Raw genomic sequence first — 203,487 nt, 5'->3', positions numbered from 1 at the left:
ATATTTTGTCTTAGGTAATGTACCTTTTCACTTTTTATTTAAAAACAGTAATAAATAGAAGAATCAGCTCTGGAGCAAGTGAGCCCCTGGCAGTGCAGCCCAGCAGGTTGCATGGGGGTGGGGAGGGTGGGAGCTCGACTAAGGGTGAGGAGCAACGGAGCAGCTTGAGGTAATGGAGAAGGATCACTCCAAGGTGGAGTGTGTAGGATGGATTCAGGGGTCCCTGGAGACTTCTCTCTGTGAGGGAGTAGGGGGAGGTGAACAAAGGTCAGGCGGGCAAGATGGCAATGGGACCAGTTCTGTCTCCCTTTGGGCTGGGTCTGTATCCTAGGTCTTGAGCAACACAATTGATACATCAAATGGTGACTAATTGTAATGTGCCAAACCCTAAGCCAGGTGTTTTATACAAATTTTCATTTAATTTCATCTTATTAAATACTCACCCCCCATTTCAGTTGATGAAACTGAGGTTCAGAATGGTTCGCTGACTTCCCTGAGACCAAGCCTTACAAGATCTGTCTGCTCCATCTGGTGCTCCCCCAATCCTGCCTGTGGCCTACAGGTGGGCAGGGCACGGAGTGGGAGTCCTGGTCAAAGCAGAGGGCAGAAGCCTCAAGGCTCACCTGGGCAGTTTCTCTCACTTTTCCTTAATAAGCAGCAGAGAAAATACAACCTTTTCCCCTTTCTCTGAGCACTCATGTCATGGTCTTGGCAGATCAACAAGGGCCCGAGAATGCTGCCTATCTGACCACAAAGCCAGAGCTTCCAGATCTGGAAATTCCAGTTACAGTGTACTCAGGAACCCAAACCCCTCGGCTCACAGAGCTTTTTGCCCAGTCTGGCAGCACTGGGCACTGCAGATAGCCAACTTCCTCCTGGGCTTGCAGGCATAAAGACTACAGGAGCTCAGATGGTCTGGTCTCCTACAGGCACCAAGCCCAGTATAATCCTGAGTGGGATTTAAGGCCCACCCAGCCACCAAGCCCACAACCACCACTACTTCCTATAGGAAGCCTTCCTGTATCTCCCAATGGAGGACTAGCTCCCTCTTCAGAGATTTTCTCTCAGAGCATTTAGCACTATATATTTTTTTAATCCTTATATTGATTATCGATGACCATATTAGTTCCACTCTTTCAGATTTCTATCTGAAGGTACAGAGAATGTCTCGCATTTGTGTCTTCCACGGAGCCTAACACCATTGTTACACATAGTAGATGCTCATTACTGAGAGAATGAGGGACCTAATATTTATCAAGTTTCTACTTAGTGGCAGACACTATGCTGAAGGCATTTACATACACTACCTCTATTCTAGGCAACTCTGCTTTGAGAATATTTGAGTCAGTTTAGAAATGTTCCTGAGATCAAATTAGGAACTGGGGGGAATTCTCTGGAGGTTCAGTGGTTAGGACTCGGAACTTTCACTGATGGGGGAGGGTTCAATTCCTGGTCAAGAAACTAAAGATTCCCACAAGCTGAGTAGGGTGGCCAAAGAAGGGGCGGTGGGGGGAGAACTGGGATTCAATCCAAGGGTTCTCAAACTTCATGGCTTGTTTCCTGTTCTTCTTTGACACTGGACAGCTTCATCATCATATTATTTTCATCACCATCATTTACTTATAACTTTGTTGGGCATTATTCTAAAACCTTCTTATGTACCAACTCATTTCATCCTCAAAATAATCCTAACAGGTATGTCCTTTTACAACCTCAATTTCTATAGTTGAGAAAATGAAGCAGAGGATTAAGCAATCCACTGAAATAACAAAGGCTGGTTAAGTGGTGGAGCTAGGACTCAACCCAAGCAGCCAGACTACAGTCTGTATCTTAATCCCAGTCCCAGTCGGCCTGCCACCCAAGATTTTAGAATGCACATAGTATTTATGAACCACTTTCCCAAAGTTTATCTTATTTTGAATCTCACGTCCCCACCCCCTATCCCTCAAGGTATAGCAGGTTTTATTAATATTCTTTCCCGTGCTCTGGAGCCAGACTGCCTGGGTTAGAATCTTGGCCTAATCACTTGATAGCTGCTTTTGACTCCAGGCAAATTACTTAACCTCTCTGTGCTTCAGTTTTCTCATCAGTAAAATGAGGATACCACCACCACCTACCACAAGTGTTGTTGTGAGGACTAAATGAGTTGATGCAAACAAGAGAATAATGCTGGACAATGTGTGATAGTTTTATCCAGAACCAGTGGGGAACATTCAGTATCAATAAACTTTCAAGATAACTTTATTCCCTTAATCATATACAGACATTTTCCTAAAATTTTTTTTTCTGTCTTCTTAAAACACAGAAATGACGGCTCTTACTTGGTGAGTATCTGCCATGTAGCAGGAATGAAGACTTTATATTCATCATCTTTAATCTTCACAACAACCCTGTGAAGTAACTGTAATCCCCACTGAAGACCAGAGAAGTTAAAGAGATTTACCCAAAGTCACACAGCTAGCAAACAGTAAGGCCAGGAATCTTTTCAGGAAGCTGAGCTGGTCGGGGTCTTCTTTGAGAACATCAGTTCTTGCTTAGGGCCCAGGGTTGCTGTGTTTGGTATCTGTTGACACTCAGGCTCAAAGGGCCTTAGAAGGCCACAGATGCAAAAGGCAGCCTGGTGTGCTGGAACAACAGGTCTCAAAGTCAATGCACCTGGGCTGGGGTCTTGGCCAAGTCATTTCCATCTCTCTATACAACATGTTTTCTATCTGTGATAGTGTTGTGAGCATTAAGTAGGGTAATGCATACTAAACACCTTAGAGACAGGCTCAGAGATGGTCCTTAGTGTCAGCTACTTTTCCTTGTCTCTTTTCCTTTTTACGAAATAACTCAGTCCTCTCAAGTTTTGACTCCAGAGGAAATAGAAAGGAGAGGCTGAAATTAATCTCTCAGGTCTTGGACAGCTGAACACATTCTGTACACTTATTGCAGAGGAGAAGAAAAATAAATCAGGTCTTTCAGCAAAGATACACCTTCCCTCCATAAGATAATCCTTTACATTATTAACCTGTATATACATTAGGACTCATATTTCTTACTTGAAAAGAGCACTTAAAAAAATGACTTTCATTTTATCTTGTGACCTGGTATATATTAACAAATTCTATTTCACAATTTTTAAAATGCTAATTATTAACATACTAAAAAATCTACGAGTGTAATATAAGGTTTGCTTCAACATAATCTGAAAGGGAACTGGGTAGGAACATACAAAAAAGATTGGACATGAACTGATATTCATTGAAGCTGAGTATTGGTACATGCGTGTTCGTTCTAATTTACAGGCATACCTCATTTTACTGTTCTCTGCTGTATTGTACTTTGCAGATATTATGCTTTTTACAAATTAAAGGTCTGTAGCAACTGACTCGATGGACACGAGTCTGGGTGAACTCCGGGAGTTGGTGATGGACAGGGAGGCCTGGTGTGCTGCGATTCATGGGGTCGCAAAGAGTCGGACACGACTGAGCGACTGAACTGAACTGAACTGAACTGAGCAACCCTGCATAGAGCAAGTCTATGGGCTCAATTTCTCTACGGCATTTGCTCACTTTGTGTCTCTGTGTCACAGTCTGGCAATTCTTGCAATATTTCAAACTTTTTCATTATTATTATTATACTTGTGATGGTGGTCTGTGATCTTTGATGGAACCATTGTAATTGTTTTGGCATTTCTTAGCAATAAAGTATTTTAAAATTAGGGTAGGTACATTGTTTTCCTAGATACAATGCTACTGCACACTTCAAATAAACTACAATGTAGTATAAACACAACTTTTATATACACGTGATTCACTTTATTGTGACATTCACTTTAGGTGGTCTGGAACCAAGTGCCTGTACTACTCTGTTTCCATTTTCTCCATGCTGCTGGCTGCACTAAACTGATTTCACAACCCAACTAAGAAGTTACGACCTACCTGTTGAAAAACATCAAGTTAGAGAGTAAAATTATGCACAATCTATAAAAGGATTCTATATACTACAATCATATTAGAGTGGCTGTGTTTCCTTCAAGTGGCATTTTCTCAAGATTTGTTTAAAGGGAGTAAAGAAAACACATATTATGTGGTCAACCCACTACTGATTCAATACCAGTCAGAAATTAAAAGTTATTAAGGAAAAGCCTTCAAGGGGTTAGGCTATGAACCTTAATGTGACGGGGATCAGTGGATGTTTTACTACAAGGGTGATAAGGCAGATTTAGATTCTATAAGAATCTGACTGCCACACGGAGGATGGTCTGGAAGCAGAGAGAAAAACAGAGATTGGTGGCAAGGAGATTTGGAAGCTTAAGCAAAAACCTGAAGAGATGATGGAGACCTGAGCTGGGGAAGTGCCGCAGGAGACGGAGGGGTCAGATTTGAGAGATACTTAGAAGGCAGAGTTGTGAGGATGGTTTGGAGGCGGATGAGTCAAGGAGAAAGCCTGGCACATATACACTCAATAAATGATAATGATCAAAGAGAGGGTGAGGTCAGAGCCCAGGGAGTGAGATGTTTCAGTAAGAACTCAGAAACGGGAAACTCAGCCTTAGGAGGAGCTAAATATATAGCCCACATATGTGATGAAAGCAGGAAATGCCAAGTCACCCCAAAGAGACTTTATAGCTACCCAACCAGCCAAACCAGGCTGTAGCCTGATTAAACACATTAGTCTTAAGAACATGTTCATCCAACGAGGCTGCAGAGTGAGGAGCCTCATAGGCAGGAGGCATTCAAGCATGGGTAGAGAAGAGTCTTTTTCAACTAAGTGTGGGCGTCACAAGCCCTAGGGCAACATTTACTGGAAACTGACATTTTGGTCTTTACAGCAGTCCCTGAGAACTTGCTTAACATGAGCTCTGTCTCTTTTACTGATGAAAATCAGGTTTCTAAACTTGAAGGTCAGACTTTGGATAAGGTTGAATTCACTAAGTAATGAACGTCCCTTAAATGAGGCTTGCCAGGAGACTGTCTGCCAGTCTTTTACAATCAGCAGAGCCCTGCCATCAAACGATGTGGGCTTGTTAAAAATGCGTTGTTTGCTGTTGTTAAATTTTGACAGTTGCCATCTATGCTTTTACTAATGCTAGGAGCAGAATACTGTGTCCTAGAGATACCCCGTCTGGGAAGTCTTTCCCAATCCTCTCAGTCAGAAATATTCTCTCCTTCCTCTGGGTGTCCCAGCACATCTATTGTAATCCTCAGTGTGCAGTGCCATGAAATTAACTCTAAGTAACATCTGTCTCCCCTACAGACGTGTTGCACCCTGAGGGCAAGGCTCTGACCCAGCACAGTACCCAGAACACAGTACACCTTAGCAAAGGTGAATGGAATGATAATGATCTTCTCGTTGTACATTTCCAAAACTCAGATAACGAGGGGCTTTATGGCAGTGAGAGGTACACTACTGAGCCATACATCAAGTGTTTTAATGTAAGTTTTGTTCAGCAGAGCAGTGATTGGAGCATGGATTCTGGAGCTAGACTGCCTGGGCTTAAATCCTAGTTCTGACACTTTTTAGCTCTGTGATTTGGGCAAGTTGTTTAATCTTTTGTACCTTAGCTTTCTCATCTGTAAACTGCAAATAACAGCACCTAACTTAAAGGAATGTTATGGAGATTAACATGAGTCAGTGTATAGACCTTCCTTGACTTATAATGGGGTTATATCCCCATAAACCCATCATAAATTGGAAATATTTGAGTCAAAAATGCATTTAACACACCGAACATCAGAGCTTGGCCTAGTCTACCTTAAACATGCTCAGAACACTTAATGTAACGTTATGCGATGTAAGAACACTTATACTTACCTATAGTTTGGCAAACTTGTCTAACACAAAACCTATTTATAACAAAGTGTTGAATATCTCATATAACTTATTGAATATTATAGTGAAAGTGAAAAACAGAATGTCTGTCAGGATACTCGATGGTCTTAAGTGTATCGGTTGTTCACCCTTGTGATTGTGAAGTGGACTGGGAGGTGGGCTGCTGCCCAGCAATTTAGCAGCAGCAGCAGCAGTCTGGGTAAAGGTAAAAATTCAGAATTCAAGGTATGATTCCTACTGAATACGTATTACTTTTGCACCATCTTAAAGTAGAAAAATTTTAAGTTGAACCAGCATAAGCTGGGGACTGTCTGTATATTAAAGTGCTTCAAATAGTACTGGCATATAATAAGTGCTGTAAGCTTGCAATTATTATTATTTTTTAAAACTCTCTTTATGCACAAGGAAGATTAGAGGTACTTCACACTATGAAGCAGAAGCCACAGGTCAAGAACAGAGTGACCAGGTGCAACAGCACTGCAAACTCAATGAGTAGATCTATTAATAATAAGACATGTATTTGGACAAAGAGACCTGGAAGTCAGCCTCTATTCTAGTGGTTCTCAAAGTGAGGTTCAGCAACTTTAGCTTTATCTGAGAACTTCTCAGAAATTCAGATTCTTAGGTCCCACTCTAGACCTATTGAAATCACAAGCTTGTGGATGGGGTCCATAATCTGTACTTGAACAAGGGCTGATGCTCGCTGAAGTTGACATCCACTCCTTTTCACTCACCACCCACATCTAATCAAACCCTGCGTGCATGCTAAGTCGCTTCAGTTGTGTCTGACTCTTTGCGACCCTATGGACTGCAGCATGCCAGGCTCCTCTGTCCATGGGATTCTCCAGGCAAGAATACTGGAGTGGGTTGCCATGCCCTCCTCCAGGGGATCTTCCCCACCCAGGGATGAAACCAGTGTTGCTTTTGTCTCCTGCACTGCCAGGCAGGTTCTTTAACACTAGCGCCACATGTAAAGGCCTGTTTGTTTTCTTAAATAAGTCCCTTTCTCTCAGTCCTCAGCCACAGTCATATTTTAGGTACTTACCATCTCATGTGAATGACTCCAATAGCCTTCACCTGCTCTCCCTGCCTTACCTGGCTTCCTCCTAAAGTAATTCTCCAGATCACCACCAATGAGTTCTTTCTACACACAAACACTTCACTTTTGGCCACAAACCTACTCAACCCACACTGAATGAGACTTTAGCACGTGCTGTTTGCTAGCACACTGTACCGTGTTCTACACTTTCACTCTATACAACTGGGGCCTCTGCCTAGAATGCCTGTCCCTTCATCTGTGTGGCAAACTCTCCAAAATGTACTACCTTTGCCTACCTTTTAATGCATTCTTTCCAGAGCTTTGCCAGCACCAAGAAATCAATTTTTGTTGTTACCAGTTTCATGGCTTTGAAATTTGTACATTTTTAATAAAAGAAAGGCTGCTCGCGTCCCTATGTTCATTTTTATCATTGTCATACTGATAACTAAAAATTGTTCAGTGCTTTCATGTGTCAAAAACTATTCTAAACCCTGGTAAAGATTAAATATGAAAATGAATTGGGAAATGTTTTATAAGATGCCATGTGGTATGCAGTAGGTTTATTTCATTCTTCCTCAAGAGCAGAGATTACATGGATTATTCTATTTATGGTATTTCTCCTCTGAATTCTCACCTTTAACAGGAATAGAGAGCAGTGGTTGAAACAGTACAGCCAGTCTACTGGGTTCAAATTCCAGCTCTATCACTTACTAACTACGTAACTATGGCCTAGTTAGGGCACCTCCTCTGGAAAATGGAGACAAAAACAGTACCTATACATTAAAAGGTTACTTTTTAAAGGATTAAATGAAATAATTATGTAAAGCACGAAGGATTCTGCCTGAAGCTCAACATGTTATCTGGTATTATTTATCATGCTCTGTTCCTAAAATTTCCTATAGGCAATTTTTTTCATACAAAATGAGACAAAGCACAGTAAACTGGAAAGAGTGTCATGTTTAGAAGAGGCCAAAGTTCAATTCCTGGCTCATCTACTTATTAGCCGTATCATCTGAATCACATTATTGTAACTTTTTTGAGCCTCATTTTTCCTATTTTTAAAATAGATGCTGAGGACTTCCCTGGTAGTCCAGTGGCTGAAACTCCGTGCTCCCAAAGCAGAGGGCCTGGATCTGATCTCTGGTCAGAGAATTAGACCCCACATGCCCAACTAAAAGATCCTGCCTGCCACAACAAAGATCTGAAGATCCAACATGCCACAACTAAGACCCAGTGAAGCCAAGTAAATAAATAAATACTGAAAAAACACAGATGCTAATAACATTCCTATTTAGGGCTGTTGTGAAGATTAAACAACATGGACAGAGGAGCCTGGCAGGCTATATAGTCCATGGGGTTGCGACAAGCAGGACACAACTGAGCAACTAAACACGCACACACATAAACTGCTTACAGTAGTGCATTCAATAACCGGTACTTATTTTCACTATTAACAATAACATGGCTGAATTTAATTAAAATAATATTAAAAAGCTGTCAAACTCAAATCAATCAGAACAATCCTGTGAACCAGGTATTATGATGCTCTCTGGAAGAGGAAAATGAGGCTCAGTTCAGTTCAGTCGAGTCTGACTCTTTGCGACCCCATGGACTGCAGCACACCAGGCCTCCCTGTCCATCACTAACTCCCGGAGTTTATTCAAACTCATGTCCATTGAGTTGGAGATGCCATCCAACCATCTCATCCTCTGTCGTCCCCTTCTCCTCCCGTCTTCAGTCTTTCCCAGTATCAGGGTCTTTTCAAATGAGTCAGTTCTTTGCATCAGGTGGCTAAAGCTCAGGGAGCCTAAATATCTGTGTCAAAGTCTTCTTTCTTAAAAATGGCAGACCAGGGTTGCATGAATTTTTGACACCACAGTGCCCTCCAAGAGTCACAAATCCTCATTCAACCAATACGTACACAAACCACCTATGTTTTGGACACTGTCTCTATGCATATATTTCCTATCTTTCTTTCACAAAATAGATGTCAACCAAAAACAAGTTAACATTTACTGGGTATTCTATACCAGGTACTGTGTCTCAAGAACTTTACACATAATTCATCTGTGCTGATTGCATGTCTACCCTTCCACGGACACAGCAAAAATGTAACATAGAATCATGCAAAACTGCATGTCAGATGGATGTATGGATACTATGGTTTATTATTACTTAAAGTTTATTGTTCTCATAATTACAGGCTACAGTTTAGAAGTTTGAAACATAAGAGAAAATTCTATAAAGAGAACTCAAATAAATCTGAACAAGTAGGTAGAAGATGGTTAAAACCTTGTAATAAGTGCTACTTAGCTCTCAGGAATCCTCATCTGTCCTTTTCCATCACAGGCTCTGGAGCCAGAGTCAACAACATAAAATATAATCATAAATGACTCTAAGACATTCATCCTACACAAGTGAGCATGGAGGTTTAGATATATATATATATATATTTATATAATATATACATACTTTAATATCATATTGGTCCACTGAGTATACATATTTTAACAAAAGGTAAGAATCTATGTAATCCAGTTAAACACACATAAGATTAAGGTACACTTATTACACTGAAAGTTGGTGTTTATAAGTTACAGATATTTAGTACTTTCCAGAGTGTTCTTTTAATTAAAAAAAATATTTTAAAACCATTTCAAACATCTGCTCATTTTCCCAGTGCAAAAGAAGGTTGTTCAAGTCAACTTACCTTTTTCCTAAAGTGTAAGGGAAGAAAACAAAAAACCCTCAACCCACTACCATTTACAACTTCCAACACTACCTTCTCAATCAACTTTTGCAGTATATCCTTATAAATGGATTAGTTTATCAAAATTAAAGCCTTGTGATTATGATTCAGCCCTTGCTTTGTCTGTATGACTTTCATGCTGAAATGCTTTAATTTATAAAAGTAGAAAAAAGCAATGCAGGAAAGTAGTTTAAATTCATTTTGAACTGCAGTAATCCAATTGTGTGTGGAAAGAAAAAAAGCACCATTTCAAAATGAAATAATTGGATATTCTGGAATTTATTTGTAAGCTAGGCAATAAGTTACTCTTATTAACACAAATCAATACCACCTTGACTTGGTGACCACAGACACATTTAATTAGTTTTTAGGTGCATTTTCTTTTATCTTGGTTTTCAACACATTATTTAAGTCAGTGACTGATGTTAAAAAAAATTTAGATTACTCTACAATTTACAGCCTACTTCACAGTCCATTTTAAATTCAACTTGTCTGCTAAGTCAGTTTTGCAGAAGATAGGCTTTTAACACATAAAGAGATTTGATAACTGGGCAGGTCTCCTCTCTCCCAATTTAAAAAAACAAAAAAATTTTTGCTAGCTTGCCAATTTTGTAGGTGAAAAATACAAAGAGAATAGACTATTTTAATCCACAAAGATGGACACAAAGCAATAATGATTTAACACGTCACTTTTTCATTTGTATTGAGAATGCTTTTACATTTCAAGTAATTGAGCCTTCATTAAAGAAAACAAAAATATATATATACAAAAAGTTAAAGTACCTTCCAGTTCTAGCTTACTAAAGTTTCTTCTGCAAAAGTAAAAAAATAAACCTACCATGAACTAGAGGACAGTGTCATAGCAATGGCGGAATGGCTGCCAGGTTAAGATTTCTGCTTATCTTATATTGATGAGTATATTTTAGGTGATAATTTTTCTTCACTCTCTAAGTACTTAAAATCACAGAGAGGTATCTGTTTATCTATAATTCTTTAAATCCAGAAAAAAAATTTTTAAATATATTTCAGACATGAGGCTTTAATGTTTTTTATTTAGGAAAAGATTGAGTCTGAAGCTCTAATGGTTCCATCTAAAACATCCTGTTTTCAACAGTGGGAGTCAATTTACGCAAAATATTTTTTCTTGTCTATAAAAAACAAATTGAACAGTATTTTGATTAAAAGGAAATACAAACAAGTAATTTAAACTGGCCAATTTGCTCTATCATAAAAGAAATAGCATGTTCTTTTACTTCCCCTCTTTCAACCATTTAAATTAGGGGAGAATACTGCCAACTTTAAGAACCCCACTGGCTATCATTAGAGTAACTACAGAATAAGGGTAGCATAGGGGTGAAACTATTTCTCTATATTCCAGAAGGCAGAAACTTGGGTGCTCTAGCTTTACAAGTAAGAGTAGCACAGGCAGGCAAAAGCTCACACTAAATGCACACCAGAACAGGGGCCTAGGTGAAGTCATCTGGGTTACCACTTTTACAGGGGGGAAAAAAAAGACAAATCTGAAATGGAGTTTAAAAAGCCAAAAGTTTTGTCACATTTACAGGAATCTCAAACCTTTTGTATTCCCATGCTCACAGGTAGGTTTGATACACATTGTAAATAGCTTCAGTATTCAAGAAGGAGAGTGTTGTGTGGTTGACAAAGAACAGGAGATTTCTTCATGCTTCTGATATTTCAGATTTGCTGAGTGCAATAGCCAGTTCTAAGTCTTCTTGCTCTTGCTGATTCAGTCGGGCAAGTCTCTGCTCTTCCTCTCTCTCACTTTCTCTCTTGGCCCACTCAATCATATCTTCCTCAGAGGGATACTGCCATTTAAAAGACAAATGAACAAACAAATGAATACATTTATGAGTAGAACAAGTACAAAGAAAAGAAGGGAAAACAGCTTTCACAAAAGGATATTTAACTACGTGTTTCACCTGAAGGGCTCTGGAAGAAGTCTTGTTATTTTTTTTCAAAAACAAGTTTAATTAGTTTAAACTTAAAACTTTAAATTTAAACTTAAAATTAAATATGAAATCAAAATATGATTTAATCTTAAAAAGTAATGCAGTCTACAGATAGAGAGTCTATAAAACTGAACATTAAAACATCATTTTTTGAAAAGTAGATATTCTTAAGGTGGATCAGGAGATTTAAAAACAGGAGAGAGCTAGCATGTTTATCTAATGTAAAAAACATTTACTACTTCAACTTCAGTGAGCATCCTCACATGATACATCATTTTTAACTTAATCCCACTGGCAATTTGCTATCTTATTCTAGCCCTTCAGGTACAGGAAAATTATGAAGCAAAGAATATGCTATATATAAATTTTGTTATATATAAAATAAGAGTACTGGGTATATACCAAGCAAGATGTGGACCTAATCAATTTTTTTAACACATGATAATGATTTTAGAAGGTATTGTGAACTTTTTGACCCATTCCAAATAAGACCTTAATGCTGGTAATTAAAAGTCAAAGAAATATATTTATCCACCCCAAACAGCAACCATGGCAGATACTAAATAAAAAAATTCTACTTGGTTTCAAGTCCTGTCATATAGAAGAACACTATAATAGGATGAATACCATAACAAACAGGATGAAAAGAAAGAAACTGTCAGGCTTTTTTGAAAATGGTAGCTTTCTTTCTAGGGAATTATAAGATCTTTGAAACTTTTAATATTTAAAAAATCTTTCATTTAAAAAAGACATTTTTATTATTAGATGCTTAATATTATACTATACTATACTGAGATTCTGGAAAATGAAAAAAGCAAATTGCTTTTGTTCAAGACTCATTCCAACCAGGTTTTGACTTATTGAAATCATATTTAAAATATTAAGTGCCGCAAACTGCCAGAAGGTTATTCTGTACTAAGAGCATTATAGTAAGAGTAATTCTGGGTTCTCTCCTTGAAACAACTCAAATTCCATCTAACAAAAGTCAGTATAATCCTGACACTCTCTGTTTTCCAATATTTAAAATATTGATTCCTGTTCTGCCTCTTCACATTCGGAAGAAGCCACTGAAACTTAAGAGTACAGATTCAAAAGCTAAACAGCCCAGTCTAATTCTGCCTACCTGCTTTACTAACTAGAAATGGCTGCAGGAATAAAGTGACTGGAAGAGCAACCCTAAGCTACACTGAGGGAGACATTAGGCACACTGTGGTCAGTCAGCTGGCCACTAGGTCTCTTATTTATAGAATCATCTCAAAGGCTTGAGGTATTAAGTAGAGGAAAACTGCTTTATTATAAAATAGTGATAATGAAGGTCATTTTCATCTTCAAAAAAAGCAACCTGGGAAATGAAACACTGTTAGTTACTCTAAGAATTAAAACAAAAACTTATGTTTATCTACATAATGATGATATATATGTCATTGCTTAATGCCCCACCAGGGGGATATTTCCAGGTGGTTGCCCCATTTCTATGATCTTATAGGACCCACCTATACTCTTACCACCACATCCTTCTATTGTCTTTATTGGCCTACTTTAGTCAGCTCTGGAAGAATGCAGAGTAGATATGGAATGCTAGTGAACTGAGTGAGTGAGTGAATCAAAGTCGCTCAGTCATGTCTAACTCTTTGCGACCTCATGGACTATACAGTCCATAGAACTCTCTAGGCTAGAATACTGGACTGGGTAGCCTTTTCCTTCTCCAGAAGATCTTCCCAACCCAGGGATCGAACCCAGGGCTCAAGCATTGCAGGCAGATTCTTTACCGACTGAGCTATCAGGGAAGCTTTGGGAGAATGCAGAGTAGATATAGAAAGCTAGTGAATTAGAGTCCTCCAAATAATTAAAGATTGTTTAGCTCTTAACAATTATATTTATTTAATAAAACCGACTTATATTTTAAGAACATTTTTGTATGAAACCAGAGTTTTATTTTCTATTCAAAGAATTTCTGGCCCTATCTTCTTACATAATACAGTAATTGCTGACTGGTCTCCAGAAATTTTCAAGGTTTTATACACAAACACACATACACAGTTACAAATAACACAAACTCATTATTGGCATTATTTATCCAGAGGGCAGACAGCAAATGACTCTCTAGTGGCCCACTGTCTGTAACAATTTGCAAAATAGTAACTGTCAAGGTTTTGCAAAGCAACTGGTATATATCCCAAGAACTAAGACTACTAAAATCATCTGAACAATGCAGTAATTTCAGAACTAGCAAACAGAATCAAACAGAGGTTTTCTTGGTTGGGGGAAGAATAAAGATCATTTTTAACATGTTGGTAAATTTAGTTGAAATAATGCAAATTTGGCAGACTCCAAAATAATCTTTGAAAGCTCTTTAAACTGTAAATGGAAAGATTTTCCCCCAAACAACCCATTCACAGTACTTACAGCACTGAAGTTAGCAAAATTGCTTGGGTCAGCCTCTTTATTGGTAGTGGTAGTAGTAGAAGTGAATGGATCGCAAAACATATCAGGATCTTTTTCTTTGGGGCTATCATTGCCTGGGAAAGGCTGAAATGGATCATTCAGTTTAAAGGGATCAGAAGAATCCATTTTGTTGATGGGTCTTTTCCCTGGATCAAAATCATTACAATTAACTCAACCAGCAAGCATGGCAAACACAAACACACAACAACATGAACACAGGCAGCATTAAAGAAGTGGGGGTGGGGAACCTAAAACATTCTTAATATGGCCTTAAATGACCACAACCAACAAACAGTCTGTCCTCAGAATTTTCACACACAACCTCTTAAGTACACTTCAGTTTTATGTGGCTAAATGGGAGAACAGCCAAGGGTGAGGCAACAGGCCAGGAATCTTATCTGCTCAGAGAGTTAACTTCTCCAAAGTAGCACACTCCCAAGAAGAGAGAGAAGAATGGATAAAACAGGAGGAAAACGACAAATAATGACGAAAATGGCCTCTGCTGTGATAACCTCTGCCTAATACATAATTCTCCACAAGTGGCAGTAAGGGCAAACGATCTCTGAAAAATGCTAATATTCTTCTGATTTTTCTCTGGATCTATATGTAACACCTGGGAGCATGAAATTAAAAACTACTTTGGTAAAGCCCAGCTACTTCTTGTCATCTATAATATTTCAAACTGAAGGATAAAGAGAATGTTTTGAAGCCCAGGGCCTAAATTTCTGTGGTTACTGATAAACTAATCTTTGACCAAACAACAGCATACTGTTGCTCATTAATTCATCACCATTTTCAAACAAGTTTCCTAATTTTCAAGACTTAAACTTAGTACTTGCTGAAGAAAGTACTAAGATAATAAGAATAGGTGTTAAAATATCTTCAAATATATATATATTCCTAAAGATGTGTTAATCTGGTAACAGCAATCATAACAGAGTCTTTCTGTCATAGCTTACAAAAGGTTTTCACACCTCATATCTCAAAGGATCCTTCCAACAATCCTGTGAAGGTGGTCAGCATGAGAACTAATGCCACCATCTAACAGCTCAGAAATCTGGGGCTCAGACATAGGAAGCTCTATATACTCGAGATCACAGAGGATATCAGAGGATATTCATAATGAGAACTCAGATCTTTAATATCTCAGTTCAACAAACCATCCCCCTTTTTTTAGACATTTTAAAAAAAAATGTGGACCATTTTTATAAAGTCTTTACTGAATTTGTTACAATATTGCCTCTATTTTATGTTTTTTGGGACTCGAGACATGTGGGATCTTAGCTTCCCGACCGGGGACTGAACTTGCACCCTCTGCACTGGAAGGCAAAGTCTTAACCCCTGGACCACCAGCGAAGTCCTCATTCTTCTTTCCTTGATTTTTCTACAGTGATATATACTCAGTTTGGTGAGTTAGATTTAGTTACAGCACTAGTATATTAGTTTATTGAGGATTTTAAAAATCACCTCACTATTGACCTCTTAAAGGTATAAAACTTAAATGAGCAAATTAACTGTCACTTGTTTTTTAATATAGTCTGACAAATTTACCCTTGAGCAATTAAATGATATAGGCTATTCTTCCCTAAAAGACAGAATCACTTGTTCACTTGATTTTTCAATAGGTAGTTAGGTATTAATAATTTTATTCACAGTTCTTTAAATCAAAGAAGAAAAAAAAAAATCTGCCCAAGAAATACCACAGGCAGGCTATTATAAAAAGGCAAGAATAAACATCTAGAACTACTGCGGCTGAAAATTTACCAAGGATATATGGTTAAAACAATAATGCACCAGATGTGTCTTCTCACAAAACAATCTAGCGGCACTACAACTACTCAGGGGATTGCCTTTTACCACTTCTCACAAACTTTATTCTTTTCATTAATTAAAATCAAACAAAACCCCTTTCTTTGGTACAGTACTAAACAAAACAAAAACAAAAAAGTAAGAATTTGTTTATTGACCAAAAACACCACCTTTTTAAAATAAAGGAATCTCTTATTTAGTGAGGTAAATAATATTTTCCTTCAAGAAAAACAATACTTTCTTTCAAAATTCTGATACCAAAATGCTGAATTCTGAATACCAAAACAGCCATATATTCTCATATTGAAGGACTTAAGGAAGACTTCACACTTAGCAGGAAAAAGAAAGGGACTCTGGATTATTAACCTTCCCTTATAGAAATTTATTAAAATACCACAGTGCAGGAAACTCTGTTCAAATGGAAGCTCATTAGTTTTCAAAAAGCTAGAAATTTCACTTACTGCCTCTCTAAAATGATTTAAAAATAAATTAGCTCTTGCCAGAAAGGTAGTTCCTGACAGTTACACAGGTTGGCTTCTTAGGCACAAGTCTGTAATTCTGCATTGAGGTCAGAAGAGATGATAACAGCAGGCTTCTGCCATGCTTTCTGACTTGTTCTGTTTAAGGCCCCTTATATAACATTTACAAGTAAGGCCCACACAACACTTCTTGGAAAGAAAAAGAAAGCAGTTGATTTAGGAAAGGTACCAACTCTCACCAGGTGGTGGTGGGCAGGGTCTTGTTGGAGTTCCTATCTTTGGTGGCAGTGCTGGGGGTACGTCTTCATTTTTGACAGATGTTTCCTCAAGCATATTTTTTGTAACAGCCACACTGCTGATGGAGCTTGATGTGGCTGAACTAAAAGGATCTTCATTGTTGACCTTTGTTTGGAAAGAAGTACTTTCACTGTTGACCTTTGTTTGAAAAGAAATATTTACTCATGGTTATATATATTATGCCAACCAAACTGTTTATGCTTATATTGCATTTGGAAGAGTGATCTTCAATTTTATGCAGCTTTATGTATTTCAATTCTGAGAGCACTAACATTTCAACCTTTGCATTCAGAACCAAAATTGAAAAAAAATTTTTAACTATTCTATATGGGTAGTGATTATACCACTACTTATTAAGAACAACAGATCATACCAAAACAAACCAACTTCGGGTTAAAGGTTTGACAAGATTCAGGTTATACAAAACCACTGAGGCCCATTTTAAAGGGACTAATGTATTCTTCCTCAAGTGAATATCTGATCCAAATGATAAAGAAAAAATACTTATTTCACACTTTCCAATGCACTTAAACTAGGAAAGATTTAATACTAATATCAAAGAAAATGGCATCTTGAAAAACATTAAAGACAACTTTAATGTCATGAAAAACATTAAAGACAAACATTAAACAACAACTTCAAAAAATGAAAAGTCAACTTTTTTTTAAAGCAAACTGATCCCATAGAATGGTAAGCCTTATTGAGGGTCTGAAGACCTGGCTTTTCTAATACATGGAGTAATGAAAGACTCACTGTATAATACGCATGTATTTATTTATATGGTCTTAATTGCTGCATGCAGGATCTTTGCTGCTTCATGTGGGATCTTTCATTGTGATGCACAAACTCTCTAGTTGTGGTGTGTGGGCTCAGTAGTCGTGGCACGCAGGCTTATCTGTTTTGTGGCAGGTGGGATCTTAGTTCCCTGACCAGGAACTGAACCTGCATCCCTTGCATTACAAGGCAGATTCTTCACCACTGGACCATCGGGGAAGTTCCCAGAAGGTTCATTTTTCTATAATGAATGGCGTATTACAATTTAGGCTGCTGCTGCTGCTGCTGCTGCTGCTAAGTTGCTTCAGTTGTGTCCAACTCTGTGCAACCCCATAGACAGCAGCCCACCAGGTTCCCCTGTCCCTGTGATTCTCCAGGCAAGAATACTGGAGTGGGTTGCTATTTCCTTCTCCAATGCATGAAAGTGAAAAGTGAAAGTGAAGCCACTCAGTCGTGTCCGACTCCTAGCGACCCCATGGACTGCAGCCTACCAGGCTCCTCCGTCCGTGGGATTTTCCAGGCAAGAGTACTGGAGTGGGGTGCCATTGCCTTCTCCGCAATTTAGGCTAGTGTTTCTCTAAAGTAGCATTACTGATATTTTGGGCTGGACATAGCTCTGTGATGTGGGGGCTGGAAAGTGGGTTGCAGGAGGTTTAAAAGCATCCCTGCTTTTATCCACTATATATGAATATCCTCCTCCTCAGCTGTGACAATCAAAAACGTCTCCACTGTTCAGTTGCTAAGTCGATTCTAACTCTTTGTGACACCATTGGACTGTAGCATGCCAGGCTCCTCTGTCCTCCACTATCTCCTGGAGTTTGCTTAAATTCATGTCCATTGAGTCAGTGATGCTATCTAACCATCACATTCTCTGCCGCCCCCTTCTCCTTTTACCTTCAATTTTCCCCAGCATACCTTGCTAAATGTTTCCTGGGGGAGGGGTATGGGTGTGGGGAATAACACCCAGTTGAGAATCAATGATAGAGACAATTTGACATACACTCTAATTTTACTTTTTTGGCCTGAATTGATCATAGGGTTACACTGGAAAATAGGTAGTGGACATATACTGGTGGGCTATTATCTTAATACTAACCTTAACAGCCTCAGAACATAAAGTCAAGGAACCAGTACAGAAAAGATGGAATGAATGCTCAGATTTTATAGCCATTGACCCTGACAGTCAACAGGAGGAAAATGTAGTTTTAATTGGAAGAAATACGTTTAATAAGACAGAAGATTCTTAGTCACAGATGTAGAAAACAAACTTTTGGCTACGAGTGGGGGGGAGAGGAGGGACAAATTGGGGGATTAGAATTGACATTTACTCACACCTATACATAAAGTCGGAGAAGGCAATGGCACCCCACTCTAGTACTCTTGCCTGGAAAATCCCATGGACAGAGGAGCCTGGTGCGCTGCAGTCCATGGGGTCGCTGGGAGTCAGACACGACTGAGTGACTTCACTTTCACTTTTCACTTTCATGCATTGGAGGAGGAAATGGCAACCCACTCCAGCGTTCTTGCCTGGAGAATCCCAGGGACGGCAGGGCCTGGTGGGCTGCTGTCTATGGGGTCACAAAGAGTCAGACACGACTGAAAAGACTTAGCAGCAGCAGCAGCATACATAAAATAGATAAGGATCTACTGTATAGCACAAGGAACTTAGTACTTTGCAATGGCCTATATGGGAAAAGGATCTAAAAAAGAGTGGATATATGTATATACGCATAATTTGTTTGCTATACAGTAGAAACTAACACAACATTGTAAATCAACTATGGTGGTGGTTTAGTCACTAAGTGGTGTCTGACTCTTGTGACTCTATGGACTGTAGCCCGCCAGGCCCCTCTGTCCATGGAATTTCCCAGCCAAGAATACTGGAGTGGATTGCCATTTCCTTCTCCAGGGGATCGTCCCAACTCAGGGACCAAATTTGGGTCTCCTACACTGCAAGCAGTCTCCTGCATTGCAGGTGGATTTTTTTTACTGAATGAGCACCAGGGAAGCCCTAAAATCAACTATACTCCAATAAAAATAGAACATGAAAGTGAAAGTGAAAGTGAAGTTGTGTCCGACTCTTTGCGACCCCTTGGACTGTAACCTACCAGGCTCCGTGGTCCATGGGATTTTCCAGGCAAGAATACTGGAGTGGGCTGCCGTTTCCTTCTCCAGGGGATCTTCCTAACCCAGGGATCGAACCCAGGTCTCCTGCATTGCAGACAGACGCTTTACCGTCTGAGCCACTAGGGAAACCCAAAAAATAAATCTAAAAGGAAGAGAACTCTTAAAGTTGTTGGGCAAGCCTGTCATGAGAAAATTATCTGTACCATCACCATTGTTTTTGTGCACAGAAATATCTACTTTGATTATATCTTGTATTTCATTTGTCTGAAATCCACATTTGCTGTGACTTATTGAAATCAAGTTGCAATGTTTGTGAAAGGTTATAAAATCAAAAGGAAAAATTGCTCCTCTGGTGGGAACACAGTATATTTTACCCTCCCACTAATTACTGCAAATTACCTTTGACAATGTGCTGAAGTCAGCAAATCCATCTTCAAATGATTCACTTCCAAAAACAGAAGCAAAGGGGTCTGTGGCTAAAATGAATAAAGAAAATCAATGCAACAGGACAGAAAAACATCAAATTTCATGTTCTCTTTTGGTGAGTAACATTTAGACATATGAAAATATCTACTCCCAAGTATGAGTTCCTAAATTTATGATTTAAGTCCACAAAGACAGATGAACACATTGATATCCCCACAAGAGATATTCCTTTGTATAAATCAACTGATGAATGATTAAGAATCAAAAATAGATGAAATAACTGTAGGTAGAGTGTTTAAGGATTTAATACACATCAAATAATATAGCTCCTGTATGCTTAAACTATTTCTAATAAAGACATCAAAAAGTAAAAAACAAAAACAAAAAAAACCCATTATTTCACATTTCACACACATCCTTCAAGGTCCATTTCACCTGCTACCATATCCACAAAGCCTGGAATATCCTAAGTGTCTCCAGTTTGCACAGCAAAAGTGATTTCTTCCTTCTTTGTGGCACTGATTGTATTATGGTTATCTGGGATTGATATATTGCTTTTACTAGATTAGCGAGGTCCTTAGAAACAACAAATAACATTTATCTAATGAAGAATGAATGGTGAAAAAACATTCATTGGCCATACATAAAAAATTTAAGACAATAAGAAGATAGAGTTTCCAACATCCAAAGAACTCACAGTATAGTAAGAAACATACAAACAAATAATAAAATTATCTTAAATGAACTAATAGATATGAAAAACCTGGAGTGAAGCCACTGTCTGGGAGAAATCAAGAAAAGTACTGAAGAAGCCATTACATTTGAGCTAGGTCTCTCAGATAAAGGAGGGAGCATGCTGAATAAATGGAGGTGGGGGAGAGAAACCTATTACAGGCAGAAGGAACAGTAATTGCAAAAGCAATATTTAATCACTGCTTCACAGGCATGAGAAGTTATCTGTTCCATCATAGTACACTTAACAAATGAACTAACATTTTCAGCTGGCACAAACCGACTTACTTTGTGATAGGTTTTGCCTATTTAGGCATAAACACTACCAATAAAGTCAAAGAATGTTTATAGGAATTGTGGCTTGATATAGGAAAGTAGAAAGAAACGAAGGAGAAGACAATCTCAAAAGAGAGTGCAAGACAGAGCAAATGGGCACAGAAAAAATGCTCCCGCTATTCCTCAATTCTTCATGTTTACATCGTATCAGTTTTAGGACAAAAGTGTACTCACCCACTCATGTAAATGTATAAAGTGTGCCTTTATTTCTAACAATAAGCACACCATGGACATAAACAAAAGAGGGGCAACGAGGATCTACATTATCTTTGTCTTGTCACCAAGACAGTCATGGGGTGGGCAGAAGCATGGAGAAAATCAGTCTTTTAGGGATACACCACCAACTCTGAACATGAGGAGGATTTTGAAAGTCCAGAGTTACAGGAAATCCTACAGCTTTAGTCATATAGGATGCTTTTGTATTACTCTGTATCTGCTGAGTCTCACAGCCTGAGGCCCAGCCTGGTCATGGCTGCTATTTCACGCTTTCCCTTCTTTCTCCTCTTCCTGTGATTCCTGATGTAGTGGCAGCTGAGCCACAGCCTGAGCAGGATGCAACAGTCTCCTGATTAGTAGAAGGTTAATGATGGAAAAGGAGTTGGGCTCATTTCAGTGGCTGCTGCTGCTGCTAAGTTGCTTCAGTCGTGTCCAACTCTGTGCGACCCCACAGACAGGCTCCCCCGTCCCTGGGGTTCTCCAGGCAAGAATACTGGAGTGGGTTGCCATTTCCTTCTCCAATGCATGAAAGTGAAAAGTGAAAGTGAAGTCACTCAGTCGCATCCAACTCTTAGCGACCCCATAGACTGCAACCTACCAGGCTCCTCCATCCATGGGATTTTCCAGGCAAGAGTACTGGAGTGGGGTGCCATTGCCTTCTCCTCATTTCAATGGAGGGAACTGAAAAATCTGCTTCATGCTTTTGCTCTGCACTGTCCCATAGCTTTTAAAAACAGTCACTATACACGTGGTAATAGTGCAGAGTTAGGTCAGGTTTGACTGAAATATTACAAAGTGTACACTGTGAAAGACACTATCAGCAGAATCAAGCTTTGAATGCATATGTGATCCGATTAGCACCCTCTTCTCAGCAAGAATCAAGGTAAGGATCACTTTGGAGAAATACATAGAAGCATCATTTAAAAAACCATCTATAGGCTCATTAGCAGAAATAATCCTGAGAAGAGTTGAGGAATGGGCAACATGGGTGAAGAGGATCAAGAGATACAATTGCCAGTCATAAAACAAATAAGTCATGGGGATGTAATGTACAGCATGGGGACTAAAGTTAGTAACATTGTATTGCAAATTTGAAAGTTGCTAAGAAAGTAACTCTTAAAAGTTCTTATCACTAGAAAAAAAATTGCAACTTTGTATGGTGATAAGTGGTAAATAGACTTATTGAGATGATCATTCTGTAATGCACACAAATGTTGAATCATTATGTTGTTCACCTGAAACTAACATAATGTATGTCTATTATACAATAATTTAAAAGAAAGAATCCTTACCAATATTTTAGCATACTTCTTTAACAGCTTTTTCTCCTGGTATTTTGTCCTTATACATTTGAGATCATACTATGCTGAATGCTTTTTTTCTGAGGTGTAAATAATAAAGCTACATTTAGGCATATTACTTTTTACCCCTTTGTGCTGTGCTTAGTCTAAGCTCAGTCATGTTTGACTCTTTACGACCCCATGGACGTAGCCCACCAGGCTCCTCTGTCCATGGACTTCTCTAGGCAAGCCACACCCTCCTCCAGGGGATTGTTCCAACCCAGGGATTGAACCCAGGTCTCCCATATTGCAGGAGGATTCTTTCCCGTCTAAGCCACCAGGGAAGTCCAAGAGTACTGGAGTGGGTAACCTATCCATTTTCCAGGGGAACTTCCTGACCCAGAAATCAAACCAGGTTCTCCTGCATTGCAGGCAGATTCTTTACTAGCTGAGCTACCAAGGAAGCCCCTTTTAACCCTTTAACCTAATTTAATTCATAGCATTCATCATACTTGACATGTTATATATTTGTTTATTGTGCTGTGCTTAGTTGCTCAGTTGTCTCAAACTCTTTGTGACCCCATGGACTACAGCCCACCAACCTTCTCTGTTCATGGAATTCTCCAGGCAAGAATACTGAACTGGGTTGCCATATTAGCTCTATAAAGACAGGGGCTTGTTTTGTTCACTATTATATCCTCAAGGCCTAAAGCAAGGTCTGGCAAAAAGGAGACACTTATTTTTGTTGAAGATACTGAAAGAAAAACCGTCTCATTACTAAGGATCTTCCAAACAGATGCCATAACATTTCTCAGTACAACCAGCTGACCAACAAGGAACAAGGGAAACCTTAAGGCTCACAAATAATGCCCACAGAACAGCTGTCTAACCAGAGAATCCTGGGAGGAGGTAGAAACCTTTTTTACCTCCATGACCCACTCAAAACCCGCAAGATAATTAAGCTCAAAAAAGGCAATGGCACCCCACTCCAGTACTCTTGCCTGGAAAATCCCATGGATGGAGGAGCCTGGTGGGCTGCAGACCACGGGGTCACTAAGAGTCGGACACGACTGAGCGACTTCACTTTCACTTTTCATTTTCATGCACTGGAGAAGGAAATGGCAACCCACTCCAGTGTTCTTGCCTGGAGAATCCCAGGGACGGGGGAGCCTGGTGGGGTCGCACAGAGTCGGACACAACTGAAGGGACTTCGCAGCAGCAGCATAGAAAACCTTCAAGAGATACTTGTGAATTATAGTCATCAGCAAAGGATCTACTTTCTCAAGCTGGTCTCCAAAGAGTTCACTCACTCAATCACCTAGTAATCCACTTACATTTACTAAGCATCTATCATGCTCAAACCTAGGTACCAGGGATTTAGAGGGATAGAAGACATATTTACCTTCAAGGAACTCATGATTTAACTGAGTGATATACTTGTACACAACTGCTACACAGTAAGTGTTAAAGTTCAAAGAGAGCAAAGGAAAAATAACAACTAGATTTATGTGGAAAGGGGAAAAAAAAGACTTTACAAAAAAGCTCTCAGTCTCTTGTAGACAGAAAGGAGGTGGGAGAAGAGAGATACACACTCACTATACACAAATATACATCTGCTAATACACACATACCTTTTCATTCAAAAATTAAGTGGCCATGAAGAGACATCCATGGCCTGTGGTTTGTGGAAATGGAGAAAATTAGAGAAAAAACATGAAAGAAAGCAGAGGCTAAGAATTATAAAATATATGAACGTATGCATGCTTAGTCTGAGTCATTGCCTGTAAAAACACAGACCTACTTGACATTTTCCTAATGCTGGTGTCAAAGATGCTGTGGGGACATCATGAGTGCTCTTCTATAACCTCAGAATGTTTTAAGGTTTTAATTAAGAATTGGAAAGATTATGCATTTTCTCATTAGAAGTTAGTAAAATATTCCATGCAAAAAGTTTTCTGGCACCTGAACTAATCTCATTTATGATGACGTGTAAAAACAGTGGTTACAAGTTAAAAAAAAAAAAACATAGAAACTGAGTAACCTGAATTTGCTTTCTTTAGTTTTCTTTCTTAGTCTACACTGTGTCTATCACCAGGAGCAAATGCTAAAACAAACAAAAAACAACAACCCAATGTGAGACAAAAATATTAAAAATATTTAAGGTCATTCTATCACTGCCATAACTACAAAATTTTAGAGGCTGGAGTAGAGTGATTTACCATTTAATTTTTAACAACAAAAATTGTTGTTATGTTTTTAATTTATTTTGAAAACTTACAATTCTCCTGTTGTGTGGGATTAATCTTTTTGCTAAGTAAACACTAAATTCCCCAGTGAGTAAGGAAGGTAAATATCCTGTGTTTGTGACTTTGGTTATATAATGCCACGTATCTGAGTCTCAGTGGTTTCTAGATGGCAAGAGTTTATGAACAAGTAAACTAAATAAATATATTAAGAACCTACATATATTTGTAAGTTGGAAGAAAACACAGATTTACCAACTTAAACATAAAAAAAAAGTCCATCTTTCATTTCTCAAACAAAATAATTTTAAAAACTAAAGAGAAGAGAAAACAACTATAGACTAAAAGAATCCTTTCCAGGAAAAGAGTTGACAACATACACACACACACACTCTTCACTGTCGGATCTCACTTGAAACTAGCCAAGAGTATATTACAAGTAAGTCTGCATTTGCAAGCCTTTAAAAAGTAGCAGCAGTAGTAACAACAACTACCATCTATTATGACAGGAACTACAATAAATACTTTAACATACATTATTATCTCATATAATCTACCCAACAAAGCCCCAAGTGTAATTATTAACCTCACTCTAGAAGTTTAGGAAACTAAGACTTAGAAAAACCTATAGAACTAGCAATGTATCTGAGTTAAGTTCAGGCAACTGGACTCGAGCATTTATGTCCTACTGATGACAATCTCTTTCTAGACTGTTTAAGTTTCTATTGAATTCAAAATTTTATGACAATGCAGTAGATTTGAGACAAATATTCATTTTTTCAGCAGTCAATTTTTTCATTCTGCTAAGTCCCAGAAGCACTAGGATGGGACAGTAGGGATTTAACAGATGACTCGCAGATCTGTGCTTAGGCAACTGAATAAGACCGTAATGCTATTAGCTAAGATGAGATATCCAGATGTTCAGTACTATTTTACATTTCATAGAGTGGACAACTTCTTTCAGACATATATCTGTGAGTGGGTAGCCTTTCCCTTCTCCAGGGGATGTTCCAAACCCAGGGATCAAACCTGGGTTTCTCGCATTGCAGGCAGATTCTTTATCATCTGAGTCACCAGGGAAGCCCTACTATTATAAACACACACACATTTATTTGGAACACAGGGCTAGTGACTTAGATTTGTGGTTAGTAAAGAAAGCTGAGCGCCAAAGAATTGATGCTTTTGAACTGTGGTGTTGGAGAAGACTCTTGAGAGTCCCCTGAACTGCAAGGAGATCCAACCAGTCCATCCTAAAGGAAATCAGTCCTGAATATTCATTGGAAGGACTGATACTAAAGCTGAAACTCCAATACTTTGGTCACGTGATGCAAAGAATTGACTCATCTGAAAAGACCCTGATGCTGGGAAAGATTGAAGGTGGGAAGAGAAGGGGACGACAGAGGATGAGATGGTTGGATGGCATCACTGACTCAATGGACATGAGTGTGAATAAACACCGGGAGTTGGTGATGGACAGGGAGGCCTGGTGTGCTGCAGTCCATGGGGTCACAAAGACTCAGACACGACTGAGCAATTGAATTGAACTGAGTAAGATCAAATATTAACAAAGACAATTCTGGTAGTGATGCAGATGACAGATCAGCAGGTAAAGAGACTGGAGACAATTTAGTATCACAGTCAGCCCACGTAAAACATGATGAGGACCCAACCAAAGCTGAGTATAAGGAGGAACAGACAGAGTCCAACTGCGGGTAAAACAACAAAACTTGGCAATTTATTGGAGATGAGGAAGGACAGAGAAGTCTAGGATGACTGACTGAGGACCAATAATAGTGTCACTGGTATAACAAGTAGAATGTAGAAAGAGGTAAAGCTTTACTCTTTGTAATTGCTTGTATTATACTTCAAAGGAGAGACAAACTGGAAAAGATGACAATCAATTCTAAGAACTGTTGAGTTGACACCTAAGGAGATAATCGAGCAGGTAACTTGAAGGTACTGGAGGCTCAGCAGAGAGATCAGGCACAGAGGACAAAATCTAGGAGTCATCACGGAACAGGCTGTAGCTGAACGCACAGAAATGGACAACACCATCACAGGAAGTGTGTACTAACAGAAGAAGAACAGAAGCTCCAGACTAAATATAGAACAGAAAGATAGCCTCACTCTTTAGCTTTTTCTCCAGGACATTGAGATTATTTTCTTACTCTTGTTCTGAATAAAAGACATCTGTCCCAGATACCTCCTGGGAGCAAACTGGCCTGAGGGAACAGAAACCAGCACAATACAGGGCAACAGGAAAATTTTCTAGAACATATTAGTTCTCAAAGTGTGGTCCATGCATTCCACAAGTCCAAGACCCCTTTAGGGAGATCTGTAAGGTCAAAACTATCTTCAAAATATGAAGATGATATTATCTTTCTCATTGTATTGATTAATTGTAACAGTGTTGCAAAACCAGTGGTGGGTTAAAAAAAAAAAAAAAGTGGTGGGTGCCTTAGTAGGAATCAAGGCAGTGGCACCAAACTGTACTGGTTGTATTCTTCACCATCACAAACTCATGGAGGGGAATCATGGAGGGAAAAAGGCCCGGTGTACTTATGAATGTCTGTCCTTGATGAATCAATAAAAACTATTAATTTTAAATAAGTTGTGACCCTTAGGTACACATCTAAAAATTATGAAAGACAAAATGAGAAATATACACTAATCATTTCTGCTGAGTACCAAAGTATAATGGTTATCTGAAGGAAATGAACTTACATGATGGTCTGAGAAACAAGGTGAACTAGCTGCTTTTTTCTTGGAATACCATTCTTACTTAAAAGAAGAGACAAGTAAACAATAGTTATTCAGTTTTAGGTATTTCAGGTATCTTCCTAAATAAAGTGAATCTGACACTTTAAGGAAAACAACTGAAAGTATTTTTTGCAGATGATAAAAATTACAAGCTATCAAGTAAAAATTAGAATCCTGGAAAGGTTTAAATGCCTCATAAGCTTAACGTTATACCAATATTTAATTAAAAGACTCTCATGAGATGGATGGTGATATCAATAAATGTGATTTAAAAAACTATTTATAATGAAATGTGCTAACATTTGGAAGACATGCATAACTGAGTGAACCAATATGTTCCAAATGATCAATGCATGTTACAAAGCCATACATGGGGCACAAGGTTCCACTGTGCAAGTAAGACTAATGGAGTTTAATGTAACAGAATATGAAAAGTTCATTGATACAGTTTCTTATTCCTTATTGTAACTAGCTTAGTGTGTGTGTGTGTATGTGTGTAACTAACTTTGAAGAAACTAAAATTTATTGATTTTTGGTACAGGAGCAAACTCCAGGAGATAGTGAAGGACAGGGAAGCCTGGCATGCTGCAGTTCATGGGCCTGCAAAGAGTCAGACACAACTTAGTGACTGAACAACAAATAACAACTAAGAAAAATATCCACAATTATCTAAAAAGTCTATTAAAATAATCCTCCCTTTTCCAGCTGTTTGAGGCAGATCTTCATACCTTTCAAGCAAAACACATAGTGTAGCACACTGAATGCAGAAGTAGGTATGAAGATCCAGCAAAAGCCACACATTTAAAGAGCTTTGCAAAAATATATAAACAATGCTACTCTTCTCACAATATTTTTCTTTTTTTGGTTTGGAGTTATTATTTTTGTTTAAAAATATGGTATTTATGTTAATATGTAATGGGTTTATTATTTTTGTTTTAAATGAATTAAAAATTTTTAATTTCTCAGTTTCAATTTCTAACAGTAAATACTGATAAATAAGATCCCCAAAACAAAAGTTCTTTGAGTGTCTTCATTCATTTTTAAAAAGGATCCTGAGACCAAAAAGCTTGATAATCTCCAAAGTCACTGCCTGTGTTTGCTTCAAATAATCCACTTCTTTCCTAATTGGTTTTTGTTATCATTGTTGAAATAAGAGCCCAGTAAGGGTGAAGTCTCAATTATTTTCCCTCAACCCTAAAAAGTCCTTTTATGGACCTTTTATAAGATTCTTACAAAATTCTTTCATTTTTTTAACCTAACATTTTTTCATTTGCTCTCAGGATCCTTCATCAAATTCTGGGTTCCAAAGACATCTTAATTTTTTCATTTTTATTATTTAGTAAATAAGAGGCAGGATAACACAGCAGAAAGATCAATGGACAGGGATTCAGAAGTAAACTAGTAAGTAGTCCTGGGGCTCAGCTTCTCTTCCATATATTAAGGAATCAGACCAGATAATAATTCTCAAATCTTAAATGGAATTCCAACATATGAAACAAGTAAGATGAATTTTAAGAATTAACTCTAAATTTTTTTAAGTTTAAATTTATAACATTTACTTATCACAATGACAATGAGAACAATGAAGCCATTTTGATTAACACAAATGTTTTAAGTCAGGGATCAAACTTATTTCTGTACTTGGCTTTGTTTGTTCTATTTGAAAAACATTATTCATCCAAGAAAGCAGCTCATTTCTGAACAAGAGTCTTGTAATTTCATAGTGGTTTAAATAAATGTTTATTTATAGGTTTGCACAAAACCCATTTAATTTGATATTACAATGCACTCCAATATGTTAAAATCTGGTCCGGAATAAATCTGAATGCATATACCTAATTAAACTGCAGTTTTAAAAAATTCAGAGACACTTTAAAAATAATGAAACTAGACTCGGCCAACTCCCTAAAGACCCCTCTGGAAGCTGGTTTCATGAAAAATAATGTGAAAACTCTGGTCTAGAGCATGTCTATGATTCCCTCAGCTCTAACAAAGGCAGTAATATAAGTTTGAGAGAAAAAAAAAAATCTGTGGCATCACCCTACTCCAATTTTTGTATTGTCAGAGCTGGATGAGAAGATATAAGGCAGAGGCGTGGTAACAAAATGATTAATATCATGAGCTCTGAAATAAGACATGGGTTAGAAACTGAGCACTGAGACAGCTATTGTGACCCAGGGCAAACTGTTTGGCCTGAGTCCCATTTTCCTCATTATTAAAGAGAGAAAGAATAGCACCTCCCATATAATTGTTATAAAGATTAAATGAGAAAAATGCAAAAACAAGGTTTGAATGACCTATATAGCTGTGGAAAGAAAGAAAAAAGAAAAAAGACATTCAGACCTCTGATATTTCTTAGTCTGTGTAACTCAGCCCCATACACAAGGAACATATTGCCCACTCAACTCTAAACAGTTTTAATTCTAAGATTCTCATTCAAATCAAGATGTCAGCTAGACTGCAGATGACGAAGATACAGACTCTCAATTTATATGTAAAGATGGTTCAACACAGGAAAATCAATTAATGTGATACACTACATTAACAGAATAAAGAAAAAAAACCCAGATGATCATTTCAATTGATGCAGAAAAAGCATATATTTGACAAAATTCAAAATCCTTTCATGATAACACACTGAACAAACTAGGAAAAGAAGGAAACGACTTCAACATAATAAAGACCACATATGAAAAGCCAACAGTGAACATCATACCAATGGTGAGAGACTGAAAGCTGTTTCTCTAAAATCTGTAACAAGACAAGGATGCTCACCTTCACCACTTCTATTCAACACAGAAATCCTAGCCAGAGCAATTAGGCAAGGAGGAACAAAAAAGGCATCCAAACTGAAAAGGAAGAGGTAAAATTATCTGTTTTCAGATGACACTATCTTACATGCAAAAAACCCTAAAAAAAAAAAACTTTAGAATAAATGAATTCAGCAAAGTAGCAGGATACAAAATCAATGCACAGAAATCAATAGCATTTCCATATATTGATAATCTGGACAATCTGCAAAGGAAATTAATGAAACAATGACATTTACAATAGCATCAAAAAGAATAAAATACTTAGGAATTAATTTAGCCAAGGAAGACTTGTATACTGACAACTATAAAACATTCTGAAAGAAAGTAGATACAGATCAAGAGAAAAACAGACAACATTCATGAACTGCAAGACTCAGTATTGTTATGATGTTAATATCATCCAAAGCACTCTACAGATTCAATGTAATCACTGTCAAAATCCCAATGACACTCTTTTGCAGAAACAGAAAATTTAACCTAAAATTCAAATGGAATCTCAAGGGACCCTGAATAGCGAAAACAATCCTGAAAAATGACAAAGTTACAGGCCTCAAATTTCTTGATTTCAAAACTTATTACAAAGCTATCGTAATCAAAACAGTTCTGGTCTTAAGACACTTAGATAAATGGAACAGAATAGAGAGCCCAGAAATAAACCCTTACACATGGAGTCAAATTATTTTCTACAAGGACGTTAAAACCATTCAATGGGAAAGGAAAAGTAGTTTTGGGAAAATGGGATAGCCATATGAAAAAGAATGAAGTAAAATTAACTCAAAATGGATGAAAGACCTAAATGTAAGACCTACAACTAAAAACTCTTAGAAGAGAACATAAGTGAAAAACCTCACAACATTGCATTTAGCAATATTTTCTTGGATAGGACACTAAAAACATAGGCAACAAAAGAAAAAGTACATAAACTGGACAACGTCAAAATTAAAAAGTTCTGTGCACCAAGAGACAGTATCAACAGAATGAAAAGGCAACCTATGATACAGGAGAAAATATCTGCAAATCATATATCTCATAAAGGGTTAATATCCACAAAATATAAGGAACTCCTACACTGCAACAACAAAAAAGCAAACAACTGATTTTTTAAAATGGGCAAAGCACCTGAATAGATGCTACAAAGATATACAAATGGCCAATATGCATCATTATTCACTAGAGAAATGCAAATCAAATCAATGAGCTGCCACTTCACACCATTAATATGGTTATTATTTTAAACAGTAGTATGTGTTGGCAAGGATGTAGAGAAACTGGAATCCTTGTGCACTACTGATGGGAATGTAAAACATGGAAAACAGTATGATGGCTTCTCAAAAAATTAAAAATAGAGTTACTATATGATTGAGAAATTCTTAGTAAATACTTAAAAAGAACTGAAACCAAGGACTTGATTAGGTATTTGCAAACTTATATGAACAGCAGCATCATTCACAATAGTCAAAATGTGGATGCAAACCAAGTGTCTATTAATGGAGGAATATATAAACAAAAAGTGGCATATTCATACAACAGAATATCATTCAGTCTTAAAAAGGAAGGATACATGCTGATACATGCTACAACATGGATGAACCTTGAGGAAATTATGACATATGAAATAAGCCCAATACACAAAACGACAAATACGATATGATTCCACTTTTATAAGGGACCTAGAGTTGTCAAATTCATAAACACAGTAAGTAAATGGTGTTTGCCAGGACCTGGTAAGAAGGGGAAATGGGGAGTTCTTGTTTAACTGGTATAGTTTCAGTTTTAGGAGATGAAAAAAATTCTTTAGATAGATGGATGTGATGGTTGCACAATAATGTGAAGGTATTTAATATCACTAATTGTATACTTAAAAATGGCTAAAATGGTAAATTTTATATCATGTATTTTTCACCACAATGTTAAAATACCCACTTATCAGAAAAAAAGTGAACAATATGCCCCTCTCCCCAAATAAAAATTCTCATCCACTGGGCTCCTTTCATATGCTCTGTGAGAACAGTAATTGATTCACCCACTCATTCAGTAATATTAAGTCCCCAGGTATGGTTTAAGGTTCTTGGGAGAGATCAGTGAATAAAAAGATTCAAGTTCCTGTGGACGCCAAAATTTAGGAAGGAAGAGGAGATAAATAAGAGAAAAACACAGAAATTTACTTAGTACACTAGAAGGTAATAAGCCAAAATACAGTAAGAAGGAGTAGAGAACATTATGGTGGGAGTGCTGGGCTAGATGATCAGGTGACATTTTGGCCAAGATTTGTTAGAGGTAACAGAGATCATCCTGTGGATATATGGAGAAAAATCATCCTAGGAATGGGGGACAGCTAAGAGTAAAGGGCCCAAGGAACATGAGCCTGTTTCTTGAGCAAAAGTAAGGTCAGTGTGATTGGAGCAGAGTGAGTAAAGGTAATAACAATGAGACATTATGAGAAAGCTTTAGGCCATTGTAAGACTTTTACTGTATATAATTTGAAGGTAGAATCAGTAACATTTCTTGATATATTAGAGACAGAGTAAGAGAAAAAAAAAGAACCAAGGATGATTCTAAGATTTTAGGTCTTAACAATGTTAAAGATGTCCTTGGAAGAAAAGTTATGACCAACCTAGATAGCATATTGAAAATCAGAGACATTACTTTGCCAACAAAGGTCCGGCTAGTCAAGGCTATGGTTTTTCCTGTGGTCGTGTATGGATGTGAGAGTTGGACTGTGAAGAAAGCTGAGTGCTGAAGAATTGATGCTTTTGAACTGTGGTGTTGGAGAAGACTCTTGAGAGTCCCTTGGACTGCAAGGAGATCCAACCAGTCCATTCTGAAGGAAATCAGCCCTGGGATTTCTTTGGAAGGAATGATGCTAAAGTTGAAACTCCAGTACTTTGGCCACCTCATGCGAAGAGTCGACTCATTGGAAAAGACTCTGATGCTGGGAGGGATTGGGGGCAGGAGGAGAAGGGGACGACAGAAGATGAGATGGCTGGATGGCATCACTGACTCGATGGACATGAGTCTGAGTGAACTCCGGGAGTTGGTGATGGACAGGGAGGCCTGGCGTGCTGTGATTCATGGGGTTGCAAAGAGTCGGACACAACTGAGTGACTGAACTGAACTGAACTGAGGATGGGGAAAGCTTTTTGCTGCATTTACTGTGAAAATGAAGACCATTCTCAGCAGACTGTCAACATTCCAGAAAAAATTTTGACATTACTCTGAAAGGACAGACAGTTATTGTGAAGGGCCCAAGAGGTACCCTTCAATCACATCAATGTAGAACTCAGTCTCCTTGGAAAGAAAAGGAAGAGGCTCTGGGCTGACATATGGTGGGGAAACAGAAAGGAACTGGCAACTGTTCACAGGATCTGTAGTCAGAGCATGATCAAGGGTGTTATATTGGGCTTCTGTTACAAGATGAGGTCTGTGTATGTCCACTTCCCCATCAGCGTTGTTACTGAGGAGACTGGTTCTCTTGCTGAAATCTGAACTTTTCTGGGTGAAAACTATATCCAAAGGGTTCGGAAGAGGCCAGGGGCTGCTTGTTCAGTATGTCAAACCCAGAAAGATGAGATGATTCTTGAAGCAAACGATAATGAACTTGTGTCAAATTTGTCTGCTTTGATTCAGCAAGCCTCCACAGTTGAAGACAAGGATATCAGAAAAATTTTGGATGGTATCTATGTTTCTGAAAAAGGAACAGTTCAGCAGGCTGATGAGTAAGATCTGAGTGGTCTGGCTGCAGAAACAGCAAGATGCCAGATGGTTCTATGGACTCAACTGTAATGTTTTTAAGAGGCAATAAAAAGTCTTTTGATTTGAGGGGGAAAAAAAGATGGGGAAAGATTCAAGAGAAGCAGGTTTGGGGAGGAAGATTAGGTGTTTGGTGTTAGACATGTTGTGTTAGACGTATCTATGAGATGTTTGAGTGGAGATGTCAATAGATAATTGGATACAGGTTTCTGGAGTTCATGGGAAAAAGTGTGGCTAGAGTTAGAAATCAACATGGAGAGAGTATGTAAAACCATAAAACCAGATGAGAACCCCAAGGAATACAGACAGAGAAGATAAGTTTAGAGTCTAAGACCTAGAGCAACATAAAGAAGTTGGGGAGAAGAGAAAGAATTAGAAAAGAGACAGAGAAGGAAGGACCAAAGAGGTTGGTGGAAAACTAGAGACATCATCTGAATGTGAGTCCATCTATTACTACTTCCTTAACCTTGTGAAATGGCTTCATCTCTCCGTTTCTTGGTTTTCCTTGTCTGTACAATAAACATAACAGCAATTTCCTCAGGTAGTTGCTCTGAGAATTAAACAAGATCAAATATGAGAAAATAGCACATGTAGTGCTGGAACTAACCAAGTGCTCAGTAAATGGTATCTATTACCATGATGATGATAACAACAAACCTTAGCCCACTTCCAGTCTACTATAGTCATTTACTCTACCACTTTACAGGAAATGAGCCAGGAACTGGAAATCAAAGAGAAGACCAACAGAGGCAACAGAAACCTACAGTGAGATCAATCTACCACCTTAGCCTTATTTAACCTGATTATTCCTCTATCTGTAAGTAAGCTTTATCAAAATGTCGGTTTTTCTTTGAACATGCACCATATGTCCTTCATCCATTCCTCACTCATGTTACTCTCTATGCTTTAACTACTCTTCCCATATCTACTTATGTAGGCCATTCTTTCAAGGCATACCACAAAGGCCATCTTCTGCTCTGAAATCATTCATGAGTTGCTCTAAAGGGAGGCCATCTCCCTTTTCTTTAAATGCTTGCAGCGTTAATGAATTCTCATGGCACTTACCATTCCTCAGTGTGGGCAATCAAGAGTTAATTAAAATGTATTAACCTTTCATTTTATTCTCTTAGGTTATCCTTTATCATATAATATCCCTATCAATACATTAATTCATCAGTTCAAAATTGAGACTCTAAAAGAGCACATGTATTTTAAAAAGATACAATTTGACCACTTTTGTTACAATAAGCCTTTCAGAAATCTTATTTGCTGTAGTTCTAAATTTTGGGTTAAATCCAAACCCAGCACTACATTAGATCTTTTTTTCTACATATCTGCTTTTTTACATTCTTTATTACTTATGTTGGATGTTAATCTTCAAGCTGAAAACAAAAAATGCACACTGTTAAATCTCATCTTGATATTTGCACAAGAAATTCAAATTGTGAAGGCATTTCTATACTAATCTTTCTCTACACTCATAATCCTCAATTTGTCACAATCAGCAAATTTCTACACTGAATAACTCACTGTATTTTCATCTGGAAAAATAAGGCATCCTATTTTTAGCATGATACTGAAGTATTTACATGTTTGAGTCTACTTCTAATTCCCTGCTCTTCTAGACAATAACTATTGAATAGAGAGAAAAAAACAGTTACGTAGTTGAAAAAGCTTTTAGACTCTACCAGACATAGGTTTGAATCTTGGCTTTATAGTTCAAATCTAATAAAACTGTAAATCTTGACCAAGTTACTTAATGTTCCTATCTTCACTTTCCTGACCTTTAAAATGGGAATATGGGATTTATTTGGTGGTTCAGTGGTTAAGACTCTGCACTTCCACTACAGGGGGTACGAGTGCAATCTTTGATCTGGGAAGTTCCACATGCCACAAGGTGCAGCCTAAATAAATAAATAAAAGTATGACATACTTGGGGTGTGTTAAAAGGCCAAGACTCTTTCATTATGAAAAATTCAAAACAGATAAAAATAAAAAGCTAGTATAATGAACCCTCATGTATTTATTGCCTAGCTTTAGTACTTAGCAACTTTATTTCCTAAACACATTTGTTTATTCACTCCACAAGATTATTTTGACACAAACCTCAATTTAATCACTTAATCTCTAAATCTGACATAATGTATCTCTAACATAAAGACTTGTTTAGTTTCTCTGGTTTTGGCCATGCTATGCAGCATGTGAGATCTTAGTTCCCTGACCAGGGACTGAACCTGTGCTCCTTGTAGTGGAAATGCAGTCTTAACCACTGCACTGACAGGGAACTCTGAAGACTGTTTTTTAAAAGACAAAACTAAAATAGCCATTTTCATATCATCTTAAAAAACAAAAAAATTTCTTAATGTCAATCTGTCAAATTTCTTTCATCTCATAAATCTTTTTTTAGTTGATTTATTCAAATCAAGTACAAGCAAGATCTACACATATTATTTATGTGATAGGCTCCTTAAATTTGTTTTTACTTTTAAGTTCCTTCCCCCTTCTCTTTTTTTTTTTTTTTCTTGGGAAGGAGCGCGTTGCTGTGCGCAGCTCGGGCAGCCGCCGCTCCTCCGCCTTTCACCGAGCGTTCTGGAAAGTTCCCTTTTTTTTTTTCCTATAATATTTTTGTTGGAAAAACATGGGAAATCCCAAGGGAGTTTTGCTAATATGAGAAGCCACTAATTTTTAAATTTAGGTCACGATCCATAAGAATCAATACTGACTTTGAAACTGCCAAGAACACTGTCTTTTATAAAGCAAAAAAACATTTTTATTGGTTTTACTGACATTTGCTAGAGTACATATTAAGCTCTTTAACACGAACAGTAAATGAGATAATAAATGATAAGAAAAGTGGAATACGTGTACACCCATGGAGGATTCATGTTGATGTATGGCAAAACCAATACAATATTGTAAAGTAATTAGCCTCCAATTAAAATAAATAAATTAAAAAATAAATAAATAAAATACTTTAAAATATATATTAAAAAAAGGAAAGTGGAAAGTAATATACAAACACCATTGTTTTTATTGGTAGAACATAGGATATATTTAGGTTGGTGCAAAAGTAATTGGGATTTAATACTGTTGAAATTTGCCATTTGATATTGGAATACATTCTTAAATAAATGTGATTATGCTATATATCATTTTGATGTATATTTCCTGTTTTATGCTTTTTGCTAATAAATTTTACTTGCTGTTTATTTTAGATGCATTGCAGACTATGAAAATGATGTCAGACAAAAAGCAAATAAGAGCGATCTTCATATTTAAGTTCAAAAATGGGTCAAAGCAGCAGAAACGACTCACAAAATCAATGCATTTGGCCCAGAAACTGCTAATGAACATACAGTACACTGGTAGTTCAAGAAGTTTTACAAAGGAGACAAGAGCCCTGAAGGTGACAAGAAAAGTGGCCAGCCATGAGAAGTTGACAACAACCAACTGAGAGCAATTATTGAAGCTGATCATTTTACAACTACACAAGACGCTGCCCCAGAATTCAACGTTGACCATTCTACAGTCATTTGGGATTTGAAGCAAACTGGAAAGGTGAAAAAGCTCAAGAAGCGAGTGCCTCAAGAACTGACCACAAATCAAAAATATCATCACCTTTAAGTGTTGTCTTCTCTTATTCTATGCAATAATGAATCATTTCTCAACCTGATTGTGAGGTGTGATGAAAAGCGGATTTTTATACAACAACCAGCAACAAATAGGTCAGTGGTTAGACAAAGCAGCTCCAAAGCACTTCCCAAAGCCAAACTTGCACCAAAAAAAGGGTCATGGTCACTGTTTGGTGGTCTGCTGGTGGTCTGATCCACTACAGCTTTCTGAATCACAGCGGAACCATTACATCTGAGAAGTATGCCCAGTAAATCGATGAGATGAATGGGAAACTGCAACACTTACAGCTGGCATTGGTCAATAAAAGGACCCAATTTCTTCTGAGACAACACCCAACCACACGTCACACAACCAACACTTCAAAAATTGAACAAATTGGGCAATGAAGTCTTGGCTTATCTGCCGTATTCACCTGACCTCTCACCAACTAATACTTCTTCAAGTATCTCAACAACTTTTTACAGGGAAAATGCTTCCACAACCAGCAAGATGCAGAAAATGTTTTCCAAAAGTCTGTCAAATCCTGAAGCACGGATTTTTATGCTTCAGGAATAAAATTTATTTCTCATTGGCAAAAATGTGTTGATTTTAATAGCTTCTATTTTGATTAATACAGATGTGTTTGATCCCATTACTGTTGTTCAGTCGTTCATTTGTGTCTGACTCTTTGAGACCTCATGGACTGCAGCACACCAGGCTTCCCTGTCCTTCACCATCTCCCAGGGCTTGCTCAAACTCATGTCCATTGAGTCAGTGATGCCATCCAACCATCTTGTCCTCTGTTGCCCCTTCTCTTCCTGCCTTCAATCTTTCCCAGCATCAGGGTCTTTTCCAGTGAGTCAGCTCTTCGCATCAGGTGGCCAAAGTACTGGAGCTTCAGCTTCAGCTTCAGTCCTTCCAATGAATATTCAGGGTGATTTCCTTTAGGATGGACTGTTTTGATCTCCTTGTATTCCAAAGGACTCGCAAGAGTCTTCTCCAACACCACAGTTCAAAAGCATTAATTCTTCAGCACTCAGCCTTCTTTAAGGTCCAACTCTCACATCCAAACATGACTCCTGGAAAAACCATAGCTTTGACCCTAGTTAAAATGATTTAAAATTCAGGGTCTGAAAGCACAATTACTTTTGTACCAATCTAATAACTATGCAATAATCTTAAAACCATAAGCAAGTAAATAGGAGAATATATTTGATAAAGACCAAAAAAAAAAAAAGAAATTGAAAGAAAGGGTGATGTTTACTGTTCAAAGAAAATTATCTCCTTACCTGAATCGCTTGCTGCAACAACAACTGTTCCACCAGGAGCAAAAGGATCATTGTGCTTTAACATTTCTACCTAAACAAATCACACACAGTCATGATTGAGAGAGGAAACTTTTCATAGCTGAAACTTTATTGCCGCACCAAAGAAAATATTCTTCACAAACTCTAAACTAATTAAGAAACACAAGGCATTAGGAACAAATGTCTACCCCTACTGATTTGCAATCTTATTGAAATGATTCATATCATTTTCTAATCTTTTACTGTAAAACATAACATACATTCAGAAAAATGTATGGAACATTATGAACCACTTAATAAAAGGTATCAAGTGAACATCTATGAAACTGCCAACATCTCAAAAGTCTTCATGTGCCTGCTCTAATCACAATCCCATCCCTCCCCTCTGTAAAGATTATTATTACCCTGGCATTGATATCCATTTCTTTCCTTCATAATTTTGCTACTTGTTTAGATGCACACTATTCTTTAACTTTCATTTTGAAATAAATGTAGATTTCTAGAAGAGCTATAAAGATAACACAAGACCTTATATCCCCTTCACCCAACTTCCTCTAATGTTAATGTGTGTGTGTGTGTGTGTGTGTGAGAGAGAGAGAGAGAGAATGCTTTCTAAAAAAAAAATTCAGCCACTTTAAATAATAAGCCACGTAAAAAATCTGGAGCAAATGTTAAGTGTGAATGGCTACAAAGAGTGAGGACTTTGTAATGTTTTATAGAAGCCAGAGATTCTGACTACTGAACTATCTTCCTACTTCAGCTTGGTTTTAAATCACAGTCAAACAAAATGTATATCTAGGAAGATAACTGAACTTTCTGGCATCAGGTTCTTTTTAAGAGGCCAGCTAAAAGTCTTGGCATACAATTAGATAACAGGGGGACAAAAACAGTTTTGGAATATTTATCTCCTACTCTGACTCATGAGTATCAATGTCATCTGTATTACACAATCTACTTCTAATCATCAAGAACTTAGGTATTACAACTGAACTTCAAAGGATATTACAGAACTCAAGTAATACAGATGTAATGGATAAGAGAGAAACAATGCTCATTGAGACTTACAGTATATTCTCTTTTTATAAAACAGGATCCGTTAAAAAAAATTACTTGCAGAAAGAATAACTAGTGATGCTTTTAGAACGGAAAATTTTAACTGATGGTTAACTTACATTTTTATAAAATGAACACATTAGCTTATACTCTGATTATCTGCTAAATGAATAAACAGCAATCAAGGGGGAAAAAAAAATCAAGCTGGTCTGTATAGCAAAGTAACTCTCCATGGTTCCTAATACGATAATTAAAATACCAATGTGAGACAGTCACTGACATGATAACACAAGTCACCAACTATTAATGCTTCTCCCCCAACTGTGAGAGAAGGAAAAACTAACAGACCTGGTTTTAAACAGCTTGTAGTTTTATTTACCATCTCAGAGAGAGAGAGAGAGAAAAAGTAGGCCTATATGTGTGTCAGGTTTAATTCTATTCCTTTATCATACACTGTGCATGAGTGCTAAGTAGCTTCAGTCGTGTCTGACTCTTCGTGACCCCATGGTCTGTAACCTGCCAGGCTCCTCTGTCTATGGGATTCTCCAGACAGAGAACTGGAGGTACTGGAGTGGGTTGCCACGCCCTCCTCCAGGGGATCTTCCTGACCAAGGGATCAAACCTGGGTCTCTTATGTCTCCTGCATTGGCAGGCAGGTTCTTTACCACTAGTGACTGTGCACTTACCCTAAAAGGGCACTGAGACAGCAAGAGGAACAGGATGGACTGTGCAGCCTACGAAGGAGCAAGCACCCACAAAACTCTCTTTATATTATGTTCAGTTTAGTAATTAGGCAATTTAATATACGAAAGTAATTTTCATGACTAAAATTCAGATGGTGTGATTTTATAATTAATGTTCCAAATCCTCCTATAAGGTCGCCTAACCTAATCTATCACTGAAATTCTCTCTTCTCTACATCAGCCATCCATTCCCTCCTTTCACAGTATGACTTACCATGTAGCTACCATATGCTAGCTAGGACAGTAGAAAATGGCACTTGTTTTGGTTTGTTTTTTTAAAATTATGTCCCTCTGAGAACAGAGACCATCTTTGAAGGAACAAAAAAAGACTTGTGGGGAGAGATTCATATCTTATGGCATTAACAGAGGCCTATTTGAAAAGAAGAAAGATGACCAAAAGCAGGGGTTTGTAGTTAGGAAAAAATGAGTCTGAATCTTAGACTACAGTAGTGAGGACCTTAGATTTTGGTCAGATAGAGTCTGAATTTAGTTCTGTCACTTACTAACTTACTTACACATAATAAGCTCTCATTTACTTTATCTTTAAAATGAGGATGATACATGAGCCTCATAGGATTATTGTGATGCTTAAATGAGGTAATACATGAAAAAAACTTAGCACCATACCTGGCACATAGAAGAGATTAGATAAATGTTTAACTATTATTATATTGCCAATTTGGTGTTTAGTTTACAGTTTTGAATGGAGAAATTAAGAGCTGTCAGCTAGGGCACTGCTGCTTTCAAAAACCGAAAGGGGACAAATTAGTAGAATGAATGGTAGAAAAATTTCACCAGGGGAGAGGAAAAGAAACATGCTTATTTTTAAATTAGGAAGAGTTGCTTTGGCCTCTTGCTTTTTAAACAATAAGAGTAGATAACAAGAGGCTACAATAAGGTGAGAGGGAAAGAACTCAGGTTGCAGGCAATTCGAGAAGAATTTGGCAAATGGGTCCACACTACAAACTGAGTGTTGTAGGAACACAGAGTATCCAGTAGCCTGTGGAAACCACAAATATTCAGTTACAGAGGCATTTGCTTAGTTTTACAACAGTGGAAAAAATCAGTTGCTGGCCAAGTAGTTCTTTACTGAATACAGTAAGGAAGCAATTCAGGAATACCAAAGTTTATTACCTTTAAAATAATCAATTACGCTTTTAAGGAAGTTCTCTTAATCTAAGAGTATTAAAAGACAAAATTTCTGCTTCACATGTCTGTCAACAACTGCTCCTTTATAGATCTGGTTTACTTACAGGTGTGAAATACCCTGTCTCAAAAAATAAGCTTTCAAATAAAAACTTAAAAAAACCAAACGAACAAGGAAAAAAAATTAAAAACCTCTCCAAAACCATTGATAATTATTGAAATTGGGCTATAGATACACAGAGGTTAAAATACTTCATTATGTTACTCTATTTTGCATGTGTTTAAATATCCTAATATAAAGATTTTGTTTTCAAAGCCTCCAGACTTGGTTGTCTGACCTTAGTTAATTTTTCTGAGTTCCAGTGTTCTTATTGTTAAAATAGGGACACCAACACCTACTTTGTAAGACTGACGTGAAGATTAGAAACTATGAATATAAAGCCCACAACAGTACTTGGATCATAGTGAGTGGTTATTAAATAGTAATTGTTGTACTATGTATATTATCAGGAGAGTCTGACATTTAGTGGGAATTAATACATCTTTATAAGAATAACACTCTAGATGTGTCCACAAAATAACAGAAATGATTTTTTTTTTAAATCAATGCTATTCTCTTTAAATTGATTTCATTATTTCAATAATGTATACCAAATATTTTCAAAATGCTTTACTGGCTTACGGATTTTTAATCATTTATTTTTTAAATCCCCAATGGGATAATATTTTGTCCTTTGAAGGGCAGACTTAGTATTTGGATGACATGAGTATTCGGATGACATGAGTATTCTGTCAATTTCAGTGGGTGCTCACAGTGTGAAATGCCAGTTTGAACCAAAAACTAGATAGGTTCGATAAGACTGAAATTTTTATATCGCCCATCAGAAGTAATCTGCAAGAGAATTCTTTCATCATTGTGTATTTCAAGAAACTCACTTAACTCATCTATTTGTAGACAGAATACAAAAGATCCACTGTATACTCATTTTCTTAAAGATAAAATATAGTAGGCCAGTAAGTCCTTTGCTTGTTATCTAAATGCCTTATATTGCCATGTGGAAGGACAGGATTTACAAGAAAGGTAAAGGTATGAGTCTCATTCCCAGGAGTTAGTGGCAGTTTGGCAAACAACTTTCTTGTCTAGAGTGAGTACTTACTGAATTATTTCTATCTTTCGGTTTTGAAAGATGACTCAAATAGTATATGATTTTACTATTGGTAAATTGCTTTTTTTTCCACATTTGTCTCTTTCCCTACCTCTTCTCTGACCATTAAACAGAAGTTAACATATATTTACTGATCACTGAACCAAAGTACAGGCAGGGCATGTGTACTAAATTTTTTGTAAGATATAGTTCCTACCCTCAAAAAATTTACTATCTAGCAATGAGTAATGATTTTGTTATTTCACCAGACAATAAACTGTCTGCTCTTAGAAAAGAAAAAAAGAAACTCACTTAGAACATCTGTGGTCCATTTAACATTTTTTTAACCCTCCTACTCACCGATGTGTTACTGCTATTGCTGGCTTCACTGAAAGGATCAGTACTTGAAGTGGCAAAAGGATCAGTAGAAGACTGCTTGAAGAAGCAGTCAGATGCAAATGGATCTGACCCTTTGAAAGGATCACCACCAAATGGATCTAAAAAAAACAACACAAATATGAGAGATTAAAAAATTATTACTCTAAATTTCCTGTCACCGATGACAACCGCCTTAATTAAAAGGCATTTTGACTCCTGTAGAGTCTAAGTCAGGTACTTTACTTATCTAGGTCATAAAACTGTATAGACAGTTACACCTAGTTAAGCAGTTTTAATTAACATTCTTTCCTACTTATTCATTATTCATCCAAAGCAAGTCAATAACTCCAACACTTATTACACAATGTTGCCTATATGCTAGGTTTAAATAATTTCCTCTAACCTGGTGATTCTAATTTTGGGGGTGGGGAAAGGATCACAGTTTTCTTTGTGGTTTTGATAAGAGTTTTTCACCTAATAAATTGATTTTTTAAATTAGCACATAATATCAAGTGATCCCATTTTTAAGATCCTTATTCTATGCTATTATAACTAAGAAGAAAGAAAAAAGAACACATAGGAATGGTAAGTGAAAGTGTTAGTCGTTCAGTCATATCTGACTTTCTGCGACCCCATGGACTTCTGCCCACCAGGCTCCTCTGTCCGTGGGATTCTCCAGGCAAGAATACTGGAGTGGGTTGCCATTCCCTTCTCCACAAAGCTTCCTGACCTAGGGATCGAACCTGGGTCTCCTACATGGCAGGCAGATTCTTTACCATCTGAGCCACCAGGGAAGCAAAGAAACAACAAAAATTTCTAAATGCATTTCTCTCTCTGGGCTCAATAATAACAGCCAACTGTTTGGAATAGGTTTGGGAACCATAACTAAATGGCACACCAGATTTGTGAAAATCCCAGAGAAAGAATCTTAAAAAGTCTGACATAGTAATTATTTAAGATCTGTAATAGGATGTAATTGTAGGGGGGAAAAAAGTTCTAAACCCTATAGTAATGTAGATCATTTTATTTATCTAATCCTTGGCTAATAAGAAGTGTATTAAAAGCATCAAAGAATCATCTGATGTATTAAAAGCATCAAAGTATAGGCACTAATGTTATTTTTTATAAAGTATAGCTAACAGTTTACTAAGCAAATTCATAAGTATCTGTCACTTTTTCTCTGAAAATGCCAGGTACATACATCTTAGTGAGGCCTTAGGTCAATTTTAAAACTGACTAAAAAGGAAGTGCATTCCTAAAACTACCTAACTGTGATCTCTCATTCATAAATATTAACATAAGCTTACAATTAAGAATTAAATTAAAGCTAAGAAGGACTTCAATAAAACACTAACCAATTTTCCCAAAAGGATCATCCTTGAAAGGATCACCTGTGATAAAAGAAATATGCAGAAATCAAAATCACAGTATTTACTGCTGTGGCACATTACTTAAAGAGTAACTTCAAAACAAAAGCAAAGTTTGTTTCATTAACTCTCCCTCAAAGTAGGTAAGACAACGAATGCTGTCCACCTTTAGGAAATATTTAGAATACTAATAAGTATCACTATTTTAATAAGGGAAGAACATTAATACACCTCATAAAAGAGGCAAATTTGAATCAGAGCCAACTATACTTACCTCCTGACCACAAGGTCAGATTACTTGGAGGGGAAAACACAGGCTTGAGGACAAGAATTTTACTAACAAAATGTCTACTTTTCACAGGATTACTGGATGGGTATTGCCATCAACACTTCAGAAACAAATACCAGGCTTCACTGAAGTTAAAAAAAAAAAAGTGCTTAAAGAATTGAAGGGTCTAGAAATAAATCCTTACACATTTATCATCATTTGATTTTTGACAAGAGTGCTAAGACAATTCAATGGGGGAAAGAATAGTCTTTTCAACAAATGATGCTGGGACAACTGGATATCCACCTGCAAGAGAATAAAGTTGGACCCCTATCTCACACCATGAAATCAAAAGCACAAGAGAAAACATAAATAAATAAATAAGACTGCATCAAAATTAAGACAACATTGAACACAAGAATATAGGTGCAAATCATATGTTTGACAAGGGACTTATATTCAGAATATGTAAAGAACGCCTACAAATCAATAATTAAAAGACAAACAACCGATTTTAAACAGGGCAAATGATTAGAATAAACATTCTCCAAAGAAGATATAAGGATCCTGGAATGTGAAGTCAAGTGGGCCTTAGGAAGCATCACTATGAACAAAGCTAGTGGGAGTGATGGAATTCCGGTTGAGCTATTTCAAATCCTGAAAGATGACGCTGTGAAAGTACTGCACTCAATATGCCAGCAAATATGGAAAACTCAGCAGTGGCCACAGGACTGGAAAAGGTCAGTTTTTATTTCAATCCCAAAGAAAGGCAATGCCAAAAAATGCTCAAACTACCGCACAATTGCACTCATCTCACATGCTAGTAAAGTAATGCTCAAAATTCTCCAAGCCAGGCTTCAGCAATACGTGAACCGTGAACTTCCAGATATTCAAGCTGGTTTTAGAAAAGGCAGAGGAACCAGAGAACAAATTGCCAACATCTGCTGGATCATGGAAAAAGCAAGAGAGTTCCAGAAAAACATCTATTTCTGCTTTATTAACTATGCCAAAGCCTTTGACTGTGTGGATCACAATAAACTGTGGAAAATTCTGAAAGAGATGGGCATACCAAACCACCTGACCTGCCTCTTGAGAAACCTATATGCAGGTCAAGAAGCAACAGTTAGAACTGGACATGAACAATAGACTGGTTCCAAATAGGAAAAGGAGCACGTCAAGGCTATATATTGTCACCCTGCTTATTTAACTTCTATGCAGAGTACATCATGAGAAACGCTGGGCTGGAAGAAGCACAAGCTGGAATCAAGATTGCCAGGAGAAATATCAATAACCTCAGATATGCAGATAACACCACCCTTATGGCAGAAAGTGAAGAAGAACTAAAGAACCTCTTGATGAAAGAGAAAGAGGAGAGTGAAAAAGTTGGCTTAAAGCTCAACATTCAGAAAACAAAGATCATGGCATCCAGTCCCATCACTTCATGGGAAATAGATGGGGAAACAGTGGCAACAGTGGCAGACTTTATTTTTCTGGGCTCCAAAATCACTGCAGATGGTGACTGCAGCAACGAAATTAAAAGACACTTACTCCTTGGAAGGAAAAGTCAGGACCAACCTAGACAGCATATTAAAAAGCAGAGACATCACTTTGCCAACAAAGGTCCGTCTAGTCAAGGCTACGGTTTTTCCAGTGGTCATGTATGGACATGAGAGTTGGGAGTATAAAGAAAGCTGAGTGCCGAAGAATTGATGCCTTTGAACTGTGGTGTTGGAAAAGACTCTTGAGAGTCCCTTGGACTGCAAGGAGATCCAACCAGTCCATCCTAAAGGAGATCAGTCCTGGGTGTTCATTGGAAGGACTGATGTTGACGCTGAAACTCCAATACTTTGGCCACCTGATGCGAAGAGCTGACTCACTGGAAAAGACCCTGATGCTGGGAAAGATTGAGGGCAGGAGGAGAAGGGGACAACAGAGGGTGAGATGGCTGTATGGCATCATTGACTCGATGGACATGGGCTTGGGTGGACTCCAGGAATTGGTGATGGACAGGAGGCCTGGCGTGCTGCAGTTCATGGCGTCGCAAAGAGTTGGACACAACTGAACAACTGACCTGAACTGAATAACCACGGAGAAAGATGTTCAACAATATTAGTCATTAAGGAAATACAAATCAAATTGAAATAAGATACCACCTCACACTCACTACGATGGCTATAATTAAAAGGATAGATAGTCACAAGTGTTGGCAAAGGTACGGAGAAACTGCAAGCCACATATACTACTGGTGGGAATATATGTGTGTGTGTGTATATATATATATATATAAATGCTACAGACACTTTGGAAAACAGTTTGGCAGCTCCTCAAATGATTCAACAGAGTACTATGATCTGATATACACCCCAGAGAAAAGTAAATATATATTCACACAAAAACTTGTACATGAGTGTTCACAACAGCATTATTCAAAACAGCCAAAAAAGTGGAAACAACCGAACAGCCCATCAACCAATGAATAAGTAAAATGTGGTACATCCATATAATAATATTCATCAATAAAACAGGAAGAAATATTGAAACATACTAAAATGTGAGTAATCCTTGAAAATATTAGGCTAAATGAATGAAGCCAGACATAAAAATGCATATAGTGTATAATTCCATAAGTATGCACATCTATAGAGACAGAAAATAGATTAGTGGTTGGGCGAATTGAGGGTTAGGGGAACAGGCGATAACTTATAATCATTAATATCAGTTTCACAAGGTGAGTTTGGAAATAAATAAAAAGAAGTTTAACACGAGTGGTATTTAACATAGCTTATGATGACATCAGGTGTTTTAATTTATTGAGCTTATGATTCTTCAATAAGACTTTAGGCAGCTACTAACTACTATAGGCAGGGATCGAAGCTACTAACTACTATAGTTTCTGTTGTAAAAGCATGGTGTTGGCACTTTTGGTAAATAATTGCTGGATGACTTAAGACTGCCCAATCTCTTCTCTTTCTTTGGGTCTCTATTCTGAACAAGAAACATATTCTTAATCAGGGGTTCCTAAAACATAATCAAATGCTTAGTTCCAGGATTTAGTTGCCTGGAGAGGACAAATACTAAAGTCTGACCATATAAAAACATCATTCTCTTTTCTACTTTTGCTATAACAAGTAGGCTCTCAAAACTGAAGCCCAAATTCTTATATGGTCCCTTCTGATAAATTAGTAATATAAATATAAGAGTACTTACTGCCAACAAAAGGATCAGACTGGAAAAAATCCAGGTGTGAATCTGCAACTGGATTTGTCAGTGAACTTGTTTCTACATTAAATGGATCTTCCTAAAAATAATTTTAAATTAAAAAAAAGTTTTAGAAACCAAAGTTTTAAAAGGTAACATCTTAAAATAAAATAGCATGTTTGAAAAATCAACTGATGGTAACATAACAAATATTTTTGTGGTCATAAAGTCCATTTAACACATTTTTCTGTTTCCTTAGCATTAAATAGTATATAACCCCTATTGAGAAGAGAATGATAAGAACATTTACATATTAATATAGAATTATTTTTACCTCTTTTGAACATCTGTCACTATTAAATTCAGGACAAACTTTTTCATTAACAGCTACAGTCACCTCTTCATTTTCATCAGTCACACAAGAAGGCAGTACTTCAGGACTACTTCTTGCCTACAAAATATTAATCCTTCAAAGTATTAATTTTTCACAATATATTTTCTACTTGGCAAAGGAAACTGACAAGAGTCAAAAATTACTAGAAAATTTTAAAAGATAAGCAGAATACATTCATTGGATGACTTCTATAATATTTCTTAGGGAAATGATATCACCAAGCCTCAAAACCACTTAAGGCCAGAAAACTCCAGTTCTTCCTTAACTACTTCCCTCTGGTCATCCCCTAGCTAGATTCCAAATCTTATGGAGTCTAATTCTCATCTATTTCTCAAATTCTTCCATTCTTCTCCATCCTGACTGTCACTATCATTCATTTATAGCATTATCATTTCTGGTACATATTACTGTAGTAATAATATTCCAACTGCCTTCCTGCCTGCAATACTTGTCCTCTACATCTATCCTTCTCAGGGCAGCCAAAGTAATAGATCTAAAATAGGAATCTAATCACGATCTTCTGGTTAGAAATCCTTCAATGACGTCATTGCTTTCTGCATTTAGATCAGTAGATAATAAGGCTTTAGAAGTGGCAAAGCCAATTTCTATTTCATACCATCCTATGTCTTTGAAGGATAACCTAGTAATTTGCATTTTGTGCTTAAAAGAATATTGTGCAGTTCAAGACTGCACTGTACAAATAACATTAAATCTGTTAATTTTAAATCCTTAGTATCTATCAAATTTGTATTCTTCTCATCATCCCTCCTGCTACTGGTTAGATCCAGGTTAAAACAATTCTCACATAGACTACCCCAATAGTCTCTCACCATATCTCGGTATGTCTAATCCTATTCTCCAATCTATAGTCCACTTAAAAAAATTTTTTTTGGTGGCACCCTATACCTTGTGGGATCTTAGTTCCCTTACCAGGAATTGAACCCAGGCTACAGCAATGAAAGCACTGACCAAGTCCTAACCACCGGACTGCCAGGGAATGCCTTATCCAGCTTTTCTAAAAGGTAAACTCAATCTTGTCACTTCTTGCTTAAAAATTCTTCAATGGCTACTCACTGTAGTAAGGCGAATTCCCCAGTGCTGCAAGATGAATCCAAATTTCTTACTCTTTGGTCCTTTCTGAACTAAAAGTGGTCATTTTTATCTAGGCACATATCATAATCACCTATGGAATTTATTTTTAAAAACATATGTACCAAATAAAAAAAAACATACGTACCTGGGCCCAACCTAGAAACTCTAGTTCAACAAGTTTGGAATGGGGCACAGATATCTCCATCTTGATAAAAAGTACCAGAGGTAATGCAGGTAACCTACAGGAGACAGCCTCATCTCCTACCAATACATCCCTCACCATCACAAAACATCCTCAGAAAACTTCTCATGATACCGTGCAGCATGTTTTCTCCCATTACATGCTTATGCTAATGCTGTTTCCTCTGCCAGAAATGTACCACCTTCTCTTTTGCTTAACCTCTTCTCACTTCAGTGGTCACTTGTAAAGCTTCCCTATGACATCCTCTCTGAGCCTCCTCCAAGTTGTCCTACCTGAATACCCTATTTACTTTATCACTGCCTTTTAACACAGTGTTACAGGACTAGACTGCACGCAGCCGGAAGACGGGGTTAAAGGTCTTTTGTCTCTGTAGCTCTCATTCGGGAGAGCAGCACTCTTGCATTAGCTGATATTCTCAAAAAAAAAAAAAAAAACAGTAAATAAATAAATGTCTTCAACATTATGAAATAATTACTTTCAGCTTTGGATGAGATCACTTAAAAATAAATACTACTTTCAGAAGTTACTATCTACAGAACCACAACTTTGAAAACATGGCTCTATAACAAATAGATCAGTTAAAATTACATTTTTCACTAGTTTAAACTGTTAGAACCCACTCTTTCTTTCTCAATTGTCTCAGATGAGGCAAGGCCACATGTTTATATTAGGTACGATGTCAACAAAACTTTCATCTGAATCAGTTTTTTTCCTTCTGAAGTTGGTTATGGAATTAAAGGAACCATTAGACTCACTGGAGACTCCTCATGTATGGGCTCAGACTCTAGGTTGCTCTGGCCTTCAGTGTGCTCATTAAGATTCGCTGTTTCACTGCTGCTGGTACTGAGGCTGCAATAATCTGTAGCACCATTTACAAGAATGCTGTGTGGACTACTGCACCAATTTAACTGATTACTATGGTTTTCCAGCTCTTTCATTTCCACAAGTTTCATTTGCATCTGTCAACACAAAGCAGAAATACAAAACAGAATTTACTAGAAAGACATTTTTAGACAAAAATTAGACAAAAACTAGACAAAATTACTAGAAAGACGTGATATAAAAATAACTATATGCTTAGACTTGATCAAGGATAAATCTGCTTCCATTAAGGAATGCAGCAAGACTTAGAGAAAAGGATTTCAGTAATCCATCCGAGTAAGTTCTCCTCCTGAAATTACAGTATATATGGATTTGTTTTTGTACATCTTTTGAAAGATCCAAGAATTTTAATTCAAATATCTGCTAATTGGCAGTCCTTTAGAATATAACTAGAAAAAGCGTCAGAGTATTGGGAAAAAGATGGCAAAACAGTAGTTCAAGACAAGATTTTATGATGACGCTTTAGGAGAGGGAGAGGAAATAGACGAAGAGTACATAAGACTTTGGAGCCATTCACATTCCTATTGGGAAGAAGAGAAGTGAAAACAAAGATGCAATGAGCTAGTGTCCTATCCCCTGGCATTATTTATTAATGGGCTAGAACCTTAAGGAGTAGTCTCTAAATCTAAAATATACCAAACAGGTTAAATGAAGGACAAAGTTTTTTTAAATTTCAATATCCATTGACTTTCTATACCTGGGACAACACAATAAATTCTAATATATATAAAAAGAAAAATGTGGGGAACTAGAAGGAAAAAATGCTTTTTTATACTTAATATCTACAATAAAAACACATTTACATATATTTCAAAGAAATTGAGACAACAAAATCAAAAAATGTTTCTAGTGAAAAAAACAAACGGAACTTTACTGAAAAGTACCATTTTCATAATATATATATTTTTTAATTACATTAGTGTCCTCTATTTATTAGCATGTTATATATTTTTTTTTAGCAAATATAAAAATTACCTATTGACATTCTGTAAAGCAAGGCTCTGTTCCCTAATCTTATTCCCCTAATATTTCCCATAAAGTTTTTAAGTTGCCCAATTTGGAATCTGTAATTTACCAAAGGAAAAGTCAGGACCATAACCTGGAAAAAGAACACTATATTGGATAAGGAGACAGATGTACATCTAGCTCTATCACTTTCTAATTATTAGGTTATTTTAGTCAAAGTACCCTCTCCAAGCTTCCATTTTTTAATCCATAGAGGTAGTAAGAACTATCTTCATAGAAGACTGTTATGTGAAGTAAAAGACATATTTACAAGAACTCTGTAAAATGTAAAGGCCTATGTAAACGAAGGACAATGTGTGTGAAAGTACCTAGCACACTACATTTCTCACTACTATAACAATTAAAATTTCCTGTTCCTTTTCTACTAATTTGCTCTATTTTTAAAAAGTTAAAGACTTGAGCCTTTTGAGGATAGAGACCAAATTTTTGTTATTAACTTTGTATCTCTAACATCTACCACAATGATACATACTGTAAGTGCTTAATAAATGTTCACTGAAAAACACGAGTATTATCCTTATATATTTAAACAGTGGGCATCAGTGTGTGTGTGTGTGTGTGTGTGTGTGTGTCTATATGTATACAGACATACACATATATATATATGTATATAGACACACACATTTTGTGTATATATATTGTGTATATATGTATATAGACATACATATATATGTGTATATAGACACACACACATTTCATTTTGTGTATATATATATATTGTGTATATATACACACAAATTGCATTTCATTTAGGATTTAAACTAACAATCAAAAATACTACACATTTATAACACAAAGCATATGCCTTGTATATTCCTAGTGCTATAGAGCAGTGGTTTATAAACTTACTTTTACTTTAATCTACACAAAGAAACAGAGTTTACACTTAGACCCAGTAAATATGTATGTACATATGTGTGTGTGTGTGTGAATACATAAAACATATAGATGCATACATCATACATATAACTATACATTTACACATATACACAGGGGTGAAACAACTGTAATGTATGCTGTTATTTCCTATTCTCTTTTATTTCACTGAAATTTATCATGACCATTAAATCAACTTTAATGCTACCCTGCAGTCTAAAATTTAAAACATTACTCACCATATAGATGAAGCAGTTGGGTGAAGTACCTGCCTATCAAAGAGTTCTATTTAGGACAGTTTGTTCCTTATAGTTATTCTCGAGACAATCAACAGAATCATGAAACAACCTGGCTTTCCTGTGTCTGATTCTCCCATGCACCTGCCATTTAAGCCTGTGTTCTTCCTTACTCGCTAGGTAAACTTAGAGGATACAGAAAAAAAAAATCACACAACTAACACAAGCTCTTTGCAAACTGTGCAAGGAAGGTACAACAAACATTTCAACTGCCAGAAATACTTGGATAAATAATATATATTGCACAAGTAAGTTACATAAAGTCAAGGTCAAAGGTTCTTTGTTCTCTAGAAAATACAAGGTAAGAAATAAAAATAAAAATTCAGCAAGTCACAAACTTCTCTTTAGTTATTACTTTTTCAAAAAAGGCTATAGGTAAGCTTTAGAGAGCAATAAAAGCACCAGGCTAATTTACAACTAAATTTCTTTTTTATAGGCCCATGGGAATATGCTGCCCTCTGTGGGAAAGATTCACGGTACCTGAGTCAAGTGTAAGAATTTGGTATGTTTATTCTTAAGATTTAGAGATCAAACACAAAGATCTAATTCCTTCCACAGATATCTGGCACACTTGGTAGTACAGCTTGCTGACACTATCTTCCATGCTCAAAACATGGCTTTATTTTCTCTCTGATAATTTATACTATCCAGAGTCATTTCTATTTTTCCAATTTATGCTCTTTCCTTTGAAAGAAATCCCCTTTCAAAAAAGTCAAAGAAAGAAAATTAAAAGACAAGCCAGAGACTGGGAAAAATTATTTGTAAATCAAATATCTGATGAAGGACTTATCTCCAGAATATACATATATATATTTTTAAAAACTTGTGTAATTTAATAAGACAACCCAAAATGGCAAAGGACTTTAAACAGACATTTCATCCAAGAGAATATACAAATGGCTCATAAGCATACGAAAAGATGATCAACATCTCTAGTCATCAGAGAACTGCAAATTAAAAACTATGAAGTACCACTTTACATCTACGAGAATGTCTATAATCCAAAAGACAATAAAAGGGTTGGTAAAAATGTGGAGAAACTGGAACTCTTATATATTGCTACGGCAAGTATTAAAATTCTACAGCCACTTTGGAAAAGCTTGGCAATTTAAAGTTAAAAAAAAAGTTTAATGTAACTTTACAATATAGCCAACTATTTTATATCCAAGAGAAATGAAAACACATGTCTACACAAAGAATTGTATGCAAACAGAAAATTCATAGCATCATTATTCATAATAGTCAACAGGAAGAAAGAATCCAAATGCCCATTAACTGGTGAACAAATAAACAACATACCTTATAAAATGAACTATAATTTTGTTACATACTACAGCATGGATGGGCTTCAAAAACATTACACTAAGTGAAAGAAACCACATGAGAAAGACCACAGACCACTTATTTCCTCTATATGAAACGTTCAGAAAAGGCAAATCTATAGACACAGAAAGCAGATTAGTAGTTACCCAGGGGTAAGGGTGGGGATTGATGATAAATGGGCACAACGGTCTTTTGGGAGTAAGGGAAATATTCTAAAACTGGATTGTGATGTTTGAGCAACTCTAAATTTACTGAAAATCATGGACTGTACCCTTAAAATGGGTTAATTTTACAGTCTATAAATAACAGTAAAAATATTTTAAAAACTTAAAACTATTTTAAAGACTGTCCATTTATCTAGGATCATTCCCACTACTATAAAATTCTTTTGGGTTTACTACATGTTAACTGAGTACCTACACTGAGACAAGAACTGTGCTAAATGCTTGGATAAATATGTATGTTTCTAGACCAAAAAGCTCCATCTACTGACAGAGGTAGACAAATAAACAAATGTGCAGGGGAAAATGTTACAATTACTGCAACAGAAGTACAATGTCCAATAAAGGCAAGATTCAGAAGATGCCACAAAGAAAGAAGAAGTTAAGCTATGGCTTACAAGATGGGTAAGCAGGTATTCATCTACCAGACAAGAGAGGGGGAAAAAGCATATCAAGGGGAAGGACTTCATTATATATAATAATTAACTGACCAAGTTTCAGACAATCTGAATTCTAGACTATGGCTCTTCTGAAGGCTACATAACCATAAGCAAGTTCCTACACCTTCCCTGGCTTCAGTTTGTTCAAATTCAAATGGAAAGGAATGGGCTATGCAGTCTCTACACACATCCAACCATCCTACCATCATTCTATAAAATATTAATCTCCATTTAGGGAAGTCAAGAAACAGCAAAGCAAAGGATCTATATTCTGGACCTACCACAACAGTCATATTTATCTATATAAAGAATAATTCCCTAATTAAAAAAAAAATAAAGGTTTCTAAATGAGCAAAACTGATTTTAAGGTTCAGTTCAATCACTCAGTTGTGTCCGACTCTTTGCAACCCCATGAATCTCAGCACGCCAGGCCTCCCTGTCCATCACCAACTCCCAGAGTTTACCCAAACTCATGTCCATCGAGTCGGTGATGCCATCCAGCCATCTCATCCTCGGTCGTCCCCTTCTCCTCCTGCCCCCAACCCCTCCCAGCATCAGGGTCTTTTCCAATGAGTCAACTCTTCACATGAGGTGGCCAAACTATTGGAGTTTCAGCTTCAGCATCAGTCCTTCCAATGAATACCCAGGACTGATCTCCTTTAGGATGGACCGGTTGGATCTCCTTGCAGTCCAAGGGACTCTCAAGAGTGTTCTCCAACACCTCACTTCAAAAGCATCAATTCTTCGGTGCTCAGCTTTCTTCACAGTCCAACTCTCACATCCATACATGACCACTGGAAAAACCACAGCCTTGACTAGACGGACCTTTGTTGGCAAAGTGATGTCTCTGCTTTGAATATGCTATCTAGGTTGGTCATAACTTTCCTTCCAAGGAGTAAGTGTCTTTTAATTTCATGGCTGCAATCACCATCTTGCAGTGATTTTGGAGCCCCAAAAAATAAAGTCTGACATGTTTCCCCATCTATTTCCCATGAAGTGATGGGACCAGATGCCATGATCTTAGATTTTAAGGTTAGAGTCCCCAAAAGGTAGGACACCAGGTTATTATTTATAAAAATAAGCAACACTTACTGAGTACTTATTTACCAAACCCTATGCTCAAATGTCTCACTGGTTTTGCCCCATTTAAACTTTAAAAGCAGCTGAAAGAGGCAGGTGTACTGTTAATTCTCCAATTCTATTTTATTTATTTATTTTATTAAATTTGGCCATGCTGTGCAGCTTGCAGGATCTTAAACGTCAGTTCCCCAATCAGGAATTGAATCCGTGTCCTCAGCAGTGAAAAGGGTGAAATTCAAGTCTCTGGTGGTTTATTGTTGTTTAGTCACTAAGTCACGTCCAACTCTTTTGCGACCCCATATACCGGAGCTCGCCAGTCTCCTCTGCCCATTGGATTTTCCAGGAAAGAATACTGGAGTGGGTTACCGTTTCCTTCTCCAGGGGACGTCCCTGATTCAGGGCTTGAACTCATGTCTCCTGTATTGGCAGGTGGATTCTTTACCGCTGAGCCACCAGGGAATTTGCAGTTCTCCAAGATGAGGAATCTAACACTGAGATGATTCAGGCAGTAAGCAGCAGAGCAAGCGTTTAAACCCAAACCATCTAATTACAAAGCCTGCACACTCAATAAGATTCCAGTGATAATCATCAGATGTATAAGACTCACAACAGTTTTAACTTATGACAGGTGACAAGAAGCCTCTTCATATAAAATGACAAAAAATGAATAATAAACTGGGCAGAAGCAGCAGCAGCAGAAGTGGAGAAAATACTATGTACTAAAAGGATACGTGAGTGCCCACTTGAGTGTATTTTTCACTCCCACAAAGACTTACTGAACTGATTTCCTGCTGTGAATCTTGCAGGTGCTGCTGAAGAGGTCCCAGCTGAGCCTTCCCTGACTCCACACTCTCTTCCAACTCTGCTGTTTCTTGCTGTAGGCGACTCAGCTCTTCCCTAGCTTTGGCCAGCTCTTCTTCATAAGTGGAGATCTGTGACTCTTGACTAGTTAGTTCAGCTTTCAGGGATGAAATCTACAACATGCGGTGAATAAGACAAAAAAGGGATTAAAAAAAGAGATGTCATTAAAACATTCCATAATGCAATATTTATTTTAGTTTACTACTTTGGTGTTTTTGATATATATTTTCTGTAGAAAAGGGCAATCAGGGACTGACAGAGGAGAGTGAAAGACATAGGTACCATACTTCCAACTAAATTTTAGAAAAAGAAAAAAACATGCAGTGTCCTATTTCCCCTGTAGTTTCTAGATGAAACATGTCCCATCTCCTTCATGTTCCCAAACTTCATGTTGACTAGATTGCCACTAACAACAGCAACAACAACAACGAGCAGAGAGGGTTTCTATCTTAAGCCAGCAAAAGCACCTAAGGTAAAGACACAGGCAGCAGTAAGCCACCAGGCCTTACCAGCTGGGCCTCCTCAGCACACTTCTTTCTGACTTCCTGCAGTTGCTCCTCCAGCTGGGCTTTCTGCTCATCCAGCCCATCAAGGAGTTCCTGTACTTGCTGTTTCTGGGCCTGTAGTTTTTGCAGATTAGTATTCTCCCTTTGCACTTCATCTTGAAGATCCTGAAATACAGGAATATTAACATTATTTACTAGAGGCAGGAGAAGGTTAATAATTTTTAAAAGTCTATCATAAGGGAAGGTAAAGTCTCATCTTATTACGTATACTGTGTTGGTGGATTGGAGGACTCATAGCTTTAAATACAATCTTTACTTGAGGACATCTTTCCTAGATTCCAGATTTAGACATTCAATTTGCTTACTCAGATCCATCCTTGGATGTCTGATGGACTTCTCTAACATAATAAGAACAGAACTCCTGGCATTTCCTCCCCCCGCCACTCCACAACATCTGCTTTATCCTCCATCTGCCCCCTCTCAGTTTCTCTGGCCAAAAAATACAGCATCTCCTCCGACTCTTCTCTTTCTCTCACATCTCATCTCCAATCTGTCAGCAAATCTTGCTGTTCCTTCCCTCAAAATGTATTTTAAAAAGCGGCCATGTTTTTCTTCAACCTCAGTCCAAGTCGTTTTTCTCTCTCTCCTGGATTGCTGCCTTCTAACTGGTTTCCCTTCATTCACCCATGCTACCTTTCAGTTTATTTACAGCATAGCAGTCACTGTTAAAAAACTACATCAGACAATGGCACTCCTCTACTCAAAACTCTGCACTGACTCCCCATCTCCCTTACCATAAAAACCCGTCCTTCCAATGGCCCCAGGTGGTCCCATCTCCCAGCTTCATTTCCACTGCTCTCTCCTTTGCTCACTCTTAATTTCAGCTACACTGGCCTTTCTGATGCTTCTCAAACATGTCAGATATGCTTCCTTCTCAGATCTTTCACTGATTATCCCCTCTTCCTAGAAAGCTCTTCCCCAAATTATTCACATGCCTTAATCCCTCATCTCCCTGAAGTCTCTGCTCAACTGTTAGTTGCTCATTTGTGCCCGACTCTCTGTGACCCCATGGACTGTAACCCATGAAGCTCCTCTGTCCATAGAATTCTCCAGGCAAGAATACTGGAGTAGGTAGCCATTCCCTTCTCCAGGGGATCTTCCTGACTCAGGGGCTAAACTTGATCTCCTGCATCGCAGGCAGATTATTGACCATCAGAGCCACCAGAGAAACACAGTGCAAAAAACAATGTACTACAGTTACCTTTAAATAATAAACTCCTCATAGGCAGCCAATGCTTCATCTTTCTTAGAGGTTCCACAATCTAATACAATGTCTTGCACATTCCAGGCAATTAATCAGGCAATGATTTGTAACTATCACAAGGATTCTACTATCTGGGAGAAACTACTGGGGAATGAGCCTGAAGCTGACAGAAACAACTTCTTTCAACATACTACAGAAAGCTTCACTCTATATTTAAACTATAGCAAAATATTAAAACTAGCCTCTAACTGACCTACAGCAAATGCATTTTGTTAAATTAAAATAGTATCTAACTTTCTATACTGATTCAACATTTGTATAGACTGTAGACCAAGAATGATTTGACATTTTAAATTTCCATTATATGGAAATAATCTTTACTACTTTAGCATGTCACTGTGGCATATATCTTTCTTGTGTGGTTTTTTTTTTTTTTACATTATCTTATATACTATTACTCTTTAGGAAGACATAACAACAGCTTCACTTTAATCCAGTTCCTTGAAAAACTACAGTGGCTTGAAAAATTCTTGTAATTACAAAATATTTTGAAAGCACGCCATCTGCAGATCTAAAGTGATTTTTATATTTGAGAATATAATCCACTGTCAATACTGTTATAAAATTATTATACGGTTTATACATAACAATATGCTGACCCAAAAGGCATTTTTAAAGAAATGCTTAACAGGAATAAGGAAAAAATGTTTCTTATTCCCATTTTCAAAAATTCTACTCTAATTTCCTACCCTCTCCCCAATCCCCCCCAAAAAACCTTAGACTTCACATCTCTAATAATATCTAGTCTTTATAAATATACGTAATTTTGATGTCTCTACTTTCATTCTAAATCCAATTAAGAAAAGTGAAATTTGCTTTAAAAGGGTCACATAATATAAGAAAATGACTAAGATATATGCTAATTTTTAAAAGTTGAATACAAAGGCAAATACAGTATGATTGCAAATAAATATAGAGCCATGCATATATAAATGTTAACCATGACTCTCCCTGAAATGTGAAATTGTAGAGTTTCTTTCTTTTTATACCTTTCTTTATTTTGCAAGATTAATATGGACTCATATTACTTTTATAATCAGAAAATGTCAAGTCTGCAGTTTTTAAGTATCACATATCATATGGTTTCATACCAATATAAAAATATTCTGATGCAACTGAATTTTTAATGTAAGAATTACCAATAGTAAGATCAATGCTGGTTTCTTTTAATAAAATCAACCCAGATTTCAAAACTTGTATTTTTTAGTGAGTCACTTTAAACACATCCCTAGAGGATAGGTTTATGTAAGAGGAAAGGGAATAAACAAATCAATATAACATTTACTCTTGCCCTTTCTCTTCCAAAGAGCAAACATATTCCCTCAAATTTCCCAACCTCACTTTTATGCTACAGTAAAAATCTACATAGTAACACAAAAGTATGGGCCTTGAGGGAAAGGTTATTGAAAAAATACCTCACATTGGTGACATATTTTAAGCTGGATAGAGGTCCATATTTAAATTAATGCCTCTCCATGTCTATTTTAAATATGAAAAAAGATCTTCTCTAAAAAAATTTCAACACTAATCCATACACACAAAGGTCTTCTTTTTCAGTAAGCAAACTTAAAATTATTAAACTGTACAAAAGCAAAATGAACAGATTGCAAACATAAACACTAGGAAGAAGAAGAATCAAATTTCACTACAAAATTACTTGGTAAGGCTGCCACCACTGTAATGTAATTTTCACAACAATTTCAATATCCATATCTACTTGGTTATTTTATTTTGGCACAGAATGGTTTATCCTGAGACTAAGTGAAGTCAACGGATGAACATCTCTCTCCCTGCCCACCCTTGACTAGGACAGTGGCAGATTCTCTTAGCAAACACCATCTGCCACTAAACTAGGATAATTTTCTCTTAATCTGAAGGTAGCCCTTTGGGGAAATCCTCTCCTGAATTAGGGTACAACCTCAGTTACTATCAAATGCCAACTCATCAAGGAAGTGACTAAAGACACGTGCAGATGCCTTCCTAGTTATGCTCTATTTTCCATGATCATGCTCTACTTGCTCACCTGTGCCATCAACAGCAAAAGAAAAGAGGGTAGCAGCAATTAGGAAATGGCAAGGATAAAGTGAACAAGACTACTGTAATGCACTGTCATGCTTTGCTTTAGAAAAATACCAAAACAAGCCACATCAAAGGTTCTTTATCCAGGAGTGAAAGGATCCTTGATCTGCAATCTTGGCTTTATTTAAAACTAAATTTCAAGGAAAATATCCTATTTTCTAGAAATCACACAAGATAAAGAAAATGATAAACTTGTCCCCATCCCTCCATATCCTTTGAAGTGCTATGGAGGGTAGTAGAAATAAAATTTAAACAAATATATAAAAGCTCTCAGCTATACTCAAGAATAAGATAATTCATTTTAGCAACCCAAATCGGCTGTACAACCAAAGAAGTAAATCTATAAAACATGAATACATTTAGATCTATTTCATATAAATACAGAGTAAAAAATACACAAAAATGATAACTAATTTATAAATAAAACACTTACTTAAAAAAAAAAAAACTCAAAGCATACATACAGTATATCTATACTTGAAAAGTTATTATAGTGAATAAAGGAATTTTAAGTATTTTGGTAATCTTACCGAAAATGCTATTTAATTGATTAAAAAACTCTACAGACTAATCCAGAACTAAAAATAATCAAGTACATTCATTATGTTGGCCTAATTCTCAAAATAGAAGTTACAGGAATATTCTTAACATAAAAAAGTAACAACTATAAAGCAAGATGTTTTCTAAGTCAAAGACCAGAAAGGGAACCTATTAAACTAGGGAAGATGTTAGAAAACCTCACTAACAGCCTGCCTTTATTTCTCAATCATATGCTTCTCAGCATGTTCTAAGAGCACTATCACCAGGAAAAGAATGTTGAGCTCATGTATCTAATTTTATTTTCACCCAAAATAAATCATCTTTCTTCATCTAGGGGGAAAAAAATGGGCAATTACTATAAGCTACTAAATCTTTGTTGATGAAGTTTAAATAACTGTGAGCTTCTCTCTCATGAAGGTAGTATGAACAATATAGAAAAGGCTGACTCTTCATGATATCAACTGTGCTCCCAATCCTTTCTGCCTGTGGTTTCTGGATGTCTCTTGTCCCATTTTTAATTTCATGCACAAAATGGAAGTTTATTCATTTCTACTGTCAATAGCTTCTTTAAATTTACCTCCATCTAAGAATATATTACCATCTACAGTATAAGATATGATCCAAGGTACAATTTTTAAGCTTAGGGAGCTCACAATATAGGCTGTAAGATACTGGAATCTATATACATATACATTAAATGAGTATAATAAGATAACATACTGGTATGCCATATAAGTGTACACACATTCCTCTGGAAGTCCCAACGTAAGAAAGACAAGCAAACTGAAGGGAAAAAGAAGGGAAAATTTAGAGAAGTGATGAGTTTCAGTTGGATTTTAAGACATGGGTGGAATTCACATAAACAGGAAGATAAGGAATTCTAGATTGCAGCAACAAAAGTTATAAAAGAGGGAACAACAAAGATCAAGTGTATACCACACAGTTCAGATGCAAGCAATCAAAAAATAAGTAGTACAAGAGGATGGCCTATAATCTTTTTTTCTACTTCCAATATACCCATGAGGATGACATTCTCCCACCACTAACAGTGGCAGTGGGCGGCAGTAAAGATTTTCACATATGAGAGTCATAATTACTAAAACTGGTTCGGGTAGAAAGCAAGGAGGAAGATGGAGTAAGCACTTAGATCTGACTTAAAAATTTCAGATGTTAGGTAACAGGGGTGGCAGTAGTGAAAAAGAAAAACAGACAGGAAAATTCAAAACTTGAAGTCAATTTTTTTCAGCAAGGTGAGACTCATTTTAGATATACTGGATTTGAAATGATAAACCTCAAAATGCCTAACTGGAGACGTGAGACTTGCACTCTAAAGAGCTGAGGGCTTGACAGATATCTGGGAAGCATCAGTATATGGTATGTGGATGACAGAGGGTAAGGAAAAGGGAGGAAAGAGGGGGTCAGAGTGTGTCCATCAGTCCTGGGCAAAGGCAACAGAAGCAAAAGGTCAAAGGAGGGCTACGAATATTCAGGAGAATGCAACCCAAGAAATCAGTAACCAATGCAGGAAGGACCCATGGATTTGGCCTTAAGATCTTGGTCCTGGGGAGATAAATTAAGCACAAAGGTATGGGTGAACAGGAAATTAAGCAAGATTACTGAAAAGCTAGGACGGGGGGAAAGGGTCACACAAAGCAACAAAAATAGAGAAAAATAGGCTGGCAGTTAAAGTGACAGCAACAGGGGGGAAAAAATTGATTAGTCCTATATGCAGATAGGGCTTCCCAGGTGGTAAATGTAGGAGACACCTGCCAATGTAGGAGACACAAGAGACGTAAATTAGACCCCTGGGTCAGGAAGATCCCCTGGAGGACAGAATGGCAAACATCCAGTACTCTTGCCTAGAATCCAGTACTCTTGCCTAGAATCCCACAGACAGAGGAGCCTGGCAGGCTACAATTCACAGGGTCGCAAAGAGTTGGACACACTGAAGCAACTTGGTGCATGCACGTACATGCACACAAACACACACACACATATGCAGAGTCTGATATGAAAATAAAAGTCAGAGAAGGGCATGATGATGAAGGGAGAGTAACAAAGAGATGGCAGTAAGATATAGAATAATACTACCAATTAGAACACCTACTGAACTCTAAGTGAAGTCGCTCAGTCGTGTCCAACTCTTAGCGACCCCATGGACTGTAGCCTACCAGGCTCTGAGGAGCCTCTCAGCCCATGGAATTTTCCAGGCAAGAGTACTGGAGTGGGTTGCCATTTCCTTCTCCAGGGGATCTTCCCAACCCAGGGATCAAACCCGGGTTTCCTGCACTGCAGGCAGACGCTTTACCGTCTGAGCCACCAGGGAAGTGACTGAACTCTAACCCTGTGCCAATTACTTTGAGGCACTTTACCAATAATATGTCATTTTATTCTAACAGCAAACTCTGCTATTTCATGTTACAGAAGTGAAAACTAATGTGCAGAGTGGTTACATTTCTTCCTTAGGATCTCAAACTTCAGAAGAGCCAGAATTAGGAACTGAATTCAAGGTTCTCTGATACCAAGTCATTCCTATAAACTTCTATGCAAAATTGAAGAAAGTATACATGAGGGTGAATTCCTAAATATTTGTTGACTACCTTGAAGGACAGTTTTTTGTTTTTGTTTTTGTTTTAGATTCTGTGTTATTACTGTCCAAATATATGAAGTTCTGATGAAATAAAATCATACGGTACAGATAAAAACAGGCTATGAGAGCTGAGTCGTTTTAGGGCAAAATGGCAGATCACTCAACAGCTTTTTTTTTTTTTTTTTTAAGGAATTCGAAATGTTTAAAAATAGAGAAGGTGGTTTCTGAAAAAGAAAGAAAAAGAGAAGCGGAAAAAGAAAGAAAAAAGAAAAAAAGAAGAACGGGAGGGAGGGAGAAGAAAAGAAAGAAACCATTGAGGAAAGGTTAGCTTACAAGAAAATCTGACTTAGAAAGAAGGGACAAACGCATAAAAAATGCATAGACTTTGTGTTGGTTAATGCAATGGTAAACAACAGAATATACGGCCTCATAATAATTCTGTAATGGTGTACATATAATGCCTCTAGCGCTTTTGGAAAATACGCAGACACTAATTAAAGGTCATTCTAGATAAAAATACATATTTCTTTAAAGGGGTGGGGGTGGCGGGAGGGGGAGTGTGATCTCAGAGCACATCCCCGCAGATGTACAAAGATGAAACTATGTTTTTTTAATAATTCCAGTAAATGTGGCAGCAAAAATTTGTTGCAAGGATGTTGGCTGGTTTTCACAAAGTTTTTTTTTTCTTTTTAAGAAATGGAGCTATAAGGTTATATTTGAATAAAATTTTTAATAAAATTGTGCATATGCAGTTTAAGGTAGGAAAGAATGTGGGTCTACCTTCTTCCTGTAACAACAAGAAACTCAAACCATAAACATTTGAGATAGAACAGCCTTTTACAGTTTCCCCCATTTTGGATCTAATTTCTCCACAGAACTTGACAAACTAGCAGTGTACCTCGTATGAGTTAACAGTGATCATCTCATGACATAAAATATGAAGTTAATTGTTGGTTTGTTCTTCAAGAAAAAAATCGTGAACTGTGAGTTCTCAAGATGGTAATAGAACACAAACAGGAAATAAACGTACAAAATTAATTATGTAGCAGACCTTCTAATTTACCTGAATTAGAAAGACTATATAAATGCTAAAATAAAAAAGAACTAGTCTTTTGGCACTTTGATCAAATTTAAAGAGGCTTTGAAAGTCTGGTTTCTCTACTTGAGATATGAGCTCATATTATCACAATCTGTAACTTTATAAATATAAAGAAAAGCAAGAATATGCAGAAAAGCCATATTTGATTAAGGCAGAAAGATATTTATTGATGAGTCAAAATTCTCTTACTTCTCCCTTGATGCCCTCATTTTGGCATTTTTCATTAGCACCTACATTAGAAAGTGGGGTAAGAAGGAAGCAGGGAAGCTATAGTAAAAAGCCTTTTGGCAGAGAAATTAGAAAATAAATACTAAAAGTTCAAGTTAGTTACAGATCTTAATTATTCATGTTATTCCTAGTCTATTCATGTTATGCCTCATTACCAATGGCTAATTCAGAGTAAACTCAATAGGTAATACAATATACTTATTAACACTTTCAGTTAAGTGGTCTTGCTTCAGAAAATCGAAAATAATCACTAAAATGAAAGTTTTAATTACTTGTAGATGTCAATTATCCATGTCATTCTTAGTCTAGTATCTCATTACCATGAACAATACAAAAATACCTGTACTGACATGGAATGAGTAATGTGTCTACTAATGCAAAGCTTTAATCCTATGGTTTTTTCCAATGAACCTGCATGTTCAACCATTACATAGTGGCCTATACTCACTATGCTCTACATGCTCTAAAATACCTTTTATTTACAGCACCTTATGCAAAAAAAAATTTCAACTATTTAGACTTCCTCAGCCAAGCACATTTTGGATTCAGCAAACTTGAAGCTTTAACATGTACCTTACCATCAACACTAAGTAAAAGAAGGACTAGCATATAACAAAGAAATGTTGACTGACAACAAAACTTCTATAAATATAAGAAATCAAATATTTAAGGATAGCTGATTTAGCTTGAAAAGAACAGTGTAAATTTTAGTGTTCTCCCAAAGCAGCTATTTAAAATTCACAATCTCAAAAGATGAGGCAGTGAAAAACCACAGATAGATGTACACACACACACACAAATAGTGTCTACTGCAAAAACCTTGGTACTGTGAAACATCTGGCTAAATTTGGAAGTTGTCCAATATTATATCAGTGACTACATCTACCTCTTCAGATTGAGAAAACTTTTGTAGATCATTTTATCTTCCATTCTTAAAATATTTTCATCAGTAACTGCTTAAAGTCTATGACTCTTGCATTTCTTAAGCTCAAAAATTGCACAAAAATAAAGTAATTGACGATATCATTTCCTATTTCACTATCACAAAGAGAAATATATTAGTGACAATCTGTTAACTCTGTTTCACCTTTAGGAAAATTCCAGTATATATAATAAGTACAGTAATAGAATCAACTTCTAACAAGAAGTCTCTCGATCTGGCTTCTTCTTCAACCCCTCAATAAATCATTCTCCCCACCCTAGCACAGTCCACCTGTCACAGCATCTCTGGTGAATGTGCTACATCAAAACAAAATAATGGATCTAACAGTTTTAGAGCTTTTCCCCATTTAAAACTATCAAGACAAGGAAATCCAATACATGACTGCTGAGGTTAAGAAATGTCCATGCATGAGCTCTTACTGGCAACTGCTACCAGTGCTTCTACATCCAACATCCTGTGTGTGCTGGTACAGCATTTAAGAAATGATGTCCCAATAACATGGTTATTGCTTATGGCTCTAAATGCAACACTGCCCATTTTTCTATATTTTAACGTTTGAAATACCTCTTTTGTGTCATTCCCAATCAGAAATGGAGGTTTTTTTTGTCTTTTCTATTTGTAAAATAGAAGCTACTTTGTAAAATGAAGCTACTTAACACAGCACTTAGTGAAATGAATTAAATCTCTTTATGCCAAAGTTTAAGATATCCTGGCTACTAAGCAACTTATAAAATGCTATTTTGAATTGTTCCCTATCATTTCCCACCCTATTAGTACTGAGACAGTCCTTTAAAATATTAGGTCTCCTAGCTAACAAAATCTTACACCCATGAAAAACCAATTTGCGTTTTCATGATGATGATGATGATGATGATGATGATGATGCTCTCATTCATTCAGTTTTACTGGTGCAATAATATTTATATCACAAGTCATTCAAACTTACCTTTAAGGCTATAATATGCAGATAAATATTATCTTAAAAATACTTTTAAAATGAGAAATTTATGCTGAAAAATACTGCTTTATCATTGTAGTGTAATCTTTGCAGGCCAGAGTGAGAAGAAAAATAATAGTTTTATAAAAGATAAAGATTTATATCACATAAATAACAGGGATTCTCTTTACCTACTCACCAATACCACAACCATCACATTGTAAATGCCCCTCTACATTTAAAATGAATCCTACTAAATCAGAAATGGAATACTGAATTTGACAGTTCACATACCTGAACCTCGCTTGTTCTCTGTTTAACAGCATCTTCTTTCTCCTTAAGGTCCTGTTCCACATTATTCTTTTCCCTGGAAGACCAGCAAACAATGCAAGAATATTTGAGAACATCAGCTACAGCCGGTATGGTTATCCATCCTCCTAATCCTGAATCGCTTTTTAAATACATGGTGAAACATTCAATTTTTAAATGAAGGGCAGCTTTTTCTACCCTCTTTTAATTATTTATGGAATAGAAATCAATATAAGCTCTATTAGTAAAAAAAAAAAATCGCTTTCTCACTAAAATGTGGTGAAAAGAGAATAGATTAAAAAAGGAAGAGGAGAAAAATAATCAATGAAACACTCAGGTTCCACTGATCTCACTGTTGCTATGGAAATGCTGTCCAATGAAAATTACTGGTGAAAAACAAGGAGGGGTTGCATCAGCTCTGTGAGCTTAACCCTTAAATACCATTGTTAAATAAAATGAAAATGGCTAAGAGAAACAGTCAACAATATTAAGGAAAAGGACATTACTGAAATGCTAATTTCCTCTTAAATCCCTTGTGTGCACCAATTTTAGAATGAAACAACAAAGAAAATAGAAAAGACTGCCAATACACAGGTCATCTGATCTATTCAATACTACATCTGTTCAAAAGCTATTTTAGGACCACCTTTCAATACCAATTGATCAAATATATAAGATAATGTGCCCTGAGTGAAAAAAAGAATCACATTAGCATTTATCTCTTTCTACTCTTCAGGTCATACATGTTAGGATCCACATTTACACTGAAATATCACTTTCTAAATTCTTACATGCTTCCATCAAAACTGGATTCCTAATAAGGGACTCTTAAGCAATCTTAGATTTGGAATTACAGAACAGAGATTTTTTTTTTGAAGTAAAAAATTTAAATACCTGGTTGTACTGAAATCTCTCCCCTCCCCACTGCTCCCTTCACTTTCTTTTTCCACAAAATGAGATGAAAAAGCCACAGAATTCTGCAAGAATACACTTTTGGGGTGAGGGGAAGGTAATGAGGGCCAACAAGAAGAAGGGAGGATGCCATTCAAGAAGTCCTTCAGATTAGTACTGCAGAGTTTTTTCTTAGAGCTTCATGACTGTATTTCAGTTTCATCTTAAGACATAACCCAAACAGAAGTTCAGGCGCCATTAAGCTGAGGCATAAAATAAAGTGAAAAAATTCTATCACAGGAGATACTTAAGGGACAACTACATGCCACTTTTAAATTTCTCACCAATGTAGATAAAACTCAACTGTTTTGGATACATAGGTGCAATGCTCTTAAGATTTGTAGGAGGAGAAAAAAGTACAATAATAAAGCTATTTGTGTAATGTTGCTTTTAAATACTAAAGATGACCAAGGAGCTCACTGATGTCAGATGGGTCAAAATATGAGTCAAGATGTAGTGGAGGTTTTAAACATTCTCTTACATACGAATCACTGTGGCAGCCCATTACTTCCATACCTCAAACTACTTATTAAGCAAAGGTCATCCCTCACTTCCAATCCTTAAAAAATTAGGTAAAATAGAAAAAAAAAAAAAAAAAAAAACACCACAGGCAGAAAAATCTAAATATACTCCACAAATTCTGCAAGTTCAATCATAGAAATTTTTTCTTTCCACCGTATATGAGCAGTGTTTCCAATCCTGCTACAGCATGTCAAAAATCAGTCACATGAAACACCAGCCTCCTCCCTTCATCCCAGATCCTCAGAAGCATTCCACACAAGGTCAGTATCAACTCAGTTCCTTGTTTCTGACACTAGATAATAACAAAAACAGAACATGCAACATAGTACCACAGACCAAACGTGCACACACTAATGTGCATGTTTGTATTCAATCTTTTCTTGCTCTGTTGTTAATTGCTGATACTGACCATGTCTGCTCAGATCAAGTGTGCATGAAGGAAAACAGGGTGCAAGAAGGCAGTGAACTGCTTTAACACAGCTAATACACAAGAATGGGAGAGCAAAAGAAGGAAGCTCACTCAGTGAAAAAGGAAAACAGATTACAAAGCACTCTCAGCTCTAACCAGCAAACAAAGTTGATGTTTGGGTAAAATGGAGGAAGAATATAAAGTACAAACTCATGATTTCGGGTGTGGGAGGGGTGGGGAGTGGTGGTGATATCAAACACGGTGAAGACCATTCCCAACTAAATAAAAATATAGGAATCTTTAGGGATTAATTTCTCTTTAATCTGAGATCAATTAAATTTAACTTTCAGTCCATATTTATCTAGTCAAATTCTGGTCTCATAATAACTCCTTTTATTATCAAAATCAAGTCATATAATTACTGAACAGAAAACTTTAAAAATAATAAAATGACCAGTTACAGTACTTTCTATACCAAACCTATGACTGATTCATGTTGATGTTTGGTAGAAACCAACACAATATTATAAAGTAATTATCCTTCAATTAAAACTAAAATTTTTTAAAAATTAATGAATGAAAATCTGTCCTAAAACCAGACTGAAAATCGAATAATTTTCTCATTAATTTAGATGATAATTTCATAGATACCAAATTGTTATTCTGTGGTATTCCATAAGCTTTTAACCTCTATAACTATCTTTCTCATTTCAGGCAACTAAAAATATGTAAACACACTTTATGCTGATATGCTGAGTCACTTCAGTCATGGCCAACTCTGTGCAACGCCATAGACGGCAGCCCACCAGGCTCCCCCGTCCCTGGGATTCTCCAGGCAAGAACATTGGAGTGGGTTGCCATTTCCTTCTCCAATGCATGAAAGTGAAAAGTGAAAGTGAAGTAGCTCAGTCGTGTCCAACCCTCAGCGACCCCATGGACTGCAGCCTACCAGGCTCCTCTGTCCATGGGATTTTCCAAGCAAGAGTACTGGAGTGGGTTGCCATTGCCTTCCCCAAAACACACTTTAGGTACACTAACAATGCCAGGCCATATTCCTTACATTCTCTTCACTTTCAAACAACAGGTATATTTTTCTAAAGGTGATGAATACATAGCCAATACAAGAACTTCCAAGCATTCTGTTTAACACTAGTAATCTAAAATTTTAATTATTTTCAAGACTCTGTGCCACAATAAAGAGATGTTGAGATGCAGTTTCCTAAGGAGTACATCAATACATGTGGATAAGACATACATATCTCAAAGACAGGTGTGTGAGCATTTTGTCGCTTATCTTAGACGTCAGGAAAAGCTACTGCCTTCATCTTAGCAATTTCTGGAAAAGGGAAACAATCCTAAATACTCTCCATTTTAGACTATCTCTCTGGCCCTATTTACTCCCAAGATTATAGCACATCTTGAAGAATCCACAAATATCAAAACTGTAAAGAAAGGCCAGAAAAAGAGCTTCCTAGTGTTTCCAAGATTGACTGTTTTGATTCCATGGAACCTGGAATCTGAACCAGCAAGAAAAGCAAAATACAAGCTAAGCTTTCAGAACCTGAAGTTTATAACTGCCTAAACTTATGATCAAGTAGTCAAACATCCCTCCAAGGACTAGAGGCTTGGATTCTAATCTGGTTCTGCCATGAAATGGTTTTTCTGCCTCTGATTAGGTCATACAACTATTCAGAGCTTCAGTATTATTTTTCACTCTGCAGATGCTGATATATCTCTACCATCTTAAGATTTACACAGTGAAGTGCACAAGATAGCATGTAATTAAGAAAAAAGTAGGCACTGAGCCTATGCTATGATTTGTTTTACCTGTAATATTAATATTACTTAGAATTTTAAATAATAAAGATGGAGTAATTTTTAAATTTGTTAAACAGAATTATGGGATATCCGAAAGTTTATAAAACACTGATGTTATCTAAATATTCAAAATAACTACTGTCTACATTTAGAAATTCATTATATGGTTTTCACAGCAAAAGACTTGGAGTAAAATAGTCCGAAATTCAAATACTGGCTCCATTACAGTCATCTTTGTTAAATCACTGAAGTAACAGCTACTTGTTCTAGTTGACCCTCCCTTCTTCTAGGACTCAGCAATCTTAGGAGACTGCTCCTCTCTCCCTATTATCTTTCTACCCAGATAGTTCCAATAGAAGATACCATCTTTTTCATCTTTTTAACCTCTCTGAATAATAATGGGCCAGTGATTAGCTTCTGACCAAAGCTCAACCAGTCATAGCTTCCCACCTCATAAAAACAGGGATTATCTCAAGATAGGTCCCTGATCAAAGCCAAGGTAGTTACAAACTTTATCTAAGATGCCTTTATTTGGAATTAATAGAAACAACATGAATTAGAGTTTATAAAGCAGGATTTTGTATTCAATTGAAATTAAGTTGGTATCAAGTCCAATTAAACCATTCAGTTTGGATGATAAAGTATTAGAGATTCCCAGGCTGGCATAATTCCTGTTGAAATACCATATGATAAATATACCACAGTGGTGACAGCTGCATAACAGTGCAAATACATCTATGCCACTGGTCTGTATGCCTAAAAATGGTTTTAAAACTGTTAACTTTTTGCTATGCATATTTTACCACAATAAAAAAAGTTAATAAAAAGGAAAGCACAGGGATGAGAAAACTCTAGATAGCACATTAATTTATCTAAGATGGAGGGTTAATGTGTGGTAAATAAAGCTGGAATGGTAGATCAGGTTATGATTATAAAATAACTTCAGTACTAGGTAAAGACACACAGATTTTTAATATAGGCAGGCAATGCAAGTCCCCAAAGATCTGAGTTGTGCTTTTCTGAACTCCTGAATGGCATTATTTAACAACATAGCTCTTCTTTCTCTGCTGGTTTCTGCTTTATAGAGGAAGAGAGGAAGCAGAGGCTCTTATTATTGAGAAAGCTGATGACAGTTGCTAGAAAGGCAACAGCACACTCTGACTCTGCTTATCTTGGGAACTGTCAGAAGTCTTGAGCCGGATTAGAGTAACAACTGCAGACAGAAGATAAGAAAGTCTTGGCTTGTAATTCAAACCACTCTGAAAGTTAGACTCTAAGAATTCATATTTAGTTGAAAAAAAACTTAAAGTTTGAGAGTAAAAACATTGATTTGTACCTTCAGTTTTTAATTTCTCTTTGCCTTAAACATATAATCACTATACAACTATGTATTATTTTATTCTTTTAACAAACAGCTATTGAGTATCTGTGCTGTATTGTGCTTAGTCGCTCAGTCGTCTCCAACTCTTTGCAACCCCATGGATTGTAGTCTTGCGGGCTCCTCTGTCCATGAGGATTCTCCAGGCAAGAATACTGGGATGGGTTTGCCATGCCCTCTTTCAGGGGATCTTCCCAACCCAGGGATTGAACCCAGGTCTCCCACACTGCCGACAGATCCTTTACTGTCTGTGCCACCAGAGAAGCCCATGAATACTGGAGTAGATAGCCTATCCCTTCTCCAGGGGATCTTCCTGACCCAGGAGTCAAACCGGGATCTCCTGCATTGCAGGTGGATTCTTGACCAGCTGAGCTACCAGGGAAGCCCACCGAGTATCTACTATATACCAAACAAGATTAAACTTGGCCCCCTACTTATAGTTTCTTGGGAAAACAAACATAGATGTTAATGATAGAACTGTTAAGATAATTGCTATAAAAGCTCAAGTGCATTTGATCCTATGAGAAAAAAAAACAAAACTTAGTTTTAAGAGGCTGGCTTTTTAAAATGAGTTTTAGTTTTGAAAAGTAAGTCCAAATGTATTCATTGACAAAGATTGTTGAAAGGAAAGGCCAAACGGAGTCAGGAAAAAACAGAAACTTTGGAGTGTGGCTCACGTGACCACTGCCCTGTCAGTGAAAGATTCCAAAACTAAACGATGGATTTTTTTTTTTAAGGAGAAATGAAAGTTTATTTTGCAAAGTCCAAATAATTAATTTATTCTACTTGCCTAGCAGGATAAAATGAGATGAAAAAACTCAAAGAAAAGAAATGTAAGACTAGGACTTAATTTTCTTAAAGAGAACAATGTATAAAAAAGTTGATGAGATTATTAATTTATATTCCACCTAGAAATACTTCAGCACAACGCCTAGCACACAATAAGTGCTCAGTAAATGCCAGCTATCATCATCATCATCAGTCCAATTTACTAGCAAAAAAGTATAAAATTTACTGGCTTTTTGGAAAGTTCTCATCAAGCATCTAATCACTTCATGGGCAAACAGATAGGGAAACAATGGAAACAGTGACAGACTTTATTTTCTTGGGTTCCAAAATCATTGCAGATGGTGACTGAAGCCATGAAATTAAAAGACGCCTGCTCCTTGGAAGAAAAGCTATGACAAACCTAGACAGCATATTAAAAAGCAGAGACATTACTTTGCCGACAAAGGTCCATCTAGTCAAAGCTACAGTTTTTCCAGTAGTCAGGTATGGATGTGAGACTTTGACCATAAGGAAGGCTGAGTGCCAAAGAATTGATGCTTTTGAACTATGGTGTTGGAGAAGACTCTTGAGAGTCCCTTGGACTGCAAGGAGATCCAACCAGTCCATCCTAAAGGAAATCAGTCCTGAATGTTCACTGGAAGGACTGATGCTGAAACTCCAGTACTTTGGCCACCTGATGCAAAGAACTGAATCAGTGGAAAAGACCCTGATGCTGGGAAAGACTGAAGGCAGGAGGAGAAGGGGACAACAGAGGATGAGTTGGATGGATGGCTTCACCAACTCAATGGACATGAGTTTGAGAAAGCTTCACGAGTTGGTGATGAACAGGGAAGCCTGACGTGCTGCAGTCCACGGGGTCGCAAAGAGTCAGACACGACTGAGTAACTGAACAGAACTAAATCAAGCATCCAGAGTGATGGTAGTTAGAACTTAAATATGTTGGTAGAGGCTGACTCCTAAATCCTTCAGGATCTGAAATTTCTTGGTAGACATTTTTGTTTCCCCAAAACAAACTGAAACACATTCTATAAAATGTACTGCTCTTAAAAGATGTAAGTGCCTCTTAATAAGCTATCAGTTTCACAAAATAATGCAAGCAAATAAAATGCCATTTCTATAGGAAACAATAGATTCAGAGCAGAGATGTCCAAGAGAAATAGGCCACACATGCAATTTTAAATGATCTAATAGCTATATATTAAAAAGTAAAAAGAAACAAGTGAAATTTATTTTAATGTTTTATTTAATCTAAGATATAAAAAAATTCACATTCTTCTTTTGAAATCCAGTATATTGTATACTAATAGCATATCTTAGTTTGGATTAGCTATATTTCAAGGGCTCAATAGCCACATGTAGCTCATGGCTGCTGTATTAACACAGACTCAGACTTGAGCAAGAAGGGTTTCAAAAAAGAGTTTCCCTAAGCAGAGGTTTTAAATGATGAGCCATGTACTTCATGTGAATACAAATTAAGGTGCCTCTCATTACCAAACAAACAAACGCTACAACTTAGAGCTTCAATGACTCAATCACTAATGGACTGTTGAGGTAGTCACAACTGAGACCTTCTAGTGTCAGCACCACAGGGCCAGAAACAGAGCAGATAGGATTTTATAAGCAAAAGAATTTCAGATTCAGTAGTATAAGCAATGCTCTCTCCAGAGCTAATGTTTTCTCACAGTATTTAAACTGAACTAAACCAAAAACATAATTTTTTTTTTAATTCAAGCCACATGCTAACAGTGCCCAAAATACTTTTTAAAAATCAGCTCTATGTATGATTGAGGTAGAGATCTATATATTTAGGGACACAGATTCTGGCTGCCCAGCTACACGTTTGTCTCCAACTAGGGAAGCAACTGCTCATTCCATCACTCCAACCAACGTCTGCTTAGCACCTTTCAGTGAATGTTGTGCTCTAAGCACCGAGCTAGGTTTTGGGTATGATGATGACAATGATGACTAACAAGCATCGAGAACTTACCATGTTCCAGGAACTGTACTAGGCATTTCACATGGTATTATTCATATTTTCATTTTACAGATGAAAAAACTGAGGCACAGATAAGTAAGTAACTTATCTAAGTCATGTCAGGAATCAAACCAGGCAATCTGGTTAGAACACCCATGTTCTGAAATATATACTACATTGACTAATTAGAAATTATAAGAGACAGTTGGTACTGTCACACAGAGCTCAGAGACTACTGGGGAAAGACATATAATTCTGTATCGTAAGTGTTCTGAGAGAAGGATATTAAGTGTTCTCTGACCTAAAGTGGATATCAAGAAAAACTTCTTAGAAAAATTATACATTCCTCATCTGAAAAATCAGGATAAGACTGCTCACCCTTCAGTGATGTTGCAAGAATTAAATAGGAGAACTCATATAAAGCAGGCATAGCACAATGCTTAATAACTACTATTGTAATCATCTATCCTGTTTACTGGCCCAAGATCAGGATAACAAACTGGCCTGACAGGATGTAGCTTTTACTTCCTGATGTTCTTGCTAAAAAGACAGAGACAGGAAGGAAGTAGAAGCTGGGAGAAGACAAATAAATATTAACTCCGGCCTCAGCATAATCCACCACCACCACACTAAGTGACTGAAACAATTTCTTGGTGTGTTTCACCTTTCATTGCCAAGAACTTCTATATTTAAGTCACTTTACTTTCAGAGAAAGGGTTCTTAAAAATTGGTTCATGGATAGTTTTAAGGGTCTAGGAACTCCTGAAACAAATGCAAGACGGTGTACATGCATAAATATGTTCTTTTTTTTCCTGGAGGTAGAGTCTAATAGCCTTTTTCAGATTCTCAAAGGAAATCCCTGACACAACAGTTTGGCAAATAGGGAAAAAAACAGTCTATCAACCTTAATGTTCCTGTGAGAATTAAAACCCCTTTTGTCTATAAAATCTTCTATAGTCTTCAAAATAAACTATTATTCAGAAGATCCTTTGCTTTATTTCATCTTTAAGGATAGTTTCTAGTCTGCCATAAGCTTTTCAGGAATTAAGTCTGGGAATTACTTTAATATTTATAATATTCTTTGATTTATTCAACCTGTACTGAAATTTTGCGGTATCAGGCACTGTGTGCATTAATTTCTAGACATAACCAAATGAATAAGACACAGATCCTACCCTGAAGCAGTTCAAAAAAAAAAAAAAAAAAGGATATATTAAAAAAAAAAAAATCACATTAAAATGTGGTGAATACTATCCTTAAAAGAATAAAGACTCCCTAAGTAGACAGGAAAGAATTAGCAATCAAGGTTTCAGGAAGGGTTTGACAAAGGAGATGATATTTAAGCTGGGCCTTAAAGCAGGAATAAGGTTTACAAGGTAAAGGTGTGCTTAGACAAAGGGAAACAGTAGGATCACAGACACAGAAGAATAAAATCTGGTGGCATGCTGAACTGAGAGGTAATAAGCCCACCCACCATATGGCTGGAGAAGAGGAATGAAACTAAAATGGCAGATTAAAGCATTATGCTGACCACTGAGAGAGGGGCCAAGAGCAAACGCACAGTATCTGTTCTAGGAGGTTTACTGTGGAAATAGCGAAGACAAAAGAATGGTCAGGATGTCAAAAGAACACCACAAAGGAAGAGACTTTATGCCATACTCAGAAAAGTGAGATGGATCACGCTGGGGATGTGGAGTCACTAAGGGATCCCAGTTGTATTTTCTATATAAGTTGGAAGAAGGATAGTCTCAATGAATGAAGGAGAGACTCAAAGCACACAGTTTATTAGGAGGTTATAGCAGTGATCCAGATAAGAGGTAAAGGCTAATTCTAAGACAGAAAAAGCAGAAAGGACAGGACTGATTTTAATAATACTGAACAAATTATTTTCTCTATATACTTATCATATAAGCTATGTCTCTCTCTACATATGTATGTATATAGTATCTATTTTATCTATTATATCTATATATATATATACACACACACACACACACACACACACACATATATATATGGGCTTTCTTGGTGGCTCAGATGGTAGAGTCTGCCTGCAATGTAAGAAAGACAGGTTTGATCCCTGGGTCAGGAAGATTCCCTGGAAAAGGGAATGGCAATCCACTCTAGTATTCTCATCTGGAAATCTTATGGATGGAGGAACCTGAAAGGCTACAATCCATGGGGTTACAAACTCAAACATGACTGAACAACTAATACACACACATACATATATATATATATATGGTGTCTATTTTATATATATACATGGTATCTATTACATACCCGGTGGCTCAGCAGTAAAGTGCTGGAAATGGGGTTTGATCCCTAGGTTGGGAAGATCCCCTGGAGAAGGAAACAGCAACCCATTCCAGTACTCTTTGTCTGGAAATCTCAAGGTCAGAGGAGACTAGAAGACTACAGTCCATGGGGTTGCAAAGAGTTGAACACAACTAAGCATCCACTTCCAGCTCAAACAGTCATATAAGCTAAGCAATAGGGATTAACAGTGAACAAGCAAACAGTCCCTACGATTAAGAAGTGCATACTCTAGTTGAAGAAGGAATTCATAGGGCCTGAACTCCATCTTAGGCCTGTTCATGCCGATCATGCTCAGCCACCTTTCCAATGGACTCTGAACTCTGTGTTTAGCGCCTGTGAAAACAACAACAGAAGGATAAGACACCCCCCCCCCCGCCCCGCGCTCCGCCCCCCCAGACAAGGGAACCTTGAAGATCATATCTAGGTTACTCATCGCCTAAGGGAAAACATACACTAATCACCCCTTCCTCCAGACAGGCCATAAATTTTTCTGTATCTGTTGGAGTGTAACCTCGGGCTTACTGATTATTGGCTAATTGTTTGACTGTTTGAGCACATGAGCACATAGCACATGAATGATGGGGTATTGGGACGGTATTTTCCTTGGTTTATGTAAGTCTCAAGGAATTTGGAGTGGTGGGTTCAGACACACACACGTGGGGTATAAAAGATTTTCACAAATGCTGGTCGGGGTCCTTGGCTAAGAGGAGACTCTGCCTTGGGCCCACCGGTGTAATAAACTGCACTCCACTATCTGCATTGTCCTTCTGAGTGAGTTTGTTTCCCAGAACACGTGGCTACAACATAGTGAGGTATTCAAATAAAACAGACAATTATAATGAAGCATGGTAAATGCTATGACAAGTATAAATTTAAAAATTGTGTAAGATAAGCTCTTAAATAAGATTTGGTAGGTATAAGGGATGAGAGGTAAAGTAGTCAAGAGATGACTTTCCCTTCCAGAGGAAATGTTATCTAAGGTAAGATCTGAAGGATGAGGAAGAGTTGATCATGCAAAACACAAGAGAAGGTAGGAAAGGTTTCAAGAAACATTTCAAAAATAAAAGAAGAAAAGTGAGAAGATAAATCTCAGGTTTCTAGCTTGAGTTACAGGAAGTGGTGATGTCACTGAGAAAGGGAAATAAAAGAGACTAGGATAGTGGTCAGGGCAAGATTATGAAGTCACGTCCTACTGAACACTCAGATGAAAATACTAGCTGGTAATGAAAAACACAGGTGTTCAGTTCAGGTGAGAGATCCAGTTATTAGATTACTGTAATAATTGCTTTCCCGTAAGTTAAAAATATTATACTAATTTAAGCTGATTGATATAATTAAATTCCAATACAGCAAATGCTGAAGGAATTGTATAAAAAATTTAAAGAAACAGCTGACAAAAAGTCATCCTGCTTCAAGCTACCTATGTCCTATATTTTCAACTAGAAACAATTTGGTGAACTATAGAAGAAAACAACATCTCATTTTCTGACTGATATCAAAGAACATTCTTTACCTAACCAACTCTTGAGGTTATATATATTAATAGTTTTTTACATCTCCACTGATTTTCAATGCTCAAAATAAAGTATTATTCTAAGAAACATATTTCTTTCTTCATTATGCTTTTCTGTATTTTCCAAATTTTAATGACTATGTATTATAACCACCACTGAGGGGAAAAAAATCTTTTAAAGCACCATATTCATTACACACTCATTACAATTTCATATTATGTATGGTGTTTATTTGCAGATTTGGTCCCTGGACTAAAATTAAGTATCTTCATCTAAAAACCAAATAAATAAGAAGGAGCAAATCTTTTGTCACATAACAATTTAGTAAAAGCCATAAAAAAATCTGTTTAAATTTTTTTTTTCTGTTTAGTAGTTATACACATCACAGTCTGACATATTAATAAAAGATTTCATTCAAAGACTATAGAAAAAATTGTTACAATAACAAAAGCCAAGCTTTATAATGTAGTATCTCAAAGGCTTGGTGGAAGTGACCTAATACCATTTACCAAACTGAATTTTAACAACCATAATTTTAGCACAGGTAAATAACTCTTATTATGACATTACTGGAGTTGACAGATGATGGGACTTTGCCTACACTGTAGTTCTCACCTAAAGTAAAAGCCTAGGGAAAATATTTTCACAAGTGTCAAATCAAGTATAAATGTATTTCAGATTTATAAAATGTGACTATAATTTAAAACTTAATATGGTTTTGAGGCTCTATGATTTTCTTAATAAGACAATCGTAAAATGTTACATATGTCCTTTTTTGTTATTAGCTTGTAATTCACCCATACAAGACGGACAGTACAACTTAACATTATAGTAACCAGAAGTAGTGAAAGCTCAATTTATCAAAATGTAATTAATATTACAAATATTTGTACTAGCAAGAACATTTAATGTACAATGCTTTACCTATTAAAACTCACTACAAAGACATTCCATATGTAAAATAACTACTGTTGAAATCGAGCAAGCCCTAGAATATTGGGGTATGTGTCTATTTTCACAGGCTTGAGAGGCATAAATGACAAGTATTTTCAAATCTAGCTACTACTCAATGCACATTTCTCATAACACAAGCAAAAATGCTAATGGGACATTTATAGATAATATGAAAATGCAGTCTATACACCATTAAGAGACTAATCCAATGTTTATTTTTGCAAACCAAAGTAAAAATGTCCTAAATCTTAATGAAAAGCTGTACCATATAAGAGAAAAAATGTAGAACTAGAACTTATACAACCAGGTTTGGGCGCCAGCCAGCACTGTTGCTGACCTGATGTATGACTGATTTTTTTTCCCGAAGAGTAAGAAAGAAATTGGATTATGTAATCTCCAAGGGTTTGTTTTTATTTGTGTTTTACTTTCTAGGATTCCAACAGTAGAAGCTTTATGTAATAGGCAAAGGCTTACTTTTTTGAGCTGGAAATGAGAATCTGGTAGAATTCAGTAGAAGGCAGATATGTCAAAACTAAACACTCACATTTAAAAAAGGTGCCCAAGGGAGACAAGATGCCAGAGGAGTAGGTGGAAGTAGAGTATATCTCTGCCCATGGATGCATCAGGAATACATCTTCAGATGCAGATCTTGTAGAGCAATCAGCTGAGAGCTAGCAGGAGTCCCTGACCATCGGAAAGGAATACACAGATCCCCACGCAAAACTTGGTAGAATGAAGGAAGGAAGGGAAACAGAGGAAGACAGTGAACAGAACCAATCTGCACCTGGGGGATTGGGGAGCTGAACCAGGGTTGAGATCCCCACATCAGAGCAACTGGTTGGGACAGAAGGGAAGCATTTGAGGCTGTTGGAGAGGGAAGGTGATCTGTAACAGTCTCAATGGAGTGAGAATGACACAGACAATCCATGCCATGGCCCTACATACCCCGGATGGGGATGCAAGGAGACCAGAATGCATAGTGACTGGCAGATGGAGAATAGAGACTGGCGAGCAATTCCAGGACAAGCACTGCTGTTGACCACAGGGAGATGGTCCGAGGAGATGAGGAGGAGGAGAGCATGGCAGGGAATGTCTTTGGAAGAAAGCCAGGAAGCCATGGAGGCAGGGTGCTACTGCTGAGTCAGAGAGAAGGGATGGAGCCCATCACTGTAGCCTCTCTCTCCACACGCAAACGCCGGCAGCTGACCAATAGACAAAGACCACTGAGACGGTGGTCCTAAGGGTGCCAGACACACTGAGCAATAGGGAAGGACCAGCCAGACAGGCCTTTGAACACCAGCTGCCAGAGGTTAGAAAAGGATTCTAAAAGCACCGTATTTTCCATGCCTGTGGCAATGGGCTTCACTGCACACCTGGCATCACTACAGTCCCTGTAATCCAAGCAGCCATGCCACCTCCACATTCGGTCCTCACTGGGGCAGAGCAGCCAGATGCTAGGAAAAAACCCTAACGGTGCCGTATCTCTTTAGCCTGTGGTTACTGGTGTCCATGAGCTTCCAGGGTTCTTGTGAATCAAAGAGCCATGACATCTCCATGCCCAGTCCTCACCGGTGCAGACCTGAGTCCTCCAGGGCAGCCTCAGGAGCAAATTCCCATGGACGACCCACATGCAGAGGTAAGGATAAAAACACAATTGAGCTCAAGGGGCAGAATGGCTAAGGAAGAGGATCAAAAACCTTTCCACCAGCTGTATAAGCTGCAGACTAAGTCCACACGATCAACTGCATAGACTCTGTGTCTATGGTATATAAAAAAGGACAATGAGTGTTCCCAAAAAAGAAAATGCCTTTAAAAAAAAAAAAAAAAGCCTAGCTCTAGCAGCTATGGACACTGGAGGCAAGAACACACAGGAGCAGGGCCAGATTAGAGTCTGAGCTGTCCCCAAAACAAATCAAAGTGATCTTGAGAAAGAAAGAGGAGCTGGTGGAATAGACCTTCCTGACTTCAGACTATACTGCAAAGCTACAGTCATCAAGACAGTATGGTACTGGCACAAAAACAGAAATATAGACCAATGGAACACGATAGAAAGCCCAGAAATAAACCCATGTGTCTATGGGAACCTTATTTTTGACAAAGGAGGCAAGAATATACAATGGAGAACATAAGTCTCTTCAGTAAGTGGTGCTAAGAAAACTGGCAGCTATGTGTAAAAGAATGAAATTAGAATACTTCCTAATACCATACACAAAGATAAACTCAAAATGGATAAAAAACCTAAATTTAAGACCAAAAGCTATAAAACTCTTAGAGGAAAACATAGGCAAAAGATTCTATGACATAAATCATAGCAAGATCCTCTGTGACCCACCTCCTAGAGTAATGTAAATAAAAACAAATATAAACAAGTGGGACCTAATTAAACTTAAAAGCTTCTGCACAACAAAGAAAACCATTAACAAGATGAAAAGACAACTCTCAGAATGGGAGAACTGCAAATGAAGCAACTGACAAAGGATTACTCTCCAAAATATACAAGCAGCTCGTGAAGCTCAATATAGGAAAATCAAACTACCCAATCAAAAAATGGGAGGAAGATCTAAACAGACATTTCTCCAAAGAAGACATACAGATGGCTAATAGACACTTGAAAAGATATTCAAAATTGTTTATTAGAGAAATGCAAATCAAAACTACAATGAGGTATCACCTCACACTGGTTAGAACTGCCATCATCAAAATATTTGCAAAAAATAACTGCTAGAGAGGATGTGGAAAATAGGGAACCCTCTTGCACAGTGGTAGGAATATAAACTGCTAGAGGCACTATGGAGAATAGCATGGAGATTTCTCAAAAAACTAGGAATAAAACTATCATATGACCCAGCAACCCCACTACTGGGCATATACTCTGAGAAAACCACAATTCAAAAAGACACATATACCCCAATGTTCACTGCAGTACTATTTACAATAGCTAAGACATGGAAGCAACCTAGATGTCCATTGACAGAGGAATGGATAAAGAAGTTGTGGTACATAGATATATAATGGAATATTAGCCATAAAAAGGAATATTTTAAAGTCAGTTCTAGTGAAGTGGATGAACCTAGAGCCTGTTATACAAAGTGAAGTTAAGTCATAAAAAGGAAAACAAATATCGTATATTATTGCATATATCTGGAATCTAGAAAGAGTACTGACGAACCTATTTGCAGAGCAACAACAGAGATGCAAACACAGAGAACAGACTTGTGGGCACAGTGGGGGAAGAAGAGGGTGGGACAAATTGAGAGAGTAGTATTGAAACATATACAGTACCAAATGTAAAACAGACAGCCAGTGGGAATTTGCTATATGACACAGGGAGCTCCTCCCAGTGCTCTGTGACAACCTAGAGGGGTGGGATGGGGTTGAAGGTGGGAGGGAGGTCCAGAGGGAGGCAACATATATGTATCTATGGCTGATTCATGTTGACATATGGCAGAAACCAACACAACATTGTAAAGCAATTATTCTCCATTTAAAAATTTAAAAAAAAAATTTTAAGGTAAAACTGAATGGGAAAATACTGTTTTTATTTAGTATTATGCTGAGTATTTGCTATGCATTTGAAAAACCAATGTTTTTAAAATATATTTTCATCAATTAAAACAATTATTTATCAAATAGAGAACATTTTTTTAAGAAGGTACCCAGACTAAGTTTATAAAATGTCAAGACATTCTGTTCAAAGAGGTAGATGATACTAAGGGCAAACACTGACATTACTGTGGATTTGAAACTATACTGCCTTCTATAGACATTCACTCCCAGAATTCATCCCTCCTTCCAGCAGAATTTTCATGTGGGGATATGCCCTCCTCCATTTGGTCTCAGTGGCAAATTACCCCCACCCCTTCAGGAGACAGTTCATGACACATGAGCAAACAGTACATCCCTGACCACTGACTGTTTCAGTATAACCCTACACCAGTCCAATCAGATTGACTCAGGGCTTTTGCAGGAACTGCCAGAAGACAGTAACTTCACTAGATTTGAAATAATAGGTACATGAAACTCAGATGTGCAATAACCCCCCGACAACATAATAGGAAAGTCTACCTGAGGATGGAACCACCTAGTGAAAGTGGAAACAGGAAATGGAGAGAGCAAGAGAACTGATTATATCATTTTAGCCCCAGTGCAAAGCTATGCTTTAAGCTATCCCTACCTCTAAGAGGCCTCAGTGAATAAATTCACTCTCACTTATTCAGCCTGGGTTGAATACTTTTTTTACAACTGTAAAAAATCATAACTTTCTCTACAATAATTTCAATGCAGACTCATGGATGAGGAAAGATCTTTCCCAAGTTCTTTCCATATAGCCCAGCTGCATCATTTAATTCCCTTATGTCTCAATATCATCAACAAAATAAAAGTATCAGCCATTATCTGCTTTAAAGTGTTGTGAAGGTTAAAAAAAAAGTTTGTGTAAGTAAAATGATATTTAAATCCAATGCCCTATAGAAGGAAAAGAGGTCTCACTTTTTTAAAAATTATAATTTTATTCATTTATTTTTTATTTTGGGCTATGATGGACCTTTTGTTGTTGCACGGGCTTTTCTTTAGTTGAGGCAAGCAGGAGCCAGTCTCTAGTTGCAGTGCATGGGCTTCTCATTAAGGTGGCATCTCTTGCTGTCGAGCACAAGCTCTAGGGTAAGGGGCTTCAGTAGTCGTGGCCCATGGGCTCAGTAGTTGTAGCTCCCAGGCTGTAAAGCACAGGCTCTAAAGTTGTGGCACATGGGTTTTGTTGCTCTGCAGCATGTGGGGTCTTTCCAGATCATGGATTCAACCCATGTTTCCCACATTAGCAGGCAGATTCTTTACCAATGAGCCACCAGGGAAGCCCTCACTTTTTAAAAAGACATTTTAGGAAGTCATTTTTACAATATGCATTACTATAAAAGTTTCTAGGCACAAGGAGATTAACCAAGAGTACCTGCTATATTTAGATTCAAATCTAATTGCATTCAAGTCCATTTCTACACAGTACATGTGGATAAGAAAGAAAATTCAACTTCAACTCTAGTAGTCTTGAGATCAGGTATTAATTCTACCGCTTATAGGTTTGTATGACTTTTGGTAAAATAACCTCTCTAAGCATCTTAACTCTGTGCCTGTAAAACAGAACACTAATATCTATCTCAAGTTACAAAGGTTTTGTGAGGACCAAATAAGGCAACAGTTACAAAAGCTCTTGGTATGGTGTCTGCATATAAAATTCCTTCAATAAAATGTATTAAATAATGTTTTCCTAATGTGTTATTCCATCCTAAAGGAGATCAGTCCTAAGTGTTCTTTGGAAGGACTGATGCTAAAGCTGAAACTCCAATACTTTGGCCACCTCATGAGAAGAGCTGACTCATTGGAAAAGACTCTGATGCTGGGAGGGATTGGGGGCAGGAGGAGAAGGGGACGACAGAGGATGAGATGGCTGGATGGCATCACCAACTCGATGGACGTGAGTTTGGGTGAACTCCGGGAGTTGGTGATGGACAGGGAGGCCTGGCGTGCTGCAATTCATGGGATCACAAAGAGTCGAACATGACTGAGCAACTGAACTGAACTGAACTGAATGTGTTGTTCAAATGCCTAAAGCTGGAGGAAAAATTACTTCAAGGGAAAGGGAGGAACAAAGTTAGGAGTTTGGGATTAACATATACACACTATTATAAATAAAATAGAAAATCAACAAGGATCTACTGTATAGCATAGGAAACTATACTCAATATTTTATAATAACTTATAAGGGAAAAGAATTTGAAAAAGAACAAGTGTATGTATGTATATATACCTATATATGTATATATATATGTGTGTGTATATATATAAAAGGAATATATATGTATAAAAGGATCATTTTGCTATACACCTGAAACTAACACAACATTGTAAATCATACTTCCAAAAAAAAAATTTAAATAAATTTTTAAGATATACTTATTTCACTGTCCATAATCAAATAGTACCTTATAGTTGATGGAAGGCCATTATTTATTTGGAAGTGACTTTTTCTTTATTCAGTGCTACACAAGAAAATAGTACATCCTGCAATTAAAGGTTGCCTTAGATTTAATAAAGTACACTGATTCCCATTTTAAGAACTATAGTACTTAACCAAATAAACTAGTATTTACCAAGATTTACATTAGAAACAGAAAAGAGTGTGTGTGTATTTATATAGTCAGGTATAATTTTACTTTACATACCTCTGTAGGTCAACTATTTCATTGTTAAGGGTATCTAGCTCCTTAATAGCAGAGAAATCTGCAACAGGACTTGATCCTATGATGTTCTAAAAACAAAGAGTTCACAATTACAACATTATTACTATAAAATTGCACGTGGAAAAGCATTAAAAATGTTTAAAAGTACTATATAGATACATGTTTTATGGTATTACTAACACTTTAACTCACTTAAGAAAACTATCGTATCTAGTGTAATTTCACACACATACATACAGACATATTCCCTTAAACTCTTTAAAAGCTGTTGTTCTATAATATATACCACCACTTGAGATCTCATTGTCTTCATCACTTATCTTAGCCTGTCTAGAACACTGCAATAAAGAAGATAACAGATTTATAAACTAATTCCTCCACTGAAGCATAAATTTCTTGGGGAGATGAATGGTGATTTATTTGTATTTGTATCAAACAAATGATGGTTGATTTTATTTAATTAAACAAATATTTACTTTCCTTAAATACTTTCAGCATCTCCTCTATTTAAACTAAAGCCAACCACCCAGCATATTCCACAGTAAATGTTAATATCACCATACATGAAACTATCTTCATATGATATAATTTACATAAGATTTTCTTTTGATAATGAAGATATCAGAACTAGTCTCTGAATGGTATTTGTATTTAGAAAACCCAGCTGATTTATTCTGGGTCCTGCTATTTTACTAGCTGCATGATTTCACTGTAAAACAGGGAAATAATCTCTTGCCTGCCCACTTCAAAAATTAAATATTGCATATGAAATCATTCTACAAAGTTTATGATATTTTATAAATGTAAGCTATTATAATTAACTTCAGAAAATGCTCTTTAAAGATAGAAAGCCTCGCAATGACTTGCTTCCACTCTGGCTCAATTTCCTTTGTGAACCATTTTTGTCCCCTTACATAACCAGCTGAAGTCAGGGAGAAAAGATAATTGTTCCTTCAAACACTTGACCTATACCCTATGCTACAAGCAGATTGACAAATAATGGGATGATCACCATTAGGATATGTTAAAACTGAGATTTAAACATGTAAAACTAAGATATATTGAGGACCTTATTAGCAGAACACAAAACTTACTATTATGCTGCTATGAACTTAATGTATGTCACCAACTTGCACAACAGAAGAAGAAATCTGGAAGTTCACAATATCCTATCTGCTTATAATTATAAAGGTTTACAAATAACTTAAGTAGTAATCTGAAAACTGTAGCGCTGTAGGTAAGGCAGGTATTATTATAAATCTCATTTTAGAATTAAGGAAACATACTAAAGGACTTGCTTAAAGTTGAACCCAGCTAATAGGCAATATTGTCAAGAGACTTTCTAATTAAATTCAAGTGCTATTTCACATTATGCCCCTTAGCACCTGCAAACTAAGACAATTTAAATAAAACTATTACCCTAAAAGCCAACCCAATAAACAGATACATCCATAAAATGTGGCAAATAATCATTTCTATACTTCTTTACGCTACACTGCGTAACAGTCTTCATGTGCTTTGTTTTGATCATCAACACCAAAATTAGGATCAATTAGGATTCAATTAATGCTAGTCTCAATTTTATATTACAGATCTGTACCAAATGTACCTCTTACAGTGTTTTACTACATGTTTCACTAATACACAGACCCTTACCATTCCATATTAAATTAGAAATTTTAAAGTGAGTTTCTGAATGTGACAACTATTTACCAGGATTTTAACTTATGAACTAAGCCTGGCCAGACAATTTGAAAGGTGAACAAAATGAAAAATAAGCATTTAGTCTCACTTTCATCACCAAAAGTAACTTACATCACCTAAAAGCTACTGAGAGGTAGCTTTTTGCTATCAGAGGTGCAAGCAAACCAAGAAACTCATGACTCCCACACCTCTTCTTATCACTCTAACTCAAAAAAAGTGACTCACATTTGACAGTCTTTCACTATTAAAAATATCATCAAGTAAGAGTGAGATAAATAAGTTTAACTTCAAGCAAGTTACAAAGTGATACCACAGATGACTCCAGAATGAAGATTACTTAGTTGGTACAGATTAGTGTGCTTGTGTGCGTCAATTACTGACACAAAAATTAAACTCCCATTCCAGAGCAATAAAATGACATTCAACCAGGAAGCATGGAAAGGTACAGCTAACAGTATATAAGGCATAATAAGAAAAATGTACTTTTTTATGTTCCCTTGTCACAGAATACTTTCTCTCACCCTGTTTTGTGCATTACAGAAAAGTTCCACTTTGGTGATTCTAAGTGGATCAGAGAGCCTAAGGAAGGTAAGTTAAAATGCACACAAGGACCAAGTGACAGACATGTGACAAAAGCATGCTGTTTAGGTATTTTCTCTGCATCAACTTAACTGCATAAAAAAACCTCTAATTTCAAAATGTATCTTGTAAACCAAAACCTGTAATGCTAAAAAAGGCATAAAGTAAAGCTCTAACCTTGAGAGAGTAGAGTTAAGAAACTGACAGTACAAGAAAGGCGAAAAGCAGAGTGCTGCAGAATGGAAAAAATAGTCCAAACTAGAAAAAACACAGAAAGGAAAGCAACGTTCAAAAAAGGATTAGTCAAAGCTGCAAAAATGCAGTTCTAAAAAAATTAGATTATAAAGAGAAAATAGATTATTTGAATGACAAAACAAATGCAAATTTTAATTTTTAAGGTTAAAATTATTGGTTATAGGTAAGACAACAGTGATAAAATCCCATTTTAATGAATACTGATATCTCACATAGAAGTACCTGTGCTCTAGTGAATAGACTTTACTAAATCTACAAAACTGAAAATTCTGTACAGCAGATGCAACTCAAAGTGTCTACTAATTAGAGCCTTTGATGAACAAACATAATTTGCTTCAGAAAGTTCTGCTGTATGTGTATTCTGTGTTGGTGGGAGATTCAGTGAGTATAAAATGAAGAGGGCAAGGGAAAAAAGCAGTCTATATAGGTGAAAGAAGATGAAACAACACAGCATTCCATAACTGAGGTACAGTTATAGCAGGGGGAATAAATACAAGTTTGTAATCTTTATCTTTCCAGGTGGCATCACTTTTAGCCTTCTCTACAACTTAGGGGCTCCATGTCCTACATCAAAATAAATCTCAAAAATTCACAAAATGCTCCTCTCCCTAAACACTGACAAAGCAGATTATCAAACAGTTACTTTTCTTGAAAATAAGAATAAAAACTCTTACACATTAACTTCTGTACTTAATGGCTATAAATTTCCATTTAGTTGAGTTAGAGAAAATAATCCAATTTTGATTTATCCGATTTGTTAAAATGGGATTTTTTAACCTATGCAACAAAATTAATGCAAAACCAAAATAGTCTACTGACATTTTAAAGAGAACTCTCCTCATATCAAATATGTGACAACTCCTATATATATAACTTCAAAGAATCACTACAGTCATGGTTACTTTGTAGGTCACAAGAAATTTAAAGATATGAAGTTCATAGTTTTAAGGCAAATAGCCACTAGAGTAGGCAGGCTCTTTTAAAGCTCTATTACAAGGCCAAGGTATTATAAACCATAATATTAGGAAGTGTTTCTAGACGAGAAAAGAAAAATTAAGATACAATATTACTAAAACATGTAGTTTTGAAAATACCCACTACTGGCCAGAACCAAAAGTAGCTGAAACCTGTTTCTAACTATTCAGATATGAAATGTGGTTGTATGTTCAGGAATAGAGGTCATCCATATGGCAAAAACCACATAGGTTTTTTCCTCAAAAAGTTTTTCTTTTCATGTAAAATCAACAACAAGTAATCATAATCTCTTAGGTGTTATTTTCAAATTTTTATTGCTTTCTCCAAGTGTGAATTATCAAATAAAACATAATAATTCTTATAGGTTTCATTTAAAATCAACACTCTATTAATAAAAATTAATTCACAAATCCATGAGGGGAAAAACAAGATCAAGTTTTCCCAGTTTTCAGACTGGAAAACATGGTTGCCATACATGTAATGAATGGTGGGGAAAATGAGCTATAGCCCAAGGATATCATACAAGGCACTGAACATATTTATAGATACAAATTAAACTACAAACAGTATACTGCTCTGTTTCTAGCCAGATACATTTTCTCCACTATTCCATACAAATTGAGTTTGTCATCTGACATAGCATTTGTTTCTTTCTGTTAACTGCATTAAGGTTTTAAGTTGTCTTACCTTTTGTAAAGTGGCCCTATCTGATGGTGGGATCATCTCAGGAGTAAGAATGTGAGGAGGATCAATGCCCTTTATTAACTTCTGATTGATTAAGTGAAAAGCCAAGGCAAATTGATCTTTTGAAAGCTTCCCACAGTTCTTTGTGTCACATAATGCCCTGTGCAAATAAACAAAATGAACAGTATACAAATGCCACAAGTAACATTCTAAAAATCCAGAGGAAAATTAATATGACTATGTAGCTCTAAAATAATCATCATTTGAGTTAAAAAAGAAAGTCACACCAACTCATGGCTAGCCCAAAACTCACTAACATGTTAGAAGAGAGATATTAGCTATTAATAAAATGGGGGGTGTGTAACTTGGGTTTGCTCTGTGCTTTCTTATTGATTTCCAGAATCACTATAGAGTAAAAGTTGTGGTGGGCCAATATTCTCTGCTCCCGACATTTTAAACATTAAAAGATGTTAAATAAAGCCTAAAGTTTTGACAAATTTGGTTCATTCATGGCATTAGAATGATTATAAAACAAGCAAAATACCCTGTGTCAGCTTGTTTCCTGCAACTTTTCAAGCAGGAGGATATAAGGATCCCCAAGTCAAAGAAAAACAACAGCTACAAATGGAGATCACGTGTGGAAAGAAGGCAGCAATCTGGAAACCTTTACAAAATCACTTGAAGAGAAACAGCAATGTTTTATTCTATTTGCTTTTTCCTTTTTCTTTCTATTTTTTTAAACTCAGCTTTCTAAAGTTCTGATCTGAATGATTCACTGAAAACCAACATGGCCTAACAAAAAGACTATGGTGTCAAAGAAACCTTGAATTCTGCTTTTCTACTTATTTCTTCTTGGGAAGTTGGCCATATTTTTTAACCTCTCCAAGCCTAAGTTTCTTTATCTACAAAGTGGAGATAACATCCATCTTGCAAAGTTACTGTGAGAATTAAAGACAAAGTACATAAGAAGTTTGGGCATAATGGGAAGCCCATGACAGCTGCCACTTATTCAGCCTAGGCACTAGAAAGTGAAAGCTAACATTAGTTATATGTATTTAATCTTTTCCAGTCTTGAGTTCTTATTCTTTTTAAGGCAGATCTACTGTCCTTTGTTCTTTTCTATGTTCCTTTTTGCAACTATGTGGTACCATTTTTGATGTCTGCCCCTTGGAATCTCATGATAACTAACCTCAATATAATGAGACAGATTGGCAGCAGGCACACTATAAAGCATTTTCATTATATATTATCTCATTTAATGTGAAATTCACTAAAGATGCTAAAGTTTGTCACTTTTAAAGACCAAGTGTGTAGTTCCCATGTAAAGATGTAAGTATACATATAATCCTACAGAATTATACAATAATGCTTTCAAGATCCTGCTTTTTAATACTGTTTAAATTTCAGAATTTTGGATTGTCCTTTAAAAACTGAAGTTTAATAGTTGATATAAACCAATGCTGGATTTTAACATTCTAATAACTGACACTGTCAACCTCATAAAATTATAGGTAACCTATCCTCAAGCTTTTGTCCACTACTCAGAAGAAATCATCAAGAGGGAGGGGATATATGTATAATTATGGCTGATTTGCGCTGTCCTATGGCAGAAACCAATGCAACACTGTAGAGCAATTCTCCAATTAAAAAATAAATTTATTAATAAAAAAATCATCAGACAAAAGTTTTACTACAAAGTTCTAAAACAGAAACTGTCCTACTTACTAATGCCTAAAAATATTAATAAGAATATACAAAAGTAGAGCTGATACAAAACCATTATTTGTTTTTTAAATCAGCTTAAAGTCTTACCAAATATGGGCTAGTAAGGCAGAAGGTAAGCCTGTCTTCAGGAAGATTTCACGGACTTCCAATCCTGACACAAATCCATCCATATCTTTATCAGTTTTCAAGAAGATTTCATCATATTTAGCTTTTTCTGCAGGGGATACAATCCACTACAGGAAAAAAATACATATATATATATTTCTGCCAAAATGAAACAAACTTTCAAGTGTCCCCTTTCAAGCCATGACAGTATCTGTCACAAATTCTCAGCAACTCTATCCCACTAACTATAGCAACAGTGTGTCACTTTCATCACACCCCAACTGAAATGCTGTGATGAAGAGAAAATTACAGAAAAAAAATATAGGTTAGCTACAGGGCCTATATTTACAGATGCCCATTTTATTTTGTTTTAATAAAGAGTAAATTCAAGCACAGTTAACTCTTGACTTGACCACATTAATATATGTAACTGGGAGAATTTGTATAAATAAAAGACTCAGATAATTCTAAATCTCCATTTTTTTACAGTTTCATTCGGCATTCTTAACTATAGCCGAACAGTTAAGAATCAGGTGGCTGATTTGCATATTCTGTCATTATTTTCCCTCACTCAACCTAACAAGAAGCTGGCTACAGGAAAAAAAGGCCTTGGACAACACAAAACTGGATAATTTGACCCCAAAGAATCAAGAGTTAACTTGAGATTAAACAAAAAAAACATCTAATAACTATGCCAGGGCAAGCATGCCAGATTAACACAGTGTATTTTCTATCTCCAACTTGAATTCCAGGTAGATCAAGGCAAAGCCAACAAAACATCCATATGACCTAAGTAAGGCCAAATACAGAAGAGCATTATCTGTCTTCTCTAGGACATCCCATTAGACAAGTTCAACTGGAGGGAGCCCTGAAGTTTGATCCTTTTGATTGTTCCTTCTATCTTCATCAAGCGATCAGTTGCTAAATGCCATGCACTTTGTTTTTTAAAAAAGTCCTTTAACAATGATAAATCTATACCTGTCTTAACGGTGCTTTGGTAGGTAAAATGCCTACTGGTGGGAAGGAGTGGTAAGATTCCTTGGCTGATGCTGAAGAGGGGATCAACCGCACAGGGCCTGATATACTGACCGTTTTCCTCTTAGAAGGTGGCACCAAGGCTGGAGGCAAGGACATTGGCACAGGTTCTTTCTCCAGTGCGCAGTATACCAAAAACATGGCCTTCAAAACAGATGAACCAGAGTCATATATATTAAAACCACTTAACAACATCCACCCACAAATTAACTTTTGTTCAACAAAAAGCATCTTCAAGCTGCCTCAAATTCTTTTATTAAGAAATTAAGATGGGAAGGAAAGAAAGAGGAAAAAAGGGAGAGATGAAAGGAAGGAGGGATAAAAGGAAATAAATTAAAACTAAGCAACTTTTAGGAAGATATCCTAAGCAGTAAAAACTCGGACACACAGCCTTCAACTAAAAGTCTTGTAATGTCAAATGAAAACAACCCGGGGGAAAAAATATTTGCAAAGAAAGAACTAACTTCCCTAATATATAAAGAATTCCTACAAATTAACAGAAAAAAAACACACAAAATCCAGTAGGAAGATGGATTAACAGATAATTTGTAGAAAAGTAAATACCAGGCCCATCCTTTAACTTACAAAAATATGCTCACTTTCACTCACAAGGAAACAGAAAGTTAAAACTATATGAAAACACCCTTTCCCATCTATCGACATAAGTCCAAAGTTTCATAACACAATTTTGTTAACTACAGTGGGCCAACAGACACTCTGGTACATTGCCAGTCAAAGCTCACACTAGTACCACGCCTACTGCAAGGCATTCTGGCAACATCCACCAAATTATTGACTTCCCATTTGGCTCAGCAATCTGGTATCTGGGAATCTATCTTTACATATTCTCTACCTGTCTACATAGGAAAGGCTGTATGAAACAGGTTATTAATTAAAGAACTGTTTGTACCGGCACTTAAGTGCTCATCAACAGAAGACTGGTTTAAAAGACTGGTATATCCATACAATGAAATACTATCAAACCTAAAAAAAAAACAAAAACCACCAAACCCATGGGAAATATTCTGTATCTTAATTGCAGTGGTACCTTCACAGAAATATACAATTGTCAAAACTCATCAAATTATATATTTAAATTGAATGCAATTCATTGTATGTAAAGTAGTCCTCAATAATGCTGACCAGAAAAAAGAATCATGGAGCACTGTGTGTGAAAAGATATCCAAAATACAATGTTAACATGAAATTAAGTATAGTGTTGAACAGTGTGTATGTATAATAGTGTATAATCTTTGCAGTAACAGGATAATAGTTACTCAAATTTGTTTCAATTTGCATTAAGAAATTCTAGGAGTATAAACAAAGGCAGGATACATAAGAATATACAGAGTAGGTGTAAATGGAGCAGTTGAGGGCAAGGATGAGACTGATATTTTTTTCCACTGAATATCCTTTTATATTGAACTGATTTATGAACCATGAAACTATTTTACCTATTAAAAGTTATTTTTAATTATAAAATACAAAAAAAAAAAAAACCCCACAAACTTTCTATTTTCAAAAGCTTGAATCGCCAGAAACAAAACAATCTGGCTAGCACATACTTTCAACCAAATTCACAATATATTTGAGTATATTAGCTTGGCACTGAGTTAAAAGAAGTGAATAACATGCACATTAAAGGTCAGCATTCCTCTTGTACAGATGGGAGTCATTTCCTGGAAAAGTGGACACTTGAAGCAAAAAAGCTATGTCAGCCATCTGCTGCCAATAGACAACACATTTTTTTAAAGTTAAAAAAAGTATTGCTAAGTTCATGTTGCCTTGAAAACAGTTTTCCTGACAACTGAAGTCAAAATTTTTTCCACCAAATAAAACTGAAACAGTGAACGGTATACTGTTATGATTATGCTTGATTTCCTATTATATTGTACTTTATCTTAATCAAAGTGTATCATTGAAACTAAAACAGCAACTGAATCAAATGATGTACACTTGTCAAAAACAAAAAACCCACACACACAAAAAAACAAAACCTCCTTCCCCCAAAACCTGGCCAGCAACTAGTTTTTAAACTGACAAGTTCTAGGTACTAGCAAACGCATTTGCACAGCTAGAGAGACACTTAACTAAGAAGCATTTCAAACATCTTTTTGATGATTTCAAGGTAAAAGCATCAAAAATAAACCTAAGCTTACTCAGAGATACAGACAACAGGAAAAGAGGGTACTTTAGTTTCACTGCTCCAGTCAATTACCACTAGTGGCTCACTTTCTTTGATTTTTCTCATCCTCTATGCTTTTAGAGAGTATTTCTCAAAATTTAGTGGCCACCAGAAACACCTGGAGGGTTTGTTAAAACACAGGTTTTTCAACCCAACCCCAGTGATTCTTATTCAATTAGTCTGAGGTTAACGCCTGAGAATTTGCATTTCTAGTAAGTTAACCGGTGACACTGATGTTATTTATGGGAGACCATACTTTGAGAACCAGTATTTTAGGAGTTTCCTGAGGAGTTCTGTTTGCTCATTGGTTTACTCAATCAGCTGAACTGCCAACATCTAGTAACAGCAATCTAGGATGAAAATATCAGGTGTTTTTTTATGTCTTCCAAGTAATACATGCTTCTCTCATCAATTTAGTTCAATAAATCATTTACTGAAAAGTTTCTTGCCACCAGACACTGTGCTAGGCATTACAAATACAAAAGTAAAGGGATCTTTCATTTTAAGAATCCAACAGAAGGAGCAAACATGTGAAAAGTAAATTTCAATGCAATGTGAACAAGTTGAGAGAGAGTCTTAATAATTCTCTAAGTCCCAAAAACTCTTCATATAATGAGGATCCAACAAATAATACTGACAAAAATTTCACCACTTTCAATCTAAGAACTTATCTAACAGAAAAATTTAAGAATGTAAAAACGAATAAATAGATAGGAAGACAGAAAAAAAGTAAAATAATATAAATTTTTATATTATTATAATATATTACAAAAAATATAATAATAATAATTATATTATTGTATTTTTATATATAAAAAGAATATAAAGTCATAAGTCTCTCTCTCCAAGGAGGAAAGAATGATAAGGGGGAAATTACAGTGGAGGAACTTTGCAAACACAGCCTTAACCAAGTGATGAAGATTAATATTACCAGTGGTGGCATGTGGACATCATGCACCCATGCCCCACTTGCCAATAAAAGTGATGAGAGAGGTATTCTACATCTGTGGTATTCTTTTCAAAAATTCATACCCTCAGGCTAATTATGAGAAAAACACTTATTTCTAGGTTGGAAGACATTCCACAAGATACCTAGCTAGTACTCCTAGATAATGTTAAAAGTTATAGGAAAAAAGGAAACACTGAGAAACTATCAAAGACCAGAGAGACTGAGAATACACGGCAATTAAATGTAGTGTGGCAGCCTAGACGGAATCCAAGGACTGAAAGGAAACACTGGTGAAATGCAAATAAGGTCTAGAGTTCAATTAACAGTAATGTACCAATGTTGGTTTTAGTTTTGACGTAAGTACCATGACAATGTAATATGTTAATATTGTAAGAGAAGTGGGGTGAGGGGTATTGAGGAATTCTCTGTATTTTATCTACAACTTTCCTACAACTTTAAAGCCATTCTAAAATTTAATAAACATAAAAACAAATCAAAATCAGCATGATCTAGAAGGCCCAGGTTCAGTTCTCGCTGTCACTAACCGATCTGCTTAGAGGAGCTAATTTACAGGATCTTGTTCAACTCTAAAATCTATGATAAAGTATAAGCTCATTTACCAAATATTAAATTATTAAATTTAAGGGTCTTCACTTTAAGTTTAAAAACCGTGGTTTCAGACTCAATAAAACAAAGAAATAGGACTGCACACTGATAGAACTCATTCCAACAAAGGGAACAATAAACTTTAACATAATTATTAGTCATTTCCCAATATCATAATTTTTTATTTATTTTATTTTTGGTTGTGCTGGGTCTTTTGCAGCACATGGGCTCAGTAGTGCAGCATGTGGAGCCCATGGACTTCAGGATTTGTGGCGCACTGGCTCAGTGGTTGCAGCTCATGGGTTCTAGAGTGTGGGCTCAGTAGCAAGTCCCAAGCTGTGGCACCTGGATTTAGTTACTCTGCAACATGTGGAATCTTCTTGGACAAGGGATCAAACCTGTGTTATCCCCTGTAATGGCAGGCAGGTTCTTATTCTCTGTACCACGAGGGAAGCCCCCCAGTTTTATATATTATGGTATTTTGAGTTTTCAAACAGATACCAGAGAGGAAAATTTGACTCTTTCACAAAATGTCCCCTTAATGCCCTATCAGACATTCTCCTCAGCTAAGTAAGTCAGAAGTAAAATTCAGGAAGGTGTACTTCCAATATCCTTATACTCTAGTCATATAATTCATTCATGAGCAAACAAAATACTTGTAATAGTCATTGACCTTTAAAAAATCTGCATTCAAGGATGTAGAAATTATTTTTTGCCATCTTATTTTTGTGTGTATACATACACACATGACTGCAGTCACCGTCGGCAGTTATTTTGCAGCCTGGCACTGCAGCCATGAAATGAAGAGACACTTGCTCTGCAGAAGGAAAGCTATGATAAACCTAGACAGTGTACTGAAAGGCAAAGACATCACTTTGCAGACAAAGGTCCATATGGTCAAAGCTGTGGTTTTTCTAGTAGTCAGCTATGGATGTGAGAGTTGGCCCATAAAAATGGCGAGGCACTGAGGAACTGATGCTTTCGAATTGTGGTATTGGAGAAGACTCTTAAGAGTCCCTTGGACTATAAAGAGATCAAACCAGTCAATCCTAAATGAAATCAAGCCTCTAATAGTCATTAGAGGGACTGGTGAGTGCTGAAGCTCAAGTTCCAATACTCTGGCCACCTAATGTGAAGAGCTGACTCATTTGAAAATATCCTGCTGCTGGGAAAGATTAAGGGCAAAAGGAGAAGGCAGTGGTAGAGGATGAGATGGCCAGAGAGCATCATCAACTCAATGGATATGAATCTGAATAAACTCTGGGAGATAGTGAAGGACAGGGAAACCTGGTGTGCTGTAGTTCCTGGGGTTGCAAAGGGTCAGACACGACTTAGCAACTGAACAACAACAACAACAATACGTACACACCCATCTCAAAAGTCGTTTTATGAACAATAGAAATGATCCCTGAAAGTACTTTCCAAAGTCATTTTAATTGTGGCCAGAACACCCAAGGCATGCCAAGGCCTAACCTTTACAAATTTAGTTAAAAGAAAAAAAGAAAAACTCCACCAAGATACTCTAGATTCTGGATTTTTAACTAAAGCACTAGATTTCAGAGAACAGGAAAAGCATTTACCTTTGAAAAGAAATAAGTACTGTTGATTAAAGGTTTACATACAACAGAAGTTATGAAAGTTAGAATATCTCACTATCTTCAACTTTATTTATTCTAATTAAAAAAGCAAACCAACCCCAAAATCCCACCTATGCTATAAAAGGAAAGAAAGAATTTGGTTTGGTTACAAATTTTAAAGTTTAAGTCTTGAACATAAAGACTCAGGTTCAACCAAACTTTGGTTCATTAATGAAATAAGTTATTGTTTTTAAAAATCCATATTGTAATTCAACAAACCAAATTAGAATTTCTTATGAACTTCATTTTTATTTATTCCCATTCAAAAAATAAAAACACACTTTGGCTCTGGAACAATTGCCTGCATGTGGCCACATATGCAGGAGAAAAGCACTCCAGTCTGCACCCTTACATCTGAGTAGGGGCCATGCAGACTTTTACCTGGGATGGTTTTTCCTTAAATAGCAGCACAGATCCTTCCTTTTCAGAACACTCTCACATGGTTTACTCTCTACTTTCTCAGGGTTTGCCAAAGATGGCTGTATCTAGGTTGCATTAGGAAGACTTGATAACAGGGCTCTCAGGACCTCCGTGCTCTGTTCCTGCTGGGGCGCCCAGTGAGGAAGAGAAGACAAGATGTTGGAATAGAAGACCTTGAGCTTACTCCTCCACAGGAACATCAACATGACAACTAACCACTGAACAATCATCAGTAAAAAAGACTGGAACATACCAAAAAAAAAAAAAATATTCTACATCCAAAGACAAAAAGGAAATCACAATAAGATGGTAGGAGGGGCACATCTGCTATATAACCAAATCCCACACCTCTGGATGGGAGACTCACAAACCGAATATAATCATATAGCAGAAGATCTCCCGAGGAGAGAGAGCTCTGAGTCCCACATTAGGCTCCCGGGTCTGGGGGTCTGGCATCAGTAGGGGGAGTCCCCAGAGCCCCTGGCTTGGAAGGTCAGCGAGTCTTACTCTACAGGACTGGGGGAAACAAAGACTACACTTTTGGAGGGTGCACCCAAGGTCTCATGTGCACTAGGAACCAAGGAAAAGCAGTAAATTCATAGGAGCCTAGGCCAGACCTACCTGTTGGTCTTGGAGGGTCTCCCACCAAAGTAGGGGGTGGGTGTGGCTCTCTCTTAGAACGCAAAAGCTAGTGACAAATATATCCAGAGGATATCTTGCTTGGGACATTAGCACCAAGACCTGACCAAGCCAATAGCCTGTAGGCTCCAGTGTTGGGATGCCTCTGGCCAAACAACCAACAGGGAAGGAACACAGTCCCATCCACCAAAAGATAGGCAGCCTAAAGACTTCCTGAGACCACAACCACCTCTAGACACACTCCTTGACATAGCACTGTACACCAAAGAGCCAAGATCAATTCCACCCATCAGTGGGCAGAAACCTGCCCCTAACCACTAGGAAGCTTGACCAGCCTCACCCAGCAGGGGGCAAACACCAGAAGCAAGAAATATACAGTGCCACAGCCTACACAACTGAGTCTGCAAACACAGGTCAGAACCTACCCTGGGACCAACTGGTTCCTGGCCACTGTGATGAGAGGGGAGTATATGGCTGGTACACAGAGGACATCCTCTACAGAAGGCCACTTCTCCAATGTCGAGAAACATAACTAACTTTCCACATACATAAAAATACAAATAGAACTTTAGACAAAAGGAGATGGCAGAGGATTATGTTCCAGACAAAGGAACAAGATAAAACCCCATAAAAATAACTAAGTGACATGGAGATAGGCAATCTACCCAAGAGAGAGTTCAGAGTAATGATCGCAAAGATGATCCAAGAACTTGGGAAAAGAATAAAGCATAAAGCAAGAAGTTACAATAAGTTTTTAACAAATAATTAGAAAAAATAAAGAACAACCAAAGATAGTTGAAGAATACAACAACTGAAATAAAAAATAAACTAGAAGGAATCAATATAAGAATAAATGAGGCAGAAGAATGGATAAGGGAGCTGAAAGAGTACTGGAAATCACTGCCATGGAACAGAATAAAGAAAAAAGACTGAAAAGAAACGAGGACAGTGTAAGAAACCTCTGGGACAATGTCAATCACAGCAACTTTGCATTATAGGGATACCAGAAGGAAGAGAGAGAAAGGGCCTGAGAAGATAATACTTACAGAGATAATAGCTGAAAACTCCCCTAACATGGGAAAGGAAGCAGTCACTCAAGTCCAGGAAGCACAGAGAGTACCATACAGCATCAACCAAAGGAGGAACATGCTGGGACATAGTAATCAAACTGACAAAAATTAAAGAGAAAGAAAAAATATTAAAACTAACAAGTGAAAAGCAACAAATAACATACAAGCGTATCTCCATAAAGTTATCAGCTGAGTTTTCAGCAGAAACTTTACAGACAGAAGAGAGTGGCATGATACATTTAAAGATAAAAGGGAAAAGCCTACAATCAAGAATACTCTGCTCAGCAAGGCTCTTGTTCAGATTTGATGGAGAAATCAAAAGCTTTACAGACAAGCAAAGGCAAAAAAGAATTTAGTACCACCAAACCAGCATTATGGCAAATGCTAAAGGAACTTCTCCAGGTGGAAAAGAAAAGGCCACAATGAGAAACAAGAAAATTACAAAATGGGAAAGCTCACTGGTAAAGGCAAACCTAGAGTAAAGGTGGGAAATCATCCACACACAAATATGGTATCTAAACCAAAAATCGTGATGAGAGTACAAAAGCAAGGTATCTGAAATGCATTTGAACTAAAGAGATCAGCAACTTAAAACAATCATGGAAATATATATAGACTGCTATATCAAAACCTTATGGGAACTGCAAACCAAAAAAATCTATAATACATATATACACAAACAAAAAAAAAAGGAATCCAAACACAACACTAAAGTCATCAAATCACAAGTGAACAAAAGAGGAAAGGAAGAAAAAAGACCTACAAATTCAAAACAATTAACAAAAACAGCAATAAGAACATACATAGCAATAATTACCTTAAGTGAAAATAGATTAAATGCTCCATCCAAAAGACACAGACTGACTGAATGGATACAAAAACAAGACCCATATATATATGCTGTCTATAAGAGATTCACTTCAGATCTAGAGACTGAAAGTGAGAGAATGAAAAAAAGGTATTCCATGCAAATGGGTATCAGATCTACAGACTGAAAGTGAGAGAATGAAAAAAAGGTATTCCATGCAAATGGGTATCAGAAGAAAGCTGCAGTACCAATACTCAAATCAGATATAATAGACTTTAAAAAAAAGACTGTTATAAGAGACAACAAAGGACACTATGTAATGATCAAGGGATCAAGAAGATACAACAATTGTAACTATATATATGCCCTCAACATAGGGGCATGTCAATATATATAGTAAATGTTAACAGACATAAAAGGAGAAATTGACAGTAATACAGTAATGGTAGGGAATTTTAACACCCTACTTATATCAATGGACAGATCATCCAGACAAAAATAAATGAGGAAATACAGGCCTTAAATGGCCCATTAGACCAGATGGAACTAATATTAATAGAGCATTTCATCTGAACGCAGCAGAATACATGTTCTTTTCAAGTGCACATGGAACATTCTCCAGGAGAGAACACGTACTGAGCCATAAAGTAAGCCTCAGTAAATTTAAGAAAATTGCAATTGTATCAAGTATGTTTTCCAACCACAATGCTATGAGATTAGAAATCAACTAAGAGAAAACTACAAAAACCACAAACACATGGAAGCTAAACAGTGTTACTAAACAACCAACATGTCCCTGAAGAAATCAAAGAGGAAATAAAATATCTAGAGACAAATGAAAATGAAAATATGACGATCTAAAACCTATTAAATGCAGCAAATGCAGTTCTATGAAGGAAGTCTATAACAACACAAGCTTACCTCAGGAAACAAGAAAAATCTCAAATAAACAACCTAATATTACAGCTAAAGCAACTAGAGAAATAAGAACAAACAAAACCCAAAGTTAGTAAGAGGAGAGAAATCATAAAGATCAAAGCAGAAATAAATGAAAGAGACTTAAAGCTCCATAAAAGACAATACAAGCAACTATATGCAAAAAAATGTACAACCTCGAAGAAATGGACCAATTACTAGAAAAATACAATCTCTCAAGACTAAACCAGGGAGAAATAGAAAATATGAACAGACCAATTTTAAGTACTGAACTTGAATCTGTGATTTAAAAACTCTCAACAAACAAAAATTCAGGATCAGATAGCTTCACAGGTTCTACCTGTAAATTCTACCAACAATTCAGAAAAGAGTAATACCAATCTTTCTTAAACTATTCAAAGAAATTGCAAAGGAAGGAACACATCTCAACTTATTCTATGAGGCCACCATCACCTTGATACCAAAATCAGATGCTGTGTGCTTAGCTTATCAGGCATGTCCAACTCTTTGTGACCCCATGGACTATAACCTGCCAGGCTCCTCAGTCCATGGCGATTCTCCAGGCAATACTGGAGTGGGTTACCAAGCCCTCCCCCAGCAGACCTTCCCAACCCAGGTCTCCAGCATTGCAGGCGGATTCTTTACCATCTGAGCCACCAGGGAAGCCCAAAACCAGATGAAGAAACCACACAAAAAAATAAAAAACATATGATCAGCTCATAGATGCCAAAATAGCTCTTGACAAAATTCAACATCTATTTATAATAAAACCTATCCAAAAATGGGCATAGCAGGAAACTACCTCAACATAATAAAGGCCATATAGGACAAATTCACAGGTAACATAACATTAAATGCTGAAAGCATTTCCTCTAAAATCAGGAACAAGACAAGGATGTCTACTCTCATCACTTTTATTCAATATAGCAATAAGAAAAAGAAATAAAAGGAATTCAAATTGGAAAAGAAATAAAACTGTCCTTGTTTGCAGATGACATGATACTATACATAGAAAATCCTAAAGATACTACCAGAAAAGACGGCTCTTTTTACAAGATTATTAGGCTACACAAAAATTCAGTTAAACAAAAAACAAGAAGCAAAAATAAGTAAGATCTGGAAAGAGAAAGACACCCAAACACAAACCCAGAAGAGAATAAAGAATAGTGCAATTATGTGGCAAATCTGAAAGTCAAAGAAACAACAATTTCTTAGCAAAATAAAGAGAGAAAATTTGAAAAGACTAATTTCCACATAAGAGATTAAAGGGGGATTAGAGATTTATCATTCATGAGTTCACAGCAGAATCTCATGTAACCCTTAAGGAAGACATGAAAACAGCTCTCTGAAGAATTAAGTATCCATTTACTAAGGATAATATATCTTCGGATAAGATGTCTAAATTTTCTCTGCTTCCATAAATGAGGTGAAAATATTGTATTATTCATGTTTTCCTTTAATGAAACAAATATGAAAATTTGGGAGTGTATTTGAAATAAAGACATTTCACAGCAGAAGTAGGCACTAAGATGCCTGGTCAAGTTGAGATTCAAAAGATTATACTCAGGATCTTTAGAGTGCATTATCCAAAGCATGTATTCTTACATATCTTAAAGTCAAATAAAACGAAGAGGGCAAAAACATTCCCTCTCCATTACCCATTTGCTGAATAATATTTATTGACTATAAATTCTAGGTAAAAATAGTCATACCATTATTTTTAAGAGAAATGTAGTTTTCCTCTAAAGATAAACAAAAATGGGAAATTTTCACTTGAGAAAACCATTAAGATGTTTAAAATTTCAAAAGCATTAGGTTACTTACAACGGCAAACTCATCTCTGTCAAGCATTCCATCATGGTCAATATCACTCAATTCCCAAACCTTAAAAAGAAAATAATTGGTTAAGATTAACATCATTTCATGTGCTAATTGTATATATCAAATATATATATTTGGAGGAAAAAGCTTTGCCTAAACATTATAAAATCTATTTTTCTGAGAAATTTCAATTATGCTGGGCATCTTATTACATCACTAATAGAATTTCTGTAAAAAAAAAAAAATTAATAATAATTCTTAATACCAAGTAGTTTTAAACAGAAATCACTTTGCTAATTTTTAAAGAAAATGTTTTGCTCCTCTCAACTAAGAAAACAACTATGTAACACCGTACATTAAACAGTTTTTTGATGCTTGAACTGTGGTGTTGGAGAAGACTCTTGAGAATCCCTTGGACTACAAGGACATCAAACCAGTTAATCCTAAAGGAACTCAGTCCTCAATATTCATCGAAAGGACTGATGCTGAAGTTGAAGCTCCAATACTTTGGCCACCTGATGCAAAGAGCTGACTCATTGGAAAAGACCCTGCTGCTGGGAAAGACTGAGGGCAGGAGGAGAAGGGGACGACAGACATGAGATGGTTGGATGGCATCACCAGTTCAATGGACACGAATTTGAGCAAGCTCCAGAAGATGGTCAAGGACAGGAAAGCCTGGTGTGCTACAGTCCATGGGGGTCACAAAGAGTTGGACAAAACTGAGCCACTAAACAACAACTTTAAACTACTACATTTTTTTAAAAACATCACCTCAGTTACTTCATGCAACAACTTCATGTGGTACTATAAAACCTATTTTAGACCCGAGACTACATGACTTATATAGGATCATGTAACTATTATTAAGTAACAGAATCAGTCTTCAATCTAAAGACTTCCAACCAAGTCCATTATTGTTTTCCTATAACACAGGAACCGCTACTCAACTGAAATACATATTCAATGAACATTGTATTATTAATCATTAGCCAACTAATGTCCAGATCATACAGAGAATAAATAAACCTTAAAGAAAGAAAGTGAAGTCACTCAGTTGTGTCCGACTCTTTGCAACCCCATGGACTGTGGTCCACCAGGCTCCTCTGTCCATGGGATTCTCCAGGCAAGAATACTGGAGTGGGTTGCCATTTCCTTCTCCAGGGGATCTTCCCAACCCAGGGATAAAACCCCAGTCTCCCACATTGTGGGCAGATGCTTTACCATCTGAGCCACCAGGGAAGCCCGATAAACCTAAAGTCCTGATATATTTGGTCTAAACCTAGACTATCTTCCATAGCTTTAGACCAGCTATAGACTATTTTAAATTGTTGAAATGAAGGTATTTAAGTTAGTCAACAAAATTTTATTTGTGGCAGAAAGAGAAGGTATACTGATGAGAGACAGGAGTGAATACAAGCAAACGTCTGGTCGCTGAGGGTCCTGAAGTTTCGACTTTATCCCAAATGCAATAGGAAGCTGCCTAAGAGGGTAACTTTCAAGTAAAAAATAACAAGATTACATTTATAGTTTAGAAATCTAATACTGATCATATGGTATAAAAATAATTAGTAGAAAACAAGATTAGAAAATTAGTTTAGCACCCAAATTATACAACACTGATCCAGTAGTTACTGGTATTGTGATGACAAGTTGTTGTCATCATCATCATCATGGCAGCTAACATTCAAAGAGTATGTACCAAGCTCTGTGCTAGGTACTTTGTATACATTATCCCATTTAACTTGTGTACCCTATAAACAGAACGATGTCATACGAAAGTCACTCAGTCATGTCTGACTCTTTGCGATCCCGTGAACTGTAGGCTGCCAGGCTCCTCTGTCCACAGAATTCTTCAGGCAAGAATACTGGAGTGGGTAGCCATTCCCTTCTCCAGGAGATCTTCCCAACCCAGGGATCAAACCCAGGTCTCCCTCATTGCAGGCAGATTCTTTACTGTCTGAGCCACCTGGGAAGACCAAGAATACCGGAGTAGGCAGCCTATCCCTTCTCCATGGGATCTTTCCAACCCAGGAATCAAACCAGGGTCTCCTGCACTGCAGGTGGATTCTTTACCGTCTGACTTACCAGGGAATCCATAGAAAACAAGCTAATTTTAAAAGATTAGAAAACTGAAACATGGTTTTCTAATGATTTGCCCAAGGTCACACAGTTAAGAAATGGTGTAGCCATGATTCAACCCTATATAGTCTAAGTAAGAAATTAAAGAAAAGACTAGAGGTTTAAAGAGAGTAGACAAGGTCTAAAATATAAAGAGGGGTATTAAGAAATCACTATGCAAACAGCACAAGAGAGGCTATAGTACAGAAAGCCCAGCTGAAGCTGGTGATCACAAAACTATGAGGATACTAATCTTACGAGACTTTCTCAATAGTCCAAATGCAACCAGAGAGAAGGCAAATAATTAGCTTCATGTAAGAAGCTCCTCCTCTCACGCAGGAGATTAGAAAACATGGCAAAGAAGCTAAGGATACTGACATGAAACTGTGAACCAAAAGAATCCAAGGTGGATGAAGGAAAAAGTAAATCCAAAGGACAGAGAAAATAAGAGTCTGATCCTACTCCTTGGAGGGAAAGTTATGACCAAACTAGACAGCATATTCAAAAGCAGAGATATTACTTTGCCAACAAAGGTCCGTCTAGTCAAGGCTATGGTTTTTCCAGTGGTCATGTATGGATGTGAGAGTTGGACTATGAAGAAAGCTGAGCACCGAAGAATTGATGCTTTTGAACTGTGGTGTTGGAGAAGACTCTTGAGAGTCCCTTGGACTGCAAGGAGATCCAACCAGTCCATACTAAAGGAGATCAGTCCTGGGTGTTCATTGGAAAGACTGATGCTAAAGCTGAAACTCCAGTACTTTGACCACCTCATGCGAAGAGTTGACTCATTGGAAAAGACCCTGATGCTGGGAGGGATTGGGGGCAGGAGGGGAAGGGGACGATGGAGGATGAGATGGCTGGATGGCATCACTGACTCGATGGACATGAGTTTGGGTGAAGTCCAGGAGTTGGTGATGGACAGGGAGGCCTGGCGTGCTGCGATTCATGGGGTCGCAGAGTTGGACACGAACGAGCGACTGAACTGAACTGATAAAAGTCTTGATAACATCAAAGAATTAGTCTTGCAAATATCTAGGAAAGAAATCTAGAAAGCCAAGAAGTTCTCTTTAGAGAGTAGAATTTATGATTTCAGAGATGAAACTATTCCTTTAACCAGGCCCCATGATACAGTCATGGAATAGAGGGAGATGTAGAATACTGATGGTCTCTGGAAATTAAATCAAGGAACTGGGAGGTCAGAGCATACTACCCAAAGACAAAAGGCCTTACATAGAGGATTATGACAGCTAATTTCGAACACTCATATTTTAGAGGGAATAACCAAAGAAAGAAAGAAATCGGCAATAGTTTAAGTGAGAGCACAAAAAATTCTATAACACCGCAACTTCAAAATAGGATCTACATATTCTTTAACAGTGAGCTAAACTGTTCCAGTTTAAAGTAAAATTAAAATACATAAAAGTTACACTTAGAATTTAATATCTTACTCTTCCAAGAATATCCACAGGTAACTTAGAGTTGAGCAACACTGGTTTCACTTTATCACCAGACAGAAATCCATTCACTGGGCATAAACTATCAAAAATTGCATCATATTTGGCCTTATCTTCAGGCTATAATATAAAAAAAGATTGCAAGTTAAATAATGGGGAAAGGAACATAACTGCAGTTATAAACATTAAGTCCTCAAAGACTAGGCAACATTTTTAAAATGATCATTTAAAAAACATATTTCACTTTCATCCAAATATAATGTAGTAAATAGTAATTTAAAAGTTATTTCACTCAAAAGGTTAGAATTCTCTCCATTCCTTTTGTAACTGAACCGTCATCTTTACCTTTTCTATTGTTAAGTTAAAATCAGGGATTTTAAAATCAGAAGATTTCAGGGATCGAAGGACTTTGAGAAGAGCATCTAGTCTAACCCTCTCAAACAGACCCAAAGCAAAGCAATAACTTCTGCAAGAACCAACAGCTGTTAGTGACATTCTATGACTTTCTAAACTTGGCATTAATTACATTTCAAACTCAATTTTTTTTAAACAAGAAATCCTTGCCAAAGAAATAAACATCATTTCCCTCATTTTTTCCAAAGCAAGATATCTTTTTCCTATCAATAATAAGGTATTTCCTAAAATCCCTGTAAATTATCTATATAACATAAAAACTAATACCTAAAATCGCTGTAAATTATCTGTATAACATAAAAACTATCATTTATGATTTGCCAAGTCAAGACCAGATCCTTAAAGACTAGCACACAAGGCATACAAACCAAAATGGTTTTCTGACAAAGCTATACATTTATTACAGATTATTTTATCTGCTATATTCTATTTTAAAATTACAATTTTTAAAACCTGGTAAGATAGCTATAACCATTTCAGTGTTTCTAAATAACTATAAGGCAAAATACCCATTTCAGAAAAAGATTTCTTAAAGAATTGTTTTAAAGTCATAAAAAGAATATTTAGTTAGGCAGAACTTTTCAAATAAGAAATAATACCAGTGGGGTAAACTACGTATTCATCAAATATCTTAGTTAATACCAGATTATGACATCACCATTTTTAGTTTACACTACAAAAGAAAGGAGATTAAGCCAATACAGAAAAAAAATGACTGACAGAGAATAACATGACTCAAGGAATTTCTGGTACCAGCATTTCCTCCACAGTACAAAATGAAAGTCTAAAGCACCCTGCAATACATTTTGAAAGAAGGGGGAGAGGATTATGTATGTAAGAAGCAAAGTGTGGTAAAAGAATAGTCAAAAAGTTTACTTACTTTTACAGCCCATGGGAGCTCAGCTGCAGAGGTTCCACTGATTAGCAAAGGACTACTGGTATCATGCTAAAAAGGAAAATATAGCACACGAAGGGCTGAAATCCTCATTTCAATAAAAAATGACGAGGAAATCGTGTTTGGATTTAAACACTCAGACAAAATGCTGGATCTCAATACACAAAGGACACTATTTAACATTAACTCAGGCTTTCACTGAAGTACAAATGAAACAAAAACTGTATTAGCTGTGTTAGCTGCATAAATGACTGTGGAGCACTAACTAAAACATGTTAAGTCTTATAGAATAAATCCTATTACACCTGAAATCAAAATAAAATGAAGATATGGTTATCTGAATGTAACAAAAATATTTATGGCCCTGTTAACTGATGACTTTTCCCCACAATATTTAAGGAAAGCACACAGGGACAAGCACAACTTAAGATTTCTAAGTCACAAGGACAGGAACCTACCAATAGCATGTCCAAGTTATTATGTTTATTTGCTTGTAGAGATGGCTATATTTGAAAATGTTTACTAATAGTATATAGTTAGGCAACAAATCCCTAAATTAACCCCCTGACTCCACAATTAAACTCAGAAGTATAGAAATTCTCAAAACTGAAGTTAAATTCATAATACTTAGACCAAATACTTTTAAAATACTGAATTTTAAAAACAAGAAGAGCTATGAAACTTGTGAAAAAAGCAGTAAGGTGGGGAGGACTAGCCCTATCAGATATAAATTATCAAATATGATCACTGAAACAATGTGAGATCAACATACAGATAAACAGATCAATGGATATAAACAGAAAAACCCAGAAAAAATAAATACATATGAGAATGTCATGATTGAGGTGGCATTTAAATTAGTATGGAAAAGACTGATTATTCAATAAACATGGTAGTCATCTTGAAGAAATATAAATTTGAATCCATACACACCTTACATCAGGATTAATGTCAATGTGAACAAAGAAATCATAAAAACCTTAAATTCAAATAATTCATTTACATTAAATACAATATCTTCTTTATGGGAAAACAAATTACCACAAAGTCAAAAGACAAATAGCAAAATGGGAAAAAATATTTGCAATTCATCTAGACAAACAACTGTTTTCCTAATATACGAAAAGCCTCTTGAATTCAATAAGACCAAGAACCAAAGAAAAATAGGCAGAAGTTATTAACAGACATTTCACATAAAGACAATGTAAATGGCTCATAAGCATGAGAAAAACTACTCAACTTCACTTCATAAAACCAAAAGGATAAATTAAGACTACACTTACATTCCACTGGTCACCTACCAAATTTACAAGAAACAAAAGTTTGACAACAGTAAGCTGGAAAAAGTACACTCAACCAACTGCTGGTGGGACTATGAACTAAAACAACCACTATGGAAGACAAGTTATTATAAGTGAAAATTACAATGCACAAACTTTGAAACACCAATTCCACATCTGAGAATTTATGCATATATTTCTGCACATGCAAAGTGACAGATTCAAGGTTTCTATTTATTGCAGCAATTTTTAAATAATAAAAGACTGGAAACAAGCTAAAAGCATATCAATAGGAAGTTAAATAAATAAAAGTAAACAGAAGCAAGGAAATACTACTTTCTAATCACTTGGTATCAGTTTTTAAAATACAATTTAAATTTAAAAGCATTTCTTACAAATCTTGGTGGAGGAACAGCCAGGTTCAAACTACTTAGTGAAACCTCCAATCCATTCTGGGCACATGCCACAAGACGCAAAGCAACAAAGAATTCCTGAGAAAGAAAAGTATGACTGTTAAGAGCATTATCCATCTACCCATTCATCCATCCATCCATCTATCTACACATCTGAAAATATAAAACAATTCACAACTACTCCAAAATTTTTATGTCTCAGTGAATATAATAGCACACTTGCTTTAAAAAACACTTGCTCTAAATACAAGAAGAGCTCTATGTACAAAGATATTCCTGATATAATAAATAGCAAAAAATATTAATATAAATGAGAAAATAAACTGATATACATGATATGGGAAATATACCAAGATTAATAATCATGTTTCAAAGAATATTTAATGATGGTAAGAAATGATTTTTATCACTTAAGAAAAAGAATCTTAGAAAAAAGTCTAGAAGAAAATAACACCTAGAAGAAAATAAATAAAAGGTTATCAAAAGTCATATCTGGATTTAAGATTATAAATTTTGACACTAGAACAATCATTCAAATGATTCAGTCACTGTTATTCCAGAAAAGCTACAAAGAATAACTATGCAACATCTGAAACAATTATATAACTGCTTGACTTCAAAACACTTACAAATCTCTCCCAAAAGTCCTTGGATTTTTGGCATTTTTGAAGCCTTAGTTCAAAATTTAATTAGTAAGTGGGAAGACACTGAAGCAACTTGTTTTCAGCTGTTCTCAGTTAAAATCAAGTCTCAGAATAGGCATAACAAAAACTTTTTACTCCAGTCATGATTACTTACTATTTATCAATACTCTAGATACAGCTGCTGATTCTCAAATCTCCTGTTCTCACCTACAACTTCCTTACTCAATTCATAACCTACTCATAGAAACTTGCAGGTTGCCTGTTCATATAGTACTTTATCTTCACTAATAAATATCTTGAAAAAATGCTATTTCAAGATCTCCCCTTCTCTTTTCATTCACCACACAAGCTTCTATGCCATTTGACTTCAACTCCCACCATTAGCCAGAGAAACAACTGTCACAAATTCATAGCTACAAAATACAATAGACTCTCAAAAAAAAAAGAAAAAAACCTCAACCTACTTGTTCTTTTGGCAGCCTGGACAGTATGATCCTTCCTGAAGCTCTCCTCTACCAGCACAGCTTCATAAAGCTGTCCAAGTTCCTCTCTGACCTTCCAAGTATCTTCTGTTGGAGCCTTGTCTCTTCCCATCCTTGAAATGCTGAACTCTAAATAACCCTTTTACTCCTGTCATTCTGCATGAGATTCAATTCTCTTAGATAATCAAGTCCACATCCCAGATAATATGGATGGGCTCTGAAGTGAAATGATACTGCACTGAATTCTAGTTCTACTACTTGTTACGAGGCCTTGAAATGAAATGAAAGTCGCTCAGTCGTGTCCGACTTTGTGACTCCATGGACTATACAGTCCATGGAATTCTCCAGGCCAGAATACTGGAGTGGGTAGTCATTCCCTTCTCCACGGGATCTTCCCGACCCAGGGATCGAACCCAGGTCTCCCGCATTGCAGGCGGCTTCTTTACCAGCTGAGCCACCAGGGAAGCCCTATAAGGCCTTAGGCAAGTTTAAAAAAAAAAAAACACCTCTTTAAAAGGGGGGCTAATTCCTTACAATGTACTGTAAGGAACAAAATTTAAAACCACACTATAGGAAGAAAGCACTATTATTTTTGGCTCATAGAAACTCAGTAAGTATTGGTTTATGTCCTTAATTTCATATGTTAATTCAAAAATCTATTCCTTCAATGCAAACATCAAAGTTTAACTGCAGATCCATAAATCCCGCCACCTGGATATAACAAAGGCAACTCAAACTAAACATCCAAAGACTAGGAGTAGCAATGAAGAATTTATTTTACTGTTAAGTTCCTGAAGACAGGGATCACATTCCATCACATTTACTTCTGTATCTCCAAAGCCTGGCTCAAAATAGGTACTCAACAAATAATCTGCTGACTAAGTCTAGAGCACCCTGGATGCTCACATGAATTTAGTTTTCCAATGTCTCCAAGGCACCAAATCGGCTCTTCTGGCCAGGGGGTCAAATGAGGACTACAATCTAGCCTTGGAATCTTAAATAAGAGACTGGGTATTCTGACCCCTCATCTAACTTTTCCATCCTTTTTCTCAGTCAGCTTCAGTTATCCCTATAGGGGGAATTAACTTTGAGTAGTAGTGCTCAGCCAATGTATCAGCAAGTATCAAGCTTTGAATTTAATCCTGTAGAACTCTGAAATCTATCTCCAACAAGTGAAACTTTAAAGTACTCTAATGGTGTCTAATACCCACAACCACTTTCACATAGTTCTGGCCCAAGACTGACTTCTGGCCTGTAAACCATTTTTTGGTTTATATGTTAGCAATAAAACCTAGACCAGAATATACCATACTTAGATTTGATTAGCCAAGAGCTTCCCTTCAAACGTACAAGGCAATACCATCTTAACACATAAATAATAAAAGCCACTTTTATTTATAACCCTGAACACATAAGAAACTTAGTAAGATACAAAGAGTAAAGTCTCCCTGAATAACTAAGAAAAATAAATCCCATGTTATTATTTGAATGTATCCCCCAAAATCCATATATTGAAAGCTAAACTCCCCAAAACAATGGCAGAGCCTCTGGGAAGTACTTAGACCATTAGGATAGGGCCCTTATAAATGGGCCTAGTGCCTTACAAAAGAGGGTTTAAAGAAATAACTAGCACATTCTGCCATGTAAGGATAAAGAAAAAGTCTGCAATCTAGAAGAAAGTTCTCACTAGAATCATGCTGGCAATTTATCTCAGACTTCCAGCCTCCAGAACTGTGAGCAATAAATTTTTGCTGTTTGTGGTATTTTGTTGTAACAGCCCAAACTGACACTCCAGGAGAACGAACGTCACCAAACTCTAATCTTTGGGAATTAGGTACTTTAATGTCTAGTGATTGGAAGTATTTTCCTTATTATAACACTTGTCCTTGCAAAACCCTAATTTTGCAAAAATGAATTTTTAGTTTAAAAATACAAAAAAACGGCTGGCTATTTTTTATTCTGAATCACTCAAAAATTGTTCATGTCAGTCTCTGATTCTTACTTGTTTGTTCAGGATACCTTTCCCATCTGTGTCAGCTAAATCCCAGATCTGAAATTTAGAAGAAAAGAAAAGTATCAATCTATATTTAAAACAAAAATCATCTTACAGATAAATAAAATTCATGTAATTGACAACCTCATGCTCTTTGGTAGTCAGATTTAAGAGTTGTAGAATTAAAAGCAGAAAGAAACTTTGACGATCACTTAGTGTTGCTGCTACTGCTGCTAAGTCACTACAGTCGTGTCCGACCCTGTGTGACCCCATAGATGAAAGCCCACCAGGCCCCCCTGTCCCTGGGATTCTCCAGGTAAGAACACTGGAGTGGGTTGCCATTTCCTTCTCCATCACTTAGTGTAACCCTACACAAAGATATTAAGGTCCAATGAGGTTAAGTGACTTACTCATGAACATCCAAGACATCAGGGAAAGAAATGAAGCCCAGGTTCTAACTTTCAGTCCAATGACTTTTTTATTAACCCAGATTCTAAGTCCAATGCTCTTTCTACTAGAATATGCTATCTTGATTTTAGATCCTTATTAAGATGATATTCTTTCTTATGGGTAAGCTGAAATAGTTAATGTTTATTTGTGAATAATTAAATTATTAACAATTATTTTTCAGGGTTGAATACATATCAATATCATACATAAGGATTTATAAGGACATCAAGCCAAGAGAGGGACTTTCCACCTCTTTCTGCTCTTTCCTAAGCCTCTCATCTCCTACTCTATTTACCACAAATTCAACACATTTAAGAGACAGTTCTAATAGAGGAAGCAGGGAAACAGCCAATTCTGAGTGGGTGGCAAGGTTCCCAGTCTGCACTGTTGCTCCCCACAACACTCAAATGTACTATTACTTCCTCATTTCATTCTACTAAAAAGTAATTTGTTTTCTAAAAATCTGAAAAACACCATATTTTCCAAAAAGATAAATCACTACACCAGAAATTCCCTCCATTGGATTACTGTAACTGCTTTCATGACTCAGTTCTAAGTTTCTCGAGATGTCTTTTGAATTTTATCCAATTTACCTACACTAATAAATATTCATTATATCTAGTTATGGATACAATGAACAAATACTACCTTTCCAAGTACCAGGTCTGGAAGTCCTGATTTTTTTAGGAATACAGCAGCATCAGAAGCCAATACCCTTCCAGTATTGCCCGTATCAACCTGAAAAAATATAAACCATAAGCTGACAAAAAACATAAAGACAAAATTATGATTATTTACCTGCATTCCTCCCTATGATTTGAGAAGTGAGTTTTTCAAAAAGAGAGCAGGAATCCTCTCACTAACAAAGGCCATGTAATATTCAGTTCAGTTCAGTTCAGTCACTCAGTTGTGTCTGACTCTTTGAGACCCCATGGACTGCAGCACGCCAGGCCTCCCTGTCCATCACCAACCCCCACAGTTTACTCAAACTCATGTCCATTGAGTCAGTGATGCCATCCAACCATTTCATCCTCTGTCGTCCCCTTCTCCTTCCACTTTCAGTCTTTCCCAGCATCAGGGTCTTTTCAAACGAGTCAGTTCTTCGCATCAGGTGTAATATTCGCATCAGGTATAATGTAATATTGGAGACCCATATGAGAAGAGTACCATCTAGAGAGCACTGTCCATCTACAATGTGTTTTTTATCATGTCCATTACACAAATGATAAAACTGTAGCTTGGGGAATTCCCTGGCGAACCAGTGGCTAGGACTTGGCACTTTCATTTCTGGGGCCTGGGTTCAATGCCTGGTCAGGGAACAAAAAAACCCTGAAGCTCAGAGGATGTAGAACAAATTAGTGGAGTCATAATATTAACATATATCTTCTAATTCCAAGTCTTCTATAGGTGCCATTTAAATTCCAATAAACTTGAATGGCAATACAGAAAAAGAGCAATAATTTCTGGAGAGGTCTTCTGATAAATGTGAATAGCTGCACAGTTATCTGGTGGTTGTTTTTTTTTTAATATCTTTAAATAATTAACTTCTGCTTTTATACTTACTCTTAAGAAACTGCAACACTTTCTTAAAAAAATCAAAGCAATATCAGTACTAAAACTAGCAGTGATTCTATTATAAACTTTAAGTAACATTTAAAAAACTGCTAAGTTCCTAAAGTACATTAAGGGAAACACATCATTTTAACTGATGGGGACTTTCCTTTAAGACAGAATGAGGTCACCAAGAACAGAAAAACAGTTAAAAAATAAATAAATAAATAATGACTCTCACTTCTGTAGAGATTTCCTAAAGTAAAGTTCTATTTAAAAAGTCATGGGAAGAGTAACATGATACTAGGATATTTGTGAGCTGGCTGTTTTTCCACTTTAGTTAAAAGATTAAGTTTACTAAAACATATACAAAGCATTCCAGACAGACCAAACCCGGCAAAGAAGCAAAAGAGAAATCCTTTCTTTCAAGTGCTAGAACATGGGATAAATCAGGCACTCAGCAAACAGGAAAGAATTGCCCAATCCACATTTTGGGTAACAAAGAAGAACAAAAAAGGTTAGGAAATCAGCCTCTAGAATTCTCCACAACTCCTTTTCTTTGCCTACTCTCTGACAAGGGTTGGAGAAGAAAAGAAACATCTCTCTTCCCAGATAGCCCAAAAACAGAGGCACTGAGGGGAAACACTGATCAAACTCTGAAGAAAATACTTATGCATTTCCAGTAAACATTTTTACTATCTTCCATTCTTTTGGCTACTATAATAATTAAACATAGCCATTCAGTCTTTGTCATCTACAGCCAGTTTATGTCTGCCTAAAGGCTCTGCCATAAGCTACAGGGCACCTCTTCAACAAAGGAAGAGTCTCAGAGCCTCATGGAAAGAACAATACCACATACTCTGAACTATTAACACCTTAAAACATAGACTTTTGGGTAAAGACTTCTAGGCTGAAATCACTTAGACAACTTTCAGACTATACTGATAGACCAAGTCAAAATTCCAGGACTCTGCATACTGGAAGTAGATATATCTCATGAAAGCAAACTCCTAACCCAAGATGCAAGAGAACACAAATTAATTACACAGAGCTGAATGAAGTGTTATGGAAAACTCAATTATGATTTTTTATGTGCAATACTGCTGGTATTATTTTTACTATTCTATTTTCTAATGGTTACGTGGAAAAGCCCTTTCTTAGTAAATTATCCCTCAATTTAGCAGGTGCTGCTTTGGTAATCTGAATGAAATACTTTTCAATGGTATCTGATTCGCAATGACCCTTCAGAAATCAAAAACCTTTAATGAATGTCCTTATCTTTTATGGCCATACAGTTATAAGCTAAATAATAATTTGTTCTCCTTTTTATCAGGATACAGTTGAGTAAACCAATGGTACAAAAGGAAGGCCATACTTGAAATGACTCTCTTTCATTCAGATAGAACAAGACGCTATTAAGGATCAGGGACTGACTTTACGTAGAGCCAAAGTCTACCAGGCCCCCACAAGAAGACCAGCCTGCTACATGGTTTGTAAGATCCCAAGTGTCTCAAGCACTAAAGCAAGGTTACTCAGAAGGCCAGGAACCTTAGCAGATATGGGAAATCCCAAGATGAGGTAAATTCACTCAAATTTACATCCACTGCATGTGAAATAAGAAGTGAATTTCTAAAGTTTGGATCTTAGTCTCAAAATAGAAGAATATAACAAAGGCTTTAAGCAGAAACTTATTACCTGACCTTATAAGTTGTTAAATAGTAAGTATACAACTTTAGGCTTGCAAGTCACACAAGAAGACCTATAGTGGTTCATTAAAACTTACTGCAATTATGTAGACAATAGGATCAAATATAATCAGACCAGCCTTTTCAGTAATCATGATCAGAAGGTGAAGAAATTATAAAGAAAAATGATTTGATATTTGGAAATGGGCAAATAATACTGTCTATGCTTTCAGAAGATTATCTGATCTATGGTTTGCACCTTTGACTTCTATGAACTAAGCTATTTATTTTATACTCTGTAGGGGTAGAGGTTAAATTATATAAAACTGATAGCAATGCAAATGATTCCTATCCATACCAATGAAATTAATTTTCTCTGATGGACAATATAAATCTCTGTAACTCATATTCCCATTTTTACATCTCAGTGGTTCTCTCAATAATTAATGAGTTGAAGAAAAATCTTTGATACATGTTCATTTTATATTTATATGAGTGCTATGGCTTCAACTTGATGAAAATTAAACTTTAAAACGTCTTTAAAATAACATAAAAGTCATGTCTAAATAACTTATAAATTAATTCGGATGTTTGTATCTGGATGAATATATCTAATGCTACATGGATTTTTAAGATAGATATTTAAGACAAGTGTTTGGGCTTAATTATCTTTCCTTAATTTTCTGAAAACTTGTTAAACACATTAATCAAAGCAGGAGATTAAAGCACAAGAAAATGAAAACAAGAAATGTCAAATTTATTCAGCAGGCTGAATACAATCAGGAGTTGAAAGTATATTCTCTAAGAAACAATCATCTTACCTGTCTATAGTATTTTTCATAAAGAGGATTTCCACTTGATAACTGAAATAAATAATTAGAAATTAAATGCTATTCAATGACTTTTATTAATATAATTACATTCATTCAACAGATACATGAAATAAAGATAAATACAATTAATATATCTATGATTTCAAAAAATTCAATTTTGTTTATTTTGGGCAGAAGGGAGAGTAAATAAAGGCAGCCATGTAGATTACCAAGAATTAGATAGACAAGAAACAAAACAGGAATTTTAAAACTGTTTTTGATATCAGAACTCTTTTCCTCTTATAAAATTTTACTCAGAAACTCAACATTTAACAAATTATGGTGAAATGATTTGGTTATAGAGCAACTGAGAAGCCCAAAACCTTAAGAGTTCATCCTCTACCCAAGTCCCCAAAGTACTGATGAACACAAAAAAGCACTTCAATAAAATAATCAAGTGAATATACAAACTAATGAACAAAAAAATATTAATATTAGATCTGAAGTGCTTGTAGGCAGGGAGTGGTGTTCAATTCACATGTATGTGTGGCTCACTCAGTCATGTCCAAGTCTTTTCAACTCCATGGACTGTACCCGCCATGCTCCTCCGTCCATGGAATTTTCCAGGCAAGAATACTGGAGTGGATTGCCATTTCCTCCTCCAGGGGATCTTCCCAACCCAGGGATGGAACCTACGTCTCTTGTACTGGCAGGCAGATTCTTTACCACTGCACCACCTGGGAAGTCCATTCAATTCATAATACAGTCTAAACGGTTCCTTGGTCAGCTGATGGACAGATATATTATCTCATCTGAAAGGCAGCTGAGGAGTATCAATGTTTGAAGGCTCAGGTTCACTTGTACATGAATGTGTTTAAGAGTGTTCTGGAATTGGGAAGGAAATACAGGAAGGTTTCATGAGGGTGACACCAGTGCAGAAATCTGAGGTATAGGGGAACAGGGGAGACGGTGATTCTACACAAAGGGATAAATGCAATCAACAGAAATCTGTTACATTTGTCGAGAATAGTAAGGAGTTCTAAATGGTGATAAGGATTAGAGATAAGATTATAAGGGGTCCCCAACCACATTCTGGTCCTTGGCCTATTACAACCTAGGCTGCACAGTAGGTGGTGAGGGGGAGGCAAGGGGGCAAAATTTCATCTGTATTTATAATCACTCTAGTAGCAGGAAAACAAGCTCAAGGGTACTTCTAATTCAGCGTTATGGTGAGTTGTATTATTACTTTATTATATAACACAATGTAATAATAATAAAGTTCACAATAAATACAATGTACTTGAATCATCCCGAAACTGTCCCCCTCCACCCAACTCCCCAGTCCATGGAAAAATTGTCTTCCATGAAACTGGTCCCTGCTGCCAAAAAGGTTAGGGACCGCTGTTACAGAAGACAAGTGATGAAGGGCTTCACCTCCCATGGTAAAAGTAAAGAAAATAACGATGGAAAAGAGGACACGCTCAAGCGCCTAATACTAGTTAACACTAATTAACTAAGTGATTATTTGTATGTGAAGAGGGAAAGTAGGATGGCATGCAGAAGGTTACTTAGGACAAAATTGTAATGGCCCTGTAGAGGACCTAAACACTGGCAATGGTGAAAAAGAAGGGCTTGATTTGAAGAAAAAGTTTTTAAGACAGATTTGACAGGATTTATTAAGCAGATGAAGAGACAGGAGAGAAGCTTAGAGGAAATACAAAGATAAACAGGGGAAAAGATCTTCAAGCATCAAAGTTGGGCCTATAGTCTTAAAAACTAGGCACAAAACTAGATTAAGACCAACATGTACTCAGTGCCCATTCTGAGAACACATTATACTAAGTGCTTTATAAATACTACCACACTTAATCCTTGTGAGTCATATATTATCTTCCCAGTAAGTAAATAAAGAAACGTGTGAAAGTTAGTTTTACTTGTCAATTTGGTGAGGCAAGAGTACCCCATTGTTTGGTCAAATACCAGTCTACATGTTACTGTAAAGGTATTTTTTTTTAGATGTGATTAACATTTAAAGCCATAAAGCAGATTATCCTCTGAAATGTGGGGAGGTCTCATCCAAGCAGTTGAAAGTCCTGAGAGAGAAGACTGATCTCCCCAAAGGAAGAAGTAATTCTGCCTTGAGATCACCTTCAGACTCAACTGCAACATCAACTCTCCCCTCAGTCTCCAAGAGGCCCTGCAGATTTAGGACTTGCCAACCTCCACAAAGACATGAATCAATTCTTTAAAATTAACTGGTCAGTGTGAGTGTCTGTCCTACTAGTTCTGTTTCTCTGAGAACCCTAACACACCAAGTTTCAGAGAGGTTACTTGTCCAAGCTTTTAAATGGCAGAGCCTGGACTTAAATGCAGATCTGTCCTACTCTAAGTTCCATACTCTTTCACATTACCAAGCTGTTTCTCAAATGCCCTGGTTTGCTCAGGACAGTACAATCTCTTGTCTCAACATCCCATGTGGTTTACCACCTGTCTAAGAGTTTTCACTTCCTTGAATGAAGTATTTTTCATTAATCACTATATTAAAATAAACCAAGATGAATTTAGAACACTTCTACTGTATTCATCTATTTTCTGGCCAAGCTAACAGTGTCTAAGTGTTCTAACCACTTGAACAAGTGATGAAATCATAAAAAGGACCAGTGATAATTCCACCTTTCCCCTGACTCTTTAGAGATAAAACATAACACCTTTCCAGGGACACCATACAGAAGACAGTGAAAAGTATCCTCAGACACAAGCAACCATGGACAGCTAACTCTTTACATCCTTTTGAGACAGCAGAAGAAATATTTGATGCTGGTGCTCCTGCTGACACAGTCAGTACAGTGAGATGTGCAATGGCCTGCAACATGCACCAGGCCACTAGCCAGCGAAGTAAGAAAGAAACTACAGATGAGGTGCAAATGAAGTATGTGTTAGGAGACAGTCTAAAACCTTGAGGTGGTTTTGTCATTTGTTGTATGGTATAATTCTAGAACTGTTTATTTTGCTGCTTGACAATCTTTATTATCACTCGATAAATCCTTTTAAGAACAATGAGCTAAAGAGAAGAAATTATACATTTAATACAAAATTACATACTAAAATTTCTCTAGAAAATGGATAGATAATTTGGATAAAACTTCGGAGGCTACTTCTATTTATCATGGCACTCTAGTGGCATCAGTATTAATGAGTTAGCTGCAAATGCCAAAACTTACAAATGTTTACATATATCCACAGTTAAAATTTTAAGGATAAAAATGGTATTGAAAACAAAACAAAAATATACTTAAACATGGAAATATGTGTTCCCTACTTGCAACCTGTCATCAGATTTTAAAGGCTGGAATCTTTCAAAGACTGACTTTATAAACCCAACCTAAGTGTCTCACTACTGAATATTTTTGAAGGCAAGTCCTCTAATGATTGGTTGCATATTGTTCAAAATCAGTGGGAAATCTTAATCAAAGACTAAAGTTCAATGAAAAAAGATAAAAAAAAAAACACAAAAAAACTTCAGCTATTGAAGCTTTTAGAAAATACCAATTATTAGAAAGAAAATTTGCCAAGGCACTGAAACATCCCTCAAAAGCAATGTTAAGTACCGAACAAATTGAATGAGTTCAAACAGAACATGAGATTTAATTAAAGTAATGAATTCTAGAAGTTCCATCAAAAGTCTTCCTATTTTTAACTATATAAATTTATATTCTGTACTGGAATGAAATGAAATAGGAGAGTACGATTTTACAGCATCTAAATTTAAAGAAACATGTAGAATAATGATTACGTATCTGTTTCTAACAACATATTAGAGACAGATACGTCTAAGAAGCTGGCAAAATATATGACTATTACCCAGAATAACTATCCTGTTTTTGTTTCTAAATATTCTCATAATCAATGTCAGTTCAGTTCAGACACTGAGTCATGTCCAACTCTTTGTGACCCCACGGACTGCAGCACGCCAGGCTTCCCTGTCCATCACCAACTCCAAGAGTTTGCTCAAATTCATGGCCATCAAGTTGGTGATACCATCCAACCATCTCATCCTCTGTCCTCTCCTTCTCCTTCCACCTTCAATCTTGCCCAGCATCAGGGTCTTGAGTCAGTTCTTCACATCAGGTGGCAAAGGTATTGGAGTTTCAGCTTCAGCATCAGTCCTTCCAAGGAATATTCAGAACTGATTTCCTTTAGGGTGGACTGGTTGGATCTCCTTGCAATCCAAGGGACTCTCAAGAGTCTTCTCCAACACCACAGTTCAAAAGCATCAATTCTTCAGAACTCAGCTTTCTTTATGGTCCAACTCTGATAGCCATACATGACTACTGAAAAAACCATAGCTTTGACCTTTGTCTGCAAGGTAACGTCTCTGCTTTTTAATATGCTGTCTAGGTTGGTCACAGCTTTTCTTCCAAGGAGCAAGCATCTTTTAATTTCATGGCTGCAGTCACCACCTGCAGTGATTTTGGAGCCCCCAAAAATAAAGTCTGTCACTGTTTCCATTGTTTCCCCAACTATTTGCCATGAAGTGATGGGACTGAATGCCATGATCTTAGTTTTTTGAATGTTAAGTTCTAAGCCAACTTTTTCACTCTCCTCTTTCACTTTCATCAAAAGGCTCTTTAGTTCTTCTTCGCTTTCTGCCATAAGGGTGGTGTCATCTGTGTATCTGAGTAAAGACTTTATTTTGTTGTACTATAAAACAAGTATTTTATAAACTTTTATTTTTGAAAACAGAACTATTTTACTGATCTATATTACACTTCAGTATAATAAAAATAAAATTTTTTTTGATGGCAAAAAAAAATTTTTTGTAACTTTAAATACTTGTAATGTCCCTTTCATTCTCAAACATGTCCCAGTATGAAAAAAAATTATATATTCACCCTGCTAAGTCACTTTAGTCATGTCCGACTCTGTGCGACCCCATAGACGGCAGCCCACCAGGCTCCCCCGTCCCTGGGATTCTCCAGGCAAGAACACTAGAGTGGGTTTCCATTTCCTCCTCCAATGCAGGAAAGTGAAAAGTGAAAGTGAAGTCGCTCAGTCGTATCCAACTCTTCGCGACCCCATGGACTGCAGCCCACCAGGTTCCTCCGTCCATGGGATTTTCCAGGCAAGAGTACTACTCCCAAAGAAATGTATAAATATTCTGCTAAAGAAAACAGCTTCATTGCTTACTACATAAATACATTTGAGAAGGTGTTAGCTCAGTAAGTGATTAAGTACATCCTGTGCTGATCAACTACACTAATACAATACAGCTAAATGAGAATGGAAAAAAGTCATCCATATTGCCAATTCACTCATCAAGTAAGATGATCAAAGAGTGTGGTGCATCTTGGCAAAATAGTCTTTTTTTTCTTTTTTACTGAAATATGATTTTAGATTTTAAAAAAATCACATAGATACAACACACATAATGAATGCATACAGAAAATTTTGAAAGGCATAGCTAAACTGGTAACAGTGATGATCTCTGGATAATGGAATTACAAATGATTTTTACATTCCTCTTTATACTACTCTGTGTTCTCTGAAAATATTTTTTATAATAAGCACTTCCCTAATTTTATAGAACAAAACAATTAAGATATTTTTAGCTTAGGAAAAAATGTAAAATCCAAAAATGTGCCATCAGTATGCAAAATTATATATGAATACTTAGTAACTAATTTCTAAAAGAAAACTTTTAAACTAAAGCTATCAAAAGTCAAAACCTTACTTAAAATTTCTAATATTATTATAATTTGAAGCAATTATTTATTCATTGGCTAGGTCATAAACACGTATCATTTTTCACAAAGTAAAATATTCATAAATACATGAAGAATCCCTTCTAAACAGTCAACATTATTTATTACTACTCTGAAAAAAATCTTAAGTGCTTGAAAATAAGACATTAGGAAGCCAACAAAATGTTATTAAAAAAAAACAAAAAACAACTCTCACATAGGCTTGAATTCAAAGCCCATTCCACTACTTCTTAGGTAGATCATGAACAATTTATTTCCTCTTTGAAAAGCCTGCCTACTTACCTGTAAAGTGCTAATAATATCTACTCTTCATAGGTTTCCAATTAAACTAATTGAATTAAAAAGAGATGGCTAACTGTTCCCTAATATCCTTTACCGTTTTCTTTCTTTAATAATAACACCCCTAAACCTTACTCGAACATGCGGACACCTACCAAAACGTACATTTCTCATCTTTTGCAATCTCGGTTTCTCTCAATGAAATGTGAAAGGAAAAAACGTGCCCAGCTCTCAAGTTGTGCACCTACAGGGAAGGAGAATGTCTTCTACCTCCCAGTTGTTTCTTCCAGCTGTCCAGAAGGTAGATATGGCTGTGAAACGTGGAGGATCCACCAGACTGTGAGATGGAAAACATGGTTGAAAATAAAAGAGCAATAGAGAAAAAGGGTCTATGTCTCTGACACTATCATGAAGCTGCCACATCAGCCCTCTATTACTTATCTTACTTGGACAGTTACTTGCGAGAGGTAAACTCTCTCCTGTTTAAGCCACTGAGATTTTGGCTTGAACCAATATCCTAACTAATGCAACGAAAACCAAAAAAAGGGGAGGTGGCTGCCATTTTTATTAAGGAAAAAAACAAATAAATTTTACTAAGAAAAAAGTTGTTACAAACTGTTATATCATCCTAAGGTCTGGTAGGTTGTATTATAATTGTCATTTATTCTCCTCTTATAAGAATATTCACTGCAGATGGTGATTGCAGCCATGAAATTAAAAGATGCTTACTCCTTGGAAGGAAAGTTATGACCAACCTAGACAGCATATTAAAAAGCAGAGACATTACTTTGCCAACAAAGTTCCGTCTAGTCAAGGCTATGGTTTTTCCAGTGGTCATGTATGGATGTGAGAGTTGGACTGTGAAGAAAGCTGAGCACCGAAGAATTGATGCTTTTGAACCATGGTGTTGGAGAAGACTCTTGAGAGTCCCTTGGACTGCAAGGAGATCCAACCAGTCCATACTAAAGGAGGTCAGTCCTGGGTGTTCATTGGAAGGACTGATGCTGAAGTGAAACTCCAGTACTTTGGCCACCTCATGCGAAGAGTTGACTCATTGGAAAAGACCCTGATGCTGGGAGGGATTGGGGGCAGGAGGGAAGGGGACGATGGAGGATGAGATGGCTGGATGGCATCACCGACTCAATGGACATGGGTTTGGGTGGATTCCGGGAGTTGGTGATGGACAGGGAGGCCTGGCGTGCTGCAGTTCATGGGGTCGCAAAGAGTCGGACATGACTGAGCAACTGAACTGAACAAGAATATTAACAGCCCTGCCTGTTGCCATATGACTTACAGTGCCTCTCTGTGAGTACCCTACTATTGGCTTGGCCATGTGACTTACTCTGGCCAATGAAATATGAGGAAGTTCCAGTTCCAGGTGGAAGTTTTAAGGGCTATTGTGTGTTTCCCCCAGCTCTTGCTCTTTTCTGTCTGCCAAGAGAATAGTAAGTCATAAAGAGGGGGTGCAAAAGAGGGGGTGCTCCTTCAGCCTGGATCCTGAAATGAAAAAGAATCATGGAATAGTACCATAGCTGACTACTGGGGAACCTGTAACCTTCCAATTTGTTGTTGCTGTTCAGTCGCTCAGTCGTATTCGAGTCTTTGCAACCCCATGGACTGCAGCACGCCAGGCCTCCCTGTCCTTTACCATCTCCCAGAGCTTGTTCAAACTGATGTCCATTGAACTGGTGATGCCATCCAACCATCTCATCCTCTGTCCTCTCCTTCTCCTCCTTGCCTTCAATCCTTCCCAGCATCAGGGTCTTTTCCAATGAGTCAGTTCTTCACATCAGGTGGCCAAAGGATTGGAGCTTTGCATCAGCTTCAGCATCAGTCCTTCTAATGAATATTCAGGATTGATTTCCTTTAGGATGGACTGGTTGGATCTCCTTGCAGTCCAAGGGACTCTCAAGAGTCTTCTCCAACACCACGGTTCAAAAGCATCAATTCTTCGGTGCTTAGCGGTTCAACTCTGACATCCATACCTGACTGCTGGAAAAACCATAGCTTTGACTATATGGACATCTGCAGGCAAAGTACCACTCAAAATCTTTTTATTTTTATTCTCTATAAAAAAAGTAATGATTAACAATTTAGTACTCGCGAACATTTTCTAAAAGTGTGATAAAGAACATGATTTTCTGGGTAACTTGCCATGCAAGTGTATTTGACATATTAACACAAAAAATTTCAGTTATTTTTAATTCAGCCATCTAATTAATACTCCATTTTCAAGAGATCTGAGGAACCAGAAGGAGAACTAACCCCTATATCCTTTCAACTACTCCACCACAACCACCACCACCACCCCTCAAATAATGGAACAGCTACTCCTACAACCAAAGTACCAAATTAACACAACCAGAAGAGCGTGTGCTTTTACACACCTATGTTCACATGTGACTGACTCGCAGGGAAGTTATAAAAGTTATAAAAGTTATAAAAGTTATAAAAGTTATAAAAGTTATAAAAGTTATAAAACTTTCTGAAGGCTCATGATGTCTTTTTAAAAAGACGCATAATTATGCATTTCACAATATAAAGGAAAACAGGCTGGAAACAAACAGTAAAAGGAAGAGGACAAGAATAAAAAAATAAACAGCGATAGTGATCAACAGCAATCCAAACTGACAAAGGAAATAGCGATCAGAAGCTGTCTGAAGAGTCAAAAGCAAGTCAGTAAAAAAGAAATTTAAAAGGAGCTCGGTATAGAGGGTGGAGGGAAGCAAGTCATCTGAGCAGTCCTCACTTTAGAGCTGGTCGGGAGGGCCCAAGAAAACACAAGCAGCCATCTGAGCAGTTCCCTTAGAGAATATACAGTATAAACCCTCAACTCTGTTATTCGTAACTCATTTAATAATTTAATAAACATCGACTTTTTAGAGACAGAACAATAGGTTTAGGTACTGGGGTTACAAAAATTATATAGGACTTCTGCCCTTGAAACTGCTTATATTCTAATAAAATTTGCAATGCTCTCTTCTGCAAACATCTCATGTTTGTTCCATAACAAATCATTATAAATTGATGAGTCAGCTAGCAAAGACCTAGGAACACTCTAAGAAGAGTATTCTAAAAAAGTTTTCAAAATCTGAATCTAAGAATACATCTGCTTTGGAGATTATCAGAAATAAACGATTACAGGGACTTTAAGTAGACAAAAGAATTTCAAAAGAGAGTACAGCTATATACTACTGAAAGATTATACTATATACTATACTATATACTATATACTACTGAAGGATTATAAAGAGACCATACCAGCAACTCAAACCAGTAATGGAGTAGCTTTTGTAAAATCCAATTCAACCTGACCAAAAAATCTGGGTGGCAGAGTGACAAAGAATGAATACAAAGACCAGTTTTGGGTCTGTCATCAGAAGACAGTGAGTCCTACATATACTATTCTAGCCAGCCCCAAATAAACAGAAATCACTGTGAGAGGCATTATCTTTAAGCATGAATGATACGTGGATTTATAAAAATTCAAATAAGGAACAAGTAAAACAAAACAATCACTTTCTGCACTTGTATAGCACTTTACCTTCTACAAAGGACATTCACAGCCTCATCTCTCATGTCCTTTTTCTACACGTTTGGGCAACCAGATGATCACATCAATCCCCCTGGTTCAAATACTATACTTAAGTTGGTGAATATCATATCTCTAGTTCTGACCTCATCTCTGAACTCTAAACTTATATACCACCTACTTTATATCTCCACTTGGATGTCTCCCAGCATCTAACAGAACTTGTATATTTTTTTTCTCCAAGAGTCTATTCCTCTCCTACCACCAACCACTGATGCACAAGCCAAATAATCTGTCAGCATGTCCCTCATTCTCAATTTTACAATCTATCATATGCAAATACTAACAACTCTAATTCCAAAACATACGTTGAACTTATCCACCTCTCCCCTTACTGCAGTTCATATCTCATCTTGACTACTAGAACATTTAATCCATCCTCTCTGCTTTTATTATCCATTTCTCTTCACACAGATTGCAGAGTGTATGTAAATATAAATAAGAATATAACATTCTTCTGTTTAAATCCCTCAATGGCTTCTCATTTGAGGAAAAATTAAATCTAAACTCCCTGACAGGGCTTTGAGTCCCTGCATGATTCAGCTTCTGCTCACCTCTCCAGATACACTTAGGGCCACTAACTTTACTGATATTTCAGTTCTTCTAAAAGAGCAAGCTCTGTCTCAACTCAGTCTTTCCACATGTCATTCTTTGTTCCTGAAAACATAGGTGGTGTCTTCAATTTCTTTAGGACTCAGCTTAAATGTTACCCACTCAGAGTCCTTTACAGATCATCATAAAATAGGCCCTTTTTAAAATTTTCTACTTCAGCTTTGTTTCCTTCAGAGACCTGTTACATATTGTTTTTATTTTGTCTGTTTTCTCATTATTTTTGCCCTCACTATAATATTTGTTCCATGAGAGTAGAAAATCACATCTTATTCACCATCAAATCCACAATACCTACATATGAAAGCCCTCAAAAAATATGAAGTTTATGAGCTGAATAAATGATTATTAGTGAAATTCCTTCTTGCAGTACATTCTCAAATACTGCTGGGAATATAAATTATTTCACATTTATTCATAACCTAACACTTGCCAAAGATTGAGACAGGCATCATGATGAATTACACAGTCCTTGCTCTCAAGGGCTTTACTAATCTAGTACAGAAAGAAAAAAGTAAGCAAGTCCCTTTTTCCTCAACTTCTGAGAATGTTCTCTCTACCTCCCTACATAAAATAACAGCTGGTCCTCTCCGGAAGAGAAAAGCCAGCTTTTTCTCAGAATGCTACCTCCAACCCCCTGCTCTAATGGAAACCATCTCTTACTCCCTTGAAGCCCTCTCAAATGGCTGCTGTTCAGTTTTAACTTCCTATCTCAGGTTCCAGAAATGGGATTAAAACCCTCTGCTTCCCTGTGAAGCCTGTCCACATTGTCTTTGTTTTTAAAACAAAGACCAAATAAAACTCTGCTCTCTTGAGATGTTTACTTTTCAGCAAAATTACTATCTCCCTTTCCTTATCACTATTATATTTTAACCTCCTGGTTTCCTCTACCTCACTCACCTGAGGCTATGGCACAGGACTCATTGTATTCTTCTCCACCCTAAACCTCCATCAACTGGATGACTTCACCATAGACTTGGATAACCCATCCAACAACCTGGATTTTTACTTCCTTGATGCCCTTAACACCAATGGTCTCTTCAAAACAGTTTTACAAAGTACCACCAATGTGGATATATTATGGCCCAGTCATCCTGTTACTCCTATAGTAACCTCACTCCTGGCTCTTCTACCTTTATCCAAACTGCTCTATATCCCAAACCACTATTTCAAGCATCTTGTTCTCCAACCATAAGCTTCTCTTTCAAGTGATCTTCCTTTGACCTTTATAAGACTTCTTATCCATGGACCCTTTCATTTTGACTGTGACCTATCAGACCAGACCATCTCTTTGCTTTATGTCCCTCATCATTCAGTTTATAGCCTATGGTGGTGCATCAATTTCAATAATCCTGTCAATAATCTAAATTCTCTTGTTCTCTTTTAGAACACACAAGTACAGCAAAACTCCAAACCTGGATGAACCCAACTATCCTCTTTCTTTGAGGCTGAGCCTAAAAAAGTCACTCAACAGGACAGACTGGTATAACTATAAACTCATGACCACTGTATTAGTTTGCTAGGGCTGCCATAATGAAGTACCAAAAGCTGAGTGGCTTTGGAGAACAGAAATTTATTGTCTCACAGTCTGGAAGCCAGAAGTCCAAAACAAGATGCTGGCAGGGCCAAACTCCTTCTGAAGGTAATGGGGAAGGATCGGCTCTAGGCTTCTCTCCTATTTCTGGTAGTTCCTTGGCATGTGGCAGCTTAAGTCCAACCTCCACATGTCATTCTGCCTGCATGTGTCTGTGTCCAAATTTCTCCTTTTGATGTAGACGTCAGTGATTTTGGATCAGCAGCCCACCCCACTCCTTTATGACCTCCTCTTAAATAATTACATTCATAATGACTATTTCCAAGTAAAGTCATATTTCTGAAGTATTGGGGGGTTAGGATTTCAACATATAAATTGGGGGGGGGGGACACAATTCAACCCATAACAATCAGTAACCTCAAATTTTTCTGCCAAACATACTCTTCAACCCACTTTCCATAACGATTATTCCAAGACGATATGTGACTTTACTCCAACCAGAGAAAATCACAGTTCCTTTGTGGGAGCTACCGGAACAGAGGCCCTCTTTTCCACCACACTTGGAGTTACAAAGTGTATAAACCAGAAGCTTTTAGTGCTTATTTTAGTGCTATAATGGGAAAGCCTACCTGAGACTGGAGACAAGATATGAAGGGAAAACTGAGTAGTGGTATCACTGTGACCCTAATACACCTAAAGCCAGCTCTACTCTTAGACCTATCAATTAGATAAACTACCATACTTCCTTTCCACTTAAGAGAGAATTGCCATTCCATGCAGTTGCCACTTGCACGAAAGTGTTCTGATGTAAGAATGAATAAAACTAGCTAATAAAGTGAGTTTTATACTTCCTGACTGGTATTTGGAGCCACAGAGATCCAACCAAAGAATATAAATCAACAGAAATGCTTGCCAATTCCTTACATATTACAGACCTAACATTTTCAAAAATATATCCACACAGCCTTTTTTTATCTCAAGCATAATTTGAAATAAACACCATTTACTAAATAAATCAGTTTCTTAAAATGAAATTTTTTTGCATGTTTATTAGTTGTTCCATTTCTCATTTACAAAACAGCAAACAATTTGGTAAAAAGAATTTTCATCAATGTAATAACTTAAAAAATAGGAGAGGGCAAACTCTCAAGAGTTTACTGTTGATATCCAATGGGGTGGGATATTTAATAAGCCAGAACTAATAGATTTGATTAGTAGAGCTGACCTGTTAGTTGAAGGTAAACAAACATGCTAAAATTTAATACAGTCAAATGAAGAGTAGATTACATAGGAAAAAAATACAAGCTTTCCACAAATCAGACAAAAATTTTTTTTCACAGTTAATGGAGCTCCAAGAGACCAAAAAGAATCAGCAACGAAATGCTGCTTTTAAAAAAGGCAAGTTAGGGGCTTCCCAGGTAGTCCAGTGGTTAGGACTTACTTCCAATGCAGGGGGCATGAGTTCGAATCCTGGTCAGGGCAAAGATCCCACATGTCATGCAGTGTGGCCAAAAAATAATAAAATAACATGTTTTTAAAACGCAAGTTAAATTATAAAGTATAGACTTAAATACACAACATTTTAAAATCATATATATACAAATATTGTCGTTTTACAGCTTCACAGTAAATAACATACACTAAATCCTTTTTGAGCATTCCCTATATACCAGGTACTAGTCTTAACCACTTTACCCACTGAGTTCACTTAAACTGACAAGGCACATAAAATTATATCCATTTTACAGATGAGGAAAATGAGACATTACTAAGTTGAATAACTGACTCAAATGCACATACCTATTTAAGAGTTTGGAGAAGGAAATGGCAACCCAATCCAGTACTCTTGCCTGGAAAATTCCATGGACGGAGGAGCCTGGTAGGCTATAGTCCATGGGGTTGCAAAGAGTCGGACATGACTAACTTTACTTTCACATTTAAGAGTTAGCACCAGTATTCAAATCTAAGAAGTCTGATTGCAGAACTTTAACTCCTAATTGTTAGGCTGTTACCTCTATTATATTATCTTTACCATCATTTAACAGCACCTTTCATATGCATTCTATCATTTGAATCTCCATAACAGAGAAGTATTACAGTATTTTCCAATTCTAAAACACCTTTAGTTTTAAGGCCCACCTTCTATTTAAGACAAAGTGAAAATGAAAGTCACGCAGTCCTGTCCAACTTTTTGTGACCACATGGACTATACAGTCCATGGAATTCTCCAGGCCAGAATACTGGTGTGGGTAGCCTTTCCCTTCTCCAGGAGATCTTCCCAACCCAGGGATCAAACCCAGGTCTCCCACATTGCAGGCAGATTCTTTACCAGCTGAGCCACCAGGGAAGCTTTAAGACAACTTAATATCAAAATAAAGGTAACTTGAACAATTTTTATTATGAACCTACAATTGCATACATTTATCCATTATTTTCCCTTAACTATCACAATCAAACATTAAGTCAAAGCAGTGTTTTGCAGTTTGCACTGTACAAGTCTTTCACTTCCTTGGTTAAATTTATTCCTAAGCATTTTATTCTTTTTGATGGTAGTATAAATGTACTTGTTTTTATTATTATTATTTTTTTTGTTTATTTTTTGATTGTACCATACAGCATATGGGATCTTACTTCCCCAACCAGAGATTGAACCCATGCCCCCAACATTGGAAGCAGGGAGTTCTAATCACTAGACTGCCAAAGAAGTCCTTGGAATTGTTTTCTTAATTTCCTTTCTGAATTGTTTACTGCTAGTGTATAAAGGAGAAGGAAATGGCAACCCACTCCAGTGTTCTTGCCTGGAGAATCCCAGGGACAGTGGAACCTGATGGGCTGCCGTCTCTGGGGTCGCACAGAGTTGGACACGACTGAAGCGACTTAGCAGCAGTGTATAAAAATGCAGCTATGTGTTGATTTTGTATTCTGCAACTTTGCTAAATTTGTCTATCAGCTCTAAGAATGTTTTCATGGAATCTTTAGGGTTTTCTACATATAAAAAGTTCATAATAGTATGGAGGGTCCTCAAAAAATTAAAAATAAAACTGCCATATGATCCATCAATCCCACTTCTCGGTGTTTATCCAAAAGAATTGATATTGGGTTATCAAAGAACCCATGTACCAGAGATCTGCTATTCCACTATGTGCTTATAGTTAATGACACTATAACACACACTTAAAATCTTGTTAAGGGGGCAGATCTCATGTTATTTACCACAATATATTTTTTTTAAATCATGTTATCTACAAACACATTATTTTACTTCTCCCTTTCTAATCTGAATGTTGTTTCTTCTTCTTGTACTAACTGCTCTGGTTAGAACTTCCAGTATCATGCTGAAAAGAAGATGGAAAAGCAGGCATCCTCATTGTGCTCCTGATCACAGGGTAAAAGCTTTTAGTCTTTCACGGTTAAGTACGATGCTAGCTGTGGGTTTTTCACATGTAACCTTTATTACGTGGAGGAAGTTCCCTTCTATTTCTAGTTTGCTAAGTATTTTCATCATGAAAGAGTGCTGAATTTTGTCAGTGCATTTTCTGCATCAAGATTATCAAGATTTTCTCCCTTCATTCTATTAAAGTGCTATATTGACTGACTTTCATATGATGAACCATCCTGGCAACTATTTCATTGTCTTTTCCTGGAAATAAACTGAAAAGCCAGGAACTACAAAGCATCCTTTTTCAGTCAAATTGAACCTTTGACTGGAAAAATATGGTCAGCTTACCTATACCATATCATGAAAAGATCTGTTGCTTTTCAATCCATAGTTTAGTAAAATAGTAGCAGTATGTTACCTTCAACCATACACATTCCACCCATCTGTTATTTGGCCTACTTAGCAAACTGGAGCCTTAAGGGCTACAGTCCATGGGGATGCAAAAGAGTCAGACACAACTGAACAACTAAACAACAACAAAGCAAACTTCTCTTTTAAAATGTAAATATTGGCAGAAACCAATACAACATTGTAATTGTTGTTGTTTAGTTATTGAGTCGTGTCCGACTCTTTTGCGACCACGTGGACTATAGCCTACCAGGCTCCTCTGTCCATGGGATGTCCCAGGAAACAATATTGGAGTGGGTTGCCATATCCCTCTCCAGAGGATTTTCCCAACCCAGGAACTGAACCCGTGTATCCTGCATTGGCAAGCAAATTCTTTACCACTGAACCACAAGGGAACACCATAAAGTAATTATCCTTCAATTTTTTAAAAATACAAATATTGCTCTAGGGGTTGTCTACTGATCATTCATGCAGACTATGCAGAGAATTATCTACACCAGGATTTGCAATTGCTTAACCTCTAACTGGAAGACAGTAAGAACAAGAATTTCTACTATGAAGTTGGAGGAAGGGATAATTTTGGCACATGTGTATAGAGATAATACTTATCCAGTCTGAATTTCAAGTATTCAGTGTAATTATTAGGCCATATGTCTCAGCCTCTAGTTGAGAAAATGTAACTCTAGTCGGAGCACCTATATGAACATTAGACTTGATGTGGTACTGCTGAGGGAAAGCAGTTGTGGGGGTTAAGAACATCTAATATGATCTGTTTTGCTTAAAGCTCCTAGTTCATGGTCTATAGGAGTATTATACAAATATGGTTTATACTGTATTATCTATGTGATTCAGCAGAAGACTCAAGGTTAACATACTAACATATTCTTTCAAACAACTGCTGATATGTTATTATACTAGGCACTTCTGATACAGAGATGAACAAACAAAACAACTTTTTTGCCCTCCTGGACCTTAATCTTCAAATAGAGAAAAAAAAGAAAGAAATTATAACACAATGGTTAAATACAAAAATGTATTTGATGCACTAAGCTGACTATCAGACAAAAAATTATTCACATAAACTGTACTTACTATCATTATTATCAGGCAGAAACAAGTACAAAGAGAAACATACTGAGGAAATAAAAAGTAAAAAAACATGGCTGTTCATTCATTACTTATTTAGATATCTCTTGCATTCATTTAGATATTGATTCATTTAGACATCTCTGGTACATCTATATGCCTAGATACTGGGAATAATAAAATAAGAAACTATAGTCCCTGACATTGAGAAGTCAGTCCAGCGGGAAAAAAAGACAGCAACAACAATCCATTGTAATAAGTGTATCTCTACTGTAATAAGTACATCAAGAGGGAACAAACACTATTGCTATGGGATCAGTGATATATAAGAGAGACATAATCAGAAAAGTCAATAAAAGTCATGTCTGAATTATTTCATAAGAAACTAAGAAAAAGCTGAGGAAGACACAAGTGACACCTAAACTAAATCAAAGGAGCCAGTCAAGCAACTGCAAAGAGCACTCCTATCTCAAGACTCCTGTACTTGTTGCCTCCACCTGGAACATCTCCACAGATAATCATATGGCTCACTTTTTATTTCATTCAGATCTCTGATCAAATGTAACATCCTCAGAGAGGCCTTTCCGACTTATGGCGCTCTTACCTAATCTGTTCTGTTGTTCTTCCCAGCTCTTATCACTGTCTTACATCTCAGTGTACTCAGTGCTTAGTTGCTCAGTCATGTCCAACTCTTTGCAACCCCATGGACTGTAGCCCTCCAGGCTTCTCTGGCATGGAATTTTCCAGGCAAGAATACTGGAGTGGGTTGCTGTGTCCTTCTCCAGGGATATACATGTGCATGCTTTTCCCCAAATATAAGGAATAAGAAAAAGGGTCCATTCTCAACACTTCTATCCAACACTGTATTAGAGATTCTAGCCAGGGAAATTACACAAGAACAATAAATAAATAAAAGACATCAGATTGGAAAAAGAAGAAGTAAAACTATCGCTATTCACAGATAACGTGCTCTAGTATTAAAAACAATCCCAAGCTATCTACTAAAGAACTATTAGAACTAACAGCTGAGTTCAAGAAAGTTCCATGTTTATGGATTCAGAAGGGTTAACACTGTTAAAACAGCAACATTCCCACTAATCATAAAGTCAACTCAATCTCTATGAGAATTCCAAAACAGTTCTTTGTAGAAACTAGCAAGCGGATTCTAAAAACATCACTGCTATTTATTCAATGATTCTTACACTGCAACAATGTGTATACATCATACATAAGAAAAAGGAAGTCAAAGAGTTTAAATAACTTGTCTTGGTCACCCATGACAAGAGAGCGTAAGTGGCAGAGGGAGAATTCAAATCCAATTTGGTCTTGTACTTAGTGCCTTTCCCACTATCTGAATTGTGATACTCATTATTTTACATACTATTTTAGAAAGGATCAAAGATTCTTTGAGCCTATCCTTGAAACCCCTGCCTAATGTCTTGTGCTCTAGGTTAAAAATTCTTGCTTTATTACAGACAGAAAGCAGAGAATAAATTCTAAGAAAACAGATATGATATCCCACAATGTGGACCCAATGCACCAAAATACTGTTTAACTTGGATCAAATACTCCTATGATTTTATGTTGTCCTTTTAATTACAGTTTAAAATGTCACCCATAGTATCAACCTTGAGCACTGTAAAACAATGAAAAATTTAAGAACTAAATTACCACCAAAAAATTCCATTATAATCACAGGATACTCCACAGCACCCTGCCTTTCTTTCTTCTATTATCCTGCATCACAGTACTCATCACCCAAGAGTCAATGTTTATCTCCCTAGAAGACTAAAAGGTACTTCAGTGCATGAATCTAGGTCTTAGTCTCTTTGTATGTCCAAGGCCTAACATAGCGGGGACACAGGAGGCATTCAACAAATGTCTTCTGAAATAAAAGAGGTGGAATGGCAATAAGGGAAGCACCTTTAGTGCATGTAATCTTCATATTTTTAATATATGCATAATGATATAACTATGTTGTACCTAGTGAATATAAGATGGGAATGAAGTTACCAATAATCCCTGGTATCAGTGATTTATGAAAATTCTAATAAAGTGTAACATTTCATAAAAATTAACAGCCCTATAATAAAATCTAGCTGTTTTAAGTATTTGGGTAGAGATGGCAGTAGTAATAGTTATTGTTGTTATTAATAGCTACCACCATTTAAACTAATCCCAGACATTTATAACCACTATTTCACATACTCATCACAACAAATCCTACAGATTAAGTTTATTCACCATTTTATAAGCTAAAAAAGAAAGAGACTAATAAACTTGTTACAGAGTCAAACAAAAGACTTAAAACCTAAGACATTCTGATTGCAAAGTCCAAGATCTCCCAGTATTTCACCCTAGCCCTCGACAATGTTCAAATCTGGAGCATCAGAAATCCCTACACATAGCAGTTCTTTAAGTTTTTCTTAATAAATAGTCTGTTTTTTAGGGAAAATCTTCTCTGATATACAGTATGATCTTCAGTAATAAGATACTGAAGGAATTCCAAGTCCAAATTACCACATTCAAGAGAATATTAGCTTAAAAGTAAATACTGGCATGACATACACTAACCTAGATAAGCTTAGGTTTCGTAAGTAATAAATTCCTAGAGGTTGCAAAATGTAAAACTACATTCTATCATGTTTACAAAAACCCTTCACTATAACTTGGTACAATCACTTTCTAGAGATGTGGTCCATTTAACAAAAAGTTGATTTTTACATAAGATGTTGCAGCCTAGAACATATGTTCAGTTATAACCAAGGAACGGCACTATAAATAGTTCTGTCAGAGCTATTTTGCACTCAGAAATACAGACTCATTCAATTTATGAGTTGTTTACACTGCCTAAGTTATAACATTGGCTCTACCACTTAGCACTAGCTTAATCTTGAACAAGTTACTTCACCTCTGTGCCTAAGTTTTCTCTTTATAAAACAGGAATAATAAGGATGATCTGTTTATCAGGTTTTAAGGATTACTGAAAAATCATACCTGACAAATCGTAAGTGTTAAGTAAGTATTAGATATTACTAGAGTCACAAAGAGTCGGACATGACAGAGTGAATGAACTGAACTGAACTATTATCCCCAAATTGACCTCTTTCTCTGTTCGCTTGCTCTCTCTCTCTCTCTCTCACACACACACACACACACACACAAACGCACACACACAAATTCCACTCTGAATAATTTGTTCCTTTTACATAACAAGATAGGAATGTAATATCGTGTGAATGTTCATTTTTATCCCTAAAATTTGCCTGAAATATTGTCAATGGCTGTTTACAGGAAGCAGCATATAGCAAATGTGCTTTAGATCAGATGTGCCCAGATTTGAATCTCAAGCCTACCACTTACAACACAACCTGAGTAAATAATACAAAAGACTAATTTCTACTTGTAGAAAGGTTGTGAATATTAAATGAAATAATATATGTAAATCATCTAAAAGTGCATACTAGCTTATTAGGAGTTTAAGCAACATCAGTCTTCTTCCTTCTCAATGGCAGCATTAAGAATGTTTTCCTTCCAAGGTCTTAGCATTAATATTTAGCCCACTAGACAGAATTGTTCACCAATTAAAGTAAAACCACAATAAGAAAGGCAGTGAAATCACACATAAAATTAAGTTCACAATTTTCAATTGTTTTATCATTTAAGTTTTTTAAGTTCAGTATCCATGCACAATTAGGCATTCAGGGCTCGTGGCAGATTTAGGAATTAAAGTATAAAGATAAACCATTCCCTCTGTCCCTGTCCCAAGAACACATATACTTCTCTAACTCCCAAATGACTGAGTGGATCACTAACTTTAAAAAGTATATTTCAATCAGTGATTCTCAAAATTGAAGCAATTTCATCCCCCAGGAAATATCTGGCAATGTCTGGAAATATTTTTGATTGCCCCAGCTGGGAACAGTGCTACCAGCATCTTGTGGATAAGGATGCAAAACATCCCACAATGCAGAAGACAGGCTCCCCTCCACACCGTGGAATTAACAGGCCCAAAATGTCAACAGTGCCAACGCTGAGAAACCATGATCTTTAAAAAACCAAAGTATTATAATATAGAAGCCTTCTCCCCAAAAGTATGTTCTTGGCCAAATTTTCATGGAAGACATAACAAGAAATAAGCAGCTTGATTATCTCAGATGGGAAACTCCTGGTACTGCTAAATACCCATTACGAAATTCCCAGTCTAAAGAGGAAGTGAGGCTTACCTTTCTTTGCATAGTTGTGCTTTTAAGTTTTTAAAAGACCTCCAACCTTTCTTTTTTTTTTTTTTAATTGAACTGTAGCTGGTGTAGAATATTATATCAGTTAAGGTGAACAATATACTGATTCACAATTTTTAAAGGTTACACTCCATTTACAGAATATTGGCTATATTACCCATGTTATATATTCTTGTAGCGTATTTTATATTAATACATAATAGTTTGTTCCTCTTAATCCCCTACAACTATATTGCCTTTCCCCCTTTCCTCTCCTCACTGGTGACCACTAGTTTCATTTTTACATCTGTGACTCTGCTTCTTTTATATTTACCGTGCTGTGCTTAGTCACTCAGTTGTGTCCATTTCTCTGCGACCCCATGGACTGTAGCCCCCCAGGCTCCTCTGTCCATGGGGATTTAATAGTTCGTTATATTTTCTATATATTTACTAGTTTGTTTACTATATATATTTACTAGTTTGGTAAATTTTTTTAGATTCCACGTGTAAATGCTATCACATAGTATTTGTTTTTCTCTTATTTCTCTTGGCATAATACTCAAGTCCATCCACCTTTCTACAAATAGCAAAATGTCATTTTTTTTTAGGGCTGAGTAGCATTTCCATTATTGGAGAAGGAAATGGCAACCCACTCCAGTGTTCTTGCCTGGAGAATCCCAGAGACGGGGGAGCCTGGTGGGCTGCTGTCTATGCGGTCGCACAGAGTCGGACACAACTGAAGTGACTTAGCAGCAGCAGCAGCAGCATTTCCATTGTATTAACATAAACACATATACACCACATCTTCTTAATCCATTCACCTGTTGATGGACAATTAGGTTGCTTCTGTATCTTGACAACTGTAAATAATGCTACTATTAACACTGGGTGCGTGTATCTTTCAAAATTAGTATTTTGTTTTGTTTTTTTGGCTATATGCACAGGAGTGGAATTGCTGGGTCACATGGTAGTGTTATTTTTAGTTTTTTGTGAGACCTCCATACTATCTTCCACCATGGCGACATCAATTTACATCCTCACCAACAGTGTACAAGGGTTCCCTTTTCTCCACATCCTCACCATTCGTTTGTGTTCTTCTTAAAGACAGTCATTTTGACAGGTGAGTGATCTCATTATGATTCTGATTTCCCTTTCCCTTATGATTAGCAATACTGAGCATCTTTTCATGTGCCTATTGGCCAGATGCATGTCCTTCTTGAAAAACGTCTATTCAGTTCTTCTGCCTATTTTTTAATCAGGTTGTTTGGTTTTCAGACGTTGAGTTGTATAAGCTGTCTAAATATTTGTATATTAACACCTTATCAGTCATTATTTGCCTTTTCACACTCAGTAGGCTTTTTGTTTTTTGTTGATGTTTTTCTTTGCTGTGCAAAAGCTTTTACATTAATTAGGTCCATTTGTTTATTTTTGCTTTTATTTCCTTTGCTTTAGGAGATGGATTTTTAAAAAGCATTGCTATGATTTATGTCAAAGAGTGTTCTGCCTATGTTTTCCTCTAGGTGCCTATGGTTTTAGGTCTTACATATAGGTCTTTAATCCCATATGTATTTAATCACTTTGAGTTTTTGTATATGATGTTAGAGAATGTTTTAGTTTCATTCTTTTACATGTAGCTGTCCAGTTTTCCCAGCACCATTTATTGAAAGGGTTGTCTTTATCCACTGTATATTCTTGCCTCCTTTGTCACAGATCAATTGACCATAAATGCACAGGTTTATTTCTGGGCTCTCTATTCTGTGCCATTGATCTATGTGCCTGTTTTTGTGCCAGTACCATACTGTTTTGATTACTGTAGCTCTGCAGTACCAACCACTATTTCTTAATTAAACAGGTGATTTGTTAAAGTATTATTTATATTACAAAGCTTCTTATACCTCACTTCTATCTTACTTTCATACAAAGTATTAAAAAGCTCACATTTTTGTGATACAGCAGCACAGTACATGAGGCCAACTTTCAACAGATATCATTATTATATACCAGATTAACAACAATCAAAATCCGATAATATACTATGTTGATGGGGGAAAAGCACAAACACTGTTGCTAGTATAAACTTTCTGAATGTGAATTAGCAGTATCTATCCAAATTAAAAATATCTCTTAGCCCTAAATTATACCTACTAAAAATTAATGCACATACACACTTACATGCAGAGTACATCATGTGACACAGGGCTGGAAGAAGCACAAACTGGAATCAAGATTGCCGGGAGAAATATAACCCTCAGATATGCAGATGACACCACCCTTATGGCACAAAGTGAAGAACTAAAGAGCCTCTTGATGAAAGTGAAAGAGGAGAGTGAAAAAGTTGGCTTAAAGCTCAGCATTCAGAAAACTAAGATCATGGCATCCAGTCTCATCACTTCGTGGCAAATAGATGGGGAAACTGTGGAAACAGTGGCTGACTTTATTTTTCTGGGCTCCAAAATCAATGCAGATGGTGACTGCAGCCATGAAACTAAAAGATGCCTACTCCTTGGAAGGAAAGTTATGACCAAACTAGACAGCATATTAAAAAGCAGAGACATTACTTTGCCAACAAAGGTCTGTCTAGTCAAGGCTACTCCAGTAGTTATGTATGGATGTGAGAGTTGGACTCTAAAGAAAGCTGAGCACCAAAGAACTGTTGCTTTTGAACTGTGGTTTTGGAGAAGAGTCTTGAAAGTCCCTTGGACTGCAAGGAGATCCAACCAGTCCATCCTAAAGGAGATCAGTCCTGGGTGTTCATTGGAAGGACTGATGCTGAAGCTGAAACTCCAATACTTTGGCCACCTGATGCAAAGAGCTGACTCATTGGAAAAGACCCTGATGTTGGGAAAGACTGAGGGCAGGAGAAGGGGATGACAGGGGATGAGATGGTTGGATGGCATCACCGACTCAATGGACATAGGTTTGGGTGGACACCACGAGTAGGTGATGGACAGGGAGGCCTGGCGTGCTGCGGTTCATGGGGTTGCAAAGACTCGGACACGACTGAGCGACTGAACTGAACACGTGTATGAAGATGTGTAAAACAATATTCCCTGCAGCACTGTCTGTATTATAATAACAAAAGGTTAGAAACAATACAGAAGTCCATCATTAAGTGGCTAGTTAAGGAAAGTGAAAGTGAAGTCACTCAGTCATGTCCAACTCTTTGCAACCCCATGGACTTCAGCCTACCAGGCTCCTCCGTCCATGGGGTTTTCCAGGCAAGAATACTGGAGTGGGTTGCCATTTCCTTCTCCAGGAGATCTTCCCAACCCAGGGATTGAACCCATGTCTCCTGCATTGTAGGCAGATGTTTTACCATCTGAGCCACCAGGGTATACTCATATCAAGGAATACTCTCAAATTTTAGAAATAATGAGGGAATCTGTATGTGCTTATATAGAACAATCTCCTAGATAAATTAAGCTAAAAATAATAATAAGCCACAAAATATGCAGCTTATTCAAAAGAAATATACATATACACTATATATCATATATCTTAGACATGGGTGTAGAACACACACACACATACACATTTGCATACATATCACACAGTATTGGGGCTTCCCAGGTGGTGCTAGTGGTAAAGAACCCGCCTGTCAGTGCAGGAGATGTAAGAGATACGGGTTCGAATCTTGGGTTGGGAAGATCCCCAGGAGGAGGGCACGGCAATCCACTCCAGTATTCTTGGATGGAGAATCCCACGGACAAAAGAACCTGGCAGGCTAAAGTCCATGGGGTCACAAAGATTTGGACACGACTGAAGCAACTTAGCACACACTATTGCTGGAAACACACACAAGGAACAGCAGGAGAGGGCCAAGAGCATGATGGAGCTTTTCACTGGTATGTGTGAGGGGTTTTTTTGTTTCCTGCACTGGGCCTTAGTTGCATCATGCGAGATCTTTTGTTGTGGTGCAAAGACTCTCTAGTTGCAGCACTTGGGCTCCAGAGCACGTAGGCTTCAATGGTTGTGGTGCACAGGCACATGGACTCCAGAGCACACAGGCTCCACAGCTGCAGCCCATGAGCTTAGCAGCTTTACAACATGTGTTTTCTCAGTTCCCAGACCAGGGATTGAACCCACATTCCCAGCACTGCAAGGCAGATTCTTAACCACTGGACCACCAAGGAAGTCCCTGAGTTGTTTTTTTTTAAACAGAACTTTATTCTGGTTCTTTCATTTACTGACTATAATACTTAAGTCACAAATTATGAGCCTTGGTATTCTCCAGCTTGAAATAATGATAATAACAGCCTTGCTTATTAGTTATTATGAAGATCAAATGAGAGCATAAATTGCTTCATAAATTATAAAGCAACATACAAAATTATAAATTAGTCTTCTAACTGAATTCTCCAAACCAACTATAATAATAATAATTATCATTCTTCTAGTCAATTTCTCTAAACCCGAAGATGGGAATGTTTAAGATAGAATGTAAATGCAGATGCTATCTTAGAACACACATTTTTACTTCATATTTAGCTATTTTTTAATTAAACTATAGTTGTAATTAATATTATATATAATACAGGTATCAATGTAAAAGGGTAAGTTTTCAAAAACATTATCATATAGAAATGTTAAATCAGCTGATTACAGAAGAAATTCATGCTTACTATTGAAAATAAGTAAAAATTATAACCATGCTATCATAAATTTTGGGTTTTTTTTCTTCCAGCCTTTTTTCTATGTATGCTTAAGTAGATTTATCTAAATAAAATGTTTCTACTTTACTGTAAAACAGCATTCACATTACAACATCCCTCAGATTAAAAGCTCCTAATAAACGTAATTTTTAATGAAGATAATTATATTTTATCTTGGTGATGAGAGTTCAACTACTTTAAAATGAAATTCCTATATATGCATTTACCTAATGAACTCTGTCTGAATTAATTTTTCATTTATTTCCACCAATTCTCCAAATTATTCAGATCTCGATCAATGGATATTTTCCCTCCCCTCCCTCCCTCCCTCCCTTCCTCTCCCACTCTTTCTCTCTCTCAAGACATCTTCCTAATTTTGGCTTCCACAGCTCCAATTTTAGATTTATTAAATCTAAAATTCACAAAACAAAGAAGCATATAACTGTTTATAATTCTTTGAAGAGCAAGTGCTGTGCTTAGTCGCTCAGTCGTGTCCTACTCTCTGCAACCCCATGGATTCTACCCCTCCAGGATCCTCTGTCCATGGGGATTCTCCAGGCAAGAATACTGGAGTAGGTCACCATGCCCTTTGAAGAGCAACTAAAACACCCTAAATTGAGACCTTAAATTAGACTATTAGTGAAAGGGAAATCAGAACTATGATTTGTTATTAAATAAAGATGCTCAATCTTTTTCTACAACATTTAGTCTGTTATTATTGTTCTGTCTACAAACAGTGAAAACAAAAAAATACACTCAGGTTATTCCTAGGAGACACTCTATTGGACAAGCCAACTGTTCCTAATTAATTTTAACTATGACAGCTCCTCCCAAATGCTGAACATTCCAAGCCATTTTTGAAAACTGTTAGATATTGCCCAGGGAAGCAAAGATTTTCTGAGTATACTGGACAAAAGTATCATTATTGTGCCTTTCCCATAGTACGAACTCAAATAATAAGTCATACTGAATAAATACTTATTTTCTGTTTCTGAGAACATGTTGTAATTTTCACACTCTACCTTATAATTTACCATCATGACTGTTATACCAGACCACAAAGGGGATACACATATTAATACCTTTGCCTACTTTTTAAATGAAATTGAAAATAAATACCCAAAACTGAAATTATGGGAGATTTTTTTCCCCTCCAATTTTCAAATTTTCTATAATGCAGTTATATCACTCTTGCAATCTTAAAAAAGCATTAAAAAGTATCCTTATAGCTTATTGTTTTTGACTATATATTAAGACTGTTTTAAGTCCCATTCTAAATGCTCTTTTTAGTATTAAAAAAAAAATCCTTGCTAAAGTAAAACAAGAAAACTTCAGCATAGAGCTGAACTGACAGAGTATTATTTAAAATACTCCCATTATGCCATCTTTCAACAAAATAAAACCTTTCTCATCATCAAAAGCACTACTTGTGTATCCACAGTTGTGTTATCAAGATACCATGAAAGGTAACTAGAGATTCAGAGGCAAAGGACATTGCTTCCATACTTTTGAAGTTTAGTACCTAACTAGGAAAACAAGGCAAATACTGAAAAAGAAAATTAAAAAATACAAGGGAGCAATGGATATGCCAACCATCTAGTCTACAGAGAAGTATAGTAGACAGCTTTTGAAGTCCTACAGACTTTGGATCAAATCTTAGATCTTACTTACTAATTTATGTAAATTATTTCCCTCATTTGTAAAATGGAGTGTTAGGTTAAGTGAAGTAAAATACTTAGCATATAGTAACAAAGGGAAGTTAACAGTATTATTATTAGTAGAGATGCAGACTTAAAGAAGAAATGAGCAATCAGCAAAGTTTAAAAAGAGGAAGTATTAATATCTTTTGGTCATCTACTACCATAAGCAAAAATCACAACATCTTTCTCATTCAAGTTTTACTTCTTATTGCCAGAAAGAAAATAGAACACCTGGTAAAGAAAACTGAAATCAGAAAACACGAAGGCTATAAAGCACTAATGTACCCTTAGGAAAGTCACCACTAGATCTCCAAATCACAGAATGTGATCTATAAAAAAATGTTCTTTGGAAAGGTCTTTAGATCAGCTAATTCAAACTCTCCAACTCTCTAGAATTAAGCTCCATGCTTTCTTCTGTCTCTGAGTGCCAAGAATTGTCATCTATCTTGTTCATAAGTATATCCTCAGCACCTAGAATAAATCCTAGTACATAATAAATGGTCAGTACATATTTGTTGGATGAATATTAAAGCTAAGAAAACTGAGGCCTGGAGATTTAACTCAATGACACACAGTTATCTCCCCGCAGAGCTGGGACTGAAACTAACATTTTACTATTCTAGCATTCTATCCTGTCTAGAAGCTAGACTATGATAATTTAGATAATTTATCTTGGTGGTTGGGGAATTGGAGGGTTTGCTGGCAGGCAGGCAGAAGAGGAACGAGAAAATTAACCTAGTTTTCAGGTATTTTTCCCAACTGTCAGTTTTGCTTAATTGATAGAGGCCAAAAATTCTACTCAAGACAATTCCAGCATAGAGCAGGGCACATAATAGGTACTTAACAAATACTGGCTGAATGACTCAATCTACTCCAAAACTATTATTATTTAATAACCAGGGGCAGAAACTAACTTCAGCATCTGTTTAATCTTTGTAACTGTCCCAGAGTTATTCAGAATTTTCAGTCATTCATAAGACAAATATTATTAATAACTTTCTTCCAGATATGCGCTGAGGGAGATGAAAGATGTCCCTGCCATGTAGGATCTCACCTGAGTATGCCTACGTCTGAGTGTGTTGTGAGGGGATGATGGTGACATAAACAGATCAATAATGAATATGAAACCAGGCTGCACTGTTATCTCAGTTTATTTGCCTTAAGCAGTTAAAAATTCAATTTAAAAACACAAATCAGCCAAGTTTTAAAATAACAAGGAGGCACATTAGGTATTTAAACACTTGGGAATGTTCTCTTTCCAGTGCCTTTACAATTCATCTTATTGCTTCCTAATGTCTTAAAGGGCTTCCCTGGTGGCTCAAAGATAAAGAACCTGCCTGTCACTGCAGGAGATGAAGGTTTGATCCCTGGGTGGGGAGGATCCTCTGGAGAAGGAAATGGCAACCCGCTCCATTTTTCTTGCCTGGGAAATCCCATAGACAGAGTAGTCTGGCCAGCTAACAATCCACGGGGTTGTAATACAGTGGGACACAACTTAGCGACCAAAAAACATCTTAAAATCAAAATGTTCTAACTTGACTTATCTATATATTCAATATAAATGAACCATCAATGTTTGTTCTCTCATATGTGAAACACTGAACGATAATACTCCTGATTCAGTATTTACTCTGTGTACATGTTAATATTTAAATATATAACCACAAGAACACATTTAAATTATTTAACTGTCTATAACACTGACAAGAGCCGGAAGAAAATATTCAGAGATGAATGACAGTAAATAGAGACTAAAAACATAGCCTTACCCAGGAAGAAAATAAAGTACGCACACAACTAAGAAGCAAATCTGTAGAAGTTCTCAGGAGAACAAAATCTTCAAGAGGGGAGAACTCTCGCTGGAATTGGCCAGCAGAGCGGAAGAGCAACAGCTTGCCAACAGGATCTTGTTTAATGCATATCACTAACCAGACTGTTAAAGACTGAACACCCATGAGTCAATGTTGCTATTCCTCAAGTTTGAGTTTCAGGAGGACCCTTCCAAAGAGATTCACTACCAAGACTAAATCACCACATTCTAAGTCTCCTTCCCCATTTATCTGCTTGTCAAAATAGGATAAGCAAGACTAAATACACTGGGAACTAACAGACCTCGCACTTACGAAGCTGAAAATTCCTACAAGCTGAAGTTACTTACTTTACCTAAGGCACATGTTTATGTGATTCCTGGTTACTGAGGGGAACATTTTTCACTCAAGTTTATCCTAGAATGCTAGGCAAAACACCCCCAAAGTCTCTTCCTCCTCAAACAGAAAACTTTCCAGCCCAAATGTATAACCTATCCCAATGTTTTGCCTCAGAAACCCTGAGATATCCAGGCCAAGAATACAAGGTGGCAGGGAGATACGACAGGGCAGGCAGGAAGGCTGGCGTGGGCCCCAACGGGAAAGTCCGTGGCCACCGGTTCTGGAGAGAACAGGCTGAGAAGGTGAGGTTAGGGTGAGATATGGTCTGAGAAGCGCCAAGGGACTAACAGGCGTACCACCTCTCTCCATCCAGGACATCACCGGAAGATTGTAATTGGTTTCCCCAACGGAGAGGGAGGAACAAGGTTCCCAGGATGATTGATGCTGAGCGGTTTTCTGGGAAGCACGAGGACTGACTCTGAAGGAAGCAGAAAGGCAAGACAGAACAGAGCACACAGGTTTTGGTGAAGGTTCCCCCAGGACGAGTGATCTCTTTGGTCCTTCCCAGCACCAAGACGGGCGGAACCATCACACCTGTGAAAGGATGTTTCCTTGCTATCCCCAAGGACAGCGATAGAGAGCCTACCCGGTAGGAGTGGTAGCAGAACTGAGGAGGGAAAGACTGAATCGAGGGATCTCACCCAGCAGGAAACCTGATCAGCAGAAGAGGCTGAAGCCAGGAAGGGGCTAGCGGGGTAAGAACGCGCTCGGGGAGGATGAGACTTATTTGGAAGACAGGCTGACTGGAGGAAACTGCTGGGAAAGGGAGGGCTTTCGTCGGACTCCAGTGGGAAAAGGCCGGTTTAGCGAGGAAAAAGCCTGGCTGGGAGGGGGCCCTGAGCGCCTGGCTCGGGAAGGTGACGCTGCCTGTCCCGAGGGTGAGCCTCGTGCGGGGCGAGGGCTGACCCGGCGGTGAGACTGAACCGCACGAGCTCAACAGGAGCTCACCTGGGGTGCGTCTGGCCTGGAAGGAGGAAACTTCCCGGGTGGGTGAAGGCGGACAGGAGAGGGTCGGGCTCCCATCCGGCGGGACTGGGGCACGGAGGGGTCGGGAGGAGGGGGCGCCGCGTGGGGCGGGGCCGGGGCGATAGTGGCGGAGGTACCGGCTCAGGATGGCGTCCTCCCGCAGTCACACTCACAGACTCACATTCACAGGCGCGCGCGCGCGCTCTCAGTATCGGCCGCCCCGCCCGGGGCGGAGAGAAACTGCTCGGGTCGGTGAACTATAGGGCGGTGGGGGAGGGGGCCGGGGACACCGGCCGGCCGAGCCCGGCGGACCGGCGGGCGGCGTTACCTGTGTCAGGGAGAGCTGGGCCGCCGCAGCCATGGTGTTTCCATCATGCACGGGAGGGGAAGGAAGGACGGGCAGACGGGGGCTCGGGGCGGGGAGGAGGCGGAGGGAGCGGCCGGAGGCGAGGCCCGGGCGGGCTGGCGGGCGTCTCCCCTAACTTCGACAACTTCCCTCCTCTCGTCCACCCCGCCTCGCCTGGCCCCGCCCGCCCGGCACAGGCCTCGGAGACACCCAAATCCTGGCGCCGGAGTTTTTGCTGCTGGACCGGAGCCTGCCCCGGGGCCTCCTGAGAAAACCCGGCGCGGACAAGTAATTAAGGCGGACGGGCTGTGGAGGCAGAGGCAACTCCAGATTGTCCTGAGAACTTTAGCGGATCACCTACCCACGCTAAGCCTCTGCTTCTGAAAAATGGGAAGAACTATATCCAAAGTCCAAGTTGCTTGCGAGGATTAAATGAGATAATGATAGGAAATAATAACGGTACTTTTTATATGCCAGAATCTGTGTTGGACGCTTTTATTTTTAAATTGTGTAAATGAAGGAACTGAGACATAAATAAGTTGTACAAATGAAACTGAAACACAAATAAGTGTCATATGTAAGGGCCTACAACTGATCAGATAGCTGGTGGGTTAGAATCCAAGTGTGACTCCAAAACTTTTCATTTAACCATCTTCTATTAGGGTGAGCACCTGAAGAATTGATGCTTTCAAACTGTGGTGTTGGAGAAGACTCTTGAGAGTCCCTTGGACCCCAAGGAGATCAAACCAGTCAATCCCAGAGGAAATCAACCCTGAATATTCATTGGAAGGACTGATGCTGAAGCTGAAGCTCCAATAGGTTGGCCCCCTGATGTGAGGAACCCACTCATTAGAAAAGACCCTGATGCTGGGAAAGATTGAAGGCAGGAGGAGAAGGGGAGGACAGAGAAGATTTAATTGAATGGCATCACTGACTCAATGGACATGAGTTTGAGCAAACTCCAAGAGATGGTGATGGACAGGGAAGCCTGGCATGCTGCAGTCCATGAGGTCACAAAGAGTTAGACGTGACTGAGCTACTGAACAACAACATTAGGGGGTGATATCAAAAGAGAAGACTATCTTAAGTCAAAATCTAGGTAGGAAGGGAAATAAATACTCTCCAGGCTCACTGGCTGCCTGCCACACTTAGACCCCAGTTCAGTGAAAGAGCACTGGGGCCTCCTCAGGGGCTGCAGCACTCCTAACTCCCTTCTTAGTCCCTATGGCAAACCCCTCCTGCTCTCTCTCAAGACACCACCGAAGTACTACCTCCTTTACAAAGTAACTCCTGACCTCCACAAGTCAGATTTACACACTTATCTGAACATTTCTTCTCTATCTTATGATGTCATCATCACCCTAATGACTCTTTATATCTGTCTGCCCTCTAGACGAGATGGTTGGATGGCCTCACCAACTTGATAGACATGAGTTTGAGCCAGCTCCAAGAGTTGGTGATGGGCAGGGAAACCTGGTGTGCTGCAGTCCATGGGGTAACAAAGAGTCAGACACTACTGAGCGACTGAACTGAACGGACCCTCTAGACTGAGCGCTCCTCAATGGCAAGGACTCTTTTTGACGTATGTATATATATATATATATATCTTCAGATCCTGGAATGTGTTTTGTACTAGTATAAGGTCTTTGTTCCTGCCAAGTTAAACATAACACAGCCTATACTTTCTCATGCTGCCCTTTTCAGTTGAAATAACCAGTAACTTGAAATCCTTATCTTTCAAGGTTTGGCTTATATGCCACCTACTTCAGGAAGCCTTCTAGGAAATCCCACCCCACCCTTTAGTTGCTCTGACATTATCCCTACACTCTGCCTTGGAGTTAGTTCAGGGCTTTTTCTATACCCCAACCAGATTGCAAAATCCATGAGAACAGAGGGCTGTCTCACAACTATATCCCTCTCACAATTTAGCCTAGCACAGACTAGACCTCAATAAATGTTTTTGCCTAGAACTCGCCTTCCTTTCTTAGTCATGGTGGCTTCCCACAACAACGAACCATGACTCTATCAGGCCCACACACTCTCAGCATTATCGTAGTAGTCCCCATTTCACACACAAGGAGAATCAAATGAACAAGCCAAGAATGGGGTTAACCTCACATAAGGTTTTAGACCTTTGCCACCACGGGCGAACCATCCCAGAAATGCCCTCAGAAATTACTGACTCTTCTCACACCCCTTTTTCACAAAGACTAGGCAATGAAGAGCCAGCCATGCAAGTCTGGTGAGCAACCACTTATTCAAAAGAGTCTCCTTTGACCTCTTTCTGCTGTTATTCTTTTTAACTTGAGGGAGAAGGGGAGATAATGTTTTAAATTACTCCTTTCCCACCTGGTACATTTATCAGCTGTAACCACCACTGATGTTTCTACTTTGATTTTCTAATTTACATTATCACTTTTGAACTCAACAACTCTGAAAGGTAGTAATCATCATATCCACTCTACAGATGAGGTAACTGAAGATCACAGATATTAAGGGATTTTTCCCAAGGTTACACAGCCAGTAACCAAAGCATTATACCGTAGTGGAATAAACAGGGCTTGGACATCAGAAACATCCACATTCCAATCCTGTCTCAACTATTTACTACTTGTACAACCTTAGAGTTATTGTGAGGATGAATGAGATAACATATGGAAATACCTTAAGTTGTAGATACACAGATTTAGTTAAGAAATCTTAAAGTCATAGAATAAATTGCTATTGGGAATACAATTGTTGTTGTTCAGTAGCTAAGTCACGTCTAACTCTTTGAGACCCCACGGACTGCAGCACACCAGGCTCCTCTATCCTCCACTATCTTATGGAGTTTCCTCAAATTCATGTCCATTGAGTTGGTGATGCTTTCTAACCATCTCATCCTCTGCTTCCCCCTTCTCCTTTTGCCTTCAATCTTTCCCAGCATCAGGGTCTTTTCCAATGAGTTGGCTCAGTGAAGCTGAAACTCTAGTACATGTGACCAAAGTATTGGGGTTTCAGCTTCAGCATCAGTCCTTCCAATGAATATTCAGGGTTGACTTCCTGTAGGATTGACTGGTTTGATCTCCTTGCCATCCAGGGGACTCTCAAGAGTCTTCTCCAGCGCCACAATTCAAAGACACCAATTCTTCAGTGCTCAGCCTTCTTTATGGTCTAGCTCTCAGATCTGTACATGACTACTGGAAAAACCATGGCTTTGACTATATGGACTTTTGTCAGCAAAATGATGTCTCTGCTTTTTAATACACTGTCTAGGTTTGTAATAGCTTTTCTTCTAAGAAGTAAGGGTCTTTTAATTTCATAGAGTACAAACGCACTTGCTATTTGAGGAGACTCCACCAAACCATATGAGATATAAGATATTACTCTTGGAGGACAGGGACTCTTGGGAGTCCCTGGTGTACAGTTTTCTAGAACTCAACATGGGGTAGTAAGGAGAGTATTTAAGTCAATATGTGACCTCAGACTAATCATTCAACCTGTTTGAGACTCCATTTCCCACATATTAAAAAAAAAAATGAGCAAGTCGATTTGGAAAATGTTGAGAAAATATAAGGAATTATTTATTGTTATAATTATTGTATGATTTATATTAAGTCAAAAACAGCACATTGTCTTTGCACAATATTGCTTTTCACAGTTTATGAATGTTTTTATATATAGCATCTAACAACTGGAGTTGAATTGGTATGTGGTAAATGTTTGTTGAACTGAATGAGTGCATAGTCTCATGTGTAGTTAATATTTGAATCCTCATTCTATCTCCATTTCAAAAATTAGAAAACCAGGGAACAAATATTTTATAAATAACTTGTTTAAGTAAGGACTACTTAGAGCAGATTCGGATCTTGGTTAAAATAGTAATAGTGATGATCAGACCCCTAAGCAAGGGAAGACTGCTTGTATGAGAATTGCCCCCATGCTCCCTTCCAGACCACCAATAATTTGCATTGACTTCCTTTTTTGCTCATTGGTTCTGGTTTAAATTAAAAACTTGACAAAGTAGGGGGTGGGAGTGATGGTCCAAATTCCCAGAAAGGCCTAGAACTTCCGGGACTGGATTTTTTTTTAGATGACACACCAGTGACAGTTTGCAAATTTGTGTCCCAGATCTCATCAAAGCACTGGGTCATATCACAAATCTATTTTAGGAGAGTAAAATGTAGCTAATGGAAGATATGTTATGATCTAATTTGTTGTAAAGAAAATGAACTTCATGGAGCAGACAAAAAGGACTTACCTGTTTTTTTTTTAAGGCAACTTAATGTCTCTGGGTCTGTAACCTTCATATCCTTATGTGTACATTGGAAACAATAATACCTACCGTGTAGAGATGTTGTAAGGACTAGAAATTATGCATGCTGCTGCTGCTGCTAAGTTGCTTCAGTCGTGTCCGACTCTGGGCGACCCCATAGACGGCAGCCCACCAGGCTCCCCCGTCCCTGGGATTCTCCATAAATGCCTTATTAAAGAACCTGGACTGAAGTGGCAGCTCTAAGAATACCATTCTTCAAGATCACCTTTTAACTTTCTGTCAAACAACCCTCCAATTACTAAGTCAGTTGTGCAGATACCTTAAATATTGTAGGAGAAGGCAATGGCACCCCACTCCAGTACTCTTGCCTAGAAAATCCCATGGACGGAGGAGCCTGGAAGGCTTCAGTCCATGGGGTCGCTGAGGGTTGGACAGGACTGAGCAACTTGACTTTCACTTTTCACTTTCATGCATTGGAGAAGGAAATGGCAACCCACTCCAGTGTTCTTGCCTGGAGAATCCTAGGAATGGGGGAGCCTGATGGGCTGCCGTCTATGGGGTCGCACAGAGTCGGACACAACTGAAGTGACTTAGCAGTTAGCAGTATCTATTGTATGTTAGTCGCTCAGTTGTGTCTGACTCTTTGCAACCCCATGGATTGGGGCCCACCAGGCCCCAATTGTCCTGCAGTCATTGATCTCTCCTAAGAAGACTTCATAAAATGGAGCTTTTGACATGAAAAGCTGAAGATGAGGCTCTGAGTTTAGGAAGATCATCCTAAACTCAGATGATCTTGAAGAGGAGAATTTAGATCATAAACATCTTTGTCATTAGCTTACCTTTCCATCTTTCTATCCAAATTCCCACTCCTCTTCCCCAAACCACCTGGAAGAGAAATTATAGCTACTTTTATTTCTTTGTTTTCCAACTTTGGGAGGTGACTGTCATATCAGCTCTTCATGAACACTGCACATCTGTTATGTCAGCTTTTAGAAATGCAGGATGATTGATCGAAATTATGGGAGAAGAAAAAAAAAACCTGTGAAGGGCTCTCTGAATATACAATAAACCAGATTATTGGCATGAGACTTTGAGAAAGCCCTTCTATATAAATGGTGCTAAGCTACCAAAAAAGAAAAAAATTAAACTACAATTGTAATGGTAATCTGAAGCTCATGCTTCCAAGCTGCTGGTTTCATAAATATAGTCCATTATTGTTCATGTTTGCCCAGGGCAGAAAAAATATGTGAGGCTGCACAATAATAACAATTGTGTTGTACAAATAACTGTCTCTGTGCCAGGGACTGAAAAGAACAAGCAGTAAGAGATTTTTAAATGCCACACACACCCAGGGTGTGATGCGACAGTTCAAAATTGCCATTGCTAATTTTTCAGGGGAACGTTGAATTTAGAACTGGGAAGACCCAACTTGGTTCAACTTCTTAATTTTGTGACCTTGGACAAGTCAAAGAACCATACCAAGCCACAGTTTCCTCTCCTTTAAACTGAAGGTAACAATAGCACCTATCTGATAGTGCTATGATAATGATTAGACAAGGTTTCATGTGAAAGCATTTAGCATGATACCTGGCATACAACAGACACTAGATAAATATTAGCTCCTTTTGCTTCCTCCTGGAGAATAGGGTTTAAGGAGTCAGAAACAAAATAGAAATCATTTTTGAAGATCTTCAATGGGGGTCATTAAAGGGAATGGAACATTGTAAAAAAAGTCTGCCTTAAAATTTTTTTCAGATTACTACATTTGTGACCCCGAAGTTCCACTGTCTTCTAGCAAGCAAGCAAGTACAGTTTTACACTTGCCCTATTTCCTTTTTTTCCTTTCTTTCTTTTTTTGTTCCTTTCCTTATCAAGGGTCCTGCAAGCTATAAGAAACGAAACGAACACCATAGGAAAGAAAATATTTGCACTCAAGGCTGCAGGTCCTTTCATCTGCAGATTTCAAAGCATTGTCTCCATCACTAATTATAAGTCCTGCTTAACATGTGGGAATGCTGAGACACCATCAAATTAAGAAGCTTGCCCTAAATCACAAGGCAAGTCTGCAGATGGACTACAGACAGAACAAAGCTGTCCTGTTTGCCAGCCTTGGGCTCTAAAGTAGGGCACATGAGAGTCAACAGAGGCTTCAATTAATGAGGAGAAAAGTTTGGGGAATTCTGATTCTGTAACTTTGAATTATTGCAGTGACATAAGCATGGGCTTTTAGTAAAATTTGACTTCAAATCTCAGCTCAGCCCCTTACTAAATATGTACCCTCAGTGAAATCATAAATTGTCTTAGTTTCCTTCTCTGTAAAATAGGGATATTAACTCCTACTTCCAAGGATTTGTGGAAACTTTTATGACAACTTTTGTGACAGACCTAGCACAGAATCCTGCACTTCAAAGGTTCATGTATTAATACATGAAGAAAGCTAAGATATCCCAAATGCACACATGAGGACAGACAGACAACTCTTTCAGTCAAAGATGTTCTAAGCCACAATCACAGTTGTGTCTCAGTGTAAAACGATGACTGTGTATTGAACATCTCATAACACAAATAGAAGATGCCTTGTTCAGGCCTTCATCGCTTTTCATCCTTGATTCTGTGCTTTCTTTCATAACCCAAGTCCAAACTATCAGCAAGTTTTGCTGGCTCAACCCTCAGTATATATCTGAAATTCCAATTCTATTTTCAAAATTCCATATCTGACCATTTCTCCCTGTCTTCACTGGGTGTGTCTTCACTTCACCTTTTCCTGGACCACTGCTAAATCTCCTTAATCGCTCCAATTTCATGTTTGCACCTACATCTGTTATCCTTACAGGCAGAGTGATCTTTTTAAAATGTACATTAGATCTTATCATTTCCCTGTTTAAAAATCTCCAGGGACTTCTCATCAAACTCCTGACCATTGGCCGAGAACAAGGCCAGGTTGTTCCAGGTGAAAAGTATGTGGCAACAAACACAGAAGAACAACTATGTTCTGGGTATGTGGAGATGTTTGGTAGGCTGGAGCATGATGGGAATGGAAGAGGGGGGAACTCGCAGATGAAAATGGAGAAAAGGATGTTAGGAAATACTTGGAGGGAATCATGGCTAGACCAGAATTGGAGTAATGTGTCTGTCTGGAGATTCCCAGAGATGCAAAATCACCAGTGGAAGCAAATGGGACAGTCATTGTTGGGTTTTTTTTTTTTTTTAAGTCTGTATTGAATTTGTTACAATATTGGTTCTTTTTATTATGATTTGGTTTTTTGACTTCCAGGCATGTGGAATCTTAACTCCCCGACTAGAGGTCAAACCTGTACCTCCTGCATTGGGAGGCAAAGTTAATCGCTGTACTGCCAAAGAAGTCTTGACAACTACTGTTTTGTGTTGATCAATATTTTCAAATCTGGTGGCCTTGATTTTTTAAAAACACAATCAGAAACTTATTATATCCTTCCAGAAGGAAGTCAGGTTTATAGGCCAGGAACCCTGACATCAGGCCAGTGGTTAAGAGGATGGACTTTGGAATCAGACAAATTTGAGACTGAATCAAGGTCCTCTGCTAAAATTATAACATCATGGACAAGTTATTTAAAGTCTTCAAGTCTCAGTTTTATGCAAATTATATTAAGGAAATTAAATAGTTGATGCTTATAAAGTATTTTTCAGTGTCTAGTACATGGACTCTTGTCTGGAAAATCCCATGGACAGAGGTGCCTGATAGGCTGCAGTCCATGGGGTTGCTGAGTCAGACACGACTGAGCGACTTCATTTTTACTTTTCACTTTCATGCACTAGAGAAGGAAATGGCAATCCACTCCAGTGTTCTTGCCTGAAGAATCCCAAGGGACGGGGGAGGCTGGTGGGCTGTGGTCTATGGAGTCTCACAGAGTCGGACACGACTGAAGTGACTTAGCAGCAGCAGCAGCAGCAGTACATGGGAATGGGAATAAGTGCCTAACAAATGGGAATGATCACATTATGGTTATGATAATGATGATTAAGGATTTGGTTATCTTTATAAGAGTCCCATGTTCATCCCTGACAGAGATCTAAAGCAAGTCTGTCAAATTTTAAAAATCTGAGGAAACTGTCTCAAACCACAGCAATAGTTGGTATTAAAAGATACCAAAAAGGGCACATACTTACACTGGAGACACTATCCACTCTGTCCCCCAGTCCAGAAAATCAAAGTATGTAAATAGAAGGGTAGCATCACGTTTGCATTTAACTGTATATAAACGTAATTATACACTCTCAGTGCTCAATGGGGGTTTTGTTATTTTCAATATTGTCTCTATATTGCAAGCCAAAGATTTCAGCTGATATTCAACCAAAGAAGAAGTATAAGACTTATAATTGAAAACTACAAAACCTCATTGAAAGAAATTAAAGAAAACCTAAATAAATGGAAACACTACTCACATTCACAGATTAGGAAACCTAAGATGGCAATACTCCCCAAACTGATCTATAGATTCAAGGTAATTCCTACCAGAATCCCACCTAACATTTTTGAAGAAACTAACAATTCTATGGAATTTCAAGGAAAATTTCAATTTCCATCTTGAAAATGAAGAAAAGAGTTGGAAGGCTCACTTTCTGATTTCAAACTTACAACAAAAGTACAATAATCAAGTTAATGTGGTACTGGCATAAGGAGAGACATATATTGGACTAGAATTGGGACTTCAAAAATAAGCTCATGTATTTATGATCCATTGAATTTTCCACAAGAGTGCCAAGACAATTCAAATAGGGGGAAGAATAATCTTTTCAACAAATGGTACTGGGACAACTGGATGCTAAGTCACTTCAGTCGTGTCCGACTCTGTGCAGCCCCATAGATGGCAGCCCACCAGGCTCCGCCGTCCCTGGGATTCTCCAGACAAGAACACTGGAGTGGGTTGCCATTTCCTTCTCCAATGCATGCAAGTGAAAAGTGAAAGGGAAGTTGCTCAGCCATGTTCGACTCTTAGCGACCCCATGGACTGCAGCCTACCCGGCTCCTCCATCCATGGGATTTTCCAGGCAAGAGTACTGGAGTGGGGTGCCATTGCCTTCTCCGGGGGCAGCTGGATAGCCACATGCAAAAGAATGAAATACTGATACATGCTGCAACATGGATGAACCTTGAAGACATTACACTTAGTGAAAGAAGCCAGATACAAAAGAACACATAAGACTCCATTTATTTGAAATATCCAGAAAAGGCAAAGCCATGGAGACAGAAAGCATATTAGCAGTTGCCAGGAGCTTGGGGAAGGGGAAAAGGACAGTGACTGCTAATGGATACAGGATTTCTTCCTAGGGTGATGAAAATGTGCTGTAATTAGATAATGGTGATACTTTGGCCACCGAATGCGAAGAACCAACTCATTGGAAAAGACCCTGATGCTGGGAAAGATTGAAGGAGGGAGGAGAAGGGGACAACAGAGGATGAGATGGTTGGATGGCATCACCGATGTAATGGACATGAGTTTGAGTAGGCTCCGGGAGTTGGTGATGGACAGGGAAGCCGGATATGCTGCAGTTCATGGGGTCGCAAAGAGTTGGACATGACTGAGTGACTGAACTGATGGTTGTGCAACTCTATGAGTAGAGTAAAAAACCGTTTAACTGTACACACACACACACATACACACTAAGAAAAGTCACTCTGGCTCTCTGTAAAGGATAGAGCAGTTAGGGTTGGGGGTCATGAAAGCTTTAGAGATCCTGGTAAAAGTTTTTGGAGAGAGGCAGAGGCAGCAGTGATAGACTTAAGAAGATTGATTATAAGGACATAGAGAAGGCAGTTTACCACAGTGGTTAAAGCTGTGGGCTTTATTTATTTATTTATTGGACTGGCCTTACTACATGATTTGCAGGATCTTAGTGCCCTGACCAGGGATTGAACTTGTGTGGTTGGCAGTGAAAGTACAGAATCCTAACCACTGGTACAGCAGGGAGTTACCAAGTTATAGTCTTTAAAGGAAAGTGTACCTTAATTTCAACCTCATCTCTGCCACTTCTGAGTTGTATCATTTAAATTAGTCTATCTGAGCCCCAGTTCCCTCATTCATAAAATGGAGGGGATAAAAATAGATCTATCTTGTAGGAATTATCATGATAATTCCTTGATAATCTACCTTGTAGGATTATCATGAGGGTTTGTTCATTTATTTTAAAAAGAGTTATTGAGTCTACTATGTGCTAGGCACTGTTGTAGGTGCTGAGGACCCAACAGTAAACAAAACAGACCAAACTCTGCCTTCATGTAGCTTATATTTCAGTGGGGAAAGAGTGAAAATTATATAAACTATAAATAAAATTATACACAAATAAAAAATACATATTCATAAATTATAAATATTTTACAACTAAGACTATAATAAATATAAGGATCTAAAATAGCAAAGTAGAAGGATGTGTGCTCATCTTCTCCTGCATGAACACCAAAATCGCACTAGTTGCTGAACAACCATCAACAGTACAATATTGAATCACACCAAAAGAAGATACCCCCTATCTAAGAGCAAAGGAGTACCTCCAACAAGATGGTACGAGGGGTGCTGTTACATTTAAAGTCAAATCTCAGACCCATCAGAGATGTTCAGAGGGTACAAACAAAATATTGTGTGCCCCAGAACCCAGGGAAAGAAGCAGTGACTTCCACAAGAGACGGAGCCAGACCTGCCTTTGAGTATTTGAGTGTCTCCTACGGAAGTATGGGACAGCAGTGACCTGCCGCGGGGATAGGGGCTCTGGCTGAAGCAGTAGGCTTCAACAGTACCTGAACTGAGAACTCCCAGATGTTCAAGCTGGATTTAGAAAAGTCAGGGAACCAGAGATCAAACTGCCAACCTCCTCTAGATCATAGAAATAGCAAGAGAATTCCAGAAAAACATCTACTTCTACTTCATTGACTATGCTAAAGTCTTTGACTGTGTGGTTTACAACAAACTATGGAAAATACTTAAAGAGATGGTAATATCAGACCACCTTACCTGCTTCCTGAGAAACCTGTATGCAGGTCAAGAAGCAACAGTTGGAACCGGACATGGAACAGCAGACTGGTTCAAAATTGGGAAAGGAGTATGTCAAGACTGTATATTGTCACCCTGCTTATTTAACGCATATGCCAAGTACATTGTGTGAAATGCCAGGCTGGATGAAACACAAGCTGGAATCAAGATTGCCAGGGGAAATATCAATAACCTCAGATATGCAGATGACACCACCCTTATGGCAGAAAGTGAAGAGGAACTAAAAAGCCTCTTGATGAAAGAGAAGAGTGAAAAAACTGCCTTAAAACTCAACATTCAAAAAACTAAGATCATGGCATCCAGTCCCATCATTTCATGGCGAATAGAGGAGGAAACAATGGAAACAGTGACTGACTTTATTTTCTTGGGCTCCAAAATCACTGCAGATGATGACTGCAGCCATGAAATTAAAAGACACTTGCTCCTTGGAAGAAAAGCTATGACAAATCTAGACAGCACATTATAAAGCAGAGACATTACCTTGCCGACAAGGTCCAGCTAGTCATAGCTATGGTTTTAGTAGTCTTGTATGGATGTGAGGGTTGGACCATAAAGAAAGTTGAGCGCCAAAGAATTGATGCTTTTGAACTGTGGTGTTGGAAGCGACTTTTGAGAGTCCCTCGGACCACAAGGAGATCAAACCAGTCAATCCTGAAAGAAATCAACCTGAATATTCATTGGAAGGCCTGAGGCTGAAGCTGAAGCTCCAGTACTTTGGCCACCTGATGCAAAGAGCCAATTCATTAAAAAAGACCTTGAAGCTGGGAAAGATTGAAGGCAGGAGGAGATCAGGATGACAGAGGACAAGATGGTTGGATGGCATCACCAACTCAATGGACATGAGTTTGAGCAGGCTCTGGGAGATGGTGAAGGACAGGGAAGCCTGGTGTGCTGCAATCCATGGGGTCGCAAAGAGTTGGACACTACTGAGGTACTGAACAGCAACAACATATAATAAATATAATAAATACTCATATTTATAATAATACATATAATTATAAGTAACAGTGTCTAATTATATATATTCTAAGTATATTAGGGAAAATATATTTATAATTCATAAATCATATATTTTTCTCCTTATCTACTTATGATTATATACTTATATACATATATACAATCACATATATGTATACATTGTATCATATATATGTATACACATGATTATATACATTTATACCTATATAATCATATGTAGATAAGGAGAAAAATATATTAGGGAAGGAAGAACAACAGATGGGAGTCTATATGAGAAGGGGGAGAGGTTGAGAGTCTAAGGGTGGTCAGAAAAATCCTCACAAATAAGTAAACATTTGAGAAAAGACTTAAAGTTAAGAGAGTGACCAAGAGTATATCTAGAATTGGTAGCAATCAAGGTAAAAAAAAAAAAACAGCAGATACAAGGCAGGGGTATGCCTGATGGTTTGAGAAACATCAAGGAAGGCAATGTAGCTGGAGCAGAGCAACAGAGGAAGTCCGAGAGGTTACGGTGTCCCGTATCAAGTAGGATATGGTCATTTTAAAGACTTTGCCTTTTACTCTGAATGAGATGGAGAATTTTGAGCAGAGGAAGAATGTGATATAGCTTAGGTTTAAAAAAGATTATTTGGACTACTGTGGGAAACAGTTCATAGATAAACAAGAGAGAAATTGGTTAAAAAAAATGTGAGATTGTTGCAATAATCCAGGTGATGATTGGGGCAGGGTCGTAGCACTGGGGAAAGAGATGGTACGTAGTCAGATATGTATATATTTTGAAGGTAGAAAGTAAAAGTGAAAGTCGCATCTGACTCCTTGCGACCCCATGGACTATACAGTCCGTGGAATTCTCCAGGCCAGAATACTGGAGTGGATAGCCTTTCCCTTCTCCAGGGGATCTTCCCAACCCAAGTCTCCCAGGTGTCCCGCATTGCAGGCAGACTCTTTACCAGCTGAGCCACAAGGGAAGCCCGAGAATACTGGAGTGGGTAGCCTATTCCTTCTCCAGTGGATCTTCCCGACCGAGGAATCGAACCAGGGTCTCCTGCATTGTAGGGGGATTCTTTACCAGCTGAACTACATGGGAAGCCCATGAAGGTAGGCCTCACTGGATTTGCTAAAGAATTAACTGTGAGGTATGAGAAGAAGAAAAGAGTCAAAGATGATGTCAGGTTTTTGCCTGAGCATCTGGAGCAAAGGAATTGCCTTTTACTGAGATAGGGAAGATGGTGGAAGAAACCAATTTGGGGAAAACATAAGGAATTTGGTCTTGGAATTGGTTTAAGATACCTTCTAGACATACAAGTTGAAATGTCAAAGATGAAATTGGATTAAGAGTCTGGAGTTCAGGGGAGAAGTTTGAGTTAGAGATATAAATTTGGATGTCATTAGCATGCTGCTGTTGTTCAGTCACACAAGTCATGTCTGACTCTTTGCAACCCCATGGACTTCAGCATGCCAGGCCTCCCCGTCCTTTACCATCTCCTGGAGTCTGCCCAATTTCATGTTCATTGCATCAGTGATGCTGTCCAGCCATCTCATCCTCTGACACCCTCTTCTGCCCTCGATCTTTCCAAGCATCAGGGACTTTTCCAATGAGTTGTCTGTTCACATGAGATAACCAAAATACTGGAGCTTCAGCTTCAGCATCAGTCCTTCCAGTGAATATTCCTTAGCATACAGTGGCATTTAAAGACATGAGATTGAGTGAGACTATCTGTACAATAAATGTCTACAAATTCACAAAGTGCAACTACTGAACCCTGGGTCACTCCAGTGTTACAGAACAGGAAAGTGAAGAATTAGCAAAGGAGACTGAAAAGGAGCAGCAGTGTGCTTAGAGCAAAACCAGGCGAGTATGGTGTCTACACTGGAGCCAAATCAAGAAAAGTGTTTTATGAAGAAATGAGGAAGGAAAGAGTGAGCAGATGTGTCAAACCGGATTCTAGAGCTAGTTAGATGAGGCTCCAGATTAACCTCCAGATTTATCAACACAGAGGTCTTTGGTGCCCTTGGTAAGAAGAGTTCCAGTTAAGGAAAGGGATAAAGCCTGATTAAAGAGGGTTCAAGAGAGAATGAAAGGAGAGGGCTTGGTGTCAAGGAATACTAATAATCCTTTAGAGAAGTTTAGTTGAAATGGAGAGCAGAGAAATAGTGTGGTAGCTAGAAGGGGATATGAAGTTAAGAGAGACTTCTTAAAGTGAGACATAACACTTTTTTAAGCTGATGGGTTGATCCTTTGGAAAGTGAAGTATTGGTTATATAGGTAAGAGACAGGGTTGCAAGAACATAGGGGAAAGGATTGGCATTTCGAGTACTGAAGGGAGGACGGAGTATGTGGGCATAGATGCAGGTGGGTGAGCTATTTGGTTAGAGGGAAAAGAAAGAGGAAGGTGTCAAAGTTTGTGGAGAGAAAATGTATGAAATAATCTTTAGAGAAAGTGGATGAACTTTTATTTATTTAATTGAAGAAAAATTGCTTTGCAATATTATGTTGGTTTCTGCCATACATCAATATGAATCAGCCATAAGTATACATACATCGCCTCCCTCTTAAACCTCCCTCCCACCTCCTGCTCCATCATGGAGCACTGTTGTCACAGAGCACCTGTTTGAGCTCTGAGTCATACAGCAAATTCCCACTGCCTATCTTACATATGACAGGATGTATGTTTCCACGCTACTCGCTCCACTTGTCCCACCCTCTCCTTCCCGCCCTGTGTCTGCAAGTCTGTTCTCTATGTCTGCATCTCCACTGCTGCCCTGCAATCGGTTCAAATCTTTCTAGATTCCATATAGATGTGTTAATATACGATACTTGTTTTTCTCTTTCTGACTTACTTCACTCTGTATAATAGGCTCTAGGTTCATCCATCTCATTAGAACTGACTCAAATGTGTTCCTTTTAATGGCTGAGTAATATTCCGTTGTATATATATACCAGCTTCTTTATCCATCTATGTCAGTCAATGGACATCTAGGTTGCTTCCATGTCCTAGCTATTGTAAATACTGATGAATGCACACTAGGGTACTTTTATCTTTTTCAGTTATGGTTTCCTCAGGACATATGCCCAGTAGTGGGATTACTGGGTCATATGGTAGTGTTATTCTTAGTTTTTTAAGGTATCTCCATACTGTCCTCCATAGTGGCTGTATCAGTTTATGTTCCCACCAACAGTGCGAGGGTTCTCTTTTCTCCCCACACCCTCTCCAGCATTTATTTATTTATTTTTGATGATGTCCATTCTGACTGGTGTGAGGTGATATCTCATTATAGTTTTGATTTGCATTTCTCTGGTAATGAGCATCTTTTCATGTGTTTATTAGCCATCTGTATGTCTTCTTTGAAGAAATGTCTGTTTAGGTCTTCTGCCCACTTTTTGATTGGGTTATTTGTTTTTCTGGTATTGAGTTTCATGAGCTGCTTGTATATTTTGGAGATTAATCCTTTGTCAGTTGTTTCATTTGCTATTATTTTCTCCCATTCTGAGGATTGCAGTCTCACCTTGTTTATAGTTTGCTGTGTGAAAGTTTGTAAGTTTAATTAGGTCCCACTTGATTATTTTTGTTTCTATTTGCATTACTCTAGGAGGTGGGTCCGGAGAAGGCAATGGTACCCTACTCCCGTACTCTTGCCTGGAAAATCCCATGGATGGAGGAGCCTGGGGGGCTGAAGTCCATGGGGTCGTGAAGAGTCAGACACAACTGAGCGACTTCACTTTCACTTTTCACTTTGATGCATTGGAGAAGGAAATGGCAACCCACTCCAGTGTTCTTGTCTGGAGAATCCCAGGGATGGGGGAGCCTGGTGGGCTGCCGTCTATGGGGTCGCACAGAGTTGGACACGACTGAAGTGACTTAGCAGCAGCAGCAGCAGCAGGAGGTGAGTCATAGAGGATCTTGCTGTGATTTATATCATGTGGATTGACTTTTAAAATAAAATGATTCCCAGGTAGCACTAGCGGCCCACTTGAGGTTAGTGTAAATGAATTTTAAAAGTCTAATTGATGTAGTTGTAAGTTTTTCTTCATCCACTTTCCCAAAGGTGGAGAGTAAGTGAAGAGTTAGATTGTCCAGGATAGGAATTTTGTAAGGCAAAATAACAAAGTAAGAGGAGACGGGAGGTACTCAGACATATCAAGGGAGTGATAATAACATTGGGCCTTGCAATTGAACTGGATAAAAAGAGAACTGAGAGGACATGAAATAGGTAAGAAATGGTGAATAGGTGTTAGAATCATTGGATTGTAGGGCCAAGGTGGGGATCCAAAAATCTGTTGGAATGAGTGAGTTGGAAAGACTGGAGAGGTACAAGGATAAGAAAGATTATTGGTAGATTATTAATAAATAGAAACAATCCCCGAAATAATAGTACAGTAAGACATCAAAGTGCTCACTATGAAGTGGGGAAGACAAGGCAGAATGAAATGAATGCTAACGACAGTTGCATTCAATAGCTGTAGCCAAAAAGAATTTCAAGTAAGTGTGAGGGTCAGATAAAGGAATGCATGCAAAGAAAAGTGTCATTTGAGATGAGCCTCAAAATTGAGCAAGTGCAGAGCGTAGCCTAATACATCATAGCAGTTGTACCACTGCAGCAAGTGTTCAGGAAACTGGTTGGAGCATGACATGAGAGCTATGGCAAAATATAAGACTGGGGCCAGTTTAGGAGATCTTTGAAATGGCAAGCTAATGCCTGAATGTTTTCTGTAGGTAAATGTGAGCTTAGGGGCCCTTCTATGTAGTTGAGTCCACTTATAGCATGGTATGAAGTCATATTGGTTTCTGTATATTGATCAGTCTAAAGTCTTTCTTCACCATTATATACACAGGTCATATTTAGAGTTTTTACATTTCACCAGGATTTTCTGTTTGTCCTTTTAAGATCACTTCCCCTCAACTGCATTGATACTGCTGTTTCTACCCAAACAATGTACTGCCACATGCCCATTCACTTTCTTTTGAAGAGCCTTCAAATCCACCCCTCAGTGTTAGTAGGAAGGCCTAACGTGATTGCTTATAGGTCTGAAATGGGCTTAATATGATCAGAATTATGCTGTCCAGAGCATTAGGACTGGTTGCAGCTGATAAAGGGCCTTCCCTGGTGGCTCAGACAGTAAAGAATCTGCCTACTATGCGGGATACCTGGGTTAGATCCCTGAGTCTGGAAGATCCCCTGGAGAAGGAAATAGCTACCCACTCCAGTACTCTTACCTAGGAATTCCATGGACAGAGGAGCCTGGTAAGCAACAGTCCACGGGGTCACAAAGAGGTGGACATGACTAAGCAACTAACACTTTTCAGTAGAGTGGAAGGTTAAGTAATCATATTTTCCCAAGTTTAGGAAGATGAAAGGGGCACAACCTCGAAACTGAAGTGTCAGAATATTTTTAGGAGCTCAGTGTCAGTACCAACGATGGGGGTCAGTCTCTTTGCAAGCTATATTTATGATATGATTTGAAGAAAACCACAATTTCTGTCTTCACAGACTAACCAGTTAAGTGTTGAAACTATTACCTTCTCTATCTGTCATTGTAACTTTGGCCAAGTCCCTCCTCTCTTCTGGACCCAAGGCACTGTCTTTAAAAAGGAGGTTGCAGTCAGCCTTCTCTAGGGTCCCTTCCATCTCTGACATGCTCCGATTTTTCTGTTATCATTTATTCACTATTAAACTTATGTGGCAGGCATTTTTCCAAGCATGGGATCCTCTCACCCCTTTGCTCTGCCTGCCAAGCTACTGTTATGAATTGTGTAGTGTTTTTCTTCATGTAACACATTTGAGAGAAAATCATGTAAAAGGCTTTGTTTTGTTCCAGCAGCTGAAAACAATAAAAACCACCAGAATGACACGCAGCATCATTTTGTACTGCCCTCCAGTGGTGGCCCAAATGCCTTTTCCTGGTTGAAGTTTAAGCAATAAAATGAATTTTCAGAGGAGCTCACATTATCTAAAGGTAGGGGAGTCTTAGAGGGCCTAAGGAAAGGATCTAATCAGATCTCTCCTCTTAAAAAGGAGAAGCTGAGGCCCATCATTGTTCTCATCATCATGCAAACCTATTCTAGTTTCTCCTGTCTTAGAAGAGATATTTTAAAACCCTGACTCTCTAGGTCTATTTCTCTACTCCCCTTTACAGCCAAATTTCTCAAAAGAGTTATCTATATACTTTTTCTACTTAATCATCTCCAACTTATTTTTAAACTTTTCACTCGAAAGTAATTCCAAACGTTCAGAAGAGCTGAAAAGAATTCGCATATACTTTTCATCCAGGGACACCAAGAGTTAGTCTTTTGCCAGTCTCTTTATCTGTCTGTGTGTTTATGTGTACACATGCACACGTAACTATATAGAATACGTTCTATATATAGAGGGGGGAGTTCTGAACCATTTTAATTGTAGCCTTCATACCTAACATTCTAAATACTTTAGTGTGTATTTTCGAAGAACAAGGTCATTATCTCACATACCTACATACCTTTCTCCCTACTCCCAACCCCAGTATGATGGTTAAATTCAGGAAATTTAACACTGATATAATCCTTATTTATAGTTCACATTCAAAGTTAACTTACTGGCCCAGTAATATCCTATCTAGCAGTCATCCCTCCAATACAGGTTCTGATCCAGTCTTGATCCCTAATCATGTACTGTGTTTAACTCTCATGAGTCTTTAGTTTCTTTTAACCTAAAATAGATTGCTATTCATGATACTGACTTTTTTTTAAGTATAGGCCACTCTTTTGTAGAATTTCCCTCTCTCTGGGTTTGTGTCCTATTTCCTTATGATGAGATTTATATTTTTCTTCTTTTTGGAGTGGGCAGGAATGCTGCTTGTAGGATGCTGTGTGCTTAGTGTGTCACATGAGGAGAAATATGGTGCTACCTCATCCCATTATTGATGATATTCATTTTGATCAGTGGTATCTGCTAGGTCTTCACTGTAAAGTTAGCAATTTTTTTCCTACATAAATAATGAGTAATCTGTGGAGAGGTACTCTGAGACTAAGATCATGGCATCTGGTCCCATCACTTCATAGTAAATAAATGGGAAAAAAGTGGAAACTGTGGCAGCTTTTATTTTCTTGGGCTTTAAAATCACTGCAGATGGTGACTGCAGTCACAAAATTAAAAGATGCTTGCTCCTAGGGGGAAAAGCTATGACAAGCCTAAATAGCGTATTAAAAAAGCAGAGACATCATTTTGCCGACAAAGATCCCTGTAGTCAAAGCTATGGTTTTTCCGGTACTCAAGTTGGATGTGAGAGCGGGACCATAAAGAAGGCTGTCGACGAATTGATGCTTTCAAATTGTGGTGCTGGAGAAAACCCTTGAGAGTCCCTTGGACTGCAGGGAGATCAAACCAGTCAATCCTAAAGGAAATCAACCCTGAATATTCATTGGAAGGATTGATGCTGAAGCTAAAGCTCCAGTACTTTGGCCACCTGATGTGAAGACCCAACTCATTGGAAAAGACCCTAATGCTGGGAAAGATAGAAGGCAGGAGGAGAAGTGGGTGATAGAGGATGAGATGGTTGGATGGCATCACTAACTCAATGGACGTGAGTTTAAGCAAACTCCGGGAGATAGTGAAGGACAGGGAAGGCTGGCATGGGGTTGAAAATAGTCGAACACAACTAAGTGACTGAACAACATCTCTGAGACTGTGTAAATATCTTGTTCCTCTTCAAAACTTGTGCCAGAGGTTTCAACACTCACTGATAATTCTTGCCTGAATCAATTACTGTGATAGTTGCAAAATGGTGATTCTAGGGAATTCCCTGGTGGTCCAGTGGTAAGAACTACATGCTTTCATTGTCCTGGGCCAGGGAACTAAGATCCACAAACTACTCAGCAAAAAAAAAAAAAAAAAAAAAGATTCTATAACTCCATTAGTTCATCTTCATTTTTTCAGTTAGCATTCTACTGTAAGCAAGATCTTTCCCTTATCTCTTATTTATTTATATATTATGATTAGTTAAAAAAAAACTTCATCAATTCTTATTTTATTTAATAAGTTATTGTTATTTTATTTAATCCATTATTGTCATTGTTCATTTTATTGTTCAACTTGTCCTAGATTTGGCTGTTGAGACCCCCTTTAAGCTAGCTTCTGTGTCTTTTTGACACATGCTCATTTTTTTGCTTTTTAGCTTTTCCTGCAATGGCACCCCACTCCAGTACTCTTGACTGGAAAATCCCATGGATGGAGGAGCCTGGTAGGCTTCAGTCCATGGGGTCGCTGAGGGTCAGACACGACTGAGTGACTTCACTTTCACTTTTCACTTTCATGCATTGGAGAAGGAAATGGCAACCCACTCCAGTGTTCTTGCCTGGAGAATCCCAGGGGCTGGGGAGCCTGGTGGGCTGCTGTCTATGGGGTCGCACAGAGTCAGACACGACTGAAGCAACTTAGCAGCAGCAGCAGCTTTCTGGTATAATACAGTACAGTGTTCCACATTCATCTTGTATTTTCCCTGTCTAGCCTTGGAAATCATCCCTCTCTCTGAAAGAGCACTGCTTTTAGTGGGGAATGGTATTTAGAAGCCAAGACCTGGGCACCAGATGTATCCATTGCTACTGGGGAGTAATTTCTTCTAGGCCCTCTAAGTTAACAGAGCCAAGGAGGAAAGGCAACCTAAAATAGTTCAACTATTTTGAATCATGAATTCAGTACTGGGTACCTCTAACTCCAGTTCAACACCACAGGGTTCTTTCTCCCATTCCTAATTGCACCTCCCTTTTCCCACAGTTAAGAACTCTGGCTCTCAACAGCACTGATGTCTTTTTTTTCATTTGTTCAGTGTTATGATACACACCAATAGTTTCAGAATTGCTATATTTGTTCCACTAAAGAAAAAACCCCAACAATCTATTAAATATGGCTCAATATTTGTCTGCAGTTTTGTTTTTGTACTAAAGGAATATAGTCAAAATACTATGTTCAAAAGTTATCTGGATTAGTTTTTTATTTTCCCTCGGAGTGGTTATTTTACTTATTTAAATATAGTTAAGTTTATTTCTATCTGTTTATGTTCAGTTTTAGGATCCCTTTCATCCTTGTGGATTCAATTTGCTTTTTTGAATATGTGAAAGCTGACACTGTCCAAAAGTCAAATCCAAACACAGAACACTTCACGAATTTGTGTGTCATTTGAATGTAGGAGTTATACCAATTTTCTCTGTATTGTTCCAGTCTTACTATACATGCTATCAAAGCAGGAACACCTCCAATTTATTTTTCAACCTATTTGATGCTATTGAAGTGTGCCCCCCTTCACCCACACACACATCCTTCACTGAAACTGCTCTCGTCAAAGTCATCAGTGACTAATATTTTTCTGTTCTCATCTTAGTGGACGTTCCACACTCTAAGTAAACCTCTCCAATATTCTTGAAACAGTCTCTTCTCTTGCTTTTTGTTATCCTACTCTTCTGGCTTTCCTTTCATTCCATAGGCCTCTCCTCATTCCCGTTGTCTATTCAACCACCCTAAATAAAATGTGTTACCCTTCAGTCCTCTTGGCTCCCTTCACTTCCCTCTGTGTTCTCTCTCCCTAGCTGATCTCAGTCGTTACTAAACCTTCAAATGCTGATTATGCTAATGACTTCTAAATTCATATTTTCATCCCAGACCTCTCTCCTGGTCTCCAAGCTTATAACCAACTGCCTAATTGACACCTACTTGGATATCTCACTGACATCTTCAGTTTAACAAGTCTAAAATAGAACTCCTCATTTCCTGGCCAAACCTGCTTCCCCCAGGCTCCTCCCTTTCAGCAGATATCACTTCCATCTGTTGGCTGCTCTAGCCAGAAACTTAGGAGTCATTCTGATTTCTTTATTTTCCTCAACCACAGTGTCCAAGCTATCTACAATATATGAAAATTTTACCTCCAAAAATATGTTGAATTCGTCCATTTTTCTTTCTCTACTTCAACCACTTCACTCATCTCTCACTTGGACTCTTCAACTATCTCATAATTGGCCTCTCTTTTGTCCCCCACACATTCATTCTCCATTTAGTAGCTGCTGCTGCTGCTAAGTCACTTCAGTCGTGTCTGACTCTGTGTGACCCCATAGACGGCAGCCTACCAGGCTCCCCCATCCCTGGGATTCTCCAGGCAAGAACACTGGAGTGGGTTGCCATTTCCTTCTCCAATGAATGAAAGTTAAAAATGAAAGAGAAATTGCTCAGTCGTGTCCGACTCTTCAAGAGCCCATGGACTGCAGCCTACCAGGCTCCTCTGTCCATGGGATTCTCCAGGCAAGAGTACTGGAGTAGGGTGCCATTGCCTTCTCCGATTTAGTAGCTACCATGACGTTTTTCAACCAGTATGAAAAGGCAAAATGATAGGATACTGAAAGAGAAACTCCCCAGGTCAGTAGGTGCCCAATATGCTATTGGAGATCAGTGGAGAAATAACTCCAGAATGAAGGGATGGAGCCAAAGCAAAAAGAATACCCAGCTGTGGATGTGACTGGTGATAGAAGCAAGGTCTGATGCTGTAAAGAGCATTATTGCATAGGAACCTGGAATGTCAGGTCCATGAATCAAGGCAAATTGAAAGTGGTCAAACAAGAGATGGGAAGAGTGAATGTCGACATTCTAGGAATCAGCGAACTGAAATGGACTGGAATGGGTGAATTTAACTCAGATGACCATTATATCTACTGGAGATCAGCCCTGGGATTTCTTTGGAAGGAATGATGCTAAAGCTGAAACTCCAGTACTTTGGTCACCTCATGTGAAGAGTTGACTCATTGGAAAAGACTCTGATGCTGGGAGGGATTGGGGGCAAGAGGAGAAGGGGACGACAGAGGATGAGATGGCTGGATGGCATCACTGACTTGATGGACGTGAGTCTCAGTGAACTCTGGGAGTTGGTGATGGACAGGGAGGCCTGGCATGCTGCGATTCATGGGGTCGCAAAGAGTCGGACACGACTGAGCGACTGATCTGATCTGATCTGATGATGTTTTTCACAACCCAGATAATCATGATGGTGTAATCACTCACCTAGAGCCAGACATCCTGGAATGTGAAGTCAAGTGGGCCTTAGAAAGCATCACTACGAACAAAGCTGGTGGAGGTGATGAAATTGCAGTTGAGCTATTTCAAATCCTGAAAGATGATGCTGTGAAAGTGCTGCACTCAATATGCCAGCAAATTTGGAAAACTCAGCAGTGGCCGCAGGACTGGAAAAGGTCAGTTTTCATTCCAATCCCAAAGAAAGGCAATGCCAAGGAATGCTCAAACTACCACACAATTGCACTCATCTCACACACTAGTAAAGTAATGCTCAAAATTCTCCAAGCCAGGCTTCAGCAATACGTGAACCGTGAACTTCCAAATGTTCAAGCTGGTTTTAGAAAAGGAGGAACCAGAGATCAAATTGCCAACATCCACTGGATCATTGAAAAGGCAAGAGAGTTCCAGAAAAACATCTATTTCTGCTTTCTTGACTATGCCAAAGCCTTTGACTGTGTGGATCACAACAAACCGTGGAAAATTCTTTAAGAGATGGGAATACCAGACCACCTGACCTGCCTCTTGAGAAACCTATTTGCAAGCCAGGAAGCAACAGTTAGAACTGGACATGGAACAACAGACTGGTTCCAAATAGGAAAAGGAGTACGTCAAGGCTGTGTATTGTCATCCTGCTTATTTAACTTATATGCAGAGTACATCATGAGAAACGCTGGACTGGAAGAAGCACAAGCTGGAATCAAGATTGCCGGGAGAAATATCAATAACCTCAGATATGCAGATGACACCACCCTTATGGCAGAAAGTGAAGAGGAACTAAAAAGCTTCTTGATGAAAGTGAAAGAGGAGAGTGAAAAAGTTGGCTTAATGCTCAACATTCAGAAAACTAAGATCATGGCATCTGGTCCCATCACTTCATGGTAGATAGATGGGGAAACAGTGGAAACAGTGTCAGACTTTATTTTGGGGGGCTCCAAAATCATTGCAGATGGTGATTGCATCCATGAAATTAAAAGACGCTTACTCCTTGGAAGAAAAGTTATGACCAACCTAGACAGCATATTAAAAAGCAGAGACATTACTTTGCCAACAAAGGTCTGTCTAGTCAAGGCTATGGTTTTCCCAGTGGTCATGTATGGATGTGAGAGTTGGACTGTGAAGAAAGCTGAGCGCCAAAGAATTGATGTTTTTGAACCATGGTGTTGGAGAAGACTCTTGAGATTCCCTTGGACTGCAAGGAGATCCAACCAGTCCATCCTAAAGGAGATCAGTCCTGGGTGTTCATTGGAAGGACTGATGCTGAAGTGAAACTCCAATACTTTGGCCACCTTATGTGAAGAGTTGACTCACTGGAAAAGACCCTGATGCTGGGAGAGATTGGGGGCAGGAGGAGAGGGGGACGGTGGAGGATGTGATGGCTGGATGACATCACCGACTCAATGGACTTGAGTCTGGGTAAACTCCAGGAGTTGGTGATGGACAGGGAGGCCTGGCGTGCTGCGATTCATGGGGTCGCAAAGAGTCGGACACGACTGAGTGACTGAACTGAACTGAACTGATGACGTTTTTGAAAAGAAAATAATAGTACAAGCTTACATTTATTAGGTGTTTCTTAAGTGCCAGGAAGTGCTGTAAACACTTTATATATGTTTAGTCCTTACAACCATTCTATGAGATAAGAACCGATTTACCTCAATTCCATAGGAAAGGAAACTGGAGCCCAGAGAGGTTAATTGCCTAAGGTCACACAGCTGGTAAATGGTAGAACTTAGGCTTGGACTCTGGAGAAGGCAATGGCACCCCACTCCAGTACTCTTGCCTGGAAAATCCCATGGACAGAGGAGCCTGGTAAGCTACAGTCCATGGGGTTGCTAAGAGTCGGGCACGACTGAACGACTTCACTTTCACTTTTCACTTTCATGCATTGGAGAAGGAAATGGCAACCCACTCCAGTGTTCTTGCCTGGAGAATCCCAGGGGCGGGGAAGCCTGGTGGGCTGCCGTCTCTGGGGTCACACAGAGTTGGACATGACTGAAGCGACTTAGCAGCAGCAGCAGCAGCAGGCTTGGACTCAGACTGAATCTCCGGCCTTCATGCTTATCTACCACATTATACTGGATCATGTTACTACCCAGCCTCAAATACTTTCATGGCTTCTCTCTACACAGGGACTAAATACCCAACTCCATTCCAAGGTCCGCTGATCCTGTGCCATGCTTCCTGCTTACCCCTCCAAACTCATCTCAGGCTGCTTCCCTTTCCTTCACTTCCCTCCAGCAACCTGACTTGTTTTGTTGTTTTCCAGCTTCCTTGATCGTAAGCCCTTTCTTACCAACAGGCATTACACATCCTCTGCCTCAAACACTCTTCTCTCTGGCTCCTTCTCATTCTACAGACCTCACTTGAATGATCTGTCCTGAGAGAATTTCCCTCACCATGATATTTCTTAAACAGCTCCTTTCCTGGTATGTTCTATTGAAGCCCCATTCTTGTTTTCTTTTAGCCCTTAAAACAATTTGTAATTAATTATTTATTTGTAAATAAACAAGTTTTGTTTTATTTTGTTTTCTCTCTCTTCCCTACTAAAATTAAATGCTGTGAAGGCAGAGGCTGTGTCTGGTTGGTAAAAAATTGCTTTTTACCTCACTTTTGTGTACTCAGAGCTTACACAGTGCCTAGTTCATAGAAGGAACTCTAGAAAGATTTGTTGAATAGACATACCTTTTTCAACTTCATAGCTTCTCTTTACTTGTATTTTCTGCTTCCTCATCACTTTAGTTTGTCACAGCCAAGGCTCCATTTTCTCCTACACTTACCCTTAACCTCATGACCTCTCTCTTTAGTTATAATTTTTATTGCTGTTAATGGCCTCAATCACTTCATGTTTTCCAACTTGAATCCCTGAGAGAGAAATATTGATTTGTCCAACTCATTTTTTAGAAGCCAGGCAACATTTACAGGCTGTTGGTTGCTTGCCTTTGGGTCAGATTCCCGGTCCTGGTCCAAACAGCTGTGTTGGGCAGGGTGTGGGTGGTCTGCACTGTGCTGCTCCATTTCCTTTCTGGGACTCTTATCTTGAATCATAGCCCAGAAAATTGTCAGGCCAAAGTTTGACTGCCCAGTGAAGTGTTCTAAAGGAGTTTGATGATGATTCAGATTTCCCCTAAGGCAGTACTGTGGGTGAGCTCTATGGGCTCTGGGTTCCCAGGGCACTTACCAAGCAGTGCCTAAAGACTTATGGAGCACTTAGCATGTGCCAGGCACTCCGCTTTACATGTACTCTCTCGTTTCAACCTCACAACATTCAGGTGAGGTCAATAGTATTATAATCTCCCCTTTACAGGTGAGGAAACTGAGATTCAAAGAATTTAGTCCCTGGACCAAAGATCAAGATATAGTAAATGGCAATTCCCAGATTCTAATTTAGATTTGTCTGACTCCATAGCCCATCCTCCTTACACTACCCTAGACTATTTACCTTCTCCTTATCAACCGTGTCACCTTGGTCAGGTTACCTAATGTATGTGACCTTCTATTTCCTTATCAGCAAAATGAGGATATTAGTACTTAATTCATGGGATTATTATACATTTATAAGCAATAATAATCTATTCCAATAAACATAGCAGCCACATTAATATATCTCAGCTTAGTCTGAATCTAAATTTTCATATGTGAAAAGCAGAATTATCAACTTCAGTTGTCCATAAAGAACAGGATCTCCTGTGAGCCTTTATCCTGCTGGCAAGTATTCCTGGTCCAAATTATGAAGACATAGGGCTTTGAGAGAGAAAACAGTCACTCTCTAAGGAAATAGAGCAATTCATTGTACTTTGGAGATGACAAAGAACCTACACTCAACCTAGTCATAATGTAGCAGAGTGGAAATGAGTCAAGTGTTCAATATAGAGATTTGAATCTGTATCTGACAAGGATAAGACTTTCTCCAAGGCCAGAGCATTTTACATTTTGAGTTGGCAAAAAAGTTCACTTGTGTTTTTCTATAGCATCTTACAGAAAAACCCAAACTAACTTTTTGGCCAACCCAACATTATCTTATTTAATCCAACCACAACTTTAAGAGGTTTTCCAGTGGTTAAGTATCTGCCTTGCAATGCAGGGGACTTGGGTTCAATCCCTGGTCAGGGAATGTCCTATATTCTGCAGGACAATCAAGCCCACACACTACAACTAGAGAGTCCATGCACCCCAACTTAAGATTCTGCATAACACAACAAAGACTCAACATACTGCAACTAAGACCCAATGCAGCCAATAAAAAAAAAAAAACTAAATTATAAGATGAGACATCATGAAACTTCTAGAAAAAAACATAGGCAAAACATTCTCTGACATAAATAGTAGCAATATTTTTTATATCAGTCTCTCAAAAGCAATAGAAATGAAAGCAAAAATAAGCCAATGGGATCTAATCAAACTTATAAGCTTTTGCACGGCCAAGGAAACCATTTAAAAAAAGATAAACTACAGCACGGGAGAAAATATTTGCAAACAATGTGATTGACAAGGGCTTAATTTTCAAAATATGCAAACAGCTCATATAACTCAATAACAGAAAAACAACCCAATCAAAAAATGGGCAGAGGACTTAAATAGACATTTCTGCTAAGAAGACATGCTGTGCTATGCTTAGTTCCTCAGTTGTGTCCGACTCTGCGAATCCCATGGACTGTAGCATGCCAGGCTTCCCTGTCCATGGGGATTCTCTAGGCAAGAATAATGAAGTGGGTTACCATGCCCTTCTCCAGGGGACCTTCCCTATCCAGGGATCAAACCCAGGTCTCCTGTATTGCAGGCAGATTCTTTACCATCTGAGCCACAGAGAAGACCAAAGAGGACATACAGATGGCCAATAAGCACATGAAAAAATGCTCAACATCGTTAATTATTAGAGAAGTACAAATCAAAACCATTTCACATTGTTCAGAATGGCCATCATCAAAAAGTCTACAAATAGTAAATGCTAAAGAGGGTGTGGAGAAAAGGGAACCATCATACACTGTTGGTGGGAATATATATTGGTGAACTAACTATGGAGACAGTATGGAGCTTCCTTAAAAAATTAAAAATAGAGTTACCATGGGAGCCAGCAATCCCACTCCTGGGGAAAACTCTAATTAAAAAAGACACATGCACCCCAGTGTTCACAGAAGCACAACTTACAATATGGAAGCAACCTAAATGTCTATCAACAGATAACTAGGTAATGAAGATGTTATATAATACATATATATGTGTATATATAATACACGTATATAAATAATGAAATACTACTCAGCCATAAAAGAGAATGAACTAACGCCATTTGTAGCACCATGGATGTACTTAGGGATTACCATACTAAGTGAAGAAAGTCAGACAGAGAAAGACAAGTATCATATGATATCATCTATATGTGAAATTCAAAATATGATAAAAATGAACCTATTTACAAAACAGAAATGGACTAACAAACATAGATAAAAAACTTCTGGTTACCAAAGGGGATAGCAGGGGGAGCCATAAATTAGGAGTTTGGGATTAGCAGATACAAAATTCTATAATACAAAATAGATAAACAACAAAGTCCTACTTTATAGCACAGGGAACTATATTCAATACCTTATAATAAATTGTAATAAAATGAATATAAAAAAATTATATATGTATAATTGAATCACTTTGCTGTATACCAGAAACTAACACAACATTGTAAATTAACTATACTTCAAAAAGAAACAAAAACAGAAGTGGAAGTTAAAGATGAAAATGAATGAATAGCACATTGATGGTAGGAGTGACTGAATATGTAGCAATTACTTTACATGAAAACAAATTAATCTCACTAACTGGATTTTTAAAAATTATATCTAACAATAAATTGGTTATCAGAGACACACACACTTAAAACATAAAGAGATGGAAAGACTAAAAATAAAAAGATCAAAAAATATACACCGGGGAAATATGAACTGGGTTGTGGCTGTAGTATCTGTCAAAGAGGGATTTTAGTTTCAAAAGAGAACAAGTGATGAAGTTATTACATACTCATAGAAGAAACAGTAGGCAAAATGCAATAGGTAAAACACATAGATGCACCTAACTTTACAGTCTTAAAATATGCAAAACTGCAGGGAGGAATATTATAGATAAATGCATAATTGTAGCAGAAGGTTTTAAGATTCCCCTCAGAAATTGATATATCAAGGCTTAAAGTATAACTACCATATTTCATCAATTCTACATTTTATACAAGACTGGCTCGAAGATGATTAAAGACATAATAAATGTAAAAAGTAAAATTATAAAAGAAAAACATAGACGTCTGTTATAGTTTGTGACTGAGAAGAATGGAAAAGCAAAACCTAAAAAGTGCAAACTGTAAGATAATAATATTAATGAATAATAAAGATTTATATTCACTGAAAGACACTGTAGACAAAGTAACTAGATAAGAGAATGAGAAAAGATATTTGAAATTTTTAATATACAAAATTCCTGCAAATAAATAACAGGGCAGCAACCCCTAGAAAAAAAAAAAAGCAAAAAACAAGAACAGAGAGGAAACCCAAAAGTCAAAAGGCTTATAAAGAGATGCTCAAAAAATCAGTGAAATGTTAATTAAAACAGAAATGTACTGTACTTTTACATCTATTAAACTATAAAAAATTGATAATGCCCGCCAGTTGGGTTGTGGGGATGCTGAAACCCTTATCCATGGTGGTGGAAGTATGGACTAGTATAGCCGCTGTGGAAAGCAATCTGACACAAATTATGCAAATTAAGAACTCATATTCTATGAGCCTACAGTGGCACTCCTGGGATATATCTCAAAGAAGTTCTTATGCAGACACAGAAACATATTCATTGCCGTATTATTTATGATGGTGGTGACTTGATAACCTGGCTGTCTGTCACTGGGAGAGTAGACAGCTAAAATGTGATAAATGTTATATCATGAAATATTATGTAGTAATCATCAGAAATAAATTAGATATGCACACAACCACATGAATGCATTTTATCTTTACAGTGGTGCTAATGGTAAAAAACCCACCTTCCAATGCAGGAGACATATGAGACTTGGGTACAGACCCTGGGCTGGGAAGATCCCCTGGAGAAGGGAATGGCAACACATTACAGTATTCTTGCCTGGAAAATTCCACGAACAGAGGTGCCTGACAGGCTATAGTCCTGCATGTGGCCATGGGGTTGCAGAGTCAGATACAACTGAGTACACAGCACACATACCTGATATATATTATATATATTATATATATAATATATATATAATATATATATTATAATAGTTTCAGTTGTACAACACAGTGATTCAATATTATACTATATTTAAACTTATTTAAACTTATACTATATTTAAACTTATTACAAAATAAAGGCTACTTATCACCCCTTCTTATCCATTCAATTGTTGATGGACACTTAGATTATTTCCATGTCTTGGCTATTGTAAATAATCCTGCTGTGAACATTGGGGTGCATGTATCTTTTTGAGGTAGTTTTCATTTTCTTCACGTATATACTCAGGAATGGAATTGATGAACCATACAGAGCTCTCTTTTTAGTTTTTGAGAACCCTCCACACTGTTTTCCATAGTGGCTGCACCAATTTTATTCCCACAACATACTACAAAATACTAGAGTTCCCTTTTCTCCACATCCTCACCAACATTTATTATGTGTTCTTTTTGATGATAGTCATTCTGACCAGTGTGAGGTGATTATCACATTGTGGTTTTGATTTGCATTTTTCTTTTTTTTTTGGGGGGGGGGGGAGTTAAATAACTGAAATATTTATTTAGCACTGGAGAAGTAAATTCATAGTTGCCCGTGGGTGGCCATGTACAACAGAGGATAGCTGACAAAGTCTGCTTAATAAAATATACAACATATTTTTTCTTATGCAAAATCAGCAACAATCTGGGATAATTCAGATTTATTATGGGGTAACTGTCAAAAGTTTTTATCTGTGACAATAACGATGAAAATCAACCCAGAGTCCATTCAGCTTTATCTGGCAGATGGAAGGTACAATCCTAGGGCAACAGAATTTTCAAAAACAGTACAGCTGACAAAGTGTAAAAAGGTTCTAATTACTTAGTGACAACATGAAGTGTTCCATGGAGAACTGTGTCTCCTAAATCTCACATTCTTAATACCTATCACCTTTACCTTTCTAGGTGTCTTTCAGTCTAACACATATCTACCTGCTGATCCTTCAGATACAAAGTGTCTTTACATCCCAAATGTTATCAGTGCTTCCCCGCCACACCCTCCCCCCTGCATTTTTCTAATAATTAGCGATGTTGAACATCTTTTCATGTGTCTGCTGGACATCTAAATCTCTCTGGGAAAATGTCTTTCTTCCCATTTTTTTTCCTTCCCATTTCTTAATCAAGTTGTTTATCTTTTGATATTGAGTTATATAAGAAGTTTATACATTTTGGACATTAATCCCTTATCAGTTATATCATTTGCAAATATTTTCTCCCATTCAATAGGCTGTCTTCCGTTTTGTCATTAGTTTCCTTTGCTATGCAAAAGCTTTTAAGTTTATTTGTTTATTTTTCACTTTGTTTCTTTTGCCTTAGGAGATAGAGCCAAAAAATATTGCTGTGCATGGAACTCTACTCAATGTTATGTGCCAGCCTAGATGGGAGGGGGATGTGGGGGAGAATGGATACCTGTATATGAATGGCTGAGTCCCTTTGTTGTCCACCTTAAACTATCACAACATTGTTAATTGGCTATACTACAATAAAAATTAAAAGTTAAAAAAAAAAGAATAGGCTTCTTGTCTTGTTCCTGATCTTAAGAGGAAATGCTTTCAGTTTTTTACCCTTAAGATGGTATTATCTGTGGGTTTATCATATATGGCCTATATTATGTTGATATATGTTCCCTCAGAGCCACTTGATGAAGATGAAAAGAAGAGTGAAAAAACTGTTTTAAAACTCAACATTCAAAAAACTAAGAGCATGGCATCTGGTCTTATCACTTAATGGCAAATAGAAGGGGAAAAGTGGAAGCAGTGACAGATTTTATTTTCTTGGTCTCCAAAATCACTGCTGGTCGTAACTACAGCCATGAAATTAAAAGATGCTTTCTCCTAGGAAGGAAAGCTATCACCAACCTAGACAGCATATTAAAAAGCGAAAGCATCACTATGCCAATAAAGGTCCATATAGTCAAAGCTATGGTTTTTCCAAATTAGAGATACCAAGGGAACATTTCATGCAAAGATGGGCACAATAAATGAAGAAATGGTATGGACCTAACAGAAGCAGAAGATATTAAGAGGTACCAAGAATACACAGCAGGACTATACAAAAAAGATCTTCATGACCCAGATAAACACAATGGTATGATCACTCACGTAGAGCCAGACATCCTGGAATGCGAAGTCAAGTGGGCCTTAGGAAGCATCACTATGAACAAAGCTGGTGGAGGTGATGGAATTCCAGTTGAGCTATTTCAAATCCTGAAAGATGATGCTGTGAAAGTGCTGCACTCACTATGCCATCAAATTTGGAAAACTCAGCAGTGGCCACAGGACTGGAAAAGGTCAGTTTTCATTCCAATCCCAAAAAAAAGGCAAGGACAAAGAATGTTCAAACTACCACACATTTGCACTCATCTCACATGCTAGCAAAGTAATGCTCAAAATTCTCCAAGCCAGGCTTCAACAGTACATGAATGGTAAACTTCCTGATGTTCAAGCTGGTTTTAGAAAAGGCAGAGGAACCAGAGATCAAATTGCCAACATCTGTTGGATCATGGAAAAAGCGAGAGTTCCAGAAAAATATCTACTTCAGCTTTATTGACTACACCAAAGCCTTTGACTGTGTGGATCACAACAAACTGTGGAAAATTCTTAAAGAGATGGGCATACCAGACCACCTGACCTGCCTCCTGAGAAATCTGTATGCAGGTCAAGAAGCAACATTTAGAACTGGACATGGAACAACAGACTCGTTCCAAATCGGGAAAGGAGTACATCAAGGCTGCATATTGTCACCCTGCTTATTTAACTTATATGCAGAGTACATCATGCGAAATGCTGGGCTGGATGAAGCACAAGCTGGAATCAAGATTGCCAGGAGAAATATCAATAACCTACATAATCTATATGTAGATGACACCACCCTTATGGCAGAAAGTGAAGAAGAACTAAAGAGGCTCTTGATGAAGGTGAAAGAGGAGAGTGAAAAAGTTGGCTTAAAACTCAACATTCAGAAAACTAAGATCATGGCATCTGGTCCCATCACTTCATGGGAAATAGATGGGAAAACAGTGGAAACAGCAACAGACTTTATTATTTTCTGGCTCCAAAATCACTGTAGATAGTCACTGCAGCCATGAAGTAAAAAGACACTTGCTCCTTGGAAGAAAAGCTATGACCAATCTAGACTCCTATTAAAAAGCAGAGACATTACTTTGCCAACAGAGGTCTGTCTAGTCAAAGCTTTTTTTTGTTTTTTCCAGCAGTCATGTATGGATGTGAGAGTTGAACTATAAAGAAAACTGAGCGCCAAAGAATTGATGCTTCTGAACTGTGGTGTTGGAGAAGGCTCTTGAGAGTCCCTTGGACTGCAAGGAGATCCAACCAGTCCATTCTAAAGAAATCAGTCCTGGGTGTTCATTGGAAGGACTGATGCTGAAGGTGAAGCTCCAATACTTTGGCCACCTGATGTGAAGAACTGACTCCTTGGAAAAGACCCTGATGCTGGGAAAGATTGAAGGCAGGAGGAGAAGGGGATGACAGAGGATGAGATGGTTGGATGGCATCACGGACTGGATGGACATGAGTTTGAGTAAGCTCCAGGAGTTGGTGATGGACAGGGAAGCCTGGTGTGCTGCAGTCTATGGGGTTGCAAAGAGTTGGACATGAGTGAATGACTGAACTGAACTGACTGATGGTTTTTCCAGTAGTCACGTATGGATGTGAGAGTTGGGCCATAAAGAAGGCCAAGTGTCGACAAATTGATGCTTTCAAGTTGTGTTGCTGGAGAAGACTCTTGAGAATCCCTTGGACAGCAAGGAGATCAAACCAGTCAATCCTAAAGGAAATCAACACTGAATATTCACTGGAAGCTGAAGCTCCAATCCTTTGGCCACCTGATGCAAAGAGCCAACTCATTGGAAAAGACCCTGAGGCTGGGAAAGATTGAAGGCAGGACAGGAAGCGGGCAGCAGAAGATGAGATGGTTAGATAGCATCACTGACTGAATGGACATGAGTTTGAGCAAACTCCAGGAGACACTGAAGGACACGGAAGCCGGGAGTGCTGCAGTCCAAGGGGTTGCAAACACTCAGACATGACTTAGCAACTGAACAACAAAAACAAATACCAATTTGATGGTAGTTTTTTATCATGAATAGATGTTGAATTCTGTCAAATGTTTTTTCTGTGTTTATTGAGATGATCATATGATTTTTATCTCTCCTTTTGTTAATGAAGTATATCACATTGATTGACATTGAACTATCTTTGCATCCTGGGAATAATCCCACTTGATCACAGTGTATGGTCCTTTTATATATCATTGGATCTGGTTCTCTAATATTTTGTCAAGAATCTTTGCATCCATATTCATCAGAGATGTTGGCTTGTAACTTTCTCTTTCTGTAGTGTCTGTGTCTGGTTTAGGTATCAGGGTAATTGTGGCCTTTTAGAATAAATTTGGGAGTGTTCCAACCCCTTAAGTTTTTTGGAATAGTTTGAGAAGGATAGGTATTAACTCTTCCTTATATGTTTAGTAGAACTCCATATAAAGTTGTCTGGTCCAGGACTTCTTTTTGTCTTCTGGCTGCCCTAGGTCTTCATTTCAGTGCATGGACTTTCTCTAGTTGCACAGCATGGGCTCTAGTGTAAGAGGCTCGGTATTGTGACTTCAGACTTAGTTGCTCCACAGCACGTGAGATCCTAGTTCCCTGAGCAGAGATTGAACCCCTGTTCCCTGCATTGAAACATGGATTCTTAACCACCAGACTACCGTGGAAGTCCTCCAGCCCTGGACTTTTTTTTTGCTGGAAGGTTGTTTTTCTTTTTTTTTTTTTAATTACAAATTCAATTTCACTGTTAATGATTGGTCTTTTCAAACTCTCTATTTCTAACATTAATGCATTTTATTTATTAGACTGGCAACCCTAAAGCATAGATTCCGTACACCAGCCCCGCAGCCCCGAGACAGTATTCAGACTCAGCACCTGAAGCCTTGCTCTTTTTCATCATGAGAAGACTCTTATGATACAGAAACAGGTGTAAAGATGAAAAGTGCCAGGATATGCTACCCCAAAATATGCCACTTTGGCATAAGGGTTATTTTGAGCTAAAGGGACTTGAAAAACAGAAGATACAAAAGGGACACTTTGATCTCCCCTTTCCTCCTGAACACATGAGATAAAACTCCCACATAGGAGCTGCCCTTCACATACCAGGAGAAAAGAAACAGTCTTATCAAACTGAGACCAAGAGAATTCTACCCAAACTGACATTGTTAAAATAATTCTTATCTTCCTTCAGCCTCCCTGTACATTTTAGTTACTTCTCCACAATTGACTCTCTTTGTTTAACCTGTATTAAAGCATTTAGGTTTTGCCACTTCTTTGGGTCTTCATTTCCTTATGAGGGCTCCCTTGTCACATAAAACTTAAATTGAATAAATTTGTATGTTTTTCTCTTGTTCATCTGTCCTTTTATCTTTACCTTGCCCCACCCCACCATCCCCACTCCATGCCTGCAATATCACATGTAATTTCAGTCCATGAAATAGAAGACTCACTTTAGTACAAACTCTATTTCCAAAAAGCTTCTGATATCCTTTGGGGCCACATGTATTTAAACAATTCATACTTATTTGGATTTTAGAAAGATAGCTCTAAATTGATGCTTTTGAACTGTGGTGTTGGAGAAGACTCTTGAGAGCTCCCTTGGACTGCAAGGAGATCAAACCAATCAATCCTAAAGGAAATCAGTCCTGAATATTCACTGGAAGGACTGATACTGAAGCTGAAGCTCCAATACTTTGGCCACCTCGTGCAAAGAACTGACTCATTAGAAAAGACCTGGATGCTGGGCAAGATTGAAGGCAGGAGGAGAAGGGGATGACAGAAGTTGAGATGGTTAGATAGCATCACCAACTCGATGGACAGGAGTTTGAGAAAGCTCTAGGAGTTGGTGATGGACATGGACGGGGAAGCCTGGCATGCTGCAGTCCTGGGGTCAAAAAGAGTTGGACACGACTGAGTGGCTGAACTGAACTGAAGATAGCTCAGCACTTTTCTTTATATACTACAAATAACCCAGCAGGATCTAGAGTATGATCCCATAAGCAATATAGCAGAGGAGTAAGATGTGGAGATCATCTTCCTCCCCACAAATACATTTGCATGTGGAACAACTCCTACTGAAGACCTCAGACTTCATCTGTCTTACATTACATTCTCAGGCTCAGCTGAAGACCCTGAGAGGGAAGAGGTAAAGTTTTGCCTCCCCTGCAAAGACACGTTTCCCAAACCAGAATATTCCAAAGATTCTAAGGCCCAGAAGCTACAGCAGACTCCAACCTACAGGAAAGAAGGAAGAAGTTGTTGCTGCTCCTCTGCGACTTCACCACCCCATTCCTATCATCCAGGTGCCGTGCTTTTTGACACTGAAATTTGATTCATGCGTATCTTTCTCTGGGCTTCCTTGGTGGCTCAGATGGTAAAGAATTTGCCTGCAGTGCAGACAAACCAGGTTCAATCCTTGGGTCAGGAAGATCTAGAGAAGGGAAAGGCTACCCACTCTAGTATTCTTGCCTGGGAAATCCCATGGACAGAGGAGCCTGGCGGGCTATAGTCCATGGGGTTGCAAAGAATTGTACATGACTGAGTGACTAATATTACTGTGTTCCAGACCCAAATGGGTAGCCCTGTGCTATCATATGATAATTGTGTCTGGGCTTGATGCTCCAGCTAGACTAGGATTGGTCATCAGTGTAGTCCTAGTTAAATGAAGGAAGGAGTCAGCATTAATTCTCACAGCTGAGTATGCAAATGTGAAAAATGAGGCCCAGAAAAGTTAGATTACTTGTCCAAGTTACAACAGTTGGTAAGTAAGTAGGGCCAGGAATCAACGATGGTGACCTTGAGTACCTGGCAACCACATTAGTTAGCTTCTTAATATGAAGAGGTTGTCACATGTCACTCAACTGCTTGTTGGTATATTTTTTGAGAAAATTTTTAAAAGAGGAAAATTACCTTAGGATTATTTTCATTAAAAGGGTATTTTTTTCCAATGTGGGCCTTGTCTACTATCTGTATTCAATAGTAATACTCACTCATTCAACAGTCTAATGCAATGGAAGGATAATCTTTGGAACCAGACAAACTTGAATTCAGATACTCGCCCCGTCCCTCACAGGCTGACCTGAGCAAGTGACTTCCCTGCTCTTAGCACTTCCTGTATCTGTAAAAAGGAGATAATAATGGTATCCTCTACAATGGCTTCTCTGAGGGTTAAATGAGCACATTGCAGGAGCTGCTCAAATTGATAGGAAAGTGCTTTGTGATCTGTAAAGAGCTATGTGAATGCGTATAATGATGCTGTGTGCCAGTGGTATAGAAAAGGTAAACATAAAACCAGCAAACCTGCAAACAAGTAGTAATTAATTAAAAAATTAGGGCCCCAAACAGCAGAGAAGCAAAAGGAGTTTCACAAAATATTACTGTTTAAGAGGAAGTCCGATTTTGCTTTTAAGTGCTTGATACACCTGCAAGAAGAACACATCAAATAGCATTGCCCACAAATACAACTATCAGAACTGCTCAGTAAATACCAAATAATATAGACATTAAAATAAAATAAAATCATTGGATATACTGGAATAAATTGAGAGTGAGGCTTGAGTTTATATAGAAGGTCTTTTACTGTCAATTAATTTTATAAATACCATGAAAATGATAGTAGTAATAGCTACTACTGGTTGACTGAATATTTATATCAGGCACTTTATGCTGCTGCTTCTGCTGCTAAGTCACTTCAGTCGTGTCTGACTCTGTGCGACCCCATAGACGGCAGCCCACTAGGCTCCCCCGTCCCTGGGATTCTCCAGGCAAGAACACTGGAGTGGGTTGCCATTTCCTTCTCCAATGCATGAAAGTGAAAAGTGTAAGTGAAGTCACTCAATCGTATCTGACCCTCAGCGACCCCATGGCCTGCAGCCTTCCAGGCTCCTCCGTCCATGGGATTTTCCAGGCAAGAGTACTGGAGTGGGGAGGCACTTTATAGACATCACTAATTTAATCCTTAAAACAACCTCATGAAACAGGAATTATCACTCCCTTTCCATTGACAAGAAAATAGAAGCCCCCAAAGGTGGTGGGACATTCCCAAAGACATATAGAGCAAAGACGATGGGATAGAAATACAAATTCAATGTCATTCAAAAAGAGCAAGTAATTTTGCTTCCTAGATTTTACCAAAACTCCTGAACATTCTTCCTTCTAAGCAGTATCATTTGCCTCTGAGTGGGGACCACCTTTTACCCAGTTATAGTTCATCCTTCTGGTCAACACGGACTTCTACATTTTCACCCAGAAATGCTCTTTCATCATCATCTTCCTTCAGCTGCCTGTCATTTCCTGGTTCCTCAGCAGAATCTTCTTCACTTCCCTCTTCTTCAGTTCCCCAAATGTCATATTCCCTTTCCTCTTTCTTCTTGGCCTCTTCTTCCCATTTTCTTTTTTCCATTTCTTCATACAGTTCTCTCCATTGCTTCTCTACATCTTGTTTAGAGTATGGAATTTCAAAATAGTAATTTACAGATGCTATAAACAAAGTTAAGTCACTTTGGAAACATCTGGCATCTCCCCACACACTTAAAGATTTGTGGTGTGGTGTGGTGTTTATTTACATACAAATTTTTAGTATGTGTGGAGTGGAAAGAAGTATGTGTGGAGTGGAAAGAAGTATGTGTGTGTGTATAATTTGTTCGTAAATAAAATTGGTTCAGATTCAACAAACATTTACTGAATGCCTACAGCACTGCCAAGCATGGTGTGAGACAATATACACATGCTTTCTATTCCTTACAACAATGTACAAGGTCCCATTTTCTAGGACTATGAGGTTCAGATTGATTAAATGACTTGCCCAAGCTATACAGTTAGTGAGTTGTAGAACTAGAATTAGAAATCAGGTTTTCTGGTTCTGAGTTTGACCCTCTTTCTGCTATATCACTGTAAAACAGTTTTTATGAAGCTCTTTGAATTTGCTTTTGAACTGTAGCAAGTACAAACTTGCAGTCAGAAGTAGAATGTCTGTGATCTCTAATGGGTCATCCAGGTTCTAGAACTTGATCCTTAGAACCATTATAAATTTTACTGCTCGAGGGCCCTTAAAGAAAGGACAGAGTTGGAACTCCTCTAGGTCTTTAATCCTCAACACAGAGAATCTGGGCCAAATAGTCTTTTAGCCAGTCCTGGGAGACAAAGCTAGATTGAGAAACGGCATGCCCTATAGGCTGGGGCCCTTGACGATCCTACTGGGAGGAAATGCTTGACATCTTGTTGTGTTTGCCTCATTATTGTGTTGCGGGGGCATACTCTCTCTTTCAGTCAAGCCTTCTTTTTCTTGTGCCTGGAAAGCACTGGCCACAGTTAACGTCTCTATTTCTTTACTTCCCTCTTACTGCTCTATTCACTGATCTGTTTCTACCCTCCATTCTTTACCAAAGCAGATCTTGCCAAAGGTAACCAAACTCTACCAACTCCTTAAGCCCGCCTGGACCTATAACAAGCCATTGAACCATTTCCTTTTCATTGGACCTCATCCAACTCGTACCTTCACTATCCTCCTTTCTGTATTTTTATGTGATTACTCTCTTGCAAACATCCTCAACTTCCTTGCCCTTCCCTCCCTTAGTTGGAAAGTGAAAGTGAAGTCGCTCAGTCGTGTCCGACTCTTTGCGACCCCATGGACTGTAGCCTACCAGGCTTCTCTGTCCATGGGATTCTCCAGGCAAGAATACTGGAGTGGGTTACCATTTCCTTCTCCAGGGGATCTTCCCGACCCAGGGATCGAACCCAGGTCTCCTGCATTGGAGGCAGACGCTTTAACCTCTGAGCCACAGGTCCTCAAATCTGATTAATTCCAGTTTGCCATGCCTCCACCTAAGCAGAGAGAATGACTAGAGAAAATAATGAAAACAAACTGATTCTCCTCATTTTAAATTCATTAAAACTGAACTCAAGTGAGACCTTAGTGCTAACTGGTGAGCCTACCATAGTTCTGTGTTTGATTCATTCTCCTTTTCCCCTGGAGCCATGTCGGGCTAGCAAGGTTTTCTCGGGGCTGCGCTGCATTTGGCTATAATTCCTACCCAACCCTCCTTTCCCTTTCCCCTTTCAGAAGTGCCTATTCCTACACCCTCTAAATTCATGTTACTAAATTCAGTGGTCCATTCTAAGTCCTCATCTTCATCTTCCCCAGGCATTACCTGCAATAAGTCACCTACATTTCTAACACCATCTTGGTGTCTGTCTGCTTCCCAGAGAATCCAACTACATGGACTGTCACCACCATGTCTACCCACCTGCCTGTATTTTTAACACGGTCATTCCTTTTTTCCTGTCATTATGGATGAAATAGCTGTACTCCTATGGGAAGCCAGTGCACCTTGAGCACTAGATCTCATCCACTCTCATAGTCTCAAGTATAGTGCTCTAGCAATTCTCCTCTTTTTCTCCAATATTGTTTTTCTCTTTATTGCATCATTCCCATTAACACAAAAGCAGGCAGATTGGTCAAAAAATCTTGACCAACATTTCCTTTTACCTGCCACCCTGTTCTCTCTACCCTTTTTTTTTTTTTTTTTTAACCACAAAACTCCTCAAAACACTAGTTTATACTTATGTCTCTGGTTCTTCTTTCATTCTTTTTCAAACCCATTTTTTTCCCTGTACCACTTCACTGAAACTGCTCTTGTCAGAGTCACTAATGAACTCCATGTTATTAAATTCAGTGGTCCATTCTAAGTCCTCATCTTCATTGACCATCCAATACAATTGATCCCTCCTTTTCCCCTTAAAATGCTTTCTTCACTTGGTCTACAGAATAGTCTTCTGGTTCTCTTCCTACCTCATTGGCTACTTTTTCTGTCTTCTTAGCTGGTTCCACTTTCTCTTCCTGATCTCTAAATACTGGGGTGCTCCAAAACTCATCGGGATTCCCAGATGGCTCAGGTGGTAAAGAGTCTGCCTGCAATATGGGAGACCCGGGTTTGATCCCCGGGTAGGGAAGATCCTCTGGAGAAGGAAATGGCAACCCACTCCAGTATTCTTGCCTGGAAAATTCCATGGATTTAGAAGCCTGGCGGGCTACAGTCCATGGGGTCGCAGAGTTAGACAAGACTGGGTGACTTCACTTTCTTTCCAAAGCTCATCCTTGAATCTTCCTTCTATACATACCCTCTCCATAGGGGATTTCATCCAGAGTCATGGGTCTTCAAGTATTACCTGTAGGATGATGACTCCCAAATATACTATTATATCTCTTATTCAGGTTGTATCCAGTTGCCTCATTAACATTTAGATTTCTAATCATCATATCTGACTTAACATTTAATAATATGTTATTTGTTTCTGTCCCCACTCCTACACCAAATATGCTCCTTCCTGTTCTTCCCTATCTCAATAACTCCACCCTTCTAATCACTGGAGTCAAAAACTTTGGAGCCATCCCTCTTTACTCCCGCTCATATTTTGTATCTAATCCATCATTCCTGTGAATTTTGCCTTCAAAATGAATCTAGAATCTGAACATTTCTCTGCCTTCGCCACCACCACTCACTTCTGCCTTTATTCTTAGAGTCTTTTGCAACACAGCAGCCAGAGTAACATATTCATCTATGAGCCAGTTCATATTACTCCTTTGCTAAAAATGGCTCCCCATTTTATTCAGAGAAGTGGCGGCAACTACTCTCTTGCACTCAGCTCTAGTTACATTGTCCTTCTTACTCTTTCTTGGACAAGCAAGTTATGCTTCTATTTCAGGGATTTTGCATTTGCTGTTCTCTCTACCAGAAGGCTTTTCTTCCCAAATATCTGTGTGGTTTGCTCCTTATTCCTCCAAGTTACTTAAATGTTGCTTACTCAACAAAGCCTCTCCTGACCGAAGAGCAAAATCCCCATGATGACAGGCCTCTCTCTTGCTTTCTTGTCCTCTGTAGTTTATCTCACCATCTCATCATATATATTTACTTCTTTGTATGTTTCTTATTGGTCTCCCTTGAATGTAAGCCCCATGAGGGTGGAAACTTTTCTGTTTTATTTCACTGGCATATCCCCAACAAATACAATAGTACTTTGAACAGGTACTCAAAATATTTGCCAAGTGAATATACAGGTTAATAATAATAAGTACCATTTATTGAGCAATTACTATATGCCTGTCATCATGGGGATTTTGCTCTTTGGTCAAGAGAGGCTTTGTTGAGTAAGCAACATTTAGAGGCTTCCCTGGTGGCTCAGATGGTAAAGTGTCTGCCTGCAATGCGGGAGACCTGGGTTTGATCCCTGGGTCAGGAAGATCCCCTGGAGAAGGAAATGGCAACCCATTCCAGTACTCTTGCCTGAAAAATTCCACAGACAGAGGAGCCTTGTAGGCTACAGTCCATGGGGTCGGAAAGGGTCAGACACAACTGAGCAATTTCACTTTACTATATGCCAGGGACTTATAAGATAATTGCTGTCGTATTCACAATTCATAGATGAGGAGACTGAAGAGGTTAAATAACTTGCCTAAGACCCTACAGCTAACAAGTAATAGAGCCTGGATTTGAACCTAAGCAATCTAGCACTAAAACTCATGTTCTTAACCAATATGTAATATTACTTCAATAAAACAATGTTAGATGATAACCTCAAAATTAAAAAAAAAAACAGACTAAAAAGCGTTAAAATGTCTAACTTTTATTTTTTCTATGGTGACTCTATCACTGCCTCTTTGAAAAGTTTAATTACTAAAGTTCTCTCAAAAATCTCTCTTTGATGCCTGTGCTTTGCTACTGCTCTAAGTATGGGCCTAGTCTCCTTTAGGGCAATCAGGCATTGGTCACAAACCTGCTTCAGTGGCCCTTCCTGCAGAACCAGGAGGTCTGGATGAAGGGCGGCTCCGTTAAGAAGCCATTGTCCCAAGTATCACTCCACCCATAAAATAGTTCTAGGAGACCAGGGAAGCTGGTAGACAGCACAAACCTTGCTTCCTTCTCCAAATCGTCCATCAGAAATGGCTTCGGTGGCTCCCTTCAAGGTCACTATACTGTGAGCAGGGAATGTGACACAGAAGGTGTGTGCATTCTGACTCAACAAGTTAAAGGTTGTGTGTGACCTTGCACAGTTTATATATACTCTCTGAATCTCAATTCCTACATTTGAAAAGTGGGAATAAAAATACCTGCCTTGTGACACATACACTATTGATACTAGGTATGAAACACACAACTAATAAGAATACACGGCAGTAGTATAGAAAACTCTAATGAACTGTGGTGACCTAAATCAGAAGGAAATCTGAAAAGAGGGATATATGTATATGTATCAGTTTGGTTCAGTTGCTCAGTCCTGTCCGACTCTTTGCGACCCTATGGACTATGCGTAGTTGATTAATTCTGCTGTACGGTAGAAACTAACACAACATTATAAAGCAATGCTACTCCCATAAAAATTAAAAACAAACGAACAAACTCTAATGTCTTGCTGGGTTGTTTTAAGGGCTAAGTGGGGAGACTTTTGGAAATGTTCATAGAGTTAGGTACAAGGTTTTAGGTGTCCAGTGAATACAAATTCTTTACCCTGACTTTCAGGGCCATGTAACCAGCAAATGAGACAATGACTACGAGACTGATTTTTTAAATGCAGAGAACAGTGCACAGCTGAGGAGTCAGACATCTGGAAATCCATATGAGTGAATATCTTACTTTTCTTGTTCCCCAGGTCATATTTCCAACCTCCTCTGCAAACTCTTCATCATTTGTAGGAAGGAAATTGTCAAAGATGCTGCCTGATTTCACCTGATGAAATGGAAATGATAGGATTATTAGAACTAAGTCGACCAGCTTAAAAAATATCAATGGGAAGCTTTGCAAAATGCATATTCCCAGGCCAGGAGCCCAGAGATTTTAATCAATAACTGAGGTGGAGTGAGGGAATACAACAGTGATTAAGAATAGAAAAGCTCCAGAATGCTGTACCACCTTAGCTGATCTGCTCTAGAAATAAGTTACGTTACTGTTTCCCAAGATGCTATGTCCCCCAAGCCTCTGACAACTCTTTCAGAGGGTTGTGAAGAAATCTCCGTCACTCTGTCAGGCTCCAAATTGCTGCCCAGTGGCTCTCGCCCCAGTTCAGATTGACAGCATCTACCTCTGCTATCACTTATACATGCCTTTTTAAGGTTCTCTCCTCAATATAGTCAGAAAAACTAAAAGAATACAAGGAAAAGAAAAGGTTTGACAAGAAGTGTGAGCACAGTTCTCTACCATATTTCTCTATTTTCTTAAAATAATATACTTAATATTTACAATTACAGAAAAAGATGAATTAGTCAATGGTGTATAATAATTTCAGTGTTCATTGGACTTCCCTGGTGGTCCAGTGGTTAAGAACCCAAAATTCCATTGCAGGAGGCACTGGTTTGATCCCTAGTCAGGGAACTAAGATCCCACATGTCATAAGGAGTAGCTGAAAAAAGTACTTTCAGCATTTATCAATGATAAAGAAATAGAATAGAAAGAGCAGAGGTCATGGAGTCAGACCAGCTCAACCACATACTATCTGTGTGACTTTGGGGATGTTACTCAACTCCTCTGAGCCTATTCCCTCATAGTTCAGTTCAGCTGTTTAGTCGTGTCCAACTCTTTGCAACCCCATGGACCACAGCATGCCAGGCTGTAGTCCCTGTCCATCACCGACTCCTGGAACTTACTCAAACTCATGTCCATCGAGTCAGTGATGCCATCCAACCATCTCATCCTCTGTCATCCCCTTCTCCTCCTGCCTTCAATCTTGCCCAGCATCAGGGTCTTTTCCAAGAAGTCAGTTCTTCACATCAGGTGGCCAAAGTATTGGAGCTTCAGCTTCAGCATCAGTCCTTCCAATGAGTATTCAGGACTGATTTCCTTTAGAATGGACTGGTTGGATCTCCTTGCAGTCCAAGGGACTCTCAAGAGTCTTCTCCAACACCACACTTCAAAAGCATCAATTCTTTGGTGCTCAACTTTCTTTATGGTCCAACTCTCATAATTGTATATGACTACTGGAAAAACCATAGCTTTGACTAGACAGACCTTTGTCAACAAAGTATGTCTCTGCTTTTTAATATGCTGTCTAGCTTTGTCATAGCTTTTCTTCCAAGGAGTAAGCGTCTTTTAATTTCATGGCTGCAGTCACCATCTGCAGTGATTTTAGAGCCCAAGAAAATAAAGTCTGTCACTGTTTCCATTGTTTCCCCATCTATTTATTCCCTCACAAGTGAAGTATTAAAAATAACTCCCTTGCAGTGTTGTCATGAGCATTAGAAATAATACAGTGTTTATAACAGTCATAAAACACAGTGTTTATAATAGTCATTTGATAAATTGTAAGTTATTATCATAATTTTTCAGTATCTGTATATGTTTCAAAAGAAACACAGGGGGGTCATTCTGGATTTTTAAACTTCAGCACTATGTTAAATAAATCAGCAAATTAATTGTGTGAGAGCAGTTGTGTGACCAGGAGAAAGTTTGCAGCATGTGTTATCCCCATAGCCTCCCTCTGAAGGTTTGAAAAAGTTTTGTTTTGCTTTTTTAAATAAGAAAGAAGTTTATTTGGCTTACATCATCTCACCAAACCTGCCTTCAGCAGAAAAATAAATGACAAAATAGCCACTTTGGATCAGATCAGATCAGATTTGGATAGAGATTGTTAATTTCCTCTGAGCAATTTGAAAAATCTGTTTTAATAATTTTTTATGAAACTTTACGATTTTTTTCTTTGGGATTGTTTTTTTCTTTTTTGAGTTGGATGTTTTGTTTTTCTTTTTTGAGTTGTTAGAGTTGTTTGAGTTGGTTAGAGAACTGCTCATTTTTTGGCTCTTCCATTTTTCCTACTCCACAAGAAATGTTTCCAATCTCCCCTGTTCTCTTTGGTGCTCCTTTTCCTCCAGCCCCCTTACACTAAACTCTGCCTCCAGCTGAGAATCAGGACATGACGGCCAGTCCTGCTGGATAAACCTCACTACTGGAGGGACCTCAGTCTACTCTATCCTCTCTGTGTCTCCATGTTTTTATCTGGACAATGAAAGAAAATATAACTTCCATGTTTCCTTCACACACTTCTCAGGAGAGAACTTGTTTGAAAGACTTTCGTGAGACTATAAAGCCTAAAAAATTAATTCACTGAAAGTTACCTAGTTTCCTTGATGTCCCACTTGAATCATAAAATGGAAAAAGTATAGATTTAGCCACTTACTAGCTATGAGATCTTGACAAGTCATATCACCTCTCTAAGGCCTCCACTTCTTGGTCAATAAAATGAAGATGATAAACCCTACCTTCAAGCCCTATAGGGCTGTGACACAGACCATATGACCTAAGGAATGTCAACGTGCTCTGCATTATGACTGCTAGGCTGTACTCCTTCAAAGATCATAAGGAGTCCCAAAACTAAGAGAAAGTGTTTTCTTTGTTCACTACCATCTCCTCGAGCCTCTGTCCCAGTGAAAGACGGCAGTATCTTCCGCCTAAGGGGAAAGAAAAGGAATTTTGTATGGAAGAGAGCAGGCTGGATCGGGAACTAAGCAGAAAGGTTAAGAAACTTACTAGGCTAGGACCTGATGCAGAGGGTGATGGGTTCACAGAGCATTTGGAAACCCAGGCTGGAGTAGAGCCAGTGAGCGAATCCCGCCCATTTCCACGCTGAGAGTCACTAGGCTTTCCAGTGAGATGCAGGGACCCTGTGGTGAGCTGGATGTGCTGGGTTGGCTAAGTGAGTAGGGTGGAGTAGGACTTGGGAGTGCCAGACCCAACTAGAAGTTAACAGGATGCCTGCAAGGGTGATGTCAGCATTGTGCAGAACTGTGTTACAAGAGGAAAAATAGATAAAGAGATCTTGCTGGAGTTTCAGAAATGTTGTCTCTCAAGATTCATCCCAGACCTGCTGGATCAGAATCTGCACTTTATTAAGATCTGAATGATTCATATGCATATGACAGTTTGAGAAACACTCCTTCAGCACGGTTTAAATTCTCAAATAGGAAGTTTTGCCTATTGGGGGAGGAAGATAGAACTCAGAGCAATTACTGCCAAATAATTTTAAAATTTTGTAGATGAACAAAGATACTGTTTAGTGTGTGCCTTAATGTTTTCTATGGGAAAAAAACCCAACACATTTTAAGGAAACAATCAGATTAGGCATGTTAACATGACCACATATTTTTACAAGATGTAGAAAGTTCCTATTATTAAAAGGGACAACTGAAAAAAAAGAGGTAATGGGAACTTGTAGAGAGTGTATCCATATTCTTCAGATAAGAAAGCAAACAAAGAAGAACATATGTCCCTCTGCTCTTTCTTCTTTCCGTCTCTCCTGAACCCCTACTGTGTACCTGGTAATTTACCTACCTCATCTCCTTACACTTGTATGCTGACGTCACTGAATCAGGAAACCAATAAAGTTGAAATAAATAATCCAAAAAAACGTCAAATAGTGGGTGTCTGTTCAAGAGACCTTTAGCAGCCCTGAAGTGTAGAAATCACTGGTCGGAGACAGAGATTTCCCTGGCCCTGAAACATTCCAGAATACACCCAATAACCAGTGGCTTCACTTTCTAGAGGCTCCATTGTACACTGGATGTAGTCAGTAAAGGACTTAGGCTGACAGGTATTTGAATCCTGCTTCTCCCATACACTACCTGTGTGCTCTTGGGCACATCACGTGACACTTCTGATTCTTAATTCCCTCAAATATAACATGGGGTAATAATAAGCCGATAGTAATATTTACTTTTCCTTCCTCTCCAAAGGAATTCCAATACTACATAGATTGTAGTTTCCAAGAGGTCTCCTGGGCTAAAGTTTTCCCTCTGGGGCGTGCATTTGAGGTACTGTGTTTCTCTCGAGCTGGGGAAGAATCATAACAGGTCTCGTTGGAAGAAAACAACAATCCGACAGCCTGAGTTTCTGAGCCCCCCTCTTTCCCTTCCAGTCAGAGCCAGGAAGGGGGAGGTGAAGTCAGGATTTGTCATCATGGCTGGGACAATCAGCCCCAACATCTCTCTGCGGATTTTAGCATTTCAGAGTTTTACCACATCTCTGATTCCCTTTTATCTCCAGAACAACCCCCCAAGATTTATATAGGACCAGACTAGCAATGCAAACTATTAGAACACTGAATCTAGCCTCAGAAAGGCCTGTACTCAAATCCCAGCTTCTCTGCTTACCAGATGTGTCTTCGGGCAAATTAGCTAACTTTTCTGAATGTCAGTTTCCACATTTAGGTACAGGGGATTTCATAGTGAGAATTAAATGGCATTTGCAGAGTCCCTGAAATAGAGCTTGGTATAGGGTAGAGACTCAGTAAATTTTAGCCATTATAATTATCAGGATAAATATAACTAGCCCCATTTTAAAGATGAACAGTTTGAAATTTAGAAAGAATAAGACTCATTCAGTTCTTGTAATTTCCAGACTGGAGTTCTCTTCACTTTGTGCAAACTTCAGAGGGACTGTTGTTCAATGGCTCTGAGCCCAGAGAGCTTTACCTGCCAAAGGTCCAGGCCAAGGACACTGATGTTGTAATAGTGGCAAATGTTGGGGTCAGGCTTATATTCAGGATTGTCTATTTCTGGATGAATCCACTCCCCCTGGTACTTGGAATTGTCAATGATCCGAGGTTTCCATTTCCCCTAAGCAAAGAACCAAAGAGTGAACGTGGCATTAGTATTTTTCCATTCTTCTCATGCAATTAGAAAGACTAATCAGTTTAGAAAGACTAATCAGTTTATAAAGACAATTGTGGATTAGGCATAAGGATTCAGAGCAGGCTTCCTGGAGCTTCTTTCCTTTTCTTTGAGCTAACTCACAAGACCCTTCCAGGTTCCCCTTTCTCCCCAGAGGGATCTGAACAAGGTGGCAGAGACCCATTATGAGCCTGGTCCCAGCTCTCTGTGCAAGTTTGATTATGGGGTTAAGAAACGTAGCTTCATAGGGAACACCATCTACGGACTCTGGACTTGAGGCCATTCTCTTCGTGGTGTGCAGCACAGGAAACTGGGGCCAAATAAAACAATACTTACTTCAGTCAGTCCTATCTCTGGACCATTTGATAGTTGATTCCTTTAGTTCCGGACTTGGCCCTTAAAAAGAAGCCCCCCTACCCCAGCATGTTTGGCTATTCATGTCCTACTCTTCCCCTTTCTGGACCACTTCTGAGACTTCTGGTCCCTGACCCCAGACCCATTTCCTGTTTTGATCATGTTCCTTTGGCTGTTATCCACCACTTGGGACAAACTCCTTGCTTAGGGCTCCCTGGACCTCTGCTTCCCAGCATCGACCTTGACCAGCCCGCCTGCTCCCAGCCAGACACAGCCGTGAGTACAGGGCCCAGATGAAGCTACAAACTCATGGAGGGAAACAGGGCAGGGGGCAATGGGGAAGCAGGAAGATGATCACAGCATCTTAGTGTTTCTGTTCTGTAAATTAAAGTTTACACCATCTCTTCTGTCTTATTTCTCACACTGATTGGAAGGAGAGACCCCCTTCCTTCCCCCCACACTGCCGCTCACCTTATACTTCACGTTTGGTATCAGGGGCCCTTCCCACTCCCCATCCATTGCCTCATTCCAGTCGTCTGGCTTCTCGGCTTCTGGGTCAGGGATGTATTCAAAGTCTTCCCAGTCCTAAAATAAAACGTTCCTCCATGAAGACAGATGAGTGGGCCAGAATGAAATTGGGGTCCTGAGTACGTCAAGTGGACCTGGTGCCTTGCACCTGGTGCTCTCCTGTCCTCATCCCTATGAAAGCCCAGCTCAAGACTCTGCAAACAAATCCAATACATGCGGCAGAGAAAAAGCCTTTAAGCAATCCAGCCTCTCCTCAGATTCTCCATCCTTCTGACCCTGACAACTTTAAGCTCAAAGAAGCTGGGAGTTTTCCTTATCCTGGCCCTCTCCCTTCCACAGTCATATGCCCCATCATTAGAACAAATCTTCTAGCCTGGGTCCCTCTTCGTAAAGACCTGTTTTAGTGACCTGGCACTTGGAAGGTCATGCTCTCAGATCTGTATCAGTCCTCCTTTGTACCCCAGGTCCCTTCTATTTCCTAAGACAACTCCAAGTTACAGCTTGTCCTAACTTTCATATTTCTTCTGCTCTGGAGCCTCTAAAGTTCTGCTCTATCTACCTGGCAGTTCACCTTGGTACTGACCATTTCTCAGACTTAAATGCTTTGATGCTAACTGCACTAGGCTCACAGTCTTTCACCAGCATAAAGTTCCCTGGTTCCTGGGCTCTCTCAGCTGCTTTGTGGTTCTGAAATATTAACAGTCAGCATCTCATCCTGGGGTCTATAGACTTGATATATCCAGCCTACCTAAGTAGTGGCTACCTTCTCTAGGTCCACTCAAACAGGGAGCATAGAGGCCTGAGTCTCTTCCCTCTACCCCAGGCCTAGATCCATCCCTGACTACATCAGGTGTGTGGTCCACACCAGGAGGAAGGGTCTATGGTTAGTCTTGCTGCTTTGACCCTGCCTGCTGGGTCTGGAACTAACCCAGCCCCTAATTTTCCCAGGGTACTGAAGGTCTAGACACTGCTTGATCATCTGCCTTAATTACCTGACCATACCTCCTTCCTCCTAGATTTGGAGCCCATTGAGTCTCCTTACACACGGCTGGGGCTTGCCCACTTCTCTAGGCCTCTCCTTAGGGAATGAATTCCAGTTGCTGGGTGCCATGCTGCTCCTCACTTAACCCTGAGCATCTCGTCCTCATGAAGCTGAATCTGCTCTGCCCTAAGGAGCAGCAGCCCAGCAGGTGAGGCCCTCTATGACCTGGCTCCAACAGACCGTTCCAACTCATCTCCCACTTAATCACCACCTTGAACTTTATCTTCCCAAAATACTAAACTACAGCTTTCAGTTCTTCGCATAACCATGTCACTTTCTGCTTAACTGATGTGTCTTCGTACCTGCTGTGGGTCTGGAATATCTTCCCTTCAACTCAATTTTCCTTGCTCTAGTGAATTTGCTCTTTGAAATTCAGTACATGATTAATATATAAATGCCATGTATTAAGGACTTATTATGTACCAGGCACTAAATTATGTATATTAGCTCATTTAATCTTTACAACAGCTTTCACATATAGATATTATAAAAACCCTATTTGTGAAATTTCACAGCAGGTAAGTTCCTTGCCCAAAGTCTGTTTATAGGTGGGATGTTATAGTTAGTAAATGGTGGTACTCCGATACAAACCCATATCTGTCTGACCCCAGAGTCCCAACATCACCTACACCCCAACTCAACCTGAATTAGGAACCTACTCATGGCTCCCACAGGATTTGGCTTCCCTGACTCTCACCATTAATTACACAGTGTGACCTGCATCTGTGTACCTGCCTGCATCCCTCACTAGATTCTGAAACCCAAGAGGATTCACAGTCCCTGAATTGTTCTATTCATTCCTGTATCCAGTATGGCTTTCCAGTGACTAATAATGAATCAGTCCGTATATTCCATACATTTCCCATTTCAGTAACTTTGGTATGAAAGATATCCAGATTCAAATGTTGGTTCTAATGTATGTGAGCTTGGGCAAGTCACTTCATTTTTAAGTGTCAGTTTCCTTATCCTCATTGAGGCTGCTAGCAGGATCAATAGATCCTGAACAAATGTGAGGTGCTTTCCTCTTCCCTCCATGCTTCTTTGGATACCAGTATTTAGCTGGAAACCTCCTTGAGGGACTGTTGTCTCTGGTTTGTGCTCCATTGTTTTCAGCCTCCTTTGCCCATCCCCACAGCTAAGATCCCCTGTTGCTTCCTAGGAAACACCTTCTGACCTCAGGTTTCTTATCTTCACCATCTTCTATTTGCAGCTGTTCATCCCATTTTCTTGGTTTCTGGGCATAGGGGTTTTTTATCTTCTGGGAGGCAAGAAGGTCCAGTCGTCCTCCAATTCCCCAGCTTCTACTTGCTTATTGTCGATTTTGACTTCATAAGTAGCACTGGGGTGAATAATGAGAGTGTACGGGTGAGTGTCTTTATTGATCTAGAAAGGGAAAGAGGAATATTTCAGTCCCCTGTTGGACCTCAAGCATTAAATGCACCATCTAAAACAGACCCTCAGTTCCTGAATGCCACCTCCCACATAGTCACAAACACACTTTATCATATTCCTCATCCTATTTCTCTGGTTAACCCAAAAGAGTCTTTGGGTCTCATTCTCCTAAGTACACACTCCTCTGGTCTCCCTTAGTTCCCATCCTTCCCTTCATCATAACTCTGGTCATCCTTTTTTCTTTTCTGGTTTTCTGTCTGTCCCACTAGACTCTAATCTTCTCAATAGCAAGGATCGGGTCTGACTCATCTGCTATATCTGCATGTTTCAGAACAAGGCCTACCCTGAGCAGGATCCCAGGGAGTCCCTGTATGTACAGCTCCTGTACCGTCCTGGTAGGGAAGGACTTTGCCCTGAAAACAAGTTTTCCAAAGGCCCAGGTTCTAGGGGCTGCTCTGGACTCGGTCTCTGCCTCTCCCCTGTGCTCTGGTTGGGCTGAACTTCTTCAGTGCTACTCTTTCTCAAGCCTCCTTAACTTTTCTCATATGATTACCTCTTCTAGTAGCTCAATCCTTCCAAAAATTGTCACCTTCCTTTACAAGGCCCATTCGTGCTCATCATTCAAAGTTCAGCACAGGGGAAACCTTTTCTAAGAAGCATTTCCGAAGACACCAGGTCAGGTGGGGGGGGGGGGGGGGTCTCCTCCATGCTCTTATAGACCCCTATTACACGAAATAGTCATTCTCCTTTGTTTGACTCTTACCTTTACTAGACTCTGAGTTCTGTGAGAACAGAGGTCACGCCTGACTCACTCTATCCCCAGTCCAAGGCCTAATACAGAGTTGACATTCAGTGACTTCCTGTTGAGTTGCTGATGAAATCCAGCTCTTACCCACCAGCCAACCTAGATCTCTCTAGCCAAGATGTTCCTAAGGTAAACTCACCACCTATTTCTAAGTTCAGCACTCCCCACATCCCCCATCTCTTCCAGTATCTAGCAGTGGGGAATGGGAACTTGCTGACCCTTGTTCCAAGATACAACTTTATATGACTTCTTGTCTTTCAGATCAGTTTCTTCTGTGTGAACTCCTATAATTTATACCACTTTCTATTTTCTAATCTGCAAAATGGAGATGATAATACTTAATTCAGAGGGGTGTTATAAACATTAAATCAGATAACATATTCAAAATGCTTGCCCTTCTCCCAAGGCTAATGACCAGCCCACACACTCACCCTGCACTTGATGGTCTTGTTGTTCTCATGATATTTCCCTTGATAATGAAGGATGACTTGTACTTTGTTGTTGCCAAAGCCACAGATGTCAGGGCCTGGAAATTAAATCCCAATACATGATTTTACATCACTTTTAGGCAGTTTGCCTGTTCTGTGGCCAAAACAGACATGGTCTGTGTAATCATCAGGGTCCCAGCAGGAAATAGATAGCACACACAAATTTAGGATTATTTCAG

At 38.0% G+C, this 203,487-nt stretch overlaps 1 protein-coding gene, 2 long non-coding RNA genes, 1 other non-coding gene and 1 pseudogene across 16 annotated transcripts; 2 read left to right on the top strand and 3 right to left on the bottom strand.

Moving 5' to 3' along the window:
- Nucleotides 1-9,020: 9,020 nt before the first annotated feature.
- Nucleotides 9,021-199,952, bottom strand: EPS15 (epidermal growth factor receptor pathway substrate 15). Of its 13 annotated transcripts, none has more exons than XM_027537284.1 (27): nt 199,525-199,952; nt 198,502-198,645; nt 193,679-193,771; nt 118,720-118,761; nt 115,311-115,400; nt 114,222-114,269; nt 111,076-111,171; nt 109,386-109,451; nt 108,086-108,211; nt 104,523-104,582; nt 93,503-93,592; nt 92,396-92,541; nt 90,587-90,743; nt 86,369-86,454; nt 67,513-67,585; nt 57,482-57,643; nt 56,888-57,085; nt 50,723-50,926; nt 48,614-48,730; nt 48,289-48,379; nt 44,802-44,837; nt 43,429-43,565; nt 38,964-39,033; nt 19,906-19,982; nt 16,548-16,743; nt 13,982-14,166; nt 9,021-11,431 (listed from the first exon to the last, which is right to left on the bottom strand). In XM_027537284.1, the coding sequence occupies exons 1-27, from the start codon at nt 199,570-199,572 to the stop codon at nt 11,285-11,287; spliced, it is 2,985 nt and encodes a 994-aa protein (XP_027393085.1). In that variant the 5' UTR covers nt 199,573-199,952; the 3' UTR covers nt 9,021-11,284. The 13 variants fall into 13 exon arrangements, with proteins under 13 accessions (XP_027393085.1, XP_027393082.1, XP_027393086.1 ...); XM_027537281.1 differs by having other exon boundaries at nt 93,392-93,592; nt 199,525-199,714; XM_027537285.1 differs by lacking the exon at nt 193,679-193,771 and having other exon boundaries at nt 199,525-199,942.
- On the top strand, nt 33,376-34,093 carry LOC113889898 (annotated as a pseudogene).
- LOC113889900 lies at nt 147,392-149,929 on the top strand. Its single transcript, XR_003510371.1, has 2 exons — nt 147,392-148,833; nt 149,648-149,929. It is a non-coding gene; the product is annotated as an uncharacterized LOC113889900 (long non-coding RNA).
- Nucleotides 170,824-170,926, bottom strand: LOC113890590. The gene has a single exon (XR_003510550.1). It is a non-coding gene; the product is annotated as a U6 spliceosomal RNA (small nuclear RNA).
- LOC113889901 lies at nt 180,493-192,732 on the bottom strand. The gene is made up of 3 exons (XR_003510372.1): nt 192,723-192,732; nt 185,202-185,206; nt 180,493-180,995 (listed from the first exon to the last, which is right to left on the bottom strand). It is a non-coding gene; the product is annotated as an uncharacterized LOC113889901 (long non-coding RNA).
- Nucleotides 199,953-203,487: the final 3,535 nt, after the last annotated feature.

Source organism: Bos indicus x Bos taurus, chromosome 3, assembly GCF_003369695.1.
Source record: "Bos indicus x Bos taurus breed Angus x Brahman F1 hybrid chromosome 3, Bos_hybrid_MaternalHap_v2.0, whole genome shotgun sequence".
Classification (NCBI taxonomy): domain Eukaryota; kingdom Metazoa; phylum Chordata; class Mammalia; order Artiodactyla; family Bovidae; genus Bos; species Bos indicus x Bos taurus.
This window is presented reverse-complemented; position numbering and strand designations above follow the sequence as displayed.

Coding starts and splice junctions, on each gene's coding strand:
- EPS15 (XM_027537281.1), bottom strand. CDS start 199,572: ATGGATGGGGAGTGGGAAGGGCCCCTGATACCAAACGTGAAGTATAAG. Junction 92,542..93,391: donor CCAAAGCACCGTTAAGACAG/GTATAGATTTAT, acceptor TTTTTCCTGTAG/TGGATTGTATCCCCTGCAGA. Junction 16,744..19,905: donor ACTTCAGCACATTGTCAAAG/GTAATTTGCAGT, acceptor TTTCAAACAAAG/GTCAACAGTGAAAGTACTTC.